At 38.9% G+C, this 230,000-nt stretch overlaps 10 protein-coding genes across 12 annotated transcripts in view; 6 read left to right on the top strand and 4 right to left on the bottom strand.

The window, feature by feature from the left end:
* Positions 1 to 59,090: 59,090 nt before the first annotated feature.
* Positions 59,091 to 83,093, bottom strand: LOC306773817 (rho guanine nucleotide exchange factor 7-like; the record flags this gene model as incomplete). The annotated part of the gene is made up of 22 exons (XM_079263739.1): positions 59,091 to 59,213; positions 60,746 to 60,800; positions 61,061 to 61,157; positions 62,234 to 62,392; positions 62,805 to 62,894; positions 65,385 to 65,478; positions 65,641 to 65,865; positions 65,965 to 66,104; positions 66,235 to 66,313; positions 66,460 to 66,546; positions 66,666 to 66,812; positions 66,970 to 67,029; positions 67,173 to 67,311; positions 67,412 to 67,534; positions 69,703 to 69,798; positions 70,743 to 70,837; positions 72,024 to 72,115; positions 73,793 to 73,997; positions 74,090 to 74,214; positions 74,424 to 74,508; positions 79,886 to 79,969; positions 82,929 to 83,093. 22 exons carry the CDS (start codon positions 83,091 to 83,093, stop codon positions 59,091 to 59,093), a joined length of 2,565 nt encoding a protein of 854 aa, XP_079119865.1.
* A 9,415-nt stretch (positions 83,094 to 92,508) lies between these two features.
* On the top strand, positions 92,509 to 111,005 carry LOC306774139 (protein-tyrosine kinase 2-beta-like; the record flags this gene model as incomplete). The annotated part of the gene is made up of 28 exons (XM_079264121.1): positions 92,509 to 92,712; positions 99,580 to 99,758; positions 99,870 to 99,957; positions 100,067 to 100,146; positions 100,256 to 100,318; positions 100,561 to 100,615; positions 100,707 to 100,847; positions 101,093 to 101,164; positions 101,270 to 101,371; positions 102,665 to 102,782; positions 103,598 to 103,637; positions 103,920 to 103,951; positions 104,034 to 104,081; positions 104,313 to 104,407; positions 104,508 to 104,589; positions 105,982 to 106,082; positions 106,193 to 106,308; positions 106,459 to 106,559; positions 106,648 to 106,737; positions 107,043 to 107,247; positions 107,369 to 107,471; positions 107,775 to 107,822; positions 108,229 to 108,348; positions 108,882 to 108,906; positions 108,996 to 109,036; positions 109,174 to 109,308; positions 110,416 to 110,496; positions 110,766 to 111,005. The coding sequence occupies 28 exons, from the start codon at positions 92,509 to 92,511 to the stop codon at positions 111,003 to 111,005; spliced, it is 2,805 nt and encodes a 934-aa protein (XP_079120247.1).
* A 2,078-nt stretch (positions 111,006 to 113,083) lies between these two features.
* unc50 (unc-50 homolog (C. elegans)) lies at positions 113,084 to 117,837 on the bottom strand. The gene is made up of 6 exons (XM_079263909.1): positions 117,758 to 117,837; positions 116,206 to 116,477; positions 115,963 to 116,083; positions 115,752 to 115,891; positions 115,201 to 115,308; positions 113,084 to 113,625 (listed from the first exon to the last, which is right to left on the bottom strand). Exons 2-6 carry the CDS (start codon positions 116,471 to 116,473, stop codon positions 113,489 to 113,491), a joined length of 774 nt encoding a protein of 257 aa, XP_079120035.1. The 5' UTR covers positions 116,474 to 116,477; positions 117,758 to 117,837; the 3' UTR covers positions 113,084 to 113,488.
* Positions 117,838 to 119,212: 1,375 nt separating this feature from the next.
* ndufs1 (NADH:ubiquinone oxidoreductase core subunit S1) lies at positions 119,213 to 126,071 on the top strand. Its single transcript, XM_079263675.1, has 19 exons — positions 119,213 to 119,291; positions 120,386 to 120,462; positions 120,747 to 120,838; positions 121,106 to 121,213; positions 121,319 to 121,395; positions 121,504 to 121,585; positions 121,673 to 121,803; positions 121,892 to 122,077; positions 122,232 to 122,366; positions 122,459 to 122,573; positions 123,600 to 123,745; positions 123,827 to 123,955; positions 124,091 to 124,220; positions 124,293 to 124,453; positions 124,887 to 125,041; positions 125,135 to 125,310; positions 125,392 to 125,526; positions 125,603 to 125,675; positions 125,766 to 126,071. The coding sequence occupies exons 2-19, from the start codon at positions 120,390 to 120,392 to the stop codon at positions 125,855 to 125,857; spliced, it is 2,196 nt and encodes a 731-aa protein (XP_079119801.1). The 5' UTR covers positions 119,213 to 119,291; positions 120,386 to 120,389; the 3' UTR covers positions 125,858 to 126,071.
* A 2,528-nt stretch (positions 126,072 to 128,599) lies between these two features.
* On the top strand, positions 128,600 to 133,813 carry LOC306773984 (ras-related and estrogen-regulated growth inhibitor; the record flags this gene model as incomplete). The annotated part of the gene is made up of 7 exons (XM_079263945.1): positions 128,600 to 128,651; positions 130,279 to 130,335; positions 130,448 to 130,521; positions 132,591 to 132,729; positions 133,255 to 133,348; positions 133,459 to 133,530; positions 133,705 to 133,813. The coding sequence occupies 7 exons, from the start codon at positions 128,600 to 128,602 to the stop codon at positions 133,811 to 133,813; spliced, it is 597 nt and encodes a 198-aa protein (XP_079120071.1).
* A 7,601-nt stretch (positions 133,814 to 141,414) lies between these two features.
* On the top strand, positions 141,415 to 172,512 carry creb3l1 (cAMP responsive element binding protein 3-like 1). Of its 3 annotated transcripts, XM_079263805.1 has the most exons (13): positions 141,415 to 141,749; positions 154,680 to 154,812; positions 155,885 to 155,971; positions 163,027 to 163,181; positions 163,265 to 163,346; positions 163,743 to 163,936; positions 164,248 to 164,394; positions 164,469 to 164,527; positions 167,406 to 167,474; positions 169,055 to 169,157; positions 170,435 to 170,597; positions 171,183 to 171,330; positions 171,412 to 172,512. In XM_079263805.1, the coding sequence occupies exons 1-13, from the start codon at positions 141,639 to 141,641 to the stop codon at positions 171,446 to 171,448; spliced, it is 1,488 nt and encodes a 495-aa protein (XP_079119931.1). In that variant the 5' UTR covers positions 141,415 to 141,638; the 3' UTR covers positions 171,449 to 172,512. The 3 variants fall into 3 exon arrangements, with proteins under 3 accessions (XP_079119931.1, XP_079119932.1, XP_079119933.1); XM_079263806.1 differs by lacking the exon at positions 155,885 to 155,971; XM_079263807.1 differs by lacking the exon at positions 170,435 to 170,597.
* A 1,389-nt stretch (positions 172,513 to 173,901) lies between these two features.
* On the bottom strand, positions 173,902 to 175,529 carry harbi1 (harbinger transposase derived 1). Its single transcript, XM_079263978.1, has 5 exons — positions 175,433 to 175,529; positions 175,247 to 175,334; positions 174,941 to 175,148; positions 174,687 to 174,862; positions 173,902 to 174,514 (listed from the first exon to the last, which is right to left on the bottom strand). The coding sequence occupies exons 1-5, from the start codon at positions 175,501 to 175,503 to the stop codon at positions 174,314 to 174,316; spliced, it is 744 nt and encodes a 247-aa protein (XP_079120104.1). The 5' UTR covers positions 175,504 to 175,529; the 3' UTR covers positions 173,902 to 174,313.
* Positions 175,530 to 177,517: 1,988 nt separating this feature from the next.
* On the top strand, positions 177,518 to 184,645 carry atg13 (ATG13 autophagy related 13 homolog). The gene is made up of 18 exons (XM_079263655.1): positions 177,518 to 177,650; positions 178,450 to 178,527; positions 178,763 to 178,843; positions 178,971 to 179,090; positions 179,198 to 179,244; positions 179,532 to 179,672; positions 179,761 to 179,801; positions 180,154 to 180,250; positions 180,365 to 180,472; positions 180,649 to 180,742; positions 180,920 to 181,018; positions 181,320 to 181,403; positions 181,519 to 181,628; positions 181,758 to 181,881; positions 181,966 to 182,043; positions 182,334 to 182,441; positions 182,817 to 182,945; positions 183,028 to 184,645. Exons 2-18 carry the CDS (start codon positions 178,459 to 178,461, stop codon positions 183,103 to 183,105), a joined length of 1,608 nt encoding a protein of 535 aa, XP_079119781.1. The 5' UTR covers positions 177,518 to 177,650; positions 178,450 to 178,458; the 3' UTR covers positions 183,106 to 184,645.
* An 806-nt stretch (positions 184,646 to 185,451) lies between these two features.
* On the bottom strand, positions 185,452 to 198,714 carry kpnb3 (karyopherin (importin) beta 3). The gene is made up of 26 exons (XM_079263748.1): positions 198,574 to 198,714; positions 196,184 to 196,264; positions 195,390 to 195,582; positions 194,489 to 194,591; positions 194,299 to 194,395; positions 194,077 to 194,181; positions 193,425 to 193,547; positions 193,222 to 193,342; positions 193,063 to 193,150; positions 192,759 to 192,865; positions 192,149 to 192,273; positions 191,956 to 192,045; positions 191,627 to 191,800; positions 191,313 to 191,531; positions 191,142 to 191,225; positions 190,922 to 191,054; positions 190,718 to 190,839; positions 190,524 to 190,620; positions 189,582 to 189,754; positions 189,336 to 189,447; positions 187,418 to 187,473; positions 187,206 to 187,328; positions 186,905 to 187,124; positions 186,602 to 186,830; positions 186,084 to 186,225; positions 185,452 to 185,999 (listed from the first exon to the last, which is right to left on the bottom strand). Exons 1-26 carry the CDS (start codon positions 198,649 to 198,651, stop codon positions 185,913 to 185,915), a joined length of 3,282 nt encoding a protein of 1,093 aa, XP_079119874.1. The 5' UTR covers positions 198,652 to 198,714; the 3' UTR covers positions 185,452 to 185,912.
* A 29,803-nt stretch (positions 198,715 to 228,517) lies between these two features.
* The window catches only part of LOC306773990 (semaphorin-5B-like), a gene marked incomplete at both ends in the record, with an annotated part of 25,951 nt that continues 24,468 nt past the window's right edge, over positions 228,518 to 230,000 (top strand). The window contains one exon of the mRNA XM_079263951.1: positions 228,518 to 228,662. Within this exon, the coding sequence (XP_079120077.1) occupies positions 228,518 to 228,662 (145 nt within the window). The remainder of the gene's footprint in view (positions 228,663 to 230,000) is intronic.

The raw sequence follows: 230,000 nt of genomic DNA, 5'->3' as shown, positions 1-230,000 counted from the left end.
AAAATAAAAGCCCAGACCTTCACCACAAGCACAACAGCAGAGCTGTGGCCAAATCTTTGGAAAGAGACCAAATGGGAAGCAGGGACATGACAGATCCTGGGGGCACATTTCGTGAGAAGCTCATTCCAACTGAGACACTTCGCTCCTGAAACAGCTTTACACATCAGCTCAAACCCTGGCACTTAAAACATGATGAACTAAATGTTTTAGTACGCGATGAACACCAGTGTGTAGACCCGAAGGAGCGTTCACAGATAGATGGATGCAGAGTGTAGGAGGGAGGTTGGTTTGGTTTTAAGGAGGATTTATCAGGCCTAATCTCCAAGCAAACCAAGCAGATCAATCACCTCTTAACGCATAGATACACACTGGGATGTATATTTAGCTCTGTTAGCTCTCTCCCTTCTTTCCATAGCCCTGTCCTTGTCAAGAGAAGTAGCACGCAGGAAAACAATGTTGTCAAGCTAAAAGAGAGAGGAAGAAAGAAGACGGCAGATAGTCAAACACGACGAATGACTGAGGAAGCAAGCCTAGAAGAGAAACAGAGAAGAGGAGGAGAGTCTTCTTAGAGGGCTAAAAGGATTAGCCCTCTCATCTCTCTTGGATCACAGTGTTTCCTGGGCTATGTTTGATCGGTGACTGTGTGTGTGTGACAGAGAGAGTGTGAGATGTTTGCTCTGATACTAACACTGCCTCATCCTGATCCTATTACACGGCAATAAACATCAGCTACCAACATGGGGATTACTGTGTGTGTGTGTGTGTGTGTGTGTGTGTGTGGAGATGAGCATACTTATGGATTTTGGCTGGACCTTTTATAATCCTTAGAGAACGACAGTCTTTAAGTCTCACACACATAAAAACACACATTATTTGGTTTGCATTTCTATCTCCATCAGGCCAGAGTAACCAAGACACTGTAAATATAGTTAGATGACTTTTTTTTTTAACTGTGTTCGTAGTGACTGGAAGAATTTGAAAACAGACAACTTTTCCTTTTCTTTTAATGTTCAAAAAGACCCGAAATAAGACGAGAGAGAAGTTACTTTTCTCAAAAATGATTTTGTCCTTCTGCTCTTTCTTCCAAGTAGCTAAAGACATACTAGACCTCCGAGACACACCGTAAAAATGTCACTCTTTACCTTTCTGTCCAAATACTTCTGGTCCTAAAAGGACAAAGAGATTCAAACTCTGAACAACAACTTCTACGGTTTAAAACAAATTAAATGCATTTTCTTTAACTTTAAAGATTATAGAAATCAATGCTGAGCACTGAAGAAGGTTTAACTTTCCAACTTTCTTGCTCATTTTGATGCAGTGCCGACATGCATAATGCACCTTCCTGCATCATAAGATTGTTCTTTTTTTTTATCCCTAAGCATCCTGTTACAGCTATAGCTACATGTTATTTAATTCTGAATCAATTATTCTGAATTATTTAATTCTAAATCAAAGTATTCTCGTTCGAGTTTACATGGAAATAATAATTCAGAATTGAGGTTCATGTGGAAACATGTTTGTTTGCCTTCCCTTAGTACTTTAGATCAGGGGGTTGGGAAGGACAAGAGGTGGACAGGACATATTTACGTCTACTGGAAGTAAACAAAACACACTTCTTGGTTCTTTTATTGGTTATACCATAAAAAGCCACATAATAATTCCAGTTTTTTGCTTCAATTTTTTTTATATTTTTGAAGTACTAGCCTGACACGAGCATACTACTTCCCTTTATTCAGCAGCTGAGGAGAACAGAGTAGCGGAGACAGGAGGCAGAAGACTGCGAATGTGCGTCATCGTCACAAGGTAACATGGTAACAAGCATGCACAGAATGACTGGAATTAACTTACGCATTATAAATGCTTGTATGATAGAGGAATTAACCAGTTCTTATTTAAAATGAGAATAAAACACACACTTCAGAATTAAGTTAAATTCCAAATAGTAATTTTCATTCAAAATTAGGTGTTTACACGGTCATTTTTCATCTCATTAAAGTGGATTCAACTTCTATTCAGGATTAGAACTCGTGTAAACGTGATCAGTGTCACATAACTTACCATCAACTGGATATTAACACATTTTGTTTTGAACGTGCACCATGTCTGATTCAGCAAAGAAAGCTGTTACAGAAGAAAGAGAGGAAAAGAAAGTCAGACTGACTAGGAGCAGACGAGACCAAAGATGGATGCCAAACTAGTATTTGTAAAGTATTCAGCAGTGTTGCTTACGTAGTCCGGCGTTAGAGTCAACAATTAATATTGCAGCAAACTATACACTAAATCAGACTCTTCTGCTGGTTTTGTGTAGCAGCAACAATAGCATACTACTTCTGCCTTCGCTTAAATAAGAAACACCAAAAACAGTTTTGGTGGATGAGGGTCCTTTCCAGCATGTGAACAAAAGCCCTTACAAGTGGGAGTAATTGAAAAAAATGGCAATTGGCCATTGGACTATGGCGAGAACAAAAGGTTCTTCCAGCATGCTGACATTTGATTGTCAAGTAATACCGAGCGAATCATCATCATGTGATCCATTTTTGAGAATCTTGACTTTGTTGTTCCAAGCTCTTCACTTTTGCTCTAAAATGACAAAATCCAAACAAAAGCACTGAAGCCGCTCGGTGGAAGTGACATGAAGCTGTAGGTTCTCACTGAATGTAGCATTTTTTCCACCTCTACCACTGAGTTAATAAAGAATAATCATCAGCACCATATCGCAGCCAGATGAGCCATCCGCATATATGTCGTTTAGAATATTATAATTAATAATCATCATAAAAAAACAAGGCTGATTCCCTACTTTTATATTTTAACAAGGAAGCCAATGTGGCAAGACTTTCAACCCTTTGGGGCAATCATTTTCTACCTTCATAAAAAGAGAAAGTCTTCAAACCAGTCATCTACAGTCATGCTCCCTCCCTCTCCTCTTTCCTTTTTTTCTCCTCCTTTGCACTATTCCTCCTTTCCTCCCTCCCCCATCCACCCTCTATCCCTCCCATCACCTTTCTTTCTTACAGAAAATCTAAAAGGCTGACATGCAAATGGGGCTTATTAAATCCTATTAGGCCGTCTGTCTCCAGCCAGCAGAGAGAGGGAGAAAGAGAGAGAAGGAGCAGGAGACATTACAATTAGAGGAAGGAAGAAACGGAGTGGTAATATCAGGAAAAAAAGAGAGCTGGAGATGAGAAATTAAAGAAAAGATGCTTTTACTACCAGCAACAAAATGCTCAGTTCTTCTAGTTGTGAAGCACAAGGATGCACATCAATGCAATTTCTTCTCTCTACTTAAAACCCATCATTTTCATCCTGTGACGTTAAAAAAATGGTGACTAACCCTAACTACAGATATCTTACAGAAAAATATCAAAACCAAATATGGATATATGAGGTACAATATTTACAAAACATGAATGAAATGCAGCAGCTCTGCAGCAGAATGTTAATGTGGTTCAGGTATTGTGCAGCTTCATGCCGCTCTCCGTAGTGAAATCAAAAAGAGCGGTTACTGCATGTCTTAGTGTTTGTATCGCTGGAAAGAAAGACTCAAAGCTCTTCAGTTTACAGTTTATACATGATAGCAGTTCTCATGAAATGAAGTCTTTCCTTCTCACATTTAAATGTGGAAGCTATGAAAAGAATAAAAAAATACTTATCTGATTAAGTTTCACAAAATGAAAGGAAAAATAGAGGAATAGAGAGTATGTGCATGTAGAATCTTTCATGTCAAATAAAGCTGTAGATCAGTTTTCTATAATCCAACATGAGGGAAAAAAAGTGGATTTTTACATAGTTACTCATTTAATTAATGGTTACAAGTATTTATATCATGATCAGTGAGAATTCTAATGGTGTGCATTATTTTTGTATATACCCACACGTAGTTCGGCGAGTTGAATCACTAATGTCACTCCGCGATGGGTGTCGCCATAGTAATGAGTTAATCAACGGATTCAGATCAGCTGTCTTCTAACAGGTGAATGAGAGAAAAGCGCTCTAGCTTGACAGCGATGGTTTGGCATAAAAAGTACGTAGAGACCAACATGAAATAGTACCTATACTTTAGCATATTCAGAAAATGTTGTAAAAAAGAAATACAAATTTGTTTTAAAATGTTAACTGTGTGAGACCACAATGGTATAAGCGGGTTAAACAACTCACATCCGTGCAGTAGACGGTTATAATGCACTTTGCGTTGTGTTCTAGACTCCGCATCGTGCATCTAATGCACGGCTCCTCGTTGTTTAATCTTTAAGTAATGCACTGTTGAAAATTTAAGTCTCTAAAATCTCGCGCGGGTTTCACATTTCTCCTCATAGAAGCACATCAAAATAACGTGCATGAGATACCCTCATCCTGCTATTGTCCACATGATCTGTGGCTCCCTAAACTAGACACTTATTGGTTTTGAGACAGCTGGAAATTGACAAGCTGGCAGATAGCCAGTTGTATAAATAAACAGGGAAAAGTGTATGAGTGGGTTCATTTCAGTGCCCCTGTAATGATATAACGGCAGTACTAGCAGCAGCACCTACTTCAAGTACGACACTCAGTTAGGATTCCTCATACAAATACTCTCATAAGGTCTGCACTAACGCCAACAGGCAAGGGTGCGAAAAATGTCAGCAGCTGTGGCTAGAAAGTTCGCTACAGTGAGCGAAATTCTTTCTTTTTTGTAGATGAAATAAAGTATTAGTTCTCCTAAGTTCATTAAACTGGGAAGGGAACTGATAATGGAGGGGAACCACTACAGATGCAAGAGCTCGTTTAACAAATTTATTTACTTTGTTTCTCATGATTATCAGGAGAGTTGATGTCATATTTCCGATGTTATGTCTTTACGATACCTATTTACCATTTAGTTATTTATCTTTATTTTTCAGGTGTAGGACAGATGAGACTAATATTTCTGGTATTTCCTTTTTCTGTGCTGAAGATTAAAGGATAATTAGTACATTTCATTGAGAGAAGATGCATAAAAAACTACTACTTTCACACTTTAAATTCTTAAGTCAACTCAAACACCTCCCAGAACTGGTTTTTGTGCTAATATTGCATGGTTGAAATGAACAGTAATGTGGAACAAAACCTTACGACAACACCTGGACAGCTTGTAGCATGAAGCAAAAAGAAAAAAGGTAAATTCTAGATTTCTAAAATTTTATATTATTACTTAAAAAGAAAAGAATATGTAAAAAATGTATGTGGACAATAACAACATGTTCTGTGCTCTATATTACAGGTTGTTGCGCTTCTTGTTCTTCCACTCATCCCTCACTTCCCCTCCTCTCCATTACTGTTCCTATGATTTCCTTTTCCAGTGTAGACCCAGAGAGGAGGAAGACAGTCTTTCTCCTGCCTGTCAATTATCCCCCTGTCCGTCTCTCTGTCCAGTTTAATTGGCGTTTGGGAGACGCTAGCTTTGTCCCAGTGGGCTCGGCCAGGACAATGGAGGCCCAGATAGCTGACCGGCACTCGGCTCAGCCCAAATTGAATTGGAAATCTTCCATCTTCTCTTTAGCATAACAAAGAGGTTGCAGGGTTTTTAGACAAAGGGTCTGTTTTAATGGAGAAAATCAATCTCTAGGAGGAAGCGGCAGCATTGTTTCCCATCAGCTGTACAGGTGTGTCTCACCCACAGCGGCCTTAATCAGAGGTGGCAGGGGAGAAATCTGGAAGCTACATCTCTGTCACTGTGGAGAATACTAGCAGTTGAAGGAGAGGAAGAGGAGGAGCGATGAAAGGATCAACATGTTTGTGTGTTAAACGCAAAGTCCCATGATTCTGGCAGAGAAATAAGCATGTTGAAAGGGTGATTAAGAACGTGCCGACCACTTAGACAACTGAAGTACAAGAAAAGTTGTACTTCAGTTGTCTTTCTAGACCTAAACCTAGACTTTTAACACTGAACCCTGATATACTGACCCAAGCAAGTCTAAAATATTTTAATTAGTGCTCGCAGAAAAGGACTTAAAACCTGGTGAATAAAGTCAAAGTCTTAAATCTTGCTTTCCAGTTGCAGAGATTTATATCATCCCTGTCATTTTAAATAAAACACTGTGGGTCTGATTCATCTTCTCCACACTTCCACCAGGAGAACAGCAAGAGTTGGTCACCCAGATGTGCAGCAGACAGCTGGAGAGATTTAGCTGCATGGCGTATGACAAAGTCTAGGATGATAGATTTGACTTTGAAGAGCCAGTGTCAGAGCAAAGCTTCGCGGACGGGGAAATGACAAGTCCAGGTGTTGGTGGACGTCCACTTATATTAAAAGCTCCTGCATTAAAGACCCACAGAGAGTGACAGTGCCAGGTATGTATGGGTGATGGACTGGGTGGAAGAGATCATTGTGATGCATTCTTGGACTGGCCATTGAGATTTGCAGCTTGATGTCGACACTTATTGATTTTTTTATGCACTTATCTATGATTTCAGTTCATGTATGCTGTATCAGGAATAAATGAATAAACACAGCAGCTGCTTTTGCACTTTCACAATGTGATCTAGGTTTTTTACAGTATCAGACTTCAAGAGCATGTTGCAGGTTAGAATCTAAATAAGTATGTAGAAAAGTACTGTAGGAACAGATGCTGAAGAAAAACAATACAATATTTAGGCTTTTGGGGTAGTTTCTGTAGAATTATACTACTGCATCTAAAATAGAAAGTGACATAGGCAGATGGATACGGTGTATTGTGAAAAGCACACAACCACAAGAAGTGTAGTAACAGCATCTCACCTGTAGATGGCGTGTATTTATGCATTTTCAAGGTAAAAATTAATACACGCCATCTACAGGTGAGACGCTGGTACTGCACCAATTGCAATTGTGTGCTTTTCACGGCACAACACCATCTCCGTCTTCCTATGTCACTTTTTGTCTTGCAGTTTTACATGCAGCAGTAAAATTCAACAGAAATGACTCCAAAAGCCCAAAATAGTGTATTTATAAGTGTGTTTTTACTCAACATCAGCTCCAACAATATTTTTCTAGATACTGACTTGAGGTGGACTGTAACCTGCAACATGGTCTTAAAAAGGCAGCTCCCAAGCTTTGCAGATATGATATCATTCATCTTAGCCATCTTTGAAAAGTTAGTAATACCATTGAGTATAGCTGTCTGTTCATAGTTAAGTCATGGTAAAGTTTCATGACTCTATTTTGCTTTTTAAAAAAACATTAATCCGTGCACGTTTACATGTACTTGCTCTTCTCGGCCGGAGGGTCAATTTCAACTTTCATTTTTGATGCCGTTTTAATTTCACCTTTCACAGATTCTTCATGGCAGCAGTTCATAGGCCAGTCAAATGAGACCCATGTGCTACGAGCAAATCTGGAGACCTGTGTTACACAGAATTAACTGGTTAAAGCATTAAGAATGGGCTTGAAGGACCGAACACATCAATGAGGTAGAAATGACTTGTGAAAAGCTGGCCTTTGACAGGTGTCTTTTACAAAACCAAATTGAGGGCAAATATGCTGCATTTACAGTATCGCATCTCCCATTCTCCACTAAAACTGGCAGTGTTGGAGTCATGTGGAGTACATTCAAAGAGGAATAGTCTCATGAAAAGAGGGATAAAAAAAAACAAACAAACAGAGCTTAGCTACTTCCCTGTTTTCTCTGGATGGAACCAAAAACATCCCTGATGCCAGAAGAGAAGATTTAGAGAGAGACAGATTGGGTTGCTGAGACTGATGTCTGACTACAATGTTGAGAAGGTACAAGTGATCAGTGGATCGCCTGCAGCAAAGACGATACTGTGGATTATCGCTGCAGAGAGCTAACCATACTCCTGCTCTGTCGCTGCCTTTTATATGTTCATACCTATTTTTAATCACTTGGATTGTGAATAAGTCAGTAAATCAAGACACATTTGCTTGGATGACACAGTGGATCAGCAGGACACCTTAACTACAGACAACCATTTTACACTGGTACAAATAATTCTCCTTATATATGGTCGTCTTTCATTTATTAATCAGTTAAATAAATGAAGTTTTGTTTGTCCATCTAACAGTCAAACTCTGAAGTTTAGTTCTCACTCAGATGTGATTTGATGAAATATAATCACTGGATGAGAGTCAGAAAAGTTGCAGATCAAACTGTACAGATTAGGGTGGGTGGAGTTGAGGAGGTTACTACATAGCTAATGTTAAAGTGGAGCAGAAATGACCAATGCTGGACTTCGTGGACCACTGTCCTGCATGTTTTCAATGCATCCCTGCTCCAACACACCTGACTTAAATCACTGTGTAGAACTTCAGTCAGGTGTGACAGAGCAGGGCCGCATTGAAAACCTGCAGGACGCTGTTGGATTTGATGATCCCTGAATGAGAGTGATTACCTGTACAGGAAACACCAACCAAAATAAAACCATATTCAACTTGTTTTCTAGGTTTTTAGCATCCAGTCGAATCATAAGTGAAAAGTTGTTTCTTTTTTGTTTGTCTTTACTTTTTTTGTAAAACGATTTCAACAATGGAGTCCTACCTTATTCATTAAAGTCTAATATGAAGGAAATGATTTTATTGTGTGACCAATGTTCCTGCATGAGCCAATAATCTGCCACAGCTAAGTGACAGCCTCTCCCTCCATCTGCTTCAAGTTTCCTGTCAGTGTCTCTCAGCTGGTCTGCCGGTGCAGTTAAGGAGTAGTCTTTCAGGTCTGGGGGTTTTGATAAGGTGAGTGTTTGTGTTTATCTGTGCACTCCCAGCTCTGTGCATTACCATGAGAATGGTTTAAGCCCTCTACTAATCCTCTGTGTCTCTGTTGTAATAAATGTCTTCATTTACACGCGCTGCAGTGGAGAAGGGACAGGAATACACAGCAACGGCAAACATTGTTACCTTGCTTTGACCCAAAACTGTGACATCGGTCCCAGACTAAGCAACACCTACTCTTCAAATGCATTCAGGAAGTGCTGTCACATTGTGTTCGATTAGATCTGATCAGGATAAAGTTGAAATATCTTACTTGGAGACTGCTGCTTGGATAAGTTATTGATGATAATATTATATTATATTAATATTGATGCATTTTTATAAAGACATCATAGTTTCATGACAATCAAACGTTAAAGCTGGGGTCGGTAATGTTAGGGAGTAGCAAGGTGTGAAAGTGGCCCCCTGTCTTGGCCCCTCCCCCTCTTGTTTTGCTCCTTGCGTGATCCAAGGCTTTTTTATTCACATCTTTTTCCACCAAAGATTGTCTCTTTTTCGGCCATTTACCAGGAGGCAGCAAATAAACCGAGGCAGGTCGGGTTAATCCTTCCTGCATTTTCTCAGCCATGTTTGCCTTCCAAGTTTCTTCTTCTCTACTTTGTATTTTCATCCTAACATGCCGTTTATTTGCAGGGTGTGGCTATCAGGTATGCACAAGCTTACAAAATAAAAGAAATGAACAACTTCATTTCGGTCCGAACGTTTGGATTGGTCAGAGTTTTTACAGATTTACAGTAAACTGAGGGGTCAAACTATATTTCTTACTGTTCATGATGACAAAATGTATAGACTACTCTCAGGACGAGGAACCACTTCACCCAGAGTAAAAAAGAATATCTCTGACCAAGATTACCAACTGGAGATTTAACTGAATATATGCTTCAGTGACTTAGTCCTGATGAGTTTTCCCACTTCTACAACCCCATGATTAATAAACTGCCTGCTCTCACGCCTTCACCAAACTGTATACAATTACATTACAAATTAAATTATGTCCAGCTAAAGTTAGATATGAAGGATTAAAATTCTTAGAAATTAAAAATCAATATGAATATGTGGAAACATTTCTGGTGTACTAACAAATTTGACTTTTTTTGTGTTGATGGATTATTTGACATTGGCAGTAAGGTTCAGCGCTGCTTGTGAGGCAGGAAAGTTTACCTGCTGCTGAACTGAATGTAGAAGTACATGACCTGAGGAGGAAGACAAGCAGCAACTTCGAGCATGTAAGTTCATAATAGGCTCACGCCAAAACAAAAGTTCAGAGTTCAGGCTCATTTAGGGAGAGTCCTGCAGAGTCAAAAATGAGAAGCAACTTTAGGCGGTTACCACGACATAATCTGTGGCGATTTTGTCTGGATGACTTAGATGAGTCATGCAGAGCTGCACCCAAGCTGAAATCCTTTTAACTTCAAGGCAGAGCACAACTCACACAGAGCTTTGGAAGAGGAGTTGCACCCCCTCCAAAATAAGACATCATAAAAATGGTCTCAATCGTTTGTGTTGGTTTGTGTCGGGAAAAAAAGAATATTTGTGCTGCTTTAGTTTTTAGTTCTTAAAAATTGTTTGTATGGTTAATCCAAGGGCATAAAGCCCCCCCACTGTTGTCTAAAATGCAACACAAACGAACAAGACCATTTTGCGTTCATTTGGACAACAACTGCTGGAAAATGGGGGGAAAGTTTACTTTCTCAAAAACAATCAGCACAAGTAATAATGTTTTTTTAAGGACAATCCTTAACAAATGTTCAAGCCTATTTTCACAAAGGTTTATTAAAGGGGTCCTATTATGGTATTTCAAGTTTTCTGAGCTTTCTACAGTGTTACAGTGTTGAATCCTCATCAGACATGTGAACGGCACTGTTTTTTTATCACCTAAACGCATGTTTGAGTTTGAGTTCCAGCACGCTCTCCGTTCGGTTTCCATGGCGACGGAAAACGTGGGATAAAGTTATTTCCAACGATGGCTGGTGAGTTTACCAAAGAGAGACATCCTGCTGCATTCGTTGCTGTGGGTTGCTGTTTTCCACTTCGTTTTCAGGGTCTGATTCAGGTTCCAACATGTAGGGCTGTATGCTGTGTGCTGACATTGTATTTTGTTTTTTTATTGAGTTCATATGAGCCTAATCCTTCTGTTTATGAGATGTTACAATGACGGCGAAAGCAGTTGTGGTGCGCGCTCCTGATGTAGTGCAGTGGCGGGAGGCGGGGCTTAATGCGGAAGAGTCTCAATCCACTCGTTTTGCCCACAGGCTGATCTGACAGCCTACGGAGAGGGTCGGTCTGAAGTAAATAAAGCGATTTGTGGCAATAACTCGATCAATCCCAGCCCTTCTGGTCTCAGAAATAAAAATAAATTAGCCTGAAATGCACATAACAGTTCCACTTTAAGGATGGGCGCCAACTTCAGGTCAACACCCACCATGTCCCTTGTGAAATCCTCTTAACAAAGGCTTTTACATTACTTTGCATAGTTTGGAGCTGAGATACAATCCTCACTGAAGAATGAGACCAAACACAAAGTTATGGAATCATTTAAGGGTGCATTCACATCAGGACAGTCTGCTAGACTCGGTCTGATTGGGGACTTGGCTCAATTGTGGGTGGTGTATCCATTCAGATAGAGATTCCATTCACGCTGCACTTTGGTCAAACACACCAAACATTTACAGTAATATATAGCTATTCCCACAAAAGGTGCCGCTGCACAAGTATTTAGCAAAGGAGAGGACAAGACCTGCGTGAAGAAGAAACTCTGTTGCGAGTTAAACATGGAGATGAAACCATCGCTGTTCTGGGTTTTGTATTTTGTCTTAAACAAGTATATTGCAGAAATACACTGCAATAATGGTTGTATGAACACCAAACAAGGCAGAAGACTCTTTACGCTGTCGCTATGTATTTACCCACAGTGTGATGCAGGAAGTGACTCTTTTTTGTTGTCCGCTTCCTGTATTTGGTCCGCTTGAAACAGGCCAAGACCTGTGTTTGTAGGCGGACTGAGTCCACTTCTTTGGTCCAAATCAGAATTCGTTTGACGCATCCACATTTCCCCAAACAACGCAGACTTTCCTAGCAAACGGACTTGGATTCAGATCAAAAAGGCTGATGTGAATGTGCCCTAAGAAAGCAGGTAACATTCACTATTTCTGCTAAATACCACACTTAGCATAAAAATATCAAGAGTATAATATCAATATTGTAGTTTTGCTTCAATTCAGTTTTATTTAATGAAGTGCAGCATACCGTTTCCACACAGGTTACTGACACTGTGTATTGGTTTGGGAGTTCTGTATAATACACGAGAACAGAAACAAAATTGTAAAAAATGGGGTCTTTTTTCAAACATGGTTATAAACCAACCAACCAGAAAATAAAAAGCTTTCATGCCGTTGTGATTATAGACTGAAGGAGAAGTGTGAAGGGTCTCTAACCATTTGGTCGATGCTTTGGTCTTTATATAAATTTTGTTATTATTACTGTAATGGGCTATTTTAGTCACAACAGGTTACAGAACAGCTAAGATATTTATTCAAATGAGGTGTTTTTAAGTGTACAAACAGTGATTCAGTTTTTCAATAAGCCAGGCTCACCACTTCTCCTCCCCCATGGCTCCCCTGGGACTTCTCCCATCACCCAGAGTTTCCCCCCCCACACAAAGCAGTCTATTAAAAAGCCTTTATTAAATTTACTAAATTGATCTCAGAGATAAGCATGAGATATTTTCAGTCCATCTAAAGACCAAGAAAAAGAACAAGAAAAATACAGGGATCTGCCAGCAATCTGAGGCCCTGTACAGACAAGGACGAGAGTAATCACTTGGATCATTCATCCACACAGAACCGGCAAGTCCAGAACTGCAGTCTTTTCCATCACATTCATACAATCTAGATGCATCTTTTTTCAAGACCTGATGAAACAATTGCCCCAGAACTGTAAATTGATTAACAAAATAAATAAAAATAAATAAACATCACATACCAAATATTTAATATTCAAAAAGTTGTTAGGAATACCATGACAGAGAAAAAGTCTAGGACAAAAGTGGAGCTGGAACCAAACCACTGCAGCAGAAGAAGGCCACTAAGTCCCACCTTTTTATGTAAGGTCGTGTTGGCATTCAGTTATCTGATTATAGCCTATTGTTTATTCTGGGAAACTGCAGGTTGACAACTTGTCAACGTTGAGACCAAGATGCTGATGTTTACTTCCAAAGAGTAAACCAACAAGTTGGTTCTGGTTAAACTGGTGTGAACGCAGGCCAGGTTGGCAAAAAGCACTGGAAATCCAAGACTGGATAAAATAGCTGGAGCCAGAACCAAAACCTTTTGCTGGAATTTATTGGAGGCAGACCTATCTGGAAAAGTATCGGTCAGTATGAAAAATATTTTTTAAGCGAAGTTGTTTTGTTTCTTTGTGAATTTGGGACAAATGAGGAAGAAAACTGAGCAGACCCAGACAGCAGGGTCTAAAGAGAGTTATGAAAACCAGGGTGAGACTGAAAATAAACTCATTATTTTCTCAAAATGTGGAAGTAGTTGGCAAAAAAAAATCTATAATACATCATGACAAGATGTTTGGGTTCAGTAAAATCAGCAGAAAACATAATACGCAAGTGTCAGTAGGTCAGCACCAAAAAGGGGAAAGTCACTAACTTGTTTAGTCACCTGGCACCACAGAAAGCTGAAAACCAATGCAGCAACCTCCAGCAGTTAAAAGTGAAGACAATGTGGAAGTAAAAAAAAAAAAAAAAAATAGTCCCCCCCCCATCCAGGGGCTTTAAAACAGTAAATCTCCATAGACTCCCATGTTAAAAAGACCAACTTCACAGCAGAAATAAACATGTTTACAGCCTGGTACAAAAATCCATTTTAGGTTTAATAGGTCAGGTTTACCTTCATGACAACTGTGGGGGGAGTGATCTTTTTCTAACTCCTGTGTTTAGAAGGAGTTTCATCTCAAAATTTGGCATATTTATGGGTGTGTCCTTCTGATTGACAGGTACCAGATCTCCCGTATCAAGAAGGCAGAATGTAGAACTGCAGTTTTTAGGCATTTAGCAGTGTGATTTAACTTTAGCCCGCCCACCTCCGTTAGCTAGTTAGCTCCTATTAGCTCCTGTGAGCTCCAGGTTAGCTATGTTACTTTTTAGGTGTGACAGAGAAACAATGTGGCCCTGAAGTGACACACATATGCAGGGGATAACACAGTCCCACACACTGCTAGGCATGTAAAAAAGGATGCTTCATGTGTGTTTATTAATTTCAAAGTTGGGTTGGGTGATATGACGACATACATCATTTGGGCGATAGAAAATGTCTGTCGATTCATATGAGGCTCTATCGTTTACGCCACGATAAGGTGTTTTACTGCAATATTTTACGTCAAGACGCTGCAATATAAAAACAAACACGGAGAAAGACGGTAGCAGATGTGATTTAGAGCAGGGTAATTCCCTAAAAGATGACCAACAAACCAAAACTGATAGCTTGTTCATAAAAGAGGAGGAATTTCTGCTGCATGGATGTGTTGTGGATTTAAAAAAACTGAAGTGGAACCGACAACAGACTAACTCAAAGTCCCAACAACAGACTCCAACACAGCTACCAGTAACTTATTTTAGCAAGAATTTGAATAAGGAATGCAGAATAGAGTCAACAAGCAAAAGCTGCTAAAGCAGCGTCGAGTGGCGGTGAAAGCGCTCCTAATAAACACCAGATGCAAACGCTGCAACAGGGTTTTACCTGTGAAACGTCATACAGCCATAGTTCCCCCAGATGGAAGGAGATCATTACTGCCATTACCAAGCACGTCTGACACATAACTGATGACGGACACCAAATTACACAAACAATTCTATATCGTTATGTGTATCATTATGGGGATGTAAAATGAGCGCTATCGGGATGAGATTTTGGTCATATCGCCCAGAGAGTATTTGCAAAATATGGCTGTTATTTTTCTACAGAGCTACATTTAGAGACTCGGCAGCCGAGTTGGTCTGTACAGAGTCCTGCTCAGGTCCAGTTTTATAAATCTACACCTGTACGAACCAGTTAGGATGATTACCCGTTAGCTGCAGAAACCTCCCAGTGAAATATGAACCTGAGCCGACCTGTTGATGTACAGCCCACATCCTGACACTGTATTGTTCTCATTTACAATAAAAAGACACCAGGAGAGCACATACTTTAAGGTTTGTGATGTTTGTCTCATTTCTGTGGCGTTAGAGTTGGATGAAATGCTGTGTGACCATTCAGACTGGTTTAGATTAAGAAAAAAATCTGATCTGGGTCATTCAGGCCTTGTCCCCACATAGCAGGGTATCTCACAAAAAGATATTTTCTACAATTTGGCTTGTCATCCACACAAAAACACAGATCTATGCACTCAAATACAATGGTTTTACAAAATTTAAGACCAAAGTGAAGATTTGAAACTACTCAATTTGCACGTCTGCATGTAGACATACTGTATATAATCTGAGGTTTTAGGTTTTAAACGTGACCGTCTGCAACAGAAAATGACATGACGTTACATGTGCAACCCTTGTTTATGTTACTGAGGGTCTTGTTCATGCACCTAGACTTTTATAATATAGGAGTACATGGTCACCATAAAATGCAGGATTCGAAAGGAGTATTTCTAACTTCCATAGTAATAAATGTTTGCTCTTCGCTGTGCAGACTGAGGTTCACACAGTACAGGACGAAAAAAAGATGCATACAATACCTCCGTCCATCATTGTGGGTGTGTATATTTACACAGTGAAAAGCAGCTGCCAGTATTACTGGAAGAAAAGCCTTGTGCACATAGTATGCTGGACATAGTGAACTGGTTTCTCAAACAAAGTCAAGCAAACCAGATTATAATACTTTCCAAAATAATGACAATAGTTTGGATAATAATTTCATACAATGAGTATTTTCCTGTCCATGTATCACTATCTTTCCTGACCCAACAAGATAATATGCCTCTGAGATATATTCTATAAAATATTAGTTGTATCTAAACTCGAGAAAAATCCAAACTGCTGATTCACAAGGGCACAGAGCTCCTTGGACCTGATTTCCAAGTAAGTGTTAATTGAAGTTTAACCATCTTAATCAGACAGAATAAAAGTAAGAATAATAGAGGGAATGTGATGCTATCAGACGTGATTGTACTCTGCTTCCGCTGGATTCACCTCACTGAGAATGAAAAAGACAGCTGGCTCGACGACCACAACATGTTTGACAGGCTGGAAAATACAGAAAAGCTATTGTTCAATGGACTGTAGCCGCAGATTAACAAAGAAGTCACGTTTTCCATTTTCCAAACTTACAAAAAGTAAAGAGAAACGGGTCAAATTGGTTTAATTTATCATGTTAAAAAAAAAAAAAACCATTCATTAAGTTTCCAAACTGCTTAGTCATATTTATGGTCGTGGGGCAACACCAGCATTTTAGCAGGTGAAAATCAGGGTACACCCTGGACGGGTCACCACTCCAAATCCAGTGTGAGGGATATCCAGTGAACACAATGCTCCATATGTTAGATTTTCAGTGAAAAACATTGAAGTTAAAAAACTTTGATTACCCTCCCATCCTGTCTCAACACAGATCAGGTTTACAAGTCACATGTTTTATGAATGTTGTAGATTAAATGGGAAACTGGAAAAAAAACAAAAAACATTTGCGTTTCGACTGGACTCGCATATAAACACAGGCTGCAAAGTAGATTCTAGTAGAAAGCTCGATTTAGTAGAAAGCTTGAATAAAATTAGAACCATTAGATCCAACTTCTCTGTAAACAACTAGGATACTGACTGGGATCTCATTCTGTTTGCTTCATACTGACAGGGTTGGAAAAAGTACTGAAAAAGTACTACTTTAAGTAAAAGTATCTTTACTTTGCTTGAATTCTACTCAAGTAAAAGTACTCATCTAAAAATCTACGCAAGTAAAAGTAAAAAAGTACTCATTTTATAATTGACTAAGTAAGAGTTACTTAGTTATTTTTATTTACCTGATGTAAACAGAAGTCATAAATGTAATCCAACACTGTTTTTAATGATGTTCAGAACAGTTCAATATAACCGCGGATATTTAGTGGAGTAAAATACTTTGGTTAAAATGTACTTGGGTTAAACAATTACCAAAAAAATGACAAAATACTCACAGAAACTACACAATTATAGTAACCTAAGTAAATGTAATTAGTTTCTTTCCACCTCTCCATATCGATAATTAATTCCCAAAACTGCCAACCGTGTCTTCACCCTTATCAGCACCAGCCTGATTGTTAAGTCATCTCTATGCAGTTTTAACAAATTTCCTAAGTTAATATAAATAAAAGACCAAAAAATTCGACCATAAGATGATATTTGTTGATGAGAAAGCTGTTTCTTTCTCTCCACTAACATTGTTTTGTGAATTTGTAGCACAGAAATGCTCCTTTGTGACATAATAGTATAACTTTCTACAGATGAAAACTATACAGATAAGAGATAAAAACATCTCACAGTGTTGTCTTGGCTAGCTAACAGTAAGCAACATTATCAGTGCTGGAACCAACAGCCTTTGCAGATTTACGTCCACTCGTACATCTCCGATGTGTTCATAGATTGCTCAGGATGAGTGTTGATATTCCTTTTTTTTGCCGACACCTCCCACATGCATTGTCACAGATCAAAACTTGATTCAAACATGTTGTAAGTATGGAGCATAGTTAACAGATTAAAGTGCTCACTGTGATAACATGGAGGGGTTTGTGGAGAAATGTTCTGCAACCTTTGGTTTCTGCATACATGGAAGAAATGATCAAAGGTAATGCCCAAGACCCCTATGACTATCTACCCCTCCACTGTCTGGCACTTTTAAAACATGACTTTAACTTAAAGATTTAAATCATAAAACTATTGGCAAATATTAAGTTTGCTACAGAAACTACATTTATTCACATAAACATGAACCAAACCTCATTCTTTCATTTTTTTGTCAATCCTCATATGAGTAAGAAATGCTAATTAACTACTTTAAAAGGCACAATCAGTCTAATGTCTTAGTTTTTCTTTGGATAATTAAAATCCAATACTGGCTATTACTAATACGAAGCATTATATTGTTATTAAGAAGTTTACCTTTATATAGCAGCAGTACTATTTGGCACGGAGCTGCATGTATAGATGAATTCAAAAAATTACTTCCTATTTAGGATTAAGAAAACATTTCTAGTTTAATGGTTTTCTCAACAGCAAAGAGTCGATTAAAAGCTCTGATAAATGTAATAAGTGCCACTTAAATCTTTATTATTCTTTTATTTACTTTGTCCATTTAAGTTGTTTGTACAACCTATTTACAAATGACAAATTATTAATAACCGATAGCAGCAACTTACTCAGTACTTTCACACACAAGTGTGTTTTTATTGTTAGGAAAATAGATATTCTCATTATCAGATGTTATTTCACAACCTGTTTTTGCAGCACACTTGGGATTTTAACAAACAAAAATTGCAGCTATTCAAACCTGAGCGCAAAGTTCATGTAGGATCAACCGTGTCTTTAAAGGCAACGCTTCTGTCAGGATACTTTCCTAACAGCCGAGGCCAGGACATGAAACACAACAGCGAGGTAAGGCAGAGCGATATGACAGAAGATGTCTGAAAACCATTGTTAGCCTTTGCATTTTCCTCTGTTTGAAGAAGATGAAGGGACCTGTGGGGAGGAAGGTGAGATGGCAAGCCTCTTCACCACCTTTGATGCTCAAACTGTAGCAGAAGATCAGAGAAGGGACATAAAGAAAAGGGATGCTGAGAAGAGCGACACGATATTGCAGAGAAAGAAGGAAAGTAGAAGGGAGCGTGGCAGCAAGTGTCCAGCAGAGATGGAGATCTGTTGGAACAATAATGTCACGTCCAAGATATGTTTCCTTCTCTGTGTTAAGTGCATCGCTATTGTGATGGGTCAAAGCAGTGGATTTAGTTTTGTGTTAGGCCTTCTGCTCCTCACCAATGCAACACACACACACACACACACACACACACACACAGAGCGGTGAGGATCTCTGCTGATATGTGTGTGTGTGTGTGCGTGCGTGTGTGTGGATGTCTGTGTTTACCACAATAAGTAGATTGTCTAGCCAAGATGCATCTCTGTCTAGCAGCCAAATGGAAAATTACACCCTGGCACTGCCTCTACACTGCTCTCACACACACACACACACACACACACACCACATATCTGTATTCTGCTCTGAGGATCGTTGCTCAATCAGTAAACCCAAAATAACTTTGATCTCCACCTCTCCTGACCAACCTGGGTCAGACAGGAAAGGACAGGCTGCTTTGTGACATGATGAAACTTCAGGTAAAAGTGACATTTTATCTGAAGTCTTACATGATGCCAAAACTATGCACATGCTCAGCCAAAGCGCTGGTTTGGTTTTCCACAACAGGAGCGCTGCAACGTAGCCGCATCGTTTCATTACTCATAATCTCTCTTCTGGCATACGCTTGACCATCCTGCTTGTCATTTTGGTTTTTCTGTAGGACTGCAGAGCAAGAAGAGAGTTTGTTTTCTTAAAAAAGCAACAGATCAGAGTTTCATTCATCCCCACACATTTGGCGTTTCTGGTATTCATGAATACCTTTTCTGATTCCAACTTGCATTAATCAAATTTTACACATTAGATTAATGCACACCGCCTCGATGTGGTTAAACACCAGGCTGACAATCAAAAACACAGAAACCCTTTAATGTTGTATATATCATATCGATACGTACAGTTTCTGAGACCTTTAGCATCACTTTTTGTTGAACAGTTAGTTCACAATCCTGTTGTACAGTCTGATACTTCTGCTCCCTGCTGGATACAATAACAACACAATAATGCACTAAAATAATCAGGACATATTGCATGGTAATAAATGGTAAAGATACTAAACTTATCAAGCTCAAGTCTATTTATATAGCACATTTCTACAGCAGCAGCTGCCCAAATAGCTGAACAGTAAAGCAACAAACAACAACACTGCACAATTTAAAATTAAACACTGCACATTAAAAAATAAATAAAATCTGGACACAAAACAAAAATCTAAAATAAAAGTAAAAGAATTAAAATACACAAAGAAAGAAAAAGCTCAAGTATGACCAAATGCCAGCAATGCCAGCATAAGTAATATTTGAGAAGAGGACCTAAGAGTCCTGGCTGGAGCATGTTGATGTAACAACTCTGACAAATATAGAGGAGCCAAACCATTTAAGGCTTTAAAAACAATCATTAAAATCTTGTACTGGGTCCTAAAACTAACTGGAAGCCGGTGCAGAGAAGCGAGCACGGGGGTGCTATGATCCTAACTTATATTGTTAATCATGTTTTCACATTTTGTTAAAGGGACAAAAAACTTCATAATCTTTTCCTCATCTTTTCTGAGCTGAGGTTTTGCAGCTGCAGACCCGGTTTAAAGATACAGCTGCAATTGGCAAATGTTAATTCTGAAAAACTGTGCTGTAGTTTGAAAAACAGAACGCACGACTCCCAAAACATGGAAGATGCCGCCTACTATTATTTATTGGTTCTAGAAAGAAAAGAAAGGCTTATTTAATCCTACTAAAATCCTACTCAGCCAGGTTCTTTAAATTTGGACACAGTTAGAATTTGCATGATTCCTGCATGTCTATAATCAATGGGACCAACTGGCCTTGTTTGGAGCTCGCCTCACAGTTCCTGTCCGCAGTTTAGAGCTGGAGGTAACAGAAGAAACTAGCAGCTGTGGAAAATAGTTCTGAATTTCTGAACATAAGAAAACATCTTCTGCGACTAAAAATGGTGGTACACTCATAAAACAACAGAAAAATCCTTCACTGCTGTCAGGCTCCATTACAATGTGTGTGGTCCTGTTAGCTTTGATGCTAATTGCATATAAATAAGTAAAACGTGCAAAGCCATCAACATGTGGGACATAAAGCTGGCCATACAGTACATCCATCGTGACTTTCATGTCACTTGATAGTAAAGCACCCTTTATATATTTTTCACTACTATATGACACTTTTTGTTATGCTGACACGTTGTGCCATTTTAATTAGAGCCTTGCATCACCAAATCAGACGATAGCAAAACAATAAAGAGTCAAATCGTTCCCAAACAAAAAAAGGGAAACAGAACAACAAGGACAGTTTGCATCACGTTCAGACAAATATGACACAACTTAAAAAATGTAAAGTCTACATAAGATGTCCAACTTGTATAGAAGAGAGATGTGCAACAAGCACATTGTTTACCATCTGTTTTAGTCAGAAACTAATTAGGTCGGCCATCAGAAAGGGTCAGACTGCCATCATGGCACATTTGGACACTTCAGCCAATAAATAAACACTTGATATTGACAGTAATTAGAAGAAAACTCAGTTGATTAAGGTTGTCATTTAACTGTGGAAACATATTGACTGAGATGTAGCCTTCTTACAGTAACTGAACACAGAGAAATAAGACATGCTAAACTAACTCAAGATAAAGTCTTAAGTATCACTGAGTAAAAAGTATTTTGTTAGGATTAATCCAGCAGATGTGTCTGAATCACTTTGCCTTATTGGGATTCGCCTGCAACGCAGCTTAATGGCATAGCACAGGAAGGATAACTTCCTACACAACAACATGCTGGACAAAGTGTCCGCTGTCCAAAAAATACTCACAAGTCCAATTCTGTCAAGGAATGTGACCTATTACTACCTAAAACGACTTAAACACCAACTGAGTATAGACTGACTTTTACTACCTCTGTTATTCAGTTCATAACAACCAAAACAGACCCAAACACACACACACACACACACACACACACACACACACACACACACACACACACACACACACACACACACACACACACACACACACACACACACACACACACACACACACACACACACACACACACACACACACACACAATCTCTCATGGTTTGCAGTAGGTTGAGAGATGGATGGACAAACACTGAGCAGTGACAGAGTAAACAAAGCCCTGGTTACCAGATGGCTGGACTGGCATACAGACACACAAAAACATACACACACACACACACGCACATTACTGCCGATCAAATCTCAATTGCTGGTAGCTTGAAAAGAAACACACACACTGCAGTGAGAGAGGATGTGAAGCTCGTCTTACAGCTGAAAAATCCTCACCTCATCCATCATCTCTACTAAACTGGAACTCTTCCTCATATCTTCATCTCAAACTTTGTTCTCCTTTGTATAATTTTCTTTCGCTAATCTGATTTATTTTTGCTTTTTCCAGTCAAATGCTTTGAAAATCAACTAATCTAATCCCCTATGTTTACACAGCAGCAGTAAGGAAGTGGTACGAGTCAAAGTCACAGCTCATTATTAAGCACCGTAGTAATTTGCCAATGGACACTGAAAAGCAATCTGTGTAATCCTGAGAATGATTTCCAGGAAAGTGCATGTTAACCCCTGGAAGTCCACAGACAGCACACAGAACAAGTCTTATACAACAAAATCATAAACAAGAAGAGTCAACGTTACAACCTGACCAACTAAAGAGAACTAAATGGATTCATGAGCCGGCTGATGTGCAGCCAACAATCATCGTGTGGATCATCGTACGTTTCAGTTCAGCACTGCGGACAGCTCGTCCTCAGCTTCAGCACCACGGCCAGCATCCTGCGCCTGGAACACTTAAATGATAAGATTTTCATCAAAACGGATGCATCAAACCTCTAAAAAGGTGGATTATAACAACCAAACCAGAACTGAATTTCACTTAAAGAGCTTTTCTGTCCAGTTTTTTTGGAGCAAAAGTAGTTTTACACAGTTTTAAGAAGTAGATTTCAAAATGATTCGAGGCTGAGCTCAACGTACCATACACACATAGATATTCACACAAGCTATTTGAGAGGCACACACAAGTACACACCTGTCAGCCATTTATCTTCCATAGGGCAGTGCTCCAGCCCCATCTCTGCCATACAGACAGCAGGCTAATAGACCTATGATTACAGAGTGCGTAACCCCCCTGTTCACCATGATCAGTCTGTTCAGCTCTCTCACACCTTTACCACCCCCCCCCCCTCCTCCTCCTCTCTCTCTCTCTCCACATTTTTACTATGAACTTGTATTAGAAGAGTCTCTACTCTACTACTTTTTTTTTTTTAACTTTTTTTTTTCTCTCTTTATCTCTTTCACTTTTCCGATGAGGTGTTTTCTCTTCTTTCTTTTTCTGTCTTTCTTCTGTCCTCTCCGGTCCAGCAGTACAAACTCTACAATTCAAACAATAACGCAAAATAAATATAGAAATAAAATAAAAATTCAGAAGGTCACGGGGATCATTATATCTATAAAGCTCCCTTGGCAAAGTAACTTTGCTCAGCAGAACACAGCATCCAGACCATCATTCTGCTTGCTTAAATGCTGGACAAGACACACACACACAAAAAAAAAAAAAGAGTCTCTACTCAGTTTTGACTGAGGCTACATTTGCAACAATGCTCAAGTCACCTGTGTGTTGCACTTCTACAAAGTAGTGACTAATGGATAAAATTAATACCATTTATATGTCTTTTTAAGTCCAGATGAAGATGGAGCCAACATCCAAAACCACCAGGAAATGGGCTGGATCTATCTGTCCAACGCCAACAAGCACCTCTAAAGCTTGGAATTGATTAAATCAACCAGTTCCATCTTTCTTAATCATTTAAAAACATTGAATTTGATCAAATGAGCAGCTACTGCTAGAACATAATTACACAAGCAGCATGTAATACTTGGACAGTGTCAAACTCGCACAGCATAATGGATAATGACGACTTTTGATTGATGCGTTATCCACACAAAATAGCAAGGTGTGGATAAGTGCAGAAACTATTAAGTCCACCCAGATGCTTTGTGCATACGATGAATGAAACACACCTGCGTGCACATGCACACTCACAATTACCATATGTTGTTGTGGCGTCTCTGTATTCAAGGCCTAACCTGTATAATGGATGTCAAATTAGCAAGACAACAAATCAAACCATCCTTCATTTCCTAGGCCTCTCTTCTGCTCTACAGCTGTGGGTCTCTTTGTTGTCAGGGGAGTTTCTAATTAATATGATAAATAAGATGGCGGGTTCGACTCCCTGATGCTTTTTAATTGGAGGAGGCCTTGAATGACACACAGGCTGAGGCAGAGATTAGCGGGTTATTTGCGAGTGTTTTGTATGAGGAGGGGAAAGAAAGCGAGGGAGAATTTTTATCCTTGCAGTGATTTCCTGTTTCATTGTGATACCCGACTCAGTGCTTGAAACACACACACACGTGTGCGCATAGACCGGGATTTCAGACACAGTTGACTGGTTATTCGAGTAGCCATATTAGCCCTTCCCGAGAATCAAAACCTCACTTTTCTAGTGGCTTTGATAACACACTATATACTCGAACCCAACAGTTTTAGATCATGAGGAAGTGCAATAACTTCACAGGAGGCAAATATTAATACAAGCACAGTGTTGGATCATCATTTGAAATACAGGATTATTTATTCATTCATTCATTTTCTTCACCTCTTAGTCCAATTCAGGGTCGCAGGAAGCTGGAGCCTATCCCAGCGATCATTAGGCGAGAGGCAGGGTACACCCTGGACAGGTCACCAGTCCATCACAGGGCGCTATGATAACTTCTTGGAATAAATGGCAAATGAGATGTACTTATGTAACACTTTGCAGTCATATTGACCAACCACATCACTTTACACTACGTGTCACATTCACCTATTCACACACACCCTCTGAACCCAACAGACACATCCCGGGTTCTGTTGTCTTGTCTAAGGACATTTAGGCGTGTAGTCAGGGGAAGCTTGGAATCAATCCACTGATCTCCCAGTTAGTAGATGACTGCTCTTCCTCCTGAGCTGCAACCGTCTCCATTGTAGAAAAATAAACACAGATAAAATGAACAAGTATTGAACACATATAGCAGTGAGTTGTTAAACTATAGGAGTCCGACATCCTCAGGGAAGAAGGGAGACCTCAGCAGAGATGATCTGGCCCTGATCTTGCACAGCTTTCTCCTGGAGATTCCTTAGTAGTCCCAGAGGCCCTGCAGCAGCTAATACAAACGTCTTTAATGGGAATAAAGGCCCAGTTATTTTACCACCAGGTACAGTACCTTCCTGTCCTGCTGAATCACAATGATGGATTGGCACAAAACAATTCCCACCCTGCATTTGTTGGGGAGACTAAGGTCTGCTTCATGACACTGGCTGTGTTGGTGGACCAGTAGAGGTTGTCTGTAATGTGGAGACCAGACAGGTACTTGAAGCTGGACCTCACCTGGACTGCTGTGGCCACAACAAAAACTTTGCATGACAAAATATCAACAAAGCTTGGTAGTTCCTTGTGCACTTTGGTTTTAAAGTCAGTTTACCTCTGAATGTACAAGCTGCTCCACCTCTACATGGTCTGTTTTGTGGGTAATAAAAGCAATGATATGTATAATGTGAAGCTCTGTAGACTGTAAGCCTTCATGCAGGCTGCTTGATGATACCGCCTTTACACTTTATTACTGAATAAAGTGGAGAAAATAATTATTAGATTCTCAGTTGAATTACTAAGTTTGCTTACTCAAAAAGTGTAAAAGTTTGATGGTTGTGTATTGATCATGGTAAAAAAAGAATAGTAAAAAAAAAAAAAAAACAGTATAAAAGATTTTATTGAGTAAAATAATATAATCTACAAATAACCAATATCGCATCTTAAAATAAATTATCTTTTATAAAAGATCTTATGATAAGATGGTGACTTTAAAGCAGGAAAGTCAAAGTTTGTCCTTCGCTGTCTGAATCTGAATAATGGAACAACATGTTTGAGCATCAATAAGTTGTTGAATCAGATGTGTTGTAGCAGGGAAACATCTAAACCCTGCAGGACTGCAGCCATGAAGGACCGGAGCTGGACACAGCTGTTCTGAAGCTACGATAGCATCTCCCTCACCCCGTCATAGGGAACATTTTCCGTTATTTGTGCTCAGAGCGGCTAAAACCAACTCTACTAGCAACAATGGCCCGCTAAGTCAAAGCTAGCTGTTGATGCCTTCAGGACTGTCAAATCAGAATCAGTGGAGTTGTGGAGCAATGCTCAGACTGCAGGAGCTCCTTCAAATCTTTGCTGCAGACAAACACTTATCAGCCAGGTACAATATAAACACTTCCACAACACCATCTTCTGACGTTGCTTGCTGAGCGAGCTGCAAGCTGTGTGTATGGAGGCACAGAGCCAGCTGAACCTCGTTCTTTCACTTTTTGTTTAGTGGCAACATAACACAGGCAGATTCTTTGAATTACTAACAGCAATAAAAAGGTTTATTTGAGAAAATAAGTATATAAATTGTAATTTAGCTAAAAAAAAATAAAAATAAAAAAAAAAGAGTTTTGCATGGGTAGGTAGACATACTTAAACATTGGTATGTGTGTTTATATTTTGTAAACAGATATAAACACAGTTGGTGTATGTATGCATAGGCTTTATAGATGTGTGCAGGCATATGTATGTATAGGTTTATGTAATAATCGTATGTATATATATATATATATGTATGTAAACAGGCATGGACATGCTTATCACCTGGCCTTTTGGGTTTCTGATATAGGCTTCTCTACTAAATACTTTAGCGTCAAATATGAGTATGCACTACCCTCCTCTTACGCCTTTTTTTTTTATGTGTTGTTATGTGATGTTGTGGGACTGTGTAGGTTGTTTGTTTTGAATACTTAAACTATGAATTTAAAAAAAAGAGAAAATAATATAGGAAAACACCAACAGGTTACAAAGTAACACAGACACCCAACAATGCTTTCTAGTCAAAGGATAAACTTTCACTTTGGATTAATTTTGCAAACATTTCACACGAAATACTAACCTGACTGTTAGATTTTGGAAGAAGTCGCTGGTTTAGTCATGTCTTGCAGTTCCATCCTTCGTGATAAACTACGTACCACCTACAGAGAACAGGAAATAAATCGGTCCAATATCTGACAGCTTTGCCTCAAGCATCTATGTATCCCCAGCCCACTTCTCTTCAACACACACACACACACACACACACACACACACACACACACACACACACACACACACACACACACACACACACACACACACACACACACACACACACACACACACACACACACACACACACACACACACACACACACACACACACACACACACACACATCCTGAAACACACCACTCTGATCTCCTCATCCTCAGCTAATCCTGCTTCATCTAAATCAGAACAAACAGCCCGGAGGGAACAAACCACTGTTGTTTTGCAGCCATCTAATCCTTCTCTCCATCATTTTCATCTTCCTCTTATGTTTGACAAGGCTTCTCAGCATCAGTGGAGATCAACAAAACCGCACAACCAAGCTTGTGAAACGGTACCGGCCATCCAGAAGGGATTTAACTCCAGTTTCTCCAGGCCTATTCTGGTGTCGTGTGTCAAAAATCAACAACTAGGAAAATCCTGTCTGGCTGGACAGTCAGAACCTCTCAGAGAAACGAAAGCGTGTATCCCGCAGCCTCGTGGTGTGAATGAAGGACAACAAAGAGGAGAGGAGGAAAAGATGGAAGCGAGACTTAAAGACGCTTCTGGATGTTTCAGGAAGTGGAAAGGAGAGGTGAAGGAAACAGAATAAAGATTAATGGATCATGTAAGAGAGGTCAAAGACCGAATGAGAAGGTAGAAGAGATGAAGAAGCGAGAAGAAAAAGTGAGAAGCTGACTTAAAATAGGTAGGAGAGAAAAGAAAATCCGTCTTTTCATAAAACTTGAAATTGTTTGAAATTATTTGACATTCAGGTTTAATGTCCATCAGAAAAATCCCAAATCATCACCACTCAATTTCCATATTCATAAGCTGAACATATTCTCTCAAACAAAAAGAAATGCTGTAGAATCACTTTATTTAATCAAGAACTTTTCATGTAAAGGTGAATTCAGCACAAAGTCCTTTACAGAGTGTTAAATAGAAACGAGTAGAAAGAACAACACGTCCCATCATCTACACCCTCTGTAGAGGGGAAAGAATCATCTTATTGTATTAGATGAGTTAAAAATATCTCAAAAATATATTTAGTTTATAGATGAAAGCAAAAACCTGTTGATGTACCATAGAAAAGATTCTGCAGAAGCTTCACAGAAGCTCAATAAATACACAACATCAATAAATGTTCACCTGAGAAGCAAAGCAACACACACCCTCCAGAAAAGAAAGTAGTGACGTCTTTCTAAGATCTGCACAACAGGATGCTGAAGAAACTCGAGTCTGAAAAATGAAGTCTAATGCAGCCAAGCTGCCAATCTGTGTCTGTATTTCTAAACACTGCTGAATTAAACTGTTAACTAGTTTACATTCAAGCAAATAAATAAATAAACATACCACCTACAAGTTATGCATATATTAGGAGCTGATGCAATGAGGACTTCATTTGACCAGCGGTAGAAACACCTCCGTAGCCAAACAGCACAGTAACTTTCCAACTTGGACACGCTTCTCTTTGATAAACAACGTATCTCTCTATTGTTCTAGTTTATTAATTTGCTCATGTTCTATACCACTTTGTCCAATTCAGGGTCATGGGGAAGATAGAGCCTATCCCAGCAACCAGCAGGAACCCTGAACAGGTCACCAGTCCATCACAGGACCTGTTCTTCAAGCCATAAAATATGCGGATTTACATTATTCTAAAAACATTCCTGTCAATCTTTCCATCTATGTTTCTAATAAATCTGCAGTTTTTCCAGTTTTCCAGACATGGATGCTGCATAAAATTCTGATTAAAAGGTAAAAACTAAAAAGCTGACTTCCAGCTGCATGAACGTAGCTGGAATGATGTTGCAAGTCAAAGTTTGCACCCCCAGCCTCATTGCACCTCACTACATCTACGTTTCTCCACATGGGAGACTCGCACTGCTTTCTCCAAGCTGCTTCATGAACACAAGCCTGAAAGTTGACTTGAGAATGAAGAAAACACCACAAAAACATGGCGATGAGGAGATTTTTGGGAGGGAGAAAACAAAAGTGCACAAGAAGAGAGAAGATGTTGGGGGGGAAAAAGAGCAAGACACATTGGAGGAGATGAAAAAACAAAAAAAAAAAGGATGGGAAAAAAAAGGACACAAGGAGGAAACACACACACACACACACACACACACACGTTCAGCACTTTTCCACAGCAGCATTTAAAGCTGTAATGACAGGCCAGAGAGTGATAAGAGACTGAGTGGAGAGGCCACTATAGCTGCTCTCCTCGCTCTGCTAACAACTGTAATTATCCAAACTCCACACTCACTACTATTGATCTCTCCCTCTGCTCCTGCCCCTCCTCCCCCCACCACACTGTGTGTGTGTGTGTGTGCACGCCCGTCTCTCTCTTTCTGACAGGGTGACACAGAACGCGTCCCTCTCAGCACGAGAGTTGTTCACACCTGCAGCTGTAAACGTGGAGAGCAGCGACAAGGACCTGGACAAATACATGACAGCAGCAAAACACAAATATTGGTGCAGCTTCAATGCTCACCACATGGTGTGTGTGTGAAGTATGGAAGTGTGTGTGCGCTCTCATGCCATCTCACACCTGGTTTGGATAGCGTCGCTACAGCTTTGCGATGATGGTACTGCATACTGTTTTTGTGTGAATTTCTTTCTGAAAAATGTGAATATTTCATCTTTAGTGGACAGATTCTGTTTGGCTTCAGCTGCTTTGATGCCAATCATATCTGCATATGTTAGAGACACAGTAAAGTATGTTAACTACTCCAACTTTAATCTACTGTCAAGATTTGAGTCTTCAAATCTGTGTATTTCATTAGAAAATGTCATTTTAAAACCCAACATCAGAGGATGTTTTTCTACAACTTTCTATCATATCATAGGAGGAACATTTTTCCACACGTTGCAGGTTTTCTATGTTTTTATTGTTGTGAAGCACTTTGTGACCTTGTGTCTATCAAAAGTGCTGCGCTGCAAAAACTGAAATCTAAGAAAGATTAAAAATCTTAAATTTAGAACACAAATGTCTATTTTTATTTATTTTTTTATTTTTTTATTTTTTAAAGGTAAGGTAATTCTTAGTTTTTATGCCAGAGAATTCCTCGTTTTAAGAGTATTTTTACTTGTTTTGGGAAGTCTTGACAAGCCAAATTTTCTTGTTCTGTTGGCAGATAATTTATCTTATTTTAAGCAACATTTACCTCATTTTTGTCTTTTTTTTTCTTGATTTTTAAGGCTGAGTTTTTGCAGTGTATATAAATAAAGTTTATTTTATCTTATCTTATTAATGATGGATTTGGTTCAGTTGTCATGGAAATCATTCTGTTTGAATGCGAGCTTGGACAATGTTTTATCCAATCCATATGAACCATGTGAACTATTTTCTATGTTCGCCAACAAGCAGAAAAATAAGCTAAGTGCAAAATTTCCAAAAGAAGTGGTTCATGCTCATTTATTACTTTTTAATGATTCTCCTCCTCATGAATATTAATTATTGCAACATGGACCATGCAGCTATTTGAGTAATTCATTTATAACTGTACACCTGTTCATTTTATTAACAGCCATCATGTTGATCAAAATATAATAGTTCCCAGTTTTTAATGCACTTTATGTAAAAATGTTTCACTTGTCAATAACAATTATCCAGCATAAGCCCAGCTAGCAGAAATGAAGAAATGAATGCAGCAGGTGTGTGAAACGATCAGATGTGGGAGCATCACAGCAGATAAAAATCATACAGAACATGACACAGGTGAGGACCGTCTGTGTCATGATACAGGTGTTTGTGTTTCACTTTCTACTCTATGTCCACAATCATGAAATCCATCCAGTTTAAGCTGACTTTCATCACTCATTTATTGTTTTTTCTGTTTTTCTCCACAGAAAAAAAAAGGGGGGGGCGTACTTGGATTTAAAATCCGTGACATTTTTTCACTAAATAAAAGCGATACTTGTAAGTTTCGACAAACAACAATTGCGATTTGTGTATGTTTCCATTGAACAGTGTTTAGCGCATCAGCCTCAATTCTCGTAAAAATCTCATTCCTCCTGCGATATTTTACAAAAATTGCGGCTTATGCAAAGTAGCCATGTAGCATTACTTTTTGCTATGGCTTTTCTCCCTCATTTTCTTTTCTAAAACTCTGAAATTCGCCGTTTGTTCAGCACTACGTCATGTTTACCAGAAATGAACTGGTCATGACCCCTACCAGGGGACACGTAAATGCAAAAAAGTGTTTCCATTACACTTTTGTGACATGTCTCTGTATCGAAACGTCTGAAAAACCACCTTATGAGAGCATAAAAACTTTTTAGCAATATTTGAGACTTTTTCTCAAAATGTGGTTTTTTTTGGTTTGTTTGTTTTGCAATATTTAGTTTTTGCTCAATTCCAGGTTTAATGGAAACACACCGACTTACTTCAGAATTAAGTATAATTCAGAACTGACTTTTTAGGTATTTACGTGGCCATTTTACATCAGTTTAAAGAGGAACTAAAACCCCTGTGTAAATATGGCTATTGCCTGCCAACACCGTGCAACACAGATGATCGTTTCAAACCAATCAATCAAAAAATGCAATTCCCGTTTCTTGAGCAGATCTCGAGAAGATCAGTCGGATTTGGATGGAAAACGTGCTGGCAGCACCGGCTGTTTGAAGCTTTGAGAAGAGAAAAACATGAATCATGTCCTCCAAGAGATAAAGACGTCAGACATCTTCACTTCTGATAGTATTCAACTTCCAAAGTCACTGAAATGAGGAGATAATAAAATATCTGAGTGACACTGGCCAAAAGATAAAGATAATTCTTTTTATTAATACTTAAGAGGAGGCATAAAGGGAAATTAAGCTGAGGAGCTTTTCTTAAATCACCAATCCTGTCAAATTTTTCATGGACACCAAATTATTTTGAGTCAATGACTAATTATTGGACTTTTGTTTATTTCATTTGCTTTTTTACCATCATAAAACACTTCAATTTAGCTTTTGATTTTCTTCTAAGCACATTGTTTACATATGGAACCACCCTTTGCTGCTCTTCACAGACACCAAAAAGGTAAAAACAAAGCTCTAATGTTAGTCTTTAATGAGGAATGACTACACCACTAATAAGTCATTAACTGAAAAGATAAAGATGAGCAAAATGTGTTTCCGACTGTCAGAAAGCACTGAAGAAGGGAAGAAAAGTAGAAAAAAATTGAAAATGTCAGGGCTTTAAGTGTTGAAACTAATCAGGCGAGCTGTCATTATAAAGGCAAGGTTAATAGCAGCTGACAGAATCACCTTCAGCAGACACCGAGATAAGAAAAGGTCTTTTATTAGTACCGCTGGAGCACACACACAAACACAGACACATATACAGATACACAAACACTCCACGCACTCAGAATCAATGTAGGCGATGTGGTAGCTGTGTATCTCGTGTTGTGGCCGTATGTGGACTGTCAGATAGCAGCATTCAGCAGGGGGAAGGATTTACAAGTCGCGCTGAGGCCTCGACACCCACACAAAACCCCTCTTTTGTTCCCCCATCACCTGGTCCAGATTTATGACGTCCAATTACAAACTGGGATGCTAACAATATTCCCCATTAGGCTATCAAATGCTTTAGTGGTTGTTCCTTCAAAGGGTTATCTGGCCTTTCAGCAGGGGTGTAACCAATTTATGGCCCCCCAGGAAGATCTGAACAAAGACCTCCCTGGTTTTACTTTTTGTTTTACTGCACTGCTCCCCAAGACAGGTAATTAACAAGGAAGGAGTTTGTGGTTAATTTGCGAGATAATTATCTAAATTAAACTGCCTTTCGTCACACGGGGGCTCTATCGGGCTCTCGTTCTTGCCTGCATGCATGCAATCTCTCTATCATTTGATGAGGGTGGTCAGGGTATTGTACTGCTGTAGAAACAAAAACCAGTAATGACATGTTCCCCTTTCTTGCCTTTTGTTTTCATCTGCTTTGTTTGCTTTTCTTTGTTTTCACTTGGAGAAAAAGTAAATGAAAAGGGTAAAAGGAACAAAACGGAGATACTGAGGATGATGGAACGACAAAAAAGTTATGGAGGGAATATGTTTATTTGCACACTTTACCAGATGATGAAAGTGAACAGCACCATTAAACACACATCATCGGATCAGCGTTGAGTTATTTATCAGGTAGCTCTGAAAAGGTTTCCTTCTCACCGTGATTTAAAGGTGGAGTATGTAAGATTTTCAATATTTTCAAAATAGATTTTTTTTAAAAACTACAATCATAATTAGATAGTTTTTCAAACATGTAGGTTCCAGTCTGTCCATATTTGATGAGTTATTAAATTACAAGTTTAATTAATGACAAAGACCCTTCTTGAATGCTTTTCTGACCAGTAAAAAAAAAAAAAAAAAAGTACTTTTTTCCACCAGTAGGGGGAGTATAAGCCCATTTATTGCAGAGCGGCTCTGAGCTACAGATCACAAGCGATTCCTGCCATCATTGGAGCTGGCAAGGAGGAGGGGTGAGGGGTGAGTTTTGCTCATTACTGCCAACATGTGGTTGTTTGTGGAGTTAGCAGTTTTGTGGTTTTGCTCACGACCTGGTGTTTGCCACCCGGTGGTGGAAAGAATCGCCTTGAAATCTTACATACTCTGCCTTTAAAGCTGATTTATTCGAGCAGATTCACACAGACTTGTAGCACCTGGTTATAGTCTTCTTAAAAAAAACCTTTTACATGATTAGGAGATTCCAATATCGTGTTTTTTGTTTTTTTGTTGTGATCCATACACGTCATATTATGTGATCCTTATTCATCCTGAGATATGACTATGTTAAGAACCTGAAGTGTCACTGAAAGCTTCTTAAAGTGCACAAAACATGGTTAAAAATAGGGAGTTATTTAAAATATGCAAAAGACATTTAATTTTATGCCTCAATGAACAAACTTTTTAATAAAAATCCAAATGTGTGTTTGCACAGATGGTGAGGAAAATTAAATATGTTTGCAGTAACTTTGAGCAGGTTTTCTTAATGACACCTGGTTCATTGGAAGTGTGGATTGGGATAAGTGGCTTTTTAAAGTTCTTTAAGTAGCAGGTGACCCCAAAAAAACTACACGCTGCCGATAACTTTTCCTATGTTCAAACTGAAATGGAAACCATCCATAGCTGTGTGTTGGAATTGCTGACTCCCCATTTATATTTTAGTAATTATTTAAGTTGTTTTACTTTACGTTTTTTTTTTATCTTTGATTAAAGTCTTGACTTGTCTGCGTTGTTTTCTTTGACCAAATTTTCTTTGGCAAATCTTGTCTAGTTCTTGTGCCCCCCCCCCCCGTCATGTTTGCTGTGGCCTCTTGCCAGGTCTTCGTTGTGAATTAGAAGATATTCTCAATTGATTTCACCTGGTAAAATAAAAGATTAAATAAAATAAAAACATTTTTCTTTTTAATTCTAAAAAATAAAAAAAACAGGACAGGTGCTGTAATACAGCATGCTGAAGAACACCTGAATAAAAGTCTTATATATTTGTATACCTGATTTAAACTTTCAGTCTCAAGCAGAAAACTTTCTTTTCCTTTCCTTAGGGGAGGGGAAAGGGGCTCTGCAGCAAAAATTTACAAGAAATGGCCATTTCCGATGCTTTTCAAATCTGATACAACATCATTTGCATAAAAAAGCCTGGCTAGAAACTGGGCTTGTGCGCCTGTCTTACGTTCTCTGTCCCCATCCATCCCTCCTCGCTTGCTCCCTCTCTCTGTACTGTATAAAAGGAGGGATGATCGCTCCCTGTCACATCTGTTGGCACGTTGCCATCAAGCCTTGACAGGAAAATAACACTCTTCAGGGAAAATAATACACTCATTCTGCCGTCGGCACTCCCAGACACATGCCTCGCTGTGTATGCATGTCTGTGTGTGTGCGTGCACGCATCTAAAAGCCCTTGCTGTTGCTGTCAACCTGAGTACAAAGGATCACTTTATATGATTAGTATGCATCTCTGAAAAACATACTGAACAAAAAGCCCGGCCCCGAATGCCGCTCCACGCCAATTAATGGATTAAGAAATTATTTTGAGGCAAGGCTTGTTGTGAGACAGCTATGATATGTGGCTGGAGAGGTATTTCTGTTGTGCTTATTGTCAGCTATAAGACCTGAATGCATTTTGATCATACAGCAGCAACATATACAACATGACATTTTCCTTTATGGAATGAGAGCTAAAAACACATTCCTCTGCTCCATTTACAGCAACGTAAACAGGACAATATCCTCTAAAGGAGGCCGATACAAAACAGCCGCATCTCCTCAGAGGAAATACTGGGCCAATTTACTGAGTGGAATCAAACCAACAACCTTTAAGATTACTTGATTCGCTGCAGTTGAGGGTGCAAAAAGCCTCGGTCACAGCATTTAAGCCAAACCTGAAAGCACCTTGAACCCTGAACCCTCTCCTCTCCTCAGTCCTGTGCAAAGAGCTGCATTTATAGATTTTAGAAAAAGCTGAAAACAAAAGCTGGAATTGACTTTCCCACAATAATGACACATGAATTATGTATTCTTTAATGCTCTTTTAAATGTCTATGTAAGTGCATCCATCTTCAGAGGGATTTAAACATATTTTGTTGTCTGATTTATATTTACAGATATAATCAGTGGCTGTTGACTGGCAACAGTTTTTGGACAAAAGGTAGAGGATGGAGACTGAACGCTGTGACCAGAAATTGTTTTTGCATTGAGTCTATGAGGAGCCAGAAACTGTACAATAAGGAAAGAAGATAACTATATAAATAAATAATCAATCTGCCTCACAAAGCTGACTGGAATGTGACCATACATCACCTCATGACAGGCTGAGGGGAAAAACTAGAGAATGGCAAAATTTTACCGCTTAAATTCTGCTGACAAAACATTTAATGATCACATGTTAAACATTTAACCTGCTGTCATATAAGAAAACGATTCAATCCAACCGAAATGATTTAAAACAGCGGTGGGCAACTCCGGTCCTCGAGGCCGCAGTCCTGCAAGTGTGAAACACACCTGATTCAAATCAATAGCTTGACAACAAGCTCTGCAGTTTGCTGAGTAAAAGCCGCTACAAACTCCACGAGAAGAAAGAACTTTTTCTTGTTCTTGAGGGTCCGAGAAGAAAATCAGGTCATTTTGTTCTTGGGAATGTGATGAGACAGTTCTCCACACTTCAGGCTGGCTCCGAGAAGTATTGTGTGATTGGTTGGACATTTGAAGTGGAACATGGAAACATGGAAAAGCAGCGGACAGTTGCTGCTTCCACATTTCTGCTGATGGAGGTAAAACGGATTGTTCTGATAAAACAGCTGATCGAGGTGGTGAGAAATTACCAAAGTTTTTACAACATGTGGCATTTAAACACGCAGTCGCAACCACGTGCAAAACCTGCCCTGTCATGATGATGTTTCTCATTAAATATGAAATAACAGGATTCATTTGGTGATAAAATGAAATTCTCCTCCCCGCTGCAGACGAAGCGGGGAGGAGAATGGACCAGACAAAAAAAACTTTTCTCTGGTTCTTGCCGCCTCGAGAGCAAGAATAAAGTTCTCGCTTCTTGTGGAGGATGGAAAGAGCTTAAGTCTGATGTGTGTCGGGTGTATTGCAGCAGATTCCTAACACCTGCAGGCCAGCGGCCCTTGAGGACTGGAGTTGCCCCCTCCCCCCGACTTAAAGATAAAACCCCAAATCTAACAATGTATGAATGTGAATGTTTCCTGAAACAAAAGAAGCTTCATGGAAATAGGTAATGATAAGAAAATAATGCTTTATATTATGACTTTTTATAGAGGAGAATCATCCTCCAGCAGCAGTAAGACCTCACCCGGGTTTCTAAAAGCAGAATAAGTTTAAATGTGCTACATATACCAGGACACAATGCAGCTGCAACAAAAACCCTTCAACTGAACGTTTCATTTAGTTTTAAGCTTTAAAACAAGGATGTGTTTAGTTATTTTAGAAACAAGCAGAATCCAGTACTTTTAAATGACAGATTACATGATTTATCTGCAGATGTCGGCGCTCTTCTGCTACTCAGTTGCCTGTTAACTCAGCTAAATGAATCAGCTGCAGCCTAAAGAGCAAAAAATAAGCAGCTGAGCTCTTTGACTCTCTGTGTAGCCTGCACAGTTGGATTAAATGCATATAAACCAAGCGATACTAAAACAACAATACCTCAACCTCAAGAAAGACCTTGTGATGTGTTGTTGAAAAATAATCCATGTTAAGGAAGAAGGTCCTGTGGTACACAGATTATTTCTTTGCACAGTCTGACCTTCACACCTTCTTTCACGAACTAAAGTCTTGTCACGAACTAAAGTCTGCAACAATGCATTGGTTTAACAGTAAAAAAAAAAAAGTATCAGAGTAAAAATCTACGGTTACAAGGCAGTGCTACCTTAAGGTTAAGGTTACTAAAAGGTGATGAACAGACAAATTTATCACCAAGATGAGTCTGATCCAAGCAACCAATCAAGCAAGAACGCAGCCATGTGTAAAGCTCTGCATGTGCACTTACTGCTAAAGATACATTTGTTCATGTAATTATAAATATATAGAAAAGACTTTCTAATGGTGTAAATGCATGAAGGGATATGTGGCCAGGAAGAGTGGCATCAGCCTGCTGATTGGTGGCTTAACCATTACAGGCCCTGAGGAGACCTCGATTCTCAAAAACATGAAAAGTGGCAGCCCATTTTCCTCTGCTAATGCAAACAACAGAGCTCCTCTAAAATCAATGTAATTGGCCAAACCATTTAGTCCGACTGAATGTCTTGTGTAACGCTTGTAGTGGTGTGATGAAGGCAGCGTAGTTCCTGCATAGTGACGGGTTTCTGGGTAATAAGGGAAGCATTGGTAAACAAGTGTATTTATACTTTACGATGCTGGTCAATCCAGACACTAATGTGTAAACTCTGGAAGGTCGATGTTTATGGTAGGAATCCACCTTTACATAGTTGCATTTCTGTCTGAGCTTGCATCAAGTAATGACTTTCACATCGTTTTTTCACTGTCTGATCACCTGAGTTGAGTTTTTACTCGCTTTTAACCCTCTGGGGACCAAGGGTATTTTAGAGAAATAAACCTCGCCTGACTTTTTGTTTTAGTTTAAATGCTAATAAACACCACCTTTCAATGCCCCATAATGTCCTATACCTTGTTTTGTTTTTTTTATTTTTTGAATTGAAATATCAAAAACTGCTATGTAAATGAGGCTCCTTTGCTTATTATAATTGTAAAGTATTATAATTTCGAAGCCTGACTAAAGGTACTGAAGGGGACTGAAGCACCGCAGCTTTCTGAAATCACTGTCAGCTGCACACACTGTATCTGTTACCAAGTTATACATCTGTTACGACGCCATCCTGTCGTTTATGTTGAAATACACTACTCGAGTAATGCAAATGTTTGTTTGAGCAATTACGCATGGTATGCGTGCGTAAAAGCTGTTTTCAGAATTTATCAGCCTTGTAAACACAGAAGGCAGCTATCCGACTGCTAATGACACAGATACATAGTGATTGACACTGTTTGGAGGCGTTTCCTGAGGCATCATCGGCTCTGATTGGACAAACACGCGTCATGAGCCAAAGACAAAGGCTCTGATTGGAACGCCTATTTTGACACAACACTGTATCACCTATGAATGGGCTACAGTGATGCCGGGACTACCGTCTGAAAGCCCGGAGTCTCCCGATTACAAGGGGGGGGGGGGGGGGGGGGGGAGTACGTTTCTATCTTTTATGGTTCGAAAGCTATGCTCGATTAAACACAACATGGTCCCTGCATCGCCGACGATGCTGGCGTCGCCAGAGTGTTAAGTTACAGCTGGCTTGGAGCACAGAATACACAGAGACGTAGCACTGTATGAATGCACTCACTACTCTACAAACATAGATGTCCATACGTTACAACCAACCCAGCAAGCAACGCTAGGGTCACTGTTTTCACTGCAACATGCTGATGCTCTCACATCTTTCAGAGTCAGAAGTCAACATCAGATCAGACTGATGGTACTAATCCCTTTTCTTATATACCCACGTTGACTTCAGGAGGCCTGAAAAACAAAAACACCTCATGAAATCAGATTTTTGAAAATTGTATCTAATCCATATTTGGAAAGGATTTAAACTGTGACTCAGATTTTTTTTTTTTTTTTTTTAAACCAATGCACGCCAAGGCGAGCCCTCTGGCCACCCAAATCGGATTGCTGAGTGCCTTTTGCATCACTCATGACAAGCACCAGTGGCATTAAATACACAGCGACAGCAGGGCTGTGGAAAATCCACACGGTGGAGAAAAGGATGGAAAGCATAGATTCCAGGCGCCGCTTTATTTTCAACACCAAAGAAAAAGAGACAAGAAAATGTGCCAAAGACCCTGTTAACATAAGGCCCGAGTGGAAAACTGGGATGGAAGAAGATTTTCATTTCCACCAACATTCAGTCAGTAAAATCAGAGCTTTTTAGCTTCGTCTGCACCGATTTGTCAAAGATTTTGTTTTACTCAATAATATTAATTCACTAAATATTCTCTGTTACATTTATTTAACAAACAAGGGACTTCTTTAAATTCTTCAATAAATATTTTACTGCATGATGACTTTCCCATTAGAAATGAGAAAATTCCTCTTCTGCTGTAGCCATAGAGAAGTGTAAAGCGTCGTTCTGCATTTTTAGCTGTCAAACTTTGTTTAAAATTACATATAAAATAAAACAACTTCAGTTTCTTTCATACAATATCTAAATATACAGTTAAAACACACCAATTACAAACAAATCTGCCTTCATTGAGAGAATTTTAAAAAATGTTAAATGTGTATTTTTAACTATCTGTTGATGCATTAAAGGCAGAGAGTTCCTCTGCGGCTGCTTTGTGCTGGAGGCTCTCTCTCCTCATGATCGGTTTGTCAGCTCACATGTTTACTGCGTGGAGAAGAAACGCACAAAGCCAGATGCACATCACACAGCAGCCGGGTGCTCATGAAGAGATTCAGCTGGCTGCAAGACTGTGGCATCCCACTGGTTCCTGCTTTTTCTGCTAATGGTCTGGAAGCCTTTGCATCATATAAACAGGTTTTTATCTTCTTTTCCAGTATATATGTACCGATATTTACTATGAACATTTTAGCCAAATCAATCCTGGTAAAAAGGTGAAAAATAAAACTTTAGGTTCTGTTTAGTTAAAATTCATCTCATTATTTTAAAGACGCTTTTTTTCTTACCTGTTGCTTCAACATCCAGGTCAACATCCAAACTTTATTTCCAGATGCTAGTTGAGCTTTCCTCCTTGTTACGTCTGGATTAGGTGCCATTCAAAGTCTAATCAACAAACGCTGCTAATGCAGCTCTTGCTGGAAAATATGGTTTAGTTTCTATCCTGGTTTTAATGTAGCATACGATATACAGAAATTAATAATGCTCTGGCCTTATTACTCCTTCCTGTGGCAACCATGACTTCCCCTCCCTTCAGAAAAAAGCCAACAGGTGGATTATGGGTAATAATCATACTTCAATTGTACATCTACTGTGCAATTTTGTACTATTGTCACTTTTAATATATTTAAATCAATTTTTTTAAAAACCTGTGAAAGCTATCTACACATGAATAAAAAATATGCAGGTATGTTGTGAATCGACATAGTTCACACTGAGAACTGAAAGCACAGATATTATAGTTATTGCATAATTAAACAAATGATTATTTAAAACATCTTCAGATGTTGCTGAGCTCAGACTTCCTGCAGATTTTTGGCCTTTCCAACAGCTAACCTTCATCTCTCCAGTCACACAGCAGAGCTGAAGCTAATAATGGACCGACAGGTCGAGTCACATGAAGCTGATCCTTTTGTCCAAGCTTGTTTACTCATCATAGCACAGTTGGTCCAACGAGAAGCTCAATGTTTGGCTTAACGCACACACAGTGGAAAATAACCATATTTCCCATTAAATTAATCCCATTTCCATCTTTCCTCTATCAGAATCAATATCTTCTTTTTCATTAATGAGAAGATTTGAAATAAAACTCTGACATTAAGATTATTCTCACACTAAAAAGCATTGCAGCTTGTTACATATTGATCCAAGGTACATACTTGAAATAAATAAAAGGGACGTTTTATTTGTTATATGTTCATAAAAATCATTTGGGATCTTGAATATATATTTCCAAGTAAAAAAGACTTCCAACTAAATGAATCAGACTAGTTTTTGCCTCATTTATAATGTAATCAGACATGAAAAAATGTTTTTGTAGTAACAGAAACATTACAAATGTAAACCATTACAGTCATGAGAGCAGGATGGTATTTTATCCATAATGTTCGCCGTAGTTTCCAACATAAATCAGGTCTGAACAGCAAGTTTAAAGGTGCAACACATGAAACTTTTCCCTCCCATCTTCTCATTATGACATGCTGCAGCTGCTTCCCACAGCACACAGCCTGTTAGCAGGGGGCGTTTCTCCTCTTTCTGCATGGGGTCACTGACTTTCTGCATGAATAATCTGAAGTCAAGCTGTTTACAAGAACACACACACTGATACAAACAGGGAACATTTTGTCACTTACTGGTCGGCCTGTATGCAGTTTTAAAGTGATTATTAGGCTCCCTCTAGTGGAGCATTTTTACATTCCACCGCTTCTCTTTATGCCTCTCTGCCCCTGCATGCATGCATTCCTCTTCTATATGTGTGACACGCACATATTCAACACGAGGTTCCAGGAACAGAGGGTCTTTTCTGTCAAAAAGTCTGTAAACTCCCATAATTTTAGGTGTTTGGCTCGACACAAAGAGAACTAACTTGACTTGGACGAGGTCCTGCTGCTCATGTGCTTTGTGACACCGTCAAAATAAAGTGAAGAAACGCCACCAGCTTATTGTCAACAGTGTCGAGCTGAAGGGAACTACAGCAGAAATCATTTCAGGAGTTGTGACTTTTTGTCATGGAAACAAGAAATTATAGATTCCTGAGAAAGTTCCCAAACATGCCAGCATCACTGCAAGTAATATTAGTTTTTGAAGGTTTGTATGTTATATTAAAAATCGCAAACAAGAATGTGTGTTAAATTCTTTACACCTCCACAAAACCAGCAGGTTTTACATTTGCACATCATTATTTGGTTGAATAAAACTATAAAGTCTTAATGCGGGAAAAAAAAAAAAAAAAAAAAGGTAAATAAAATGGAGTGTTATGACCCACGAATCATTTCTTTATTATAATAAATAGGAAATATGTGCAGCTTTTTACTGAAACATGTGCAAACATAAACTGAGATACCATATGTAGCCATCTTACACAGGTTTTCTAGTTCTCCAGGCTTCATCAAGGACTTTTCCAAGCTCTACTTTGGGTGTTGGCTGCCTTTTCATCTGTTCTCTACTTAGATTATCTCACCCTGCTTTATTAATACAGAGGTGTGATCTCTGGGAAGGATTCATCCCTCTATAAGACCTTCTGTTTTTTCCCACCAGTTCATGTGTCATATGTTAAACTACAGCTTTTTCTCCCAGTTTCCTCCTCTGACCGCCATCCTTTCAAGGAAACCATTTGCGATGAAGTTTCAGCTAACAGTCGATAGATCAGCTGAAGACTCAGATACGTCTTTCAGGTCTTAGCTCCACTTTTCTTCCTATTTCTTTAGGAAATCACTTCACAAATACAGTTGGTATGCTGCAGATGGTGCTTTTGTTTGTTTTTTAGGCCTGACACTTCTTTTGCTCACCATACAGAGTGATGCATTTTCAGCTCATAGCTCTTTGTTGTTGGAAAAACATTCATTTCTGCGCCACCTTTGGCTTTTTGTAGATGTAAGTAAAGAAATATATAAAAAAAGTGTCTTTGTGACATATTGTAAATAAAGAGCCTAAAGATACAATTTCAAGTTTTTCTTAATTTTGTTAAGTTGTATTGTGTAGTCAGCGCTGGTTCGTCCCTCGAGCTGCATCCTTGTTTAGGCCTGAATAGTTCATAGGTCAGTGCAAAGTCATGGAGAACAGTTGCTAAAAACCACTTCAAAAGATTGCGAGAAAGTCTGACTCCTTGGATATGTGCAGTGGCTTCAGACTTACACAGAACTGCAAAGACTCTGACAATGCAGCAGGGTGATGTGGGCCAAAATTATTCTTTAGAGTGCAATCATTTTAAAACTTAAATAAGCCTTAGTAGCTAAGGGTTTCTTTGATGGAAATGACGGCGTTTCATCAAAAATGAACAACCTCAGATCTTTAAAGACAACTGAAGTCAGTGAAGTAGGCATACTAGGTCCTATAAGGGAGACTAGAAGGTCCACTATGCACAAGGAAGACACCTGACTGGACATTAACGGGTTTTCTTAGACTATGCTGCCATCTAGTGGTTACATCAGGAATCACACCAGAAATGTTCCTCCTGACCAGGAGTGTCAAACTCTAGTCCTCGAGGGCCGTATCCGGTAGGTTTTTGTTGTTTTCCATCAACACAGCTGATTCAAATCAAATGGACCCACCAGCTTCTTTTCAACGTATTTATGAATTTCTTTCTGGTGTGTAGGAGTATGGAGACAACGAAAACCTGCAGGACACTGGCCTTTAAGGACTGGAGTTTGACACCTGTGCTGTGTGCAAAAACACACAGCGTTCATGTTTTTGCAAAAATCTCTTTAATACTTGGTACTTTTAAAATTGTATGCAGTAGTTTAAAAAGGATGCATGGGATTGTCAACAGATTTATCTCTTTTCAGTAAAATTCTGATAATTATCAGCCTCATAATCACTAACCTAATCAGATTAGCACGAATACATGGACTATACAGAAGATTATAAGTTTAAACAAGGTACAACTGTGAATAGAAGCAAAATAAAAGTAACAAAACACACACATATGTAGAAATGGACTGACTTAACCTATTTTATAAAAAAAAATATATATATATAACTTGAGCACCATTTTACCCGCTGCTGAATCCTGTTTATTTTAAAACATCTGAAACCAGCGATTCAATGCAGACAAACTATTATTCAAATCAGTACTCCTTCACTCTGAGTAAGGTGGTGACATAAAAGTTTCTGGTGTCTGAGATTAAGCAAAGTATCTTTAACCTCTTTGATGACAAACTCCCACAGAAACCCAGAGTTAGGTAGTCGGAACCAACAACTGCATCTACCAGTCCACGTCCACTGCAGAAACACATCATTATCAGGAACAAGCAGAATACTGACAACTCTCCACAGAGATCCAGATGTATCTGTGAATCTGAGATAAAAGGCTAATGAAAGGTTTCTCCTTGCTTCCGTCTCAGACTCATAGTAAACAAGTAAACACGCATGTTTCATTTTAAATTTCTATATATTTCTATAATCACTATATATTCCACTCAATTACTGATATTTCCGTAATAATAGATGTCTAAAGTCAAAGTGAAGGCGTGCTAATCGCTAGTTGTTTGTGATTTGCAATTTCAACATGGCTGCACTGCAAAAACCGAAGTCTAAGTTTAAAAATCTTAAATTGAGTCCACATATGCTTATTTTTTTTTAAAGGTAAGATGATTCTTAGTTTTTATGCCTGACAATTCCTCTTGTTTTAAGAGTATTTTTACTTGTTTTGGGAAGTCTTGACAAGCCAAATTTTCTTGTTCTGTTGGCAGATAATTTATCTTATTTTAAGCAACATTTACCTAATTTTTGTATATTTTTTTTCTTGTTTTTCTAAGGCTGAGTTTTTGCAGTGTGACCTCATCGTTCTGCAGTCGTCCTGTTTCTACACACCTTTTCAAGCATCCATCAGCTCTTTTCCTGTTCTGCTGAGGCCAGAACAGCTGAAGGTGAAGCTTTTCCACATTAACATGCTGCTTTTAAGCTTTTAACCTCCCAAACTGAAATTAAGCCATAAAAAAACCCTACTCCACATTCATAATGGCACATTGAAGCAACCTGCATCAAATTCATGACTTTCTACCCGAACCTTGACTGCAGCCCTTCTGTGCCACTCCCACCGACCAGCCTCCAGAGGCTCATAAGTTATTCCTGCTGTCTGCACAAAAAAAACAGCCAAGTATGTTTTAGGATTGTAAACTTCAACATTAAATTTGACGTCTTGTTTTTATCAGTCCATGTTTCATGGAGGATTATTAATGATGTCAGGACAGATTGCATAAAATAATGTGAAAATGTGACTGCATCAGTAAAATGTAGGTGTAACTGTCATAAAATTGTCTTAACCACTACTAATTTTGGTATTAAGTCATATTATTAAGACAAATCTTATACATCCAGCCCATAACAATAAACTAGGCCTGTCACGGTCACAAATTTTGCCATCCGATTAATTGTCTCTGAAAATAACCGCGATAGACGATAATATTGGGCTAAGTGATTGTTGTTGTCATTTTGAGACCGTTTTCAACTAAAATAACAATAATGCTATGATAATGCAACACCCTTTCAAAGATCAACATACTTTCATTTCTAAAGAACATTTAGCTTGATGAGCAGATTAGTTTATGCTCATCCAGTCCCCAGTCTGTTAAAACAGATCAGGATTTCTCCTCGGGTTTTGGTAACATGGTTATCTACAACATAAGGTCTCTAAACACAACGTAACACAGTTACATGGTCAAGCTCATATAAGGGTACATGTTTGGACTTGACCAGAGGTGGAATGGTAAAATGTTCATTTGGCTGTGAAATGTTTGCAGCATTCTTCAAAATGGCGCCTTTTTAACTAAATTAAATTACAGCATGGCTTTACCAACCACACAGTCTGAGTGGACACCATGTTGCATCATCCAGTTTGTATTTAATCTGCCGGTTAAACACCACAGTGATCATGGACTGTTGGGAAGATGGAGCCAGCCTGTTTGTTTAGATCTTTTATTCCCAGCTGGGATAAAACTGCAAAACATGGTTGTGTTTTAAGTGCAGATGGAACTTGTCGTACTTCCGTGTTTAGTTGATATTGTCTAAACAAATGCAGCAGAAAAGAAAGACAAATGAAAGTTATTGTGTCCGGTAAATTCCTTCTTATCGTGCGATTATATGACTTATTGCGACAGGCCTACAATAAACGTCCCATCTTCTTGCACCAGGATCTTATCAAAGATAATAAGAAATCCAGGAAATGTACTGCTTTACTGCTTAATTTACTGATAAAAATTAACTTGACACAATCAAACATATTTATGGTTCTTTAGAGAAATGAACTATGCATTTATAACTAGAAAAGTTAGGTTTTTAACTCGATAAGAACTGGGTAAAAAGTCGAGTAATTTTCCTCATACGCTGACTTTTCCCATGAAAATAAACAGGTATGTTTCCACATCAAGCCAGACTTTCACAAGCACAGACTTTGATCCAAAGAAAATGACAGGTCAGTGATCTACCACCTAATAAATGATTGATTTTTACTAATTTAGGTTAACTTTGTAGACAAGCTGGTAGAAATCCTCTTAAAATGATGATTTTCCACATAATCAAAGAGCAAAGATGTGAGAAATTCTCTGTGTGAATGTTTGGATGCATAACTACTAAAGCAATCAGTGAAAATGCTGTAGTAACACAACCAGGCTTGAACCTCACCTCAGAGATGATTCAGGAAACCAAGTCCCTGAAGTCTGTGTGGTACATCTCCTGGGGAGAAAAATAAATACATAAAAAAAATCTACTGAAACATCAACCATGAAGAATTTATCTTCCCTCCAAAGCAAAAGAAAAAATATCCACACACTTCATTTCTAACCTATCTGGTAACTTTAAAATCAGCATTGATTCAATCAGAGTGAATCTATTTTTCTGCTCATCAGTCCTATAAACACTAAACAGCTCACTTTCTTTGATATTTTCCTCTTTCATCCTTTCTATTGCCTTTTCTCAACTCCATTTGCACATGCACACATCACAACATATAATAACATCATAATAATAATAATAATGTGCAAACATTGGCTTTCATCACACATCTTATAGAAACAAAAGCATTGCATTACAGGTATTTGGCATTTAACTAAATATTTGTGATTCCTCCTTTGTATCAGACCTGCCTGAGAAGTTAGTCCTTACACAGAATTAGCTAAATAAAAAAAGCTGCATCTGCAACACAGCTGCACAGAAAAGTTGTGTCAAGACCTTTACTAAATGGATTCCTTGTTAGCAGAGAGGGTGTTTGAAGCTGCAGCCACTGTCACATCAACTTCATGCAGTTGCAATAATGATCATATAAGCAGTAAATATGTGATGAATACCAACATGTCACCACACTTGAGTTTACTTTCAGGAAATCCAAGTGTAGCTTTGTTAAACTTACAACACTGAAATGTCCAGAATTGTCCCTGACTTTCACACACAGCCCTGTCTTCGCTGGGTTGAACTCTGGAGTCATCCCGTCTTGATGCAGCTGGTGACATTTCAACCTGATTCGCCTAATTCTCGCATCTTCTTTCACTTCTTCCAGTCTGCTGTGATGAAGGAACACATTCAGAATCTAGGGTGGAAAAATGGCAAATCCAAAATTTCCTTTTCACAAAATCCAATCGCACATTAGCTGACCAAGACCGCCGACAGCGGAGTCCGTCTCTTCCAGGTGGCGGGTCAGACAGGTGTGATGCACATGAAGGAATCAGTGCAGACAGAGATAAGACAGGTAAAGCATGCAGAGCGAAGAAGTTGAACATCCTCCCGTCTCACAGCCAGGAGGGTGAATGGAAAGTCTGCCTCTCTGGCTCCTTTTATACTCCCCGTCTCTCTTCCCTGCTGCCTCACTTTGGCTTTTACCCTGGCTTCAACGTATGTGTGTGTATGCGCGTGTGTGTAAAGAGAGAGACCTCTTTCAGAGCAGCAGGAATATATTATAACCCAAACAAAAGGAGCCGGCTTATTGTTTATGAATTACCAGCCTTCCAAAGCCAACAAAGGCCCCTATTTTCATAGAAAACTCCATTTTCATTTCAGCTCCATTTGATTACCAGAGCAAAGAAAATAAAAAGGCCTCTCCGGTCGCCACGTCCCAAAGGGATTCATTCCTCCTTCTTTCTCTCATTCAGCCACACTGAAAAGGTTTCTTTATTGCTTTCTTTTCCGGAGCGACATCACATGGGCTTTTAGGAGTAAACCATGGACAAAAAAATTAATGCTTGGCTATTTTGTACAATAACAGAGCCTGGAAAGAGAGGGGACCCACGTTGTCTCTGTCATCTTTCCTTCCCTTTTCTTCTGCTCCTTTTTGCAACTGGAGAAGTAAATTGCAGGGGCTGGAAATAAATGGCAAGGCTTTGGAGGGGAAGGAAGGAGACAATACAACAATGCAAGTCACACAGAAATAATCATCAGCTATTGAACACAGCGAAGAGACAAAAGTACTGTAAAGCTTCAGAGAGGTTTGAATGTATGTCTGCTGTGGGAGTGGCCCGTCACAAAACGGATACCTGTTGGATCCATGGCCAGAAACAATGCAAACCCTTTGCTACGCCGTCATTTCTGTCACAATGCGGCTGTCAACGGTACACATGAGCCATCTCCAGGTTTTTTTCTGAAGACACAAGCAGGAATGTTTGGTTTGCCGCAAACTCAGATCCAGACCTGATCTTCACATTAACTCTTAGTTTCCCAGAAGCCTGAAAACCAAGTTTATCTTTTCAACTATCGACGAAGTATTAAGCTGAAGCTCTTTTTTCTTTAACCTGAAGAAGAGGAGGATGATGGAAATTCAGTCTACCTGCAAATCATTTCAGATTAATATGGAGCACATGGTTTAGTCTCCTGCTTCCCCGACCCTGAATTGGATTATGCGGTTCAGAAAAAGAATGAATGAATGAATGGATGAATGAATGGATGGTTTAGTCATGTATCAGCTGTAAAACATGATGAAGGGTGCTTTACTTCATTCTTACAGAAGCGTTGTCACCCTAACAAAAAAAAAAAAAAGGGATCTAATAACATTATATTGCAATACTTTTAATGTAAAACATGAAGCTAATTAAGTTATAATGTCATTTTTTGTAGTGAAAAGTGGAATATAAACTTTACTTATCTTTGAATGAGGACACTGCATGAAGCAGACATAGAAATGTCCATTTTATCAAAACAGGATTCGGTTGTATTTCATAGGAAAGATTGTGAAGGTGAGGCGTGGAGGACACAGCAATAAACCAGTCAGGATACATCTTCATGTCGACAACTAAATTCTCCAAGTCCCAGCGTTCCTCAGTTTAATTTTAGTTCTCAGAAGACAGCAAAGCCACAGAAATAACCAGTGGTAGATGTTAACCAAAAGCAACACACACACCACCTCACTGGACACATGATGCTTCTTGTGAACTGTTGCACATTCCTGCGTGTACAATAAATCAGAGTAGATGGATTAAATCTTGACCAACAGAAGTGAAAAGTTTCTGCTTGATGAGAATAATTTCCATGAAATGCTTCTGGGTCACAACATCTGCATGACCGTACTTTGTGTTTCACCTTCTTATCATAAAACTTAACATATTACATTTCACGTTTTAACTATAAACCTTATAAAAAGGTATTACGTGGTATATTTCAGTAAACTATGATATCATAACATCATACGATCCCACATGAGATTCTCATGCTCAGCTGGTCTTTACGAAACTCCATTTTACTCTATTTTGCAGATAAAAACAATTTATCTGCTCAAACGCGTTGATGGGTTGGCTGAAATTGATCCAAGATAGCCTATCATATAACTAGGTAGGTGTGTGCGGGATGTTTAAGAAAAATGTTTGAAACAGATGTTGGGTGAGTGTGTGTATGAGTGTGTGTGTATACGTGTAAGTGTGTGAGAAGGGCGGGGCTAATGTATTTTCTTTGCTGTGTTTTCATATCGTATAAAACACTTTGTTACATTTATCGTAGGAAAAGTGCTTCATAAAGTTTGATTTGATCATGCTTCAGTACTAGTGAACACATTACTAAACACATCCACTTGAAGACATTTCTCCTCTTTGGGGAATCACTAAATTAGCTTCCAGTCAGCTTACATAATGATCCATATATGTCCTGCCCGGCATTCACATGACAGAGCACCTGGAAAGTCCAAAGTGGGCAAATTAAACCGGATTCTTAGAGTAATTACTAATCAATGCAAAATCATGTACAAACACAGTAGTTTAGATCCAGATTGATGGTTTTCCCAAGAAGCTAGTCCTCCAGCTGATCCCTGTCTTAAAGCTGGGGTAGGTAATGTTATGGAGCTAGGAAGATGTGAAAGTAGCACCATGTCTTGGCTCCTCCCCCTCTGGTTTTCTTATCTCCGCCAAGGAGGGTTATGTTTTTACCAGCGTTTATCTGTTTGTGTTCAAAATAACTCGAAAGGTTATGCACGGATTTTAATTAAATTTACAGGAGTTGTTGGAAATGTAAAAAGGTAGAACTGTTTTAATTTTGGTGGTGATCCAGATCACCATTTGGATTAAGGAACTTTTTAAAGGCCGTGGCCGCCACCTATCTATTTATAAATAACTAATTCCAAACTACAAGAACGTTTGCGATTGTGAGAGCACTCCAGTAAAATATGTACTTATAAAAGCCATATTTGACTTTTGCAAATAAAAAGCCAAATCAGTTGCACACTGTACCTTTAAGAAACATATTCTTTCCACAATGCATTGGGAATTCCACAAGAAAAGACACCAAACAGCAGAAAAATGAAAAAGCAACCAGCCTAGGTCAGATTATGCACGCGGTCTTGATCATAATAAATGCAGTTAAAAGGTATTCCATCTATAATTTCATTTAGACATGTGTAAATGATATGTGTTCATGATAAATCACATCTAATTGCACCATGAAAAAGTTGTCCCATTAGTTGTCATTGTATGGCCACATTTACAAATTTGGGGTTGTTTTGTACACATTTAGAAGGATCATGAGCCTGAAACACATCTGTATAAAAATGAATTAATAAGTACTAGTTATTAGGGCCGTGACGATATGTTTTGTCCCAGTTCGATTCCGATTTTTTTGGTGCCTATTTGGTTTAAATTGTGATTCTCACTATTCTTCATTATTGCTGATTTGTGTAGACTAAAAAAAACAAAAAAGAAATGTACAAAAGTTTTGTTGTTTTTTTTTTTGCTCATCATTTTTTCTTAATTTCAACTTGGAAAAAACAACACAGCAGCCAGACCATCATTCTGCTGCTATAATGTCCAAGACAACAAGTAAAAAGATCAATAAAAACAAAAAAATGACAAAAATTTTATCATGGATTATTTGTACTTATTTTTTAAAAAAAAAACTTAAAAACAATCTATTTTAAAACTGAGAAGCAAAAAATCCAGATATTTGATTTTTTTTCTATTTCCCACTCACACTAGTTATACTAAAAACTGCACAGTTGGGATAAAACTGACACATGTGCAACGTTCTCTACAAGTGCATCAGCAAAAGATGACATGCTATGAAACCTACTTACAGCTTTATGAAAAGAATGTTGTTATAAGTGAACAAGCGTTTCATAAAGGTTAAATTATATCCAAACGGGTGGATGAAACAAGCTGAAGTCTATGCAAGTGACATACGAGCATCAGGCTCCGAGCAAAATTCAGAAAATTCCTACTTTGAAATGAAAGAAAAGGCATCATGTCGGCACACGTCTGTTAACTTGAAGATGCTCTTTCATCTCTCACTTTACCTCCTTTTTTTGTCCTCCTGAATGAATATTTGGCTCAAGACAAAAGGTGAACTAATCAATTATTCCTCTTACAGGGCTTGGGTGCTGTTGTGAAAAGCGTTGACATTTGAGCTTTCCAGAAGACATCTGCAAATTTATATGCCTTCCATTGTGTGAGGCAGCCCGCCTGTATCAAAGGCTGTAAAAGGCCTTGTCAATTTCGTAGGGACAACTCCACAAAGACTCCTTTCTTCTCTGTTGTTATGGGAATAATGCTTTTCACTGGTGTCCTGCCAAAACCTCTTGGCAATCTGGCCATGTGATGTTATTGATTGCATTGATAACAGACGTCTACCATGGAAACCATCAAACTGATGCATTGTGAAACATTGCACATGCATATTTGGTGACTAAACGCAAAACAACCTTATCAATCAAGGCTTTGCACAGAAAACCTGGGTACAGTAGATTATTCTCCCACATTTTACTGCTGCCTAAAGCATTAGTTACCACAGCCAACTATAACTCACTTCTTACTACTTCTTTACCCACTGTATTGTGCGTGATATGGCAAGGCTTTCTGACACACATCCAGAGATTTGCACAGCTGTTAACATTTAACAGTCACACAATGCGATTTGTATGAAACCACATCAGACGTGTTCTTCCTTCTTCTTATTATTCTTTAATCTATCCTGCAGTTATCTGGCAGACTTACACGTGAGAAGTGATTCATTTAGCATTAAACTAAATACCTAATATACATGTCTTGTGGGTGGGAGGACACCAGAGTACCAGAGAACCCACACATACGTGGGGAGAACATGCAAACTCCCTCCAGCCAAGGATCAAACCAGCAACCTTCCTGCTTTGCGGCCACAGTGCTAACCACCACGCCATTATGCATCAAGATACTATTTTTCGCATAAAACCTGTCACAAATATTTTAATCTAATGTGGTTAAGCATTAATTAAGCCCTCATTCATCATTAAGCCCTCTGTTAAATATCTCTGCACAAGAAAAACTTCCAGCTAAATGAACTAAAATTAAATGAACTTTAAGTGATTAATTCTCTTATGCAGGTAGGATTTAAAACGTAATAATTATATATTCAGCAAAAGAATTGTGCAAATCAGAATGGCTGCAAGTAAAGAAGCCTAAGTTATTGCCCATTTTTTGTTAAACAGAGTTTAAAAGGGCAGATGTAGTGCATGCAGGACACAGTATACTCAAACTGCTCTAAGCAACATGTAACAGGAGTATATTATATCTAACCAGGCAGTCTGAATGATTATGCAATTTTTTAAATGTTGTATAAATAAACATTGTAAAATAAAACCACTAAGGCATATTTATAAACAAGTTGCTTAATTGACACCAGTTTACCTAACCTTACCTGCAGATGTTTGACCTAACCCCATCATTGGCATTACTCTTCATTTAATCTCTGACTTTCATCTCTTACCACTTCAGAAAGAAATCAGCAAAAAATACAAAGTATTAAACTTACATAACTGTAGACGTCCGATTTCTTTTTGAAGTCCTTTATCTGGTCTTCACTGCTTCAGTCTTCAGCATTAGCATCGGCTGTTAGCTGCATAAGAAACGCTGGAAAACGTCACCAATGATGCAATCCATTGCAGCTGTTTGTCAAAACATTAGATTTATATTTATTGTTATTTGAAGCGTGTTTAGAGTCTGAACTGGCTTTAGAACTTACTTTAAAAGTTTATTTTCCTACGACGTATCCGTGTCCCTCACCGTTTGGAACAAAAACCAATATTAATCAGAGGATGTAAAGTTTCACCTGTGTCTGCTTTTGGTGAGGCGGCAGTACCCTTCTTCACCACTATGACGCGGTAACATTCAATATCCTTCATAATGTAGGGTGGCGCTGTTTCACTTGTTAGACGAAAGTAAAACATGGCAATCCCATTTAAACACCATACCTGTGTTCCTTTGTCATGTTTAATTATGTATTTATTTCATTTAATCTCTGGGAATTCCTCTTGATTTTCAGCCTTCTGAGATTTTGAAAAAGAAAAAGGTTACTTTTTTAAAAATTCATCATTGCAAGAAATAGAGGATTTTGTATATGTATAATAAATCATAAATCATATTAAACTTTGAGTACATTGATGTCAAAAGCTCAAAAATTCAAAGTTAAAATTCCATTTCATTCTGGAAATGGGTTGAGGCAAATTATAGACTTTTCTGTGTTCATATGAATTAAAGACGCCACGTTCTCTGAAATAATGACGGAGAACATATGACTAGCACTCAGGACGTCATCTTTTCTGGACAGCAGAACTTCAGCAGATGATGCAATCATCCATAAATGGCTGCTGGGATCTGAATGTGTGTATCTTGATGATTGTTACAAGTTTTGTTTTCTGTAATATGTCAATAGTTTCTTTCATTTTAATAAAACTTCCATAAATCACCTCAAATGCAAAGTTAAGGACATCCTACAGTTGCAACACCTTTAAGCTAAACACATGTAAAATAAGCAGCCACATGAACCTGTATTTACTTTTTCACTAAGGGAAATAAATAACAAGCTGCTAAGATTACAGTTTTACTACTGTTTAAACTACATTCTCCATCATTCACAATACTTGTTCACATTTCAGTCAGGATTTAGAGCTCAACATAGTACAGAGACAGCGCTGGTGAAAGTCAGTAATGATCTTCTCATGGCATAAGATAAAGGACTTCTGTCTGCACTCATCCTTTTAGATCTCAGTGCTGCATTCGACACTATTGATCACAATATTCTGCTACAGAGGCTGGAACATGTTATTAGGATTAAAGGGACCGCATTAGACTGGTTCCAGTCATATTAATCTGATAGATTTCAGTTTGTAAATGTAAATGATGAGTCTTCCTCACACACCAGGGTAAGTCATGGAGTTCCTCAGGGTTCTGTACTTGGACCAACACTTTTTACATTATACATGCTTCCTTTAGGTAATATCATCAGGCAGCATGGTATAAATTTTCATTGCTATGCGGATGACACTCAGATCTACCTTTCCATGAAGCCAGATGAAACCAATCAGTTTCTTAGATTACAAAGATGTCTTACAGACATCAAGACCTGGATGACTCTGAATTTCCTCCTTTTAAACTCAGACAAGACAGAGGTTGTTATCTTCAGGACTGAAAAACATAGAACAAAATTATCCAGTTGTGTAATTGATCTGGATGGCATTAATCTGGCCTCCAGTACCACTGTGAGGAATCTTGGAGTCATTATTGACCAGGATTTTTCCTTTAGCTCACATTTAAAACAGGTTTCTACAACCACATTCTTCCACCTGCGTAATATTGGAAAAATTAGGGGCATCTTGTCTCAGAAAGATGCAGAAAAATTAGTCCATGCCTTTATTACTTCCAGACTGGATTACTGCAATTCCTTATTCATGGGTTGTCCCAAATATGCCCTGAGAAGTCTCCGGCTGATCCAAAATGCTGCAGCGAGGGTTCTGATGAGGACTAGCAGGAGAGATCATATTTCATTTTCACAAGCTCCATTGTACATAAAAGATCTTATAGTTCCATATATTCCAAATAGAGCACTTCGCTCTCAGACTGCAGGTTTACTGGTGGTTCCCAAAGGTTCAAAGAGTACTATGGGAGGAAGAGCCTTTAGATATCAAGCTCCTCTCTTATGGAACCAGCTCCCACCGTGGGTTCGGGAGGCAGACTCCCTCCACACCTTTAAGATCGAGCTGAAAACCTTCCTTTTTCATGATTCTTATAGTTAGGATATGAGCATCTACTGCGTTGGAGCCTGCATGTACGGGACCCAACTGTCCAGGTTATGCTCATTGCTCTTATACTTATGGGTAGTCTAGCCAACCATTACTTGTGTAGCAATGGGGATGTTACCTGATGCACTGAGAAGTACCTCGCTCTATTTCTCTAATATATTAATGTATAAATATATGCCAATATTGCCATCTAGAACTTATTTCTCCTTTTCTCCGCAGGTCTTCCTGAATAAGTGCAGTTGTACATGTTGATCTGTCTTTCCTGTCGTCTCCACCCCAACCAGTCGAGGCAAATGGCTGCCCTCCCTGAGCCGGGTTCTGCCGGAGGTTTTCTTCCTGTTAAAGGGGAGTTTTTTCCTTTCCATTGCCGCCTCGTGCATGCTCAGGATGGGGGATTAGATCGAAGTCATGATTTGATGCAATCAGTTAGTTTCTATTACAGGCTATGAATTGGCTTGAAATGATGTGTATGTAAAGTTCCCTGTGACAACATTGTTGTGAAGTGGCGCTATACAAATAAAGCTGAATTATTTCATGTTCAACACACTTATTAAACGTTAATGCTCTACAAGGTAAAAGTACAGTTATGGAGTTTACATACCAGCCTTAATATAGCTACTGCAGCTGCAATGCACATCTCACATCTTATTAGTGGCAGCACAGGTGCCAAAAACGTTTAAATAAGCCCTCCACTCTGGTGTAGATCTCTCTTTGTTCAACTCTCAACGATGGTGCAGTGAACACCAACCCTACATTATGTTAATAACAAACACACTGCTTGTACAGACATTTCTACCTGCCTTTCAGCCTACAGAAAACAGCCTCTTTTAGAAAACTTGCTCTGAGATTGTACAGTTTTTAACTCTGTACCAGCTGACAAATCTCCAAGGTTTCAACCATCTCTGCAGTGTATATAAAGTGTCCAAGTAGGAAGGCTTCTGTGGAGGTGCCCAAGTCCAAATGCTCAACTTCCTGAAACACTAACAGAATGTTTCCCTCCTGAACATCCTGTTGCCATCAGCAACCATTTGCAGAGTGATGGAGGGCCAGTCGATCATATTGCAGAAATCTGCTACTGAAGAAGTTTGGTGTGAGGAATCCCAGATCTCTCTTCCAACAGTCTGTCATCTCAGCTAGCCTTTCTTGGGGGGGCATGAGAGTGTGTTTAGGCTGAAGGTGTGTAATGAAAGTCCTTTCACACTGGTAAACAGGCGGGTCAGTTATGTACTGGGTTGTAGTGAATTTGTACAGAACAATGGAGACGTTTCTTCTCAGCAGGATGCATCAAACAGAGAATAGACAGAAAATTCAACATTTTATTCATCAATAGACAAATGAGTGAAATAAATAGAGAGAGATGATTCTGGTCACAGTAACTATTGTCGTCATCTTCATCGCTCTAACACCAGAACACATGACACATTTACAGTCAGTCAGTTAAATACATATAAGTTAAAGCCCACAACTGGCATACAGGTTTATATAACTTACATCAGAGTGATTCTAAGCTTCAGTGTTGTCGAATGTACAGTTCAGGTCTTAAAGCTTTAACAGAACATGGTTTCATGTTGTTTTTCTGTCGAAATCAACCAACCAGGCCAAGTAGAAAATGAGTGTTACAAATTAAAACCACAATAAAAACACAATATAAAAATTAGGAAAACATTTTGCAGTAAGTTGCACACTGACATTGTAAAAAAAAGATGACATCCCAGGATTGTATTGCTTTGACTTTGGTTTTGAGAAAGATAAAAGAAAAAAGGAGCACTGAGCTGTTTCTTAGGTGGTAGAGTTAACACGAAGAGTACTAAAAATGAGCAAAATCAGGAAATTATTTTATTGATATAGTACTTTCATTTATATATGTATACCCACAACTTTGTATTAGTTCACTGCAGTTCAATTATTCAGAATTACTTCAGTGATTTGACTAAACTAACCAGCAGTCCCTGAATCTGAGTGGTGTTTTTTCTAACACGCCTGATTTAAATGAATCCAACAGTCTGTCAACTTCTGCACAGTCGCTCTTTAATTTAAACCAGGTTTGTTGGAGCAGGGAAACAACAACTTGCAGGACAATTGCCAAGCACCACTGCTTCAAAGTGTTACTTCTGAAAATGCTAACATAGCAAACAAAAAATTAAACTTTAAGTGTGTGTGTAACTTAGGCAGTGATAGTACTGACATGCCGTCATGCTATTGGTCACGTTACACGTGTCATGGGTTTAGCAGAGGGATGGGCAAAGCAAAGGGTCCTGCACATTTTGGATATTTCCTGCTAAAGCACACTCAAATCAGAACTACAGGACCTTGACAACAAGCTGTTAAAGAGTCCCATTTAATTAGAATAAGGTGTATTGGAGCAGGAAAACATCCAAAACCTGCTAAACTTGAGGACCAGAATTGCTTCCTCCTAAAGCTTCTCATTCACTTGATTATAGCGACGTTGTCTGTGAAAAATGCGAATATTAAGAGGAAGTAATCAGACAGGCAACATGTGCATTATCACATTAAAACCACCCCAGTCATCACCTTGTAAGTGGGAACAGTTTTAAGTTTAACAATAACAAATATAAGTTTGTTTTGTTTTGAAAAAAAAATGACACTAAAAAATGATCTTAACTTCATAACTGAGGCAAAAAATGACAAAAAAATAATAAAAATCCCTGATTGGCCTTTTTAATGACCACTGATGGACAACAGATTTGGAGAGCGCATCACATTATGTCATATTAAGCACGAATAAAATACTTTTCATGAATTGTCACTCAGTTTTTTTTTTAATAACTTATAATGTAAAGGCTAGAGCTAACGTATTAGAGCAGAAGCACACACACAATTCATCCAGAAAACCTCAACAGGTTTTATTCTGAAAGATATTCCTGGGCTTTTTTAATTTAGCTAAATCTGTTTTAAAACAGACTCAAGAGGCAGTGCAGCAGCCCCAACGCTGGGATTTTATTTCTGCAAGGCAATGTAATATTAAATTTAATATACTTTTAAATATTGCATTATGAAATTTTAAATGTATTTTATCTGGAAACATAATTTGTTAAAACCTGAGAGAATCTGACTAAACGTAGTTTACCAGTGGATACACTTTATTTTTTTCGTTTTTGATTTCAGAAACTGAAAAGCATTATTTAACCTTTCAGTTGATAAAAATCTGACCTTTATGTACATTTTTAGTTGAATCTAAAACATTTATTTGAATGAAGCAGCGGAAAAACTGTCCATGAGAGCAATTTCAACACTTTTTGTTTTCTTTTGCACCATGCTGAACAAATTCCCCTCCCAGCTGCATTGTTTCCAAAAGACACCAAAAAGTCTTCATAAAGTTTTCATGAGACTGAATCTCATGAGGCTGAACGACCGCTGGTTCATCTAAAGACGCAGCTAAACCAACTTTATTATTACGTTGTGAATTATTTTCAAGTAGCTCCTTTATGATTTTACTATAAACTGCATTAATAGTTTCTAATGAAGTAAGGTGTCCGTGTGTTTTATATTGAAAGAGAAATAGAAGTGATATACTGCTCTAGTGTCTCCTGGAAATGCACAAGTCATGTGCTCATGCACCAGAACAGTACATAAAATATTGTTCTAATAGTAGATGAATTTCATACAAAAAGTAGAAGAAGTAACGAAGGAGTAGTGACTGTTCTGGACAGCTTATTTGGAAAGAAGAACAGTATGTTCATGCCTACCAGCTTGCGTGGCTTCACAGCTGTGTTGCTGCTGGGACAGCTTTGTTGACGGCTGGCAGACATTTCTTCTTGGTCCACAGTTTGGCACATTTGTCAGGGTTAAACTAAATTAAATGGTTGGATGCTGAAAAGTGGCATCAACTACTTGCATCTTCTGTCCACATGGCATGAATGTATGTTTTGTTTTGTTTTTTGTCATTTGTTCATTTAAAAGTCAGAGGTTTCAGAGGTTTGTCTCATCCCAGGTTGGGTCATTCATGTTCTTCAGAACTCTCCTGACAATCCTCTCCAGCTCTTTCCTCGCCCGCTGCTCCTCCTCCAGGGTCCTCTTTATCCTCTTGTTGTCCTGAATAAAAGAGTGTAAGGACGAAAGAAGTCAAAGAAAGGGAAGATGATAAGATTAATTCTAATAAGTAATGTATTAGCTTTAAACTCAATGTGTTGTCACCGTCATTAGTGTTAAATTGTGATTAGTTTGTAAATTCCCACATTACGTGTGCTGAGTAAACTCCTTTTGGGGCATGTTGGGGTATTTTATATGTGTTATTCCTCATTATCAGCCAGCCACCTCTCTGTGGTTATCCTAAGTTGTTATATTATTTTCTCGGTGTTGTGTATGTGGGGGCTTTAACTGTGAAAAGTAGGGCGTGACGCAAGCCCGTCTGCGTCTGTTACGGTTTGAATCTGTCTTTCTGCGCAGTTATCGTTGTTTGCTGGTGAGGCTGAGCTGGTAAGAGATGCTGTACTTAAAAACCTATTTATTTAATGTATAATGTACATGTGTTGTTATTCACGTGTATATGCTTTAATATTCTGTTTGTTCATTTTGTTTTCCAACGACACGGTTACGTGTGGAGGCTAATGTTGCTAGCTCATGTGTTGCACATTCAATAAATGTCTGCAATACAGTGACCGGTTGTCGGAGTAAGACACTGTTTCACTAGTTAACCGCACCCTGTGCGGTGGGAGTTATTGCGCTAACAGTAGTTAGCGTAGTAAAACCGTACATTATGTTTGGGTACAACTGCGTTTTCAGGAGGTCAGGTGATTGTTTAGTCTTCACAGACCTGGGAAAAGGATCCAATCACCAGCTCTATGCCATTTCAGTGCATTCCCACCAGAGGTCATTATACACATTGTGATTAAGTATCTTCTTTCCAGAGGATTACTAGTCTGCTGGCAACCTGCCTTTATTTACTAAAACTAGTTGTTCAATGCTATTTTTACTATGATGGAAAGCAAGAATCCTGGGATAAATCTGGCCTTGAGGCCCAGATTTCTGAAACCCGTGGGACACCGACTCTCCAGGATCTCAGAGGTTGTTGTGTCAGACAAACAACTGGACATTAAATATTAGTGAAACCACTTCTTTGCTTTTTAAGTCCATGTTTTAGTTCTTTATTTTTAAGTTTTCACACCTCCAAACATCTTTCCTACCTAAAACAGAGATTCAACTCTCATCTGCAATCTGCAGCTGCTGTAACAATGCAACTGGAGGACATCGTCTTACTAAAATCAAATCAAATTTTATTTATATAGCACCTTTCATACATAAAGTAGCGCTAAGTGCTTTACATATATCAAAACAATTAGACACAATCATTCACACACACACATACTGAACACACCCCCAATCCCATGTTGCATGGCAAAAGTAATCTTCTGTCTCTTTAACTTATAATATTAATAATAAAAGAATAAACATCTGGCTTGGAAAATTGTGAGGAATGCAAGAACTTTGCTCGTTTATATAAGACATCAGCCTCCTCGCTGGACAATGTCTGGACACCGATGAAAACGATGAATTTGTGGGTTTTTAAAGCTTTAACTTTTGGAAAAGACATTTGGTTTGTAATGAGAACAAAAACGTGAACTTGCCTGTTTGAGTTCCTGGACTTCATCTTTGAGACTGTACACGGTGTCCACTAGACTTCTGCATGAACAAAACAACTCATCTTTACTTTAACGAGTCATTGGTAATCCATAGTTTACCATTGTCACATATCCATCATCTACACGGCTTTCTTAAAACATCTGTTTGTATTTTGCTTCACTCACAATAAACCAAACAAGCAACAATCCACCTCTGCAAACACGCTGGAAATTATTCAAACTTTCTACATCTTCTGTGTTTGTGAAACATAATTTATATGTGACAAAGTTATGCTGACACATATAAAACTCATTTCTCACCTTTCCTCCACTACAGTCTGACCGTTGCTCCGAGTTTCCTCAACAATAATCTTCTCCTCTTCTGGGAACAACATCTGAACATCCTTCCTGCTGGAGCCTGGAAAAATATTAAAACATTAAAGACACTACAGAACTTTTGCCATTTTTCAAGTCACGCCACACCTATTAACATCCATCTAGTATCCTATTCGACCTGTTAGCTCCGCACCAGCCAACAAAAGACAACATTAGGATGACTTTTTTTTCCTCCCTCCTATTCTCTCTTTTCATTTTCTTGCATTCTTTGCTGAATCAGAGAGAGTGCGCAAAAACACACGATGAAAAAGTTGTATGGGGCGAATTTTCTCAGCCTTGGGACGTTGCGAGGCAGCAGCGGCTCCAGAAATACACAATAAATGTCATTGTGTCATCAAACAAGTCCAGAATGGGAGTTTTATGTCAGAAAGTTATGTAATGTGGCAAAAAAAGGAACTTTCTTTTTATTTGAGAAATGTAAATCCAAGGAGAAAATTTAACAGGGAGCACTGAACTGTTTCCAAAGTAAAAGCAAGGAAACACCTTTATGCTCACAGTAGAGCCTGAACATATGTGTCAGGATTACATGGCTTGTAAAGGCTGATATGAATCAGGTGTGTATTCAGTTCAACGTGTCTTATAGTGTCTTATTTCCCATTTTTCTCCACCACCTATCAAATTCAATGGAAATAGCAAGCTTATTTATTATGTTGCGGAAAACAGAAACCAAAAAAAACAAAAACGTTTGTGTCATTTAATAATAAGTAAGTTTCACCAAGGAAAAAAATACTTCTTTAAACTGAGCAGGTTTCGTAGTCTTGTTCCTTCGTGCAAAAACCCTGTTGAAGGCATTAAATAAGATTTTTCAGTCCATTTCTTGTGCAAAACCAGTCAGCTTACTGGTATTGTTTGCGTGCAGTTAAATACCCACTTAGCCACTAAAACACTGAGGGACAAATGATCACTGAAGGTTCTGCACACGCATGGGAATACGATCAAACCTGACACAAAGGATGGACAACAAAACGCACAAAAGCAGAGACAGACATACAACACAAGTGAAAGGTCTGGGGTGACACATCAGCATACACACACAAACACACATCTATCACTAATTGGTTGCCTACGTATCAATGGTTTGCAACACCAATATCTTACGAGAAAACGAGGCAGTTCTGTGACTATGGGAACTCCAGATACTGTCATAATCCGAGTCTTCTGATTGGTCAGAACATGGCAGGTTGCCGGGGACACCTGCCACAGTGAGCCCGGTGTCAGCCAGTACGTGGTTGTGCATGAGGTCGGTTCCTTGCCAGGCTTTACAGTGCAGTTAAAATGAAAAAGCAGCAATTGGAAGTTGGGGAGGGATCAATCCAAACAATATTGGGTAAAAGATGAAGGTGTTGGGTGTGAGTTGCATAAATCACACAAAAATTATGCCAATAAATGACGACGCAAGGGTAAATAAAAAGGAAATGTGTGGAAATAGATAAATAAAAGGGATGGTGGTGATAAAAATCAATAGGGTTTGAAAATATGACAATAATTTGAGGTTGAGGAAAACATTCAAATGGCAGCAAGACATAAAAAAGAGAGAAGAGAGAAGAGAGAAAAATACTGTTAGTGAGGAAAGCAGAGAAGAAACGACGACTTCCAACAAGACAAACAGCAGCTGTGTGTGTCTTATTAAGTCAGACTGTGTGTGACTTCATGGTTTGTTTAAACTCACTGGAGTTGAGAGTCTGTCGTGTCTTGGCACTGGTACAATAGGCCTCAATCACTTTCAGGATCTGAGCATCCTCCTCCAGAGCTGCTGTACCTGACACATGAGGAGAAGACGGGCAGATATGAATTCATAAAGTAAAATACTTACCCAGATATTAAACGCCTTGCAGCCGCACACACACTAACTAAACTTTGTCTACAAGACTGAATAAAGGTTGCAAATGTAACTACAATATGATGCAGGAATATTTTGACATGAGTTCTACAAGTAAAACAGTTTGCGACAGCCAGTGATGGGAGTGGCATATAGAAATAAATGGCGCTACTAACAGTGGTTCGTATGTTGGTAACGGGTAACTACAAACGCTGCAACACCATTACTGACAACAAAACATTACTGGCAGTAAAACTTTACTGATAACGCAATACTCTTGTAAAATGAATCTAAGTTTCCTAATTTTTGGGACTACATTTTTGGGACTATATGAGAGGGTCTCGGCTGCAGAGTGGAGAATGAGGCGGGGCTAGATGTCCAAGCCCGCCCCCTCAACATTTTGATTGGTGGCCATTGCTAACCCCTAACAACAAATGAACATCTAACACGCCCATTTGACATCCAACCACACCCACTATCCAACCCCGCCCCTTTCTCCAGGCTGTAGCCGGGGATTACTGGACTATGGCGCAGAGGAGGCGGAGTGATACGGCTGAAACCGGAGAACACGCTCAATAAGCAGAACAGTCCATCAAATCCTGCATGATGACTCATTAACATGAACCAGGTGTGTTAAAGCAGAGACGCATGGAAAACCACTGCTTTAGATGTTTTCTATGTTAGTAATTTATTCTGTTAAATTTCCATTTCATTCAGTAATCAGATATGATATTCAGTTTTATTCCGAATAAACGAAATTTCGGGAATTTGAAATCAAATATCGGGATTTTCTGCCTCCCAATTTTAAAATCAATGTTTTAACAAAAATAATAGTTTTATTTCAAATAAATAAAAATAATCCATTATAGTAAGTAAGTAAGTAAAGTTTATTTATAAAGCGCTTTTCACAGATAAAAATCACAAAGTGCTGTACATAAAAATGGGTACAATAACACAATCAACAACAAAAAAGAAACAGAATTAAAATCATCCAAAAATCAACCAAAAGCTCTTCTAAACAGTAGAGTCTTTAGCTGCATTTTAAAAGAGTCCACAGAGTCAAGCACACGAAGGGACAGAGGCAGCTCATTCCAGAGTCTGGGAGCAACAGACTGGAAAGACAGGTCACCACGAGTTTTAAAATGAGTTTTTGGAACCTTCAGGAGGTTCTGGCCAGAAGACCGAAGAGAGCGTCCAGAGGAGTATGGACAAAGTAAGTCGGTGATGTACTGAGGGGCCTGACCATGTAACGCCTGAAAGGTCAACACTAAAATTTTGAAATCGATGCGAAATTTAACAGGAAGCCAATGAAGACGTGACAAGACAGGAGTGATGTGGGCTGTTCTGGCTGCACCTGTCAAAAGTCTGGCAGCAGAGTTCTGCACAATTTGAAGCTTATTTAGAGTCGTCTTATTTAAGTACGTGAAAACAGAGTTACAGTAATCAATGCGACTCGAGATGAAAGCATGGATGATCATTTCAAGATCTGATTTTGACAACAACCTCCTTACTTTAGAGATGTTTCTTAGATGATAGAAACCGTTTTTGGTCAGTTGTCGGTTGTGACTCTCCAAAGACATGGCCTGATCAAACACAACCCCAAGGTTTCTGAGACTGGTTTTCACAGACGATCCCAGAGCACCAAGATAGTTTTTGATCATAGGTATCTTTTTATCAGGGGCAATGATCAGAGTTTCTGTTTTGTTAGAATTTATCTGAAGGTAATTTGAGGAGAGCCAGTTTTTAATGCAGGACACACATTCCAACAACATAGATAAAAAATGAAAATGAGTCATTGAAGGAACAGTACAACTGAATATCATCAGCGTAAAAGTGATAAGATACATTTTCAAATTATAAAATGTTTGTCTTTTTATTGATCTTTTTGCTTGTTTTCTTGGCCATTAAAGAAGCAGAATGATGGTCTGGCTACTGTGATGTTTTATACTAATTAAAATTTTAAAAAATGAGCAAAAAATTGAAGCAAAGAATCGCAATTTAAAATCGAATTGACACCCAACAATTCTGAAATGAATCAAATCGGGACAAAAGCATATAGTCACAGCTCTACTGTGTGTGGGATGTTTGTGAAAAACACCGTCTCTGATTGGCTACCATGTAACAAGACTCTGCCTTAGTTATTCCCAATTGCTTATCTGGCTGTTAACACCCAGTCTCCCTACTAGCAGTCAGTGTGTGGAGCAGGGGTTGTAGACAGAGTTTATTGAATCAATTCATAGCAAGGCGCCACATTTAACGTTCAGTAATGACAACACTGCTGCAACAATGGGACCGTTATTAATTAAATTATTCCATTAGTGAAAAAATAACACCGTTCGTAACGTGGTTAACCTAAACACGTTGCTTCCAACTAGTTCATTTGTTCTTCACAGTAATGTTCTTTGTTTCTCTGAACTGTGTTGTACTTACTCTTTCTGACGGTGAAGTCTTCCTCTGAAGGCTTCCTCTCAGGCTTCCTCTTAGGAAGCAGCTTCTTCATGTTCTTTGGACTCTTATTAATGTCCTTTAAAAGATCAAACACAGCAGCACAAAAGGAATAAAATGGACTATTTCAGCTTGATTAAAAACATGAAAATAGAAATATTTGGTCACATTCTTGGAGAAAATAAATTGGTATAAATGTGTTGATGTGTAGAGTGTATTTTCAGAGGTCAGTGTTCAGCACCTCTTTGAAGCAGAGAGCAGCCGACGGCCGGAGAGGAGGCGCAGGGCGAAGGCAGCTCTGGCTCCAGGGTTTGGGTGTGCTTGGTGGCTCCAGGGGCCCCCACATAGGGCTGCTACTGTGTCCCATCGCATAAGAAGAAGCATGAGGCAGGGTGTGGTAGCTGTTCCCACTGCTCCCCCCACGAGATTCTGAGAGTCTGGATGGAGTGACGGGGTGGGAGGGCAGCTGATGAGCAGAAGAGGATAGTACAAAAGGGAAGTGAGACTGATGAAGGTCAACCAGCAGGTTAATACAAATATTCTATTAAACCAGATGGAGGCTTACTGTATGGCAGACAGACTGAGGCTTGTGCAAGAGTGTGTGAGCAGACGGTGAGGTGTGTGTGTGTTTGGTGAGAAGGTCCAGCCAGTCCTGTAGGTCACGCTGAGTGTTACAAGCTACCTGTATCCGTTCACACTGACTTCCTGCACAAAACATTGTTGCAATTATTCACAGCTGGTCACAACTGCACAGTGAGGCAGCGCGGAGTAAACGACACTACGAGAGGCTCGATCAATGAGGACAGCTGCAAAAAAGAAGATTGTGAGGGCTCACCAGATATCTCAAAAGCGTTCCGCATGTTTTCTCCATCTTCAATTCTGGAGATGAGCATTCCTGTTAAAGGCATCTTCCCCTGCAGACAATCACACACACACTGTTTTAGTGTGTGCTGTAATGTTCAAGAGCTTACACAACTTACTAATCCATGCTTCAGCATGTTACTTATCATTATAGTACAAGTGTTGTTAGTAGGGTAACAATACCCTGCTGCAGATATACCTGGTAGATGAATCCACTCATTCTCAGGCTGGCAGAGAGAATGAGCAGAGTGTGAGGGAAGAGGACTAGGTAGCGTTCATTTGACTCCTGAAATGAAAAAAGGCTTCATAAACAACCCAGACAGACATAAAACCTGTTGCCTGAAACTTATTTAAGGCTCGTTTATGGTGAAGAAAGTATTTCTCAGAGTAATTTGTGAGAATTACCAGGCAATTCTGCGTGTGAACTGTGACCTGGGACATGTGGAGGACTGGGCCAAGAGTTTTGATGTCATCTCCCTCCCAGTTTCTGATTGGTTCTGTTAAAATCTGCAGCTCCAGGTCTTTCTTCTTCCTCACCTCCTGACACTGAGCCTGAAGACGAGTAAAGACCATAAATGTATGACTGAAAGCAGCGATTAAAAAGAAGGAAATTAATGAAGGTATGAGCTTCAGTTCAAAAACACAGACTCTAAAGCAGGCTGTTTATTTCTCATATTATATTAATCTAAAAGATGAGTGTGTGTCTTACTGCAAGGTCTTTAAAGGCTGCCATTACAGCATGGAGGTCAGCTCTGTCAGAGTGTTGCTCCTATAAAACATGAACATGTTAGACATTAAAACACCAAGAACAAATGTTGATTGCCTGTCATATGCTTGTTCAGAAATAAAACAAAATACTGAATCTATCACTTGTTTGTCATTGGAAGCTGATCTGAAGAGGTTCATGCTCACTTCCATATGTCTGTCCAGTTCCTTCAGCAGTGCCGGGTATCGCTCCAGTCTGGTGAAGGGTTTACTAAGACTAGTGGTCAGTGCCAAGATCCCTGGACTCAATACCCCTTTGGACTCCATGTACTCCCCCAACTCCTCGCTACCACACACACACACACAAAGAAAGTGCACCAAATAAGCATGGTTTTGCTTTGCGATTTCATTTGCCATGCGATTTCACTGCATTTTTCAGGCTATACCTGTGCTGAGTGAGTACATTAACAGCTGATGGATGATTGGAACAGTACGCCACATAGATGATCTTCATCTGGGGCATCAGGTTTAGAAAAAAGCCTCCAATCCTCTGCTGGTTCTCAGGAAGTCTGTAGAAATCACAGTCAAAATATAACATTAAACGTGTGTGCAAAAAAAAAAAAAAAAAAAAAAAGGAAAAATCAAAGCAGAAATATTGAACATATTGAGCCTATAAAAGGTCAAAGCGGTCATAAAAGCACAGTTTCTTTCAGTCTTTCTTTCATTCATGGTTTACATAATAAAGAAAAAAATATTCACTTTCTATTTCTACTGTTGACCACACCACAAATGAAAAGGAGCAGGCTGAAGGAAACTCGTAAATACCTGCCCCTCTCTATGGATCACCTTCTATTTGCCACCAGAAGTAACACCGCTAACATTCTCATAAAATAGAACAACAAAAAGGAAATAACAAGGAAATAACACAAGTTAAATTGTTAAATTATTTATTCTCTAAAACGGTGTTTTTCAACCACTGTCCCGTGAGAGATTATCAGGTGTGCCCTGAGAAATGACCCAATTTCATCTAATTGGTCTAAAAAGCTGTTCTGCGTTATCCAAACAGGATCCAGTGAAAGATAATAAAAAAAAATTTCTTCTTGTGTTTATCTGATTTCTATTCAAGAGGCTTTGACAAGATGGACTTTATATGAATAATATGGACTTTTAAAAAAAAAAAAAAAAATTTTGGTTTGTGGTGTGCCTTGTCATTTTTTTGTGAAAAAAAAAAGGTTGGCTCAAAAAAGGTTGAAAAACACTGATCTAAAACATAGCAATTCATTTTTTTCCTTTTTAAACATTTTCTTAAACAAAACAATAGTTGTACAACTTTTATCAATTTAATGCCTGGAACAGAAACACACATTTGTTTTATGGTTAATCAGGAAAATTTGAGTTTGAGCCATTGTGTGCAGCCCTCCCCATCTAATTAAAATAAATTCTGTATTTGTTAAATTTTAGCTTTTTGCTTTATACATTACTAATGATGTTTGTAACTCAACTAAAGCCTTCAGTAAACCAGATTAAAAGGAAAATGTCTATTTGTATGTTCTCTGGAGCCTACTTTCTGAATTATGCTTAATAATTCATAAATAAACCTATTTGTTTTTGTAACAAAAACAATAGGGTGATATTGTTCTTATAAGTGTAATATGGTCAAATCAAAGCACAATACAACAGTCTCAATGCACTTGTCTACAAAATATACTTAACTTAGTTTAAAATGAAAATATTTTTGAGAGCATACAAGTTTGTAATCAAAATAATTATTTACTACCATGTAATAATCAGTCATTAATAAAACAATTAACACTGACTCACTTGGTGATTGATAATCATTTAAGATTTTTAAAATACTTTTTAAACTCTTGCAGTGCGAAAAACTGACTGCAATACTGAACTTGGCCACTAGATGTCTCTATTGCTTTAATAACCGCCCAGGTTGCACATGACATCTTGCACTTTTCTGTATCTAAGTGAAGTTGGTGGATATATTTTTGGTTGAAGAGGATGCTAGCATGTGTTGTATATGTTCTTTTATCACTGGAAAGTTAGGCTAATGCCAAATTAAAAGTCTTGAGAAAAAATAAAGAATTTGAAGGGTGATCATTTACCTAACTTTGCTTTAAAGGTGGAGTATGTAAGATTTTCAATATTTTCAAAATAAATTAATAAAATAACTACAATCATAATTAGATAGTTTTTTGAACATGTAGGCTATAGTCTGTCCATATTTGATGCGTTATTAAATTACAAGTTTAATTAATGACAAATGACAAAAAGCACTTTTTTTTTTTTTACTGGTAGGCAAACATTTAAGAAGGGTCTTTAATTAAACTTAAACTTGTAATTTAATAACATCAAATATGGACAGAATGGAACCTACATCTTTTTTTTTTTTTTAAACTATCTAATTATGATTGTAGTTATTTTTTTAGTTAATTTATTTTGACAATATTGAAAATCTTACATACTCCACCTTTAATACATCAGTAAAAATCAAGCAAACAAAACAAAAGAAATACTGAAATAAATATAACGACAAATTAAAAAATAAAGAAATGGCTGAGATAACTTCAAGTTATGTTGGTTGTATCAGCTCATCTATTTACTTTTCTATATTTACTCATTTATAAAACAAACTTGCAATGTTTAGCAGAGAAGTGATGATAAAACACTTCTCTAAACACTGCGTTTCAACATATATGCTTTAATTAAAAACGTAACGTAAACTGACTTGGTCTGTTCATCCAAAGACTGAACCAACATCTGTTGAAAGGTTGAGATCTCCTCCAGATTTCCCTGAATATGACTGATATCAATGCTGCTGAGTCTGCAGATAGAGAGGAGAAAAAATAAGTTAGCAGGAATGTTTTCCAGCTCATCATTCACTGACTTCTGCTTGGCCCAGTGACAGACTGGTGTACACTGCCTTTCACCTCCTGTTGCTGGGATCAGCTCAAACATCCCTGAACTGGAATAAGTGGGAGGGATGGTTACATATGTTGAATAAAGCTTGTTACCTACTGCACCAGAAGCAAAAACTTTGTTCTTGCTCTCGAGGCCACAAGAGCAGGAAAAACTCTCATCTGGTCCATCCATTCTCCACAAGAAGTCTCGTCTGCAACGAGGCGAGGAGCACCGTACGCCTCTACGTGCAATGATCCAGGTTATTTCTTTTTAATAAAAAATAGCTTTTCATTCTTTCTCACCACCCTGATCAGATGTTTTAATAAAACAACCTATTTAACCTGCAAAAACTACAACTGTGTTAACCACGCCAACCACTTGGCCCAAGAAAAGAAAGATGTGTCAGGAACTGTCTTCAACCGTGAGAACCACGGTCGTGAGAATAAAATAACGTCATTTCCTCCTCGAGGCCTCAAGAACTAGAAAGTTCTTGCTTCTTGTGCAGTTCATAGCAGGCTTAACTCTGAAGTTTTCTAATATTTAACTTACATTCAGATAATCTGAAGTGATATTCAATCCATGAAACACTTCATAATGATAAATCCTGCTTTATTATTTCAATAAGAATATTTATTCAAGCTTCTAATGAATTTTCAAGGATTTTTAATATGTGTAATGATTCATATAATATAATATGCATATGTGCAATATAGGACAGACAAGGTAATAATCCATAATGACCTGGAAAATCTGACAAGGACTATGGTGCGAAAGATGCTACTTTAAGATATCTGCATGTGTGTGTGTGCTGTTTTTATATCTGACTGCTGAACAGAAAAACCAAAAAAAGTGTAAAAATAGCTTCACCTGTCTGTGGGATGAAGTGAACGAAGGTATGAACCCAAAAGACTCTGCAGCTCCCTCGAATATTCGGTCTCTGCTTCCAGGATGTTCTGTAGGACCTGACAAAATACATGTACAGTACCTGCTGTCAGAGAAGGCTGGGAATGAAGAAGCTCTAAAAAATATATGCAAGTAATCCATTATTTACTATTCTTAGAAAAAGTCTCACTCTAGAAAATTTGCTCTAAAAAATGATCTGCAGCAGAAAAATTCCCAAGTTTTAATGGGACGAAACAGTTTTAAAGAGACAAAACAAACCACCAGGTTAACACAAGTATCTGAAGACTAAGCTTTAGGCTGGGATGGTAGTTAGTAAAAAGCTAATGATGTGATTTATCGGACCCTTTGAGAGCCGTAACTTTAGACTGAGAAGTTAAAACTCCACAAGCTAATTGACTGATTTTCCTGCAACATCAGAAAGCTAAAAGAAACAAAGTTCCTAATAATAATTTGTGCAACAACATTAGACGAGTCGTACAAGTGATCGAGTCTCATCTTTGGTCAGTCATATAGTATATATGCATGTGTTTAATTACAACATCAGTATAGGAGGACAGAGATGAGGCCAGTGCATTAAAAAACAAACACTGACAAACAAATAAAAACTCCCAAGGCCTGAATTATACAAGCTTCTGTCAGAACACTGGAGGTTTTTTCTTTTCAGAGGAAAACTCTTGTTTCTAAGCCATGTTTTCTTGTGCATTTGTGTCTGGGAACATCTCTGACTTCAGGCGGTACCTGAGTGTGTTTGTGCGTCTGTCTGCGTATATGAGAAACTCAGATGCCCCGACTGAAGATGGACTGTCTAGAGAGACTGTGACATCTTGTTGCATTATTAAAACCCTCACAAACACTCACACCAGAAGGAGCCAACCCTGGAGCAAGGCTGCCCCAGAAACCACTGAAATGGAATAAATAACCTACATTACATTTGCTGCACTCTGCCACACAGACATGACACATTTAGGGGTGCCATGCAGGATCTACAAACGCCTACATGCACATTCACAGACACGGGATCATTAATTAAATGTGTGCATGAAAACTAATTGATTTTGACGGTTCACAAAAGCAAGCACACATGTGACAATCACCCATTATATCTGGTCACCTCACCAGTCTCATTACATCGCTGTAGCAGAAGAAAGCTTAACTTTATTTAAAGCATTTCTTCAGTAAAGTTTAAGCTAAATTTAGCATGCTACTCTGAGAGAAATAAAACCCAAACATCATCAGGATGCTCACCACATTGTAGTACGTCTTACTAATGATGGTGGTGTCAAAGGCTTTTGGTGGACTCTTCAGCGTCCCACACTTTGGCTTGTCTCCTGTTTTGTCTACAAACAGAGAAAAGGTAGATTTAATCGCCAAGAAGACAAGAGTTTCATCGACAAAATTTATAATAAAGAAATGTTTTAAATCATGGCTTTGCTGTTTACTTTTCTATATGAAATACTGTTTTTAAAAGGCAATGACAGAATAAAAGCAAGTAGGATTACTAGCTTTATTTAAAAAAAAAAAAAAAAAAAAAAAAGAGAATAATAAATACTGCACTGCTTTGGATTGTCTGTCTGCTTTTTAAGGAAAAATAGCAAATGCTATCATGTTGCGTCCTCTCAACAGACAGACAAGAAAATGCTTTTATCTGCATGAGCATTTCCCAGCTGCAGGGCAACGTCGTGGTCTTTACAGTATGTGGGACATCTACTGATTAAATGCTAAAAATCACTCCAGAATGTCATGTCATTTTAATGTTTAGCCACTGTTGTTACAGCACTGGATGACCAATAACGGCCATATTGTCTTGGACTTTGCAAACTATATACTGTAATGCCATAATGGTATGCTATAATGATTATCTTAATGCACTTTTCGAAGTTATTTTGCAAAGTAAAGAGAACAAAACCTACGACTCAAACATTTATGAAGCCATATTTAGAACTCTTTTCCTTTTTTTTTTTTTATTTCAAGCAAACCATAAGAAGTCAGCAGAAGCTCCTATAGATCCAAACACAGATAAGGCTCAGATTCAGGAGGAGTGTTTACATGATTAAACCCAGATAACAGGCAAAATCACTGCTGTTTTAGTTTATTTTATTCTCATAAAAAGCACAATCCTTTTAGCTTTGTCTCCCATTGGAACTGGCAGTCTGACGCATCAAACAACAACAACTCCATATGAGTTCACCTCCTCATAGTTGTTCTTTTCTGCTGTGAGCTTTAAGTCAGGAAGTTCTTTTTTTATGCAGGAACTTCCTGTCTTTGTGTCCCGTGAAGCTTCCTGCTTCTCTCCTGCAAAAGTAACAACTAACCAAGGCTATCATATGAGCTGCGGGGAAAAATCCTTACAAGCAGAAAGCAGCAGTAGCTGCAGATCAATAGATCTCATATTTCTTTTAAGATCTGTCTGAATTATTGCTGATTTGGAGGGTTATAAAACCCAACTAGGCTTCATCTAAGCCACACACTTGCCAATACAAAACCAAAGACAGTTGTTAGGCATTGTATCCATAGCTGTAGGGTATTAAGCCTTTCAATTAAACGCTGCCTTTCCTCTATATTTGATAACACTGAGCCAACTAAATTAAGACAAGATGACAAATGAAAGGAACTTTATGATCAAATTAAAAATAAATCTGCACACAACCTGCAGAAGATTTAAAACATGGCTCATCAAGTCTTTATGAAATCATGCTGCAACTGAAAGAGGCCAAGATGTTATCGCCAGTCACAACAGACTTGCAGGAAATCCGTTAGTAGAGTTTATCTGTCTGTGTAATTGGCTTCTTACTTCTATGGAAAACATTTTCCACTCTATTATGTTTGCTCTAAAGGTCTATTTTTCTTTCTAGTGTTTTTTTTTTTTTTTTTACAGCAGTTTACCACAAAGCAAGCAGGTTTGATAAATAGTGGGTCTGGCTTACCTAAAGCTGGTAAACAAAACAACAGAGCAGCCAGACTGACAGCAAGCTCAAAAACAACAAGAACATTAAGGATGCACAAGCATCACCCACCGCTTCCTTTCAGCTCCCGAACATAGTTACTGGGGAACCACCCAGTCTTGCCGTTCAGCGAGCCTTCCCACCAGCCCCCCTCCTCCTGCCTGCTGACGCTGATGATGTCACCCTTGGAGAAGGAGAGCTCATCCTCGTTGGTCTGCTGGAAGGGAAAGCGCGCTTTGACCAGCAGCTGGCCGCAGCCACTGCTCTCCGACATGTCCTGAAAACAAGAACAGCAAGAGGTGAAAGCAGACGCACGTTGAACTTGGCTGCTGTCCCCGCTGAAGTTGTGCCATCGTCATGGTGACTCACCAGGCTGCGGTACTGAGGCTGCAGCAGTTTTGAGGAGCGACTCTGAGTATTCAGAGAGTCGAATGACTTGATCCTCAGAGTTGAGGAATGTGGCACACACACTGCGTCTCCAGAAGCCCCGAGATCTAAAGATACATCATACTTCTATTAAATAATTGTAATGCAATTCATGTCATTTAAGGATAGTGTACTATTAAAACTGTACTAATAGAACAACTACACACATTTTAATACAATTACTTGAATTCTAATGATTGAAAATAAACACAATACAAACGAGGAAGACAACACAGAAACAAATCCAACATTTCAGTCATAAACTCAAGACTCTTACTCTCTGTAGCTTTGTTAAGAGCAACCAAGGAGTTCAGCACTTTGGAGAAGTTCAGTCCCTGCAGCAAGTCGCTGACCTCAAAAGACTGAAAGGAAAGTAAGCCACAAAAAGATGTTTTTACAACAATAATGAAATGCATGAAGGAGTCTGAGGAAAAGCAGAAAAATAAAAATATTTGTATTCATCATCAATTTTTTAGAGCATCACATTAACAAGAAGTCACAGCTCTTCAGAAATGGCTCCGCATTTATAATCTAAGTCAAACGTTTGCATGACGAACCCCACAATGTGGACGCTAGATTAAAGATAGTACAATTTAGGGGTGGGAAAATCGAAAAATCGAATATTGGGATTTTCTGCTGAACAATTTTAAAATCAATTAAAAAAAAAAAAAAAATCAAACAAATAAAAATAATCCATTATAAAAATGTTGTCATTTTTATTGTTTTTATTGATCTTTTTACTTGTCTTCTTTGGCATTACAGCAGCAGAATGATGGTCTGGCTGCTGTGTTGTTTCTTCCTAATTGCAATCAAGAAAAATAACAAGCAAAGAGAATTTTTTTATACATTGTTTTTGTTTTTAATCTACAAAAATCAACAATATCAAAGAATTGTGAGAACTGCAGTTTGAATTGAATCGGCACCCAAAAAATCAGAATCTAATTGGGACACGTGCATATCATCACAGCCCTAATATAATTGTGTTTAAAAAAAATAACACTATAGAAGCAGTGGCCTTAAAATACACTGCAACAATAACATTGATAATTGATTTTAAGAAAGTAATTGCCTAGTTTTAAGATCTTTTTCAACTTATTAAAAGACTTATCACATGGTGCAGAACTACAGTAGATCAGCCTATAAAAGAAACAGATTGTAGAGGGGGGCTTTCTATCCTTGCACCAACTGCAGGCTGGAGCAGGATTACTAAAAGTCTGAGCTGCCCCCTGTAATCTCCCAATCACACACGGTCAGAATCAAAATACCTCTGAAGCTCCTAATCTCATGTATACCACACACACTCTGACCTTGACCTTGTTCCAAAAGCATGAAGGTGGATCGTTTTGAAGTGACTGTCACTTTTACCTCAGCCCAAGTTCACCGTTTCTGCAACACGTGTTAAAACATACATCGTTCTGCGGTGTAGTCTTACTCTGAAAATTGCACTTAGGTAGATCTAAATTCACAGGCTAACTAGTAAGAGCAGTGCTGTATTAAACCATTCAGTTCATATATAGCTTCAACTCTCCAGCTGACGATAACCCAGGAAACAATGTGCGGATTCCTATTCCCTCCCTCAGCAGTATTACATCAGCATATGCACACAATTTAAGCACATCCTGTAGCAGCTAGTGATGTATATGAATAGATTCAATCAATACTGAAATGTGACACGATGAACAACATAAAGACTGTCAGTAGCCAAAGGAAGCACTTGCACAAAAGTGTTTTTCTTTGCTAACAAGACCAAAGAGATAACTTTTAGCAAAAGGAGCTGCTTTAAAAACAACTTAATTATATTAACATTTATATATAAAACTTGAAAAAAAAACAAAACACTTAGAATAACTCAGCATGCAACGCGCCAGAATTACTTCCCAAAGTAATTCTGCTCCCCTTAAATGTGTTAACACAGCTTCACCTGCAGCATTGAAAGGTAAAAAATAAATACAGCATGCTCGAAACAAATGCATGTGATTAGTCAAAGTATTTACTGGATTATGGGGTGGGCTTGATTCATAGACCATATTTAAAAGATGGACGGTGTCTCCAGTGGTTAAAAACGAAGCCTATGCTTAAGTGCATAAAACTGCAGTTCCCCCTTCATCCACTCGGGGCTCCAAAACAGAGCAAATCCCCATAGACTCCCATGTTAAAAAGACCAATTTCACAGCAGAAATAAACATGTTTACAGCCTGGTTCAAAAATCCATTTTTGGTTAATAGGTCAGGTTTACCTTCATGACAACTGTAGGGGGAGTGATTTTTTTTTCTAACTCCCATGTTTAAAAGTAATTTAATCTCGAAATTCTGCATATTTGGGGGCGTGTCCTTTTGATTGACAGGTACCCAATCTCCCGCGTCAAGTAAGAAAAACATAGAACAACCACGGTTGTTAGCCGGTTGACAACATGACTTAGCTTTAGCCCACTAACCTCCTTTTGCTTGTTAGCTCCTGTTATCTCCGGGTTAGCTCTTAGCTACAGAAAGCTCGGAGTTTGCTTGATGTCAATCATCCACCATGACGCTCACAGCCCCCCTCTCAGCTCCACCTCTTTGCCCATATTTGCATTTTCCGGACAAGACGACGCGCATGCCCCTGCCAAGATGGCAACGGTAGGAACTGTCCACCGAGCTTCAATTCAGCTCTTCAGAAACCTATGGGTGACGTCACGGAGGCTCCGTCCATCTTTTTATATCCAGTCTATGGCTTGATTAAATGTTGCAGGGAGGGAACTCTAAATGCACAAAATCAATATCACCCCAACTAACTTCAATTAATAGCACAGACCAGCTGTGTGGTTGAAACAGACTGATTGTGCAGCTTGTTTGTCATGTTTACAATTTGTCCGTACTCGTGCTGCCACTTGTCGTCCTCACTATAATCCTCCTCTGTTGGGACACTCGGTCTGGCTTGTCCTCTGCCTGCCCGATCACTGTCTGGGAGAATTACTACAGACTGCTGGTAACAGAGACCTTGGCTTCAAGCGACATGGCTGACGTGCCTCTAATCAACCTGATTGGAAAATCCACTGGCTGCCTGGCAGACTGCATTACATCAGCCCACTCCCCTCCTCCTCATTTCATCTTTTTATGTTCTCCATTGCTCCTTTGGGACGCAAGACTTTTTTAAAAGCTCATTCTTCTTGTCTCAATTCCTTTTCAAGTCCAGAGCTAAAACCTTATTATATCTCTCTAGCAAGGATTCTGGTGTTGCATAATGTGCTCTTTTCTATTATAAATCCATGGCTTTTTCCATGCCGAAATCAATATTGTGTGTTGGTGAGCAGAGTCATTTTGTACATTATTCACTAGATCACTGTTCTCCCTCACTGTGAGGCTGGTCATAACCTGACATGACCCAGTTAAAAGCAAACACAGACAACAGATGCACTGATATACGCTTCTGAACTTCAACATTAAAACAGATACTATACTCTAAGTGAACCTGCAATATTTTATTATATTACCTTCATATATGTGAAACAAATGCTTGATGTTTTCCAGAGACATCTCTTATCAGAGCAGACGTCTGCAATACATAACATGCTTCTTGAGAAAAAAAGATTTCTCTGAAAATTGCTACATTGATGACAAACATACACGGCTCAGACTGTCCAGAAATTGGTGGCTGCCAGTTTTCTGCGCTGCTTTTTAATGATCAACAAAAAACAAGTCTTAGCTAACTATTCACCAGTTCCACAGATTTAGTAATGCTGCCAAGTCAGATATGAAAACATTGTATCCATGTGAATCTCTGCCTCCTGTTTCCATAACTACGAATGAACCACAGTCCGCAAGACAGTTATGCTACCCAGTAAACTCAGATGCAGCATCATGGAACAGCAAAAAAAAAAGAGAAAATAAACTGTCTTTGGCCTATTTTAAATGCGATACCAGCATATTTCTTTTACCAGGACATTATTCAGGAACTGATATGTAGCCAAACACATTACACAAATGCAGTGATGCTATAAAATAAAGCAAAATAAATTTGATAAATAATAATGTAAACCCTAAAAAAAAACTAAATGACAACATAAGCAAACTATTTTATGTTTCAATGAAAAAAAAGGCAAAACAAAGAAAACAGCAAAAGTTATGCAATACTAAAAAAAAAAGAAGACAAAGGGTGGAAAAAGGAGCATATATGTACACAACAGACAGCAATAAAACCCAATAGCCATGAATTGTAGGCACGCTGGAGGCACGCAACTGTGTAGCAGTAAAAACTATTCACAAACAAGTTAAAACTGTTGGGGTTAAGTTCACACTATTTCATTTATTAATCTTATAGTAATCTTTACTAATCTTATATTAATATAATATAATAATCTTATATTTATGTAAGAATCATAAATTCATATTATTTCCTTTATTAATATTATATTATAGTCATCTGTATTAATCTTATATTAATACAAGATTGATAAATTCATATTATTTCTTTTATTAATCTTATATTATGGTAATCTTAATTTTATATTCGTATTAGATTAATAAATTCATATTATTTCTTTTATAAATCTTATATTATGGTAATCTTTATTAATCTTATATTAATATAAGATTACCATAATATAAGATTAATAAAAGGAAATAATATGAACTTAACCCTAACAAAAACTCTACGTAGCAAGATCTAAAATATTACAATATATAATATACATGCACAAGCTCAGTTAAAATGGAATAATTATAGTATAGTCTGATAAAAAAAAAAGAATGGATTTCTTGTAAAGAACTCAAAAAGTCTTTTTCTAGTTCTTCTCATGAAAAGAAGAAGGTGAAGAGGAGCCAAGATGCCAATTACTACAAGGTAATCTAAAAGTCAGCATCTGTGATTGTTTGGGGCTACGTTAGTGCATGTAAATGTCTAACAATATACGATTTGTAGCGACATATGTTCTCATCCTGGCAGCATATGTCTGCTAGTGTGTTTTTCAGCAAACAAGGCTCAGCAACATTCTGCACAGCCCAAGTCCACACCAGAGTCCATCAGCTGTATATGCATGCCGACAATTAGAAACTAGCCCCCTCTAAAACATCTGAGATATTTTAGAAATAAAAATAATAAGAAAGCAAAGTATTGCATTGCACAGAAGAATGTTTTGCTTTCGATCATAGCAATTTGTCAACTCAGATGCCAACCAGTCAACCAGTGTTGTTAAAAGAATAAGGATGCAAACATGGATAAACATGCTCTTTTCCTGCTTCACAGTTTGTTCTGCTGGCACCAGATTCAAAAGCACCTGTTGAATACACATTAAACACGATTACTTAAGCCATTGGGTTAAAAGCATAGCAGAAACTATCTAATTACTCCTCAAGGCTTTAGCAGCACAGATTCACACTAGCATCCGTTTCCCTTATAAACACGAGGTAATCTGGGCACGCGCTGTTGCATTGTTTATTACTGACTGGATCAACAGAAACTTCTTTAATTAATGACGTGGATTTTTGTTAGTAAATGTAAGCCAATTTGTTTATTTTTGTTTGCTCCATATGCAAGAAGCAATCACAGTACCACCACTAAGTCCAGTACAGTACAGGTGTATGTCTCACGCTGCAAACTGGAGCACACCAGCTTAAATGCGTCACTAACAAACCATTGTAAATATAAGTTTTCAGTGGGAGAGTTAAACCATGCATGAGCCCACGAGATTTTACCAACCTGTTTTCAAATTATCCAACTGTACAAACACATAACTAGACTAACATTAAAGCTTTATCGACTCACCTCCACGCCGAAAGCCCCGCAGCCTTTAATAAACTCCGTGATGTTTCTTTGGCACTCGCTGTCGCTCCTTGGCTCCTGGAAAAACTACAGTTAAAAAACAAAAACAATTTAATTAAAACTGTCAAATGACTCTTTGTTTGAGCAATTAAATTATTTTTCTGACTGAAAGCAGTCTTCTGCCAGGCGTTCCTGCTGGCGCACTTGTCCACTTACTGCTCTCCAGGATAAAGCAGGCTAATAACTCCTACTTCCGGTTTCAACTGTCAAGATAAAACCAAATTTGCGCGCGCGTGTATTTAAAAACGACGAAAAGTTAAATAAAATTACTTTAAGTGGGGTTTAAGTATATCAAAGTAACTCAAAAATTGTTTTAATACAATGTATTTCAATTTTTCGGCAGAATTATTGCAAATATATCTTGTTTTAACCGAGTCCTCAGTCACTTTCAAAGCTGGATAAACCGAGGGCCGGATGTGACGTAGACAGGTACATGGTCCATTGTTAGCGTGTTTCTTTATGTTTAGTAGGTGTGGTGTGTGTGTGTTAAAGGGAATGGTTGTAGGAAGAATTCAATTCAATTCAACTTAATTAATATAGCGTCAAATCACGGCAATGCCATCTCAAGACGCTTTTCAGACTGGAAAAAAAACATAATGAAAGCCAATTCATTATAGCCTATATAAGGAAACCAACAGATTGAGTTGGAGGCTCCAACTCAATCTCCCATCCTGAGCAAGCATACTGGCGACAGTGGGAGGGAAAACCTCCCTTTTTAAGAACACTAAAATAAAAAATAAACTCAATCTATCTGTAAACATTAACGTCAATATAGGAGCCCTTCTTTGATATCACAATTACAACTCTCTCATTCATTGAACATGTAAGTTCATTGATAGTTTCTGACGGCCTCATAAAGTTGCTGTTTAGCGGTATGCTACTGACCATCTTCATAGATGCTCCACAGGTTATGCATGAGTTTTTTTCTATTTATAGCTTTAAAAACCTGAGATTTAATGGCATTTTTGAAGGATGGTGCATTGACTTTAATGCAGAGGGCCATTTATAGCATGACAGGAAATATTCATTCATTTTCTGAACCGCTTAATCCAATTCAGGGTCGCGGGGAAGCTGGAGCCTATCCCAGCTGGCTTTGGGCGACAGGCAGGGTACACCCTGGACAGCTCGCCAGTCCATCGCAGGGCCAGGAAATATTCAGTTATAGTCAGTTATAAACTATACAGATTTTGATTAGGTCATTTTGACCCCCTCAGGCATCCCAAATGGTCCTACCATTTTACTCCCTATTAATCTAGCCCAAAACGTGCCTCCATCACCAACTGTCTGAACATCCCCAACCATCCAGAATTCCATCCATTAGGGTCAACAAATGTGGCACAGCATTCATCAGAGAATAAAACTGTTTGAAAATGAGTTGTTATGCCTTTTTGAACCCACTTCAACTGTTTCTCTATGTGAGCATTGGTTAAGGATAGCAGTTTATGCACAACCGCAGCCTCAGGAGTACATTGACCTCAATTAAGTTTACATGCTATGTCCAATGTTTTCATTCCATTCTCAAGGCATTATACTCTTTCCTGCTTTTCATTTGCAGAAAGATCATTATTTTTCTCGGTCACTTGCTAGATAATTTTAAATGAAGCAGTTTGCCTTTAATCAAGCGCACCTAAGAAACTAATTAATAAACCCCTCCGAGATTGTTAAATTGATCTAAACAAACAGGAGAAACAATATAAGCTAACTTTTCTGCAGAAAAGCTAAAACCCTAATTAACTGAAATCATGTTAAGTATAACAGTGCAGACACCTTCTTTTTGGTTATGTAGTAGTCAAAACAGAATATTACAGCCGGATAAATCATTGGAGTATTTTAAATAAATCTAAAGCAGGACTTTACTGAGATTAATAGAATTAAATACATTTGGCAAGAATCAGGTCACATTTCCATATTACTTGTTGCATCTTGCTACTATTTTTATCCTTCCAATGACAGATATAAAAATAAATACACACTTTTTATTAGACACATTAAAGATAATCTACAATGCAATGAGGACTGTATATGTCACATGAAGTAAAGAACTAAACTACTCCAGGTGCATATTCCAAGAAATAAATATAATCCAAAGCATGAGGGTATTAGCATACGATGAGCGCTGATGTCTAGTGAAAAATGGGCCCCTGACTAGAAACAGTCAAATAATTTATTGGTACCATGCAGGTGCAATATTAAGTTGTTTCCCCACGGTGCTACATGAGGAAACACGGTGTGTTAATCCTGGACAGCTTGGTAATTATTTTGCATACTTTAAAGCATGTTTTTTGACACTCTTTCTTGTCATATTGTGCCTTACTTTCAGTTGCATCCATCCTCTCATACTGTCTGAGTCTATCGCAGTGTTGTTTACTATTCCGAATTCTCATTTTTGCCCCTCTGTGTATTAATTTGCCCTGAATTTAAGTATTTTAGCTCACATTTTGAGGTACTTCGGCTCACATTTGGTATATTCTCAGTTTAAAAGTTAGCTCTTTCTTTCCATCTTTTTGATGCAATTGGCTTTCCATTGTCATTTCATTGTTGGGTGGTCATTTAGTTTCAGTCTTTTCAGTGCATCTCTTGAATGTTTTGTGTGTCTGTGTGGGAATTTATAGTGCCAGAACAACAAAAGCGCCCCAAAAACTCTTGGATTTCCCCGAACTTTCAATTTGTCCATAAGTGAGAGAATATTTGAGCAAAATTAACACCAACAGGAAACTCTTCTTTCTTAACTAATACAGTAAGAACTCATAGGTTTCAATTTTACACAAAATTTCCCCAAAATGCATCACCTTTTTTTTTTTTTACTTTTAAATTTTATAGTAAATTTTCCCATTTTTGATAACGTCTGCTTTCCTGATGTTGATAGGTGACCTTTGTCTATTAAAAAGCATTTAAGTGCTTTTCTATGTTTAACCTATAAATTAGACATGTTGAATCCATAATTATGTTATTTCCTCTGCCATGCCCCATGTCTCCATCCACTCACTTTGTCCACCGTCCCGGGTCTGAGTCGCTCCAGCAGCTTGCACAGCACCGCTCCATCCTGCAGGGACGCCTGGAGGAAAGCCTCTGGATCCGAGATGCTTTTCTTGGGGGACTCCAAGACCCCCAGCGTAATAAGCCACGTTACCGTCTGCTCGGCTGAATTCATGTTTGGTTCTCAAAATGTCATGAAACAGTGGAGGCAGCTCTCCTTCTTCCGTGCCGTCCTACTTGTGGTTCGTCCAAATGGATGCAAGTCGCTCAGACCCGTCTCACAAACATTACAGTCAAATTGGTCTGAATTTGGAAATAAGCTTGTTCCTTCCTCTAACAGTACCGCATTGTCCAGTATTGCCCTCCCTCTGTCAGAGGATGTCGACATCACCTTGGGCTCGTGCACAGCTGTGGCACTCGCTCCAGAGTCAAGTTACTGCTTTGACGAACGACTTCATCTGCTAGTTTACAAATTAAAAGCACGAAGAAACGAATGAAAAGTTCAGATTATATATATATAATGTGTATCAACAAATAAAATACTGAATCTCTTTATTTAATTTCAGTGTATTTCATGTTTGTTTAGTTGTTTACATGGCATATAATGTTCAAGTCACATAACTGTGAGTGATTTTTATCGTCACATTGTCATCTTTCTTTGCAACTTTTTGTCGCTTCATGGTAATTTTGTTTAACATGTTTTTTTTATATATTATTTTACTTATTTTGCACCATTTTTGTGGCAATGCAACTTATTTTGCATCTTTTTGCAGTCCATTGTGAGTCTGTTTCTTGTTTAGTGTGTGCAGTGCAAAAGGAACCTTGAAACAATCCAGCACTTAATAACGAGGTGTGCGATACTGGCAGAAAAAGACTACATGATCATAATCAAGATGGTGTAATGCACGGGAACATCGATGTAGAATTTAAACGGAAGCCCATATGTCAAAAGAGGAAATACCTCCAACCAAACTAAGATCATGTGGGATCGAGATACATGCTGACAAAATGGTAACAGCTAACCAACATGACATCATAGCCATACCCAGTGACAACATCATGAAAAGGGAACATGAGAAACTAGAGACAGGCTAGAGAAAACCTGGAAAGGGAAGGCAGCTGTAGTGGCTGTGGCTTTCAGTGCACTCTGGGTATTAAAACCCATACTAGAGAAGTGGTTCCAACCAGGAAATATGAATCATCCCAGTAGAGAAGAATGCCATCCTAGCAACAGCTAAAACATTAACCAGAATCCAGTAGAGGGCCCCAGTCTCCACTGACTTGTTCAATAACTTGTCCATGTCACTTTCTTTATGTTTTGTCTATAAACTATTTATTTGTTTGATAAGTAAATTCTAGATCAATAAAAAAACAAAAAAAAAAAAAAAAAACCAAACAAAAACACTGAATCTGAACCTTAAATAATCAAAGAGCAGTCCAACTAAACGTCTATTGTTAAATCATTTTTAAATCATTTTTTTCCACTCTAAATTTGAAGGTAAATGGCTGTACTTCCGGTCCCCTCCTCCTCTGTTTTTTACGAGCTTGACAGCAACCCACAGGACCAGGACCGTCCCATTGATGACTGACTGGCTAATCAAAACAGATAGAAGTAACCCGTTTGACAGGATTGAGACAAATTTGACTGAAAAGTGTGCTTGCTAATAATTTTGTGCTTTTTTTTTTTTTTTTACATCAAGCTTCAACTTTTACAACACTTACAGTGTTATGGAGGATTTGTAAAGAAAAGCAGCTTTCTTTATTTAAATACTGATCATGTTGAATGACTGTAATGTTTTTAGTCCCTCATTATTGCTAAATAATGTAATGGGCGCACTTTATGTTTTTATGGAAGGATGGAACAGATCACCATAATGATCAGTTTCATCTAACTGCATACTTTCGCCCTCTGTTGGACAGATTGCTCTGAAGGTTTTGCTGTTGCCAAGCAGCTCATTGTGAACTCAGAAAGAAATTTGGTATTCAGAACACAAATTAAGCTCACACAATTTCACTATGAAATTTGAAAATGATATTTTATGGGCAAGTGTAGGTGTCTAACACAACGTAAAGTTCCATAAATGATTATCATATTTAAATTTAATGTTCCATCCATCCATCCATCCATCTTCTGCCGCTTATCCGGGGTCGGGTCGCGGGGGCAGCAGCCTAAGCAGGGAAGCCCAGACTTCCCTCTCCCCAGCCACATTTGCCAACTCTGCGGGGGGGATCCCGAGGCGTTCCCAGGCCAGCCGAGAGATATAATCCCTCCAGCGTGTCCTGGGTCTTCCCCGGGGTCTCCTCCCAGAGGGACGTGCCTGGCACCAAGCTGGGGGCTGATGAGAATGCCCACACCTGCTCGGCGCCTCTCACCATGAGCAACTCCAGAGTGGAAGAAGGTCCAGCCCCTCTCGAGGGTACTGTTCCAGAGCCCAAGCCATGCGTCGAGGTGAGTCCAACTATATCTAGTCGGAACCGCTCAACCTCGCGCACAAGCTCAGGCTCCTTCCCCACCAGAGAGGTGACGTTCCACGTCCCTAGAGCCAGCTTCTGCAGCCGGGGATCGGACCGCCAGGGTCCCCGCCCCTTGCTGCCGCCCAGCTCACATTGCACCCGACCCCTACGGCTCCTCCCGCAGATGGTGAGCGCACGGGAGGTGGGGCCCATGTAACCCTTTCAGGCTGAGCCCGACCGGGCCCCATGGGCGAAGGCCCGGCCACCAGACGCTCGCTCTCGTACCCCACCTCCAGGCCTGGCTCCAGAGGGGGGTCCCGGTAACCCGCGTCCGGGCAAGGGAACATTCATGCCCAGGTTAGTCGTCATCATAGGGGTCTATGAGCCGTGCTTGGTCTGGTCCCTCCCCTAGACACCTGTTTGCCATGGGTGACCCTACCAGGGGCATAAAGCCCCCGACAACATAGCTGCTAGGATCTTCGGGACGCACAAACCCCTCCACCACGATAAGGTGACGGCTCAGGGAGAGGCCGTCACCTTACAAACTGCAAATTTAATGTTGCAGTTCAAATATTTCCATTAATTTTTTACTGTTTATTATCATGGTTGTGGGCTCCTGAAGCCAAAAGGCATGTATGATAATTCCTCCAGCAATTCCTTGATCTGCTTCAGGGTCTCCTCCCAGTAAGACATGTGTGGGGAAAAAACTCCAAATGAAGGTGACGAGGAAGCATCCTAATTAGATGTCAGGACGGCGCTCACACTTAAAAGGCACAACTTTTCATCCTGACTACTTCACACTCAGCTGTAAACTGCCAAAGATCTTAGCCAGAGGAAGCAACCAGAACCACATCAACCAATCCAGTCCAGATAAACTGAGGAGCTGTAGCCGGCTGCTAAAATCTCTAAGGTCCTTTTCCCTGCCCTCCCATGTCTGTTTTAGCTTCTACAGCCACTAATGCTGAAGTTGCTTTGGACATTCAGTACCTGCCATCTGCTTAAAGTAACCTTGGGACAACTAAATCTGAAAGATCTCATTCTTCTGCTTCCATCACCACTGATGCCCACTAGTGGGCCCTGTAGTCCAAAGCTTGGGACCAAACAGGGACCAAAGCTTGCTACAGCTCCTGGCAGAAGCATCTTTCCAGGGGTTTTCACACTTTCCCCAGAGGGTCTAAAAAGAAAACTCTCTGAAAGGGTCCTCCACCACATATTGCCAGTTCATCCTCACTATCTGTCTGAGTTTAAATAGGTCTCTCTTATGGGAAGAATAGGGATCCAATAGACAACAAACTCTTTCCCTCAAGTAGATCCAGCGTGTCCATAAAGTGATCCATTCACAGCTCCATTCCTCTCTTCATTCCCTTATTGCCATTTGGTACATTTAACCATAGATATAATATACTTAGACGCCTCATCACACTACCATCTTGGATGGGTCACCTAGACGCCTCCAATGCATTTATTTGTAAGACGTTTTAAACTCAGACAAGACAGAGGTCATTATCTTCCGGCCTGAAAAACTAAGGACAAAATTATCCAGCTATGTCATTAATCTGGATGGCATTAATCTGGCCTCCAGTACCACTGTGAGGAATCTTGGAGTCATTATTGACCAGGACTTGTCTTTTAGTTCACATTTAAGGTTTCTACAACCACATTCTTCCACCTGCGTAATATTGCAAAAATTAAGGGAATCTTGCCTCAGAAAGATGCAGAAAAATTAGTCCATGCCTTTATTACTTCCAGACTGGAAGTACTGCAATTACTGCAATTCCTTATTTATGGGTTGTCCCAGATATACCCTGAAAAGTTTCCAGCTGATCCAAAATGCTGCAGCTTTGCTCTGATGCTCTGATGCTCTGATGAGGACTAGCAGGAGAGATCATATTTCACCAGTTTTAGCCGCTCTACACTGGCTCCCTGTTAAATCCAGGATAAAGTTTAAAATTCTTCTCCTCACATATAAAGCTCCCCATGACCAAGCTCCATTGTACATAAAAGATCTTATAGTTCCATATATTCCAAATAGAGCACTTCGCTCTCAGACTGCAGGTTTACTGGTGGTTCCCAGTCTCAAAGAGTACTATGGGAGGAAGAACCTTTAGCTATCAAGCTCCTCTCTTATGGAACCAGCTCCCACCGTGGGTTCAGGAGGCAGATTCCCTCCACACCTTTAAGATCGAGCTGAAAACCTTCCTTTTTCATGATTCTTATAGTTAGGATATGAGCATCTCCTGAGTTGGAGCCTGCATGTACGGGACCCAACTGTCCAGGTTATGCTCATTGCTCTTATAGTTATGGGTCATCTAGCCAACCATTACTTATGTAGCAATGGGGATGTTACCTGATGCACTGAGAAGTACCTCGCTCTATTTCTCTAATATATTAATGTATAAATATATGCCAATATTGCCATCTCTAACTTATTTCTCCTTTTGTACGCAGGTCTTCCTGAATAAGTGCAGTTGTACATGTTGATCTGTCTTTCCTGTCGTCTCCACCCCAACCAGTCGAGGCAAATGGCTGCCCTCCCTGAGCCGGGTTCTACCGGAGGTTTTCCTCCTATTAAAAGGGAGTTTTTTCCTTCCCACTGTCGCTGTATGCATGCTCAGGATGGGGGATTGGATCGAAGTCACGACTCGATGCAATCAGTTGGTTTCTATTACAGGCTATGTATGAATTGGCTTGAAACGATGTGTATGTGAAGTGCCCTGTGACAATATTGTTGTGAAGTGGCGCTATACAAATAAAGCTTTTTTTTTGTCCCAAATATGCCTTTTCAGGGAATATTTGGGACAACCCATAAATTGAAATTGAAATTCTAGTGTCTTAGACTTATGGCTGCAGACTTGATGATGCAGTTACAAAACCGATCATTGATCTTTGGCCTGGGTTGACCAAGAACCAAGTACTGGTACTAAGCTCTCTGGTTTGTTTGTTGGACAATCTGACAATCAAGCAGTTCAACATCACAACGCCACTCAGAGCCGAATAAATCCTCCAAATAAATCAATTGATTTTAACATAATTTTTTTTTGTATTTACTAGAAACTGACACACAGCAGAAGTGTGTGAAACTCAGCATCCAGCCCTGTTTCGTGCCTTCCAACACAAGAAAACATCTTTCATCTCTAGTTACATGATGCATCTGCTGTTTCTGCTCATCTTTACTGGAAATAGTTCACAGCTGTGCAGCTAAAAAAAAAAGGTGGCATTCATAGCATAGCTGTTAGAGGAATCAAAATGCAAAACAGGATGCTTGAATTCACCAAGTGCTGAAATATATTCAGTCTTTGTTGTTTGGGTGTAAAAGCAGACCTTGTAAGGAGGTGTAGCCCAGCAGGAGCACACAGAAATATTTGGGAAAAAACATTTGGACTTTTTCATAAGGACAAATTCCTGTTTGGTAATTTAATATTTGGCCTGTCGAAGCAGATTAGATATATAATACCATTTTAACCCTTCATAGGGCACTCAATGAAATACCTTGAAATTAGAAATTTTAACATAAAATTGTCCTTCTGGTATGTGCCAAGATCTCCATTCTGTTGTTACATTGACAAAAAAAAAAATGTTTCATGCTGAATATGAAAGAAAACGAAGTGATCAAAAATAGTCACTTGCCCCATCAAGGGTTAAAAAGTATTTCCTTTATTAATAACAGTCAGTCTTTGTATCTGAACCAGGAGTCACACTTTATGATCAAACGACAGATTGTCAGAGACTGAGCTCAGTTAATCAAAGTACCAACAATGACAGTATGAGATATGTTAGACACCAAGGATCACATTTCACATTAAGCAACACAGGTGCTTTGTGAAAATGCTTTCATTATCATCTTCCCACTTGACAAACTAACAAACAGTAAAAGAGGAACCATAGTGAAACTGTAACTAAGCTGCACAAATACTTTGCATAAGTAAATTTTTCACAAAAGCATCTTGTGCTCCACCAAATGTGTCTCATTTAAATATGTGCAACTTACTTCAGAGCATTAAGGAAACATCTGCAGCAGAGGATAACTAAACCTGCTACAAATACTGTGAATAAAAATGTAGATGTGACTGAACAGCCATGGTAAGACAGCTCCCCACCAGGCACTACAGTGGTTGGCTGGTACTTTATGCCAACCTTAAAACCAGTGAGGCACCAGTCCACAAACTGGATGCAGCGTTTGGATTTAATTGTGGCAATGGCAGCATTGACATCTTTAGGGACCACATCCCCATGGTACAAGAGGCAACAAGCAATGTACTTTCCATGGTGAGCTGCGGGATACAGGGATACAGGGATACAGGAATACGGGATACGGCACCAAGTTAGTCTGGAACTCTGCTAGATTGAGGGAGCTGTCAAACTGAAGAGAAGCGTGATGGAGGACACAATTTTACTGAGCAGCCAGTTCAGGTTGGTATGAGTCGGATGCCCAATGTCGAGGTTAGTACGGCAAATATCATAGATTGCCTCATTGTCAAACATGAAGGCACAATCAGAGTGCTCTAGGGTGGTGTGGGTGGTCAGAATGGAGTTGTAGGGCTCCACTGCAGCAGTGGACATCTGAGGAAGGGTAGACAGAGAATTCCAGCTTGGACTTCTTGCCATAGTCCACAAAAAGACGTTCCATCAGCTGGGATGTGATACAAGAACCAAAACCTCCACCAAAGCTGTGGAAAACCAGGGGGCCCCAAAGACCAACACACTATTCACTCTGAAAACAGAGGGAAACCACATTAGTTCGGTCACTGTAGTGAGTTTATTGTAGACAAAAGGTGGTGGAGGTGGCTAAGATTCTCTGGGAATTCCAGATCCAGACAGATAATGGTGATGACCAAGCAACCGGACATAGTGATGATGGATAAGCAGCAGAGGAAAGCTTTAGTGATCAATGTATCCATCCCCAATGATGGAAATATCTGGAAAAAGGAGCATGAGAAACTGGAGAAGTACCAAGACCTCAAGGAAGAACTGGAGAAGGCCTGGAGGGTGAAAGCAACAGTAGTACCCATAGTGATCGGAGCACTGGGGGCCGTGTCCCCCCACACTTGAGAAGCTGGTGTTTGGCGCCTCTGGTTCCTTTGCCAATGCCTTTCTGTGTCTCTGCCATGTATTGATCCATGTGCCCACTTACCTTGGTCACTATGATGCCTGACAGAAGCTTCCATGTCGTAGAGAGGCGGGCTATTGGCCGGTAGCTGGATGGGACTGATCCCTTGTGGGGGTCTTTCAGTATCAGGACTGTTCGTTCCTTGGTCAGCCATTCAGGGTGAGTCCCATCCCTCAGGAGTTGGTTCATTCGTGCTGCCAGGCATTCATGGAGTGAAGTAAACCTTATTAGCCAGTAGGCATGGATCATATTATGGCCCGGCGCTGACCAGTTCATCATACCTGAGAGTCCAGGCCTACACTCCCTATCGACAGCTACGTTCCACCAGAGAAAGATGCCTCATGTTACCACCACTACGTGGGACTAAATCACTAGCCAGACTCTTTTCCTCTGTTGTGCCATGATGGTGGGATGACCTCCCAAACTTTGTCCGCTCTGCAGAGTCCCTGTCTACTTTTAAGGGCAAGCTGAGGACTCAGCTCTTCAAGGAGCACTTCAACACTTAGTTTAGCTATATTTTTTGGAAAGTTGGAGAACTTAGCCCCGTTCTTTGCAACAAACTTTATGGTATAAATTCTTTGCATTATAACATAGGTGCTTTTACGGGGTGGGAAGGGAGTAAACATTCATTCATTCAGTCATTCATTTTCTGAACTGCTTATTCCAATTCAGGGTCGCGGGGAAGCTGGAGCCTATCCCAGCTGGCTTTGGGCGACAGGCATTGATGGCCATTGATGTTATGTCGGCCAAGCTTCTCCAGGATTACTGTTTCTATACTCTATATCAGCTCATTGGTTTCAGAGATGGTCACGGTAGGGATTGTACATATTGCTACATTCACTTCAGTTAGAAGACTTTCTGGTGGTACATTACTAATTCTTGCCAGTGTGTGCTGGAGGTGGTACACTCTCGTCTTAGCAATGATGCTGTCTCTAAGGCTGAGTATTCCCTCACTTATCTCTGTCTCTGGGGCTTGGTACCCAGTCTCAATGGGGGAGTTGACGTTATCTCCCCCATACCTTTCCTTCCTAGTGGTCCCCCTTGCAGTATTAGTGTGTTGTATCTCCTCAGTCTGTAACTGTGATAGCAGCTGCCGTTTGCACACACACATACACACACACACACACACACACACACACACACACACACACACACACATATATATATATATATATATATATATATATATATATATATATATACATATATATATATATATATATATATATATACATATATATATATATATATATATATATATATATATATATATATATATATATATATATATATATATTTATATATGTATATATATATATATATATATATATATATGTATATATATATATATATATATATGACATATATACTCCAACAGAGCTTGATTTATCCAGTTTACTCCACATCAATGAGAAGTGAACTGGTCTTGGATCTAAAACTCCCGGGCTGAGAATTGGTACTTGCAAGAGGAAGTGAATGTACCGTTGACCATGCCATTTTGCGGTTGGTGTTTGACTCTGCCAGTACATGTGAAACAGTGGTGACAAAGCCTTTTCGTCAGCTGTGGTAGTTGCTCTAGCTGCTTTCCAACTTCCTTATTCACTCTGTCAGTACCATTTCCTCTTTATGCAACTGATCATCTTCTTTAGCGTGCTGCTTCAGATCGGTCTGCTGTGCTGATTTGAAAACAATGCTAATCTGCATTTTAGAAGACAATGTGAATGCAGTCTGGTGCTGAGCTGTGATCCGTTTTAAAAGTTGGTCAAACGTTTCTGAGCTTCTTCGAGGCTGGTGAGTTCAACAAGAAAGCAGCAGAAGCTGAATTGATTCACTGTCATGTGGATGTTCTTTGAATCTAACAGCTTGTTCATGTTGTGACTATGTGGTTTGACTCTTGTGTGTTTCCAGCTTGAATGCACCCCGTCAGGTTTTCTGTATGACGGAGAAGGAAGCCGCAGAATGAGCTGGTAACAGTCAATACGTCTTCTTGTACTAGCGTACAAGCTGTGTGTGTCCGGCCGTGTGTGAGATGTCTGATGCCACCAGGACTCTGTACTGGAGAAGCATGTCTAATACCAGCCAGTCGGATTCCTCGGATATGTCTCCCACGGCAAATGTCAGCAGGCAAAGCATCTACCCAGTGAAAATCATCAAAGTGTGTTTCCTTAGCAGCAGCTCCAACTTGGGAAAGAACTTCAAACTGGTCCGCTGTGAAGAGGGTTGGTCAGTCAAGGTAAACTCTACTCTGTTGTTGATTTCAGAGTGCATACACTCCTCTTATAACAAACTACAATGCAGATTTTTATTAAAACACATGTCTTCAGAGGCTAATTAATCTAGATCCAGACATGTGGTGTGGTGGTGGTGTATACATTAAGGGGTAAACATACCGGGTAGCCCTCATCAACAGCTCCCACAATTGTATGACAACCTGTTTAAATCTTCCACTGTTTTCAACAGAGCGACAGTCCTTCAAATATGAAATTACGTATTATTTGAAGAGAAAGAACCGAGTGTATAACCAAGTTCCTAAAAAGTTTGACTGACTTTTGGGTTTTCAGCATTTAAAACAAACTGTAATAAAAGCTTTTTGAAGGATTATTATCTGTAATTTTGCGTTGAAAAATCACCCATAACCCTTCATTCTGCAGGCACCAGAGTGACAAAAATGTTCATGTTGAAGAAAGTGAAAATCATCTCTTAATTTAAAGACATGTATATGTCTGAAAATCCAATTAATGCTGAATGATATTAGCAGGTTTTTTGGCAGAAATTACGCAGCTATCTAATGCATATCTAGCTGCAAAATTTGATGTTACATTTTGAACATGTCCTTAAAGTATCACTGCTGACTTTTGAGTGAGTTTTGCTCTTTGGCGCTACCTAATGAAAGCTAACATGGCAACTCTCCTGAATCCTGTCTCTTCTCTGAGCTCTCTCCAGTCACTGAAAGTCAGTCCAATGTTGACTCTTGTCTTATCTTTTGCTCTGACACTTTCTCTCTTCTTTTCCTCACGCCTTCTGATAATGAGCTGATTTTCTACATTGAATCAACCGTGGTGAGCATTCAACATGAACAGTGTGTTGATATCCAGTTGCAGCACAATGTAAGGCACCTTGTTGTACTGCAAAAGGCAGCCGTCATATGATGCTCCTGGCTGTAAATTTTTTAAGAGGATATTTTATGCTTTTTCGTTTTCAGATTGCTTAAAGGGGTGCTATTATGGCATTTTGAGTTTTCTGAGCTTTATACAGTGTTACAGTGTTGAATCCTCATCAGACATGTGAACGACACTGTTTTTTATCACCTAAACGCATGTTTGAGTTTGAGTTTGAGTTCCAGCACTCTCTCCGTTCGGTTTCCATGGTGACAAAAAACCCGTCGTTTTAGAGTTTTTTCTACTTGGAAATCCTTGTGACGTCCCGGGGGATAAGGTTCGGTGATTGGTTACCTTCTACTGGTTAACAAGGGCATGTACAAATACATCAGGCGGGTGGAAAACGTTGAATAAAGTTATTTCCAACGATGGCTGGTGAGTTTACCAAAGAGAGACATCCTGCTGCATTCGTTGCTGTGGGTTGCTGTTTTCCACTTTGTTTTCAGATCTGATTCAGGTTCCAACATGTAGGGCTGTATGCTATGTGTTGACATGGTATTTTGTTTTTTGATTGAGTTCATATCAGCCTAATCCTTCTGTTTATGAGATGTTACAATGACGGCGAAAGCAGGTGCGGTGCGTGCTCCCGATGTAGTGCAGTGGCGGGAGGCGGGGCTTAATGCGGAAGAGTCTCAATCCACTCGTTTTGCCCACAGGCTGATCTGACAGCCTACGGAGAGGGTCGGTCTGAAGTAAATAAAGCGATTTGCGACAATAACTCGATCAATCCCAGCTCTTCTGGTCTCAGAAATAAAAATACATTATCCTGAAATACACATAATAGTTCCACTTTAAGGGGAATGACATCCCCAGGAATGTGGATAATCCATCAAAACAATGCAAATAGAGTCTTAAAGTTGTAAACTTTTGTAGTGTTGCTTTAGGCAAGGCATGTTTATTTCTATGGCACATTTTATGTACAAAACATTTCAAAGTGCTTTATATAAAAAATAAATGCAGCATGTAATGGTGTTTTGGAAACTTGTTGCTATCTGAATGCATCACAATGTTCCACATTAGCAGTAATACTCAAATGTTGTGAGTTAAAGACCAACATTGAAAAAACAAACAGATTTTTACAACTGTTTTTGCTTTACTAAAACACATATCCCCTTTTGGTTAGACTGGAATCAAAACTGTTTAGTCTGAGTGACAGAGCAATCATGACTAAAATATATTCTTTTTACATGGCAAGTATCCCCCCTCATGGATGCTTTTCTGCTTTAGTTACAAGTATACACGCACATTCGACTAAAACTGAGTCAATTCCTGTATTGTTTTAGCCAAAGGTGTCATTTGGCTTACGCTTAGAAAATGTATTTTGGATAACACAAAGATGGATTTTTACATGTAGTAGAGAGATTTGTATAACATTTGACTTAGAGAATTACAAATGGACACAATGAGATTTTTTAGGCTAATCCTACATTTTAGTATGGAAATAGTAACTTGGGGTCAGAATTTAGGGCCTCTATGTATTGGAAAGATGTTTTAATTGTAGATAACTATAAATAATATATATGACGAAGCAGTTTCAATCAAAGCTTCATGTGTAGTAAAAGTTACATATTCCAAACTAACACGGAGTCTAAGACAGGCAAAAAATGGAGGAATTGCAATCTTGGCACTACCAGTTGGTACTCAAGCCACAGTGTTTCAGAAAACATGAAAGAGCTTGGTTAGAGCTAGTCAAAGAGCTTAGAAAGTGAGTTGTTGCTGACCTTAAAGGCGTGGAAGTAGTTGTATCAGAGGTGCGTGCTTGCAGGCCACATAGTGACTTCTATGAAGATCTGATGCTGGTATCCTTTACTGTGCCAACCTGGCCATTATGGGCATGTGGAGGTTTGATACAAGGACAGTTGTCCATATCCAACGTGTGCTCATCTGAGGACAAAAATCAAACCAAACATTTAACCATTGTTGATTGAAATGATCAACTCTTATGTAGTGTTTGCAATAAACTGAAGGTTTTTTAATAAAGGCCGCTGGTGTTACTTGGACATCACAGTGAGTTTGTGTTCAAGTTAGTTAGCAGTGATAAATATTATATTTACAGAACAGCTTTTGGATGATTCAGTCCATTTCAAAACATGTGGTGGTATTCCAACAAGAACTTTACATACATTTATAACAGACGTGAATCATTGTTAATCCTGTGTTTAACCTCTGCTAAAAGCAATGTGGATTGAACGTTCCTCAATCTCGTACAAAAGTGGTCAAAATTCCCCTGAAGCTGGATGCTGCTGCTTGTTGTTGAGCCGTGTTATTACAATTGTTTTAATCTGTGTATATAATAGTCTTTTTTTCTATTAAAGATGTTTATTGTGCAACTATTCCTCTTTAGAAAAAGAAGAAGGATGAGCAATGAAATCACTAAAAGTCCAGTTTTGTAAACTATGAAAAATAGATGGCTAATGTCCGAGATACTAAAAGACATGCCCTGACTGCAGTATTAATTTAAGCATTTTCAATAAATTGGCACTACAAAGAGTTTTTTTCCCCCACAGGATCTTGGACAATATTGTGACAGACAAGTGTTTATTAATAATGACAAATTTAATGTTTATTATTCTAAAAAAAAAAATGTTTTCAATAAATAACACAAAAGATGTTTGGTAATGTAATAATTATTTCATTATGTTTCCTGATGTTTAATCATATATTCAATAGGTTTTACATAATTAATGCCATATTCACAAAGACATCATGTAAAATATTTTGATATATATCAGTGTCTGATTTGATCATATTCAATTCAATTCAATTCAATTCAGCTTTATTTGTATAGCGCCACTTCACAACAATGTTGTCACAGGGAACTTCACATACACACTTCAAGCCAATTCATACATAGCCTCTAATAGAAACCAACTGATTGTATTATGACTTCGATCCAATCTCCCATCCTGAGCATACACGAGGCGACAGGGGGAAGGAAAAAACTCCTTTTTAACAGGAGGAAAACCTCCGGCAGAACCCGGCTCAGGGAGGGCAGCCATCTGCCTCGACTGGTTGAGGTGGAGACGACAGGATAGACAGATCATCATGTACAACCTGAGTGTATTACAGCAATAAAATTATTTTGCTTTCTTACAAAAGAAAAGCTTTTATCTTATATATAGCATTTAAATGAGTATTTACATCAGTTATGCTTCATTGTAACCTACGCATATCACAGTACCCTTTGTAACTTCATGCAAATTGAACACAAAAAACTCCGGTTGGTGGTTAAGTGATGTGGCATTGACAAACAAGTGAGGGCTTTGTGCATGTAAAAGAATCAGGCCTCTTCCAGGAAGCCCTTTTGTTTCAGTCGGTTAGGACACAGCAGACGACCAACCATGCACTGATGATGACAATCATGGTAGTTTGTGATGTGCCATATGACAGAGGTTTATCGCCCACCAGTATGTTGTATTCTTTCTCAAATTCATCAGTTCTCCTCGGCTGCATCTGATTTCTGCAGCAGGTTGAGATCAGCATAACATATTTGTTGTCGTACAGCTTGATAGTGGTCAGAAATCCGTCTTTCATCCTGCTATCAACAGATCCCCTGCCTCTTTTGGCAAAACTTTTCCAAGTGGATTTTTTTTTTTTTTTTTTTTTGCTGGAAAGCATGTTGCTCGTTGGGGTGTGCAAAACTAAAGGAAATCTTTTGCTCCTGTTATATTAATCAATGCTGCTAGAAATACCAGAAGGGTCTGAAAATAGCTGCATTACATGTTGTTATGAGGCTCTTGTTATCATTTTCACAGCATGAATGGTTTCCTGTTAACTAGCAATGACACATGTACAGTTTGAAGCTAATCAGAATTTAAACGTTTATATATTTAACTATGACGTTATGATTTTTAAACATTGTACAAAATAGGTTGTTCTGTCAGTAAATTCAGCATCTCTGCTGTTAATGAACTTTCTGTAATCCTTAAGGATTTCAGAAAGTTCCTTCCTTAAAACTAATAGCAAGCATAGATTAGCTGCTATGTAGCTTCAAGCTAACAGTGTTAGCCTTTCGTAACAGTATTAGTTGTACTTGCACAGTGACAAAATTTTAACTCCAAATATGCAGAGTAAAGCGGTGAATACCCTGCCCTTTGAATGCAGCTAGGGTTTTCAAAGGGTACTTACAAAAGTAAAATAAAAAAAATCTTGGTTTTTCTTTTTTTTAATATATTTCTTCCTATACCAAATCAGACTGGTAACTGGCTATATTTCTCCACATTTTTATGCCATGACTTACTTTAAAATCAAATGGCATTCTTACTAGGTTCTTGTTTAAATAAAACTGGATCATGTAGCTTTAGCTTAGTCAGCACTAAGGTGGAGACTGAGGTGTACAATATAGTTTATTTTTTAGTTCTAGTTTGAAAATCTTGATTAACTGAATTTGACGCGAGGTTCTTTGAAAACTGAAAACTGAAAACTAAATATGACATGGCTTCCCCACTTTATCTCAAAACTACTCTAGTATAGATTAGCACCGCTATGTAGCTTCAAGCTAACAAAATGCTAGCCGTCCGTAACAGTATTAAGATGAACAGTACTTGCACAGAGACAAAATCTCAACTACAAATACAATTTTTCTTTTTGTTTTGTTTTGTTTTTTTTGGATAGCTATATGAGAAATCACTTTGAAATTGACTTGGTGTGGTTACATGAGTGATCTATGCAATGGAATTTCTGTCCTTCTCCTTCCATGACTTGTCAACCACTTGTGGTGTCTAATCAGTTTTCCGGGGTGTCACCTTGTTATGGCTGCCAGAGTATCAGTGTCCATCTAAGGGTCTTCACTTGAGTAGTCTTCATATCCATTCAGAATATGATCTCCATCACATAACATTGTATTATAATTACTAAAAGGACTGAAAAACCTTCATTAGCAACAACCAGGCTTTGAAAAGATAGTCAGTTATTCCACAGGTGGTTTCCAGGCCTGACATCAATTTTGGACTGATGTCATGGTGACACAAAGTCAAATAGGGTCACATAAATGATCCAGGAGGTTGGATTAATGTAATTTTGGAGCATGATGTGCTAGATTTAACGATAAAGCTGTTGAGGAACTTTACAAAGAGTTTCCTAAGTGCTTTCTTGCACCTGTGCCATTGTAGGTTTGTACAGGTTAATACCAAATCTATTAATTATTCCGGTAAAAAAGGAAAAAAGAAAAAGTCATGGGATTTAAAGTGAGTCAGAGCCGTATTTAGACATGACAGCGCACTCAAATTTCACAATAAATTAACTGAAGTCATAAGTTGTTGATTTTATAAGCCAGTATATTAATAATAAGGATATTTTTGATTATGGAAAAACTTCAAAATGAAACATGTTGGTTCTTTATGTTCAATATCTGGCTTTAAAGATTAAAAGTGAACAGAGATTTCATTATAGAAGCTGAACCTAACATTTAATAGTAGCAATGGTATCAAGCAGTTTCAGTCTGCATGAGCACACATGGTATTTGGGAGGAGAACAGCCGCATAAAGATTGAAAATCCTACATAAAGAAAGAATGAAAAAGACATTTTACTTTCAAAAGTACCCCATTGCTAAAATAAGAAGTGATGTAACAGGGTATGATCAATTTCAACATTTTCCATGTTACCTTTTTGCCTTTTTTTTTTTTTACTTTCTTCAGAGTAAGGTTTGAATGTTTGCTCAGCAGTATAGCGTTTTTATTTGCAACATTCATCTGTTTCAGCTGGCACTGATCTTTGCTGCGTCTCATGTAAAGATGCATGTCTGATTGTTTACCTAATGCTTTGTTCGCTTTTCATTCTATGACAACAATAAGATGAAGTTTTTTAAGTTTTAGAGAACAGAATGAAAGGATTGTGCCCACTCATACATTTCTAATGAACTGTATAATACTTGATGCTTTTATTCATTTACTGATGTTTGACAACTTATTGATTCTACAGAGTTTTGTTACTCCTTCTCTAGAATATCATCAATACGGTTCTGTCCAGCGGTTGTGTAGGTCCAGACATAAAACACAGCCTCTGCTATGGCCTCCTTCTTAAACACCTCAAATCTTCAGAGATGCACTGGCTGCACCCTGATCTGACTGTGGATGAACTCACCCAGCGCTACGAGCAGCAGCACCTTGAGGCTGAATGGAGGTCTGGAGCTTGACAATCTGTCTTACTGTTCATTTTGTTCGCCATCCATAGTTGGGAATATACTTGTTCAAATGCACTCAGCAAAGCTAAGATTGAGGCTTGTTTGTCCAGATATGACCTGAGGATCAGATACATCCCATCAGACTTCATGAAGGCATTCCAAGATGACCGAACCACCATGCTTTACTTTTATCAGCAGGTTTGTAAAGATCTGTGGCCACAGTGCCAGTGTGTTATATGATAAGGAATTGTTTTGTAACTGAGATGAGGTTAGATCACAATAAAAGTTGGTAATCTGTTTTCCTCAGATCCGAAGTGATTACATGCAACAGTACGCCTCCAAAGTCAGTGATGGAATGGCTTTACAGCTTGGCTGTCTGGAAATTAGGTAATGTTTAGCTCGAGCTTCGTGGAGGCCTTTAACAGAGGACAAAGTGGTGACAGTTATATAATTTCTTCTTGTCATGAAAAACTGGAACCTGATATTTTGCCTGCAGGAGATTCTGCAAAGACATGAATCCGAATGGATTGGAGAAAAAGTCTAACTTTGAGCAGCTGGAGTAAGTCGAGCGTTCTCTGCTTTTCTTAAGCCTTACTTCCATTTATGTCCGGAAGTCTGTTTACATGTATTGGTAGTAAATACTTCTCACACATCCTAATCTAAATCTAACCACAGTCCACCATACACAAAGAGAAAAGCCACATCTGATCACTTACGACACGACAGCCTGTCTATACTCTATAAGATGAGCTTTGTTGTGTTGCATTAAGAAAAGTTTACTTTCCTCTATTTCTCTGCTAGGAAAGACGTTGGCCTGGATCTCTTCTTTCCCAAAGAACTTATAGAAAGCATGAAGGTACAGAACTAAAAAAAAAAAAAAAAAAAAAAAAAGATCAAATTCCACTTTTAGCCACAGAATGATAGTTGATTCTTTGTTTGTGTATCAGCTCAAGCAGCTGCGTCGGCTGATCCAGCAGACCTTTCAGGGTTACTCAACTCTGAGGCAGGACCAGTGCATGGTGAAGTTCTTCACCACCCTGTCGCAGTGCTACAGCATCACACAGGAGAGATACGCCTGCCAGATGGTGGTGAGCATTCTCATGATACTCAGTCCGTTGGGTCCTACCAAAGGTATTTTTTTTAATAATAAGAAACATTAGTTGAAGTCAAACTCAGCTTTATTGTCAATTTCTTACATACAAATGAGTTGAAATTATGTTTCCCACTGTCTCACAGTGAAGAATAGACATTTCAACACAAAAGTAAACATTTAAATAAAAAAAAAAATTACCTGATATGCTTGTGTGCAAATGAGTCTTCCCTTCGTCTGTAGCACGGCTGGAACCTCGCCATAGACTTGGTCATCGGTGCTGATGGAATCAGTCAACAAACTGAGAACTCAACAGTGAGCCTAAACTCTCATTTTAGACCTTAACCGTTTGTTATATCACAACAAATAAGAAATGTTTTAACTGGCGTTGTTTATTTAACGCCACTGTGTCTTTTGCAGCCTATCTGTCTGGCAAAGTTCTCTCAGGTGCAAAGCATCTCCTGCACCACGGAAAGCGACGGCCGAGCTCTTCTCACCATGCGCATTGAGGGAACCAAAGAGGTCAAACCAAACTTCCTGATTCGGCTTTGTGTTCATTTACTTCTTGCAACAAGTTTGATTTTAAAAGGCAAAAGAAAAACTTTAAAAAGTTTGACTCTACCACTTCAAACGGCCTTTTTATGCTGTTTGGGTTTCCCCTTTAACTTTATGAAAGTTGCATGAACCAGATAAACTTCCTGAAACGCTTCACTCAAAGTTGAGGCTTTGCTTCCTTCTACTTATCTTTATTTTTTGCATGCCACCATCTAGCATGTTTTAATGTTTAAATAGATGCTTTAAACTAAATATAATGTCATAAAACACACTACAATATGTATTAAGAAGACGACATCCCACCTTGTATCGCCTAGATGTCAAACTCACTTCCTCAACAGTCACTATCCTGCAGGTTTTAGATGCTTCCTCACCAACCTGATTCAAATAAAATGGATCCATCTAATCAAATTCTTCACAATGACTCAATTTCAGTGAAGGGTTTTGAACTGGAAACATCTAAACATTTCCAGGACAGTGGCTCTTGAGGACCTGAGTTGAAGAGTGCTGTGATAAAAGCTTGCATCCTGAAGGACTTTAAACATGAGGGGTAAAGAAAGGCCGATTGTTATAAGTGTATCCCAGCTCATGATCTCTTCGGCCAAACCGAACAGTCAATAAGATTCATTCAGAAGACTTTGAGAAGTATCCTTAGTATTAAATTAGAGCAAAACATGAATAGCAAATTACAGCCGGAAACAAAAAACAACTTTTTCTTGCACTGATTTGATGCTATAAAAATAAAGCACATTGTTTCTGTATTTTACCACTTTATCTTTTGGTTTGGAGACTAATTGAGGCCAAATGGACATTTTGGAGACCTCAGCTTAACTGTCTGTAATTAAAACGCTCTAATTTTGTTTGCAGAGATAATCTTCACGTTATTTTTTACTTTGATCACAGATTAGAGACGCAGTCCAAAGGGACAATCATATGTATCCTAGAAGTTTTTTGTTCTTCGCTTTTTTTAGGCAAACCTAAAACTTCTTTCATTGGGGCTTTGTGCCGTCTTCATTTACATGCTAACAAATCTGACAGGTGTTTGCTTTTCTGCAACCCCAGATGTATTCAAATAAATTTTGCAGTTGCAGATACACACTCATTTCATTATGAAGCTTTTTTTGTGCAGAGGCTTATAAAGAGGTTCAGGTCGGTTTCGAAGCCACAGTCATGGCTGACTCAGTTGTTTTTTTTTTTATTTTAGGTTAGAGTTGAAGGAACTCAGCGGACACTGATTATCTTGTATCTTTAACCCTCCAGCCACTCTCAGTGAATACTTCTTCTCTGGCTGTAGCGGAAAACATGGCCGACCTGATTGATGGGTATTGTCGACTGGCAGGAAGTGCTGAGACTTCTCTCATTATTCGGCCCAACAAAGGTATATAACAAAAATGGATCAACACAAGAAAAAGGTCCCTTTTTGACAAGTCATGACGTAGTAACATAATGCATGAAGATAAAGAAAAATTAATTATTCTTATATTAATCTTTATATTTATATTATTGACCATCTTGAGATTTGCTTTTGTATGCTTGCATTAATAATTATTATTTATTCATTAATTAATTGTAATTATATAATAATTAATAATTAATTGCATTGTAATTAGTTAATTATTATTATATACTACAATATTGAATTTCCCTTTGGGGATTAATAAAGTATTTTCCATTTCATTTCATTATTTATTCAAACAGCAGTTCTACAGTTTTTTTTTTGTTTGTTTTTATTTTCATCATCAGAAATAAACAGTTGAAATAACAGATTTAACTTTATTAAATTTAACGATGACATTATTATTTATTATTTATTTTATTTATTTGGCCTTTTAACAAAATGTAACAAAAACATTAATGCCTTTGGGGGGGGGGGGGGGGGGGGGGGTGATGTCACAGTTATTATAGTGTAACCTTCTGCTTCCTGGTATAGTAGGAGGCAGGGGACAAGTCTGATTGTGTAAAGTGATGCAAAATGTCTCTGAAACTGCATGTATCAAGTACGTCACGCTGGGCTGTAAACAGTTTTTACCTGGAGCGGCTTGTTTTTGTGCCGTTTACTCTCCTGGATCTTTAAAATCAGCGTGAACAAAAGCAACCAAGTATTTAAAAATCTGAAATTCATCTTTGGGTTTTTTTTTGTTTTTTTTTTAAATTTTATTTTGAAATTCGGTTTTAAACATTCGGTTTTTGCAGGAAGAGACACAAGAATGAAACTTCCCGACATCCCAAAACCGTGAGTCACATTGAAAATTCATGCTTCTAAAAATCAGATTAGTTCCATTGTGGTTTAATCTGAAACTGTGTGGGTGAAGCTAGCTCTGTGTATGCTTTCCCTGGTTTTTTTAAGATCTTTTGAGGACATTTTGGTATAAATGTTGTGTTCTGTTTGAAGAAAACAAAGCAGATGTTTACATATAGTGTAAAAAAAAAAAAAAAAAAAGCTTTTCGTAGTATTTGCAATCCCACTGACTCCTTCTAAAAGCCAACATGATCATTTTATCTTATTATCTTCCAGCGTTGCTCCCTGGGGTTCTGTAAGAGGTACAAGTAAGTATTGTCCCTTATTATCCTTTATCATGTCTGAAACAGCAAATGCTGAATAAATTCCTATAATTTTCCTGAACTTCAGGTTCTGATATTTATGCTGAGATCCCGGAGAGGACTGAAGACTACAGTGGTGAGTTCTGCTTCAGCGTTAAGCTGAGTTAAATGAATGGTAAAGAATACTTTATGTTGCTATAAATGTGCCTAAAAACGACCATTAGTTCAAATATTTCATGGTTTTTTTATATATATTTTCTTTCCTTTGAAGAGTAATACACATTTAGCTCCACTTGTTGGTTTTAAATGATGACATTTATTGAATTTATTAACTTTTCCTTTTTTGTCTCAATATGTATCTCTGTAGACAAACACAGGATCTCCAGACACGATGTTGCTGTGGGTCGGATCCTGGGGGAGGGATTCTTCGGAGAGGTTCACGAGGGAGTTTATAAAAGCCCAGTGAGTTTATCAGTAATCATTTAAAACGTTCATGCTGAAATCTTAAGACTGGTTTAAGTTACTGGGGAATCTAAGCGACTGTGCTGGTTTCTGTTTGCAGAAGGGGGAAAGGATCAGCGTGGCCATCAAAACCTGCAAAGAATGCTCAGCTGACGTCAAGGAGAAGTTTCTCAGTGAGGCGGGTGAGTTAACAGATCATGTCCTGATAAAACTTTCCCTGATTTGTACCATTTGTGAAACCCTTCACTGGTTACGCACACTTTGTATTTGTGATTTTACATCATTAGAAATAGAAGCTGGTGTTACATCAGCGTGGAAGAGAAAATGACAGGAGTGTGAAGTGTTCAGAGTTTTGCCACTTTTCAGTCAGAGGATGGGCGAAGTTCACTTCCTGTTGCCTGCTTGGGGTTTTGTGCAACAGATCAGACTGGAAACTGTGGTAGTCTGGAGGTCACGGCATTCATGGTGCAAAATGGTGTTGAAAAAAAATGAAGCTGATAAAGACGTAATGGGTTTATGCTTTATTGTGTAATGATTTTGTTTTTCAGATGCTCTTCGTTTTAGCGGCGTGGACTTTCAGTTTTGCTTCCTGCTTTTCAGGCTATTAATTTTCCTTTCAGTTCTTCATTCACACCCCAGGTTACAGCAGGTTATTGTTTGCCCACCTGTGTGTTGTTTGCCATTAAGCCCTCAGTAGCAACATACATGATTCCCGTTGTTCAGTGCCAGATTTTTGCGTCATTTCTTGCTGCGTCTTTATAACCATCCTGTCTTGTGCTTCACACATTTCATAATCTAGATGATTTTATTTAACTTTAATTAATAAAAGTTGATTATTTTCCTCACCTTCTTGCATCAAGCTTGTTGTTTTGGTCGTCCACAAATAATGTCCTAACAATGTAATGTCTTCTAAGCCAGTGTTCACTCTGCTTTTAGCCCTTTTTTTTGTCACTACCAAGAGCATTTTCAAAAAACTATTGACATTATAATTGTTCACGATGACAAGACAAAGAAAGATCCAGTAGAAGTAGAAAATACATACAAACTACAGCCATATATACATGTATAAATAATTCAGTTCTTCCCTTTAAGCCAGGGAGAACACAAACTTTTCAAGACATATAGCAGATAAAACTAGAATTAGGAACCAAATGATTGTAAATAACAGAAATACAATGAATAGAATCAGTTATGAATTGTTGTCACAGATGAACCCACGTTCCTTAAATGTATCATCAGGGAACTTGGTCACAAAAAATGCCACAAAAAGACTTGTTATATATTTTTTTTATCCTTTACCTTTATCTGTTTCATCTCCCTTTTCCTAAACCTCTCCTGTCTTGATCAGAAGGTACAGCTAATAACACCACAGTAACTGTACAAATATACTATATATGTATTTTACTTGGTGTGTATACGGTACATGTACTAACATATGTGTAGTTTGGGTATGTATACTATGCAAACACATTCTGTGTTGTGTCAAATAGGAGGGAATATTTTAATAAGCATCTCCATGTGGTTTTTATTGTTTGTTAAATTAAAAAAAAAGTACTTTGCTTTACTTGCTGCAGGTCTGATGAAACATCTGGATCACCCTCACATTGTGCGTCTTATCGGAGTCATTGAAGAGGATCTGGTCTGGATTGTCATGGAGCTCTATGAACACGGAGAGGTCTGCATAAAGGCACTGATCTCTGCCTATTATACCCATTTAGAAACAATAAAGAGGTAATGATACTTGTTTTTGTTGCGTGAAGATGAATGTTTTTGTTTCTCTGACAGCTGGGAAACTATCTGGTGGAGCAGCAGTACATCCTGACCCCAGCAACATTAACACTGTACTGCTTACAAATCTGCAAAGCCTTGGCTTACCTGGAGGGACTCAACATGGTGCACAGGTACACTTCCTGAGAACAGGATGTTTCTAACGCTGGTGAATTTCAACAACAAAAAAAAAAAAATCCGCAAAAAACAATTATTAATTGACTATCTTTATATTTGACTTTGTTACATGCATCATGACTGAGTTTTTCCGTTCTGTGCTGCAGGGATATAGCTGTGAGAAACATCCTGGTGGCATCCCCCGAATGCGTCAAACTTGGCGACTTCGGCCTGTCTCGCTACATTGATGAGCAGGAGTACTATAAAGGTACACATAAACACGCACGCTTCCTTCTTTTAGCATGCAACTGCATCTTGCATGCCGTGACTTACAGTAAGTCTCCCTTTATGTGCAGCCTCAGTGACTCGATTACCAATCAAGTGGATGGCGCCAGAATCGATCAACTTCAGACGTTTCACCACAGCCAGCGACGTCTGGATGTTTGGTGAGAAAATAACTCCTGTTCATGCAAACACATGCGGCCTCTCTGGTCTCGTGCCTGAACACAAATACAGTAATTAATGAGAAGTCTGCTTTGTTTCACCGTTTTCTTTAAACTATTGCTTGAACTTCACCAAATAGATCAAGTGAAACTGGGAGTAAGTGTTCTGTTGTCATCATGGGATCAGTTAAATGCCTTATATATGTGTGTGTGTGTGTGTGTGTGTGTGTGTGTGTGTGTGTGTGTGTGTGTGTGTGTGTGTGTGTGTGTGTGTGTGTGTGTGTGTGTGTGTGTGTGTGTTCAACCAGGTGTGTGTGTGTGGGAGATCTTCTCAATGGCCCAGCAGCCATTCTTTTGGCTGGAGAACGGGCAGGTGATCAACCAGCTGGAGTCAGGAGTCCGTCTCCATAAACCACAGCAGTGCCCCCCCACCATCTACAGCCTGCTCACCCGCTGCTGGACTTACGAGCCGAGTGGACGGCCCTCCTTCGGCCAGCTCGTCTGCTCCTTCAGGTTCACATCAAACACACACACACACGCAGTCCACCTCACCTTACCCAATGTGTGCATTCTGTATGATCCACTGTCACAAGGACACTGTTACATGCACTTCTTCTCGCTGGATGTTTAACAGGGAGATCCACAGGACCGAGGTGGAGCTGGAGACCAGTGCAAAGCAAGACAGGTCTCCCTCCAGTCCGTCCACTGATACCGGCTTAACAGAGCCTCCACCCAAGGTGCGACACACATGCAGCGTGCTTGTATGAACATCAGTTCACTGTGACTCAACATCGATTGACTTACCGGCTTTTAATTACAGATGATAAAAGATATAAAATAAGCTTCAGTTTTCTGCTTCTTCCAGCAATGAAGCTGCAGCATAATGCTGAAATTTGACTGACAATTCTCTATGGTTCATATTTAGTTTGTACCTGTTGATTTATGCTCCAGATGCTGACACATTTAAGGGTAAATACAACTCTTTTTTTTTTTTTTTAATCTGACAGACTTTTAACAAACTGAATGCTTTCCTCCACCAGCCATCCAGATTCCAAGGAAACACTCTTCCTCGGGTCACTCACAAAAAGGTAAACCCACACATGCACACATCATGCTATTCAACCCCCTAAATACCCTACAACTTGAATTGCTTGCATGAAATCACATAAATATCAATGTAGACATATTGTAAAGTGCATGCTGTTACTGAACTGCTGAGCTCAGATGCTTAAAGGAAGATATAGAAAAAAGCCTGATTGAAAATGCAAAACAACACAAGGTTTTAAATAAATGAGGCAGGATTAAAATAACCTGCCTGGGTCGAATGTGTGTTCCTTTTGTATTGTTACATTTATATGGGAACAAAAAACCGTCTTACTGAGGCAGAATGGGGGTCCTGGTGAAAGACGTCTGTATGAATGGAAAGCAACACAAGCTGCTGTCGGGGACGACCTTACAGGGTTGTTCACCGCTGTCTTGTTTGTGATTGTTTAGGCAACAGACGCCGACAGTAGGCCAGTGTGGGAGAAAGAAAGAGTGGAAGACACGTTACAAAGACAAAGACGAGAGATGCTGATGGATAAAAAGTGGCTGGAGCAGGAGGAGAAGCAGCTGGTGAGACAAAACCACTCATAAGAGGTGAAGTACATTTACTTCTCACTGTTGCTCGTCTGACATGGTGTTTGTTGTAGGACTCTGTTGTGCATCTGGACACACAACATAAGGTACACGACCAATTTCCTGTTTCTTTCTTGGGGTTTTTTTTTGCAAACGATGTATGTTTAATATAGTAGCGTGCAGAACACAACATGTAACTGAATGTAAATATACGACAGCCTCTAAATGTGTTTTTAGTCTGTCGGCTTCTCAGAAAAGTACAAAGACGCTTGCTTTTTATGCTTTTTTTTTTTTTTTTTTTAACCAGCCTGCTCTTCTCCACACGACGACAAAAACTGAACAAATGTGTTTCATTCCCATCACCAGTCATGAAATCTCAGTGAACCAGTTCAAGATGATTTAATCTGAGGTCATAAATTAGATTAAAAAAGATTGTATTAAGCTGATTAAACTAGATTATTTGCTACTTGATCAGTCACAACTGATTAAACTAATAGATGCCTCCTGCTTCTCTCTGGGTTTTTTTGCAGCTTTCTGAAAAAATCCCAGAAAATTGTGAGTTCAGCTTCTTCTCATCACTGTGTACCTTAAATGGTCTGGATAACCTCAGGACTAAACTAAACGCCGGTTTATTTGTGTTGCAGGTCCGCCGAAAAAACCTCCAATGCCTTCCTCAGTGGCACAGGTGAGACTTTGTTTGAACATAATCCCACAAAAACTACATTTAGATGTTTTAATAAGGGAAAAAAAGATGTAGAGGAATAAGAAAAGTGAGAATATCTGGTCCAGTATATAAGAGAAAGAGGTGTTTTGCTGTTGTAGGCCCAACCCACTGCTGAGCTGGACCGATCGGGTGATCAGGTGTACACCGGCGTCATGGCGATGGTGAAGCAGGTTGTGCAGCTGAAGAATGACGTCAACACACTGCCTGCTTCTGAGTATCCAAATGCTGTCAAGGTAGCGCCATCACTGTCTGTGTCTTAACACTGACGCAGCTGCGTTGCCAGTTCAAACAGGCCTTTGGCCTGAAGGAATAAACAACACTGACATGAGCAAAAATATAGAAAAATGCCAATGAAAAAAACAAAAAATTAACATTTATCAATGGTAAACTTTTTATTTATTGGCACTTTTTCATTTATTTAATATATTCAATAATAAGAATTGATTGTAAAATATATTGTTAGTATTGTAAATATTGTAAAATATATTATCGAATATATTTTTTAAAATATTTTTTATATTTGTATATTTATTTAAGTTCATTAAATATAGAAACATGCCAATGAAATACACAAAATGGAACATTTATCAATGGTAAACTTATTTATTTATCGGCACTTTTTCATTTATTCAATATAATCAATAAATTAGAATTGATTATAAAATATTTTATTGAATATATTTTTCTAAATATAAATCATAAATTAAATTAAATGTATTTATTGAAAAAAAATCATTTAATAAAATGAGTAGAAACATCAATGTGACATGAGAATGTCATTAAATCAGTTACCACAGAAAAATTTAACATTTTATTAATTTATTTTTTATTATTTAATGACCATCTTCATTTATTTCATGAAATACATATTCATTTTTTAATATAAAGGAAACAGCTTTTTATATTTGAGTATACTACCACATATTTTCTCCTCTTTTAATTTGCATTACCATCAATGCTGGATTATCCAATGGGCATTATGAGCACGAGCCCAGAGGCCCCTCGGGGATAAATAAAGTATCTTTGATTTGATTTGATACCCACTTGAGACCCATTTGGAGACTAGTGGGGCCCACATAGGCCATACACCAGCAGTTTGGTCATGAAACAAAATGTACATAAAGCCAGATAGTTACACCACAGTGTCTAGTGTATTGCTATTGGTACCGTTGGCTGAGAGATGTTAGAAATGTTGTTTCAGACTGTATCATTCATAATTTTCACAATGTTGCACTGGGGAAGGGGGGGCCCGTGGGACACTCTGGGCCCAGGGTCTTGTGCACTTTTAATCTGGCCCTGGTTACCACCTCTCACAACAACGTTTTCTCCTCCACCTGCAGGCGGTGGCTGTCACTCTCCGCAGCCTGATTCAAAGCGTAGATGAGATCCTGCCTTCTCTGCACAGCTCCGTCACCACAGAGGTGAACTTAACACACATTCTGCCCTTATTCATGCTGCAGTGACATTATATGTATTATTATATGTATGTACATTATATGTATTGTCATGTATATGTATCTGTTATATATATTATATTGTATTTATTTGGATGTGCCTGCAAAGGTACATAGATATTTATGTGACATTTTAGATGTGCAAAAGAAGATTGACTTATGTTATTAAATATTTACTTCCCACATTAGAGCAATAAAAATAATGCAGTGACGTTGAGATCTCCAACCCATCTTAGATCGAGGGGACCAAAAAGCTGCTGAACAAGGATCTGAGCGAGCTGATCAACAAGATGCGACTGGCCCAGCAGAACTCAATAACATCCCTGAAGGAGGAGTGTCAGCGGCAGATGCTGGCAGCCGCCCACACTCTGGCGCTCGACTCCAAAAACCTGCTGGACGCCGTCGACCAGGCTCGAGTCAGGGCCAACCTGGCCAAGCCCAAACCTGACGCACAGGGTAAAGATTTAGATGAATGAAGGAAACGCACGCAGCTTCACTCGTGGCCAAAAGAGTTTGTTTCTTCGCAGCATGCTGAGGTTGTTCTGGTTCAGCTCTGGGAATCAGAATGTTTGTATCTGATAGGATAAAAAAAAAAAAAAAGACTCATGTTAAGTCACAATGGACAAAAGCTGGACTAAAAGCCTTGTTTTGAAAACGCATTTTTATACTGTTTCCTTCTTTTTTTTTTTTTTTGCACTGATAATTTGCACCTCCTGTACGCCTTTAATATGAATGCATTTTAGCACGTTTTGAAGTTAAATTTCTGCAGGCAGAATCCTGAGTGAACATTTGTCAATATTGTGAACTGAAAACTATTAAATAAAAAAAAACAAAACAAAAAACATTAAGCTCTTATCAAACGTTTGTCTTTCTTTGCTTTTCTTCAATGACTCTTTAAATCTTGATATACTGTGTATATGCGTATAAATATCCAGCAAGAGTCCTACCAATAGAGGGCTGGACTGAAGGACAGCACAGAGGCACTAATCATGGCAGCACTATATTATATAAATAAATAAATATATATATATATATATATATATATATATATATATTTTTTTTTTTTTTTTTTTTTTTTTACATACATATATACAAAATTATCGGAGCACTAGGGACTGTGTCCCCCACACTGGAGAAAGAGGGAAAAGTTATTTATTTTAATATATTAAAACTGAAACTGCGAAGCCTTTTTAAGAGATGAAACGGCATACTTTGGTTGTAACCAGTGCCGTGCTTATATGGGTTCCTGTTGCCTTTCTGTCTTCTCCAACCAGTCTGCCAACTCTGGTTTAATATCTGAAATCAACAAGGCTTTGAAATTTGGGATGCACCAATCCACTTTTTGGAAGTGCCGATCCGATGCCGATATCTGAAATGTGAATATCAGCCGATACCAATATTTGCAGATACCAAATCTGTTCATGTGAATATTATTGTGACTATGGTTATTACTGCTGTTATAAGTGTGTAAGATTTCATTAGGTTGTAATAAATGACCCATCCTTTCTGAAGTTACCTCACCAATACAAATATAATAACATTACAGATCTAACAATTTCAACAAGTTTTATTTTGATTTGGCACATTTTACCTAAATACAACTATAAATGTGTGGTTTTGAAACAAAGATCTCGCTTTTAGTGTAACAAAAAATGTCACATTTTAACATTCAAGACATTTATTTCTTTTAAAACATGTCTGAAGCATGTCATCAAACACATCTGCGGGAGCTTGACTAGTGTGGTATCGGTTCACTTTTATTAATGCCAAGTACGAGTACATACTCTTGGTATTGAGCTGATACCGATACTGATATCAGTATTGGTGCATCCCTATTTTAAATCCAAACAAGTTAATGTTTTTCTCTTTTTTGGACCATTCTCTGTCGACACTAGAGATGGTTTTATGTAAAATTCCCAATAAATATTCAGTCTTGGAAATATTTAGTCCAACAATGTGTTCAAACTCACTTCAATCCATTTCTTTCTCAGTCTGATCCTGTTTGAACTTGATGACAAAATGCATCGAGTCGCTTTGCAAGACAGATAGAAATCATCTGTTAAACTGGGAAAAACCACCTCTAAATAGACTTAACACACTTTTGTTATTAAAAGTACAAAGAATGACTCATATTTCTCCAGTCTAAATTAAATTCTTGCCTTTGCTTTAAATTACTGCCACACAAAAACCAAGATATGACCTTTCATGTATTTTAGATAATTGTCCTAATTATCTTTCTAAATAGTTTTTTTTAAGGCAGCCACAATAACTCACTCTGTTTAAGAGCATAAATGTCATACCATGAGAATTTTCCAAAAATTGAATGGGAATAGTGGAAATAAAAACAGCAGGAACACATTGAAGCTGAATGAAAGTGTGGTTTGGACGTTTAAAGACATCGACACAGACAGTGTGTGTTAATAAAACCCTTTAATGAAAGTGCTTTGGAATGTACACTTTAAGAAATAAAAGAAAGGGAGCAAAAGTTTTGCATCCCGTCTTTCTTGGCTTTTCTTTATCTCTTCAATAAACAGGATTTGATTCGTTTCTCAGTCCTTCTCTGTAAAGAAAAATCAAAGGAAGCAAAGTCTTCCTCCTCCGGAGCAATCCTCTGTGTACATTATGCAGCCTGACAGAGTACTATTTACAACTCAGACAAAACAATAAAATCTGTGTCTCATCTGTCTCCTTGTTTCTGTACACTCGTACTGAGTGTGGAGCTCCAGCTCGACATGCGAGCCAGACAGAAAATCAGGTGAAAGTTGAGCAACAGTCTACCTGCTCAGCGTCAATCAACCCGGAATCCCAGTTCACTGACAGTCAGCCAGGAGTCCCTCTCATCCAGGCACTGACCGAAAGCAGCTGGAAACGGATTCACTGCCACACAGATGTAAGCCGAGGACAGGTTCTGAGTCTGGCCTGCAGCCAGTCCAAGTCCAATCTGAACGTCAAACTTATTTTACTGGACTCTGTATTTGTAGAACCAGCAGAGACCTCTGGTGAAGTTCCAGCCCAGCGAGACAGAGAGGATGTAAATGAGGCCGAGCAGAGCGAACGGATAGAGCAGCACTACAGTGTTTGACAGGAAGGGCAGAGCTGTGAGGATTAAAAAGGAAATGACTGGTTACTACTTAAATAACTCCTGAGACCCACTTTGTTTCTAACAGATCTGGCAGAGAAGCAGAAACTCATCTCTGTCCAGTTTTCACTCAGATTCTGCCATACTGTGGTTTCTTAATTAGTGCAGCGGTTTTCAAATGTTTTTGAGTTACAACCCCCCATAACATGTTAGTGTTCGCAACCGCCACACACAAAGACTGAGTGATTAATATTAATGTGATTTATGACATAGTCATGCTGCAGCATCCTCTAAATACAAGGCTGGAAAACAGCCTGAATCTTCATAAATAAGGACGATAAAGTGGTTTTGGAAGGATTCAGTTCAGCACTGTGAAAAGGCACCTCCATGCCAGAGTCAGCTTTTCTCATGGAGACAATGCCAAATTCAGATGTTTCATGTGGTATGTGCCAACTTTTTTGTTTAAAACTGACATTTTGACATTTCAAACCCTGTGATATGAAAAAAATACAGAAATTTTCAACAAGCAGAGCTTTAAATTATACAGAACTCCAGCCATCTTGTTTCTGCAACAGTTACAGGTTTGGTTTTTATCTGTATTTGAGAGTTACTCTGGGCATTGTTTATTGTGCAAGGTCCTCATTGCATGTTTCGTTGTAAAATGTCCAAATGTGTATTACGTGGTTTAAGTTTTACATTTTAAGTGTCAAAAAAATAAAGGTGCTGATTTCACAGATTTATCTCTGGAATGAATGGTTTGACAACCCTGATAAAAAAAAAAAAAAACGTATTAATTTGCTGAATGTAGGCTATATATTTTTTTTAAATCATCTGTTGACCCCTGAAATGATTTCACAACCCCCAGTTTGAGAACCATTGCATTAACGGATGGTGTTGACCACTAGATGGAAGCTAAATCAAGATAATACCCAGAGTAGACTGGGATTTTGTTATATCACCTTTAAATTTACAACAAAAAAAAAAAACTTCTGAAACATTTGTTTTCAAGTCCAACAAAAAATAGTTCATTACTTAATAAGATAAAAAAAACACCTAAAAAAAATAAAATGAAATATTATTTATATACAATTTTTCTCACCAAAGTTAGATATTGCTTCACAATTTTTTTTTTTTTTTAATTTAAAAATTTTTTTTTTTAAATTTATTTAAAAAAAAAAAAAAAAAAAAAAAAAAAAAAAAGATACTGCTTAACAGGAAGAATCCATCTGGTCTAAGTGACTTAGATAAGCTGGATGGACAATACAACACAATAATAAAACATGTGATGTGTCAATGAAAGGACGTTTTAAGGGATTCAAGATGGCTAGATGTGCAATGTGCATGTTTTCAGTGAACAAAGGCTGGAAATGACCCGGTCTCTGTTAAAGCTGATGTGGACGAAACAAGTCTGAAATCCCAGGACAATGAAGAGTGAATAGATTCACTGAGACTGCTCTGAAGCTATTCTACATAAAAGAAAGTTGTATAAAATAATAAACTTCAGAAACACTATTTTTGATGCAGGTAGACATATAATGTCTACCTGCATAAATAAGTAACTTATAAATAAGTTTCATGTGCAGGAGACTTACCATTGTATCCTAAGAAGGTTATGTAAAGATAATAACCAATGGCAATCAGCCACAAAGTGTTCCCAACAAAGTATCCCAGGAACCACTCTGAATTTATCACCACAAGATCTGAAACAGAAAACAACAGTGTGTCAACTGTTGACCTGCACCAAAAAACATCTTTTAAAAAAATCCTGTGATATTTAGTGTGTTTTAAGAGAGACAGAAGTGAGAGCACTCTGAGTATGGATGATTAAAAGCAAATCTAAGCTAAAACCTAGATTTCCTCATCTGCAGTGTCTATGCTGCAGCGGTTTCAACTATTTGTTCTAAAATGCAATAAGCTGCAAAATGGTGACGCAACAGAATCTAATCTGCTCTTCTTAAGTTCCAAATATCCTTTAGCACAGCTCAACTGTCAGTATCTTCTGTCCGCTTCTCCGAAGTCTAGATAAATCATTAATATCTCACAGAGCACAACTTTGAGGGAAGAAAACAAAAAGAAACAAAGAGCCTCAGTAGAGAAATGTTAGACAAATGGACCTAATATAAAAGAGATGCTCTCTACTCACGGTTGATGAAAAAAAGCTGTAGAAAGTGCAGGATGACTAGAAGTGGATAGAAAGCATTGAGGTGAACATCAAACGCATAGCCCCACTCCACATCAAAGTTTCTGCTGGGATGTTTCAGCAAATACTTGTTGCTAATCAGCCTGGAAAAGGGCAAAAGTTTGTTAGTCCTTTTTATTTTACCCATACAATCCCATACAAGCCCCATACCTACCACATTAGAGTTGATATAAGCAGACCAACTCCTATGCAGTCAACAAACACCACCCACAGGAGCAGTTTCAGAGTCTCCAGCACCCCCATGTCCAGCACGAGGCCAAAGCCAATTGTTGACACTGCATAGCAAACAAAAACAAAGCGCACATAAAAATGAATATATGAAAGTCAAATTCATGAGTCAACTATATTTTTTTACACTTTCAATTGATTAATTCAACCAAAAGATATATAGATTTACCACACAACCAGATGCTGAGCAGGACCAAAAATGCAGGATCATCCCTTGCCCACTGATCCTTGGTCTGTTTTCTGTAGTGAAAGTTACGATAGACCCTCTGTGGTGATGTAAACAAGTAAAGCATCTGCCACAGGGCAAATTCAAAGTCCATCTGTCGGAAATGTAGCAGTCGCCGCAAGTACTTGTAACGTTTAGCTCCCGCTGTGTGGCGTGCAGCATCCCTTGAGCTCAGGGAACCATTACTGTGTGGAGAGGTTGTAGGCAACATAGTGCTGAAAATCAAATTAGAAAGCCAAATTAGTTACCAATATTCAGAAACATGAATAAAACAATTCCTATAAATACAATAGGTTATATCATCACACACTTGGGGCTTCTTTTTGACGACTTTTAGGATCTAATGTAATAATCTAATGTTTTATTTAGTCTGTTCATACAGTTGTGCTTATATGTATTCAAACCCTTTCATTAAAGAAAAGGCTGAATTTACAACAGTCACTCAAATAACTGGAGACTTAAAAAAGGAACAATAACTTATTCATTAAATCGAGTTGAAGAAAGAAAAAAAAAAAAAAAATTGAAGAGCACTTTTATGTTGAACAGTGGGACAAAATACCTGTCAACAGGTGCAGAAGTCTGACTGAGAGGAACAGAAAACACCTGACTGTAGCGGAAACATTAAAGGATTGTTCAACTAAATATTAGTTTATGTAATGTGTAATAAATTATCTTGTTTGTTTGTTTTTGTTTTTTTTAAAAAATATATATTTCTATTGAACCAGAATTATAAAATAATGTAATGATTTTTATTTATTATTACTTTAGTCCATTTCAACTTATTTTACAGACAGATGTTTTTTTTTCTTCTTTAATGAAAGGGTATAAATAAATATGAGCACAACTGTAATTTCACAGACTAATATAACAACTGAGCAGTACCCTAAGATGTTTGAGATTATGTATTTCATTTGCAACTGTACTTAGGCAATAAGGATTAAAGGGTTTAGTAAAATTAGTCCAAAAACGTGCTAAAATAGAAGACATGTAAACAAACCCATAATAAAGGGAATACAAACAGAAATGATGCATGTAATTATCTATACACATGCCAAACATTTTAGCTAGTGTGAATAAATTGTAGATTGAGGAACACACGTTTCCAGCATGTCTAAGAGCTGTTTACAACCCAACTCTTTATGTAATACTTGTGACATGCTATCAACTGAGTTGGCAGAGTAACACTGCAGGTTTATGCCACACTGAATAAACGACATCCAAGACTAAATATTATTTCTAAATTAATTTAGACACACCAGTTAATCAGGTTAAGTACTGTACCATAAAGGTTACACCTTTTGTAAACATTGATATCTTCTATTTCCTTGTTAGTTGACGATGTTTGCTGGTTAGCAGTTAGCTTGTTGCTAACTAATCTAACAAGAGAGGCCGAGTTCTGCTGTATCAACAACACAATGACGTTAACATACCGAGTAGCGTTTTTAGATAAACAGCTTAACTAGTTAACACTGTATAAAAAAAAAAAAAGATTTACCTGCTTTTGTTGTACTAGCTCACGACAGAAAGCCACAACTCTTGCTCGTTTCTGTAGTTGTTTGTGGATGCTTCCTGAACTGTCGCAAAAATGCACACGTAGATACTTCCGGTAAGTGCGGCGTGACTTCTGGGAAATGTAGTCTTTTGATGGAGGGAATGTAGTCATTGGCGTCCGTTTTTTTTATTAAACGCCTGAAGTGTTTTTGAGAAATGTTTCCATAATACTGAAAATATTTAATATGTTTTCTGACAGACTAAATACAATTTTATCATTTACACCACGGTATTTGTTCATAAATGTTTAGAAAGAAAGAAAGAATAAAATGAGGAAGAAATAAAGAAAGCATGTGACTTTAAACATGATTTTTTTCTAATCAGAGACACCATATGGAGGTGGGTGGGGGGGGGTAGTTTGGAATAGTCCAAGGGCCCCACGACTTGATAGGGACCCAAAAAGATGTACAAACTATATAGGAAAATCATTAAACCTTCATTAAAAATAATAAAAACTTTTTTCAAAGGTTTTAATAAAATATAGCAGTAATATAAATTGATAAACCACTTGTATTAAAATAAGTTGTCTGCACTATGATTTAACCTTTTTCTAGGGCACCCAATGAAATACCTTCAAATTAGAAATATTAACGTAAACTTGTTCTTCTGGTATGAACCAAGACCTCCATTTTGTTGTTACATTAAAAAAAAATAGTTTCATGCTGAATATGAAAGAAAACGAAGTGATCAAAAATAGTCACTTGCCCCATGAAGGGTTAAACACAGCCCTAGATCTTTATTATTCCCATAAAAAGCATTTTATTTTATCAGCTTGAAGCGATTGAAGCAAAAACAAAAATCTAAAATTTTCATTGCCATTCCTGGCGGCACCCCGGATTCTAATTAAAAAATCTATTGCAGATGCTCACTACAGCACAAGAGCAGAAAGTTTCAGGAGACGTGGGAACCCTTTTTAAATACTTTCCATAAGACATGGGAGCAGGACTTCTAGTGCAGCTTTAGGTTTACAACACAAACTATTATTTTACAAGTCTTATGTTCATTTACTGGTTCATGCCTACAAACTAACCCTGACCGAGTAGGGAAACAGGGTTCCAGGTGTTCATTTTCTTCTTTTTCTTTTTTTTTTTTTTTTATTGATTTATTTTCTTCTTTTTTTAAAAAAATTTATTTATTTTTGTGTGCTGTTGTTTTGCTAGGTCTCATTCACTCCTTACTCTCCACTGTACTGTCCCGATGGATCCTGCATCTGCCTACCTCCCGTGGGCCGGTGAAAATGTTTTGGAGTTTTTCTTTTTCTTTTTTTTTGTGTATGGTTTTTGCCAACGAAAATCTCAATAAAAAAAAGATCTTGAATAATAATATTTAAAAAATTCTATTGTCAATTTTGTTTAAAGAAAATTAACCCTTCAATCGGAAGTGTAGCTAAACGTCATATCCGGGAACGGCATCGCCGTATTACTGGTGTTGTAACTAAGAAAAGCGCTGTTCTGGTCAAGAAGGCCAAATAGCTCAAGGTAAGAACCAGCTACATATTATGCACAAAAACGAGGTCATAAACCTTTGTTGTCACATTGCAAGACAAATGAAAAATCAGCTTTCTTGGCCGCATGACTTTAGCTTCCTTCTGACAACCCGGACTGTCTGTGTCCTTGACTGGTACTGTTAGCTAACATTATTAGCCTGCAAGCAAGGACTCCTTACTGCAAGGTTTGTGTTGCCTCACATGTCTGCATTAAATAAAACCTGAAAATATATACTTTATGTGCAATTATGGTGTATCAATATCTATCTAAATTAAATATCACTTCTCTTCAGATATCTATAACACGTTAATTATGTGGCTGAGGGGAACAGCACTTATTGTTGACAGCTAGCTCCAAGGCTTACGTTATTCAATTGACAGACAACAACTTTGCAATTTTTCTTTATAAAGCTTCTGGGTTCGTGTTATTTTCATTGTTATATGTTTGTGCCTGTATTGAAAAAATAGTGAAGATGTCATAGTTGTATAATTGGTTAACAGGGTAAATGTTTTATTACAAAGGAGAAGAATATAAAAACTGAATTTATTCCTCTGTTGTCAGTTTCTTTGGTGTTCATGCTTATTAAACAATTGTGAGTTGCAAATAATAGCTCTAAGATTTATGTGATGAACGTAGTAGTTACATATCCACTTATCAAGTCACTTTCAGGTAATTTCAGGTAACTCTGTGAAGTGTGGAGATCATGATGATGCTCATGAATAACAATATTAGCACATTACTCAAGCTTCTTTAACATTTAAAGAGTCAGTTGTTCAGCCAAATGGAAACGTATCAGCCAGCTATTTTGACAATAATTTAAGTTTATTTGTTTAAAAACTGAATGTCAAAAAATATGTTGAGGTTAGAGCAACTTAAAATTAGTTAACAAAGTAATTCAATGAAAAAAATACTTGTTCAAGAATTTACTTGTCAAATGATGAAATGAATTCTCTTTAAATGTAAAGTTGCATTTGCAATGTTTCCTAAACTTGATTTCCCTGTATCAACACAGACAGCAGATTTATGATGGTGTTTGGCACATTAGCAAGTCAGAATCAAGTTAATTTTTATGTTTTATCTCACAGCGTCATGTTGCGACTGCCGACAGTTGGCCGAGCTCTAGCTGGAGCTGCCAAAGGCAGCCTGGCTCCTTCCACCCCTGGTAAGATCCATGGATGTTCGTGTTTGTTCAGGTCAACGTAATCAACTGCTCTCATTTTGTTTAGGTATTTTTGACAGGCCCTATTGTACATATAGTTAAGGAGAAAACTTATTTTGAGTTGGCATCAGTTTTAATGTTATTATACTCTTGGCAGTTTTAGTTGTATCAGTAAATATTAATGTGGAAAAGTAAAGATTTGCTAATAGATGTTAATGGGTTTATTATGTGGATTGGTTTTTGTTCATTTTAGTCATTTTTCATTTATTTTCAATATGCTTTCCTAGTACGCACTTCAGTGCGTGCAGCCAGCAACATGGTGGAAGTTTTTGTTGATGGAAAACCAGTAGAGGTGGAACCTGGAACTACAGTGTTGCAGGTAGAAAACATCCCATTTTTCTCCACTGCAAACTAAAAACCTCTGTGTCTCATACTGCTTTTGTTTGTATTAATGATTTTGTTTTGGACTTGTGGATGTCAGGACCACAGTAAAAGTCTTGCGACTGTTGGGAAACGTCAACTGTTTCAATGTCTAAGTTGGCATAGAGCTTCACTCAAACACTGTTACGTGTATCATTTGTTGAAGTTTTGGAGTTATGTTGTGTTTTCATTATTTTATACTTAAATTGTTTCTTCTCCCCTTCAGGCATGTGAGAAAGCTGGAATTCAGATCCCCAGGTTCTGTTACCACGAGCGTCTCTCAGTGGCAGGAAACTGCCGTATGTGTCTTGTGGAGATTGAGAAGGCTCCAAAGGTATTTCTCATCAGGCTGCTGTCATGGCAACATTACAACACGTGGGGATGCTTCAGGACTGAAATTGTCGCAGATGTCTAAGTGATCTATATGTGTATTCTGCAGCCTGTAGCAGCCTGTGCTATGCCTGTCATGAAAGGCTGGAACATCCTCACAAATTCAGAAAAAACACGCAAAGCCAGGTGCCCACTTTATTGATCACTTTGTGGATTTTCCTATCATATAATTCAAGCTTCAAACACTTAATTGAAACTGTAGCAAGCTATATTGCTTCTTTTGTTCTTTATCAGAGAGGGAGTGATGGAGTTTCTGCTGGCAAACCATCCTCTGGACTGCCCAATTTGTGATCAGGGAGGAGAGTGTGACCTGCAGGTAGCCGTGAACGTTCATATGAAACTCTTAGATACTCCACCAAAGACATTTTTTTGTTCTTATTATGTTTGTAAACTCTTTTCTTAGGATCAGTCCATGCAGTTTGGAACAGACCGCAGTCGCTTCACAGAAGGAAAACGAGCAGTGGAGGACAAAAACATCGGGCCTCTCATTAAAACCATCATGACCCGATGTATCCAGTGCACACGCTGTGTCCGGTGAGCAACCACAAGCAACGGTATCGACGTCGTGCTTGCTTTGTAGAAAAAGATATATCTTTAATGTTGCATTGTGTGCGTTTTGCAGTTTTGCCAGCGAGATTGCTGGAGTTGAAGACTTGGGAACGACAGGAAGAGGAAACAACCTGCAGATTGGGACATATGTGGAGAAGATGTTCATGTCAGAGCTGTCAGGCAATGTCATCGATGTCTGTCCGGTTGGAGCGCTCACCTCTAAACCCTACGCCTTCACTGCACGACCATGGGAGACCAGGTGGGAGAGGGTTTCATTTCATTCTTGTCTCTTTCATCATTTCCACGTAAAGAAATGACTCTTTTTTTTTTTAACGTCTTTAAGCAAGATCAGATTGTAGATGTAGCAATAAAAAGTTACTTTCAATGCGGCATTGTTCTTTTTATCTTTGCAGAAAAACTGAGTCAATTGACGTGTTGGACGCAGTTGGCAGCAATATTGTGGTGAGCACAAGAGGAGGGGAGGTTATGAGAATAATGCCCAGGCTGCACGAAGACATCAATGAAGAATGGATCTCTGATAAAACCAGGTGATCTATAAATATATCTCAGACAGAAACCAAATAAATACTTGCTTTGATCATGGGTAGGTTTTCATCTTTGCTAATACGTGTTCTGATAGGTTTGCATATGATGGTCTGAAGAGGCAGAGGCTGACCCAACCAATGGTAAAGGATGATTCAGGTCAGCTGACTCCGAGCACCTGGGAGGATGCTTTAACTCGAGTTGCAGGGGCAGTAAGTCCTGGATCTCCGTCTACACATCACCTGTTATTAGTTATTTTATTGTGAAGCTGTCTATTTGCAGAGACTGTTCAACCCTTGTAATGTCACTAGATGTCAGGAGCCATCAAGTGCTGCTGTTTATATTGTCTGAGGAAAAACTGAGGCATAACTGAGGAAAAGTTAATGTTTAATGTGTTACTTTGAGAAGAAAAGCCTATTCTTAAGGTGATGTACTGAAATTTTCTAGGCATTTATACCCCGTGTAGGATGCTTCCAATCCAGCTGCAAAATGCAGTTTTCCGTGTGATAAACATTGAGTGATCTGTGATAACATTCCTATTTGTCGCCTTTTTTGTAACAAATAAGATGACTATCACTACTATGTTGCAAAAAGACCTCCGTTGTGACCTGAAAATGATAAGGAAGCCACTTTCTGTGAACTTTGGACCAATTAGATGACTTAAATTGCTAGCAATGTCCAAGCAGAAGCAGCCAGAGATCACAAAGTGACAAGAAAGTTCTGTCTGTCTGAAAAGATCAGAAATAATAACACAAAAATGGTGCCAATAACAAGTTGAGTTGGTTTGTGAGGATTGAAGGTAATAACAGCAATACAAGGGAAATAAATGTAAATAGCAGAAAACACTTGGAGAAATAAATGGAATTGGGTTTTTTTTGTGTTTCGTTTCTGAGCCATTATTGTTAGTTATCAGTTGAGTTTTGTTGTTCTGTTTGGCCTTCATGTGCCACAACTATTGATATAGTTATTGATATAGACAACTATTCATTCCACATCATTTTACACACATAATCTGACAGCTGAGGCTTTCCTAAAATGTCCATATGTTCACTGTGCTTTAAAGGTTTGAGCCTCTACATGCATGTAGATATTTAAAAAAAAATCGTGGTTTGGAGTTTTATGGGTTTATTGGTGCCATCGTATTGAGCTTGCTTGTGTGTGTGTGTGTGTGTGTGTGTGTGTGTGTGTGTGTGTGTGTGTGTGTGTGTGTGTGTGTGTGTGTGTGTGTGTGTGTGTAGCTTCAGAGCGTGCAGGGCAGTGAGGTCGCAGCCATAGCCGGGGGGATGGCAGACGCTGAAGCTTTGGTATCCCTAAAAGATCTCCTGAACAGACTCAACTCGGAGAACCTGTGCACTGAAGAGGTCTTCCCCATGGCAGGGGCAGGGTAAGGAAATGTTTCTTCTCGCTTTCCTTCAGCTTTGCTTTTGTGTCAGCTGACACGGCTTTCTCGTGGCTCCCTCCTCAGCACTGACCTGCGCTCCAACTACCTGTTGAACACCGGCATTGCCGGCATCGAAGACTGCGACCTGCTGCTGCTCGTAGGAACAAACCCACGTTATGAAGCTCCGCTGTTCAACGCCAGAATCCGCAAGAGGTAATTCATACATCCCATTAAAAACTCTTAAGTTGCTGTTTTAGCAGCAGTGCTACAAAAATATGCAAACCTGTTTGGTTTTCTGATTTGATCTGCCTATAAGAGGATTTGTAACTTCACCCCTTCCTCTACCAGCTGGCTTCACAATGACCTGCGTGTTGCGATGGTGGGTCACAACGTCGACCTTAGTTACACATACGACCACCTGGGGGAGGAGACTTCAGTACTAAAGGAGCTGGCCAATGGCACGCATCCTTTCTGCCAGGTAATCAACTCGCACATTAAGCGATCTCCGGGTTGCCTACTGATTTTAAGCTTTTTGTTTTCTGCATTTCAGGTCCTTGCAGGTGCAAAGCATCCAGTAGTGGTTGTTGGCAGCAGCGCTCTTCAGAGAGAAGACGGCGCCGGCATCTTGAGCGCCGTCTCCACTATCGCTCAGAACGCCAGAGCAAGTAGTGGAGTGGAGGATGGCTGGAAGGTCCTCAATGTCCTACACAGGTACGAAATTGCAATGTCCTACAACAGTGTTTTTTCAACCACTGTGCCATGACACACTAGTGTGCCAGGAGAAATTACCCAATTTAACCTGATTGTTCTAAAAAACAGCTCTGTCTTAATCCAAACAGATCCCAGTGAAAGACAATAATATTCCTTCTTGTGTTTATCTGATTTCTATTCAAGAGGCTTTGACGAGATGGACTTTATATTAATTATATGGACTGGAAAAAAAAAAAAAAAAAAACATTTTGGTTTGTGGTGTGATTTGTTCAGTGAAAAAAAAAAAAAGTGCCTTGGCTCAAAAAAGGTTGAAAAACACTGATCTAGAAACATTGGATAGCAGTCTTGTGGACGGTTGTCTGGAAGATGGTGCACACTTATTCTTGTTTATGTGTGTGTGTGTGTGTGTGTGTGTGTGTGTGTGTGCGCACAGAGTGGCCAGTCAGGTGGCTGCATTGGACCTTGGCTACAAACCCGGCGTTGACGCCATCAGGAAGAATCCGCCCAAAGTCCTCTTCTTGCTGGGAGCCGATGCAGGTTGCATCACCAGAGCGGACCTTCCTAAAGACAGCCTCGTCATCTACCAGGGTATACGCGCATGAAGAGCAACAAATGATAAACCCCTTAAGTCCACTAAATGCTCGGAGATGTTCTTTTCAATGCCACTTCCAACCCCTCCAGGTCACCACGGTGACGTGGGAGCACCAATGGCAGACATCATCCTCCCCGGTGCGGCGTACACAGAGAAAAACGGCACCTTCGTCAACACTGAGGGGAGGAGCCAGCACACCAAGGTGGCCGTCACCCCTCCTGGGTTGGCAAGAGAAGACTGGAAGATCATCAGAGCTGTGTCTGAGGTCAGGAGGAAGTCATTCACACGCTTCGCTCTCATTCCTGTTGCCTCACTGAGTGAAAGTAATGTTTCCATGCGGCTGCAGCTTGCTGGGGTGACGTTGCCCTACAATTCGCTGGATGAGGTCCGATCCAGGCTAGCTGAGGTCTCTCCTAACCTGGTTCGTTATGACGATGTAGAAGACGCAAACTACTTCAAACAGGCTAATGAACTTTCAAAGGTATAAACACTATAATCCTTTTCCTTCATCCATCTTAAGGATCTTGTCTCAAATACTTGTACTTTGTTCCTGCCAGGCAGTGAACCAGGAGCTCATCGCAGCTCCTCTGGTTCCACCGCAGGTCACTGCAAAGGACTTTTACATGACAGGTAATGATGGGATTCACTATAAACATGAACAGCTGCAACTTGAGACAGAAAATTTATAAAAAATAACCTACATGGTTTTTCTGTGTTTAGACTCCATCAGCAGGTCCTCCCAGACGATGGCAAAGTGTGTGAAAGCACTCACAGAGGGAGCTGATGCCGTCGATGAGCCGTCTATTTGCTGATCACCTGATAAAACCTCAGATAAATATAACCGTTGTCTCCTACATCCTTAAACACAAAATGCTTCTCTGAACAAACTCCGTGTTGCTCCATAATTTAAAAATTTCCGCGTTGCTTGTTGTGTACATTTAAATCATTTTCACTCTGGGATCCAGTTTGGTTGAAAAATGTTGAGAAACGTACTAGAATAAAAATAAAAATGTATTTACTCCAGTGGTTTTCATTCTCTGTCTTGCACATGAGTGTCCGGCTCCGGTCCTCGAGGGCTACAATCCTGCAGGCTTTCCATGTATCCCTGCTCCAACGCATCTGACTCAAACTAGGCAGTCATTGTGCTGAACACCATTGGCTGCTGGATTCATCTAATCAAAGCAAAGTGTGTTGGAGCAGGGATACATAAAAAACCTGCAGGACAACGGCCCTCGAGGACCAACTTTGCGCACTTTGGTCATGCATTTTTATCACATATGTCGTGCATAACGCTAAAACATCAAGACGAGCGTCCCACAAACTGACATTCAGCATTTAAGTTTTCTGTGTTTAAAGACTCTTCAGTCATGAGATTGTAGCTCAACTGAGGCATCTTTAAAATATAAAGAAGGACCATGTATTCCTTTTTGTCTTGAGTTTTTGGCCTCAGAATTTGTATAATAAATATGTTTTATGTTATTAACAACAAAGATTTTCACATTATATTTAATATATTTATTTCCAACCGTTAAAGGATTTCAATTAAATAAAAACACTCCTTGATGGTTAATCTTAAGCACCCGTGATTTGGAATGACGATAAAAGACGGGGTTTACCGCATTAAATCATTTCTACATTATTTTATAACCTTAGAAACTTGGTTTAGGATTTGTTTTCATGGTACGCTGGTTTAAATATAGTTCAAGAAAAAAACTCACCTGACAAAAAGTAGCACCATCTCTGCTCCTCTAAGTTAATGGCAAATGTACTACGATTTTATGTTGCAACCCATTGCATATACTGTTTTACTTTAGCAATAACATGTCTATATTGTATAAACAATGAAAGACACCTATTTAATTTTCATCGATTTTATGATGTGAGGAATTCATCTTTTGGGTTAATTTATCAGAATTCATCTTCACACTTCTTTTGACCCGTCAGACATTGTTTAAGATGAGACTTGTAGAAGTATAGGGAGTTGGCCTGGACTTACTCACCAGTACTAGTAACCATAGTAACCTCAGTGGACTCCTGAATCACTCTTTTAATCTAGACATTGAAACAACAAGAGCATCTATTGTACAATAATAAAAAATAAAAAAAAAGAGAAAATATACATTAAAAAAACCCAGTCAGGCTTTTTTTTTCTTGTTGAAGGAGGTGGGAGTTGAATCACACTCATAAAAAAATAAACCAATTCATTGCCTTAATCTACGATGACATCATCATATATGTGTTGTCAGTAGAATAGCGACATGACACTTGTTTTGTAGTTAAATTTTTCATTATTAATTCTGATAAAAGGTTTAATTATGTTTAATATTTGCACAATTTAAAATTGTAAGCAATCATAACTTTACACTCCAGTTTTGCTTTGAGCAAAACAAGATGCAGATTTCATTAGAAATTCACAAGTTATTTCCTTTTTCCACATTTTTACTGCCCATCTGTACCATCCATCCCCACTACTTTGTCTTAAATAAAAACATGAAATGAAAGCTTAAATAAACTGTGGTATCTCCAACATGAAATATATGATTTGCAGACTTTCCAGGGAGCTCTTGCCAAACAATCCTGCCATCACAAGGCGGCTGCAGTGGGAAGTGCTAGAAACCAGTTAAGATATGATGTCAAGGCCGCTGCTGAACCTTATGAGGAACAGGAACAACGCTACCGTCTCATCTCGCTCTGTTTTTCTTGTTGACTTAGTGTTTGAAATAATGTTAATGGTGCAAAAACACCAATTAACAAAGGAATAATCTCCATTTTTCACAGAAACTACACTTCAGACTACATCTCGGTCCTAAAGCATCCATCAAAACACTTTGAAAGTGCTGAAATAATTTTACATTATTCATACTTTTTCAACCAATCCAAGGAAAAAATAATGCTACAATGTTAGAATCTCCTGTATTTCTTTCAAACAAAGTTATACTATAAAAGGAAATGCATAATTTCTTTAATGATTGTTCTGTAAAAACCAATATAGTACTAAAAGCAGCCGCGTCGTGCTGCTTGGCTGGCCATACATACAAATATTTAAGTACAATCCACTTGGGTTTGAGATATGTTGCGAATATTTGGGATGATTCAAAGTAATTGAAAAAGTCTGCCACTGAATGGATCCAAAGTAGGATTTGTGCGTGGACTTGGAGCCTATTCCTTAGGATGAATGGCTCATGTCCTGCACTGTTCCCAAAGAAAGAGAGTTCTTCTAACCAAACACAAGCAGAGTCACACAGACACAGGAGCAGACAGACAATCTCCTCATTCCCTGCCTGCTTAGTGTCTGAGGCTGGACAGTGAGCTGACTATTTTCTTCCAATACACATCTGGATTTTCTTCTGCTTCAAGGTCAGTATTATCAGCAACTTTTGCATTCAGTCATATTTCCACAACTCTGTATTTGTGTAAATGTTGCTTCTTACTCCTGTAAGGATAGCTCATAGCTTTGTGCCTCCATAAATGCTTTACTTTTGTTGACTCTGGTCTCCACTGTAGGACATTCATGAAGGGAGGGAGAGTCAACAAACACTAGCTCCAGCAGGAAAATGGTTCCCATTAAACTCCTCATTCTGGGAGCTCAGAACACTGGGAAAACAGGTAAAGCAAAGACCAGTAAAAGCACAGAGACATTCGCTGGGACTCAAGCAGGACAAGAGTTATTCTGATGTTCATGAGATAATAAAAAGTGAAGTTTAAGGTTAATCATTGTGCTAAAAATGGACACTTCACATACATAAGTCTTAAACTGTCTCACTTTACGGCGTAGTGATGTGGAAATGTCACAGCCCACCTCTGTACCCCCCCCCCCCCCGTTAAATTCTACCATCTAGCTACATGTCTGTAAATTTCTCACCAACAGATTAGAGGGGATCTATGCTAGATTATGAGTCAATAGGTCCAATTAAGGAGCAAGAACCTTAACGTTGATTTGTTTTGGGGTCTTTTTGCACTTTATGCCCATTTTTCCTTTTATTTATTTTTAATTGTTGTGTTTTTATTTTATTCTGAGACATTTTGTGATCACTTTGCACCTATAGGTGGTCCTGTAGAAACGCTTTTATATCAGTTTGATGGGGAATTCTTTAACTTCTGACAATAGTTAAGATTTTTATTACTTTTTATGTTTAGTATCTGTTTCTTGAGATCATACTAATCTTTTGTTTTTAAGAGTTGACATCCCTCTTTAGGTTTTTTGTGTCTATTGGTGCCTAATTTGGGACATTTTTGTTAAGATATCATTGTTTCTGGTCAGTTTATGGATCTTTGTAGTTGATTTGAGACGGTAGCTGTTTTGCATGCCTTTGCACATTATTAAGTATTAATCCACAACATTCTTTCTTTTTATTTGCCCTAGCAGTGGATTTATTTCCATTTGGATCTGTGTGTGTCCTGGTTTGTGTAGTCCTTTATAAGTAGAATCATAAAACGGTTTGCAGCGTTGTTACATTCATGTTTTTTGTTGGTGAAGCACTGGTTTTGCATGAAACTGGCATTTTGGCTATTTTGTTGATATAATTATTTTTTATATTTTTATGTCTTTGCTGCATGAAAGTTAATTTTTATCAGTATGATGGGGGAAAAAGACAAACTTCCTCTAATTTCATTTAATTTTGTTTCGTTTAATTTTATTTGATTATTTTTTGTTGCAGTTGTTTTAAAGGGCCACTTTTTATGGTTGTGATCATTTTTACATGGTCAGAAATAAGTTTTTAAGCTTTATTTTTTTTTTGCTACAGAAACCCAACAAAAGCTTGCACACTGCGAGGCTTTACTTTACTTCATCGGTGTGAGATTTTAGGGAACTCTTTATTGGGTAGCTTTACCTGACATAAAATAAACAAAATATGCAGTGGATAACAAAACAATATCCCACACATACACTGTATATAAGATGTTAATGGACATTTCAGGGCACAATGTTTATTCCACAATATCAGAATGACCAGTTTTCTAAAAATAAATTAAAACTATGCATATCTGAAAGTGAGGAGTGTCAGGTAACACCTCAGATGAACCGTGTCATTTTTTAGTGGGTCCCAACATAGACAAAGGCAGTGAAGTAATAGCACATATGATACGAATAAAGGATGCTGCAGGGTGCAGATCAGATGCAAACATGTTAATCAGATATCATGTGTGTGAATTTGTTACATGTTATTTGTCAGCATGTGTTTTGTTGCAGGTAACCCCCTCCGAAGCTGACATGTCTGTTTTATGTCCCCAGCACTGTGTGTTCGTTTTATTACCAAACGCTTTATAGGCGAATACGACCATAAAAAGGGTGAGACTTCAGCAAATGCTTCTTCAGAGCTGGCATGGAAAAGTAATCAAACCCAGCCTTATAAACCTACATCTCCAGCTAGCTGAATATAAAAAGTAAGATGTCTCCATAGAGGCGACGTACAGATGTAATCGGACGGTGGACCAGGAGATGGTTGATCTGGAGATTTTGGATTTACCTTGTAAGGTACATTTTAGTTTCTTTTTCTGCTTTTATACAAATAACAAGAAATGGAATAATGTCTGTACTGCATTTCATCAGCCCTAATGGTTTTAAAGGTGTCTAGATGGAAAGAAATGTGATGCTTTTGTTGCAAAAAAGAAATCCGGTTGCATGGATGTTGATGGTTGGATTACCATACATATCAGAACACATCATATGTTAAATTATGCTCCAATGTCGTCTGAAACGGACACAAAACAGAGCTTACTTCAGGACAAGACTTCTTTGGCGTTTGGAAGTCACTATTTTGTGGTATTGAACCTTTTCCACAGTATCCAGTCAGATCTCCCATTAGCTCATAACCAGATGGTGACAGCAAAATTACTTTTATAGGTTTGTAGACATCCACAAACCCGTGAATGACATGACAGTAGTTTTAGCCATCAGTATTTCCCAGTGATCTGCTTTTCAGATCCCAACTTGAACCAGAATCTGGTGACTGTGGAGACCATTAGAGTACAGTGAACTCATTGTCATGTTCAATAAACCAGTTAGAGATGATCTGAGCTTTATGATATGGTGTGTTTTCCTAGTAGAAGTGGCCATGAAAAGATGGTACATTGTAGTCAAAAAGCAATGGGCATGGTCAGCAACATTACTCAGGAAGGCTGTGTTGTCTTAACCACTGTTTCACAAATGCGGGTACGCGGACCCCTGGGGGTACTTCAAGGCATTCTAGGGGGTACGTAAAATGTTTTGAAAATATATTTGTTTTTATGTTTTCTTTAAAACATCCTTAAACAAAAAAAAATCATATTAATATAATATTTTATAAATATTTAACATATTTCATCCAATGTAAGTATACATTCATAAACTGAATTTACATTAAAAGTGGAAAAAAGTTCAAAGTTTGATAAACCAAATACAAATGACAAAGTGCTGTATTTCATGTTTTTTCTTAACCAAGAATACTTTGCAGTGGTTTGGGGGTACGTGGCTGAAAAAAAAATATTTTACAAGGGGTACTGTGTTGCAAAAAGGTTGAGAACCGCTGGTCTAAACCATGCTTATTTGGAACTAAGAGCCAAGAAAATATGCCTCACACCTGTTTCCTGCACTATTGATACAAGGCAGGATAGATACTTTCATGTTTCCACCAAATTCTGAGCCTACCTCCTGAATGGAGCAGCTGAAATGGAGACTCATCAGACCAGGCAACATTTTACAATCTGGTTTTGTCCAGTTTCGGTAAACCTGTGCAAACACTAGTCTTAGTTTCCAGTTCTTAATGTACTGGAGTGACATGTGGTATGGTCCTATGGTGCTGTAGCCTATCCACTTCATGTTGTGCATTTCAAACATTTTATTCTGCATACCTTTTCATTTGAGCTGTTTTTATCTTTCTATGATCTCTAACCGATTTTCCTCTGAGCTCAACAAGGCATTTTCATTCAAACAAATACAACCATTAATGAAGATGGTTGTGGGTGAGATCAGCTCTGTCTAAAATCTAACCAGTCCATCTGGCACGAACCATACCTGTTCAGAGTTTCTTCATTCACTGTTCTTCCTCATTGTGATGCTTGTTTTAAACTTCAGCAAGTCATCTACATGCATAAATGCATTGAGTGGCTACTATGTGATTTGCTGATTAGCTATTTCTATTAATAATCTTTTAAATATGGTCTATAGTTAGTAAGCAACTAAAAATTTACATAATAAACTGGCCAGTGAGTGTATGCTAACTAGGAAGCCATAGTTAGCTTAGTTTAACTTAATGCACATAGTTGTTATGCAAAGTGATAAAACCTTCCTATTCCCACATTTCTTCATCTTATTCACACCCTGATGGATTAAAACACAAGATATAAAGGAGAATTAACAGTTAATTTGAGAGGTTATTTTAATTCCACCCCCTGTAGTTTTGCCTTTATAGTAAGCTAAGCTAAGCTAACCGCCATCTTGCTTCATGTTTAGGTATATTTGCTGTCTTTACTGAAACCAAATAAACATACATTTAATGCAATTTCTTTAAATGTCTTAAAGTTTGGATGTTATGTAATTTCACTTTTTGTGGTATACACTAACAGGAGAGCTCAGTGGCTTCCCTGGAGTCCTCCATCCGCTGGGCTGATGGTTTCCTGTTACTCTACTCCATCACACAACGCCTCAGCTTCCTAGAGATCCCTCGACTCAAGACACTCATAGACAAGACCAAACACACTCTCGGTAGGCTAATACTGTGTTCTTTATCAGAAAAGGATCATCCTTTTTTCCCTCCACAAAGAGGCATGAACATTTTTTCAGTCTAGACATACTCTGTGGGGCTTGATGTCTTTTATTTAACATCCATCATGAAAATAAAAGCATTTCTTCTTTTTAAAGCCTTCTCAAAGGGAATATGTGATTTTCCACCAGTTGTAGCTTTATATGGGGTGTGTGCAAAGATCCAGGACTTAGCCAGCTACCTAATGAACAAGCTACTGACCCAGTGAATCCCACAGGAACAGCATGTCCACTGTTTTTGCTCGTCCAGTCAGACCCTGTTCCCTGTTCGACATCTGTCTATTGTTACCATCACACATGCACAAATGGAGCTGACAGACATTCCTTGTTTGGTAGCCCACTTTGTGCACCATAGGTAGCCTCTCCAGGCTGCATGCCACAGGATCCTCTTGTTGCTTTATTATCATTTCACTGTATGAGTGTGGATGTGTGTGTGTGTGTGTGTGTGTGTGTGTGTGTTTGTGTAAGTTGCTCCGACAGTGCTGGTTGCCAATAAAGCAGACCTGGAAATTGGCAGGGAGGTGACAACAGAGGAAGGACAGAGACTTGCTAAAGATTTAAGGTTTGTATGTTTATGCAACTACTGTTCTTAAGGCTGAAGGAATATAAACCTTTTTTTTTTTCTTTATGCAGTTTTTAAAGGGTGTTTTCTTGATGTTTTTGTGTGTTTAGGTGCGGTTTCAGAGAGCTTTCTGTAGCAGAAGCTGTTTTAGCAGTGGAAGCAGCAGTGTTTCAGCTCATTAGGTTTGTTTCTGATGAACCAAGATGTTCAGTGACACACCAGCACCTGGGATACAGCCTGGATGCTAATATACTAGACTTTTTTACCCCTACAGAAGTTCTTTCAGTTTCTAACGTTTTGGGTTTTTTTCCTAACATGTACAGTAGTTTGTTGATGTATTGTCTGGTGTGTGACAGGCTGGTGTTGGATCAGCAGCGCTCCATGCCTGACCACCGCTCCTACATGCTGACTGTTCGCCATGCTCTGACCAGGAAACTGACCCGATCAAAGACCATGCAGTGGTGACCCCAGTGAAACCGTTTATTTTTATAATTGTGGAACAGGAAATAAATGTTTTTGCTTTAGAATAATTTTTGTCAATCCTTGTTCATAAAGCTACAGTAATGTGTAGTAACCTCTTATTGCTAAATCATTTGGTCTCAAGAATTTGGCTGATCTGTACCCATTTTCTGTCAAGTCATTGTACCTGGACTTTTATTTTATCTGACCTTTTGTTACCCACTTAAAACTGACATGTGGAACATCCATCCATTTTATGTACCCACTTATTGCAATGCAGGATCACAGGGTAGCAGGGTACACCCTGGACAGGTTGCTAGTCCATCAGCCAACACAAAGAGTAACAACCACTCACACTCACTTCTAAGGAGAATATAGAGTGACAAATTAATGCATGTCATGTCATACATGTCAATAAACCTAGTTGAGACTCTTGCTGTGAGCTATGTGAATCATTTAACATATAAATTATTAAATATAAAAAAACACCTAAGTTAATGGATGGAGCCGTGCGGCGTCTACACATAACAGACAACTGAGCAAAAACAGGTTTTAAATCGTATCTTTGGCCATTTTATTATCAGCACATGGTCACAATCACCCATAAACTGTTCCCATTTCTTTAGTAAAAGTAGTTCAGCAGGTGTAAAAAAGCATTTTTTGGGAAAATAAGGTGACTCTTAAGGAACTAGTAGCTGAAAACCGGGCATGTCTTGGCATCATGGAAGCATATTGCATTCAACCGAAAAAAGACGTTTTTCTGAATTAATACGATAATTATGAACAAGAATGTCCAGTATGATGACTGGGACGTATCTACAGTACAGCAGGCTGCAGTATCAAAACCTTCATTTTTCTCAATAACCCCTCCTTTGTATGAGGATGAATTACTAAGAGTAACAGCGATAAAGAGTTTTTTAATTTGTTGTTTTATATATATATATATATATATATATATATGTGTGTGTGTGTGTGTGTGTGTGTGTGTGTGTGTATATATATATAATTTTCAAATTGCTTTATTATCACATTTAAATGAGTCTTTATTAGAATCCCTTATGAATATGAGAAAGTAAATCAGCGTGAATGCTCATTCTGCATTCATATTTACTGCTGAGATCATTCTTCTGACTGTCATATGGTTTTTGGATATCTATATCCTCCACATTTTAATATTTATACCACTTAAATTACAACATTCATTCATACATTAACCTAACCGCTTCGTCCGATGAAGGGTAGCGGGGAAGCTGGAGCCTATCCCAGCAGTCTTTGGGTGAAAGGCAGGTACACCCTGGATAGCTCGCCAGTCCATCCAAAACATGAAGCTGGTAGTTTTCCAAATTAATTTATTTCTTCCCATTTTTCTCCAGAAATCACAATATTTGCTTCATTCTCCCATTTCTCTTTTCTATAATCTGTGTTGTCAGCCTTTAAATCCTCCAGAGACCTGTTTAATTTGTAGACAATCTTTAGATCCAGTTGAGATTTACATGTTTCGGTCATTATTTTAAGTTTTGTTGATTGGGATACATCTAGATTTTCTTTTTTTATTTCTTGTTCCACATAAAGCCGCAAGCTGTAAGATCACTTAAAAAACAAATATGCTTCATTCCTGTTAGTTTATCTGCATCAGTATATAGTTGTATTAGGCTGCGCATACCTACTTCACAGCACACCAGTGGCTGTTTGTGTACTTGTTTCTGTGTCTGTTAAATGCTTCCTCCTCCAGTAGAAGGCAGTACACTCATCTTATTCAGAATGTCTTCATCTGGCAACACACTCCTTGGACCATTGAACTACTCAGAGGAGGAGTGAGTTCACTGGCTTGACCTGAACCCCCTGGAAAACCTGCTTATAAGAGTGGAAAGCACACAGTTGGATAATCAAGGATCACATTTGGGCTAATGTAATCTCTTTCTATTCAATTAGTCAGTTCATCAGCTGCCAGTTTGGGCATAAAACATCTAAGGTTGTTGCTGCAGAGTGTGCATGATGTAACTGTGAGTAAAGAAGGAAGCTGGCTTTCATTACCGTCCTGGCATTTCTCGACTGCGTCCCTGCTTCTCGCCACATGCTTCTCGCTTTTCTTTGAACTTTTCAACTTTATGATCAATGATAGTCGTCTCCAAAAAGAGACAGGAAAGAGGCAAGCGGGGAGGGGGAAACACTGGAGCTTATTTGGTGTCTTTATAGTCTGAAATCAGCAGAGAAAGAGGAATATGAGCTGCAATTTTGCAGCCAATTGTAAAGAGATGATGGAAAACTGGATGTTCAGTGTCCTTCCATTGAATCCATCATCATGACCATTTATAATATGTGCATTAATAATCCCATTATGCTGCCACTTACCAACTAACCAAAGTCTTCATATATAAACACAGATGATGAAAGTGGGCATAATTTAAAGTTTTAGATAGATTTTCTTTCTAGCAAGCCTGCTTGTGCCTCCCATGAGCTCATTAACGTTAACAGAATGACAGGAAAAAGTGATTAATAATAAAGTATAAATTGATATGCAGCAACATGAGTGGGAGCAGTCGTGAATCCATTTGAGTCTGTTAAACTCGATGAGTGTCAAAGAGCAAAGATGTGATAGATAATAGTTATTGTCTGGTAGGAGATGGTGCTTTGGGGGAGAAAACCCTTTATTGACTCAGAAAAACATAAACAGTGTGTCATCCACCTCCGAGCTTTGCTTTTACTGCTCCTCTTGCCTGTGATGCTAACACACCCGAGTGGATTAGAAAGACTGATAGAGGGAGGCAGAAGAGGATGATGTTGATCAAGTGGAGGTGACATCACAGTGGTCACCAAGGAGACAAAAGGTCAGGACCCCATGTCAGCTTTTTGGCTCAGAATAGAAAATGAGTCATACCTGCATCACAGCACTAACAGCCAATCAGAAACTGACAGTCAGAACAAGCATCAGCAGATATACAGCCAATCGTGGAGCTATTGCATTCAAACACACAAACAGCTGTGGATTTCTTCAAACTATAAACACACTGAATTTATTTATTTAAGCCCAACTGAGGGCTAAAAGTTAACGGTGTCTGCAGAGTAAAACCTATACAACAATATGTGACTGTTAAATATGTAAAAATGATAATCATTATTGTGGATTTATTCTTCTGAGTTGCATCTAAGAAAATTAATTGCTTGCTATTCATGACAACATATCTACCGACTTCAATCACTCCATTTGTTCCACTTTTTTTTCTGGCATACACCTGCTTTTATCAGGAAATCAGTCATTAATACCATGAAATGATCACATAAACTTCCCGAACTTGCTGAATTTACAAAGAAAGGTGTACCTGGAATGTTAGCAGTGCACAAAACATTTGTGTTGAGTGAGAACAGGGTGCTTGAAGGGCTTACAAATTACAACTTCTCTTTAGTTCTCAACTTTCAATTATAAAGGGTTTTAATGTCTTGGTTGCAGCTGCTATTTTTCTCAAATGATGAGTCATGATGCCCCTGTTGACATGATCTAATATTTTTAATCAAATAAAATCCCAATTACTAATTAGATTTTTTTCTTTGTTCTAATATAAATATAAAACTTGTTTTTTGAGACTTGAAAACCCCAAATTCTGTTTTATTTACATTTTATAAGGTGTTGCAACATTTTGGAATTGGATAGCACAAGAAAAGATAAAACAAAACACAACGCAAACCTTCTTTAACTTATATGAGCCATGTAAGGAACTCTTTAACTTATCCTTTATCTGAAACAAACTGTTTTAGCTCCTGTCTCTTTAAAGCTCCTTTAGCTCTGCTGTCTTCTGATTGGTGAAATTATGGTAGCCCATTTTCTAGTTGTACAGTTGTGCATTTTTGTGGCTCTCAGCATATGTGGAATGGATCATAGGAATATCACTGATCCATACATTTTAAATATTTGCTTTTTTCCTCCAACAACCCAAACATTAATCGTGCTCATTATGTGGATATGGTTATGTGTAGATCCAGTGCCGACAGGCTGAGAAGTTGATTTGAACAACAAGGGGGATGACATCAGCGGATACTTTCTTCAGCAGAAAAAAATATAAACCTACACAACAACCCCACCAAAAAGTAAACAAATGAAATTAAATTAAATTTAAAAAGAAAAAAAAATTAATCTGTTTTAAATAAAATATAAAAAGAAATAACAAAATAACTATACCAAACTAAATCAAATAAAATTGATTTAAATTAAAAAAAATTAATTGAACAAATAAATAATTTATTAAACTAAACTATACTGATTAAATTTAAATAAAATAAATCAAACCTTTTTTAAAAAAATAAAATTAAAAAAAGAAATAGAAATATAACTGTTCTAGTTAAAAAATAGAATGAAATAAAAAAAAAAAAAAACAAGATTAGAAGAGAACTATCATGGTATAAATTACAATTAATCACAAAGTAACTTCCTGTACTTGCTTCTCAACAACCTCTGTATTTCTTCAGAATTTATAAGGTCCTGTGGGAGTTACTGCAGACAATGAAAGGTCACTAAAATTATACAACACCGACGTGTGTGTGTGAGAAAAAAAGAGACAACTTATCCTCTGGGGCGAGACATCTCCGGTAAACTGATATTTGGAAGGAGAAAGAAGACACAGAAGAGGTGAAAGAAGAGAGACATAAAAAGATTGATAAGAAAAAAAGAAATGAGAAGGAAAAGCCTGGAGAGTAACAGGAGATTATTACATAAGAAATTGTTGTAGGATGAAGTATGCACACAAAAACCTGATAATAATCCTTAATGATAAAGAGCTCAGTCACTTTGTCTCCACCACACCCTCTCCTCTGACCGTAATGTGAACAATATAGCCAAGATCTAAAAGTTTGGACACTGCCTCGAATGCATGCTCAGAAATCTGAATGAAGCCCTGGGGCAAAGAAAAGTCTCGATTCACAGTTTTGTAACCAAGAACCAAGGCTTGCAGCACCCCAAGAGGCTGGAACCAAACCTGGAAATGAATTTAAAGAATGCTCAGAAAGGCCTTTTTCCAGTTCTAAGCACAGAAAACTAACATGTTGCCTGCAACACAGTGAGCAGTGGATTGTACTGCAGAACCAGTCTGTATCCCAGCAAGGTGAAAGCGATAGATAGGGAAAGGCTGAGTGATCAAGGCAGAGAAAGAAATATCTGTTTCATTCCCACTTTTCATTCCTGTTGATGCAGCATATTAGGGCTCAAAAGATTCTCATAGTATGTATTTAAACATAATTTTATGTTCGGAAGTGGAAAATCCAAAAAGATAGAGAAAAAAAACGTATTTTCTTATTAAGCCTAAATTCGCATTCTTCAGTAAACAGATTGTCATAGGTCCAAAGATGGATGGATCATATATATGCAAATTCTACCAGTTATTTATTCATTACTGGCTTAATTTAATGTTGTTGCAACCAAACCCTAAAATTCAACACCTTTCCTTTCAACAGAATCCTGAACACAAGAATACAGAGTATATAAAAGTACATTAAATGAGAAAAAGTAAAAGAGGAGAGTAACAGGCCATTTCAGCAGTGTTGCTGAGACCAATATGTAAATAAAAGGCATGTTTCCTTCAGGGCACTTTGAGCAGTTTTAACAAGCTAAAAGTGTTTTAGAAGTGGATAGAACGACTGAAGAAACATACACATTGTGACAACCAAAGCTGAAGCTCCAAATCCAAAGTACAGTACAACATTGCAACATTTACTGATGCCTTTTAATATTTGGATTTGTTGCACCAAGAAAAGCCCAGTTGGAACTAACTACCTAATTCCTTTCAATTTCAATTCAGCTTTATTTGTACAGCACCACTTCACAACAATGGCATCTCAGGGCACTTTACAGACACATCAATTCAAATCATAATCAATAACTTAGCTAAGAGAGCTTAACGTGAGCTTTGTTGCCATAATCTCCACTAGCAAGCCACAAAACACTCAAAAGAAACCAACATGATCTCCAATAACTGCACACCTTGGGAGCTACTGTTAAGTATTTTGAGTGATTAAACAAGGTGAAGTTTAGATATTACATTCAGCCACCAAGCTTTTTCCATTATAAGACTAAGAGCAAACCAGGAAACAGACTTGAAGGTATTCAAGTCAGCTGAGGCATTTAATATCAAACTCTCCACCTTAAAATCTGTTGTATTGAAAGAAATATAGGATCTGTTTCATCATCACATGTAAAAGTGGGGACAAAGACATAATGATTCATAAAAAATGGTGCTTGTTTACGACTTGGATCAGCAAATGAGGCCTAAAGTTTCCACATTTAAAACATTTCTGGGGGTAAACGTTCATAGTTTTCTCCCTAAAATTACTTAAATCATTAGGATTAGAGGTAAACTTTCTTTACAAAATCACCTGTGGTGTTATTAGGTTATTCATAATGACTCAATGTCTTGGAATAAGCAGGGCTGCTGGAGCTATGTGGAGCTATGGTTTTCTATTTATTTAATGAGGCAGATCGTTCAGTTGGCCCCTGTCTTATGGACCCAACTTCTAGTTTTGGTTCAGGAAGGAGGCACCATCACTATATTTTAGATTGATCTTAAAACTTCCCTTTTGGACACAGCTTATAGCTAGGGCTGCTTTTGGTGACCCATCCATGACTTTTATTCTGCTGCAGCAGTGGAACGTCCCGTGATACACTGAGCACTGGGGACCCAGCTTCAAGTCCCCCAGACTGGTAACCAGGTTTACCACCAGAAGTATGGCAAAGTCCACTGCTGCATTCTGAAGAAGGGTAAAATGCAGATTATTATCATCATCATCATCATCATCATCATCATCATCATCATCATTCATTTTCCGAACCGCTCATTCCAATTCAGGGTCGCGGGGAAGCTGGAGCCCATCCCAGCCGGCTTTGGGCGACAGGCAGGGTACACCCTGGACAGCTCGCCAGTCCATCGCAGGGCCACACAGAGAGACGAACAACCACACTCATGCTCACACTCACTCCTAGGGGCAATTTAGAGTGACCAATTAACCTATCATGCATGTCTTTGGATGGTGGGAGGAAGCCAGAGTACCCGGAGAGAACCCACGCATACACGGGGAGAACATGCAAACTCCACACAGAAAGGCCACTGACCAAACCCCCCCAGCCAAGGATTGAACCAATGACCTTCTTGCTGTGAGGACATAGTGCTAACCACTGCGCCACCGTGCAGCCCATTATTATTATTATTATTATTATTATTATTATTATTATTATCTAACGTTGATTCTATGCTACATATAGATATTAAGAAATAAGAGTAAAAGGATCATTTTCCTTTTATGCTAATGAATCTGCTAGCTTGATGAATATTCATAGGCTACTGAGTCCAGTGCTGTAGTACAGGTAGAATAATTCCCTTTTGAAAGTGATAAGGTAACTCAAAAAGTATCTGAAATACATATTTCCAGCTTGGTTGTGTCGATTTATTCCCCTTGTCTGGTTTTTTAGAGTCTGTTTTGCTGCGAAGTTGTGATTAAATGGGGGAAACTCTGTGATTTGTGGGTTTCACGTCACTGGGCGGGGCTCTATTGAATATTCATTGGCGCGTGGCTGACAGCGCACGCGAGCGGAGCGGAGCGCAGATGAGCAGCATCGTCCGCGCGACATAGAGCTGGAAGAGGATGCGTGATTCCGGACAGTTTTGCGTTTGACACCGATAAGAAAGTATCTGCGGTAGTCTGCGGGTTCACGTGCAGAAAGTGCGAGCAACGGTTTGAAAACAAACTGCCTCATTTTAATGAGTTGATTTGAAGACTTGCGCTCGCGACCTACTTACAGAGCCACTGTCCAACAGTCTGAAAAAAAACCCGTAGACAGACGCAGGCAGTCATGATGGAGTCTATTTTAGACAGTTTAGCAGCAGAGAAACTTTATCCGTCCGGAGGGACCAACCTGTTGGACCTGGAGGAACTGAGCGACGGTGATTTCCTCACTAACGTGGTGAGTCCTCGCGCTCATTACCTGCTGATTGCTCCCGCGTTTCCATGGGAATAAACTCTGCTGTGTCTTCCTTATGAAAATCAGCTGTCTGCGTTTTAATCAAACGCACCCCAACTGACTGTTCCGCCCGGAGCCGGACCTGAGGAGGGCGGTGCAGTTATTAGATCCTGACACACATCCGGGGGCTGATACCTTGTGTGCGTGTGTGTGTTCGTGTGTTCTGTGTGTGTTTGATTGTGTGAACTAATGTGTGAGACTGGAAACACCAACACAACCATGCAAGTTACTGGTTAACTTGTGTGTTCAGCAGCACACCTGCTCATGAATATGCTGTGTGAAGGTTTATTTGACCTTTAGACCACTTTTCACTTTATTCTCATGCTTTTTAAATGAATACTTCATTAATTTCTTAATCACTTTCCTAATATTTGTTTCCTGATAATATAGTTCTTGACGTTGAATATCATTACATATCACAGCCAAAATAAAAAAAAAAAAAAAAAATCACCTGTTTAATTGGGCTGTGATGATATGCTTTTGTCCCATTTCGATTCCGATTTTTTTGGGTGCCGATTCGATTTAAATTGCGATTCTCACAATTCTTTGATATTGTTGATTTTTGCAGATTAAAAACAAACAGGTTTTTGCTCGTCATTCTTCTAGATTTCAATTAGGAAACAAACAACACAGTAGCCAGACCATCATTCTGCTGCTATAATGCCCAAGAAGACAAGTAAAAAGATCAATAAAAACTATAAAAATGACTAAAATTTTATAATGGATTATAATTAATTATTTGAAAAAAAAAAATCCCTATTTTTTAAACAAAAAAATCTATTTTAAAATTGTGAAGCAAAAAATCCCGATATTCTATTTTTCGATTCAATTTTCACCACCCCTACTATCCCTTTTACTGTAATATCACCATCTTTCATACCTTATCTTAAAGTGAACTTCTCTAAGAGCTGTGACTGTAATGAAGAGCAGGATGTGATGGTGCAGAATCGTGCTTCTTAATCAATACAATCGTCACATGATGGTTCAGGAAGCTGCAAACTCTACAGACAACGACAGACTTGGAGACAGTTATTTCTTTCATATGGCTTTCAGTGTAATGACACGGTCGCATGTAAACACAGATCAAATCTAAATAACAGGATTGGTTTAATCCCACTAAAGTCATGCATTTAACCTTCCTCCATCCAATTCCAAGGGTGCATGTCATGCTTGAATGAGATTTACGCTCCGAGTTAATGACAAAGTGGAAAGATTGAGAACTACTGCACACAGGGAGGTTAATGTCAACAAGAATGTCTCCTCTTGTCTCTTACTCTCTCTTTTTTCCACATTGTGCTGTCCCTTTCTTTTTTTAAAAAACAGTTCAGGTTTTTCAAGTAGACCTCTATTCTAGTCAGTGAGTCAACCGTGCAGTCTGCTTGTGGTTTAAACCTCCCCTGTCTGTTCTAAATAAAGTAGTCCACTCTCCTATGAAGCCACTAAGCTGGGCTGTACCACTGAGGGCATGAGGAAGGATAGCCGCTCCTGTGAATCAACCAAATTTCAGTCTACAACTTATGTTATATGGACAGATTTATGTTTTTCTGCCTCCACCTTGGCATATATCTCCATAATATAAAGTGTTATGTATATAATTATATATAAGTGTTAAATAATATAAAGAGACTCTCAGTAGTGGACACCATATGTGGACACAATTCTTTGTAATAACTCCATCCCCATCCTTCTATTTAGCTACAGCAGCAGTTAGAGCAGACTCACATGCTTCAGTGATTCAGATGTTTCCATAGTAATTGACATCAAAATCAGTGTTTAAACTCTTTATTCATATAATAGGTTATACATTATGTATGCATAACCACAAAAGGCTGTTAAATAAGAAGTACATCCTATAAATCAGCATGAATTACTATTATATTCTCAGACAAGGACATTTAGATTTGTGATGTGTGATCTTACAAGTGCAACTTAAAGCAAATTTGAACCAGTTGACAGTATTTGTGATGTTTAATAAATGAAATAATGTTTTGTAATGATGATATTGCAAGAGATTATGATTGAGTTGACATTGCATTACACATAAATGTCAGCCCCTATTTGTTAATCTGTTTATCTTTTAAATATATGGTAAACTATCATTTTAACTTTAAAACACGTGTTAGTACACACAGCTAAGTTTTACTTAACAGTGTTTGTATTATTCTGCTGGGATTTTAGTTATGTTGTGTATGAGAATGCGTTCATGGCTAAGATTGCAATCCATAAATATATATCCATATTTTCAATTACGATTCTGTTCATGACTTGATTAAGTCATGTGCTGTGCTTGTGCACACCCGTACAGCTAACTGCTGCAGCTCTCACGTCAGACAGGATTGCCTCCAAACACTGTTCAGGCTCTTTCAGGAGAAAAAAGGATTTGCATAGTTCTTGTTGGTGGTTTTCTGCACAGATTCATAAACATCACAGGCATCATCAGGTTGTTAAAGTGTTGCTCTTCATTGAAACATGCCTGTAAATGTGAAGGGAAGTGCTTCTGTGTGCATGCCAATTTGCAATTTCTTCAGGAAATGAAATGTAGGACAATATAGTGAACTTGCAGGATCACAATTTACTCTCAAAAACACGTCATATTGCCGTATGTGAGTGTTTGGAAGCCCCTGATGTCTGTCAGAGGAGAAGACTGTCTGTCTTTCTAGAGATGAATCATATCAAGCTAACAATACAAGCTGTTAGAAATACTAATATATGATCTATAGGCAGAAGCTTCAGCACTTTTACATTCATTTTGCTCAGATGAGTGAAAATGAACCGTGCTTCAGCGAGCGCTGTCATTGTAAATAAAACCAGAAACAATGACAAAGCTCTGACATTGTTATTGTTAATACATTCAACATTGATTCCTCTGAACAGATGATTGTGACATGAATTAAGTCAATGTTGTTTCATCTACCTTTCCTTTAACATAATTTCAGCAACCTGTGTCATGTTCAAAATGAATATATTGTATACTGTCTCAACCATGTCAGATTTCGATCTCGTTATGTTCCTGAAAAGCACCAGCGGGCTCGTTCTTACATGACACCGATACAGTGGATGTGTGGATGGAGTCGTCGTAGTTTCAGCAATTCAAAATACAAAGGGAACATGAGAGTTTCCTCTTAAAGCGTAGATGATTTTGTGTTTCTACATGACTCTTCCTCACCAGCGGAGGCAGATGGCCACTCTTCCTGATTCTGGTTTGGCTGGATGCCTCTTCCTATTGAGATGTCATCCCTGGTGATAAGCTCCATATAACATCTATTGGTTTCCTCAACTAAGCAACTTTTTATGAATTGACATCATATAAATGCAGCTTGGCTCTGTTCTTTGTTCTTTACTTGTATCCATAATAAGAAGCCTGAAACTGTGATGAAACGGCACACACCATTTTCATATGAAAACGGTTTCAGCTCACTGGTTTTTATAAAGACGCGCTTTGTGATGCATTTCGGCTGGAAGTTGCAAACTTCCTGCTCTGGATATTACTTGCCTCTTTCAGCACAGAGTGTACCCTGTTGGCACTCAGAGGGAATAAGAAATAAGTGTTCATAAAGCTGATGAAGGTCAGCTTAGAGTCATTATCAGTCAAAGGCTTAAGTGCAAGTCATATACCACAAAATAAACCAGCCATTCCTTTGTTTAAAGAAACAACAGTGTACAAACATGTAGTTTTGTTGCTTTAATGTTAACACTTTTCTAAATCTCAGAGCTCAACTTTATATGCAAAAAAGAAAAAGAAAAAAACCTGGCGGTGACTCTTCTTTTTACTTGTTAAGCAACACATCTCTAAGTTCCAGTCATGAACCTTACAGAAAGTTCAGTAAGGGCTAATAACACCCCGAGGTGCACACAAGCTTGGCAATTTAATGCAAGCTTGGCTCTAATCTGGTTAATGACTGCTGGCACAACTGCTGGACTGTCTGATGGTTGTATCATGGATCACACTTAAACAACACAGTTTATTACCTGCTGGGAGCTCATTAGATGCTGCTACACATCGGCATGCCACTCTTCTACAAAGCCTAAATAAAATAAGAATAGGGTTGCCACACGTGTTTTTTTTTTTAAATGAATTATAATGTAATTAGTTTTTATTAACACATTTTATACAGCCTTTAGACATAGACACTACATACTCACATGTTGGATCAGGTCTTAGCTCTTGTATGTCAAAGCATGTAAACGCCTGGCAGCAACATTACTCTATTTCATTTAAATATTTTCTGAAGAGCAGGCCGAAGGGCCAGTTTCCGCCACGCCTAGTGTGAATCAAACAATACGGTTTTATGATTTTCAAACCACTGAACCAAAAACAGTTTCAGTCTTACTCTGTTTGATGTGACTGGCCTCAAAATTCACATGCATTGCTAAAAGTAACTCACATTTAAAAGGAAAGCAGCAAAAGCTCCCAGCTGCAAAGCTAACATTAGAAATGTTTACTGTGATGGTGTAGGGGGAAAAAAACGAGCTTGAGTAATACTTTATTATTCCTAGTTTGTGTATTATTGGCCAAAAATACACATATGTTCAGAAAAAAAAATTAGATGAAAATTAATCATTAAGACTTAGGCTTGTTGTCACTGGTTTTCAGATACTTTTTACACATTTTTATCTTTTTTCTCTGTCTATAACATTTAGATTTAGCCTCTCCTGCTCTTTTCTTTGCTCTTAATCTCCATCTCTACTTAATTCTATTTTATTCAGTTCTACTCTCCATTCAGACCCTGTACTCCAGCTTTAGAAAAGCCACACCCATCTCATTTACATGCTGGTTGCTGATTGGCTCCTCAGCTGCCATAAGGAATGCATAAAGGCATGCAGCAGTGTGTGCAAGAAGGAAAAATTCTCCTCTTCTGTTTTATTGGGAACTATAACTTGGTTTACTTCTGTCTCCCTCCCTCACACACACTCCCACACACACACACATACATAGTAACAACCTCAGCTCCCTGCTCTCACTCTCAAATGTAGTTCAAGTAAAGGCAAATCCTGCCAACCCACTGCAGACACACACCACCACATGAGGACAAATACAGTCAAGAACACAACCTTTTTCTTATCTGTGGCAGCCAGGATTACAGGATAATGACATGACTTTTTCTTTTTTTTACTCCTCTCCTAAAAGTGTAGTTTCATTTGTTTTCTGTGAAGGGGAAAAACCTTTTTGTTTGTTTGTTTGTTTTATTTTATTTTAAAACATTAAGTATTCAAAAGATGCTAAATTTTATATTATTATTATTTAAATATTTCCTTTTTTTTAAAAAAAAAAAAAAAAGAAATTATTCCCAAAGGTAATAATAAAAAAATAAAATCCTAAAACTTTTGTAAGCTTCAAGTGGGCTTAAAGCTCAGCCAATATTTTTATTTTGTGGATAAATGAACAGAGGATAAACGTCACATTTGATTGTGGATTCTATATTTGCCCTTATGTGGGTATTGAATTAATATAGACATACATTATTTGACCAGCTTAGATCAGCCAAAGGGATAACGTCTTTGTTTTCCTTTGGTGGGTTTTAGTTGAATTTAGTCTGTTAAGTAGAGTGTTAATAAAGTTGCAAAAAGTGTTGTTCTTGTAAAAAGTTGTGTCTAAGACAGGAAGTTTTCAGCAGAGTCTTCACGTTGATAAAGCAGTTTCATAACTTACTAAGTATGCAAAAAAAAAGGATTGTTACCCCAAGCCTCACACTTATGTTTCTGTTACTTGTTAATCAGCCAATCCGAGGACAAAAAACATGAAATATGAAAGCTTTTTAAACGGAAAGATTAAGCAAAATTTTCATTTAGCCTCAGTTCATTTTCAGGACACAAGCCACAAATGACTAACGGCAGCATAAATCTGCTGTCAACATTTGTTTGAACAAATCAAATTGATTGCCAATAACCGCGTTGAAGGCCAAATGTGAGACTGTATGTCTTTTTTTTCTTAAAAGGCTTTTTTTCTTTGGCATTTACAAGATGTTCTGAAGATTTTACGATCATTTCCACAGTAATATTTCTTCCATAATATCTCACAGTTGTGTCTAGGCCCTCAGTAATACACTTAATCTTTGTGCTTTCTTTGAAAGAGAGGGTAAATAATCCTCTGAAATCTATGAGCACAGGATTGATTTATCGGACGATCATGCACATGCAGGAGGTGACTCTTCCAGGTGGACGAGAGGCTCTAGATCTGATTATTCGCATGGCATCGAACGTCACATTTCTTTTTTTCTGCCTCTTTCACCTGAACCCGTAGAGAGCAGCCAAATGAAAGGAGAGCAGAGAGATGAGTTGAGGCTCAACACGGTTAATTACAGGCACAAAAAAAGTCACTCTACATTTATAATTACCCCTCGCATCTGTCTTTCCCAGCTCACTTTGTGTGGCTCACATCTCAGATCCATCCCCCTTAATGACACCCCAGCACTGAAATAAGATACAAAAACTGTCAGCTGCTTTTTGACTGTCCCCCCCCCAATCAGACTCCTTTCCCAGCAGAGAAGGAAGCATTTCAGGTGATAACAGGTCTAGTTTTCAGCTCTGCAGCTGTTCTAGCATCAAACATCCTGGTATTAACTATACCCACTCATGTTGTCTTAACTTCAGTTTCTCCGTCTCAAAGCTGAGCTACAGAGCACTTCACTGTACTGCTAAGTAAACACTTGCAAGGAAGACGGAAAATAAAACCTCCCAGTTATGTTTGCCAGCAGTGAATGTCAGATCGTGCAGGTGTGACGCAGATTATCTTCAGCATTGTGTTCAATCAGTGAAATGAAGCTGCTAAATGTTGACCTTTTGTCTGAACAATGGCTTGGTGGGACTCAGTGACTCTATAGTTTCTGCTTGGTGTGTAACTTACACATACCTGACAAATTAACCCTTCATATATACAAAGGAACAATTTATAATCTGAGTGGATATTCACACTCAGTCAGTCCTTGATGACCTGTACATTTACTGTCAGCTGGATGAGATATTAAGACGATCTCATTCTTCTGAGAAAAACAATCTTTTGTTTGTATTTTCATGAGAAAATCTCTTGAAATTTGAATGATTCACACTGGAAACACTGCATGGAGCCATGTTATAACACATGTTGCACTGACAACTGCAGAGGAGGTCACTGCTGCTGCTCTGCTAATTATAAGATATAAGGAATGCTGGAAGCCTTTGATTATTTTAATGATTGCTTTACTGCACTATGATGGTGCGTGGTTTTGTTTGCCACAAGACAAACTGTGAAGACATTTATCAGTGTTTCAGTGGGACACATACTTCATCTTTTTTTTTTTTACCTGCTTTTTATCCAGGACCTCCCAACCCCACTTGACACCCACTTCCAGATTTCCATCCTGTAGCTACAGCGATGAGATTAGATTAGATTGGATATTTCTTTATTTCAGACAAAATAACACAATTTTATCAACAGGTTAAAAAAGTAGCAATTATTGTAGAGTCCGAAAGGGAGCAGGATGAAGCAATGCTTATGTATTCCTTCCCCCCCCCTTTTACAATTATAATCTTTTCTTCCTTGCAGTTGTTTAAATAATCCCTTAAATAGTCAGTTTTCTTTTTTTTTTTTTTCTTTTTATGGAAAAGAAATAAATAAATGCAAAAAATAATAAATATAGACATGTACACATATACATATGCACATACACTCACAGGCACAAAGCAATGACTTTTATAGATGATCGCACACCTCTCTATATATTTATACTCTCTCAGAAATCTGCACATGCACATATATTTATGTACATATCATACAACTACAGAGAAACTTGCAGTTGTACATACCCCCACACATGTGCATATACTTACATACATACAGTTTTATTAGAAGTAAAGCTTTATGTACCTATTTATCATATTGGTTTACATATGTTCATTTATATTTTCTAATTAACTTTTCTTTTAATTTTTTCTTAAAAAATTCATGGATCATGTTTGGACATTGTTAGAGTTCTTCCTGAAGATTATTCCATAATTTTACACCATATCCTGTAAATCACATGCTTTCCATAGTTGTTCTTACACTTGAAATCTTCAGATTTAATTTCCGCCTCAGATTATATCTCCCTTCATGATAAAAAAAAACATTTTTTGTATGTTATCAGGTAGCAAATTATTTCTAGCTTCATACATTATTATGACTGCTTGTAACTCTACCATATCACTGAATTTTTATGTTTTTAACTTCCAAAATAAAGAATTTGTTGCAGATATCAAACTTTGCAGACAACCCTTATTGCTTTTTTCTGTTGTATATATAATGGTTGTAGTGAACTCCTATAAGTGTTTCCCCAATGCTCAACACAGTAATTCCAACATAGCATAATCAGTGAACTGTATATAATATAAAATCAGACACAACCGAATCGGTATTTGGTTCATAATCTCAAAAGCAGAAGCAGGACATGTTAATGAAACATGTTCAGTCCTGAGAAGAGGTGGTGTTATGCAGCAAGTGTACCTGAACATGCAGGCTGAAGGAAGTTAGCACCATGCCAGGTGATGGATAAGAAATAGATGAGCGTGCAAAAGTAGGTGAAAGCTGCATCAAAGCCTCCAGATGTGTCAGAAGTAAGACAGTGGATAGCAGAACTGGAGGTCAGCGCTGCGAATGTAGCAAAATGGCAGAAACTGCAAGATTTGAGTGCAATATATCATTGTTGTGTGAGTTGTGCCAGCACAGAGCTGCACGTAGGCTAATGCCTCTGGACTAATTCAGACTTTAAAGCTAAATTTAGATCAAACATAATTGTTTCAGTTGTGAAACTTTCCCCTGCTTTTTGTCTTCCTCCCCATTTTGTCTACTTATGAGACCAATTAAGAAATGTATTTTTGAGCAGCCCAGTTTAAATATGACCTACATTCCCAGTAGAGCACATTTAAAAGGGGTGGTGTTGAGATTAGAAACTGCTCTAACATTTTGTCCAGCATGAAGTTGAATAAGGCCGCTCTGTTCGCATAAATGCTCTTTTCCTGGATGTGCTTGCTTTTCAATGAACAAGTGTGTGTGTGTGTGTGTGTGTGTGTGTGTGTGTGTGTGTGTGTGTGTGTGTGTGAGTGAGAGACAGACTAGCCACACTTTTTTAATAGTTTCTTTAAATTATTTGAAGTTTTTTGAGTCCGCTTAACTCTGTTTTTCAGCTTTTTAACCATTTACTAATGAAATTTTCCTGCTTATGCACATAAAAATGTTTAACCCAAAACCATTCTCTGTGTTCACATTTCTCCAATTGTTAGTTGTTATTTTTGTGTCATGTTTTGCTTATTTTGCCCACCATCTGTGTTTATTCTCCCACCGTGAGAGGGTATGTGTGTAGGTGTGTGTGCTGGTTTTCATTCGGCAGCTGCATATGTCCCAGAGTTTCTCCCCAGACGCTTGACCTCTCACACGTCGTCACAAATATTGAAGTACCGGTACACGCTCTGAAATAATACATGTGTAAATGTTTTAAAGTTGACTTGTCTGAACCTACAGACGCTACTAGGAATTTCCATGACTCATGCAGAACATGTGGTCTTTTAACATCTCAGATCTGTGTGTGTGCTATCTAGGATGCCACTACCAGCTCTGCAGTTTGAGTGTCTGCATTAAGCAGCCGCATAAAAGCCAAACATGCTTTCAGGTGACCTGAGAGGAGAGCTCAAAGCATCCTTATTTTTACCTGTGGTGTGCAGTTGTTTTGTTCACACTTTCTGTCTCTGCCTCTTCTAACCCATCATCCAAAACAGTGAGTTAAAAGAGGCTAAAAGACGCCTCAGAGCTGAACTGCAGAGGTTGAATTGTCAACACAAGCAGAACCTTTCAGTCTACACATGTAAGGTGTTGTTTCTCTTAGAAGCTATTAAAGATAACTCAGTATTTATGATCTCTGTCATGTCTTTATTATTAGCGATCTTGGACAAATTTTTATCTGCTGTGACAGTTTTGGTGGAGCATATCCGATAATTTCCAGGAATAAAATGCGTGACTCCATTTTTGTACATGTTGCTAATTAAATCAAGTTATTTCTGTCACTGTGTCTGTCTGAGGAGCCTCCAAGCTCAGTGTATTTGGGTTCCAACCATGTGTGTGTGCTTTTGTTCTGCTCCCTGCATGTTTTCTCAAGACCAGGGTGACTCATATTGTGTGTGTGTGTGTATTCATATGTGTGTACACCAGAGCACCATGCTGTCCTAGGCTTCCAGAACATCATCGTTCAGCTCAGTGACTCATTCATGGAGACTGAGGATTAATTTGTTGATGTTGTTTCCCATTGATTGAGTCTTCATGCCATCAACACGGTCTAAAGTGCCTCGTTTCTGGGACTGAGAGATAATCTCTTGTTGAGCTGAAACTATACGTTGATTATGTGATCATTTAATTTAGAGAAAATAGTTTGTGTCATTTCTTAGTTATCTTCTTGCTCCAGTATCTGTAGCGTGGGGATTTCCTGTTTTCCTCTGTTAATCTCACTTTTAGGCTGAACCTAGATTTCTAATTTATGTTCGACAAAACAAAACATGTTTCTCTATTCCAGTGGTTTCCAAACTTTTTCTGTAGGGTCCCCTTTTCATCGACAACAATGATGTCGAGCCCCCCTCCCATCACATGAATCAAAGAAAGATACTAAGAAATGCGTCTTTAGCATAGATTGTATATAAAGAGATGGACGTAGCCTCTGTGACGTCACCCGTAGGTTTCTGAAGAGCTGAATTGAAGCTCAGTGGGCGGTTCCTACCGTTGCCATCTTGGCAGGGGCATGTGCGTCGTCTCGCCCGGAAAATACAAATATGGGCAAAGAGGTGGAGCTGAGAGGGGGGGCTGTGAGCATCATGGTGGATGATTGACATCGAGCGAACGCTGAGCTTTCTGTAGCTAAGATCAAACCGAGCTAACCCGAAGATAACAGGAGCTAACCAGCTAACGGAGGTAAGCGGGCTAAAGCTACGTCACGTTGTTAACGTGAACAAAAACCGTGGCTATTCTACGTTCTTGTTACTTGAAGCAGGAGATCGGGTACATGTCAATCAAAAGGACATGCCCCTAAATATGCCGAATTTTGAGATTAAATTACTTTTAAACGTGTGAGTTAGAAAAAAAATTCACTCCCCCCACAGTTGTCATGAAGGTAAACCTGACCTATTAAACCTAAAATGAATTTTTGAACCAGGCTGTAAACACGTTTATTTCTGCTGTGAAGTTGGTCTTTTTAACATGGGAGTCTATGGGGATTTGCTCTGTTTAAGCCCCTAGTGGATGAATGGGGAACTGCAGTTTTATGCACTTCCGTATAGGCTTCACTTTTAACCGCCGGAGGCTTTGTCCATCTTTCATATACGGTCTATGGTCTTTAGTTTTAGTGGCTATAATTAAAACCGTGTCAGTACTATTCTTCTTTCTTCTGCTTTAGTGTGAAACATTTTAAACCAGGAATCTCTGCAAACTACTTTAGATGAGTGGAGTTTTCCATGAGACGATGCTGCTTTAGTAAAACAACTTTGCTGTATATGTTAGTTGGATAGTTTATTTCTAAAGTAACCTGCAGGCTTTTCTTTGTGTCGAGGATGAAAAGTCCCCAAGTAGTGGTGTAACTTGTTTGGCTTCATACTTCATTATATTAGATGATAATATTTTGGTACATGAAAAAGACTGTGGTCACATTATTAACCACCATTGGTTATTACTATTGCTGGTCAAGCAGGTACAGATGTGCTCCATCATAGTTTGTTCTCTTCTTTTATTACTTGAAGTCTCTCTTGTTGATTTATCATCATTTCCTATGAGTACTTTTACAAATTCATACAAATTTATAAAACTAAAGTTTTATTTAGCCTTGCCGCGCCCCCTCCTGTGATAACTCTGGCTCCCCAGTTTGGGAACCACTGCTCTATTCAAACAGTTCATCAGTTCATAAAAAAAAAGTAGAAATCAACACAATTCTTGCAACTTGCAAAAACTATAGTACACATATCAGGTCAGGCTCAGAAATATTTAAGCATTGTTTAAAGACACACATTTTAGATCATCGCTTGTGATATAGACTTACAAAGCAGAATCTCATCTTTGATTTGACAGGAATTGTTACAGATTTACAGCTTGTTAATATGTAGACTTCCGTTTTACAGGTTCACATAATGTAATTTCACATAGAAATGTTCATTTGTGACATTTAAGGAAGCTTTACAGACAGTGACTATTAAAAGATTTCAAACTCAGCTGTCACTTTGATCATTCATTCATTCATTTTCCTCACCGCTTAGTCTGAAGACGGGTTGCAGGGAAGCTGGAGCCTGTCCCAGCAGTCTGTGGGCGAAAGGCAGGGTTCACCCTGGACAGCTGGCCAGTCCATCGCAGCAGTTTGATCATATTCATCTATAAAATATTTAGATGAGAAGCCATATCAGAAGGTCAGGTTATGTAAATGTCCATACAAACATACATATATACATGTAAGTCCACTGCTTCTTCAGTAAACACTCGTATCCCAGGAATCAGTTCCATGAAACTGCCTCCATGTGTTGGTGGTGTATCCCAGCCTTGTCATTCTGGTTCAGGTTGATTTTAATGTTGCTTCAGAACTGCTTTGGCTTCAAGGCAAATCTGACATGCCCTTTCTGACCCATGAATGGTTTGCACCTTGTGGTGAAACATCTGTATTTTCTCTTGTAAAGTCTTTTCTTTCTGGCAGTCTTGGATAATGATATGCCAACACCCTAGAGAGTGTTCTTCTCCTGGCTAGATGTTATGAAGTGGTTTTATTTTACCATGGGAGGGATCCTGCATTTAGCAAAGTTGTCTGCTGTGATACATCATGGCTTTTTTTGGTGTTGGAAGTGATGAACTCATGCCATGAAAATAACTATTTATGTTTCTGTGTTTCTATTTATGTGTTTCAGCCTTTTTCAGGTGACCAGATGGAGGATTTCAGCAGTGAATTATTCAACAGTTTCTTTGATGACCATTTATTAGAGCGACCCCTGCTGCCAGACAGACCCTCACTCCTTCACCTTGACATGGACAGCAGCCCAGGTGAGTTCAACTTAATCTCGAGGAATTCATGCATGTCACACACTGCACGGGTTTTAGAGTTAAATGACTGTATGAAACCTGATATAATCTGCTTGAAATTCATATTTGTTTCCTTGAATAATCGCTGGCAGTGCAGCAACAAGTTCTTTCATTCCATTACCAACATTTGGTCAGGAAAAAAACCCACAATCTCATCACTTGTTTTGACTTGAAAGCCTTGTGGCCATCTGTATCACGATGTTACTTCCAACTTACATCAACACGGGCTCCTTCCACATCAGAGAGGTCAAATATCATGATATAAGACACAGCTTCTTTTGCCAGCTTCTGCCTCTGCACCAGCGGGAAACGCATTAGACTCACTTGTTACTGGATCCTGCTAAATCTCTGGAGAGCCGGTGCACCGCAGGCTCGCTCACTCTATTGAATCTGTCGTCTTCTCGCTACACTTCGTGCCAGGCTCATCACTTCAAATCAGTGTCCCTGTCAGGTGTTGCCATGGTCACAAAGACAGCAAAATGCATGAAGAAGAGGGGGGAAAAAAACACAGAACTGTATGTTTCGTTACTCTCATGCGACTGAGTCACTTTTTACGTAAAACAGCTCAAAAGCCCTCTCACTAGGTTGGCCGTGGGGATATTTCTGGAACAGATTCATGGCAGAAGTCAGCTTGAACAATGCTAAATTGGCATAAAAGCCACAGCAGATGAAGACAGGTTTGCATTGAAAGGAATATAAATTAGCTTTTTTTTTTAGTCTAGTCAAAAGCTCGGTGACGAATGCATCTGAAATGATCATCTTTCATGCCAGATGCATGGATACATAAATGAATGTCAAGGTAAAAGCTTTAACGTGGTATTTTAGTAACTTTGGGAGCAGCAACAGTGACAGTATCAGGTTATATGTGCTGTGGACCTGCATGGATATGTTTGGCTGGAGCCAGTGATTCCAATAAGCCAACACAAGCAGAAGATCAGACCCCGACCTGAGCGAAATCCTCATTACTATAGACAGGTGAAGCCAGAAATGTTACATTTTCCATCCTTCTGAGAAGGGCTTTTTAATCTCACAGATATTCAAGCAGAACACAGCTACTCTTTGAGCGAAGACTCCGCCCCTCAGAGCCCAGCCCTGTCAATCAAAATGGACCAAGAGTCTGGTGGGTCATTAATTTTTATTTCCAGAATTTCTGCCCCTGGTTGTAAAGTGAGGCAAAATATGTGCGATGATGAGTCTTATCTTTTTTCTTCACCATATGAACATGAAACAGAACCATGGACAGAAGCAAAACCTTTTTTATAAACCCCCCCCCCAGATTTCTAGACCTCTTTAGTTTGCCCTTGCCTGTCTTTCTCTCTCTTTCGGACTCACCATCCTCATCCTCTCCTCCTGTCATCCTCCCTGTCTGCGCCTCCACCCACTGTCTGTCTGTCTGTCTGTTTCTCCGTTTGTCCTGGGGATCCTGCAGTCTGAGCAGCGCGATCCCAGTGTGAGCAGTTCTCCTCCAGCTAAGCCCTGCCCACCTAGGACACACACGCTCATAAACACACACACAGACCCATACAACCACACAACGCTATGACAAGCATATGGTTTCAAGTCTGCAGTTTCAGCCAAAGCCAGCGGAAACTCTTTCTCTCAGGTTATCTCTCCCTCTTCAACTCCTGCTTTCTGTCTGTAGCTTGGTCTCCTTCACTCCAGCTTAATCCACTTTGTTCATGTGACTGTCAACTTTTTTTTACCCAAAAACACAATGAGTGTGGCATCTATTAATATATATATATTGTATGAACATTTTCCGTTTCACACCGTGAAGCAGAATATTTATTTAAAAATATTTATCATAATAAAGTGATGTCAGACAGTATGAGTCTGTGTAAAGTTACTTTAACCTAACAGACATGTGCTTTTGTTTTAAAGTCTGCACATCAATGCCAAACGTCAGTTTTATACCTAACAATAATAATGATAATAATAATATTGATTAAAGTAAAGGAAGAAAATTTGCACATTTTTCCTTCTTCATTGTTTTTTCAAATACACATTATATAATACTCAAATATTTTCCAGATTATTCAGTATTTGACATTGATTAAATGGACGAATATGCCTTGTGCAGCTTGCAGAGAAGGAAATCTTCGTTGCCTGATGCCGTTGTTACATTTTGTGTCTTGGTTTTAAGGAGAATTAGCTGTCTGACTCTGGAGATCTCCTCCAGGGGGATCCACCTGTTGGATTCAGCTGCATGCTCAGTTTTACAGATGGAAGAGCTGCATGTCTGATAAAGCCATATGCTGCTTAACTTTCAGCCGCTCATTCTGAATGCTTCCAAAGCATGAATTAAAAATGTCTAGAATATACACCGCATTATCTCAAAACCACGAGCTTAAAGTTTTAGCATGTGCATACAGGTGTTTGCATACTAAACTCTGAATCAGACGGTGATGCTCAGTGCAGACGCGGCTGGATTGGAGCGTTCTTTTGCATGCTGCCTGTTCACATGCACTCTCAGCATCCAATAAGAGCTTGACTAGAGGAGCAGCTGCTTACTTGTGATGAATCAGATTAATTAGACACCTACAGATGTTAGAAGTGCCTGACCTTTGAAGAGCCCAGTCTGCTCTGAGTGAAGGGCTTTGTGGATCCCATTGGACACACTTTTCCATTTAACCTACTGTGTAAACAAACTTCTCACTCATGAATATGAAACATTAGCTGTGTGCCCAGTTAAGTGCAGATAAACTTGCTTTTTTGGTAGCCATTTATTTGTCTTTGTAGAATTTTCCATCGAATCACCCATGCAAGATTGAATTAAGTGTATTTTAAATGTAAATCAAAAGTACCCCACCATGTCAATGTGTACTAGCATACTTTTATTTCGTGGAATGCCCCTTTTGCACAATAAAGGCAGAAATTATAAAGGTAAAAGATGTATACAAGGCTGTAACATCACAACATTAACAACAATAAGATATAAAAGACTCGGATGACTTAATATTTTATCAGTTTGTGATGGTGCCGCAAGCATCTTTATTCATAGCAGGACAGGACAACATTAAATGTTTTTTAGAGCTTGATTTATTCAGATGTTCGACATATGATGTGGCATTTGTATTATTGATACTTCCCTCTCAGTCTGTGGTCTTTGTTGCTGTTGCTGCTGTCAAAGAGAAGCTCTGTGTTTTACAGCAGCTCCTCCTGTGCAGATCCATCTAATGTTTTAATACTGCTGATGCCCAGCTGAGATCAAACACAGCCACCACCTCCCCTCCATTAACCCCCCATGATGACTGCTTGGAACTTTGCTCATTAACATAGATCTTCTTACTTGTGCCTTCAGCAGTTTACCTAAACAGGAAAGACCCCTTTTATTAAGAACATCTAAATAAAGCAAGATGAGATAGAAGGTGAGGCTTTAATTTGATCAATTTCTACCACAGCATCGTCTACATTGACTTAACGCTGGACTCAAATCTGTTTAAATGCTAGAGAAATAACAATTTTCTTCTGCATTAGCAGCTAAAAGCTTCTGGCATTCATTAAAAATGCTGGTAGTGGGCCTCCAATCAAGCCATGGCTTAATAAGAGCAGGGGGCTTAACAAGGCTCAGGCTAGCAGCAGGACTGGCCTCATTAGGAGAGCCTTCTGAGGCGCTCTCTGGAATAAAGCTTGTGGGAAAAAAGGTAAATAATGGATTTATGCCAAAACAGAATTTCTATGTTACTAATAACAGCTTTTCTGCACTCATTGATTCTCCCTAAAGATTTCCAGCTATGCTAATCACTGACATCGGTGACAAATGACATTTGTAGATAAGTCGCTGTAATGAATGTGGCATCAAGCAGTCATTGGGGCTCGGGCTGTGGAGATTACTGCGGCTGATTAGGTGCTTGGAGTTACTGCATCAGTAGCCTTTCCAGTGTCTGTAAAGGTTTGTCTAGCTGTGTTGCTTTTACTGATGAACAACAAAACAACATTTTTATGTGCTTTTGCATCTTTTAATTGACTTAAAAATGACTAAACTTGGAATAAGTTAGTCATCACGTTTGTCATCACAAGTTTCTGCTTTGTGTTTGATCTCTGAAGTCGTCACCCTGTGCTTTGGGAAATTCAGTCTGACAATTTCTGACAAGTATTACTCATTTTATAAAGGATTAAATCAGCTGATAAATTCAGGATACTGCTGATAAATCAGGGAAATGATTATAAATGTTTCATCTCCAGCAGTCATATTTACTATCTATCCGTGCGTTTACATAGGAGTGAAAAACGACCATGTAAACCCTTCATTCCTAATGGAAATTTTTATTCAGAACTAAACCTAATTCCGATATAAATGTGTGTTTATTCACATTTTAATTCCGAACTATTTAATTCCTATGTCATGTAAACCTTAATTCCGCTCTAAGTTTATTCCGGTCGTTCTGAGCATGCTCGTTATCTTGTCCTGTCCCGATGACGTGCGTTGTTTTGCCTCCCGTGTTCAGTGGTCTGGCTTTCTTCTTCTCAGTTGCTACAAAAAGTGAAGTAGTATGCTCGTGTTGAGCTGCTACTTCACATTTATAGTAAAAATAGCGGCGAAACTGGAACTTATTATGTAGTTTTTACAAGTTACAACTGAAAAGACAAGAAGCAGGGAGCGATTTTGTTTATTTCTGGTATACATCATACGTCATGTCCAATCAGAACCCTTCCCAACCCGCTACTCTAAAGAGGAATTAAGTGACGACGTGTTTCATGTAAACCTTAATTCGGAATTATTATTTTCATGTAAACTTGTAGGAGAATACGTTAATTCCAAATGATTTAATTTCGAATTATTAATTCCGAATTAAAAAACATCATGTAACCATAGCAGACATAAGTTAGACCCAATGATTATGTGATTTGTAATGGAAGCAGTACCAAACGTAAAGATCGGAGCGACCTAAAGGGATAAATTGCAATCGCTAGATAGTTGAATTTCCTGAATGGCTCTAAGTTTGCTCATGCCAATGGAGGCTGCATGTAGACTGACATCATTAAGGATGTACTGTTGCACAAAGCCATGGTGAAGTGGATCGTCAGACCCAGTACCGTCATGGTTCAGAGTGGTTTTTGCCTCATGAAAAAGAACTGTACAATATAATGATTGGTATGAAGCAGCATACTAACTATTGATCTGGACCTAAAATACACATCCCAAAGCGAGATTTCACTTGAGGCCAAATCTTTTTTGATCTTAACAACGCATGACCTTTCACATTTGTCTCCCCGTCAGGCTTGGTGAGCTGCTGGACTAAAACTAACCACAACAGATGTGGAACTAGCAGCTGATGATAATAAACCGCTCAGTCGGCATCGCTGCTCATCTTGCAAATCAAGCCATATTTTCAGCAGGTTTCTGGTTTCTGATGCTGACATTGACATGTGGAGCTTGCTGCCATCCACATCAGGTCTTCCTGAAGCAGCAGAAAGAAACTGCAGGGACTTGTTTTTAAGATGGCTTCTCGCTGCGCTTAATCCCCGCTGCAGTGATGGACAGAGTAACGAGACAATCTACACACACCTCCACCCCCTTCTGTTTTCATCCAACACACACACACACACACACACACACACACACACACAGCTTGTAAACTTGAGAGCGTTTTACCAGCACAATGTTGCTAGGGAACCAGGAGGTGATTAACGTGACGCTCACTTCAAACACAAACACACACACACACACACACATTCACTTTCAGTGCATCTCACTTTTTAGTTGTGTATGTGTGCCGTTGTGAACATCAAAGTGTGTGTTCATGTTTTAAACGCTGACTTGATGAAACATAGTCCTCTACCTGGAGTTACCTTTTACTTGCTTTTTTAACTCTTTAAAAGTTACGCCACAGTTTCACTTTTAAAGGTGACGTTAAAAAACTTTTTATGTCCAACTTTTTCCTAATGAGGTTCCTTTTGGAGCAGCTCACCTTTTTTTTTAAAAAAGGCTTTAACTCAAAGCAGATGCAGTTAACCACCTACTCTGGTAAAGCCATTGGTTCGTCCATTCCTACGAGTATAATACAATCTTCATAATGCAGTTTAATCATTAAAAAACCTCTGATCTAAGCTGAAGGGTCACCTCAACACATCCTTCCTCAAAGGCTTTTTAGTAACTAAAATTGATGGCAGGGTTTTTTTTTTTTAAAGCTTCCTAATGAGAAGCTAATGGAAAGATCAGAGCTGAGCTGTGAGAGAAGGGCCTTCCTCGTCTTCTCAATGTAGATTATATTAATGGTTCTTGATTGTAGTATCCGGATTCTCAAAGAGGAATTGAGTTAGGGTATACTGTGCCCTGGAAACTCCAGACACCACCAAATCTGGAGCGTGGACAGAAATACGACTGTCCTAGGTATTATTCTGTGCTCTTCCAAAGCTAACCTGGTTATCTTTCTTGTGTTTGTGTTTTTCCTCAAAATAAAAAGACACAACGCTCCCTCTAACCAAATGGATTTTCTTCTGTGCTTGTGCAGAAGCAGAATGATGTCCTTTAGAGTTAGAAGCATGTTTGTAAGATGCTTTTACGTGCATTACTGTGCAGTGTGTGGGAGTTAGCCACAATTAGCATCTTTGCTCGTAACGTTTGGCTTCTCTGATGTCTTTAGAGTGACAGCTAGCTTTTTTTGTAGCCCTACAGTGACACTTAGATCCCTAAAAATACCTCCCAAAGTTCTCAGTAGACTAAACAATAAAGCATCTTTGGGATGCTCATAGCGAAATGCCTTCTTTTCAACTGCTGGGCCACTTGATTATGCATATTTTAATGTTTAGAGACTGCAACTGTTTCTTTGTTTGCCTCTTTACCTGTCTTTTATTTCAGGGTACACACACTCACTGGAGACAAATTATGCAGCTCAGTTGCCAGAGAGACGTTATCCAGCAGTCAGTAATAGCCAGTCTGCTCAGGAAGTGCTAAAATATTTTGGAGAAGCTCCTTTAAAGTCTGATTTATAAGCTACTGGTTATTTCTTATTGGCAGACCTACAGTGAAGCCTCCCCGAAGAGAGATGAGCTGAACTTTATTGAAGCCTCTTAGAGTCTTGGGAGATCAATTTAAGTTTTGGAGAGAAGATACGAGGAAGCTTTTCTTGGTTAAAATGGACATAATGCTTCAAAACTTCAACTTATCTTTGGAAGAATTGCAGCACATTTGCAAATCAGAAAATGTGTGTGTGGCTCTCGAGCATACGTATCAAGTAGTCCTGTTTGACCAGAAAACTCAAGTTTTTTTTACCCATCTTTCTGGTGCAAGTGTTTTCCCACAAATTTCCCATACTACGTATAATACGGGGAGGAAATAAACTTTTCTGACACCTCCCCTCTCAGCCCACGGCAGGACGATTTGTCTTCTTTCCAAACCCAGAACTTGACAGGTATGCCCACTAGGGCTGTGACGATATGCTTTTGTCCCGATTAAGTTCAGTTACCATTATTTTGGGTGCCGATTTGATTTAAATTGCGATTTTTATGATTCTTCGATGTTGCTGATTTTTTTTGTAGATTAAAAACAAAAAAATGTACAAAACTTTTTGTTTTTGCAAATCATTTTTCTTAATTTCAACAACACAGGAGCCAGACCATCATTCTGCTGCTATAATGCCCAAGAAGAAAAGTAAAAAGATCAATTAAAAACAAAAATGACAGAAATTTTAATATTGAATTATTATTTGTAATTATTTGAAAAAAAAAAGAGATTTTTTAACAAATGAAAATCGATTTTAAAATTGTGAAGCAAAAAAATCTAGATTTTCGATTTTTTTCGATTCAGTTTCCCTCTCCTAATGCCCACAATTTGGAACTTTTTTTGTCTAATTGTGTACAACAGGTAGCGATCCTTCTTCTCTTAAAAATATACGTTGCTAAAATAAAATTGGACTAAATTAGCAGCAACAACTTTAACACTTGAACTTTCTTACAGTTATATTAAAAGCAAATAGTTATAAATAGGAAATACATATACAAACACAAATAGGAAAAAATAACTAAAAAATGGAATAACATGAACTACAATTAGATAAATACATTTATAACAATAAATAAATCAACTGAATAATATTTTTAAATAAATATGTAAATAATAGTTAAGTTAATAGTTAATAGTTGTTTGAAACAACAGGCGACGAGGGGTTAATAGTTTCCCTCTCAGGAAATGGATGTTGATGAGAGGTTTGTTGTGTTCTGGTGTTTCTTCAGAGTTCGAATGGAACTTCAGTCAGGACCTGTCGGGCATCTTGGTGAAACAGGAGGAGCCTGAAGTGAGTCAAAGGTTAGATCGCCAGCTTCTGGAAGCTCCACCTCTTATATTAAGCCCTGCTCCTCCACACAGAGGATCACCATGGAAACGCACAGTAAGCATCCATTGAAGAAGTGGAGTTTAAGTATGTTGTTGATGTTCACTGTTGATGTTGCTGTGTGTTTCTTGTGCCTGTAGGAGCACAGTCATGATGACGTGAAGCCGGTCGCTATAAAGGATGAACCCAGAGAGATGGGACAGTACCTGAGCCTGCCTAGTGGTACGCACCACAACACAGACAGATAAACAATACATTTGCATTCATCACATCGCTCAAATCAGCAGTGTAGTCACTGAAGAGTGCTTTTTTTTTGTTTAATCTCTAAATTGGCTTCATCATTCGAATATAAAATATTTATAAAAATCTAATGAATAAGTGAGCTTTCTGGTCACGTTAAAGCTAAATAAGTGTGAAAAACGAAGGAGAGTGAAGCCTTCAAGAGTTTTCTGACACTAAATCTCAGTTTTTGGGAGGAATTCTAACACGGTGGCTCATCAAAAATCCCAAAGACATGCCTCAATAAACAGCCAACCTCCTGGCAGCATATTGGTGTGTCTTACTTCTAGCATTTCCTCTACCTGCCTTCACACTGAAGCGCTCTCTCCTCACTTCCAGACGATGCTCTCCAGCTTCCGCCCACCCCTCCCAGCAGTAACCACAGCGACAGTGATGGCTCGCTCCCACCCTCCTCGCCCCACCTCCCCTTGCCACCGTCTTCCCCACAACCACAGCAGAGGCCAGGAGGTCGTGCCTCTTCGTCCTCCTCCTCTTCAGCTATTTCCTCCTCACCTCTCCTCACTGCGCCACATGTGAGTTCATGCTCATGTCATCGTCTCTTCTTTTCGTGCTCCAGTTTCCCACCAAAGTTTTTTTTTTTCTCTACTAGGGATCAAGAAAGCAAGAAGTTCTGAAAGGATGCAAAGTTGTTGCGTCCTTCATTCATTCATTCATTTTCCTAACCGCTTAATCCAATTCAGGGTTGCGGGGAAAATTGTTGCTTCCATAATTTTATTTAAAATGGATGGTTTTTTTTTTTCTTGAATGAGAAAAACGTAAACATAATATTGTGCAAAAGGGAGAATTATTCCTCAGTGATGACATTGTCCTTTTCATTGGGCAGAAACTGCAGGGTTCAGGACCCCTGATGCTGACAGAGGAAGAGAAAAGAACCCTGGTTGCCGAGGGTTACCTAGTACCAAACAAACTTCCCCTCACAAAGAGTGAAGAGAAAGCACTGAAGAGAGTCCGAAGAAAGATTAAAAACAAGGTAAACTTTGTGTGCTCGCAGTGATGCACAAGGATTGAATGAAAACAAAGCAATGATTTTTGTCTTCTGTCCAGATCTCAGCTCAGGAGAGCCGCAGGAAGAAGAAAGAATATGTGGAATGTCTGGAGAAAAAGCAAGTTTTCCATTTCTTTTTTGTTCATTTTTGCTTTGCAACTGGATCAGCGTGTCGCTCTTTTGCTCTCATAGTTCCCCCAAATTATGCTTCTTGTAAATCAGCAGCTTTTTATTCCTTCGAAGCGTCCATATGGAGCTGTAAAATCAAAACTCGTGTGTATTAACACCTAAATGTGTCAAAAGCTGTTTCCTTTGAGTCCAGCTGCTGTTCCAGCCCGTATCACAGCAACACATCAATGAAATGAATACATAACTCCTGCCTGCATGTCGCTGAACTGTATTTTAAAGTGTTGACTTTAAGCCAGAAGGAAGCCTTTTTAGATACTGAGGTTTTCCCTCAGTTGACTCTAACCATAGTTTTTTTTTTCTTTACACAACCCCATGCTTGCTTATGACCAGAAAACAGAGAAATTTCAGCTGGCAGAAGAGGGATATGGTTGTGTAATGCTGAAGTGAGCTTGGCAGTAGTTGTTCGGTTGGGAGCCAGTTTTTGTATTTAGAGGTTTTCCCTACTGCTGTGGAGCTGAGTGAGACAGAAGAGCTCTACTGGGGATTAAACTGGAGGCAACCTCGGGTCCTCTTGGGGTCACAAATGCTGATTTCATCAGCCGTCGTCTCCTCTGTCTTGTTGTTATTCATTACAAAGAAGCAACGGAAGACAGAAAGCTCTTCCCTCTTGTTGTGGACATTCCTTGTAATGGCAGAACTCCAGCAACCTGCTGAACACATGGTGCAGATTCACTGACTCTCCTGTCACACAGAGATGGAAATGTGGCTTTTCACATGAAGTTCATCATAAGTAACAAAAACATAATCGAGACAGATTCCTACAGATGGTAATGCCGTCATGAGGCTTGTCAAAGTAGCTTCTCTTAGTTCAATCTGCTTCACTAAAAAGATACGAGAAGGTGTTAAAAAACTGATTTGTCCACTTATGATCCTCTTTATAGTAATTTTTCCTCTTTATTGGATGAAAATAAAGGATTTTTTTTGTGATTCCCAAGAAGGAAACCAGCAGGATAACTTACAGAAATCAGTGAATGAACGAATGAGTCGCATTCAAACCGAACGGATTAAGAGACGAGGAGGATTATAGCAAAAGAGAACTGAAAAACTGTAGGTTGATAAGAAGAAAAGTAAAATCTTCTATCCTCTAATGTAAACTTTTTTTCACATTGTCAGCCCTGCAGAATAACTTTTCAGTTTATTACCCTTCATTCCAGGGGTGTCGATTTACATTTTAATTCACTGGCCACGCTCCAGTACAGACCAGTAAAATAACAGTATAATGAGAAATAAAAAGTCCTAATTTCTACTTTTGTTTCAGTATAAAGATGTTTCAATTGAATAAACTCTCCCATCAGGAAACAATTGGAGCAATCTAAGATTTATTGAGGAATAATAATTAGATTTAAAAATATTTTGTTGCATATAGTTTAGATAAGAAAAGAAAAAAAAACAAATATATGTACATACCTACACATACATATGTACATACACACACTTATACATACATATACATACTAAGGAAGAAAATAATAATATTCATACTATTAATATTATTAATAATAACAATAATATTAATTCCTCATCCATTCAATAATTAAATAAATTCAAGAAAGAAAAGGAGTTTGGAAATAAATAGTGGGAAGAAGTGAACACTTATGTGGTATTCCCACCCCTTTCTACTCATCTAGTTTTATATTCTGTGTCGATGCACGTCACAACATACTTATTTAATTTACTACACACACTGACATATATACACATACACAGATATACAAAAAAAGTCACATTATTCATTTACATGTGTTATCTTTATTTTATTTGATATATTTGTATATGTATTATATTAGTATATTATTATTATATTATATATTATGATATATTTGTATATATATTGTATATTATGTATATTTCATATTGGAAGAACATAAAATATTTTGTTATTATACTTTATTTCAGCATTGGAGCAGCTTTGTTTTTATAGTTTCACAACAGGTGAGGCTTGCCTTGATAAAAGATCAGCGGATAAATATTTTTACAAGCTCTGAATCGGAATATGTCTGACTCAGTTCGAGTAGTTTGTAAACAGATCCAAACATTTAGCACGCAAAGTTTATGGAGTCAGGTCATTTAAACATGAAAAACACTGATCAAAAGGCTGCAAGTCAGACAAAAGCAAGAACCAAATAAAGCAGAAAGGAAGTGATTAAAAGTAAAATAAATGAAATACAGCCAGAATGCTTTCTGATCATCACAGATTACTGTGTAAAAATGACAAACAGGGTGTTGTCCGATTGTTAAACATGCCTCAAATGTTGGATATTGGTGTATTTTGTTCCAAGAACCACTTTAATCTCCTTTTCTTGAAATAATCAGTGATCAATCTGGAGCATCTGGAGCTCAGCAGATGTGGTCAGCTCATATGCTCCAGTAATAAACTAATATGCTCCATTGTACTCCACTCCGTTCTAAGTAATGGCATGAAAATAATCAAAATAACATTAAAATGTTTAAATCTGTTCATGCTTACACACAACCACCCTTACGGTTATAAGGTTTAAGTTTAAGTTATTTAACACAAGTATGGAAGTTATTCATGATAGTTTGGAAAGGATGATATTTACGGCCTTGTGGCGTACACATGGCCTCATCACACGCCAAGTGACCCAGAAACCAACCTGCTTCCTGGATCAGATTTCATTTAGTTTCCTTTTAACAGCACAGAAAACAAGCAAAACTCTGCTGGCTTTCTGAGGCCAGTCGTGTCCTCTGCTACAAGCCGTTGCCTCTTCTCATTGTGCTTTAACATCATTGTGATTTATAGATGTGCAGAAATAATGAAAGAATCTGTTTGTGTGTGTGTCCATCAGGGTGGAGAATTACACATCAGAAAACAGCGACCTGTGGAGAAAAGTAGAAAACCTGGAGACGGCCAACAGGTGAGCTTTGTCCTCCAGCTTTCTGTCTGAGCAGCCCTGAAAGCTGCAACACATTAGCAAAGAATACACACTACTTAAATGAGAACAGGTGAATGTGTGTTTCTGCTTCTCTCCTTGAGAAATGAACCGTGCTACTAGTTTTTATGTGTATGTAAACCACTGCAGAGCACAGTGGTCTTTATGCCGCCTGTGTCACTGAGATTTATAAGAGTATAAACTGAAATTGATCGAGTCCCTAAGCAAAGTATAGACTCACGAGGCTGCTGCTGGTGTCTCCTCTGTCATTATAACAATATGAAACCAATCTGCTATTATCCTGAGGTGGGTGGTTGGATGGGTGGGTGGGTGGGTGTGGAGTGGTTGAGGGTCTGTCTCCGTCTGACTGTGGCAGCCTCAGCCTGTCATTAAATTGGCAAGTTAACAGTAGCTTTCATCATGGAAGACAGCCCCCTCCCTTCCCACTAACACACTGGTGAATATGTTAAACCACCACGCAGAGAAACAATGAGTCGGCACTAAGTGGGGAAACGTGAGTCAGCACACGACATTAAAGTCAAAAAGTGTGTGAAGGTCTAAAAACGGTTTAAACGGGCAACCTAAATTTAAGCTTAGAGTTCCTAAAAATGTCCCAAATGCAGCTATTAGTGGTCATTTTGTTCTCCATGCAGGGTTTTCTGAGCTGCATGTCAAGTCTAGGTTAACTCTACTACTTTATTAGTCACACAAGAATCATCTAGAATCATATGACCTTGCATATCGGATTGTTTTTAAGATATCTTTGTGTATTCATAGCAGGAAAGCAAATATTTTGGATAAGTTAAGCTATAGCTGCTATAACTCCAGGTAACACAAGCAACACAATAACTGGAGTCAGTAATTAGAATTTAAAATCCTTTTTGCTGAATATTTACTTATTATCAGGCAACCTGTATGTTTGTTTTTTTTTATTATAGTATATATTAAGGAGTTATTGCTTCAGCTGTAAATCATTGTGGTCAGACTTCAAAGACTCGGTTGGTTTGTCCTGCTCAGTTTTATCCCATGTGAGTTGATTTCCGCTGGCATCTCCTCTGCATTCTGGAGCATGTCTCTGGCTTCGCTGTGGAAATTTGAAATATTAGCGGTAGCATCGCACGGATTATTGTTTTAGTTTTCCACCTGACCGAGCGCTACACTACTTTAAAGTCTGCTTTAGTTTCTTTTTAAATGCTCTGCCGACTTTCAGAGGACCGGTTTGTGGCATTTGTTTGGCAGAATCGGGTTCTCTGTCTCCACTTAGTGGTTAGATTGTGTCCTCACAGCCACCGACGGCTCATACCATCAGAGCCCTGCTCTCCAGATCCCACTGATCTACTCTTTTCTTGTGGTATTTACCGATAAACTCACTGCAGCTCTGCTGTCTTCTTTCTCTGCTTTTGCCACTTGACACAAGAGTAAATCAGATGTTTAAAGTTTACTTTGAAATGTAGTAAACCCAGTAAGTTCTGAGGAGACATTTAGGTGAAATAGTGAATGAGTGTGATTTGTATTGTCAGGTTAGACTCCTCTTCCTCTTTCATTTCTGCCATTTATCTCTTTAGGTCTCTCCTACAGCAGCTACAGAAGCTTCAGTCACTGATTTCAGGGAAAGTCATCCCTCGTTCCTGTAAAATGGCTTCAACTCAAACCGGAACGTGCCTCATGGTAAAATATGACTCTGTTGTTTTCATTTTGTCTTAGTTTTCTCTTAGTTGCCCAGACATACAATGAAGAGACTTTGCCTCAGCTATTGCTCAGTACGTCCCACTGGTTTGCCAGCTGTTTGATATAAGTTTGATCCATAATAAAAATTCCTAATCTGTATTCCTGTGGCCATTATGTTCAGTCATATACTCCCAAAGTCCTGAGTGCTGTTTAATACACTCCTACCTGAAAACACCAGGAGGGAGAGATAACCTGTTTGCCAGCCAAGTGTACTGGGAGGTTAAGTGTGAAAAGTATCTTAGATCTCTTTAGTTCATTCATTCATTCATTATCCTAACCGCTTAATTCAATTCAGGGTGGCAGGGAAGCTGGAGCCTATCCCAGCAGTCTCTGGGCGAAAGGCAGGGTACACCCTGGACAGCTCGCCAGTCCATCACAGGGCTCTCTTTGGTTTATTTGGAAGGTTTTTTTTCTGAAATAATTGACTCATTTTGGTTCATCATTGATGGAAAAACTAGATTAAACACATTATTTTGAACTGGAAGTGGATGTGAAAGTAGCACATCATCCATGCTTTCAGTCCTACTTTTGACATTTTGAAGGCAAACACAAAAAACATTGTAAAAGACACGTCCTGTCCAAATCCTTATATGCTACTGTGGTCAAAACGTGGTTTCAGCACCAGATTCAGCACCAGATTCAGCACCAGATTCAGCACCAGTTTCAGCACCAGATTCAGCACCAGTTTCAGCACCAGTTTCAGCACCAGATTCAGCACCAGTTTCAGCACCAGTTTCAGCACCAGATTCAGCACCAGTTTCAGCACCAGTTTCAGCACCAGATTCAGCACCAGTTTCAGCACCAGTTTCAGCACCAGTTTCAGCACCAGATTCAGCACCAGTTTCAGCACCAGTTTCAGCACCAGATTCAGCACCAGTTTCAGCACCAGATTCAGCACCAGTTTCAGCACCAGATTCAGCACCAGATTCAGCACCAGTTTCAGCACCAGATTCAGCACCAGTTTCAGCACCAGATTCAGCACCAGTTTCAGCACCAGATTCAGCACCAGTTTCAGCACCAGTTTCAGCACCAGATTCAGCACCAGTTTCAGCACCAGATTCAGCACCAGTTTCAGCACCAGTTTCAGCACCAGATTCAGCACCAGTTTCAGCACCAGATTCAGCACCAGTTTCAGCACCAGATTCAGTAGATTTCAAGCTGATCACCTTTGTTCATACCGTTGCTAATGAGGGTGTTTTGCTCCCCTCTCCTTACAGATGATGGCCCTGTGTTTTGTTCTGGTGTTGGGCTCCTTCTCTCCCTGCTTCTCTTCCCTCTCCTTGCTGTCTCACACCTCGTCTTTGTCCTCCTCCTCTTCCTCCCAGTCCTCCCCTCCCTCTCATCCTCCTCTGTCGGCGGACCTCTACACAACCAGTCAGGGTAGGTATAGATATCCTGTCCAGTTGAATGTGACTAGTTTCTCATGTTTTAGAGGCTGAAAAGGAGACGTGAACAGTATTTATAACCGGAGCAAATGGATGCTTCGTTGAGAAAAGAGACAGGAAAGACATCTGTCTTCCAATTAAAGGCTCATCTTAAAGTCCCTTCTCTTAAAGGAAGCCTTAGAAGTGGACACAAGTTTCGAGTTTAATTCCTTGCTGCATTCCACTTTCCTATAAATTCTCTTTCTTTAACTACTCGCCCCTGGGAAACCCCTTCTTAAACCAGATGTTTAAGTTGCCATCATGCTGAGTACCACTCCCTTCTTCCGTCCTCTGATGGACTGGTCAATTTTAGACGACTACATGCTGCCTTTCAACTGTCTGGGGAGGGAAGACTGCTAGTTATTTATAGTTCAAATGCATTTTGGCTGCTAAATAGTCATGAAAACCTTCAGAAAAATACAACAAAAGGGAAAATGTTTATGATTAAAGCCTTGAAATGACAAATATTTGGCAAAATTTGTGTTTGACGTACAATTTTGCTCAAATTACACAAGAATAAAAAGCGGTGTCTGTCTTGTAGTCCGTTCCCGCAGCCTGCTCTTCTACGATGAACAGGCTCCATTGGAGGAGAGATTGGTGCCGTCAGAAGGCCACTCCCACATCCAGACGCGCCACCACACAGCTGAAAGCCACAGCAACCATACAGCTGGCTCCAAGTTAGACCAAAGGTACAGAAAACATCCAGCTGATGCTCTGATCTCGACACGTCGGAAGTCAGACATTAACCCGCTGCTTTCGCCTCTCCTCAGAGAAACCAAACCAGACGGAGTCTCAGAGATTTTCTGACTCGCATAACTTCTCACCTCCAACCCACAAAGAAGCCCCGAATGCTCCAGATCGCCGCGATCAGCTGGTTTCATGTCCACATCCATCTGGAGCAAAACCAGTTTAAATGGTCCTCTGTAATGAGCTCTGAATGAGGCTCCAGGTACTGCAGTGCTCCTAATCTCCTCATCCTTCATGGCATCCTTTACTTCTCCACTTTAAAAAACTCCGTTATACTTGAAAACTTTTGGTTTTTTTAAAGCTTTCTGATGGAATTCCTGTTGGAATTTCCATTTTTATGCACTAAAAATATAATTAAACAAAGTCCAAATGATTCCTCCCATGTCTTCTTAAAACACACAACGACTATAGATTAAAATCTTCAAGCTGGTTAAATTTGAAAGACGAAAGCCTTAATTGATCAACTTGCAGATTTGAAGCTTTTTTTTTTCTTTGGAAACCATCTGAAAACGTGCCATGCTTTCTGAGACGACAGGTAAAAATGAGCCAGTCAGGTAAAAATCTCTTAAAATGTCCTAAATCTTGGAGAAACAATTCCGTGTTTCCCAACATTAAGTCATCCATCTTTTTCAGGAACTTATAATATGAATGCATATATGTGGAAATTTACCAGACCTCCACTGTGCTATTCTAGGTTTTGTATTTCTCTTAATGGGATCAGAGCTTTTACTTTTCAACCAAACATACCACGTGTAAACAAAGGGCTGCTTTTTAACTTATATTGGCCATCATTTTATCATTTTTATTAATTATTTCTTATTTGTTGATACCAATCATCATAAAGAAACCATGAATATTAATACCTAACAAATATCTAAGACCTGACAAAGGATCAGGATTTTAAATTACGATTGATAAAATGGCAGGAAGCAACTCGTCTGACATGCAAATGTGTTGAAAATTCACATTTATATAAAGTAGCTGTGCCAGTTTTTTTTAAAGTGCCTTCCACATGCTTCAGTCTAGTATGACCAACTTGGCCTTACACCCAGTGCAACATTACTGGACATGAGACCAGAATATTTAAGTCAAGCGAACTTTTACATGCTGATTAATATTTTATTACAGGCAAAGAAATCACAGCTTAAATGCAAAGTTTGTGATTCCTGATCAAATATATATATATATATATATATATATATATATATATATATATATATATATATATATTTTTTTTTTTTTTTTTTTTTTTTTTAATTCGTTTTTTTTTTTTTTTTTTTCTTTGCTTCCATCATTCAAGCTTAAAATAGTATTTCACTTCCAATCCTGCCAAAGTTCAGCATTTGTTTTATTTTTAGGTGCCATATTTTCATAAGACATGAACCATTTGGAGGTTGAGAAACATGACTAAATATTTTTATGGAAATATAAATTGTATATGTAATATATTTGCAGCATCAAAAAAAGAGCATATTTAATTTATGCAACAAAAAAAATCTTGTTTTTAAAGTTAGTTTATCTTATTGTTCCACTTTTTTAAAATAATGTTTAAAAAAAACAAACAAAAAATACAATGTTTAATATATTCTGAGCATCCAAAAAAGAGCATATTTATTTTATGCAAAAAAAAAAAAAAGTCTTGTTCTGCCATTTATGTTGATGTGAAGTTTTACATGTTGGTGATTCATCAAAGTAAAACTTTAATATGATGTGTGTCTTAACTGTAATAGTGTTGATGTTTCACTGCTGTTGCATAAAAAATCTGCAATTTGAACAATCATTAAAAAATCTGAACACACACTTTCAAACTTTAACAAAAAAAATAATTTAAAAAATCAAATGAAAAAATTCTGTAATTCATTCAGAAAGTAACCTGTGACAAACAAAGTCAGCATTGATACTAAATATGTTCACGCAACAGCAGTGTGTGTTGTATTTATTCCTTGTTTGTAGAAAGTGTGTATATATTGTTGAAGCCAATCAGGGGACTGAGACTTTCCACAAAGGAACACCACTATCTCTGTTTATTCTAGTTTGATTGAACACTACGACATTTAAACGTATCAACACCACTATTATGGCACAAGAAAAACAACAATGTCCCAATCTAGAAGAAAAAAATAAACAAGCAAACAAAACGCTCATAAATGTCATCATTTTCCTTTAAAAAAATTACATCCAGAAAACCCAAAAACATAAGTTTTCCTCACTCATGTCTGCATTCAGTTGATTTTAATGCTATTTTGTTGTGAAAAATGTGCACAAAAACCATCATGTGACTGCAGCTCACATCACAAACACCGTGCCAATCTGTCCCACAAGTCCTAACGCACCAATGTACATAAATACTGACCATGACATGTGCAGATGTTGTAAATAAGGGTCTTGATTTAGTATTGTGGCTGAATCAAAGAGTTTAACCTGTGGAATAGGAAGGGAGGGGGAAAAAACACTGTGTTTTTGTTTTCTTTTTAATGGGGGGGGGGGGGGGGGGGTTAGGGTTGCGTGGGAAATAAAAAGGGGTGGCTGAGGTGGGTCCACTTGTAAAGAAACCCAGATGACGCAGCAGCTGCACACAGTTTGAATGGTCAAAAAACTCCTTGAGGCGTTTGATTATTTGAAACTCTCTTTATGAATTTGTTGAATGTCTCAAGAGAATATTCAAGCGCTTCCCCGGGAGAGAGCTTGTTTGAAATGTGTCCAGATATGTTGTTGTCTTGGTTTGTTGTATAGCATCCTGCATGTTCCTCCATATATATAACTGTTATCGTAGTATAGTCAGTAGAGTAGAAACAAGCAAAATATTAAAAAACTGCATCAGCAACATGGTGTCTGTGGATTTTCCTACTTTGTGCTTCTTCACTATTTCAAGAAAGAAAAAAGAGATTTGCGCTTGTCCCAGTCTTCACTTGGTTTCTGTCCCTTTTAGCTGAAATGTTTCAGTATTAGTTGTTTTCTGAGCTCTTCTGCCTGGCTGTCACGGTCCTCAGGTTTCTGTTTGAGGCTCTTGGGCTGCTCGAGAGGCTCCGTCCTCTCCAGAGTCCAGGCGTCTAATCCAGACTGCAGGGAGGCGTTGTGAAGAACACAGCAGGCGAGTAGGATAGACGAACTCCTCTCTGGAGAATACTGCTCCGAGAGGGAAAAGAAACGACAACAAAGGCCTTAGCATGAGAAAAAGGATGCTCGACAAGTGTGCTGTTCATGTCCTGACAGTGACATTTTTGTACTTTCACTGATTATATAGAGAAAACAGGCTGGTTTAAAGATGATATGTGCAACTATTTGTTTAAAAATGTACCTGCAGGTATCCTTTGCTGCCATCTAAACATCTAAATCTGGTCTGGATGGCTCTGAATGTTCTGTCCACGATCTCATGCGTAGCAATATGAGCCAGATTGTAGCGAAACTCTGCAGGGGATTCGGGGCATTCCACCGGGGTCATCAACCACTTTCTTAGAGGATAACGTCCATCCCCTTGGAAACAAACAAACAAACAAAAATTAGCCTCTCACATCGACGCCACAAACAACCAGAAATGATACTGCATCTCACCGAGCAGCCAGCCTTCCTCCGTGTCCTGCAGCTGTTTGCTGAGAAGCGATCTTTCAAGAACCACCATATCTTGCAGTCCACCTGGCCACTGAGTCTCTGCACTGAGTAACAACCCTCGGGCATCACAAACGAGCTGACAGGCTACAGAATGAAAGCCCTTCTTATTTACATATGATGTGTCTTCACTGTTTGGAGCTTTGATGGCAACCTGAAGATGAAAAAAATGAAAATAGATTATTTATTTCTCATATTTTGTCATAATCGCATGCATTATAATCACGAATGTTAAATGTGGGATAAAATGACCTGAACACAGTCCAGCACTCCGAAAACACCTGGAAATCCTGCCACCCTCTGAAACTCCTGGAAGGACTGCTCTCTACTAGAAGGATCTCTATTTAGAAAGTATTGTTTGTCACTGCTAAATTCTCACCATCATGGTCTAAAACAAAAGTTTTACATTTAATCCTGATAAATCTCATGGCATCATACCTATTGAAGGTGATGAACTGAGGAGCTTTTTCCACCAAAGCTTTGGTCACATTGGACACACATCTCGACATTGATGCCTGGCTGATCCCTATCGTATCCCCCATCGAGGTCTGGAATGAACCAGATGTATAGAAGCCCAATGCAGCCAAGACCTGAACCTCAGGACTGATGGCTCTGGACCTCTGGGTTCGCCTGCTTAAGGACTGATGCAAAACAACACAATAGGATGGGGCATTTAGTTTTCATCAACACAAGTTAACAGAATCATTGGCAGCTTATTTAAAGATGAAACTCAGCACATGCACACACCTCTCGGAGTAATTCCACCAGATAAAGGATGAAGTCTCTGGGGAAGCCAAAATGTGTGAGGAGGAAGTTGTCTGAGACCAAATCCAGGTCAAATCGGTCCAGTGTCTTGTGGCCTCGACCATATAAGAGAAGATCGCAGTCTAAGATGGCTATAGGGATTGCCATTCCTGTGGTAAGAAGGTATTTATACTTTACTACAGCAGATATGCTCCTGAATGCATATGTTGTAGATGGTTTTCTATTGTGTCATTTCAACATTTTTACAGGTAGTGTCGATAGAAATATTACATAATGACTAAAAACATTTAAATGTCACAAAAGAACTAAAAGTTATCAGACACACACAGTAAACAAAGTGAAACATGATGTAAAACAACAAATTTGTTCAAATAAGATACAGAATCTCAGCAAAGAGACCCTAAAATGGCTTAAAACAAGCTTAGTTAGAGATGAATGTTAAACAAGAAAAGTAAAATTACCCATATGAGGCACTAAATAAACAATGTGATCCAACAAAACTGTGGAAATGTGTGGAAATTTACAAAACTCAATCATTAAACAACCCAAACTTTACTTAAGCTTCTCCATAACAGAATATCGTTTAGTTTCTATGTGACAAATAATAATAAAAAAAAAAAATTAAAAAGATAATGCCTTAATCTAGCAGTATGGCTCTTATAAAACAATGCGGGTTTAAAACCTTGCAATGAGCAGTCATATCAAGTTAGCTATCAAAACTACATGCTAACTAGCTAGCCTTAGCATTAGATTGGATCTCCTAGAAATATAAATGTCTCTGTTTCTGTTGACAACTATGATGCCTGAGATGAAGCCCAATAATCGGATGTCAAGCTGACTGAAAACCCCATTTAATTTGCACAATTACCGACACCAGCCTTACCTTTAACTTAATAATGCTGCCTTTCTGAACCAAAACAAGCCACAGGAACGTCTCATAGAAGCTGACAAGAAGCTAAAGTAATCGCAGATTCGACACAAATGGATTGCCGTTTTGAAAGTCGTTGCTATTTTTAAATTAAAAATGTTATATTGTTGAAAAATACAAAGTATATATATATATATATATATATATATATATATATATATATATATATATATATATATATATATATATATATATATATATATATATATATATATATATAAATATATATTCTTCTAATTTAGTTCGCTTTTAAAAAATAAAAAATTAAATATATATTCTTTTCTTTCTTCTAATTTTGTTTGTTTTTGAAAAATAAAAAATAAAATGTATATTCTCTTCTTTTTTTCTAATTTTGTTCGTTTTTGAAGAATAAAAAAATTAAATATATATTCTTTTCTTTCTTCTAATTTTGTTCGTTTTTGAAAAATAAAAACTCAAATATATATTATTTTCTTCTAATATTGTTCGTTTTTGAAAAAAATCTAATATATTTTCTTTTTTTTCTAATTTTGTTTGTTTTTGAAAAATAAAAAATTGAAATACATATTCTTTTCTTCTAATTTTGTTCGTTCTTGAAAAATAAAAAATTAAATATGTATTCTTTTCTTTCTTCTAATATTGTTCGTTCTTGAAAAATAAAAAATTAAATATGTATTCTTTCTTCTAATATTGTTCGTTTTGAAAAATAAAAAAAAATTGAATATATATTCTTTTCTTTCTTCTAATATTGTAAGTTTTGTTGCAATAAAATAAAATAGCTAGCGAATCTGCCGTTCTGAAAGCGCTGCTACACAAACACGTCGACATGGAGAAGGTAAACAGAAAGTAGCGCAGTCCTTGTTGACGTTGTGTGTCTCTGCAACAGACGTGTTCATGTTTGTCGCTGCGTGACGTCTTTTTTTTAATTTTTTTTTAGACATATCTGTTTTTTGCTGGACATTGACCGTGTAGGGAACGGCTAATGTAAGTGTATTTGTCTTTTTTTAAAACCTGAATTAACATCCAGGCTGTTATTCTGCTTGTTAGCTGAAGTTAGCTACAGGCTAACTATCCACGTCCTTTGCATCGAGTCCTAAACGTGCAATAATTGTCCCAAAAACAGGCGTTTCTATTAACCTAATAACTACCAAGCTGATGTAGTGAAATATACACAAGGCTGTTATTTCTAATGTATAAAATGTTCTGATCAAATTGAGAATGACATACTAACGAGGAGGCCCAGCGTGTAAGCTAGCTGTAGTTGCCTCGTAGATTTTTACAAACAGCAGTCATAATGAAGGATTTTTACTCTTATTGTCGAGGGTTTGATTTCCATTATGGTGTCAATGAATTCAACTCAGAGACTGCTAAATTAATATACAGAAAACCTAAACATCCGGACTGAAAAGATTATGTGGGTCAAACTTGACCAACATTTGGAAAAACTGGCACTCCTGCCTTTATTTGTAATTTTTCTTTTATTGTAGCTACCATTTTATTTTTTTCCATTTTATTTTATTTCATTTATTTTTTCTATTTCTATGGACCTGGATTCTGTGTCCCTAATAAAGCTTGAATTGAAGTGAATTTGAATATTTGTAACTCGTGTTGTTGTAAATAAATTATATTTACAAGCTATTAACTTTTGACAGTTTATTGTACACGAGTTTATAACAATATTGATTTTATATGTACATAAACACACTTAAGAATGATTAACCAGGTCTTTTATTCTATGAAGATCATGTTAAAATAGTGCTAATGGGTTGTCTCATGATTACAGGGTTGTAACATGGACAGTGACTTGAGTCCGCAGGATAAAAAAGACTTGGACAAATTCATTAAGTTCTTTGCATTGAAGGTGAGAAACAGGGGTAAAGTTCTTGCTTGTTATTGCACATTTCTTAAAGGACACTTAAATATGGATTGCTTTTTGTTTCACTTGCATTTAGTGGTATCTTCCCACAGAGGTAGTACTGGTTTATTATTGGTGCTCAAAGTGATTAGAAAACAAAACAAAAATCCACATAAAATCGAGATTTCTGGGGGAAAGTTGTTCGTTACAATTGTTTTCAATCAGAAAATTCTTTTTGTAGACTGTCCAGGTGATAGTTCAAGCTCGCCTTGGAGAGAAGATCTGCACTCGGTCTTCCTCATCACCTACTGGCTCAGATTGGGTAAAACTTAGTCATTTGCTTTTAAAGTTTGCTTTAAATCTTTACATATCAGTACCCAATGTTAATTACAAGGTTTTTTTTATGTAAATTAAAATAATTGGGATGTTTTAAAAACAATTTTTTCTAGTTTAACTTGGCCATTAAAGATATTCCTGAGGTCACTCATGAAGCCAAGAAGGCTCTGGCTGGGCAGCTACCAGGAATCGGACGCTCCATGTGTGTGGAGATCTCCCTGAAGACGTCAGAGGTAAATTATTAACAACTGCATGCTAAGCTTTTCCCCCTGAAAACCAGAAGTTCTTAGAGTAAGTTTTAATATCTTTACAATAATTTTTCTTTATCTTAACTATTCAGGGCGACTCGATGGAGTTGGAGACTTGGTGCCTGGAGATGAATGAGAAGTGAGACATTTCATCTGTCTGGTGGCTAAAATTTTTAATAAAGAGCTCCTCTGTGCTTCTCTTAGGCTGTACAGAATGCACAGAAATGTCCCGGAGGATGACAAATCCTTTATCTATAGTTACTGGATCAGTTGCTTTGGGACTGTGTAGCACTTTAACATGCCGGCTTCAAATGTGCTGGAAAGAAATTAATAACTTCCTTACAAAAATAACCTTCATACTTCACGTGCACTACGTTGATTCATTTGAATTAGTCCCTTGTAATTAGATTTCTGTCTCTGTTGCAGGTGCGATAAGGACATCAAGGTGTCATACACAGTTTATAACCGTCTGTCTGTCCTTCTGAAGTCTCTACTGGCAATCACCAGAGTAACACCTGCCTATAAGCTGTCCAGAAAGCAGGGCCATGACTATGTCATACTATACAGGTGATCTGTCCTCTGCTGACACATTCAGCTCAGACCTCTAGAGGTAATACTTTTTATTTTTGTTTATTCTGACTCTCCTTTTCTTCAGGATCTACTTTGGGGAGGTCCAGCTGAGCGGATTAGGAGAAGGTACCTAGCTCTACTCTCTGACAGTCGGTGCGGTCCAAAAGCTCCTACTGGAGCCTGTTGGGCATCATGTGGTTTCATGTGCTGTTTACTTCTGTTGATACAGAGATTACCATGATGAGTTTTATTTCACTTTTCTTCTTTGAGACATGGACTGTGAGCAGATTTCCAGTTTTGATTGTTACAATTTCTCATAACTTCAGAGAAAAAAAAAAAAAAATCAGGAACTTCATCTTTCACTGAAAATATCTTTTCATTTGTAACCTACATCAATTCCCTGTTATGTTTGCACTTTATTTCAGCATGTATAATACACCATCTTCATGTCTTTTGACCTGTTTTTTTATTCTTTAAGGTTTCCAGACGGTGCGTGTCGGCGTCGTTGGCACACCCGTCGGCACAGTAACGCTTTCCTGCGCCTATCGCACCAACCTGGCATTCATGTCCAACAGGTGACCGGTATACTAGATTTAACTGAGAAATAAATCAAGATATTTATATTTTCAGCAGTTTGGATTTGTCAAGTCAGCATAATGGCTCCGCTGCGGACATGTGCTCCTCTACAGGCAGTTTGAAAGGTCGGCCCCAATCATGGGGATCATCGTGGACCACTTTGTGGATCCTCCCTGCGGCAGCCAGCGTCCGGCAAACATGGGACAGCTCTGCAACTACAGGTGGCTTAGAAAGCTCCAGAAATGGAAGCAAAGGTTTAAAATGATGCAAATAATATGGAAGTATCTTCGTTTCTGTCTTATGAGCTGTCATAACTTCCTGTTTACATTCTGGGATGCAAAAAAAAAAAAAACCCAAATCAAACTTGCATTAAACTGCAGCTTTTCTCCGCGTGCAGAGCTCCGGATGATGAGGACGGAGGAACGTTTCCAGGAGTTCAGGACTCCCAGGAGGTTTGCACCACCTCTTTCTCCACCTCCCCTCCTTCTCAGGTAGGACATTCCTCCCTTACTCTTCTCCACTGGCTCCGTCTTATCCTGTAACTTCTCTGCATTTTCACACCTGTTTATCATTTCGCTCTCTTTTCTCTCTTTATCTATTCTTATTTAATGTTTGTGTGTGTGTGTGTGTGTGTGTATGTGTGCGTGCGCGGGCTCGCATGGTCGCAGTGTGTGTGTACGCTGAGTCCGTCTCCTTCTAAAATGTCCAAGCCACTCCCTCTGGACAGTCTGCAGCTGCCATTGGCTCCTGGACTTGTCACTCACAATGTGAGTCTATACTGGTCACTGACAGTGTGTGACAGTGTGTGAGACAGCCAGAAACTTCATTCGTAGACTTCAACATTTACCTTTTGGGGTGTTTTGTTCATCAAAATGCTTTTTTTTTTTTCATCCCTTATATTGGAATTTTACTTGCTGTCAGGTTGTTGCTTTTCACTGCATGTATTTTTATCACCAGCATCTCTGTAGTAATCTGTTAATAACTCACCACCCATCTCACATCCTTCCTGCCCATACGGGTCACACACATCCCTGGTTGCTGATTCCTCTCGTCTCTCTTGCTCTCCAGCTGTATGCTTCCAGGTTATCCTACCAGCCTACAGCTCTGGCAGGAACTGCTGAGCCTTGTCACCATGCAGCCAATCCAAACCAGGTAGACTGGCCCCTCCTCCCACATCCCAGATCCAAACTCAGACTTATCTTCTTCCATCACACTTCTGGTCATTTCTTTGTTTAAATTTTAATCTAATCAAGTTCTTCTGCTTCAGGTATTGCATGCTGGGAAAGAAGGCGGGGTTGTTTTAGTTCCTCCTCAGCCTCATCATGGAGCGGATGCCCATCTGACGATAGAACACGCCCCCAACACGCCCAGCAGCAGGTAGTCAACACCAACATGTCTGCTTTTAACCAACCCAAGTCTTGTTCCTTATATGAGATCCATTTACTGGAGTCTTGGCTTCGGTTCCGCTCGATGTTTTTAACAGCATGTCACAATCTTTCTTCTCAGTGGGGATGATGATGGTCTGTCACACAGCTGTGAGGGGAGGAGCGTCTCTCCCTCCGACCCGGTGGAGTCTCTGAATGCATTCACCAGGAAGGTCGGCGCCTTCGTAAATAAACCCAGCACAAAGGTAAGTCATCATTTCTCTCAGCTTCTGGATTTTTTTACCCCGGACACTGAAAGCAGCTGTGTGTGTGTGTGTGTGCTTGTGCAGATAACAGCTGCCAGTCTAGACCTGCCATTTGCTGCATTTGCACCCCGAGGCCTGGACTCAGAGGAGAATGACCCCATGGTAACAGCAAACACGGACATGATCCTAAAACAGGGGTGTCTAAAAGTCGGTGCTTTTAATGCATCACTGCATCAACACACCCGACTCTAATGAAATGGATCAGACGGCATATTTAAGTCCTGCATAGTAACTCATTCATTTATGTCAGGTGTGTTGGAGCAGGGATACATTGAAAACCTGCAGGATTGGAGCTGGACACCCCTGCCTTTAAACGACTCTTTTCTCTCAGATTATTACTTGAAGCAGCAGTTTTAGACCGCAGCAGATTATTTTGGTGTGTTTGGGAACAGGTCCAGCCTCCAGACTCCCCTCCCTGCCAGTCGCCCCTGCAGGCCAGCCTTCATTCTCAGGGCTCAGAGGGATCAGGGCAGCAGGACGACTTTGTCATGGTCGACTTTGTAAGTGTTTACCGCTTTTCTTTGGATTTTTTGTTGTAAATAATCAAGGATGTTGGAAGTTTCAGCATATTTGACAGTTTTGTGGTTTTAATGCTCACTCAGCTTAAAAGCAAACTTTAGTGCTTTGAAGCATAATTTCATTTCACTCTTTACAATGAAACAAAAAGTCTGGTGTTCCCTCTTCTTAATTTTGTATCAAGCTATTTATTTACTAATTTTCACCTTGGAATTAAACCCCCAAAGATTAAAGCAAATCTGCTGCAGTATCTTAAACCTGCCGCAAAGTCTCATTTGGCTATTATCTTTCACATTTAAATAAATCCGATTCTGTCATTTAGGATCATAAACTCCAACCGTTTCGCTTTCTTTCTGCAGCGTCCAGCTTTCTCCAAGGACGACTTGCTGCCAATGGATTTGGGCACCTTCTACAGAGAGTTTCAGAACCCTCCACAACTGGCCAGCCTCTCGCTTCACATCAGCTCTCAGTCCATGGCTGACGATCTGGTAAATACTTTTATTTCTTTTGATGATTAAGCCTCAAAGTCCTTGACAATGTAACATTAAGAGTCATTTGTTGTGTTTGCAGGACTCTCTGCCAGAGAAACTGCGCGTCTACGAGAAAAACATTGACGAGTTTGATGCTTTTGTGGACATGCTTCAGTAGGACGAGTGGACAAAAGACATAAGAATGAAAGGACGTGAGAATTACTTGGACTGAATCGACTTTCATTAAGCTCACAGTGTGAAAACTTCCCAATCTTCCTGTTTGTTACTCGTACAGCTTACAGATAGTCTTATTCACTGTAAACACCATTTCATCTTCTGTCACGATGTCTGATCTGCTGAGGCACGGTGAGCAACACTGCAGCACGTATTAGTCATGTAGGTTGTGTGTGACACAAGTCTGCTCCTGTAGTAAGACGGCGTTCTCAGCCATGCAAACACCCAGACTTCCCAGTAAAACTGCCCATTGTCCCGTCTCTTGTGAACACTACTTGCCTTTAGAAAGTTTCTTTTGCAGCAAGAGAGCCAGATGTCGTTGCTCTGAAAGTGTGCAAAAGCGCTTTCTCCAGAAGTGAAATTGGAAGTTGCACAAAGCTTCAAAAAAAAAAAAAAAAAAAAATTTATCTTGTGTTTTGATGCTAAATGTTCAGTGCAGCGGTGGTTTAAGAAAAAAAAAAGTCTCAAGCCTGGTGCTCCCAGCTGGTCTGGGGATTTAAACACCTAAATTCAATGTTTAAATAACTCCAGAGGAATTTAAAGTTCATTCACCTCATGCACAGATCATCACATTCATACAAACAGCTCAATCTTTATCAACTGTGTTGTACATGAGGGACTTTTGTCCAGTCAGGCCTTTTTCCCTCCATATTTTTAACCATTTTGGTTGTGTTGACCCATGTGGGCTTTTGGTAAGAGCTTTGAAATTCCAACATTTCTTCCTAGACAGAAGGGAAAAATGTAATTCATTTCAAGTTCATTTAAAACTTATTCTTTTTCCTACTTTGTTATAAACTCCTCAACTAACTTTATTCCAAATCAAACTAAATTATTTTAACCTTTTAAAATGCCAGTTTGGTTCTGATTGTTTTAATGACAAAAGTACATCAAGTTATTTTCCATGTAACATGTTACGGGGATGGGCTTCAATTAAAATCCATGTTTTATTTAACTGAAAAAGTTAAAAAAATACTGAAATTCATGGGAAATAAGTGTACATTAAAACCATTTTACTAAAAGGAAAAAATATTTTCCATAAAAACCTTATCTTTAAATGGTCTAAATGGATTACAGAAATGAGTTAAAAACTTATTTTGATAAAATCCCCCACGTGGAAAGTCATTGAAATGTTCATCTAAAACACTGACATGTAAAGGGTTGAAGTATTTAGCTGGTTTGATTTGAAGTGAAGTTGCCTGAACAATCTGATGAGGATAGATGTGTTTTAAGAAAACTATTTCCCTAATGATGTAAAAGGGAAGCAAATTAAAGCAACTTCCAGAGGTTTGGTTTGTTGGACATTTACATCCAAATCCATTAGTTTTACACTGCAGAAGAAATTGTTTAAACATGCTTGTGTATATTTTGGGAATTTGTAAAAAGTGGGACAAATATTTCCAGTTTATGGCAGAGTTTGGTTAGAAGCTTTAAAATAAAATCATCCTGTTTGTGTAGATGTCCTAATAAAGCATGGCTGCTCCGTCCCCCGTGACTGTTTGGACAAAGCAAACTAAAGCTTCCTTTAAATTTCTTCATACCTGCAAATCACTGGTTTAAGTTTCAAGATTTAAAAAGGGGAAACCTGCTCAGATGATTGTGTTTTCATCAACAACGACTTAAAGCCTTCTCTGCAACAAATACAAATGAATAATGCTCGTATGGATTAAATGAAATTCTATCAGAATTCTCATTTTATTGTTGGTAGTTTCTGGAATTCATTTCATACCCGCTGGACTTCGAAGGGTCAAAACCATCACGTTGCTTGTACGACCGTGCTCCTTTACATTTGCTCTACAACAATGTTCCTTCAACTGATCACAAGCCTCAAGGCTGCGATCAATACCACTATTCCACCTTTCCTCAGAATCCGATGTCCACAAGCTGCTATCTAAAGGGTCTGAACCGTTCCAACGTTGACTCCGTGTGAACAGCCGTCTGGAAGGCTATGGAGGAAAGCTGCTTCGAACAATCAGCTCTCCAGACAACGATGATGCAGATTTTCTAACTATGTAATATTTTCTATGTTAGCCACTTGACAGACATGCCGTTACGTTTTGGGACACACCCTCTGAGCTGTGAGGCTGCTGCCACCCCCCCCAGGTAACACTGGGAACATGGGAAAGAAATAAAAATACAAAAAAAAAAAAAAAAAAAAAAAAAAAAAAAAAAAAAAAGATTCACAGGAGACAGGCAGTGGTTGCCTAGTGTGCATTTCCACCTCTGTTAGCAGCTCAGTCCAGAAGAAAGTCCTGCCCCCCCCACTTTGACCCCTCCCCCCCTCTTTGAGCTTCCAATAAACTGGGCGACTTTGTGTATGAGTCGTTCTGGGAACAACGAGACGAGTCACACGCTGAGGAATGGTTGGGAAGGAAAAGGTCCAGACAGAAATGATGCTAATCAGACGGCGAAGGATGACTGCTATAAGCTTTTACTTTTAATTCCCACGTCTGTGAAAAGGGTGAAGTCCGAGGTGGATGGCCAGGGTCCTCCATTGTCAATAACATCCAACCTGCCTCCCCCGAGTCGGGCGAATGTAGGAGTTCTACGGTAAACGGGGCAGGGAGGAGGTGATGGGAGGGAAGCCAGCATCCATACACTACAGATCAGAGCAGGAGGAAGGACAGGGAGGTGTACGGAGGAGATCCAGGAGCTCAACTTTTCTTCATGGGCTTTTTTTTTTTTTTTTGTTTTTTTGTTTTTTTTTTAGAAAGTGGGAAGATGACAGGGGGGTGTGGGGGCTGGGATTTCGGCTCAGGCAGTATTCAGTAGGTCCTGTATGGCTTTCTGCTGCGTCTCATTCAGCGTCGATACACACTGTGACCATAATCCTGCAGACACCTGGAAGGGAGGAGAATGAAAACAATCTGTTTGCATCTGTGCGTTTTGAAGTCAGAAATTTAATCCAAACCCCAGAAAGCTCACCTGGACTTGACGGATGACATTTGCGAGTCTTTTGCTGCATGCGTCTTCGCTCTTTACGGATTCGTTTGCGACCCCGTCGGCGATGATGAGGAAAATTTTAGGAAGGTTGGAGTTGTCTGGCCCGAGGACGATGGGGTTGTTGCTGTGGAGACGAGCATAGTTAGTCGGGCTGTGACGATATGCTTTTGTCCTGATTAAATTTAAATTGCGATTCTCTAAATTCTTCGATATTACTGATTATTGTAGATTTAAAAACGCCAACAAAAATTTAAAAAACTTTTGCTCATTTTTCTTGATTTCAGTTTGGAGAAAACACCACTGCAGCCAGACCATCATTCTGATGCTATAATGCCCAAGAAGACAAGTAAAGATTTTATAGTAGATTAATTTCATTTCATTTGGGGAAGAAAAAAAATAAAGACTTAAAAATCTATTTTAAAATTGTGAAATTTTCGATTTTTCAACTCAATTTTCCCACTGCTAATAGTTGGTAGAAGAAGCTTCTAATGCGATCGTACCTCTCGATGAGGTCACACAAGAAGTCAAACGTGTGAACGGCTTCCTCCTTGTCCTCGTTGAGGGGTAGCCAGCTGAGCCAGTGGGGAAGTACTTCATTAATGTTGACGCACTCCGGCCGAAACCTCATTAGCTTTCCCACAGCTGAGATGCAGTTCTCTGTAGCGTTGACGTTCTCTTTTGAGCGCGACTCTGCCGCCTGGATGACTCCAACCAGCATGGGGAGGGCCTCTGGAGCAAGTAAACATGGAAATGTCACCTGCTTGTTGACTAAAAGGCAACAAAACAGGCTGCTGGAGACACACCTGTGCAGAACGGGCGATAGCTCTCCCCGCCAAACTGAGCCATGACGCCGACGCCATAGGCGGCCGCCTGCCGAACCTCTGGGCTTGAGTCACACAGTGACTGCAACATGGGCCGCAGAAAATACTCTGCGTATTTAAAGGAGGACGGGCTGCAGTGCTCCACCACATCGTCAAAGATGCAGAGACCCCACTGTCTGTCGGCCCATGGCCTGTTGGGACACTGAACACAAGCAGGTTGAAGTTGAAGCCCCCGTTGGGTCCTGAATGACTGGCTGCGCCGCGAAACACACGAAACACTTACTATGAGCTGGACGATGAGCTGCAGCAACTGCTCAAACCAAGGCAGCACCTTCTCTTTGTAACTACTGAACACCGAGTGCAGGATGTCTGACACTTTGGTCAGGATGTACACGTCGTTCTCATCCTGATGGAAAGAAAAAGACCATCAGGAAACACGGAGGAGGACCGCTGAACCCCGACAGGGTTTTACTTTTTCCCTGAGAAAATATTTACCTCATCCTGCAGCGTTTCCTCTACCTGCTCATCATAGTCTTCATCCTGCCTCTTGGCTGTGAAGCAAAACCAGACAAAGTAGCATTAAACACTTAACGGGACCCTTTCATAGCAAATATGCACACAAACATTTACTACTAAAGTCACTTCAGACCTGCTCAAAACGACAAGATCTACAAAACTACAAGAAGCTAGTTTAATTACTTGAATAATCCCTTTGTTATAAAAACTATGTACAATCTGACATTACAGAATGCAGTTTTAATTAAACTGCAAGTAGGTTTAATGGAACAATGAGGAATTTCAGCCACAAGTGTCCAGAGGAAGCACATGACAAGACAAAAAAAAATTAAATACTAGTGCAATTTAAAAAAAAAAAAAAAACAACAAACAAACAAAAAAAAAAAACCCCTAAATTTATTGCTAATGTTGACATTCAAGACTTTAGTCACCACCCAAGTCTGGCACTAAAATGACCACACTAGAGATTTATTTATCATGCGTGAAACAAACTGGATTTTAAAGGGTTAAAACTGCTCTGAATTCTTGGTAGATTTGAGCAGGTGCAAAGAGATTAAATGTAAAACAACAAGTTAAATAAAATACCGATATAGATCTTACTTTGCACGTGCATGAAGGTATTCAGCAGGTTTAGATTAGATTCATTGTCATTACACATGTACAAGTACAATGCAACGAAGCGCAGTTATCATCTAACCAGAGTGCAATAAGCAACAAGTGCAAAATATATATTATCTGCAGTATGTAAAAGTATTTTACAGCTGTGGCATAAAGTGATTGTTACAGTATACTGATTTGTGTACTATGAGCATTAAATACAGATGGTTAAGGGTTTTAAATATACATCCAGTGTTGGGAGAAGCTATTAACATAGTTACAGATGTATGTACAGGTTTTATACCTTAATTCTAGTGGAATTGATATTAAATAGTATAAATAGTAATAATGAGCAGCAGGCTAAGTAGACAGTGAAGTAAAATTCAGTGCATAGTAATCAGTCAGTTTGGGGGTGGTGTGAAGAGATGTGGGGTGCTATGAAGTAAGTTGGGGGTTAAACTTACTTCATAGCACAGCATAGGGGGGGGGGGGGGGGGGGGGGGGGGGGGGGGGGGGCGGCGGCAGAGTTCAGCAGGGAGACAGCCCTGGGGAAGAAGCTGTTCCTCAGCCTCAGGTGTTAAAGGTGGAGTGTGTAAGATTTTCAATATTTTCAAAATAAACTAAAAAAAAAACAAAACAAACTACAATCGTAATTAGACAGTTTTTTTTTTTTTTTTTTTTTTTTTTTTTTAAAAACATGTAGGTTCCAGTCTGTCCATATTTGATGCGTTAATAAATTACACGTTTAATTAATGACAAAGACCCTTCTTAAATGTTTGCTTACTTGTTTTAAAAAAAAAAAAAAAAAAAAAAAAAAAAAAAAAAAAAAAGTCATTTGTCATTAAACTTGTAATTTAATAACGCACCAAATATGGTCAGACTGGAACCTACATGTTTTTAAAAAAACAAAAAAAACCAAAACTATAATTATGATTGTAGTTATTTTATTAGTTAATTTATTTAGAAAATATTGAAAATCTTACAGACTCCAAAGGAGTTTAAGGTAAAAAAAAAAAAAAAGTTTGACTAAAAGAAAATGCCACAAGCTGCAACACAGTTAAGATGTCTTTTCTAAACCAGGGGTGTCCAGCTCCGGTCCTATAGGACCACAATCCTGCAGGTTTTCCATGCATCCCTGCTTCAAAACACCCAACTGAAATCAGTCACTGTGCAGAACGACATCGGCTGTTGGATCATTAAAAGAAGCTAGGCGTGTTGAAACGGGGATACATCAAAATCCTGCAGCACGGCGGCACTCGAAGACGACTCTGGTTTAAACCCAAGACAAACGCACTCTCACCCTGTCTAAGCTCCTGGTTCTTAAAATGCTCCTCCAGCTTTCCTTTCAGGATGCCACCCAGCTCTTCAAAATGCTCGTTGTTCAAACAGCCGTCTCCCATCAGCTCAACGCACTGAAAACAAAAAACACCACTTCAGTTGGATCCTAAAATACATCAGACTTGTCGTCACTACATCTGTATAAAGAGCCATTAATAACACTGATGTCATCAGTCTCCTCTGGCTGCTAGCATCAGAGGAGACTTACCTTGGCAAAAGAATGCATGATTTCTGATAAGACGTCTGAGTCGGGCTCGGTGCCGATGGCCTTGATGAGGGCATCGCACATGAAGTGCCACATCTGGGTGAGGTACTCTGGTCCTCGAACTCGGGCGCACTCCAGCAGCAGGGGCATGGACTCGGCTGCTGCCACTCGCACACGTCAGACAGTCATGGAACAACCGAACCTCGTACCATCAAATACTTGAACTGCATGTACTCTGAACCTGAGGCTCCAGCTGATCAGGCTGGGCGATATGACCAAAATCTCATCCCGATATAGCTCATTTTATATCCCCATAATGATAAACATGATATAAAATTGTGTAATTTTGTCATCAGTTATGTGTCAGATGTGCTTGGCAACGGCAGCAGTGATCTCCTTCCATCTGCAGGAATTATGGCTGTATGATGTTTTACAGGGAAAAGCCTGTTGCAGAATTTGCTTCTGGAGTTTATTATAAGCGCTTTCGTCGCTACTTGACGCCGCTTTTTGCTCTTTTACTCGCTAAATTCTTTGTCCTGATTCCTGCGCAGGTAATAAAATTAGTTGTGTCGGAGTCTGTTGTTGGGACCGTGAGCTAGTCTGTTGTTGGTTCCACGTCGGTCTTTTTATATCCAACCCACATCCATGTGACAGAAATTTCCCCTCTTTTATGAAAGAGTTCATCAGCTTTGGTTGGCTGGTCATCTTTTAGTGAATTATCCTGCTCTACTGCCGTCTTCCTCCATGTTTGTTTATATATTGCAGCGTGCATGCTGTAAAGCGCATCAAGATAAAATACTGCAATAAAGCACCTTATCATGGCGTAAACAAATCAAAACATTTTCTATCATCCTAACGATATTCATCATATCCTAATAGATATTTGGATTAATCCACCTGGTTTTAGATGCAAGTTTTGTGCTGCAGTTTAAAAATAAAGGATATCATCATGGAAGTAGAATTTCAGCAGGGGAACCATCAGCTTCACCACCTGCTCCGTGTACTCCACAAAGCCTTCTTTCAGTTCTTTAGCATAACACACCTGGAGGAATACAAACACCATTGTGTTAACTGGAGGAATATTTTAGTTTTTATTCAAAACAAATTTTCTGATTTTCAGTTTCAGATTTTCTGCTCACCAGCATCTGACAGGCAGTAGCTTTCTCCTCCAGTCCGGCTGTCTTGATCCCAAAACTCTGCTGGTCTCCCAAGTTAACAAACTCCCAACCGTCATCCTCAGATATGTTCTCCATGTCCTGAGCTGTAAGTTTTTCCATTCTCCGTCTTAAACTTGTTTGAACTTTAAGATCTAACAACATTTAGAAATGAAAACCTTTACTTACTGTCGAGGAGTGCCACCTCGGGCTTGATGGATGCAGTCTTCATAAGCGGGCCCATCACCACAGGGAGATACTGCTGAAACTCCTTCCCCAGGATCTTGCACATCCTGGCCCAGGCTGATATCATGTAGGAGATCTAAAGCACAGTAAAACATGGCGCGCTGACTGGAGAAAATAAATGTCATGAACTCAGTTGTTCCAAGTTATGTCCAAGTCTGTCTACCTGAGGATCGTCATCCTCCAGGTCATTAAAGTCTGTTTGGGTTTTCAGGAGCAGCTGCATGACGGCGGAGGCATCTGGCATGAACTAGTAACAGAAGAGAGGCAAAATGTGAAGACGGGAGCAAGAAGCTGCTTCACTTAAACAGTTTGTTCCCCTCGTCTCTGATCCTACCTTCTCCTTGCCAACCGCCAGGCCAATGAGACTGATGCACTCAATGGTCTTGCCACGAAGCAGCCGGAGCTCCTTCTGCACAGCGTTTTCTACGATGTGTTTGAGGGAAGGCATGAACAGGTCGTAATATGGCACAAACTTCTCCTCGGCCGTGTCAGCCACAGACGCAATAGAAGTCACCACCTGCTCCAGGACTAGTTTGGTGCCTTTCTGGATCAGCTGGTAGAATAAAAACAAAAACATGAGACGTATGAGATCCAAACTAGAAGCAGGTTAGCTGAGAAAAACCAAACAAACGTGTAAACCTCCCGTACCTCCTGCAGCTTGGCAACCATGATGACGTGAAGGTGCTGCACCAAGCTGTCCAGATAAGGGATGAGCAGGGATTTGGGACAGTCCTCTGTGAAGTTGATGAGAGCAGCAGCAGCATGCGCCTGCACCCGAGGGTTACTCTGGTCCTCCATAGTCTGAAGCAGGGCTGAGATCACCTGAAAGACACGGCGGCAGTGTCGGTCTTTGTGGCGAATGGTCTTCATATTAACTATATAATAAGTTGAACTGGAAACCATTAATCTGAACAGAAAATAACCAGCTACCAGGCAACAGGAATACTTTTGAGGCTGCATCTTAAGACTTTGTGTACCTTATCGTGGAATTTCTTCTGAAACGTTGGAGCGAAGTCAGTGGCCATCTGACCAATGGCATTGCAGGCAGCGTATCGTACACGTGGATGCTAGTGGAGAAACAGTAGATTTAGTGCAAGATTTATACCATTTCTGTAAACATGCAACAAAAACACACACAAGTGTTGACCAAACGCATCCACAGGTTCTTACGGGATCAGAGCAGAAGAGGAGGACAAAGCTGACGATCTCTTGGAGGATGGCCTCCATCTGCTGATGGCAACCTTCGCCGATGGCTGACAGAGCCATCAGCCCTGCATGGCGGTACTTCCAGTCCGCTAAGAAACAAGAATGGCACTTTAATCAGATGAAACCATTAAGAAAGCTAAAAATAAATAAGCAGAGGTTTTTTCTTTTAGCTTTACATGCCTTCCCTGGAAATTAATTTACATGGTTTAAAGGTGGAGTATGTAAGATTTTCAATATTTTAAAAATAAATTAATAACTACAATCATAATAAGACAGTTTTTTTTAACATGTAGGTTCCAGTCTGTCCATATTTGATGCATTATTAAATTACAAGTTTAAATAATGACAAAAAGCTTTTTTTTTTTTTTTTTTTACTGGTAGGCAAACATTTAAGAAGGGTCTTTGTCATTAATTAAACTTGTAATTTAATAACGCATCAAATATGGACAGACTGGAACCTACATGTTTAAAAAAAATAATAATTATGGATTGTAGTTTTTTTTTTTTAGTTAATTTATTTTGAAAATCTTACATACTCCACCTTTAAGTCTTTGCAATTAGCAGGTTCGCTTACGGTTCTGCAGCATCTGCATGATGTGCTGTTTGATCATGGGCAAAATGATCTTTCCTCCCAGACCGCAGGCAATTCTGTCCAGAGCGCTCTCGCCAGCCACAGCATTACTGTTGACACAAGACGGGACAGAACTCAAACAACAAGCTTTGAACTTTTATGGCTTTTTTTTTCCCTCTTTGACATTTCATAACAACTACAGTATAATACTCTAGCAGAAAACTCCATACCGCATGCATCAAATTTTTACCTTTTTCCTACCTTCTACTATCAACCAGCAGGTAAAACTAGAGTTTCTAGGCAGTACCTGTCAAAGTCATCATCCTCCAGCTCATCAGCCATGGCCCACTCATCATCATCCTCCAGGTCCACCATCATGGCCAACATCTGGGGCACTGAGGACACAAATAATACCATATAACTATTCTGATAACCTCCTCCAGCAGATAATGAGCTGAATCCTCACCAGTTTGAGCTACAATAGCCTGGTGTTTCCTCAACATGGCTGCTGCAGTCTCTGATAGCGTGACGATGACTTCCAATGCCAGCTGCCTTTGCATGTTAGTCAGGTTCGTGTCGGCACACAGCTGAAGAGACAGGACGCTCACTTAGCCCAACGCCTCACTTAAACATACTTAATGTTAATGCAGGGAGAATGATGGAACTAACCTTCAGACAGAGCTGCAGCGTGCCCTCCAGGTTGGGTCTCAGGTATTTGGGAGCAGTGTCTGCAATTTCCACTAAAGACTTGAGCACAGAGTCATCTCCCTGGTAGCATGACTCATTCACAGCCTGATAAAAAAAAAGTCATGTTAATGATGCAAACGCCTCGGTTTGTATCAATACAAAATACCACGGCAACAAAGACTGCAGGATAAAGGACATTAGGATCCATTTCAATCTAATCTTGTTAATTACTGCAGACAGTTTTGTTCTTCTGCTGTATAGATGCACGTTTCTCTTCACAGCAAGGGCTAATTGCTACCAAACCTGGTAAATTACGAACGCTGCACCCCTTCAAAAGAAGAACACAAACACTTCAGCTCAAAGTTTCCCGTTTTACGCTGGTTTTCAGACCCATCTCCTCAGTTCCTTTTATACTGGTTCAGTTTTCATGAACATAAAAAGGCAGCTGAAAGCAGCACACAGACGGAGCATGAGGTCATCAATTATTAAGCCATCATAAATGGGCTTTAAATGACGCATACAGCAACTTTTTCCTGTCTGAAGCCATTACTGCTGCAAAAGCGTCACCAGGCAGAAGAACTGAAGCAAGTCAGACAAAATTTATGAAAACTATTTCAGGGATTTTGACTCCTACCTGCAGGATACCCGGCAGCAGGTCAGCAAAGTGCTTCAGCAGGGCTGTGTTGCTTTCATTGGACAGAACAAAGGATGCTGCAGCCCGAGCTGCCAGGGTACGAATCTGGGGAAGGGGAGGGGTTAAAACATTTAGTGCATCCTGGACACCAGTGATGGCAAAAGAAAAAAAGGCAATCAGAGTGGGGTATGACATGAATGTGCAACGTGTTGATAGTCTTACCTGTGGGTTTGCCTGGTCCTGCATGCACTGAACAAGCATGCGCTTGATAACCTCCATATAGTGTTGCTGCTGGTTGCCAAAGATCCCTGGGAAGTTCCTAAAGCAAAAATCAAGACCCACACCTGTCAGTCAGCAGTACAGCTGCCTGAACAGAAATCTAGATCAAGCCGATCCTGTAACAGGAGCTCACCAGAATATGTGCAGGGCAGCTTCTCGTAGGCCGACATTGTCAGCGTTCACAGAGTCAAACAGAAACTTGAGCACCTCTGGCCACTGGTTATTCCCATCGTCATCTAAATTAGAAGAAAAAGACTGATGATGGAAATTTAAAGCATAATAATAAACACCATCTAAATTTCTAACATCTAAAATACAAAAAAATAATCCCACCCTTAGCAGCAAGTTAGTCAACACAAAGGCAGTTTTATACCTGTGAAATATTAAGCCTTTTATATTTATTACTTATAAAGCCAGGAAAATACATTAAATCAGGGGTGCCCAAAGTGGGGCCCGAGGGCCAAAAATTGGCCCGCCAGCACTTTGCTTTTGGCCCGCTAGTCGTCGTTCATCTTTATAACCTACAGAGCTTGATGAAAAGAATCACCAAGCTCAGTTTCATGAACCTCAATAAGTCCAGACTCAGAGGGACCCAATGACATCCTCATCTTGTCAGAGAGCCGGGTGCAACCCAACATGGAGACTGGTCATGTCCAAGATCAACTTCATGTGTCCCACTAAGTATCAGCAACATGCCTTGTTCAACACGCAGTTATTAGTAGTTGACGTTGCATTTGGTTGCAGTTTAGTGGCTGTAATTATTGTTTCTTGCCCCTTTATGACTTTATTGTTCTATTGCCATATTGATTTTTACATGTAACATTTTATTTGCCCCAATAGGAAAACAATAAACCGTATTAGCTATTGAACATTAATTACAATAACTTTATAAATTTACTTGTGTTTCATTCTTATAACTGCAAAGTTTGGGCACACCTGCATTCAACATTTTGATGCAGAAACAAACATTTAAAAATGTTGAGGGAAAAAAAAAAAAAGAAAAACCTAGAAATGGGGAAAACTCGTCATTTTACCGATGAGGTTGCGGGAGAGCTCAGCGGCAATGTCGCAGACCTTCTTGCGGATGTTCGGCGAGGTCTCCTGCTGAATGCTGGACAGCAGCTCTGTCTTAATGGCCGTCTGCATCTCCACGGTCAGTCCCGGGTAGATTTCCTCGAAGGAAGATGACAGCAGCCGCCGCAGCAGGACAGCCGCCATCTGTTTGACCTGAGGACACAAAACGAGGTCTGAACATGTCCTGGGTCTGATCACATCAATGACAAACTATCAGACAAAACATTGGAAAGGTAGAAAAGAAGCAAAAAGAAGAATTAGACTGCTGATCCAAACATATGTAGGGAGTTTGAAGGTGTGAAACATTAAGGATCAGTCACAAAAAACAACAACTACATTGATAAAACCTGCAGCATCTTAGGAAGGGAGTGACTCTGGGCCAAGCACCTCTCTGCCTGCTCCCATTTCACAGCTCTAAAAATATCCAGCTTGAGGTAAAGAAAAGGGGAGGAAACACGAGGGACCAAGCAGCTGGTGGAGTCACAGCCAACTTAAGTGACCGAATGGCAAAACTATGAGTCATGACAGCCTCCCGTGTCAGGCTGTGGTGCAGGCTGATGTGTGATAACTGGATTCTTTAAATGCCATTGTTGTTGTTGACATACAAGTAAATTGTTTTTACATTTGTTCTTTTAAAATGGGAAACAAAATGTCTGATATGGAGAAAAGACAACAAGCTGAGGTTTTCCTCCACTTCAAACTGAATGAATCCAATACGTCATGCCAAAACTATGCAAGCGGCGAGTGTACGAACCTCCTCTGCAGCAGATGCATCTCTGATGGCCTGCAGCAGGAATGTGATCTTGCTCTGGCCGGGGATCGTGTCATAGGTCTCCTGCGAAAAAAAAATAAATAAATAAAGGGAATGCACAAAGATATGTCTCAGAAATGCCATTTTTGGACTACTTGAAACTGAATTTCCTCCTTTCAGGAAGTGTTGTGTTTTCTCTCCTGCCATTGCTGGCTGTCGAGACTGATACAAACTGGTGTAAATATGAAGGTTGCTTTACTAAAAATGTGAAAAACATGTTCATCCAGACGGTGAAATGTCCGATGAAAGCAGAAAATTGTTCAGTTTAGTCCATTTTAGGACAGAAAATTCTAATCTAATCTTACTAATGATTACTTTGTTACCCAATTTGTTTGTTCAAAGGGTGAAACTTGAAATTATTCCTGTTTGTTATGGGCTCCACTGACAAAAGCAAGCACATCTGTGTCTGAGAGGTTGCTGCAATCAGGGCGTGCACTCTGAGGACTGAAACTCACGTGGGGCTGGCGATGGTGGTAAACAAAAAAACACTTTACTTCCCTAAACTGTCTCAAAATAAAAAAAAACAGCCCAGCTACATTTCTTTTCATGGCCAAAATGACTAACAGCAAGATCCTCGGCTGCGGCGGGTGTTGTACAATGAATATTTCTGCATAACAAAGAAGTTTGCGAGGGGCATTGATGTGGCAACGCTAAACTCTGTTGAAATAAGATTACAAATAAACCAAATTAATCTGAATGGCAAGGTGTTACCACCAAGTAACTAAAACAGTGCATGTAAACAGTCAACAAGCCCTGCAGAAACATGATTAATGGTTGTTACAAAGCTGATTTAGACAGGATGGCTGATGGTTAACAGAAAATAATTTAATTTATTTATAATTTAACTTAAGATTTATTTAACACAGTGACTATTGTCTGTTAGGTAGTCAGGTAAAGAACTACTGATCCCCATCAGTGGACTTTAGACACTTCAACTATACCAGGAGGATACTTTCAGTTTGGTCACAACACAGCCTCAAGACAACACACCCCTTTTAGCTTAATGTCTTAGTTTAGGCAAACAGCTGGGGCACCTAAATGAGTTAGGAACTTTTATAGATGATCAACTCCTTGTATGAGTGTGAGTCAGAAGGGGTGAGTTTCTATACGGGATGAATTCCAATGAGCTTAGCATCGCGACAGACAGTCTGTGCTTTGTAAAGAAAAAAAATCGCTGACTGTTCGTGCCGGGGGTGTGTGTGTGTGATAAGATTCAACCACCTCATCCAAAAGTCGGGTGCTGAAGAGGGAAACCGGCAACAAGAGGCTAATCGCCGTGGGGAAGGGTGAATAGGCCAGCTAGACGCAGCCCAAACAAATCAAACTAATCCAGTGAAAGTAGATGGCCAGAAACGCGCCTGTGCAAGGGGTGTGAACACATCACTAGCTTTATGAGTACATAATAGGGGTGGGAAAATCAAATTGAAAAATCGAAAATCGGGGTTTTTTTGCTTTACAATTTTAAAATCGATTTTGTTTTTTCCAAAAAAAAAATAATAAATGATAAAATTTTTCATTTTTTTATTGATCTATTCACTTGTCTTCTTGGGCATTATTGCAGCAGAAGGATGGCCTGGCTACTGTGGTTTTCTTAATTGAAATCAAGAAAAATGACAAGCAAAAAAATAAGTTTTGTACATTTGTTTTTAATCCTACAAAAATCAGCAACACCAAAGAATTGTAAGAATCGCAATTTAAATCGAATCAGCACCCAAAAAATCGAATCGGGACCAAAGCATATCGTCACAGCCTTAATTAATATAGATAAACTATGAAAAAGAAACAAAAACAGACTCAGTTTAAAACTACCGAAGGCCATTTCACGAGTACTGCCTGCTTATCTCTTTATTAAACAACTCCACTCTTTTTAGATGTGGTGTATCAGTGCGATGCGTTTCTAAAATATAACTTTATACTAGTATTTAAGCTTTAAGTCTACCAAAATACTCAATGGTAGCTTGCTAACCTAGCAACACTGTGGTAGCTACTTAGCTCTACACTACTTCCTGTATTCCAGTAGCTTCCCTGCCAGCTGGAGACTTGAGATTAGGACCCGACAAACACAGCATTTCACTTCTTATCAAACAACCGAAGACACCTCTACACACTGCCACGGCACGGCCCGTTTCTGTAACATCTACACTACGCCCGCTTAACTACGCAACAAGCTGGTAGTTAGCGTTAGCTGGAGGCTTCATATCGCACGTGGGCTACACTGTCTGACGCGAGAGCTTGCAGCGCGCGGCCAGACCGGACCGCTAGGCGGTTAGCTTTGAGCTAACCTAACCCGCAAGTCACCCAACTTGTCAACCACAAAAAACGTGTTTTCTTACCTCTGACTGCTTCCTGACGTTGTTGTCAGAACTCATGAGGTTACCCAGCAAGAGGTAGAACTGCTGTTGTTCCGCCATCGCAGTGAGATCCAAAAAGACCAGCCGGGTGGAGAAGCGGCGAGAAGAACCCGGCAGACCCTGCTTCGGTCACACAATACTGCTTCGTTGTCATTGGCTGGCTTTATCAATCCTGCTTAGCGTTCATTGGACCACAGGGCTGCAGAAGACGAACGCCATTGGCTGATAAGAATTCTCTGAGCCTATTGGGTGAAACTAATATAAGTAAAGCGAACGCTTTCTTTCTATTAGCTACTAGTAAATAACTAAAGCGCGGGAGTTTATTACATCGCCGCTAAGAAAAAGAAACAATCAATGTGATGTTTTGGTTTTACAGTCTATGGGTGAATGCATAGCAAATCAATATTTTTTGTCGAATTATTAGCTGTATGAAGGGCCGGTCCGAGGCGTTATGGGCCCCCATCCCCTCAACACTAACAGAGATATTTTTTATGGCATGTAAAGTAACACACCCATTCATTTGCATTATTTGTAGTTGATTACATCAGTGTTTTTCAACCACTGTATCGTGAGAGATCCTCAGGTGTGCGCTGAGAAATGATTAAACTTTACCTGATTGGTCTAAAAAGCAGCAAAGTGTTCATCCAAAGAGGCCCAGGTGAAAGATAATAAAATTCCCTTCTCTTGTGTTTATCTTATTTAAGGCACACAAGATGACATTATATTGATAATATGGGCTGTATAATGTGGTTTTGAACCTAAATGCAGATAAAATGTTCAAGTATAGATGTTTTTTAGAGATGTTTTCATGTTTTTGTTCTTACTCCAAGCTGAATTCTCATTAATTTGTATGTAACCTTGTTTGTCTTATCTGTATTAACTTATTGTACCTATTTGGATCAATACTGCATACATAAATGGGATTTTTGTTTGTTGTTTCAATAAAGTTTTGTTTTAAAAACAAAGATGTTTTTTAAAGATATTTATGAGTGTGTTTTTTTTAACTTCTGTCATACAGTACATATTTGTGCATGTACTGTATGACAGGTAGCAGCTCCCAGCAGGAATTCATGAAACCAGTATTAGTTTTGTGATAAAAGAACATTTTCATGGTTGAAACACAGCCATGAAATGGTATTAAAATAACGTCTTTTGTGTGTATTGTTATATGTATCGTTTTATTTACTTTTGGTTAGTAAGATGCAAGTAAATGTTTATATATCTATATATATCTATATCTATATCTATCTATCTATATATATATATATATATATATATATATATATATATATATATATATATATATATATATATATATATATATATATATATATATGATATACACTTTTAAGTATATATTTAAATATAAGCGTGCAATAAAATAGATAGATAGATAGATAGATAGATAGATAGATAGATAGATAGATAGATAGATAGATAGATAGATAGATTGATTGATTGATAGATTTGAAGTTTTAAAGTACTTATAATAATAATCAACTTTGGAAACATACTGATCATGTTATTAACAAAATTACTGAAGGAAAAGCTAGTAGGATTACTTAAAATGTCTCTTGCAATAAATGAAATTGAATAGAAAATTAAATCAAAGCCAAGTTAGAAATGATAAGTTAAATTATAAAACCAACCATGTTCATTAACAAAACTAAAATAAGAATTGGTATAAATACAGTATACCTAGTTAATTATGCAGTATTAAAATCATATTAGCTTAATAGAAATAAGGAAATATTTAGCTCAGCTGGGCTTTTCTTTGTTTTTCTTTTTATACATCATATTTAGCATTATTCTAACCTCTGTGGAGTTGATCCTTTCTGATTTTAAGTGTGGAAGTACAACAGGCAAGGCTGATTTCTTTAAGTCTTAACCCTTCCTTCAACAGCTTATGCTACAGTTTGGTAGAGCTACAAATGTCACAATGAATAGAATGAAGTTTATTAAAAAATACGTTAAACTAAACCTCGCTGAGCAACCTACACTATACCAGATATTTGTAATCTTATTAGTGGTTCCAATTTGGACTATTTTATTCTTGTTACCTTTTTATTCCCTGTCATCTCAACCATTTGTTAAAGCCTACGACTGAAGCTGTACAAGATCAACGGCAGCATAAGGACCTTTGTTGCAAACTCAATGAGGCTGTGGCAGAACCTGGAGGCCAACTTCAAGCCATTTGCACAAGTCTTCATCAAATGTGGCATATATCAAGGAGATGCCCTGTTCCCTGCTGCTGTTCTGTATAAACCTGGACTCCCTTAGCCAACTAATCAACAAGACTGGCTTTGGATACCGACTCAGGAATGGGGCCACCATCAGCCACCTCCTGTTCATGGATGACATCAAGCTGTATGCTAAGAGTGAGCGGGACATCAACTCACTGATCCACACCACCAGGATCTACAGCAGGGACATCAGAATGTCATTCAGACTGGAGAAATGTGGACAAATGACAACAAAGAGAGGGAAGGTAATCCATACAGAGGGCATTGCACTCCCGGAGGGCAGGATAACAGATGTGAAGGAAAGCTACAAGTACCTGGGCATACCACAGCTGAATGGCAACCATGAAGAAGCCACAAGCTGCCACAGCTAAATACCTGCAACGAGTGAGGCAAGTACTGAGAATTTCAGCTCAATGGCAAGAACAAGATCCGGGCAATTAACAGCTATGCCCTGCCAGTGATCCAATACCCTGCTGGAATAATAAGCTGGCCAAAGGAGGAAGCTCAGACCACGGATGTCAAAACACGGAAGCTGGTCACCATGCATGGAGGGTTCCACCCCAAGTCCAGTGTCCAGCGAATATCCACTAAGCAAGACGAAACATCCAAGCTCCACGAATACATCAGGAAGAGGGCACCGAGGGATGAAGCACTTAGTGCTCCAGACAATAAAGTCTGGAGGAACACGAGATGGAAGAACCATCATGGGAGGAAAAACCTCTGCATGTGATATACCACCAGCAGATCACCCAAGTGGCTGATATAAACAAGTCCTATCAATGTCTGGAGAGGGATGAAGGACAGCACAGAGGCACTAATCATGGCAGCACAGGAGAAGGCCCTGAGCACCAGAGCCATCGAGGCCCAGATCTACCCTACCAGGCAGGATCCCAGGTGCTGACTATGCAAAGGAGCCCCTGAAACAATCCAGCACCTCACAGCAGGGTGAAAGATACTGGCAGGCATAGAATACATGGAGCGCCATAACCAAGTAGCCGGCATAGTGTACAGGACCATCTATGCAGAATATGGACTGGAGACCCCTAAGTCCCAGTAGGAAACTCCCCCCAAGGTGGTGGAGAATGAGACCTCAAGGAGGAACTGGAGAAGGTCTGGAGGGTGAAAGCAACAGTAGTACCCACAGTGATCGGAGCACTGGGGGCCGTGTCCCCCACACTGGAGAGGTGGCTCCAGCAGATACCTGGTGAGACATCAGACATCTCCATCCAGAAAAGTGCAGTCCTAGGAACAGCTAAGATACTGCGTAGGACCCTCAAGCTCCCAGGACTCTGGTAGAGAACCCGAGCTTGAGAGATGAACAGCCACCTGCCCTACCCTGGGGAGATGGGATACAAGTTTGTGCAGCTCTGATAACTGAGGAAGTGGAGAGTTTCCATTTCTACCACTAGAGAGCAGCAAAGACTTGTTTGCAAATTTAAATGTTTTCAAGCTTTTAAGCTCCTGGTTAATTATAAGCGCAAAAAACGTGATTGGTAAAATAAACATCTATGGGCCATGTAGTCCTCCATATAACCAACATCTCTGTCCTAATAGACAAGCTTTATTTTGTAATGAGAAAGTTTTTTTTTCTCATACAGAACACCAGATTTTTTGCCTTGCGTCACGGAGCTGCTTTAAAGTGAGTTGCACACAAACAGCGGACTGCTGGGAATCTGCAGACAAGCTCAACCAGCGGGATGAATTAAATCTGAAAGGTAAGCCCAACATACTTTATAAACAGTGGAAGTTTTATGTGTAGCAACCTTTTAATAGTATAACTTTGGAGAAGCATGAAACACCAGCGGATTTTCGCTTCTTTTTTACTGCAAATAGCGTCAAACGCAGAACTGAGTAAAATTGCCGCCGTTTGCAGAAGAAACATGCACAAGTCTGCTGAGGAAGAGTAAAACCTTGCATATGACTTTTAGGCTTTGCAGCCTACTTCTTCTCATCCAGTGTGAACCTCACTTTTCCTGCAGATCCAGGTGATTTTTACTGTATGAACTGTAGAGATTTCTTTCATTTTAACTCTAGTACCTAACTTTAACTTAATATTTACATCATGTTTCTGTTTTCTTTCTATCAAGAAAAAAATGTTGACAGAAAATCTTTTTATCGTTTTCCCTTTGAATTCGCAGCTCTAACAAAAAACGTGTTTATAGTAGAAATAAATACTGTTTTTATAAGAGACATCTTGACACTGAATAATTGACACTCATTCTGTCAGATCTCGTGGTTTTTATGTGGACAGAGGGGGAGAGATTGATGCAGTCCTCTGTCTCTATATGTATTTAAATTCAATTATAAATCTACTTTTTCTCTCATCACTTTGCTGCACAGTTAGGTGAGCAATAAGAAAAGAAAAGAACATAAATTTATCCATATTGTCCTAAATTAATTGTTAAATATAAGTTTAATAAATGGTAAAAAAAAACCATGTTAGCTGTATATACATACTATGTTTCATGCTACAACACAAACATTTATATTTTTTGGATTTAAATGTGGAATATTGCATGACAAAAGTCTTATAATGTGTATATTACTCATCCTTTCGGTTGGCGTTGTGGTTAGAAGATCTAACATCACATCTAGTGACATATAACCAATAATATAGCCAAATCTAGCAAACATCAGCAAATGTTTAATCAGTGAAAAACCTCATTTTAAAGATGTATTGATGTAAAAATGTAATACTTATTGTTAAGCAATTTCACTTAAATGGAAGTACATAATATGTGCTGCTATTTTAGTAGTTTTTGTTATTATTCACAGCACATTTAAATAATCAGAGACCTGCCTCAGTATGAAATGGAAACAGCTGTGGAGAGCCCTCGCTGCGTGCTGCAGCTCCACTTCTGTTGATGCATAACCCTCTAAATGGAAGTGCTATTAAGTCATTAAGTGGGGCCTGTTTCACCTGAAGTAGGCTCAAGTGGGAAACGAGAAAAGAGCAAGCTTAGTTCTGGCATGATGGACAAGTAGTTGGGCGTTTTCAAGGGAGACTCTGTGAGAAATCACCAAACCTTTATTTATAAAAGGAAACGTTGAAAGATTTTATTTCTTTCCTGGAAAGCTGCTGAAAATAGTGTTTCAGTGTTACCACATGGCCATTTGGTTCTCACACCTTGCACATGGGATAAACAGTTATCATTACACTTAACAATTTCTTGACTTTTTCCAGGGATTTAAACCAGCAGCACTGCAGAGGCAGGTGACATCTTTGGGTAAAAGTTGTGTTTCATGCTAACCATAAACCTCAGTAAAGAAATAGCTCAATGTCTACCTGCTCTCTGAAACCACAGTGTTGCATTTCTATTTCTAAATCAGCAAATAAGAAAAAAATGAAGTGTAAACAAGACTTTTTGGTGTACTTTTCCTTACTGAAAGCTTTGTGTTAAGCTTGTTCATCTTTGTGTGGTCGATATGTCATATGAGCACATTTTTTTTGTAATTTTGTACTCCAGCTAACTCCTCTGAAAGTCATGCAGTTGAATTCATGATTCACCATAAGTGTCACAGCTCTGCTTCTTTAACCTCTAAACTGTGTAAACAGCTAGTGTGTGTGAGAGAGACTCCTGTAAGCAGGTTTTTAAAGCTCCTGTAGAAAGGTGAACCTCAGTGACGGCTGGGTTTTCAAAGATCAACACAGTCAGTCTTTAAAACGGAGCAAGCTGCATGTTTTAAGAATTAAAAGTCAATATTTCTCTCTGACACATCGACCTGTCCCACAGTGCAGCTCTATGTGCAGCACAAGGCATCTATTGAAGGCTGGGAGGTGGGGGGCAGGAGGTGGAGGTGCTGGTTTTGTGGGTTAAGAGTTGTTGGGTAACCACTGCAGGCCTCCTTTGCTGCTTGTCTAGAGATTAATGGGCTCCATTTGAGACTGATGAGCATTTACAGTGTATTAATAAAGACCAGTAGGGGTTTGAGTGTACAAAAATATTAAACAAAAGCGAATTAAAGACCTTTTAACCCTTTAAAGAAAAAAATAGGAGGAAAATTGTAATTTCAATAATGTAAGGTATTTATTTGTCCCTTTAAAAAATGTAAAAAATTATTTGTATATATTTACTGTTCATTATAGTGTCATGTTAAAATGATTGTAGTGCAATGTGTATCCACCAGGGGGCATAATACAAGTATCAGATTGTTTACTACAAGGCTTTAAGCAAAGAGTTTATCATAAAGTGATGCACAAGGTGCTGAAACTGATTTAAAGGGTTAAACTAGATACTGGCATGGCGTCTGCGTTACGTTGGTTACGCCAGAAACACCGTAGGTTTGCAGAAGGCTCGACGTACACGTCTTCGGACCTGACGTGCATCCCAGCTACAAGAAATACTCGCTTGTGATTGGTCAGAGTGTGATAGTGTTTCCGCATGTTTGGGTCTTATGGTCGAATGCATAACACATATGTATGTATATATGTGTGTGTGTGTGTGTGTGTGTGTATTGTGTATATAAGTCTATGGCTGACTGAATACCATCAGCTGCTGTGTGTTGTTTTAAAACACGGAACTAAATGGAACCATAAAAAAACTCCAGCTTGTGGAGTTTACCGGGTGACAGTAGCCCTACTTCCTTCTGCAGACCCTACGCTCGTGTGTGTATGAACCAAGTGACAACATCCGGTAGTTAAAAGTGAAGCCTATGCGGAACGGCAAAAAAACAGTTCCCTCTTCATCCACTAGGGGCTGGCTGCAAAACAGAGACTCCAATGTGAAAAAGACCAACTTCACAGCAGATATAAACATGTTTACAGCCTGGTTCAAAAATCCATTTTAGGTTTAATAGGTCAGGTTTACCTTTATGACAACTGTGTGGTGAGGGGAGGGATTTTTTTTTCTAACTCGCCTGTTAAGAAGTAATTTAATCTCAAAATTCGGTATATTTAGGGGCGTGTCCTTTTGATTGACAGGTACCCGATTTCCCGCTTCAAGTAAGAAGAACGTAGAACAACTGCGGTTTTTAGCTTGTTAAGGCAAGGTAAGGCAAGGCAAGTTTATTTGTACAGCACCTTTCATGTACAAGACAATTCAAAGTGCTTTACATGAAACATTAAAAGCATTACGGAAAAAAAAGCATAAAAGAAAATACAAATAACTAAATCATAATAAAATCATAAATTATATTAAAATAATTAAAAGCAGATAAATAATTAAAAGCAGAATTAAGTTAACAATGTGACTTAGCTTTAGCCCGCTTTCCTCTGTTAGCTGTTTAGCTTGGTTAGCTCCTGTTATCTCCGGGTTAGCTCGGTTAGCTCTTAGCTCCAGGCATCTCAGAGTTCGCTCGATGTCAACCATCCACCATGACGCTCACAGCCCACCTCTCAGCTACACCTCTTTGCCCATATTTGTATTTTCTGGGTGGGACGACACGCATGCCCCTACTAAGATGGCGATGGTAGGAACCGCCCACCGAGCTTTCTATTCAGCTCTTCAGAAACCTACGGGCGACATCACGGAGGCTCCGTCCATCTTTTTATATACAGTCTGGTATGAACACAAACAATTACTGCTGCATCATTTGTCATCTTTCATAAAAACTTGCTTCATTATCACTCCAGTCTCTTTAAGAGTCCCATCCTGACAAGCCCACTCTGCTCAGATTGACTAAAGCTGTGGAGTTCAGGGTGCTTCTCTGGTGTTCTCTGGTGCTGGCATGATTGTTTTTATGGCAGATGTGTTTTTAAGTACAGGTGTGAACACACTCAGGATGCATTTAAGAGGTATTCAGATCAGAGCACTCAGACCACACTCAGAGGTATGTTAACAATTAATGGCAAATTCTTATGGTTGGGTTACATCACAGTGGCCTGGTAAGTTATGTGTAGCATGAAGCAGGGGTGCAGAGTGTGTGTGGCAGACAAGATTGGTAAAAAACAGGTCATATTTGTGTTGTTTTCAGTGGTTCCAATTGTTCTAAATGTGAAACTGAGCCATGTAACATCACTTTTATGCATGGCGTCATAAAATTAAGGCAGAAGGAACCAATGATTTTACATAATAATGTTGAGTAAAGTGGCTTGTGTGAACCTCTAGTTGGGAGCAAAAAGAGCTGAGTTGAAGCACTCTAGAGTTTGCAGGAATAATAATTGTTAGGTTTGTAAACGACTCTACTTCACCTCAGTAGATTCTGTTAGCTTGTATCTTAAAAGCCACAGCTGCTTTATTGTTTTACTTGTCAAGATTGTTGTTATCAAGCAAGAACCTGACAACCACACGCGAGTTGAGCTAGAGGCATTATGTAACTTTCTGACTGCAATGTTCTGAGGTTGAGAAACCGACACTATACAACTATGAGAGAGCTCACATGTCAGGTAGGATGCAAGATGGATGCTGAATTAGCCATTGATAGGGGGCGTGTCACTGGGAAAATGGCAAAAGTTCTCCATTGTGTCTTTAAAGATAATAATATACTTGTCTTTTAACCTCACGCTCATACAAACCAGAGATGGCTAACTCTGGTCCTCTGGAGCCCCGTGAGTGTTGGGAGTTTTCCTGCTGCAACACACCTGACTCCCATCAATTTTTTTTCTCTGCTTTGTCGCATAGAAGCTTGTCAGAGGCACCAGATAGACATGTCAGGCTGAAGTAACAGATACTTTTCCAGTTCAAAGTGTAAATGTTTCTTGGACAATGTGTGGGAATCCATGTCATCACATAGCTGAATATTTTAAGTTTTGCAGTTAGTTAAATAATCAAACAAGGCCTTGCATCTTCATTAGTCATTTTAGTTTGTTTTCGAATCGAATCGAAAAATCGTAAATCGGGATTTTTTTTCTTCACAATTTTAAAATAGATTTTTTTTGTTAAGAAATTCTTTTTTTTTTTCCAAATAAATGAAATTAATGCACTATAAAATTTTTGTTATTTTTACTGTTTTTATTGAAGTTTTTACTCGTCTTCTTCTGCATTATAGCAGCAGAATGATGGTCTGGATACTGTGTTGTTTTTTCCTCATTAAAATGAAGAAAAATGACAAGCAAAAAAAATTTTTTATACAGTACATTTTTTTGTTTTTAATCTACAAAAATCAGCAATATTGGAGAATTGTGAGAATCGCAATTTAAATCGAATCGGCACCCAAAAAATCGGAATCGAATCGAATCGGGACAAAAGCATATCGTCACAGCCCTAGTATTTGTGATGTTGGTGAAACATTTGGAGATGTACTGTTTTCTGCTGAGCTGACTGCTGGTTGCATGATGTAGGTTATGTGTTTGTGTCTATACAGCGTCTGGTGTCTGACATCACATCATAAGCACTCTTTTAGGACGCATGTGGGGGTTGTTTTTAACCCTAGCAAGGATGTGTACTTAGAGCTATCCAGTTGTGATCAGATTGTCCCGTGAGCATGATAATAACAAATCTGAACAACCCACACATTTGACAAGCAGCATGCTAATGTGTTACATAGTGATGTCATTAAAGTCAGGATTATGAACAAGGTGTTGTTTGACAGCACACAAAGAGGAAGGAAAAAGATTTTTGCTGTTTTTTTTTTTAACAAGATAAGGCAAAAATTACTGGGCGAAATGAACCAAACTTGGTGCAAAGATGCACAAAGGAAGAACTCGTCATGAATTATAATCTCATCCCAGCTTCTTGCTTTAAACATCTTCTCTTTGACAGTAGAAAGTTAGAAAGCATGAGTGACTGAGAGAGCTCTAAACCAGGATTGATATATTTTTAGAATCTTTTAAGATGATAGAAATGAGTATCATTTCCTCTTGTAAAGGCAGCAGCTTGTTAGATGTATTTCCTCCTTCATGAAGTCCACCGTTCTCCGCAAAGCCGACCATCTCTCACCGGTCCTGGTTTGGCTTTAATTCAGCTCTCCCCTTTCTCTCGGCACGCCTGCAATCTTTCAGCTGCTGCAGTGACAGGAGGCCTGTAAAAACAGAGCCCGAGGAGGTCATCGAGAAGTTTGCACAGGAATGAGCCATTCATCGTCTCACGGGGGTTTGGTGCTCTGCTGTGGTGAGACTGAGGCTTAGAAAGGTGAATATCCTGCTCTGTACAAGTAGAGGATGAGGCCGGGAAGTGTTATTTGTCTCTTATACTCTGCTGGACACATGGGAAGCTAAATGAGCCTGTCGTTTGTCAGTGTGAATGATTTATTGCTGCCATTACTTCCTGAATAGCAGGTCATCCAAGCACCTTATCAGACTGGCAGTCACTTCTACAGACAGCCCTGATTGGTGTCTTGGACGACAATATGAGGATCTGTCATGTTTCCTCTGTGCTGACATGGACAGGTTGATAAAGTACATCCACGCTAAGCTGCAATTTCACTGCAAATGCATCCATTTATTCCTTTTCAAACCTGGAGTTTCTTCTCTGTTGCAGTGCTTTGTTTGGTTTGACGCCTTTTTGGCAATTAGTTCAATACAGCTGGTATCGCAATAGTATTTGTTTCCATCAGCCTGCCTCTTGTTGTGTTGCTTAAGCAAACATCACAGCTGTATAACAAACCCAAAACCTCTCAGGAATGAGGAAAAGAATGTGTTGCAACCACAAAAAAGCTGCTATCAGTGGCTTTAATGTTGCATTTTAACCCCGGGGATACTGCAGACGTATTCAACTAAAATTAAGGCTCATTTCATAGCTAAATAATTTAAAATGATTGTTAAAGCTCTTTGTGCTCCCGGATCCTTGTCATATGAATGTGGGTGGATGCGCTTGATTTCATGATAAATAACTTAAATTAGTCCTGTATCAACACATACAAAAAAGGGAGTTCATGTGGCTTCTAAGAGCAAATCCTGTCACAACCTAAATGGCATTTCAAATGGATGTCTGTTGGAAAATTTCCATTTCTTATAAAAAGATTCAGACATTTTGCAGAGATATAGCAACACTGGCAATTCCTTATTGTAGATTTTGCTACAGCATCAAAAACATCAGATTTTAAACTGGACATTTCATGCAAAAATGACTTTTTAAATGCTTAGAATTGTCTCCTGTGGCGTTTTAAGTCATGAAAAGATTAAAAGAACTCATAAAAAAACAACCCCAGGATGTAATTAGAGTTTAACAGACTTTGAAATTAAGGGTCTAAAAAGTTTGTTTTAAAATTTGTTCTTTAATGACGTCCAAAGCAGTTAAGTTCCGTCCTCTGCTGGTCTTCAACACCACCCATGTTTGTGTGGAGTTTGCCTGCCCCGCCCATATTTAGCTGACAGGAAGGAGTAGGGCTGTGGCCAGCTGGATGGAGGACACATCTCAACCAAGCGGCAACCTCCGGCGGTTAAAAATTAAGCCTATGCGGAGGTGCATAAAACTGCAGTTCCCCCTTCATCCACTAGGGGCTCCAAAACAGAGCAAATCCCCATAGACTCCCATATTAAAAGGACCAACTTCACTGAAGAAATAAACATGTTTACAGCCTGGTTCAAAAATCCATTTTCGGTTTAATAGATCAGGTTTACCTTCATGACAACTGTGGGGGGAGTGAACTTGTTTCTAACTTGCCCGTTTTAAAGTAATTTAATCTCAAAGTTCGGCATATTTAAGGGCGTGTCCTTTTGATTGACAGGTACCAATCTCTGGCTTCAAGTAAGAAGAACAGGGTTAGGGTTAGGGTTACCGCGGTTTTTAGCCAGTTAACAACGTGACTTAGCCTTAGCCCGCTTACCTCCGTTAGCTGGGTAGTTCCCGTTATCTCGGGGTTAGCTCGGTTAGCTTTTAGCTACAGAAAGCTTGGAGTTCGCTCGATGTCAATCATCCTCCATGACGCTCACGGCTGCCCTCTCAGCTCCACCTCTTTGCCCATATTTGTATTTTCCGGGCGAGACAATGCGCATGACGCTGCCAACATAGCGACGGTAGGAACCACCCATCGAGCTTCAATTCAGCTCTTCAGAAACCTATGGGTGACGTCACGGGGACTCTGTCCATCCTTCTATATACAGTCTATGATCTCAACATACACTCCCAGAATCAGAGGAAAAAGGAGCTGCCTGGACCAACTGCATTTTCGGCCAACTAGTCTGCAGCCCCAGAGTTTAATTGATTTATATTAGGAATGCACCAATACCGATATCAGTATTGGTATCAGCTCAATACCGTGTGTGTGTACTCGTACTTGGTATTAATAAAAGTGTGCCGATACCACACTAGTCAAGCCATTGCAGATGTGTTTGATGACATGCTTTGGACATGTTTTTAAAAGAAATGAATACCTTGAATGTGACATTTTTCTTACACTAAAAGCTTGTTTAAAAAAAAAAAGGTTAGATTTGTAAGGTTATTATATTTTTATTAGTGAGGTACCTTAACAAAGGATGGGTAATTTATTACAACCTAATGAACTCCTACACAGTTATAACAGCAATAATGAGCATAGTTACAATAATGTTCACATAAACAGGTTTGATATCAACAAAAATCGGTATCGGCAGATATTCAAATTTCAGATATCGGTATCGGATCGGAACTCCCAAAAAGTGGATTGGTGCATCCCTAATTTGTAGCAGAGAACTGTTTTAATTTGTGAGTAAAGTGCATAATTTGTCCCATTTAAGATGTTTTTTTCATTCAAAAGTGGGGTAAAATACCAAAACTGTTTGTTTGCTTCCCTCCGGGCTCATTTTAACAGTGGTTTGAAACAGCAGTCCCACTTGATGGATCTGGTTGGTCAAAGTTCACCTGAGATAGATGGACGAGTCATCCAGTAACCTACCAAAAGCAAATGATCTATCAAAGTTCTATCAGACGTTGAGCAGAGAACAGGTGGAAGATGTTTTGGTTCATTCACCAGCAGCTGTTTGCTCGACTAGCTTGCTGTTAGCTAGCGATAAACCACTTTCAGCAAATCTTAATGTCCTAAAGAGGTAATAGCAGAAACAAGAGAGATTTAAAAGTTCTCTTAAGTAAATGCAGTGGAAAAATAGCACAATGCTGAGTCTGTGTGACCAAATGGGAACAAAACATTACTGGTTGAGCTGGTTACCACCTTAATGTGACCTAATTTTTAACTAAATTTAAAAACTGGATCCCACACAAGGCAGAACATCCGTCTGTGTCGGGAGAGTTAGCAGTTTGCTGTGCACAAACAGAAATGGTCTGCCCTCCTTTTTCCCTCCATCTCCCCCGTTACTCACACACACACACACACACACACACACACACACACACACATCCCTTTACACCCTCGTCTCCCTGCACACAATCTGGTCAGCGGGCTACTGAGTGGATGTGTAACAAGTTCTCTCTCATGTTTTTCATAACTCTCTTTTCTTCTCCCGCCATGTGAATTGTTGGAAGATCTGGGACGCTATTTTTTTCCCACTGATTCAGCTCTGGTGGTGATGGTGAGCAAGTAAGTGTGTTTAGTTTGTATGGTATAAAAGAGCAGTGTGAGGAAGCATGCACGTGTCTGTGTAGAGGTTGGCTGTGTCAGTTCAATTACTTATTCTTTTGTGTTGATCTTTCAGTCTTTATACTTTATGTCCACAAGTTTGTGTGATCCATTTCTGTTGGCTTTTTCCTACCATGGTATGACCCTTCACCTCAACACCTTTTACCCTAATTTTTCTTACATGCATGCATGTTTTAATTGTTGTGTCTGAGCCACAAAGTTTTAAAGTTAGCATGAAGGTGTATGAGAGTAGTGGAGTAAAGGGGACTCACAGTCAGTAGCTTGAATCCTGAGCTACATGCTGCAGAGTGACTGATGGCTAAAGTTTCTTATTTTGCATTGGAGAATGTTCTGGAGATGCTGATGCTCATATCTTTTGAGCAACAGCAGCTAGTATGAAAATGTGCATATAAAAATGTACTCCTAAAGACACGCATTGTTGCCTCAGGTTGCTAATGTGGGGACCAGTTGTTGATCCGTCTATTTATGTGTTTTCATTTCTCATTTAATAAGCAGCATTAATGGAAATCATGACAGGAATATGAGCAATTCAATAACCTTTAATAGGATTTGGTGGGTAATAAAGAGCAGATTTTATTAGATCTTCTTCCATGACTTCAGCATTAATTAGTTACAGTGGATTAGCAATAGAAGTGATTAGATTATTACTGACCCAACGACTTAAAAACCAGACAGACAGAAACTTCCAAATGTGCCTGCACTTTAAATCCTGGAGTACAAGAGTCAATAAGTCCAAGAGCAGTAAAATGAGCACATTTTTGCTTCATTACTGTTTGCAGGGCTGTAGGACTTTACTATTGAAACAATCCAGCACCTCACAGCAGGGTGCAAGATACTGGCAGGCAAAGAATACATGGAGCGCCATAACCAAGTAGCCGGCATAGTGTACAGGAACATCTGTGCAGAATATGAACTGGAGACCTCTAAGTACCAGTGGGAAACACCCCCCAAGGTGGTGGAGAATGAGAGGGCTAAGACCCGCTGGGACGTCCAGATCCAGACAGATAAAATGGTGGTGGCCAACCAACAATAAGCAGCAGAGGAAAGCCGTAGTGATCGATGTATCCATTCCCAATGATAGAAATATCAGGAAAAAGGAGCATGAGAAACTGGAGAAGTACCAAGGCCTCAAGGAAGAACTGGAGAAGGTCTGGAGGGTGAAAGCAACAGTAGTACCCATAGTGATTGGAGCACTGGGGGCCGTGTCCCCCACACTGGAGAGGTGGCTCCAACAGATACCTGCTGAGACAGCCACCTGCCCTACCCTGGGGAGATGGAAGGGGTGACTTAGCTTTAGCTCGCCTGCCTCTATGACATGGTTTGCTGGCAATAGCTGCTGGTTAGCTCTCAGCCACAGGCAGGTACGAGATTGATAGCTTTTAATGAATTATTCGTAATCAACAACACTGCCAAGATGGCTTTTAATTCAGCTTGCCAGAAACTTATAGGCGATGCCATAGAAGCTCCGCCCATCTTTTATATACAGTCTATGGTGAGGACCGAGCTTCTAGTGGGTTCCTTTTGACAGGAGAGGGCCTTACACAGTAGCCAGTTTATATATAAATCAACGATCTTGCACCCCTTTGCTTTTCTTCTGAATGGTTTGGGTTTTCTCAGTTCTCACAGAGATCATCACATGACCGAAACAGGAAACATTAGTCATGTAATGTCAGGTTGTTTTAAATGGTTCAGAGGTGGTCCTGAATGCTCTTTGTTCGCTGATGTCTGATCAGCATGCAGAGGAGTAGTCAGTACAGATAGAAGAAGTATGCCTCCATGTACCAGATGTATAACATGTATGCACCTTTCAGAGGAATGATGTTAAGTAAGCGATGTTACGTATAAATAATCCTTTCTCTATATCAATAAAAACAACACTATTTAATAGTGGTGGGAAAATCGAATTGAAAAAAATCAAAAATTGGGATTTTTTGTTTCACAATTTTTTTTTTTCAATGAAATAAAATTAATCTACAATAGTTTTTTGTCATTTTTTATTGGTTTTATTGATCTTTTTACTTGTCTTCTTGAGCATTATAGTAGCAGAATGATGGTCTGGCTACTGTGTTGTTTTCTCATAACTGAAATCAAGAAAAATTACTAGTAAAAAAAGGTTTTTATAAATTTTTTGGGGTTTTTAATCGACAAAAATCCGCAATATGAAAGAATTTTGAGAATCGCAATTTAAATCGAATCAGCACCCAAAAAATTGGAATTCAATCAAATCGGGACAAAAGCATATCGTCACAGCCCTACTATTTGAACAATCACTTTCATTTCAAGGGGAATACAGACTTTATTCTGGATTATTAATCTTGCCAAATCCTGAAAGTAGTTATTGCTTAATGTTGGAGAAAGTCAGACGTTAGATTTGTAAATACGCCAATCTAAATGAGTTAAATACCAAACTAAAACTGACCCTCTTCCTGTCTGATTATCATTGTTTCAGTTCAGGGTGAAATAATATGACAAAATAACTCAAGATAATACCGAATCATGGATGCAGTCTTGAAAGTCTGTTTTTTCTTCTACATGGGTAAAAAAAAAAGAAAAAAAAAGATTTTTTAAGGTGAACAGAGTTTGTCCTGCTTAAATTTTAATTCTCTCTGTTTTCTTTTGTCGTCCCATTGGTTTGTTTAGTCATTAAAGCTGCTTTGTTGACTTCAGGTATTTATATAAGACTTTGTTGTTGTTTTATCTTACTGCGATGAAAAAAGCACCCCTTAAACTAGGTTGTGGTGAAAAATGCATTATTTATGTCAAAGAGTTTCTAAATGATATAACTTGCAACACTTTTTGTATGATTCATGTCTTTCATCACAGTCATAAAATATCCAGCAATGAATATTTAAACAGGACAACATATATAGTCGGGTTGTTTTTATCGTATGTGCAGTCAATCTACTGTCTTGATGTGTGGAAGACCCAGGGTTGGAAGGCCTCTTGTCTGTCGGCTTCTTCTTTGGTTGTCGTTGATATGATGGCTCCATTCTGCACCCAGTTACCTGATTTACTGGTCGATGACCCATCATGCTGTCCAGCAGCTTGAAAGATGGACATATAACACCGCCTCTGGCTTCACTTTGCTCGAGTCTCTTTTGTTATTTTATTCCATCTTCCCTATCTTCCCGTTTTTGTTCTACGTTAAAGACTGATGCTGAGCATTTTTCCATTTTCTGCATCATTTACATGGATAATTTGGTAATGTTTGTACCTGTGTGTACCACTGCGCAAATGGAGCAGTGCCACCAGCAACTTTGAAGGTCGCGTTGAGTAACCTGCAGAAGGAACACAGAAGAAGAAAAAGCCGCCGTGATGTGTTCGGGCTGCGCAGTGTGCGCCTGCCGATGACATCACACTAAATTGTGCTCCATAAGAATGGAATAAGATGCGCAGGATTGCTTATTTATCAATAAGTATTTTTACTTTTATTTTATATTTCCTTTGGCAACCTGAATGTCACAGTTTTGGTGGAGGTGTGGATCCAAATGCAGGAAGCAGATGAGTTGCAGGAACAGGTTTTAATTAACTGAACAGAAAACTGGACGGCTAAACTCAGGCAGGGAGGCTAACAAACACAAGCACATGAAGCAAATGCGTGGACCTAACAAAAAAAAAACCCCAGCAATGGATAACAGAAACCCAGTAGTATATATACACACAAACAGAAGAAGACACAGGTGGAATGACTTAATGAGTCCAGGTGAATCTAATGAACGGGAAAGCAAAACAGGAAACAAGACACAAGGGAGCTAAATAAGGAAAACTACAAAAAAAAAACCCATGAAACTAGAACTAAAGACACAACATGAAACATATGGCACTGAACTAATTTTTCACATACCAATAAAGCCCTTTTGAATCCAAAGATGTATAGATTATATTGTCATGGCAACTTGTCAATACGTAGCAAACATGTGCTTAAAACACCACCAAGTGGAGCTTTTTCCTGATAGTAATATTACAGTTCATGTAATACAACAGGAAAAGCAACATTAATTTAAAATTAATGTATCATAAATGGTTAAACAGTGAATAAACATTACAAAATTACTAGAACAGGAGTCGTTAACATTAATGTTAAGTCATACTGTTACTTATTTTTAATTTGTCTCATTTTTCAATGCCTTCGAAATGGTGACCTTTATGCTCTCTGGAGTAATAGAGGTGATGGTTGGGCTGTGATAAGTCCTTTTTGATCCATAATGATTGATTCCTTTGTTGAGATCATCCATGTTTTCTACGAAGAACTACAATACCACTTTGCTGAAAGACTCCCCAAATTGCCTTGACCAAACACAATTGTCTAATTAACATTCAGCCAATCATATATCGATGTTGTCAGCAGGTGCAGGGCCATGAGCAGATCTGAAGACCCGATCACATCTGGTCCCTACACCGGGTTGTGTCTATTGATCACACAGACCTCAGCTACCCACTTTGCTGCCTTTTTATGTCTTTCTGAAGAATGTAAATTCTTATCATCACCTCCATCGACGCCATGTTTGCTATCGTCCAAAACTGTTGTCAAGTGTCGAAGGTGAACACTGAACCGCCCTCTGTAGGATGTATTGACTCACAACCATAGCAACGTAAAGGTTGGTGATGTACGTAGAGGCAGCATAAATCAGCCTTTTCGGCTTATTCATACCAGGAAAGCCTAAGAGACACTTTCACACAGCGCTTTACTGAACAGTAGGGTGGGAGATGTTTTCCAGAAAGATTTTTTACTTTATACTGCTTAAAATCCTCTTCACGCCCCAAATGCAGCCAATAAATTAAATGCTCAAACACAAAAATAAAAAATATTAAGACACCTGTTGAACGGACAGTCAAAACGGCGTCCAATCGTTTTAATTAGCCTGTTCTAAATGATTAGATGATTGACATGTCAACTGCCATTTGTCCCTCCCCCCTCAACCCCTCGGAAACCAGAATTACGTGTTTCTGTGCTTTGGAGGCATGGTGTTCGGGGTAAGTCAGAAAATAGGCGCTTGGTATTTTAAATCATGTAAAATCTAAATAGAGTATGCTCAAACCATTTTTCCAGGATCGCCTAGCTTTAAGCAGACCAGAGCACTGTCATGCGGTTACAGCGACTTTTTCTTACAAGACAAATTCCCTGAAACAACCAAACAACCAAGAAGGAGGAGGCAAAAAGTCCACCTCATCAACTGGCCAGGACCGAAGATGGCTCATACAGTTCCAGTTAATAGTGGAGCACGTCCTACATCACGTATCTTTGGTTTACTGGATGGTCCGTTTCATTTTTCTTTGCTCCACACCAGAGTGGGAATGGGCATTTCCACCAATCCAACAGACCTGTTCTATTCATAGAAGTGGACCAGGGTTAGTTAAAAGTGGATAAAACCAGTGCCAGTGTGAATTTGTCCTTAATCTCACTCGCTGTGCTTTTATTACATTTTTTTGCAAAATAAAAGCGGTATTTGTAAGTTTCGCCAAACAATTGCAGGTGTTTCCATTGAACAGTGTTTAACGCATTAGCCTCAAGTCTTGTAAAAATCTTGTTCCTCTCGCAGGATTTTACGGAAATTGCTGCTTATGCAAGTTAGCCAAGTTGAGTTATTTTGGAATTTTCTCCTTGCTGCGGAGAATTTGCCACGGCTTTTCGAAGCTCTTTCCCTCATTTTCTTTTCTAAAACTCTGAAATTCGCTGTTGTTTGTGACACACCGCACCATCTTTGCTGGAAATGAACTGGTCATGACCCTTCATGTCACGTCTGGGGACACGTAAATGCAAAAAAAGTGTTTCCATCACACTTTCACGTTATGTTTATATATTGAAACGCCTGAAAAACCACCTCATGGGAGTGTTTTTTTAGCGATGTTTGAGACTAATTTTCGAAATGTAGGTGTTTCCATTAGCATTTTTTTCATTACAATATTTAGTTTTTGTGCAATTCCAGGTGTAATGAAAATGCACCTATTGGTTATTTGCTCTGCCAATCAGATCAGTACAGTCTTTGCCCACTGATGATGTCGCAGTTTGCCAAGAAAAACCACAATGTTTTTGTTTCCAGTTGAGAACTTTTCAAGATTGAAACGCGCATTTGTTTTGCTTCATTATCCAGCAGATTATAAACGTTTTCATAAACATATGTTTAACACATTTGTCATCATTCAGGACCCAGCAGAGAGAATCATTTTGATAGGCTTAATGTATGTTTTTACCAGTTCATATAGAAATAATGACCAGTGCAGACCTGAGCCTGTGTTTAACCATAATACTTTTGGTGAGGAATCAGAAACAGTTTCTTTTGCTCTAAACAATCAGTTCAACTTTATATTTATGTTGTTTGAAGTGGACTAACAGGATGCTCGTTTTGAATCAAGAGCTTTCCTTCAAATAATTAATCCTGCAAAAGCTCGATCTTCCCATTTGTGTCATTTATACCAGAAATCAAAAGAAACAGAGTTAATGATAAAGGGATGGAGGGAGGAGCGGTGGGAGATAGGATGAGAAGTATCAGTGCAGCTGTGTGCCTCTTTAAGATTCCTCCTCTCTACCTCCTCTCTCCGGGGCCAAACCAGCATCATTATGTTTGGCACACTACCCGAGCGGCCATTGTTGGGACAGCCATGGCACGTTAGTGTTTCTTTTTAACTGTGGCTAAACTCAGTCTATTCACTTGTAAAAGAGAGCAGCCATTGGCAGATAGCTGGCAGGTTGCACAGAGAGGCCATTCACCCCGGTAGGAAGGAGCTGAGAACGATGCCTCGGAAATGGTCCTCTCTGAATATTTTGATGGGGAGACTTTGGGTGCCCTTTTAGCATCCGTTTGCTCCAACAAATCTCCATGAACTTAACTTATCTGGATGTTGATATCACTGCTTCTTCGTTGTGGTCTTGCTGACTGTAAAGTTGGAGCAGCATCAGAAAGAGTATTTCAGGAATCTGCTGATGCTCATTGAGCCTTTTTTTTTTTTTTATTTAAGGAGGAATCTGGTGTTTGGAATTCCAGGTTTATGAGTGTAAGAAGGTAAAGGGAGGGATTCACTGTTTCCTTTCACGACATTTGGACTGAGACCAAGTGCTCGGGTGGACAGAGTTTAAACAAGAGGCTGGTGTACAAGGGTCAGATGCTGCACCCCCCTCCTTTTATTTTTGACGCCAGGGAGGAACAAATTACAGGGCTTCTGAATGAACAATTAATTACTTGTAATTATTTCCGCTGTCATACATCGCCTCACTAAAGAGCATTTGTCTGGATTTTAATGAAGTTTCAAGAGGCTTGTTTTGTCGCTGGTGTTCGTGGAAGAGCTGTAATGCATTTTCAAAGCCTTTGAATAAAAAGTGACATAAAAAACATCACAAAAGACATGATGGGCTAGCTCATGTTGACAGGAAAAGAAACGGCAGCTTCTCTGTTGAGAGTTTCACCCACAGCTTCATCAAATCAGCTCATTCATAAACAGACGGTGGGTTGAAAGGGTCCAAGTGAGACACACCATGGGAAAAGACAGAATGATCTCAGGTTCAGTTTGTTTTTCTGAACCATTTACTGTTTTATATGAGAGGCAGCTGTGATTGAAAAGGGTGACTTTAACTTTAAATGCAAAAGAGCTTCTTAGGAGGTCGCAACAGTGGAATTTACATATAAAAATTATGAATGTAAAGATTTGAGAAGCAGCCTTGTGCCTATTTTTAGGCCTCTGCTTGGAAATTGCATGAGTATATATATGCAACAACAAAGTGTATCTTAATACTTCAGGAGTCACAGCCCAAGTGAGGTTTGTTAAAACGTGTAAAGTTAAAATACTGCTTATAATATACTATTTAAAAGTAAAGTTGCATCCTATTTGGCATTAAATCTCACCCTTATATTATAAATGTGGGCCTATAGAAGCTGATCCCTTGCATAGTTTTGTCGTGTGCAAAACTATCTGGGTTGACATGTTTAGTTTATTATCAGAAATATGTAAAGAACAGAAACAACCTGAACCAACCCATATAATTTTAGGTACTTTGGATGCGTTGAGACAGCAACGCAAGCCCTGCAGTAATCTTCTCAGAGCTAAGAAGATAATTCTTATGGTGTTTGAAAGGGAGGGAGGCGCCCACACTGAGAAGATGGCTGATGGAACTTGTGGACACGCTTCACCTGGACAGGATCAGATACTCCATCAACAAACAGAGCTGAACAAGTTGAAAAGACCAGGCGACCACTGGTTTCCTTCCTGGAAAAGGAGCGGACCTCCTGACTTTCTGAAATTGATCTGCTGCTCCAGAGTGAGGACTGGCTGAAGTGGGAGGTGAGGGTGGGAGTGGGTGGTGGGTGATATCAATCTAATGGGGGTTTTTTTCTGGGTTTTTTCCCCCAGGGTCTCGGGTTTTGTATATGAACTATGCGTTGCCTAACATTAGACCCCCATTGTTTTTGTTGAATTAAAAAAAACAACAAAACTTTGTTTGTCTTCAGATCCAGACTGAGAAAACTTGACCCCAACTAATTAACTTGTAATTGTTTTTCATCATTTTTTGTGTCTATTTTCACGTCTATACCTGTAACTTTTTGCTGCCTCTTGGCTAAGACTCCTTTAAAATAACAGGTTTTTAATTTTAATGGGACTTTCCTGGTTAACCCTAGAACACTAGTGGTGATTTTCACCCATGCTACATTAATTTAGTCTAGAAACTCATGCTATGTTAGTGTTGTAGGGTTAAATAAGAATAAATAAATGAAATAAAAATATCAATATTTGTCTTGCAGGTGAAGAATAAGTTAGTTGTCTGGAATGATGCAGCTGTAGCACAAAGCGTCTTTAAATCATAGAACACGTGAACATTATCTCTGCAAAGGCCAACTATGATAAAGTGAAAAAGAACAAAATCATACAGGTTTGACCATCTCGGGGAGATCCGGTTCTAAAGAAATATTTTATTAAATGAGTAACTAAATACCTGGCAAGATATGCATTCATTGAGTAATTGCAGGGCCACATAAAATGGCAATTAGTTACAGAGAAATGTGATTAACTATACCTAGAAAATGGTGTCTTAACCTTTTATATAATACTTTAAGCACATAACTTTATCCTTAAGTAGGGATGCACCGATCCACTTGTTGGGAGTTCAGATCCGATACCGTTATCTGAAATTTGAATATCTGCAGATATTTGCAGATACCAAATCTGTTTATGTGAACGTTATTCTTACTAAGGTTATAATTGCTGTCATAACTGTGTAAGATTTCATCAAGTTGTAATAAATGACCCATCCTTTCTGAATTTACCTCACTAATACAAATCTAATAACATTACAGATCTAACAATTTCAACAAGGAAAAAAAAAAAATCTCACTTCAAGTGTAATAAAGAATGTCACATTTTAACATTCATGGCATTTATCTCTTTTAAAACATGTCACCAAACACATGTGCACTGGCTTGAGTAGTGTGGTATCGGTGCACTTTTATTAATACTAAGTACGAGTACACACGCTTGGTATTGAGCCGATACCGATACTAATATCGGTATTGGTGCATCCCTATCCTTAATGAGCGTAGGCAGTGAAGTTCAGCTTCACGTATGTCTGTGTTGATTCATGTCTGATATTTGAGCACAGCAGTTGTTAAAAATGCTACATAAAAAAAAACCAAAATAACATCTTTAAGGAATAAAACAAACTTGGTCCAGCCACTGAGAGTTGGAGAAAAGCTTTATGTCTAAGTGAAGTTTGTTCAGCTGTTACTCTGTCCTAACATCTGTTAATGTGTCACAACATTTCTGCTGAGATGCTGAACTGATGGAGAAACTTTAGCGGTTGTGGGTTGGAGTTGTGAGCTGAATCACTACGGTTGTATGTCCATTAGTTACTCAAAAATTATTCTAGTTAAATAATCTGTGGAAGACAGAAACAGTCACCATCCAGACTTAATGCATCAAGTGGCAATGAGCCGCAGTTCCTGCAAATGTAGGGGCTGAGACGAGTCCTTGCAGCACATAATGAAGGTAATTGACGGCCACAAAGCGGAGGAAGGCGAGGTGCTTTCAGACGGCTGTTTTCTCAGTTTGAATGTAATTACTTCCACCAAGATAAGGTCAGGTATTCATCAACGTTGGTTTGTCTGACTTTCTGTCTGTCTGCTCGTGACTCAGAAGGCTGGATTTTGGATGGATTTTGGGGAAATTTTCAAGAAATCGCAGAAATTAAATAAAAAACGAGACTTTTGTGGTGGATCCGGCTTACTGTCTGGATTTAGCATTTCTTTCAAAGAGTTCTTTACTATGGGGAGATAGGGATAATTTTGCCTTCAGAGCTTTTTATTCAGAGATAATGACCACAATCATCGCCAAGAGAAAATTGACACTAGCTCGGCAGAAGTCTGTGCTCTCTGACTGCTTCAGAAATGGCAGCTAAAAGGAAGAGCAACACTTTTGAACTTTGTCATTTGCATATTATAAGAAATGAAAATCAGATCCTGTGTTTTAAAGTTTGACATGCTATGCAAGGCCAGATTATCCAATGGGCATTATGGGCACAGGCCCCAGCGGCCCACACCCTCTCGGGGCCCATGTGGGGATCACGTAAGGCAAACACCAGCAGTTTGGTCATGAAACAAAATGTACATAAAAGCCAGATAGTTGCACCACAGTGTCTAGTGTATTGCTATTGGTATCACTGGCTGAGAAATGTTAGAAATGTCCTTTCACAATTCACAATTTCCACAATGTTATGGTGGGGAATGGGGCCCCTGGAACACTCTGGGCCCAGGGACCTGTGCACTTTTAATCCGGCCCTGATGTTAGGGAAGATTTATGCAGAAAGCGTTTCAACATACATGATGAATTATGGGAAACAAAATAGTTGATGAAGATTTAAAAAAAACCTTTCATGTTGGTGTGTATTGACAACACCGTATAAATATGTTTTTGGAGCCGGACTTTGCAGGCAGCAGCAGAGATTAACAGATAGTTTATTTTAAACTGACCATTAATATGGATTTTAGGTCAGACCGACTTCAAACTCGACAGCCAAATTACAGACGTTAAGTCCTTTTTTAAAAAACCATTTGAAGCTCTTAGCCAAATTAAAACCTATTCTCCCCAGTAAAGCACTTTGAAATAGTGATCAGTGCTTTCTTTGCTGCTATTTGGATGATTGGAATAGACTTAAGGTTGAGGGCACCCTTATTCTTCTTAACTAGGACTCATAAAAGAGGGTACACCACCTCACTAGCTGTCTGTCCATTTTAGAGCTCGTTTTCACATCCTTATGTTTGGTTTTATTTTTTGTAAAACGGTCTTGCGGCACTTCTCAGTCCCTCAGGTCAGCTGACCAGCTCCTCCTGCAGGTACCAAGGTCCAAAAGGAAGCTCAGATGGGACAGAACCTTCTCTATAACTTGTTCGCTTCTCTTTTAAAACTTGTCTTAAACCCCCTGTGGTGGAATTATGCGTATAGTGTAGTTTTAATATGTTGCTCATTTATTAAGTTATATTAAGATATATATTCTGCATAGTTAGAGTAGTTCAGTAAGCTTGCTTTAGTAGATTCATGCATAAAACTAAGTGTTCTGCTCAAGGCCTGTTTCAGCTTTGACTGTTGTTATCTCCAAGCTAGCAGTTGTTTTGACTAGTGCTGCCAGGCAAGGGTTGTTTGTGTATGCTTAAAGAACACTGTAGCACTCTGAGCAGTGGAGAGCTCTCGAGACCTCTCGCCCGCAACATCTGTACATGCCCAATAAATTGAACAGAAGACAGTTGATTTATAGATTTATTTCTCATCGGATAAATTCCACGAAACCCCCTTTTTAATTATTTGGCTTTTAACCTCAATGAAATTTAGTTACCTCTGCCAAGGAGGTTATGCTTTACTTGGCATTCATGTCTTTGTCTGTTTGTATTCAACATAACTCAAAAAGTTATGGACGGGTTTTCATTAAATTTTTAGAAATTGTTGGAAATGTGAAAAGAAAGACCTGACTTCATTTTGGTGATGATCCGGATCACCGTTTGGATTTAGGAAGTTTTTAAAGGCCTTGGTGAGGTTTGCGCTCTCCGAGTGCTTTTAAAGTTCCTTCATTCAGTGTTATTTATTATGATTGGTCTTTTAGTTTTTAGTAGTTGTGGGCAGCACTGCAATTGTTTTGAAGTGCTTATAAATAAAGTTTATATGGTACGGTATTGCCCTTCGCCCAAAAGACTGCTGGGATAGGCTCCAGCGACCCTTCATTGGATCGAGCGGTTAGGATAATGAATAATAATGGTACGGTATTATGTGCAGTTGGTTCTTTTGGATCAAACATTTCAAGGATGCCTCAATGGGAAAATTGGGGATTGAGGAACTCCCTGAGGTACATCACACAGTATCTTCATTGGCTTTGTAGCTGCAAAGGACCCTAGAAGACACTCAAAGAGAATAAAATGAAATAAAAAGAATTGTAAATGAATCCAAAGGGAAGAGTTTAACACCATAAAGGGGTAACGATGTCAAAAGCAACTCAAGTGCCCATAATAAATGTCAAAGTAAATAAAATGGCAGGTGAAATGTCCATATAAGGTGAAAGGGGAAGTGAACAGAGCTGTTTCTATTGTAAGAATGTTTACATCTGCAGGGATGATGGACAACAGACCGCTGTCCTGAGATGAAGATGCATGTAGTGGTTTATAGTAGTGGTCAGGGCGTCTTGGTGGGATCGGCTTGTTTAGGAAAGTTTTAAGTGCATATTTCATCACCATGACCTGAGTTTCATTTTCATGATGCAATAAATGCTCCCATGCATACTGATGAATGATTCTCAGACAGCTTGGTATGCAATGTGACGCAACGTGTGAGTTTTAAACCCCCAGAAGACGTGTCGGCTCGAAGAGAGGGAGTTCAGAAACCTCCAGGTAAACAGAGCAGTAATAGAAGCTAAAGTATACACCTGTCTTACATGTGTGTATCCATGCATTGAGTTTTATGTTGTGTGGCTCACAGCAGCAGGTTGCAGCACTCCTCCTGTGTGGAGGTCACATGTTCGTGTTCCTCTGGGTTTTTTTTTCCTCCCCTACAATCCAAGCGTACACAGGTCACATGAATCCGAGACTGTGTTTCTAATCTCATAAGTTTTTATGACTTTGTGGTGTTTTTGAGACCCAAGCTGCGGCCTGAATGACTGATCAGAGGTGTTCCTGGCTGCAGAGAAACTGGTTTTCTATGAATCCAGAACAGCTCAGCAGCAGTATATTTTGCAGCTTATCCAAACATAAAGAATATTTTTGATCAGTAAACCCACATTTAAAAATGCTAAGACAATCTTTATCTATATGTAGTGGTGTGAACAGATAGAGGTGTGTGTGTGTGTGTGTGCATGAGTACATTTGAGAGAGAGAGGAATTATGATCAGGTGTGAGTCTGAAAAACTGTTTCAGGTTTGTAAAAACTTGTTTTTAGCCAAAAATAATTTTTCTGTAAAGCACTTTGTCCTACTTTTTGTATGAAAAGTGCTTTACAAATAAAAAAAATTATTTGAATTTGATTAGTTTGTAATTGATGAAATGAAATTTAGTTGTGCGCAGCTGTGCCAGCAGTCTTGTGAGCGGATGTAAGGGAGACTGAAGTGCTGAGACGTGACCTCTCAATGGTCACACTGCAACTACAGGCAGATCTGAAAACACAAGTTCGTTTGTAAACTATTTGATGATGAGTGTGCTGTCTTTGCTTTTTATCCAAGACAGTGTCAGTCTGCATTTCAGAGCACAGCTGAAGAATCACAGTGACATCTGCTCCTTCTCCCCTTCGTTCCACTGAATAGGCGAATCCCAGAACATTATGCTTCTCACTAGCCGGCCTTTCCACGTTGAGAGGAGCACAGGCCCATAACAAAAGGCCAGTGGTGCAGGCTCTGTTCCTGTCGCTTCATTAAGCAGCAATGTAAGACCCAGCAGGTTGGAAAACTTCTGCCTCTGCACGTACTCAGTCCTCCCAGAGCAGCAGACACACAAACAGTCACTGCTTTTTGCCTGAAGCTGCCAACTGCCTGCATGCTAACAAGAATAAATTCAGCTTCAAATAGTTTATCATCAAAAGTGCTCAGCAGTCCAACTTCTTGTCCTCGGTGACCACAGGTGACTGAAAACTGCTTGAAGTTTTCCATCAGTCATTTCAGCTGCTTTCATGTCTCACAGCTGATACCCCCCCACCTGCTCCTTTATGGCTTAAATCCAAACTAACTGTTCAGATGATAACCGCAACCAAACAAAATGACAAAAACATCGAAAGAGCAAATAGCAAGAGTCAACTAAATTTATCAAAAAACCCAATAAAAAACAAGACAAACAAATTAAAACCACTCCTTAGTCCTAAAAACCCATCAAAACTAGAAATCATATTCAACTCAAGGAGACGTATTAGAAAACAAACCAAAAGCATTAAAATGAAATATGAGCACACTGCACAGAAAGACATTAGAAAACATACAAACAAAACAGACAACACAGCTACATTTCTAAATGCACCATGAAAGACAGAAACACTTTTAATTGGCTGTAGACTGAATTCTGTTTCATTATAGTTGTGAAGAAAAGTTTCTGTGAAGCTGGTCACAGCTTTACTGACCCAATAACTGAGTCTTTTACACACAGACGGTGGTTTGACTGACACCTCTTCCACAACTTCAGCTGCTCCATTCTGCCGTCATTATGCAGCTAAACAGCAACAAAAATACATCCATCCATCCATCCATCCATCCGTCCATCATTCAACCCATTCATCCATCCATCCATCCATCCATCCATCCATCCATCCATCCATCATTCAACCCATTCATCCATCCATCCATCCATCCATCCATCATTCAACCCATTCATCCATCCATCCATCCATCCATCCATCCATCTATCCATCCATCCGTCCATCATTCAACCCATTCATCCATCCATCCATCCATCCATCCATCATTCAACCCATTCATCCATCCATCCATCCATCCATCCATCCATCCATCCATCATTCAACCCATTCATCCATCCATCATCCATCATTCAACCCATTCATCCACCCACCCATCCATCCACCAACCCATCCATCATTCAACCCATTCATCCATCCATCCATCCATCCATCCATCCACCCATTTGAATGAATGGTCAGTTATTATTGTAGCGTTATTATGACTGAAATAATAATTTATACACAAGTCCAGCATCCACATATTGTCCTTTACACTAAGTGGAAATAAAAGGACCGAGGTCTGAGTGTTGGAGCCAAGCTCCATGAATGCATCAGGAAGATGGTGTGAAGGGACGAGGTGCTTTGTGAATGTCTGAGGTAACTGAAACTTGAGGAGAAGGACTGGAGAGAACGGTAATGGGAGGAAAAACTCCTACATAGCTTACTGAACTGGTTCACATGAATAGATGCACAAGAGGCTAGAGTCCTGCACTAATCATCAAAAACTGACATTTTAATTTAGTTAAAAATGATAGTTTGGGTCTACACAATATATTTTTTAAAATCTATTTTTAAGTTAATTATTTTTAAACAAATCGGGTAAGTCCAGTATTTTATAATTTCCCTGAAGGAGCTTCTTAGATTCCAGTCTCTTTTCTTTGCTAATAGACTACAGTCATACATTTCTACCAGGTGCACAGGAGCAGAGTCCAATTTACAGCTTACTGCCGAATAAAATACAAAAACACGTGTTGGTTTATGCCAGCTCTGCTTTCTTTCAATCTGTTTTTGTTTTGCATTAGATACGGCTGCAATCTGCAGTCTTATTTAAGTGTAAGCCTTTACTAAAACATGACCCCTGTGCCTCAGGTCAACACCAGATCATACTCTTTGAGAAGATTTGTTGTACATAAACGGATTTTAATGCAGACAGAAAACTCCTCATGCGCTTCAGTTCAGAGTTCACGCCCTCTGTTTGGCTGCGAGCCCAGGATCAACTCTCAATAGGTCCTCTCAGACAGAAAGAGCTCTGTTGATGGCACCCTTGGTTTGAGAGTCGCCTTTGGAGAGACTGCCGGCCCGACCTTTTGAGGCGAATTAGCCATGACTGAGTCCCGCTGACAATGAGGAGCTGAACACCAAGAGCAGGCAGACAAGAGGCAGCACAGGGACGGTGGGGTGCTGGAGTGGTGAAACTGATTTAGATGGATGGAAGGTGGGACGCAGACAAGGGAGGGTGATCAAGTTTAAGCTGAGTCTAACATAAAACTAACAACGACACTTGCACTGGCTGCTTACAAGATTAATGTGTTCCTTTGTGTTTAGATTAACAAAAATTTCTCTTTGCTCCGACAGGTAATTCTTGAGGACCTGATAGAAGACTGAATGTTGTAACTATGGTTACGTCAGGGTGGGGGCCATGGGCCCTCTCCTCCTGTGGTCTGGTCCTGGTCATCTGTTGGTCTACATGTCTGTCCGAGCAGCCACAAATCAAACCAGCAGAGTGCAGCAGAAAAGAACATCCTGTTGCCTCCTATCAAGGTGAGTGCATCAGTAGCAGCTTTATGATTTCTGTCCATAATGACGAAGTCATTGGTTTAACCTTCATACAGTATGCATCCTGAACACAAAGGGAGTTCAGCTGCAAAGCATGCATGCTAAACAAATAAAGAAGGAGTGTGCACAGAGGACAGGTGGTATCTCAGGGTAATGTTTTCATCTTTTGTCCTTTGGGGAGGTCTGCCCTTTCTCAGTTATACTAGACTTGGATGATGCTCAATACAATAAATACATTTGAATAACACAACAGTCATGAAATCAGGACCTCATTACATAAGAAAATCTTTTTTTTTTTAAGGCTAATAAAATTTCTCAACTAAACCACAAATCAGGAAGCTAAGTTCTGCGCATGTTAAGTTGGTAACAACATACACAACCTAAAGTTTGAGCACATTTTCCCATTAGATTTAATAGGAAAGTGTGTCTAAACATTACAGTGCTAGCGTAGCTAGTTGTTATAATAAGCTTTGTCCAAATCAGTCACTCATACACAAATCCTTACTGACTACAGAATTCATAACAGTGCTGCTATAATGTGATTGCTATTAGCTTGCCAGGTCAAAAATACGATGCTTTTTCGTGATGTATCAAGTGCAATAAACTTCCCTCTTGTGTTGGGGTTTCATACAAGGTTTGCATTCATCATGTTACATTTAGCACATCAAGAATGCAAGAATGAGAACAATCTAGCTAAACTAACACAAAAATGATGCAATAATAATAAAAATAAGAGTTATAAGAGTATAATTTGAATATTTAGTCTAGTGGATCTCTTGTGCAAAAGACCTTCAGGGATCCTGAAGCACATAGGACAGCAATCAGTTATTCATTAGGAAATCCAGACCTCAGAGTCTGAATCCTGACCTCAGAGTGCACTCAAAAAAATAATCAAGGTAAAAATGTAGACTTTATGTATTTTAATTACATGTAAATTTTCCATCCAATTTTATTGCATACTTCTAATGAAAATATTCATATTCCTCACAATGTTTTTAATTGCATTTAGTTAATGAGAATAAATTGCATGAAGCCAATTCAGATTTAATTAAGGTCAATGCAAACTTGTACATAAACATTATGTATATATCTTATGTACCTATGTACATTTTTAGGGAAATTTTTACATAAAGTTTATGCTTTCATTCCAATTAATTTTTTAAATGTAAAGGAATCTTTTAAGTAACCTTTATTTAAACCATTACATGAAAGGTGTATTTGAACATTTCTCTTATGTAAAAAAATTAAAAACCTACTGGCAAAAACATGTGAGAACTTTATTACCATATCCACTCAAATAATCATGGACAGGTCAACAGATTA

The sequence above is a fragment of the Telmatherina bonti genome (assembly GCF_933228915.1).
Source record: "Telmatherina bonti genome assembly, chromosome: 24".
Taxonomy (NCBI): Eukaryota; Metazoa; Chordata; class Actinopteri; order Atheriniformes; family Telmatherinidae; genus Telmatherina; species Telmatherina bonti.
Note: the sequence above shows the minus strand (reverse complement) of the source record. Positions and strands in the feature narration are given on the sequence as shown.

Coding starts and splice junctions, on each gene's coding strand:
- unc50 (XM_079263909.1), bottom strand. CDS start 116,473: ATGTTGCCTACAACCTCTCCACACAGTAATGGTTCCCTGAGCTCAAGG. Junction 115,892..115,962: donor CTTATATCAACTCTAATGTG/GTAGGTATGGGG, acceptor GCCCTTTTCCAG/GCTGATTAGCAACAAGTATT. Junction 115,309..115,751: donor ACAGCTTTTTTTCATCAACC/GTGAGTAGAGAG, acceptor TTTCTGTTTCAG/ATCTTGTGGTGATAAATTCA.
- ndufs1 (XM_079263675.1), top strand. CDS start 120,390: ATGTTGCGACTGCCGACAGTTGGCCGAGCTCTAGCTGGAGCTGCCAAA. Junction 120,463..120,746: donor CCTGGCTCCTTCCACCCCTG/GTAAGATCCATG, acceptor ATGCTTTCCTAG/TACGCACTTCAGTGCGTGCA. Junction 122,078..122,231: donor GCACGACCATGGGAGACCAG/GTGGGAGAGGGT, acceptor TTATCTTTGCAG/AAAAACTGAGTCAATTGACG.
- creb3l1 (XM_079263805.1), top strand. CDS start 141,639: ATGATGGAGTCTATTTTAGACAGTTTAGCAGCAGAGAAACTTTATCCG. Junction 141,750..154,679: donor GTGATTTCCTCACTAACGTG/GTGAGTCCTCGC, acceptor TATGTGTTTCAG/CCTTTTTCAGGTGACCAGAT. Junction 169,158..170,434: donor AAACCGGAACGTGCCTCATG/GTAAAATATGAC, acceptor CTCTCCTTACAG/ATGATGGCCCTGTGTTTTGT.
- harbi1 (XM_079263978.1), bottom strand. CDS start 175,503: ATGTCGAGATGTGTGTCCAATGTGACCAAAGCTTTGGTGGAAAAAGCT. Junction 175,149..175,246: donor GAGTGCTGGACTGTGTTCAG/GTCATTTTATCC, acceptor TTTCATCTTCAG/GTTGCCATCAAAGCTCCAAA. Junction 174,863..174,940: donor GGAGGAAGGCTGGCTGCTCG/GTGAGATGCAGT, acceptor TTTGTTTCCAAG/GGGATGGACGTTATCCTCTA.
- atg13 (XM_079263655.1), top strand. CDS start 178,459: ATGGACAGTGACTTGAGTCCGCAGGATAAAAAAGACTTGGACAAATTC. Junction 178,844..178,970: donor CACCTACTGGCTCAGATTGG/GTAAAACTTAGT, acceptor AATTTTTTCTAG/TTTAACTTGGCCATTAAAGA. Junction 180,251..180,364: donor CTGGCATTCATGTCCAACAG/GTGACCGGTATA, acceptor GCTCCTCTACAG/GCAGTTTGAAAGGTCGGCCC.
- kpnb3 (XM_079263748.1), bottom strand. CDS start 198,651: ATGGCGGAACAACAGCAGTTCTACCTCTTGCTGGGTAACCTCATGAGT. Junction 194,396..194,488: donor GCTGCCCTGCACATATTCTG/GTGAGCTCCTGT, acceptor TTTTTGCTTTAG/GAACTTCCCAGGGATCTTTG. Junction 192,274..192,758: donor CATGCAGATGCTGCAGAACC/GTAAGCGAACCT, acceptor CTTGTTTCTTAG/CGGACTGGAAGTACCGCCAT.